General features: G+C 41.5%; 14 protein-coding genes across 21 annotated transcripts in view; 8 read left to right on the top strand and 6 right to left on the bottom strand.

The window, feature by feature from the left end:
• Positions 1-9,803: 9,803 nt before the first annotated feature.
• On the bottom strand, positions 9,804-23,554 carry sh3bp5lb (SH3-binding domain protein 5-like, b). The gene is made up of 6 exons (XM_084079826.1): positions 22,669-23,554; positions 21,755-21,817; positions 20,914-21,042; positions 16,712-16,873; positions 15,338-15,511; positions 9,804-12,945 (listed from the first exon to the last, which is right to left on the bottom strand). The coding sequence occupies exons 1-6, from the start codon at positions 22,975-22,977 to the stop codon at positions 12,298-12,300; spliced, it is 1,485 nt and encodes a 494-aa protein (XP_083935952.1). The 5' UTR covers positions 22,978-23,554; the 3' UTR covers positions 9,804-12,297.
• Positions 23,555-24,702: 1,148 nt separating this feature from the next.
• On the top strand, positions 24,703-26,523 carry LOC311062215 (uncharacterized protein). Its single transcript, XM_084081085.1, has 3 exons — positions 24,703-25,089; positions 25,526-25,778; positions 26,177-26,523. The coding sequence occupies exons 1-3, from the start codon at positions 25,025-25,027 to the stop codon at positions 26,504-26,506; spliced, it is 648 nt and encodes a 215-aa protein (XP_083937211.1). The 5' UTR covers positions 24,703-25,024; the 3' UTR covers positions 26,507-26,523.
• Positions 26,524-27,653: 1,130 nt separating this feature from the next.
• Positions 27,654-37,273, bottom strand: gtf2h4 (general transcription factor IIH, polypeptide 4). Its single transcript, XM_084080600.1, has 14 exons — positions 37,137-37,273; positions 36,804-36,922; positions 36,579-36,683; positions 35,710-35,841; positions 35,345-35,530; positions 33,986-34,094; positions 32,616-32,684; positions 32,369-32,452; positions 32,082-32,235; positions 31,834-31,964; positions 31,149-31,196; positions 30,927-31,005; positions 30,175-30,236; positions 27,654-28,021 (listed from the first exon to the last, which is right to left on the bottom strand). Exons 1-14 carry the CDS (start codon positions 37,137-37,139, stop codon positions 27,911-27,913), a joined length of 1,392 nt encoding a protein of 463 aa, XP_083936726.1. The 5' UTR covers positions 37,140-37,273; the 3' UTR covers positions 27,654-27,910.
• Positions 37,274-37,459: 186 nt separating this feature from the next.
• polr1h (RNA polymerase I subunit H) lies at positions 37,460-43,318 on the bottom strand. The gene is made up of 5 exons (XM_084080137.1): positions 43,217-43,318; positions 42,078-42,197; positions 39,016-39,116; positions 38,658-38,767; positions 37,460-38,246 (listed from the first exon to the last, which is right to left on the bottom strand). Exons 2-5 carry the CDS (start codon positions 42,193-42,195, stop codon positions 38,222-38,224), a joined length of 354 nt encoding a protein of 117 aa, XP_083936263.1. The 5' UTR covers positions 42,196-42,197; positions 43,217-43,318; the 3' UTR covers positions 37,460-38,221.
• A 1,033-nt stretch (positions 43,319-44,351) lies between these two features.
• On the top strand, positions 44,352-58,464 carry ddx39b (DEAD (Asp-Glu-Ala-Asp) box polypeptide 39B). 2 transcript variants are annotated; one of them, XM_084080798.1, is made up of 11 exons: positions 44,352-44,401; positions 45,423-45,638; positions 46,642-46,769; positions 48,295-48,387; positions 48,821-49,004; positions 50,224-50,342; positions 53,170-53,301; positions 54,390-54,499; positions 54,711-54,855; positions 56,738-56,885; positions 57,852-58,464. In XM_084080798.1, the coding sequence occupies exons 2-11, from the start codon at positions 45,428-45,430 to the stop codon at positions 57,866-57,868; spliced, it is 1,287 nt and encodes a 428-aa protein (XP_083936924.1). In that variant the 5' UTR covers positions 44,352-44,401; positions 45,423-45,427; the 3' UTR covers positions 57,869-58,464. The 2 variants fall into 2 exon arrangements, with proteins under 2 accessions (XP_083936924.1, XP_083936925.1); XM_084080799.1 differs by having other exon boundaries at positions 44,354-44,401; positions 45,427-45,638.
• Positions 58,465-60,235: 1,771 nt separating this feature from the next.
• Positions 60,236-69,564, bottom strand: mgat1b (alpha-1,3-mannosyl-glycoprotein 2-beta-N-acetylglucosaminyltransferase b). Of its 2 annotated transcripts, none has more exons than XM_084081176.1 (3): positions 69,047-69,564; positions 64,172-65,508; positions 60,236-62,110 (listed from the first exon to the last, which is right to left on the bottom strand). In XM_084081176.1, the coding sequence occupies exons 2-3, from the start codon at positions 65,033-65,035 to the stop codon at positions 61,409-61,411; spliced, it is 1,566 nt and encodes a 521-aa protein (XP_083937302.1). In that variant the 5' UTR covers positions 65,036-65,508; positions 69,047-69,564; the 3' UTR covers positions 60,236-61,408. The 2 variants fall into 2 exon arrangements, with proteins under 2 accessions (XP_083937302.1, XP_083937301.1); XM_084081175.1 differs by lacking the exon at positions 69,047-69,564 and adding an exon at positions 67,673-67,745.
• A 1,986-nt stretch (positions 69,565-71,550) lies between these two features.
• On the bottom strand, positions 71,551-89,148 carry vars2 (valyl-tRNA synthetase 2, mitochondrial). Its single transcript, XM_084079936.1, has 30 exons — positions 88,883-89,148; positions 88,174-88,360; positions 87,956-88,037; positions 87,164-87,264; positions 86,884-87,005; positions 86,682-86,748; positions 86,431-86,528; positions 86,252-86,333; positions 85,370-85,489; positions 84,947-85,055; positions 84,538-84,626; positions 84,323-84,413; positions 84,014-84,141; positions 83,110-83,213; positions 81,790-81,871; positions 81,585-81,661; positions 80,321-80,408; positions 79,494-79,587; positions 79,178-79,248; positions 78,497-78,622; positions 77,814-77,918; positions 76,902-76,970; positions 76,698-76,776; positions 76,178-76,308; positions 75,072-75,224; positions 74,279-74,536; positions 73,938-74,049; positions 73,081-73,271; positions 72,083-72,232; positions 71,551-71,847 (listed from the first exon to the last, which is right to left on the bottom strand). The coding sequence occupies exons 2-30, from the start codon at positions 88,357-88,359 to the stop codon at positions 71,773-71,775; spliced, it is 3,240 nt and encodes a 1,079-aa protein (XP_083936062.1). The 5' UTR covers position 88,360; positions 88,883-89,148; the 3' UTR covers positions 71,551-71,772.
• Positions 89,149-89,622: 474 nt separating this feature from the next.
• Positions 89,623-94,019, top strand: ppp1r11 (protein phosphatase 1, regulatory (inhibitor) subunit 11). Its single transcript, XM_084079922.1, has 3 exons — positions 89,623-89,946; positions 91,284-91,392; positions 92,088-94,019. Exons 1-3 carry the CDS (start codon positions 89,869-89,871, stop codon positions 92,279-92,281), a joined length of 381 nt encoding a protein of 126 aa, XP_083936048.1. The 5' UTR covers positions 89,623-89,868; the 3' UTR covers positions 92,282-94,019.
• Positions 94,020-94,590: 571 nt separating this feature from the next.
• On the bottom strand, positions 94,591-99,040 carry cUnh6orf47 (chromosome Un C6orf47 homolog). Its single transcript, XM_084079921.1, has 3 exons — positions 98,659-99,040; positions 96,447-97,981; positions 94,591-95,875 (listed from the first exon to the last, which is right to left on the bottom strand). Exon 2 carries the CDS (start codon positions 97,406-97,408, stop codon positions 96,473-96,475), a length of 936 nt encoding a protein of 311 aa, XP_083936047.1. The 5' UTR covers positions 97,409-97,981; positions 98,659-99,040; the 3' UTR covers positions 94,591-95,875; positions 96,447-96,472.
• A 6,780-nt stretch (positions 99,041-105,820) lies between these two features.
• Positions 105,821-121,399, top strand: sacm1la (SAC1 like phosphatidylinositide phosphatase a). Its single transcript, XM_084081483.1, has 20 exons — positions 105,821-105,879; positions 108,196-108,293; positions 108,450-108,524; positions 108,957-109,084; positions 110,334-110,483; positions 111,376-111,435; positions 111,529-111,562; positions 112,091-112,192; positions 112,300-112,385; positions 112,597-112,683; positions 112,788-112,856; positions 113,027-113,106; positions 113,371-113,469; positions 114,646-114,784; positions 115,716-115,785; positions 115,919-115,991; positions 116,225-116,318; positions 117,329-117,421; positions 117,800-117,857; positions 118,968-121,399. Exons 1-20 carry the CDS (start codon positions 105,851-105,853, stop codon positions 119,102-119,104), a joined length of 1,761 nt encoding a protein of 586 aa, XP_083937609.1. The 5' UTR covers positions 105,821-105,850; the 3' UTR covers positions 119,105-121,399.
• Positions 121,400-126,318: 4,919 nt separating this feature from the next.
• On the top strand, positions 126,319-132,400 carry LOC311062198 (tRNA selenocysteine 1-associated protein 1-like). Of its 2 annotated transcripts, none has more exons than XM_084081066.1 (9): positions 126,319-126,465; positions 127,057-127,154; positions 127,768-127,867; positions 127,974-128,026; positions 128,213-128,344; positions 128,685-128,801; positions 129,292-129,481; positions 130,128-130,158; positions 130,423-132,400. In XM_084081066.1, the coding sequence occupies exons 1-9, from the start codon at positions 126,442-126,444 to the stop codon at positions 130,584-130,586; spliced, it is 909 nt and encodes a 302-aa protein (XP_083937192.1). In that variant the 5' UTR covers positions 126,319-126,441; the 3' UTR covers positions 130,587-132,400. The 2 variants fall into 2 exon arrangements, with proteins under 2 accessions (XP_083937192.1, XP_083937191.1); XM_084081065.1 differs by having other exon boundaries at positions 129,286-129,481.
• A 2,776-nt stretch (positions 132,401-135,176) lies between these two features.
• Positions 135,177-145,316, top strand: LOC311061065 (syntaxin-12-like). Of its 3 annotated transcripts, none has more exons than XM_084079565.1 (10): positions 135,177-135,254; positions 137,385-137,577; positions 137,735-137,804; positions 137,902-138,001; positions 139,163-139,300; positions 139,457-139,500; positions 141,845-141,956; positions 143,193-143,265; positions 143,429-143,511; positions 143,625-145,316. In XM_084079565.1, exons 2-10 carry the CDS (start codon positions 137,475-137,477, stop codon positions 143,715-143,717), a joined length of 816 nt encoding a protein of 271 aa, XP_083935691.1. In that variant the 5' UTR covers positions 135,177-135,254; positions 137,385-137,474; the 3' UTR covers positions 143,718-145,316. The 3 variants fall into 3 exon arrangements, with proteins under 3 accessions (XP_083935691.1, XP_083935692.1, XP_083935693.1); XM_084079566.1 differs by having other exon boundaries at positions 135,194-135,258; XM_084079567.1 differs by lacking the exon at positions 135,177-135,254 and adding an exon at positions 136,267-136,285.
• Positions 145,317-177,014: 31,698 nt separating this feature from the next.
• Positions 177,015-182,899, top strand: ccn2b (cellular communication network factor 2b). Of its 2 annotated transcripts, none has more exons than XM_084079690.1 (5): positions 177,015-177,293; positions 179,240-179,456; positions 179,634-179,885; positions 180,299-180,513; positions 181,273-182,899. In XM_084079690.1, exons 1-5 carry the CDS (start codon positions 177,249-177,251, stop codon positions 181,576-181,578), a joined length of 1,035 nt encoding a protein of 344 aa, XP_083935816.1. In that variant the 5' UTR covers positions 177,015-177,248; the 3' UTR covers positions 181,579-182,899. The 2 variants fall into 2 exon arrangements, with proteins under 2 accessions (XP_083935816.1, XP_083935815.1); XM_084079689.1 differs by having other exon boundaries at positions 180,245-180,513.
• Positions 182,900-185,617: 2,718 nt separating this feature from the next.
• LOC311061416 (protein 4.1-like) overlaps positions 185,618-250,000 on the top strand; it is a 69,859-nt gene continuing 5,476 nt past the window's right edge. The window contains exons 1-24 of one of the 2 annotated variants that reach the window (XM_084080051.1): positions 185,618-185,852; positions 209,902-210,284; positions 211,803-212,069; positions 213,113-213,217; positions 222,096-222,138; positions 222,388-222,463; positions 223,688-223,906; positions 224,412-224,499; positions 225,227-225,379; positions 225,471-225,568; positions 227,170-227,345; positions 227,444-227,533; positions 228,315-228,455; positions 229,090-229,200; positions 229,548-229,736; positions 230,980-231,489; positions 232,112-232,189; positions 232,453-232,703; positions 233,536-233,610; positions 234,020-234,067; positions 235,958-236,020; positions 238,996-239,166; positions 248,195-248,323; positions 248,659-248,778. In XM_084080051.1, coding sequence (XP_083936177.1) covers positions 209,910-210,284; positions 211,803-212,069; positions 213,113-213,217; positions 222,096-222,138; positions 222,388-222,463; positions 223,688-223,906; positions 224,412-224,499; positions 225,227-225,379; positions 225,471-225,568; positions 227,170-227,345; positions 227,444-227,533; positions 228,315-228,455; positions 229,090-229,200; positions 229,548-229,736; positions 230,980-231,489; positions 232,112-232,189; positions 232,453-232,703; positions 233,536-233,610; positions 234,020-234,067; positions 235,958-236,020; positions 238,996-239,166; positions 248,195-248,323; positions 248,659-248,778 — 3,576 coding nt within the window. In that variant the 5' untranslated portion in view covers positions 185,618-185,852; positions 209,902-209,909. Of the gene's footprint in view, positions 185,853-209,901; positions 210,291-211,802; positions 212,070-213,112; positions 213,218-222,095; positions 222,139-222,387; positions 222,464-223,687; positions 223,907-224,411; positions 224,500-225,226; positions 225,380-225,470; positions 225,569-227,169; positions 227,346-227,443; positions 227,534-228,314; positions 228,456-229,089; positions 229,201-229,547; positions 229,737-230,979; positions 231,490-232,111; positions 232,190-232,452; positions 232,704-233,535; positions 233,611-234,019; positions 234,068-235,957; positions 236,021-238,995; positions 239,167-248,194; positions 248,324-248,658; positions 248,779-250,000 lie in introns of both variants that reach the window. The other variant, XM_084080052.1, reaches the window with a different exon arrangement.

Below are 250,000 nucleotides of genomic sequence, written 5' to 3'. Positions count from 1 at the left end.
AAATAGTGTTTGACTGGGACATCCCAGGAAAATCCCTTGCATGGGCAAGGGAGCTGCAAGGTCTGTGTGTGAGATTAGGTTATGAGGTTATGGCCGTATTTGACTTAATATGTGTAAAGAATTAATGTCCCTTGAATCAAGAGAGAGTTGGGTTTCAGGGATAAGGAATAAGCCACAACTTCGCACATTTTGTTAAATTTACCTTGATATTGATACAGAAAATGTGCAGGATAAATTGTCTAAGAAAGAAAGGTATCTGTTATCCTGGTAAGGTCATGGGATGCCCACGTTTTCTCTCCATATTAAACAGAATTGAAAGTGAAATGTATTTTGTTTCATATTATCATGATGTAAGTTTAAGAAGGGATAAAAGAAGGATATAATGCAGGATGCAGATATGTGAGTAATATGTGTAAAACATTTGTAACTGTTCACGTTATAGAAAAGCTTGGACTAAATAAGAAAGATGTCATTGTACAAATGAGCCTCATCCCGGATACTATATATACGATATTTACTGTTATTATTAGTTTACTGATACTAGTCTTTTTTGAAGTAAGAGGATATGTAGGGTACAGTGCAGGATTGTATCTATTATAATGTAAATATAGTGTACAACACATTGAATTGCCTTGTTGTTGAAATGTGCTATACAAATAAACTTGCCTTGTCCTACAAAAAGGAGTTTATTGTTTATAGTAAATGATACTAAAAGCTGAAATAGCAGAAATATATATTTTTTATAATCCTGTGTGGGATGGGCCACTTGTTGTACGGCATGCCACATTCATTCATACGCCCAAGGGTGGAGATATCCGTGACTTGGCCCACTGGTTCTCAAACGTTGTCAAGGACCCCCAAATTACTATGTATTTGACCGCAGACGTCCTTTCTGTATTTATTTTGTGGCAGGGACCCCCATACAAGATTTGTGTTGTTATTTGTTAATGTTTAAAAAACATTCCACATTTTTCACAATAAAAAAAAAAATAGCAGATCTACAAGTAATGTGACGCCTTGCCGATCTTCTATTTTCAAATATGTATACAGGGTTTAAGTGATTAAACTGATTATGATGCTATATTAACAGATTGTACGAGGGATCCCATGAAGACCATGGGGCCCTTTGAGAACCATTGACTTAGCCTATTACTTGTAGAGGAGAACAGGCGTCTCTCCTCTGCTGGACCAACAAATCTAACCATGAAAGCAAACCACAAAAACTGACCAATCACAGACGAGCTGATTGAGGTCCTTAATGCTCTTAAGAGAGAGAACCGGTGTTTATCGTGCCAGGAGATCAAAGTTTATCTACAAAATACTCGCAAGCCCTGGAAGCACCCAACAAAAGAGAAAATATATTTTCTCTCTGTGGAGGTGATGACTGTGATGAAGTCAGAACTCCAGCCACTCCACACCAGGCCAGGAATAGTCCCCATCACGTTCATAAATAAACTTGTCAATGGAACCCAATCAATTTCCCACAAGAGCCATTCTTTGTCACTGCAGTTATATTTCACATTTCATTACAAAGCTTACCTCCTGAGACTTTTAATCTGGACTAAAAAAAAGCGTCTCCCAGGGGAACTAAATTTACCATACTGTGAGAAGCGCAAAAGCAGCCCCATTCAGAAATAAGAATAAGGGATCTACCATGTAAAACCCATACAGTCACACTCACTGCTGAAATGGGCAGCTCTCTATGAACAAAGAAAATAGATCAAACACATCCACACTTTCTTTACTTCAAAACAGGAGGTGTGGATTGAAACCATAAAAGGTGTGTGTGTGTGTGTGTGTGTGTGTGTGTGTGTGTGTGTGTGTGTGTGTGTGTGTGTGTGTGTGTGTGTGTGTGTGTACATGCGTGCTTGCGAGTGTGCGTGCAACACAGGAAATGAAAAATAGAAATAAGGACAATGAAATCCCACAGGAAACCTATGTGTGTGCGCACGCATGTGTCATTCATATGTCATGTGTCATTTATATGTCATTGTCAGCAAACACAAGTATGTGTGTTTGATTGTGAAAATAAAAAATGAGATGGAGAAACATGAGAAGAGAATTAGTGGAAGAGAGTGAAAGACCATGCTGTGCGTAGAAAGGTAGAGGGGTGTATGTGTGTAAGGGGGTAGAGAGAGAAAGGGAGAGAGAGAGATAGGTGACCTATGACTAATCAGCAAGTACCATTATGTCCAACAGCAGTGTTTCACCCTTTTTTTCCCTCTGAAAACACTGTGTTTTCGTACAAATGATCCTTTAGTCTAGTCCCATTCTGTTTGTGGGCTGCTGAGTTGTAGTGGGAGTGGAGACTCATTCTGTTTTACACCTGTCTCAGCTTGTAATCCAGGCAGGGGAGTGGGGGGCTGGTGGGTAGCGGCGGGGAGGGGAAGGGGTGCCCATTTACCTGCCCACTACAACACAATGCAGCAAAGACACTTTGCTTATGTCAAACAGACATAGGCACATCAGTTCAGCATGACAGAGAAGAGAAGAGAAGAGAAGAGAAGAGAAGAGAAGAGAAGAGAAGAGAAGAGAAGAGAAGAGAAGAGAAGAGAAGAGAAGAGAAGAGAAGACTGCTTGGCTACTGCTTGACGCTAATGACCTGTATCAAACACATCACTCAGCTGGGACGACAGCTTGTATTAAACTGTATCACCTGGCTCTCAGTCACTACATATATCGAGCTACAACCACAACACAGTTGTTCACAGTTCAAGACAGCTTGCTTCACCATCTCAGAGGATTGCAGTCAGCGTTTTCCTTTCAGACAGCGTATTACAACCTCCAGTAGTCAGCCATTAGGGCCTCCGTGGATGTGCATATGTGCATACAAAGAGTCCCATTCACTCCCCCTGAGCCTCCATTCTTTCCTGCCCACCTGAGTGTTAAATGCCAAATCAATGCTTGTTTCTAAAACCTGTATTAATCTTTCACTGTGTTCCTTGGTACAGATCTAAATATATAGTGCTCTGTCAGCAAAGACATAGATAGAGAAAGAAGCATCCTTCATTAGGAGTCCAATTAAGACCATTTTTCTCCTCATCGAAACCTTGCCCTGCAGGGGTCACTACCACTGATGAATAACTACCTTCACTATGGAAGCGCAAATTAGCCCCATTTATACACGTGCCAACTTACCACACCCACGCATGCAGACAAACACATAAGAACACAGAAGAGACACACACACATGTCCTGAGGAAGGAAAATGGAAAGTCTGTGAGAGCAGAATATTTTTGTAATTACTAGAACTTCCAGTATACTGTCTACTAATGGACGTGACTGTTGTAATAATCATGTTGGTAAAAGGTGAACGTGTCTGGCGGAGTATCATGCTTGGAAAACATTCAAAACTAATTATAAGATGCAACATATTCGTGGACTGATAGTGCTACAGGCTATATTGATGTAGCAACATGTCTCCGGTCTCAGTTTGTGGGTCCATTACTCTTTTAACAAAGCAGATATAAATGATGAATGAAAGCACATTACCTGACAGAACATCTTGTAAGTGAACTTCCTAAATGAGTAGTTTGGTCATAAATAAATTAACCCTGGTCACTACCTTTATAGCAAAGACATCATCATTATCCCATTTAGTGAATTTTCTCTGTAGTTCAATGATACAGTACATTTGCTTAATGAAGAGGGGATAAAATAGTGGGTAGGGGATCGACACTTCAAGAAATGTTAAAATGTTGCATTTTACACGATTTTATATCCTCTAGGGTAACAATGTGTATTGTAATTGTCTCGTTCTGTTAAATTGCTCTGCTGAGGACCCTAAGAAGTCCATTTAAGCATCCACAATTAAATACCAAAATGATTACACTCCAGAGCTTTTACTCATTATAGTGTTACTTCTTATTGCTGAATGTTACTTTATTGTGCAGTCAAGTATATTTTATGGTAGAAAGAAAAATCCTTTATGGGATTGTTTTACAGGCCACATATAACAATAACTTTATTATCATATCTTTGAACACAATGCTGATTTATCACAAGTGTGCTTTGTTTGTTTGTTTCCTCATGAATATCACATGACTGCATGATTTGATTTACCTCAGGGGTCTTCAAGCCTCTGCCTGAAGACCCCTGAAACTGTCTCTTTTGCTCACAAATGAGCTAAACTGACAGTTACTCAAGTGAATGTCAGCCACAGACACATACAGTAGTAATAGACACAGGGGTGACTGCCTATAAGTCCCAACACAACCACGACATAATCAGCATTTAACAAAGACATCTCACACTCACTCACTCACTCACTCACTCACTCACTCACTCACTCACTCACTCACTCACTCACTCACTCACTCACTCACTCACTCACTCACACACACACACACACACACACACACACACACACACACACACACACACACACACACACACACACACACACACACACACACACACACACACACACACACACACACACACACACACACACACACACACATTAAGACTTACTGGTAGGCAACAAGCTGTGCTGTGCCACTCAGGTGCAACAAGAACTGTCATTACACTAGTGACACGCCTCTTTCTGGCACTTTCACTTCAGCACCATGGATAGCGACGTGGTGCTGAAACGGCCAGACGGTTGAGTGACCTGGCAGCACAACGTTAACCTGAAAGTCAGGTACACTTCCTAACTTGAGGAGGATATCATCACCAATACGGCCACCACAAGAATCAATATAAAAAAAAACGAGAATGAGATTCATTCAAAGACATGGCTGATACTGGCCAATTAAATCCTCTATTGCAAATACAAATACACTAACAATAAGGTTCATCCTGACAACAACACAAAATGAAGAGACACACAAAGCATCCAAAGAAATAAAATGTTATTCTGTGAGAAAGATGAAACATGGTAATGGCAAATTAACTGTGTGTGTGAAATGAAACGAGGGAGACAATGCACCACTACGTCCAACTTACTGCTCCGTTTGGCTTTTGGCTCGGGATAGATAGATGACAGCGGGTAAAGATGATCTCAAAAGCCTTGATCGATAAACCCAGCGTGTATTGTACGTGTGTGTGTGTGTGTGTGTGTGTGTGTGTGTGTGTGTGTGTGTGTGTGTGTGTGTGTGTGTGTGTGTGTGTGTGTGTGTGTGTGTGTGTTTGCATGCATGTGTAGGCTAAATGCTGTGTGCGTGTGTACGTGTGTACGCGCACGGCCGGCGCCCACGAGCAAATAGGTAGATTGTGCTTCCGTTGAAACGCTTGGGATGTATTGGCGTATTGCTGAGCGATATAAGATAAACCAGTGGTTCTCAACCTGTGGGTCGGGACCCCCAGGAGGTCCCCGCATGATATGGGGGGGGGGGGGGGGGGGGGGGGGGTCCCCAGATGAAGTGACAATTCAAGGACTTTTCAGACCTCAAAAAAAAAGAAAGAAAGAAAAAGAAACCGACCATTACTGCATCAAAAGTAATCAGCAAACTATACTAGAAACTAGATCTGCTATTTTCACAATATCTGTGGAACCGAGTCAAACTAAATGTAATGCCTCAACTCCTACAATGCCAAGTGCTTGTCAGGGTGGGGGGGTCCCCAGTTCAAATATGATTATTTTGGGGGGTCGTTGCCTGAAAAGGTTGAGGACTACCAATTTAAACTATACTGATATCAAAGAAATGTTTTAGCAAACTAAATAGCTGTCAGTGTCAGATGAATAGGCTACTGCATGTTGTAAAGCATGTTCAGAAATAATCACACATGTGCAGTTTTCTTTCTATTTTAAAGAATAAAATTATCTCATTCAAATGAATCTGCATTTTTTTTTTAAAAACAGTTTAAAACGAGGCTTCATTCAAAATATTGTATAGTAAGCAGCAATATTGCTACCTGGAAATCATACTCACAAATACTAGGTGCTCGCTGCTCTATTGCCATGTTCCCATCGACTCCAAGGGGAAGGAAATTAACAGCAAATGTCGACAGACAACAGCGTGTGTGTGTGTGCAAAAAAAAGTGTACTTTATGCAGACAATTTCCCCAAGAAAGACTCAAGATCATTACAACGCCCGTTTCGTGTCCCAAAAATGTTAATCCTGAGCAGTATAGTAACGAGTGTAAGAAAAAGAACGGAACACACACACACACACACACACACACACACACACACACACACACACACACACACACACACACACACACAAGCAAGCGACGTTACACAGCGCGCCTCCTCTTTCCCTCCTTACTTCCTTCCTTCCTTCTTTTCTTTCCTAACGCTGTCCCTCACTCACTCACTCACTCACTCACTCACTCACGACGTCATTGAGCAAGAGAGATGCAGCTTCCACTCTCCCTCTCTCTCTCTCTCTCTCTCTCTCTCATCTGCAGTACAGTCAGTGGCCATACGGTCCCACTACATGAGGACGCTGCTTGAGGTAATTTATACCTTTGGATTGTATCTGTAGGGCAGCCCCCTCCACCGCCACATCCAGTGGTGGAAAAAGTACTCATATTGTTTACTTATAAATACTGCAACGTGAGTAAAAGTACAAAAGTATTGGCATAAAAATGTACTTATAGTAGAAAGTACTCATTATGCAGAATGTCCCATTTCACACATTTTCAAATGTATAAAACTCTTTTGAAAATAGCAGATCTACAAGCGACGCATTGTGAGCTTGTAGATCGGCTATTTGTAAATAATATGTATATACGGCTGAAGTGGTTAATGTATGTTTTGTAATAATAATCAAAATCTAAAATAACTAAACTAAACCTTTCAAATAATTATAGTGGAGTAAAAGTACAAAATGTGTCTTTGAGAGTGGAGTAACAGTAAAAGTATTGAAAATTGGAAATACTCCAGTAAAGTAAAATACCTCAAAATTGTACTTGAGTAAATTTACTGTCCAAATGAAATCAGTTCAAAGGGTCCAGTGGTCCACATCAAATTCAGGCAAAAATGTTGTCTCTCAAGTGGAAAACACAGTAGCCTAGAGCAGAGGTCTTCAACAGGGGGTCCAGGGCCCCTAGGGGGTCCTCAGATTTACTACAGGGGGGCCAACAAATCTTGATCGCTTCTTTGGTGGATAATAGCCACAATTGTCTGTGACTCACATTTAATAGTAGCCAAAATGCTTTTAAGACAATTTCAAGAGCGAATATCAAAGGCATATAACATAGAACTATCTTTCTAAGAAAAGTAAGAAAATTCACACTTGGTGCATCACACTAAAGGAAAAATAAGTACCCTATGGGAGGACGGTGCCGGTAGAGTGGGGGAAATTAGAGCGCTCATTGGTTGATGGAAACACAGATGGAGCTCTCACATCCTAGATAAATAGTGCAGACCTCCTCCCAACGCCTGGCTGATGGCTAACAGCAACTGACCAATCAACTACCTCCGTCTCAACCCCTATAGTCTTGTGCAGTGTCAGTTTGATAAATGTAGCCATTGTGCGAGTATAATAAAGTTATTCTGGTGCCAGGCTAGCACGTTGTAGCTCCTGTGGCGCTATTAAAAAGAAGAACATGGACCAGCACTGCAGGGTGCAACATTGTCACTGCTCGGATGATGTACATTACCTTATTTAAAAAAAATGTTTGGTATATCTCTGCAGTACATAGACAAAAGCACTAGGTAACACCTACTGGTAACACAGGCAGAGAGGGATGAGTCATGTACGTGAGAAAGGGTGTTCATTCATGGATCTAGTTCAGCCTAAACAACTCTGCTTTTTCCCCACTCATTTTAATTTCTCTCTTGCAGCATGTATGCATGCAAGTGTCATCCATGCATACTTGTGTGCGTGTGACTGTGAAATATAATCCAGGTCAGAAAAGGTGTTAATTCACGGCTCCAGTTCAGCCTAAAAAGAATCCTGCTTTCCCCCACTTATTTTCATTTCTCTCTGCATCATTCATGCATGCATGCATGGCATGCGTGTGAAACCTTTTCCACTTGGCAGGCTGCAGTAAAATATTCCAGTGATGAACTTACAGTATCACCAGTGTTTGACGACTGGTGTTGTCACCTTATTTAGACACTTGCATCATTAATGTGGGATCACTCATAATAAGTGATGTAGTCACCCGGCGGTGTTGATGGGAACAGATCCTGACAAGAGTACCTGCCACTCCCCCGCACATTAACCACTTGGAATTCAGTCATAAAAGCCCTTCTAACACCAGCCTGTGACCCGTCATCCTTCTTCCACCAAACCCTCACATTTCTGCAACGTACCATTGCAAAACATCTGTGGTGTTTCTTTGTCTGAAGGACTGTTAGCCTCACTGTGACTGTGGGAGATGATCCATTCCAGTTTCAGCTTGCCAAAGGCAGTCGGTGAATGATGCAGATTCCCATGGCGAACCAGTAGACCTGTGTGTTTTCATGTCTCCAGACATCGCACAGCATCACAGCTGCCGTCTTCTGCACATCTCCGGTTTTATCATGCGTGGGAGGAGAGGATGTGTAATCTTGCCTGCCTGCCATGCCTGTCCCACAAGAACCTGGATCACTTGAATCACATGGAAAACAAATATAGATCAATTGTCTCTTTCATAAATAAGAGTGTAGCAAACTGATATGAGAACAACAATGTCTGTGTGCGTGTCCCCAAATATCCTTTTCCAAGGTTATACCAAGACACATAGGATAACTACTACAACTGCTAGAAAACAGCCACTTCACACAGATCAAAGTCTGTGATTACTTTTTCATCATCACCAAAGTTTCAATCTTGTTCAGGTGATCTTTCGCACATTTCATGCAGTATTAGAAATGGACAAGTTCCATTATCGCTTATACGTGTTCCTTTTCCACCTTGCACACAGTAAAATCCATAGTGATAATTTAACTGAGTCTAAAAATAGAACCAAATGGACCTTTATGTTTCCATTTGGTTCCATTTGTTCACTCTGAGTGGATTCTACAGTGTAGCAAATGGCCGACAAACTCAGGCTGAACAAAGGGCATCCTACAGTAGCAGCTCTCCATCTTCATAGAGCTGTCATCACCTTTTCTCCTGCTGCCTTTTCATAGGAACCCTACTCTGTGATTGCTCGCCCTCCTGTCATGTGTCACCTTCACTTACTCACTCTGGCCCCAAAATTATAGTCTGAGGCCAATCTTCTCGCCTCGACTTGCGCCTGCTCTCCCCCTTTTCTCACCTCCCACCAGCAAAATCAATTATCACATCTTCTTCTTCTCACTCCTTTTCCACTTCTATCTTTTCTCGCTCCCTCCGTGGGCTTGTTCCAAGTGCGATCTGTGATATATTTATATCCCTGCTGAATAATTGAAGTGCAGACATGGATGATAATCGTCAGGCATAGACAATAATCTCTCTATCTCTGATCATGCGCCCCGGGTGCAACATATCCTGATCATGCTCAGGTGGATTTCGCTGCTGCCTGCAGTATGTTCCACTGAGAGAAAATTACAACCTGTCCTCCCTATAATATATCCATCTTTTCAGTGACCCATCTCATTGAAATTCATTATATACACCGAGTTTAAATCCTGCTGTGCACTGTTGCTTCATGTGTTGATATTACCAACGGTAAACACCCTGAATACACATGCTCAAAGACTGCTGCCTGGACATACAGTAAGATAATGGCATAAAATAAGATATTAGCAAATTCAGTGAAAATGACACTACCTGTTGACACACACACACACACACACACACACACACACACACACACACACACACACACACATGCATAAAAATAATGTATCGTACATGTAATGTATAATAATGTAATGTACATGTATCGTGTTATATGCATTTTTAATGGTTCCAACACAATTTATATTTCATAAAATAACATTTTAAACATTAATAAGTTAAATATATTATGCTTAGCATTATCATACACCTACCACTTTTCAAAAGTACATTCATCATATACAGGAACAAGTCAGGTTTGTACAACGGGTAAAGTTGGCTCATAATTAAAGAAACTAAACAAAACAGTAACTAAACAGTTACGTTAAAACAAGTACACCATGTGCAACCCAGTAACAATAATTCAAATGACACGTCATTACAAAACTAAATTATGTATGTATAATACCAATGCTCAGTGAAACTTTTCAAAGGATTAAATTATAACAGTGTGAAATATCTGCCATAACCCTTTAGTAAAAAACAACCTTTACATGACTTGTTCTTATCTGAACAAAATGTACCGTTTGTGAAAAGAGGTCAAGTATTTCGAACTAAAATAATAAGAATTCACCCCACTCAGGATTTATGAAAATAAATAGTAAGTACACATTGTTAAGTCCATTTCAACTCTTTAAGATTGCTGAGCCAAAGGCACTTTAAAACAACTGAGCATTTGTCTACTTCTATACAGTAAGTGAAATGCGGGGTAACATTTTTTGTCTAAGAGCTGAAAATCCCTTTAACAGCAAATGGATATTCCATGCAAATGCTCTATATACTACACCAGTACATCTCTGATGCAAAAGCCAAGCAATGTGCAAAGAGCTTCCGTTAAGCTGGGCAAGAGAATCTGATTCAAGAGCAACATCTCCAGCCGAGCATACCATTTATACAATTTCTTACTGATAATGCCAGATCCTAAAAGACCAAACAGATGCTTTGAGGATACAGTGATCTCAAAAGACAACAACCAGTTTCAACAAAGGGATTTTTCGGACTGGTGCAGCAAGTAAAACTGCATTGCAGGGAATAATCTGCTATGCATGTTCTCATGAAGTCAGATCTCATATCCTCAAATGGTGTAGTAATAAGTGGATCAAAGCCACATGGCCAAAACAACCATTTGAGAATACTGTGCTTAAAAGTGTTTTTCCCCACCAAGCCAGCAGCAATCCGTGGGCATACAATGAGAAATGCAGGACACTTTTGGACAAAGTGCAATAATGGCGCATGCGTAAAATCAGCGAGACAGGAGCGAACGTATTCATGCTTATTTTTTTAAACAGACCCTTTTAAACTGAATCAGACCTCTTATTGTTAAGCTTGTACTGAGGGCTTACCCGATAGCCCAGTGGTTAGGGTGCGTACCACATGGGTTCATTCATTCAAACCTTTATTTATTTAAATGCCTTACAGTGGGTCCCGGTTCGATTTTCGGCCGGCCTGACCATTTGCTGCATGTCTCTCCTCTCCGTGATTCCTGTCTCTATCAAATAAAAGTATATGCCCCCCCCCCTGCCGAAAAATGCTTTGTTTCAAAATGTTCACCAAACGGATTTGTTGATCGTTTCTTTGTTTTAGTGATCAGCTTTACTTCTTAGTTTGAGTGTTAAAGTTATGTTGCAGTCATAAAAGCGTTTTAACTTTTCAATGAATGTCTTAGTTACACCAATATTATTCTTGTGAAGCACTGTTGTACTTAAAGGTTAAGTATTTATAAAGATGGCTATTTCCGTTTGGCCAAAGGCGACATAAACTAACACCACACTAGCCAACATCCACATGCCCATAAGCAGCCGGTTTGTCAATGTGGAGACAATGCCATCTGGATTTTTCCTGCATAGTGCCGCTTCAACATTGAACATCTTGTTTTTTTCATCTTCTTGAGTTTCTTTGTGTGATTTCTACTCTGCGGAGTAAAAAAGTCTGCTTTGAAAAGAAAATAATCACATCTGCAGTAAAGGAACCAAATCCTGACATGTCAATAGGAATACGCACAACTGAAAATGGTGTGAATAGATATCAAAGTAAAGTTGCATCAATGAAAACAAGCTATGCCTCGATTTTTACTCAAGCGCGCGCACACACACACACACACACACACACACACACACACACACACACACCTGAAAATAAATGTTTAGTCTCTGCACTATGTATGCATTTTGCCTGTTTCTACTGTACAGTGACTAAACATTTGTAATCTCTTGTTCTTCTCAGCATGGGGGACATCAGAACTGACATCAATATCTCCCCAATGGTAAAACACAGACAGGTTCGGGGGGGGGGGGGGGGGCTACAAGTCCCAGGGGAGGTCAGTGAGCTCTATAAGCCTCCACCCCTCTCTCCCAGTCTTTATTGCTCTCATAGCGATCTCGCATGGTGATTCATAAATGTGCGCCTGGTGCACAGCATCTGCCAAGTGCCAACACATCTTTTCTTGCTGTTTCCAACTGCAGCAGTCTCAGTCAGAGCCAGCATTTTGTACTTTAAAAATTTTATATTTTCCGGTTCATCTGCAACCTCCCATGTGTCCCGGTCTTCTTCGTTCACCTCCAGTGTCTCTCTTTCTTTCTGATCCCCCCCTGCAGATTTCCCACGTCATCATTCATAATTCATTGTGTCCTCGTCAGTATCACAACTCTCACAAAGCTCACAAGCTAACACTTCTGTGGTGCTGCTTGACAAAGCTCTCCTGTCTCTCTTGACCTGCTGCTCCCTTTTCTTCATCTGCCCTGTCCTGCAATGGGTCGTTGACCACTGTCACTCTCTCTAGGGGCCTCATCTTCCTGTCTCTATCCCTGTCTTCGGCTCGGAGCACCCTCTCCTTGTCCCACTCCTCCCCCACCACACTCGCTACATCGCTCAGTTCCCCCAGATGCTCAACAGAGTCGCACTTCTCCAGGTCGGAGGCGATGGTCTGCAGGCTAATGACCGACATGGAATCCGATCCAGCCTGCTCGGCCTGCAACCTCTCCCTCTGGCCCCAGCCGGACTCCCTGTGTTTCTCCACCCACTGCCTAGTCTGCCTGGTCTTCTCTCCGTCTTCCAGCCCTCCTGCTCCTATACTTCCACAGGCAGCAACAATGTGAATCGCAACCGTAGCTTTAACCTCAGACTCTGCCCCTACTGGGGAGCTCCGCCCTCCGCAGGCGACGGGCCGCGCCGTGCTGGCTCTGACACGCCCCCTCTGCGCATGGATCTGCTCGCTGATCTGCTCCAGGTTGCGCAGGGCGATGGAATAACGGGTTTTGACTTTGGCCACTCTCTCTTCCAGCTGTACCACTTTGGCCTTATGTTCCTGTGAACACATAATTATAGGCTGTTCTTAGAATGGTTCTCTGTAGTCCAACTGTTGGCACGTCTTATATTGCAATGAGTATATTATAGGGTCCATGACAGTTAGAAAATGGGAATAAAATTACAATGTGTCAAAAATGATATTCAAAAGCTCTTTCTACCTTCAATAGAATCTTTTTTCTTTGCCTTTTTTCCCCAAAAATGTCACTTTAAAGTATAAAGCATAAATGCTCTTATCAATGACAAATATATGCTTGAAATCTTAATCATAAAATGAAACTATTCATACGTCATTGAATATGACACATGTACAGAAGCCCATTTCCACCGCTGAATAAAAGTATTGAATTGTGAGTGTTTTTTTTCTCACAAATTTATATCTCAGCATTCTCAGAGTTTTTTTTTCTTTTTTCTTCTTCTTTATTTCAGAATCCAGAGGGTGTCTACCACACATTTGTGAGGAAACATTCTGAAATTTCATGGGGAAAAAATGTGTTCAGCCCTTTTTGATTGCTTTCAGTGGTAGAAACTGCCTTTCATACTAATACTAAATTAAATGACAAAACAGATACTTGGAATGACAGAAATGCGACAAAACCACATGGTTTTCAAGGCTATCGGGTATGACATATTTTCGTAACATTGTGGACCAGGTACTACAAGGGTCAAATTACAGCAACACTTCAAAGCACTTTTAAGAGAGACTTACTAACCTTTCTGCTCTGGCTGGACATCTCTCTGATGCAACGTCCTGTCACAGGGCTACCACAAAGCACTAGGCTGTACATGCGCTCCTAATTGCCTGTCACCAGGCAATGTGAATGATGAGGTGAAATTCCAATTTAGAGACAACGGTCCTTCATAAATAAAATTGATATGATTTGATATTAGATGAGAATAATGACCCTGAATGCCATTTTGGGATAATTGAGCTTCTTGAATTTAAATTATTCAAACTAAATACTGCTACAAGTAAATAAAGACAATACATTTCAGTCATATAATGTTTTAAAAGATAATTAAAAGTTTGCAGTTTAATAATATAGTCATATCATCGACCCTCCACCAAATTATGAGTGGAAGAATTCAGAGATTCACTTTATTGTCCCCAGAGGGAAATTAGTTTTGGATGTAGCTCTGCAGAAAAACAAGTGTACTATACACAATAATATAAAGACAAACACACAATGCAGGAATAAAATGAAACCCCATCTAACCACTACTAACAAAAACACAGTCACTGTAAGTCACTACCTGCTACAGTATTGAGTCATTGGATGGACTGGGAAATAAGAAGGCTTATAAAACGCATTTCTATAACCGTATAAAGTCTGCCTGAGGGGAGAGGCTGAAAGCCAGGACAGACATAATGGTGGGAACTGAGATCATTCTTCTGGCTTACTTTAAGGGTATAGATAAAGATGTTATGAAAACTAATAATAAAAAGGAAATAATATATCCAGAGAGCTTTTTAAGGGTGGGGGTGAAAAATGGCTTTTCTTCTCCCAAGATATGATGATTATAGGGTGCCTGATAGCCGAGTGGTTAGGGCGCGTACCACATAGGCTCGGAAGTAGTGGTGTGTTCTACCGTCATACGCTGTATACGCCGTACACAGTCCAAATTATTTTGGGAAGAAGCGTATACAGTCTAATAACCATTTCATCCATTGAAAACGCGAGAGCGTATAACCACGACCACGCGCATCGTATCGTAGCGTGTACCCTCCGAAAAAACCTAGAACACAACACTGCTCGGAAGTATGACAGCGAGTCCCCGGTTCGATTCCTGGGCCATTTGCTGAATGTCACTCCCTTACTCTCTCTCTTGTTTCTTGTCTCTCTCCACTGTCACTATCAATAAAGGCAGACGACAAGCCAGAAATAATTACTTAAACATATATGATGATTGTGAAATAATAATCACAATACTTTTGTTGGGACGTCAAAACTCCAGAATTATTGATTTGTTTAACTATGTAAGCTGTTAGCTGACTGCAACCCTTTAAAGATGGTCTTCATAGTGCAAAGCGGTTCATACTTAAAACATGCAGAAACTGTCAAAAGTTAATTTAGCTTGATTGGTTTGAAAAAAGAACTTCCTAAATAATGAATGATGGTCTGTTCCTACATAGTGTGAAGGGAAGGAACCCACAACCTTCTATCCTAAATGAGTAAAAAAAGAAAAAGTAACCTAATTCATCAGTTAAATTGCTAAACAAGCCAGGTATTCTATAGGATGCCCTTTTATAATTGCCTGACTGAACATCAGCATAACATTTGGCTCAATACCAAAGAACCATGCGCCATTGCACAAAGTAAAGGTAATAGCCTTCCAACTTCCTGGTACGCACCTCCAGTCCAGTATGTGGTTGAACTATGCCTGGTACCCACCTCCAGTATGTGGTTGAACTGTGCCTTGAGCTCAAAGTAAGGTTTGGATTTGAGGATGACCTTCTTGAGGGATTTCTGGAGCGTGTGCACTCGAGCTTCTGCATCCTGACACAGGTGAGTGACACGCTGGTGCTCTCGCTCGCTACGCAGACGTTCCTCCTCTGCCTCATTCACCTACCGGGCACACACGCACACAAGAAGGTCAGTTGGCTCTCATGCATTGAAGGAGGCATGAGCTCGGCCCTGGGCTCCCTAGGCTGGTGAGGGGAGTGTAGCGCCCAGGATCACTTAGATAATTGGCACCGGGTGAAAAAGGGTTACAAATTCGCGGGATAAAAAAAAACAAAAAAAAACACAATACTACGGGTCCCTTTTTACACTCTCAGAGCAAAATTAAGACCAAGGATTTACAGTCTACTGACATTTAACTTCAATAGAAACTGTATGGCGTATGTGATTCCTTTCAACAATGTCACTCAAAACGCCAAATACTAAATTTGAGCATTCTCTTGATGAGTTATTGACCACAGCTTAATCTTGTAGGGTTAGGAATTTACTTCAATTACTCTCTTTAGAGGCTTAATTGCAATACATAGCCGAGTGGGCTAACGGATGGTTTTGAAGGAAAATTAGTCCTAATGTGAATGACTACATTTACACTTGATCTTAGAATAAGTAGTCAATAACGTATCATTGATTATTGACAGAGACCGATGGCCCCCAAAACAGCTTACAAACGTGTCTGACACTTCAGTGCAAGACTAATGATAAGACTATGATGATGCATTCAATTGAATTGAAAATACAAAATAGAAACATTAAAAAGGAGGTGAGGCCTGAATCAGGGTTAAATGGATACATATAAAAAACTGCGATTGTCTAATATTTTGCCACTTAATCATTGGGCTGCTTTGCTTTGGTAATATGACATTTGTTTTGTTGTCATGGTGGCAGTGAGTACAGCAGCCTGGTAAACCCTCCCGGTCGCATGAATTCACATTGCAGAAGACACATGATAATGTGGATTCACGCGACCGGGATGGTTTACTAGGCTAGCAGTTGGGTTTGTTTGTACCCAGTTTAACTATTATGACTACGACTACCTAAACTAATCTGGTTTTGGAACTTCCTGTCATTCTTGTCATCTAGACATAATGACAAGACATAAGGGGCGGCAGTGGCTCAGGAGTAGAGTGGCCGGTCGAGCGGCCGGATGGAAGCCATGAGGTTTCCAGTTCGATGTAATGCACAATCTATGTAAAGCGCTTTGGATAAAATCGCTATATAAATGCACCATTTACCATATGGCCTTCATAATCCTGCCATTATTTATTAGAAGCTTTCAGTCTGAGCCCCTGCTTTTGTGGCATCTACCTTAGAAGTGGCATGGTTGAGCATCTCCTGCCAGGTGGGGTCCAGGGTGTTTCTGTCTGCCAGGAGCCCCTGCTCTGCCACATACACCATCTCTCTGGCGGCTGTGTGCATGGAGACGGCCCTCTCATACCTTAAAGCTGCTTTCTGAGTTTCCTGTTGAGCCTAGGAGGAAGAGGAGCCAATGACAGCTCACTTAAATACATCACAACGAATCATGAGACAAGACCAGGAGAAGCGGAATCTATCACAGATGATATATCCAGCTGAGTAAGGGGATTTTGTGAGGATGTGCCGTTTGAGAAAATGCAAGAAGCAGCCCAGAAACAAGAAAAAGCACAAGAAACAAACAAGCTAGAGAGGTTTTGGACGCATGCCACGCAGCATGCAGCAGCAGGATAAACAATTCATGGAGACATAACACACAAAAAGCTGATTGTATTCCAGTCATGAAAGTCAGCGTATAATGTCAGCGCCTGGGGGCAGATGTGTCTAGGTTTGTTTGGGAGGAGGCAGTTAAGACAAGGTGACTCAAGAGTCGGAGGAGGACAGAGTCATCGACTGTGCAGGAGCAGTAACACGGCTGGACACACAGGATGTCCCAAGTTTAAGGTCGATGCTTAAGAATTGATGACTGCCAGAGATTGAGCACTTGGGTAAATGTTGTGACGTGGTGTCCTGAGATTATACAGTCTCGCTCGATAGTCGTCAGCCGTGTTAAGGGTTACCGTCTATTGTGCACTGAATAATCAACCGTGAAGATTGCTACCGTGAAGATTTCTACATGGGCAATGATGCAAACACCTGCAGATTTAGTCTGATTTGACTCTCTCATCATTTTCTAATCTACATTTTCATAACTCTGTAAACACTAGTGCTAACCAGGACAGATTCATAATCCATTATTTGCTTAATTGTTTTCAATTAGACCCTTGCTCTTTATCCTAATGATTTTCATTAGTTCAATTACAGTTTGAAATTACCCTTCACAATGCTTATTAAACATGACTGGCACTTGTGCATGCTTTCTTCAAGGGTTAATCTTTTACGTAATCAATCATAACTTATTCGAGCACATGCTTCAGCCTACACAATTGCTCACTCCTATCAAAAAAGTTAAAGTTACATTAACATTAAAATATTTCAGTAGAAATACACAAGTTATGTACACGTGAGGCTCATTGAAACATATTTTGAATCAACTAGAGTCGTTTTCATAATCTTCAACACAGTTATGGATACTTAGTAAGATAATGAAAAAAATATATATTTTGTAAGCCAGCTACCACATTACCTTGTAAACAACCAAGACATAGGGCCCAATTTATACAATCTATGGCGCAAATGCGATGGGGGTGTATACGCGGCGCAAAGGGGTTGTAATTATTCTCTGAATTAGTCATGCGAGTATTTTAGGCATAACATAAATTAGACCCTTTAAGAGATAGTTATTTAAATTATATATTCAGCAAATTGGAGGAGACGCAAACAATTTTCTGCTGAGGAAAATTACATTGGACCATCCATTAAAGAGAGGTGGACCACCCACAGTGGTCAGAATTGCACCTTCCTCCTGTAGCCAAATGTCTGAGACATCTGTAATATATTGACATATCAGCTTAATAATGTGCATTCTTAATTATGATTTTTAACCGCATATTAAAGCATGACAGAGAGCAGCGGGTTCTGTGTGTTGTCGCGGTTCTGAATGATGATGACATTACTGATGTACAGGGACAGATAAAGAAAGCCGGGAGGCTATGGATTCACAAGAGGTAATTTAACCTGCAGTACTTATCAACAATAAGTGTAGGCTACTTATTGAAATAAACTGTATTAACTTTTTCTCTCTCTCCCCCCTCGCCACTCTGGTCTCCAAAGAGGCACGGAGACATTCTTCTTATTATTATGCAATATATGCATAATCTGGCCCAGATCATTAATTAATGTTTGAACCTCAAAGCTGAGTCCCTCGGCAATATGATCTAACATGATGAACATGAGTATTGCGTTGAATTCGGATGGATTTTGATTGCAAGCAGTGTGCGCGCATTGTGAGCCTACCTACATAGGCATATGAGCAAGGTATTTGCTCCGCATTTGCACCGGGTGCAAGATAGGGCCCATTGAGTATAGTAATGGTGTGACCTCTCTATCAAAATCCTTAGCTGTTGTTAGTAGAGCCTGACCAATATCGGTTTGGCTGATATATCAGCAATTATTTGACTTTGGTATTGTCAATTATGCAGGGCCCGTATTTTGTCCTGATTTCGTCCTGATTTTAACCACTTTCAACCTGGCTTCCCTATTTTGGGCATGTCAATTTAAGACAAGATTTTCCAGTTTCTCAAAGAATTGCAGATCTACAAGCGGGCAATTTGCTGCCCTGTGAGTTGGTAGATCTGCTATTTTTGAACATATTTGAATAGGGCTTAAGAGGTTACATAAAATAAAACGTTCAGTTTGTGTGTATTTACTTGTTTGCTTGTTCATATGTAGTACAATTACAGTTATATGTTATTTTCTAAGTTTACACTTTATTGAAAATCTTAATCTATCAAAGTTATTTGAGCAAATGTTCTAAAATAAAAACTTTAATCAAATCATTTTTTAATTATTATTATTGATAGTACTTTTTTCTTTTTCATTCTTTATATTTTGTCAAAACATCAGTATTCGGTGGTCTAGTACTCTTCAAAATCTAAATTTGGATCGAACCCAAAATTCTGACATCGGTAGGGCTCTACTCGATAGTTAGGTTAGGTAAGTCAGTGGTTCTCAAACTGGGGTCTAGGAGGTCAACAGCAGAAAAGAGGAACAATTTAATTTCACTGGCTAGAAGAGAGAGTATATATTGTAAGAATGACGATAGGTTTCACCCTTTCACCCTCTCCACTGTGATCTCCCCACCTACAGTATAGACAGTTGAAGAATTCTGTACTAAATCTACTCTAACAACATAAATCTGGCTGGATATAGTTCTGGGATATAAAGAACTGATGAGTAGTGGGGGAAGAGCTATTCCATACCCACAAACACAAGAAACTCTTTGTTTGATAACATTTCACACTAATGGACTGTTTTTGTACAGTATTTCATGTTATAGGGTTGTTTTGTGTCCACCTGCCACATTAGCGGCTACACATTAACTCTGGTGCAATTACGGGTATGGGAACGTAAATGATAATGTATGAGCAAAAGAATCCTGATAACATAATAATGTGTTTTTACTTATATTACTTTTCTAAACACTGCATGGATTAAGTGTGTTGTGATGGAGCATTTGTGACTTTAGGACTTTGACTTTGGAAAGGCGTCCCTGCAGGGTATGGAAACATAACAGCAACGCAGAGCGACAGATAAACAGAGAAAAATGTCAGCTGCATAGCGACAGAGAACTTGAAGCCCTGGATATACTGTATCCAGGACTTAAACTGGCAGCTTGTGGGCATGTTGACTAGTGTGTTGACAGACAGTCTGTCTTCTTTGGCCAAATGGAAATAGTGACCTTTATACATTCTTCACATACAAAACACAAAAGTGCATCACAAAAACATGTTTGTGTAACTAAGAGATTTGTTGAAAAATGACTATCTATGACTTTCACTTCACCGGGTATTTCCTTGTTTCGTGACATTATGCACGTATATAGGTGCACATATAGAGGACACCCAGTGCACGTATAGAGGACACCCAGTCCCCCCTGGGACTGGGTGTCCCAGGACCCAACTTTGAAAACCATTGGGCAAAACTATCCATGAGGCCAATTAAAAAAATGTGGGCCTAGAAACAGACACACACACACACACACACACACACACACACACACACACACACACACACACACACACACACACACACACACACACACACACACACACACATCAGATAATGATTCAGATAATGGTTCAGTGTACACACAAATATTGCATTAGCTACACAGCCCCAAAGAACTGGGTGTCCCAGGACCCAATTTAAAAGATTTGGGGCTATTTTGACAGTGTGAATGAAATCTTGACGCCAATTAGCAGAGTAGTTTCTGAAAGCTACACACACAGACAGACAGTCAGTCAGTCAGTCAGTCAGTCAGTCAGTCAGTCAGACAGACAGACAGACAGACAGACAGACAGACAGACAGACAGACACAAATAAACAGGGGCAGAAACATTTATCTCACATAAATACACAGCCAACACATACAGTACCTCTTTAGCCAGTCTGCGGGCTTCATAATAGGGCCTGGCTTTCTCAATGCAATTACCAAGCTGAGAGCCCTGTGCATTGAGCTTTCTGGCAGATTCTGTGAGGATTCTCCTGTAGCTTGACCTGGCATCCTGTGGTGGGGATCAGAGAAACAAAATATCTCAAAAGTGCATCATGCCTACATCACAACTCATCTAATTCCTTTTCAATAGGGCAAATATGGCAATGCCATACTTAAAAGGGGTCTTATGATCACGAGAAAACCGGTCACAAGAGACGTGTGAAATGGGTGATGCCTGACACGAGCAATCCAGTCCATTTATTCTTTAATCTGACATTCAATCCTATTCATCGAGACGAAAAAATTGTTTCCATTTATCTGCCTGTCGTACTTCATCAAATACAGATGTCCTTAGTTATGGAATTCACTGAACAATATTCACATATCACTAAAGTAAATCATCTTCCTTATTAGGCTCCAGGAAACAATTTAAATAAATGTCTTGTCTCTCAAGTAGTTCATTGATGTTCATGTATGGATATGTCATTTTCGCATTATTCCATTTGCTTTTCTGTTTTTCCACTTTTTTGTTTTGATTTCCAGGCCTGTATTCTACATGTTTATGCGCTGCTGCTTGTGTTTTCACAAGTTTGTGTGTATTGTTTTGCTCTAGATTAGTAATGTACGCGTGCTTTTTGAACTTCTTCAACAAACAAAGGACTGATTAAGTATTCTATATGGGCTTTGTTACCTTTTCTGCACTACAGCTACTGTGTCTTAATCTTATACTGTATGTACGATACGTTTTTACATTGTGCAAATAAACTTAACAGCTCCCTCACATTCAGTTGTAGCTCCAGTTTGTTGATTTCATCACTGGCCTGGTTGAGGTGCTCAAGTTCCTCCTGAGAACAGATGGAGGCAAAAAGATAGACATGACGTTAGGGCTATAATAGTATTGATAAGGCATGAAACATTTGGAACATGGAAGGGTTTTGCACCAAATTAGGGGTTTGTGGCTGTAAGCCTCTGCTCTGAGAATAACAGGTTTGGTATAATTATCAGTGGTGGAAAGTAACTAAGTACATGTACTCAAGTACTGTACTTAAGTACCATTTTGATGTATTTTTTACTTTACTGTAGTATAACCAATTTTCAATACTTTTACTCCACTACAACTCAGAGGCAAATATTGTACTTTTACTCATCTACAATTATTTGAAAACTTTAGTAACTAGTTACTTTGTAAAACATACAATAACCACTTCAGCCATGGCTATTTGAAAATAGCCTACAATCTACAAGCTCAAAAGCGACACGTTGTGACTTGTATATCTGTCAAAGGATTGTTATACATTTGGAAACTTGTGAAATGGAATATTGTGCATAATGAGTACTTTTACTTTTTGTACTTACATTTTTTATTCTGGACTTTTATTTGTAACAGAGTATTTCTACATTGCAGTATTGATACTTGTATTTAAGTAAAAACAATGTGAGTACTTTTACCACCACTGATAATTATTCACACTCACAATTCTCAGTACACAATGTGTAGAGCATGTGCAAACATCTCTCAGTAGCCTAAGTTATGTACGAACTGATTTCGTGTAAACAACCCCATTAATCATCTTAATAAAAGACAACTCGTGGACTAGATACGTCACGTTATATTTAAAATTAACCCATGTTGGGTTGGCTTGTGTGAACTCATTCTGTTTATGTATACAACATTGCCTAATCAAACGTGCCGTGCCTGAATCCTTGGGTCCAATTCCTCTTCATATTTGCAAATCTCATCTTCTTCATCATCATCCCCAGCCTTTTTCAGGGTATCCGTGTCTCCATCATCGTCACAATCTGATTTCATCTTCATCACCACTGCGTTCTCGTCGCTGCCTGCTACTCCCCCTGGCACCGCGACGTCTCCTCCCCTCAGCATACTCGCAGCGTTCATCCTACCACCTCCATCATTCGCTTCCTCGCCCGGCGTCTCTTGTCGCAGCTCTGCCTGCTCAGGGACCCCAGAACCGGTCGGGATTTCAAGCGAGGTCCGCTGCTCCATTTGCGGCCTAATTTGTCGGCTCGCTTCTTCGTCAGTTCGTCAGCGATAATAGTTGTAAAACTTGTATTCACGGTCACATCCTATGTAGGTCACACGTTACAACATTAAACATGCACATTTAAAATGTCACGTTCTTCCAGAAGTCCGAGAATCATGCTGCTAAAACGCCAGCTAGTGAGCTAGCTAAAGCGCTAGCTGTGAAGCCAGCCCAGATGCTAGCTGGCTGTTTCCATCGCGCGTGGCTGTCGCTCGTCCAAAACAAACAGATCTACAAGCTAACAACGCGTCGTATCGAGACTCGTTGTTAGCTTGCAGATCTGTTCTTTTTGGCGAGCGACACCGTTGTACTACGGAGTATTGGCTTGGCTGACACAGCATGGTGTGACATTACCTTATTTTTAACTCTATGGATAATACCCATGCAGGGTCGTATTATGTAAGGAGAAATATAAAATAATTATTGTTGGTAAACAAACAGTCATTCATGCTGTGTTGTGTTGTTCAAGTGGTGATTTTTATTTTTTATTCAGCCTAAGTTCCCCTATTCATAGTTTTTATGGATGACATTTTGAATAAAGTTTAACACAATATGCAACAAATTAAATAAGCAATTAAACCACCATGAGGCATTAACATAATGTCTCATAACTGTGGTGTTTTGGGACATTAGGGTGTTAGTCCATTATTGTGATTGTTACAATGCTATCTATCAATCATGTGTTTATATAAAAGCCTGTGTAAAAAAACTGTGAATGAGAGCTATTATTTTAGTAATTAATGTGATTTTTACGTACGTATTCTTGGCTATAATGTAAACTAATATAAATATAAAGATTTTACTAAAATCTTTGTGCACATCTGAATTAATTCAGTTTTTAATGCTGTACAGTATATACAGACAATTTTTTTTTTAAGTTTTGAGATGTCAGTCAGTGGCAAGTACATTTACTCAAGTACTGATATTGAGTACAGTTTTTTTACTGGAGTATTTCCAATTTTCAGTACTTTTACTCCACTACAATTATTTGAAAACTTTAGTTACTTTGTAGATTTTGATTATTATTACAAAACAATAACATACATTACCCACTTTAGCCCATTTGAAAATAGCCGATACAAGCTCACAATGCTTGTGAGCTTGTCGATGTGCTATTTTCAAAAGCTTTTTATACATTTCATATATTTGAAAAATTGTGAAATGGGACATTCTGCTTAATGAGTACTTTCTACTTTTGGTACTTTAAGTACATTTTGTACCAATACTTTTGTAGTTTTACTCAAGTCAATTTTGAGTAAAAGGTTAGAGTATTTCTACATTGCAGTATTGATTTAAGTAAAAAATGTGAGTACCACTGGTTTGGTCCTGTTGGCGGGTCGCAGCGCGCGCGTGCGGCTGCAAGTGCCTTGCCGCTGCATCGCGGCTTCGGGACGTAACCTCGCGTCACGTCACCACCAGGCATGAAAGCCTGGTTTCTATTCCGAGTTTTAAGCAAGTAGTAGTTTAAGAGCCCGCCTACTCTAAAAACTGTATCCGGTAATTTCCAAGAAAACACATGAATAGACAGACGCAGTCTATTTCCGTATCCGCTGGTTCTGTGTGGACCGGATACGTAACCTAACAGAAAGTAACCGATCCTAGTCTGGCGGGGCGCGGCGCGCGGTGACTCGCGCGGCCGCGCACGCTGCGCAGAGCATGATGGGATTCATGGAAGTATAAACTCGTATGGCAGTTGATCGTGTATGCTTTGAGAAACTTGCATTATTTACGGCAAATCTCTCCTTTAAATCACGTTAAACTGATTCACGCGAACATTGTTTGAAGCGCTTATAGGCCAGCAGGAGTTTATGAAGATCCTTAGATCCTTATTATTTATTTAAGGAGACGCGAGACCAGTGCGCGAGGCAAGTCTGCCGTGAATTATTGGCTGTTCTCGCGGAGTTTCCTCGTCCAGCTCCTTCAAAACGACGCGGCAAAGAATTTGACTGAAATAACTAATAAATAACTAAACAAAAAGAAAGCGAAAAACACCAGAGCATTTAATTAAGCATGACGACGAGCTTTGAAGAGCGCGTGTGCGAGGAGGTGCGCAAATACCGGCACCTGTATGACAGGTAGGGCTGTCTGTCACCATTATTACATTTTACATGAAGATTAATAGTCACTCAAATAATTGCGATTAACGATTTAATTGTGTGTTTGGCATTGAACATTGGAACATATGAATACAATTTTAATTTCTATAACTCGTAATACAAAATTGCACATGGCAGATATGACAAATAACTGAAATATACAAAGAAGTTATTGACATATTTATATTTAATAATTACATTGCAAAATTGCAGAAATAGCTGATCTGCTATTTCTTCTTTTTTTTATTTATTTATATATATTTATATTTTATTATTATTATTTTTTTATATTTGAAAATGTGTGAACATTTTTCAAAGTGGAAACGATTATGACGGTTATGCAAAAATAATTGCGATTATCTCAAATAATTGCAATTAGACGATTATGTAATAATTATGACAGGCCTAATGACAGGTCCGTGCGCGACTACACGGACGGCCAGATGGCGAACAACTCGTGGAAGGAGATCGCACAGACGCTCGAGGAGAGCGACGAGAAGCACGTGCGCAAAACGTGGAAGAGCATGAGGGACCGCTACGTGAAGGCCAAGAGGAAAGGTCGCCATGGAGACCACCGTGGGAGGGGCAAGTGGATACTGACATCACTGTCCTGGCTCAATAACTATGTGAAACACGGAGAAACGGACGGCAACTGCGTTAAAGAGATGGTGGGTTAATAACGTGTGTATTGTGTACATTACAAGTGTCCAATCGTTCACTCTCTTGAGTTACAATAAACCTTGATGGGACTCCAAGCCCCTGCCCCCCAAAACACGCACGCACGCACGCACGCACGCACGCACGCACGCACGCACACACACACGCACACACACACACAATGTAGTGTTGTGTATGTACATTTGGTTCTATTTGAATTGCACTCTCTCAATCTCAGAGTTTATTTAACACTGAGGATTTTACTGTATAGTGTGTAGCCATTGTTACTGTGGGAAACTGATTGCAGGTGAATTTATGCAAGCGATTTAGGCTTAATTGTCATTAACAGTAGAACATATGGCTAATATGAGCTGTGTTCTTGTTCTTTGTTTTTGTGGTGTTCACTTAGGTGGAGGAGCGAGACTCATCTGCTGAACTACCATCGACACCTCTTTCCCAGGCGGTGGAAACCCTTGTCCGTCAACTCGGCCCTCCCACCAGTAAAGGAAAGGGGGTGAAAAGAAAAGTGGAACAAGAGTTTGATTACCAAACGCCTTTAGACCATGATGATCAAGCACTCAGAGCTATTGCAAACAAGTCTCTCGATGAGGACGAACATTTTGTGCTGAGTTTAGTTCCTGCACTTAAACGTTTAGCCCCTTATAAAAAAGCAAATGTGAAAATAGAGATTATGAGAATGATTACACAGGCAGAGTTTGAGGATTATCATCAGGATTAGCCTTTTTTTCTGTCCATACAGGCTAATTAATGAACAGTTATTTAAAATAACTAACTCTAAATAACAGTTATTTAAACTATTGTAAATATTGTATTGTGCTATTTTTTGTACTTATAATTTTTTGTACTTTTCTATTTCTGATGATTGTAAAGAGTAGCACATTGGTAAGCAAATGTATAACTTTTATCCAGATAGAAAGATAATTCGATTAAACTATTTTTTAATTCTCAGGCTCCTTGCCAGTTCCTAACAAGGCACACAGGTATACAAGATAATGGGGGGAGGAAGAGGGGGGCAGGTGATGACTTTGAGGTTGATGAGGTTGGTTCCTGCCAACCTGCCTGATGTTGTGAATCTTGTGGCCGTTGGCCCTGTATAGTGTCTACAAGATGTTGATCATCTGCTGTAAGCACATAGGGCATGGGTCCTTCAGCTCCTGGAGGAGGTCTTTCAGATACTGTTATGAGTTCCATGCCATCACGATGAATACCTGGCCAAATGGTCAAGCAGTTAGTGTACCTTCATCACTGTTTTTATTATTTGCGGTTTGCGCCAACTAGCCTGGCATGGCTAGATATTGCGTACATATTCGTCTGGAACTTCGGGGTGGAAGATTCATTTCCAAGGGGCGGTTACAAATAGATTCCAACATCTTGAGCCTGTACTGTGTCCTGTGGTGCATCCACATCAGCCAGTAGGACAATACAGAACCTTATAATTGTGGAAGGTGGAGAGACTATTGCCATGGGGCTTGGATGGTAATGCCTTATTTATACTAAAATAGCAGATCTACAAGCTCATGCGTCACAATGTGACGCATTGTGAGCTTGTAGATCTGCTACAACTTGGTACAAATGACATAAACACAGTTAGTTATGGTAACCATGGTCCATTCTCACTATCTGTGTTTATGCTGTTTTGACCATAATTTACCCTTGAAAATTGCATAATCTACCTGCTATTATCTCAGTCAGGATGCAAAAAAAAGCAGAAAAGGTTTTCATGTTAGTGTGGTAACTAATTACTAATTTCAGTGTTAAAAAATTGAATGTTCATACAAAACATTTTATAGTCCTTGCTTAATGCAACTAAAACCATAATTCAAGTCACAATCACATTTTTAAAGTTAAGGAAAATACTGTAGATGTATAAAATTCAATTTGTTTTATGCATTTAATCCAAAATACACAGATATAACATTTTAGGAAAGAAATACAAAACAATTGTGACTTCTCTTAACAGTCCCAAGCCATTTTCTTTTGTATCTTGCTGCGTTGTCACAGAACAACTCTGACGGGAAATCTCTGGATTCAGTCAATTTGAAAAAATCAACTCATCCAGGATAATAGTCGGTCAATGTGAAATTATTGCTCATTCTTTCTTTCTCCCTCCCCTGTGCTCCTATTATGTGTGAGACTTCTGTCGCTTCCAGAACCTCTTGACTTCACTGTGTCCCTGCGGTGACACCACCATCACCCTGTTATGAACATTCTGCCACACCAGACAACCCAGGCCCTGGGGAACAGAAAGGTCAATAGATCAATTATTTGTACACAAACATTGAGACTGTGCGTGCATACAGGTTGCATGCAAGCGATTCCCAAACCAGTTGTTGTGAGGAGTGCTCTTTTTGGTTCACGCCTGAGCGAGCCGCTAGGAGAGAAAGTGCCTGCACCATGAAGCTGATGGCCTTGAGCATCTCATCGAATCACATCGATTGGGGCTGGGTTTTTGAAGACGACAGTATTGGGAATCGCTTACACATAACAGAAACCAAGGAGTATATTAAAGGAGAGGTCACATTACATGTTCTAAGCCTGCTTACTACACATTGGGGCAACCGTAGCTGAGTGGGTAGAGGCGCCGCCTGGGGAAAATCGTTCGCATCCTGGCCCTGGTGTATGTGTCCCTGAACAAGACACTTAACCCCTAACTGCTCCCCGTGCTGTACTAATAGTGCTCACTGCTTCTAGTAGTTATATGGTAAATGGTAAATGGTAAATGGTGCATTTATATAGCGCTTCTATCCGAAGCGCTTTACATTGATTGTGCCATTAACCCATTCACACACACATTCATACACCGATGGCGGAGGAAACCATGCAAGGCACCAGCCTGCTCATCGGGAGCAATTAGGGGTTCAGCGTCTTGCTCAAGGACACTTCGACACTAACTCTAGGGGAGCCCCCCAGCCCGGGATCGAACTGGGAACCTTGCGGTTTTCCAGTTCACACTACCCGGCCACTCTACCCCTGAGCCACTGCCGCCCCCATATATGATGGGTAAATGCAGTGGACAAAAAAAGTAGTGGGGACCAAATTAATATTATTAATTATATTCATTAATTATTGGGAGGCAAACTGAAGCCAAAAGTTTCATGTAATGCATTCTTTACACGCAACTTCTTGTTCATCACTTCTTATGAGCAGACGGGTTATTTTGCAACCTGCATGAGCGGGCATGCCTGCATTGCATTATGTCAGAGTGGATATGGTCTGATTAGGGGTCTGTAGGTTAATTGAGCAGCTGCAACATGTCTAGTTCATGTTCCATGCGGAAAAGTATTGTGCGACATGTCATGTCACTTGCCATGACACATTTTCAAGTTGTTAACAGTTTAGTTGCCACTAAACTGCCACATCACTTTTTGAAGTAGGCATAAGAGTGAATCCACTGAATTAGGCATAAGGTCACATGAATTTCACAGATGTTTTTATCCGTACAAGTTGTTAAGGATTGGGATTTATGATGTGATTCAATGAGCAAAGTGAGCACCACATAAAGGTTATGTTTGAAAACGTTGGAAAAGATGAAGCCAAGGGCTAGTTAGGAGGAACACGTTTCAGACAAAAAGCATTGGTTTAACATCTGGTTTATCCTATATTAAAATTGGCTTAAGGGAGGGCCTATCAGCATGTCCTTCATCATCAGGTATCTCCATATATGGGCATAAAAGGGACAAGGACTGACAGATACATAGATCTCCATATATGGGCATAAAAGGGACACAGACTGACAGATACAGAGATCTACATAGATGAGCATGAAGGGGACAAGGACCGACAGATACAGAGATCTCCATATATGGGCATATCAGTCGGATTGGCGGTGCGGTGTAGGTGTGAGGGCTGCATATCGGCACGAACTCTAGATATGAGGGCTGCGTAGCGGCCTGAACCTCTAGTTAGGGATTTAACCACTTAAGCTCTATTTTAAACTTTGTTGTACGATGGTATGATGAAAACATTCTAAAATAGGCCATCTACAAACTCCCAACACAACGCGTTGTGTGCTTGCAGATGTTCTATTTTCACTGTTTTAAAAAAATATTTTGAATATTTTCACCTATGACATGCACAAAAAAGAGACTCCAGTTTGAAAGTAGTTAAAGCTGCAATCCACAAGTTTGTTATTTTAATCAATATAACAACACACAACTGCGGTGGTTGGAGGTAGTCTGCCAGCTCTTCTATTGAGAAAGTCTGATCATGTGGTTAGGTAGGACCACTACTGGTTTCCAAGAGCTATTGCATGAAGCTCAAAGTATAATGTCTCCCTTGCCCAAACAAGCTTTCCGTCTTTGCTCAGCCGTAGACAGGTTAAGATCTTGGGCAGAACATAAATCTTACAGATTGCAGCTTTACCTGGGGTACAATGAAAAAACAAACCTGTGCTCTGTCCCGCAAAACCTCAAAATCTGCCTGTGAGAGGAACTGGTTATACAGCACTCCTGTGAGAAAACAAACAGGTGAGAGAGGTCAATCAACACAGAAATAAGGCGGTTAAGAAATGAGGTTAAAGGGCAGCGCAACATCAATACACATCCACTCAGTTACACTTTTAGAGCATATCAGAGAGCAAGGGTTACAATTCTGCTGTATTGACTCGAGTGCCGTCTACAGAGAGAGGCCTCCTGTCAGTCATAACCTTGAGGCAGGACAAATGAAGCCCTGAGAAATCAATCAACTCTGCATCTCCCCAAAGCCCACAGAATGCGGGAGGACACGATTTAAGGTTCAGGGTTTATTTTAGTGTGTGAGTGCGCGCGTGTATATACATATACACATTGCTCTCCATATTTAATTGCTCATTGCTCTCCATAGTTAATCTTTTATCATAAATTGATACCCTGTCAAGTAGCTAATTTCACTATTCAAATTGTTTTTAGATTTTCATCTATAATGACATGCCCAAAATAGGGATGCAGGATTGAAATAGGTTATGTCTGTGGGTTTTATAAATATATAACAAAAGAAACACATTAACAAGAGCTTGTGACTAAATAATAACTACATTGGAACACAGGTTATTTTCTTCCAATTCCTGAAAAATAGCAGTTTTGGAATTTGTACATGAAAAGATGAAAAGCTGCTTTCCATGAATGAAATTGCATTATGAACAAAAGTACACACACACACACCTTCAGAGAACTGTAGCCGATCTCTCTCCAGCTCCCACAATCGTATCTGATCTGTTATAGTTGGGGGCAGAACTGGGGTCTGTTGGATAAAAAAAAAAAAAAGAGGGTAAAGACAGTGTGACGACAGACGACAGTCGGGTATTGTGTTTACTATAATTAGGACAGTGTGAAAAGGCCTGTAAATGGAGATGAAAACCAGCACAATCCAAATCTTTGACGTACCTGTTTGAGCATAACAGGGTGTGCTCTGGTCCTTAGAAAGTGGATTATCTATGAGAAAAGACGAGATGAGATGCCTGATCAGCTAATCTAATGTTATCTCCACAAGTGGTTCTCAGCCTTTCTAATGCACCTCTCAAACAAACAAAGCAATGCCTGTCCGTGATTCTGTGCTACAGACATAAATATGCAATAGTATTCGCAATTTTGACACCAAATAATGAGAAGTAACTAAAGATGCGTTGTGAGCTTGTAGATCAGCTATTTTCTCCATTCGTCTTATGACCAAGTAAGTAAATAGGGCTTAAGTGTTTAAATACTAGATCATTCGAATAAACCACGGTAATACAAATACCCAGTATTTCACAACAAAAAGGCATTCGTAGACTTGGGAACACAACATTTGTAAATGAAACGTTTTTGTTTGTCCAGACAAAGTTTTTAACCACTGATCTACAAACAGTAGAGCATTCATAATACCAAGCTGATTGTATACAAAACCGACAATACTATTATTAAAATACGAATGCCTTTTAACACCTGCTTTTGAAGAAACCTCAATCTCTGTAGAAAATTGCATTGCAGTGTAACAGAATCTAGCCTTGGCCCGCTACATTGCTTTTTCCCCTCTTTAAAATGGCTCTTTCTTGGTAATCATGGTTTGCTGTTGAGTGAGGTGACTAAGTACCTGTTGTGCAGTGATGCCATTGGCTATGGCCTGCTGCACCGACTCCCTGGTGACATGAGCCACAACCACGTTAGAGAAGCGGTATAGCATTTCACTAAAAAGAGCAACCAGAGCTATCTGTAGTTCCGAGTCTGTTAGAGGAGACAGAAATGCATCCAAGTAAAAATCTGACCTTTCCACTGTGGCTACAACAACAACAAAAAAAAGTACATCTTTCTAAAGGCTAAAAGTCTATCACCATCACGTACCTGTGTACGCATAGATGCGGTAGTTGGTTTCTACCACAATAAAACCTGTATCTCCAGTCCCCAGGGTGGCACCCATTGAAGCTGAAGCGTTGGTAGTGACTCCTGCAGCCAGCGTGATTGCCAGTCTGGTGGGATAGTACCTCCTCGACTTCCTCTGGGGAGAAACAAGTGCATGCAGAGATGCATTAGAGATGAGACGAGGACACAGGGGAGGTGGCGCTTCACTTTCTTTTTTGCAGTGATTCTTTTAGTCGGCAGTGTTTTTTGTTCCCTCCTTAACTCCTCACCTTCCTCTGGAAGACAAGGCCAAACTCCCGCAGGTGCTGCAGGAAAGTGAGCAACGACTCGCTCATCCCCTCAACAGAATAATCCTGACACATGAAGCAAGGCACGATCAATAGTGAGAAAAAGAAATAAAAAACCCAGCATACATTTTTGGAACTTGAATTATGACATTGATTTTGTGGTTGCTTTTGAGAAAGCACATGAGCTACGTTGTGAGAATCAAATATTAGAAACCCAGCTTGCACTCACTCTGCCAAGGGTGGAGAAACTTAGCTGGAATAAAAATGACAGGATCTCAACAAGGTCCATACCTCGTGACTGGAAGATAAAAAGGAATAGAACATGGGAATATATTCGTACAAGGTCAAGACAAGGATGGACATGATTAATTGACACCGACTACTGACTAGAGATTTCAGCTCATTGATAATTGTCTTTGTCAGATCTTCAGATCTTCAGATTCAATTATTTAGTAACTTCTCTGGATGACTTTCCTGTCGAGTTCATCACTGATTTGAACCACATTGTGTCTTGTAGGTTGAAACTGAAAGATATTCTGATGGGTGACAGGGTCTGATAAAATGTGTTACAAGTAGGCAAACTTGAACTCGATATGGCTAGAGTGTGTGTCTGTCTGTGAGTGTCTGGAGCTAATCTCACTAACCACTGTACCAATTAGCACCAAACTTTGAATGCACAATGCCAGTAGGACAAATAAGTACCTACCTTCTGAAATATCTAACTTACATTTTATAATGGAAGTCAATCAGGCTCGGATCGGGCTGAAACTGAGCCCAAATTTAGAGTCATACATGTATGCCATAGACGTCTGATGCCACATGATCGATTTATCACATTAAACAAGTTTAAATGTTGAAGATTACACTCAATATAACAAACACCAGATCCTAAAGGATCACAAAATGATAATCCTTAAACTAGAAATTGCTGTCAATTGCAGTCATACATATATGCCATAGACGTCTGATGCCACATGATCGATTTATCCCATTAAACATGTTTAAATGTTGAAGAATACACTCAATATAACAAACACCAGATCCTAAAGGATCACAAAATGATAATCCTTAAACTAGAAATTGCTGAGCCCCCCCCCCCCCCCAACTTATTGATTCATTCTAAGAACACTCAAATGAGTATATCTTCTTCAACTATTTTCAGATTTCAATGTATGTCATCAGTTGAAAGCTTACAATCTGTCGTAATCTATAAAAGAAAATTTACTGTGCCCTACTTGCTGCACTTTCTATCAGACCTGTCCAATTTCAGAGCTGTTGTAATTATCCCAATCCATTTATATTTCTGCTTTGGAGCAAATTAAATAATATGCTGCATAACAATTTAGCAGCACACAATTTGCAGCAAAGTAATTAATAGCCCCAGGTTGTAGTTTGATAGCAGCACACTATTAATTAGTGTGTCTATTTACTGTTTTATGCTATTGCTATCTCTAGATTACACACATCCTCTCTGCAAAAGTGTGACATGTAGACTATAAATTAGTGTGGTGGTGGCGGGGGTGGGGACTACAGACACAGACTACTCCCTTGAATAAAAAAAATCAAATCAATTAAATATTGTAATTATTAGACCGTTACCTCTGCAGTCTTGAGGTACTGAAGGGTGAAATACCAAAGCTGAGAGGCCGTGTCCAGGAGGAGAAACTGAAAACCAGCAGAGGTGATACATGGGGCGTCTCCTGGCTCACTAGGAAAGAGAGGGAAGCTCAATTAACACTTGAACCCTCTTTACTAGTAAACTTGATTGGGGTCGGCTCTGTACTTTGTCCGCTCTTTCTTCCCTAGATCGGCTATTTTTGCCAAATGTTCCTAGAGAATAGGATGCTAGGGTTCAAGTGGTTAAACTCACGACAGTAAGGCTTGCCATCAAGAACTGTTCCTCAAGCAAAAGAAATGTTCTTGTCGGAAGTTCTCAGAGCGTGACACATAATTGCCTGATCGCAATAAAGAAACTGCTGAATTAAATGAACAAAAATGTTGCATTTGCGTCATTATTTCCACGTAGCTGTGCATGCTCTTTTAACTATATTCAACATGGCATCCATATTCTGGACATTTATGGCAAAAGATAAACATGTTCATAATCTTTTTTTTAAAATAGAGAAAATAGAAGATTGCAAGCTTTTAGATCTTCAATTGTCTCTATTAAATGTTTTAAGCATAAAATTAGTAAGTATATATATAACCTGTTTTGGGCATATTACGTTATTTATATTAATTATAGGTACTATTGGTATTGTCAGTCATTTCTTAGCATACCGCATTTCATTAATAGGATTTGTATATTTTTTGTCCTAGCTGCGCAGGACAAATAGCATTTTTTGTTTACAAAGCCTAATTAAACAATCGTATTAAACAAATTATGTTCCAATGATCAAGGCCAAAAACACAATTAAATCAATCTTTGAAGGGGTGCCGATGCTGTTAAGGTGCATACCACATATAGGCTCTAATGCCTGACGGTCTTTGCTGTGTGCCACTCCCCGTTTCCTGTCATTCTTCACTGTACTATCCAAATAAAGGCAGAAAAGCCCCAAAGGTATCTTTGCATTGATATTGTACAGTGTAAAGTTCATTTGAAAGAGAACTCTGTTTTCTTTCTGGTCAACTTCTCCCGACAACTCTTACTGTTCACAATAATACATTTTTAATATATATATATTTTTTTTAATTTTAGGGTTGACACCGGCAGTATATCTGCAGCAAGCCTAGAGGGCTAAAATACAATTGCACAGGGTGAAGTGATCCTGCCAGCACAATGCACAGGTTTAGCCAACTGCAACGCGGACTAGAAGTGAACACAGACCACCTCCCGGGGAGGTCTCACTACGATTTGTTACAGAGGGGTCTGAGTTTTTTGGAGTGTTCACGTATGCACAAATAATAGCAGAGTCCACTTAAGAGGCTTAAAGGAACCAAATGTGAAAAAACAGTTACCTTCTCATGAGGCCTGCTTGTATGAGCAGCTGGGCCAGGTCCTGGCTGACGGCGGCGCTTGGAGAGCCCACCATGAAGTGCAGTATCACCTCCCAGCGTTCCATGGCATAGCGGTCCAAACTCTCAACATCACGTGCATGACGATCAGGGCCCAGACTGCTACCCTCATCCGACCACGCTTTGCCTCTGTGCATGTAGAGAGAGCAGTGCACTAACTGTAGAGTTGAAAGTGATTTATACTTACCCGTACAACAGTGCAGATGGTTGCTGGCAAAGTATAGTTTAGACTGCAGATCATTTTTCTTATGTTCTTATTCTTATGTTATTCAAAATGCATGTTGTGAGCTAATGTGGAACTAACTTACCCCCCAAGCAGTGCTATCCTCAGGTTGTCTTTGAATATTGGGTTTAGAACATGTCCCTGTAGACCACCCTGCAACTGCTGACTGTGCCAGAGTCGTAGACCTGACAGAACTGAGACACACTCATCATGGTCCCTGATGTTGAAAAGGTCAGAGGGAGAGGCATAAATGTTGTTGTTACTACACATTAACAGCAGTGTTGAGCAAGCTACTTTACAAATGTAGCACTCTTATAAAAATGTACTGAGCTGCACTAAAAGCTCCCTTTCAAAACAACTAGCTAGCTACAGTGCAAATATGTAAAAGTAGCTGTAGCTACATTGAAGGTACCGTACCCAATGCAGTTGGTATGTGGTTGAGAACTTACAGTATGACTGAGATTGAATAAAACATAAAAGTTGACCGTATAATCGCTAAATGGATGGAGAATTCTGTCCTTGATGAGATGGACAAACTGCTCTCAAAACTCATCTTTATGTTGATGTGCCACTGAAATGTAGTGATGGAGCTTTTGTAAAGCTACCAGGGGGGGGGGGGGGCAAAGCAACAGTACTTGAAACCTACAGGGAAATGTAATTAATCAAGTACGCTCAAGCTGTCACAGTAACATCAATTGCAATTCTGGTGCTGAAGCTGCAGAATTATTTTCTGCTGCTTGTTATGTCTGACTGTGTACCAGTCACTACCACAAATATAGCTCAAGGATCTGTGGTTATTAGGCTACATGGGAACATGGAAATTGTCCGCTGGGTAAATGTTACATGTATACAGTAAAATAATCAGTGATAAGGAAGTGGAACCAAATGGACCCGTTAAGGCCCAATTGGGTCGCTTTGTGTAGTTGGCATGACGACTTGAGGTAATCGACTCACTTCTGGCTGTCCTTTTTCACCCACAAAGCCACTGCTGCCTGTGGGAGAGGCTGATCTAAGAACAGCATACGCATCACATAATTCTTTGCCAAGGAGGGCAGCTCCCTAAACAAATCAAAACAGAAATGTGGCATGATGAGCTTTCTGGAGTAATGCAGCTTTTTGACTCAAATATGTACACACAATATCTATAAGACAAGTTAAACCTCTATTGCATGTACTCACCTGAAGACAGCCAGACATGTGGCTGGATGGTTGTACAACCTGTCCAGAATCTCTGGACTCAACTCTTTGAGGTATTCGTGTAGATTCTTGCATTGCAACTGGACACGCAGATTCATTTTCTGTCAACAACAAAGGATAATGTCACAAGGGTTTATTTTGCTGTAAGACCTTCATTGTCACGGTCACTGTGAATCCTTTCTTCATTATCGATCAACTGTCGCTAATAGCGACAGAATCACACTAATCTGTAAGGAATGGAGCATTATGGAGGACAACGGTACATAAACGCGTTAATTAATTACTTAACACCCGGAGAAAACGAAGTGATTATACCATGATTGCGGAGTTCCTGGCTCAAATAATCATAAACATAAAACAATGCATAAACGCATCCTCTTCTTTTCGGCAAGTTGTCGGTGTTCACGAAGAAGCCATGTTAGTTCAGCCACTCACTGTCACATGATCTAGTCACGTGATCTCCTCTCCAATAACAGAGTAGCATTGTGCAGGCTGGAAACTATGGCAGTTCATTTAAATATATTTAATATTGTATGAAATGCATATTTACAGTACGTTTTCATTGTTGATTTGATATGCAAAATAGATACAAATACAAAAATACTAATTTGTAGAAGTTGATACAAGGAACATCATCATTTGGTACAAACTAAATCTTTAATTACACATGACAGCTTTATTTCAATAAGCCACCCCAAATCCTCATCAGGTTAGTGCATAACAAACACTTGTTATTTTCTACAATACCATCATAGATTCATATAATGTTAGTTTTTTGGGCCCTTTTATTCAAATGGTAATGCATTTTCTAATTGCATGACCACTTACTGAATGCCAAATGTTTTATCAAAATAATTCACACTGAATAGACCCCTTAACAGACGACGTCACACTGATAAGAACCAGTATGCATGCAACCAGTATACGTGCAATGAAACCCATTCTATCAGGTCTCACTAGGACGCGCCTAACCAGCCAACACACAAGAGGGATGCACTGAAACCAGCGCACCCCAAAACAACAGGTTGAGAATTGATTGCGTGAAACAATCACCTGTCTCATCCAGTCTCAATGTTGGTAAACAAATAATTGGTCTATAGCATATAGTCAATTGCAAAAAGCATTTTCTAAATGCATGACCAAATTGCATATTTAATTGATAATTACAAAATGCATCGCCATTTGAATAAAGAGGGCAAGGCCAAAGAATTTCCATAGCATAACACCTTACATTTACATAACATTGATAACAACTGTTTGTTCATCTGCAGTAAATTATGGCAAACTGTTTAACAGAAGAATGGTCTTGCATAGCTATATGCATCTCTGCAGTCCACAATACATTTTACAGTTGTGCCAGTTAAGAATGACAACTGGGAGAAGCACAGGGTCTTGTTGTCTCATGAGTCTTCTTTCTCTTGATACCTGCAATGTGAATGACAGTTAATTATATATTGCTAAATGTTGTACAATCATAATCACCGGTCATTCCTTGTCAGATTGGTTGTTCCCATGTTTTTACTTCACTTGAGGTGCCATGTCTTTATAATCCACTTCCTTTTTTAATCTCAAATTTTCGTTTATCAGTTTTTTTATGACTATGAAGAACACCTGTGTTCTTTTTTAATAAGAATAATTAGCAAGAAATCACACATCAGACTCATTTGCATATGATACTATACTATTATTATAAACCATAGATGAGATACAGTTTAAGATGTACTGTAAGATTGCAATGATGTGTAATATAGCATAGCTTTGGTTATGTCTCAACTACTTTTCATTTCCATGACTCATGCATACAGTAACATATGTTATTGTTAACCCAGTCATTACCTGCAGTGCATGCAAGTGAAGAAGACAGTCTGCCCTTCATCTGCGGATCTCATTTGCCTTGTATGGTAAATCATTCCTTCTTTATTGCAGCGAGAGCAGCGTCTGTCAATCTAAGATAAGAGAGGCCTTTATTGATCACTGAGGAAAATGTGGTGGTTTCACTAACGAGAAGCAGATACAGCCCAAGAGAAAAGTAGGAAAATAAATCAACAAAGCAGACAATTCGATGAACAACAATAATGAAAGCTAATAAAATCTCAGATACCGTCTCTGGCAGAGCAAACAATCAATACAAAATAGACATTTTATCTGCACAACATAACTTATAAACAGATCATCCACAAACAATCAATCGTACCACTGGTCCTTTGAGTTCTGAATCCTCCTCTTCCACCACTACAGAGCCCTGTTCTAGGCGGTTGAAGACTATAGTAGAGGTGATTTCTCGACGTGTGAATTCTGTAAAGGAATCATTGATTTATTATTATAATTTAATAACCTTGCTTAAACTTGAAATCCATAAGATTGATGTCCTTCCCAGGATTCCAAACCAGGCCCACTTGGGCAGAGAAGATTGTGCTTTGAGCTTCAGGCAATACCACTAGTGTGACTACCCGAACACATGTAGTCTACAATTCTCAATGGAGTAGTACTAGGGAGACAATCTCCAACCACTACAGATCATACGGATAGGTCAAAATAACGTTTTATTTACAAAAAAAGTTCCAGATTGCAGTTTTAATATGCAGCATGTAACTTATCACTTTATAGATCACATTGTTTCAGCTGTTTTGTTTCAGTTATACCTGCATTGCAGTCCCTCCACATTTTGCACTGCAGTCTGAAAACTCACATCTTCAAGAATCTAGCTCACCCCCTAGCACTTCTCATTCCTTGTATGACTTCTTGATGCCTATATTTTATAGACACTAGTTATAATATGCAGATTAATTATTATTTATTATAATACATATATTCATTCTTTATAATCATGTGTGGTTAAGTGTGACCTGCTCCTGAACTCTAATATAAGTAATTCTTGTGAAGAGGTATTGTGTTTCTGTATTTGGTGCTGGAGGCTCTTTGATGGGGCACTGGGATTATATGTCATATTTTAACCATTTAACTATTTTAACCGTATCTCAACAAGGAAGTGTCCAGCAGTACACTGTTTTGAATAGGTAACCTTCAGAACATACAAACTGAAAAAATGGTTTTATCATGAGGTGGTATTAAGCAATGTTTGTAGGAGTCAGCTGGACGAGGTAACTAATGGGGGTGATAGTTCAGGTGGTGCATGCACATCCAAGAATTGACAAAAAGTAGCATATGTGGAGGAGAGAAAAGGCTGCACTGTAGAACCACCCCCACACATGTCCTCTGTATCATACCAGACGAAGACCCCCAGCAGGTCGAAACGTTGTTCGCTGCCTTGAATAAATATATGGGAGCATCTAAGACGGTGTGCGGACCTTTCTCTCCTCCACATAAACGAATGGGTTGATGACACATAGATGTCTTCCAGGAGGAACCTTTTGTGGTCAAGCGGATGCTCTGTAGATCTGTGTAGCTATGGTAACATCCAAATTTAACTTTATCCATTAGGTCTCCATATCTGGATGATGTGATACTGAATAGGTCTGCTAAATTCCAATATGCCAAGACATATCCAGTGACACGTGACCCGGCTTGACTGAATCAACCATCCGAACGGACGTAGATCAAAGGTAAGCAACACCTTGTTTCATCAAAAGTTCACATGATTAGATGATTCATTCAAAGCCTGTTCATGTGAGATCTAAAATCTTATCAGCGTCCATCTTCGTTTTTCCACTATCACAGGTTGACAGCCTATATTCTATTATCCTACTTTTCTGTCTTAGGTTCAATAAATCAATACATTCCTTGGAAAAGTTAGAAAGACTCAAACTAAATAAAAAGGAAACACATTTACTGCATCAAACGTAATCAACAAACTATACGATAAAAACTGGTCGAACATTGGGCATATTGTCAAATGATATAAGAAAGCAGATCTACAAGCGCACAACGCCTCGCGTTGCAAGGCGTTGTGAGCTTGTAGATTGGCTATTTTCATAATATTTATCTGTGGAACCGAGTCAAACTAAATTAAATGCCTCAACTCCTACATTCCAAGTGCTTGTCAGGGTGGAGGGTCCCCAGTTCAAATATGATTCTTTTGGGGGTCAAAGGTTGAGAACCACTGAGTTAGAGAACCATGACAATTTTGGTTCCATGCGTTTGATACTTGGTGACACTGCTACCAGATATTTCTCACACAAGGTTTTCTCTCCCTTACGGTTTAAGACAAGGTGTGAGTAGTGATTCGGTAGTACACATTTTAGGTAGTACAGCCATTGAATTTTATGAAGAGGCTTTGAAATTGTGTGGAATCTCAAGAATAGCATTTACAGTGAATGTGAGGCTTCTTTATAAATAAAATAAAATCATAAAGTGTAGACTTTTCTGTTGTTCCTTTTCTCATTTTCCTTTCATTTCTCTCAAACAACTACCTCTTCCTATCGGGACTCCTTAGTGATTCTACCACACTCTCACACACTCACTCATTCAAACACATACATACCACGCTCATTCCACACACACCAACACGGGGTGAAGAAACACCTCTCTCCCTCCTTTCTCTCCTACGATTGAGCAGGCATACACTCTGCCACCTCCCTTCTTGCTCTGTCTCACACGCATAATGTTGAATTGTGTTGGCTTGTGAATTCATTAACGCTGTCCTTTGGTGTTTAAAAATAATCTGTGCTGCTCTGTTACACAAACATATAATCTAACGTTACATGGTGTCTGTTTTTTTGTGTTGAAAATATTTTGTGGGTAACCTTTAACTTAGAGTCTTGCATAATAATAGGTTAATATGATATACTTTGATAGAGTGATTTGACATATCGTTGTGGCTGCTGTAACATTGTAACCTTTAAATAGGCATGCTGATTACTGAATAAATCCATATTTGAGTGCCTATAGTTAAAAACACACATTATAGCTAATACATTACAAATATTAAGCAGTACTTTGAAATAAATTCTGTATCATAGGTAGCCAATACAATTACATGTGTTCCAGTGAGAACTCTTGCTGTAGCATTTTGAATGAGCTGAACACTCTTTTTAGGAAGTCCAGCAAAAAGTTAATTACAGCAATCTAACCTGTAGGAGACAAATGCATCGGCAAGCTACCTACATTTGTACCAAGTGAAATAGAGGCTGGCTCGTAAGACTACAATTGTACACTCTCCGAGTTAAATGAACACTGGGGATTTTACTGTGTAGGTGCTACCATGTCTGTGTTTAGTAGTTGTAAGCTCCAAGTCTCCCTAACAACAAAAGTCACTGAACTGAACTGAAGAATGTAGCCTATGGTAAATATTTGTACCTTGTACAGGGATGCTGAAGGCACAGCGGGGACAAGTAACCGTGTCTTGCATCCCTGGTAATGGGAGGACATTTCCACATTCGGGGCAAAAGTTTGGATCACCACTGAAACACGACATGGCTGTGAACACATAAAGACATTTCAGGATAAACGGTAAATAGAAATTATGAATGGGACAGTCACTCTTAAATAACTTGTTGTCATCACAGTAACTAAAGTTGAGTTATTTTACTTTACTTAAGTATTTCCAATACCCTATACTTCTACTCCACTACATCCCAGGCGCAAATACTGTACTTTTTGCTCCACTACAATTATTTGACAGCTTTAGTTACTATAATACGTTACTATATGATTACAGCTACAGGCTGACAGGTTAAGCTACCCAGCATCACATTAACTAATTAAAATCAGCTCCACCTTTACAAGCTGCAACATTAGAGTGATTAACACTTTAATGCAATACTAATACAGTCCAATAATATGATATGTGGGTCATTTGGTAACAGGAAGGGTGGCACCAAAACATAATGGGCACTAGGCAGTGGGCACCTAGGAAGAGTGGGCACTAGGGAAAGCTGGGCACCAAAACAGAGTGGGCACCAGGCCTTGGAAAAGGGGACCTTAGGGGAAATCAGGGCACCAAAAGGGCCCACTCTTCACTCTTCTCTAATGCCTGAAGTGCCCACTCTTCTCACTAGTACCCAGTCTTCCCAAAAGAATGGTGCCCAGATTTCCCTAGTGCCCACCCTTCCCGTAATCGGTCATTCTTGCATAATGAGCACTTTTACGGTCAATTTATACTGTACATCTTGATGCCAATACTTTTATGTATTTTTTTAATACAAATAATTAGCTGTAGTTTACAACCCTCGTAGACGTATTTACGAGAAGACGTCAGAATCGTAAATACGTCTACGAGGGTTGTAAACTACAGCTAACAAATAATAATAAAACAAATCTGAGAAATTCTTCCAGACTTCCACCACTAATCATCATTATCCGGGGTGTGTTGACATTTCTGTTCAACACGTGTTGGAAAAAAACATAATAAGCCGACAACTTAACGTTAGCAGTATCATCAGGATTCAGCATATATGTACATCCATTAGGTAATGTTAAGTGCAGGTTTACCTTACCTCAACATCGACGGATGAATTCAAAACGTTCTAGTTAGATTTATTGCAGCTTCCACTTCTCTCCTGTCTGGCTGCACTACTCCAGACAGGCATGTACTGGACTAGCTCTGGTTCAGAGCGTTAGTGAGTTCCCTCTAACGCTCTGGAAGACCCCTCGCTCTGCGCATGTACAAGGAATTCCACTGTCCTGCCAGCGTTCAACTATAGTGAAAATAAACAAAACCATTTCGCTAATCACCGAAGCAAAGGCTGTTTTGTGTTGTTGAAAGTCTATTCTCGGAATGCGCAAGCCTCTCAGCACCCCACCTACTCTGTAAAATACACTTTTTGGGCAGAAAATAAAATATGTCAGCGAGACGGACATTATTTGTATTTACTCCACAGTGCCTCTACCGATCTGGGGGATTTGAACTTACCATTAACCAAAATGTAGAGGGCACTGTGGAGTAAATACGAATAATTTCAGTTTCGCTGACATATTTTATTTTCTGCCCAAAAAGTGTATTTTACAGAGTAGGTGGGGTGCTGAGAGGCTTGCGCATTCCGAGAATAGACTTTCAACAACACAAAACAGCCTTTGCTTCGGTGAGTAGCGAAATGGTTTTGTTTATTTTCACTATAGTTGAACGCTGGCAGGACAGTGGAATTCCTTGTACATGCGCAGAGCGAGGGGTCTTCCAGAGCGTTAGAGGGAACTCACTAACGCTCTGAACCAGAGCTAGTACTGGACGTACTCAGCGTTGCCAGATTCTGCGAGAGAAACAAGCAACTAGGTCTAGGAAAACAAGCCCAAAAGAGAGGGGGTTTTGGAATATATTAACAACGCAACGCAGGTCCCTGGCACAAAATATTTTTAGATGGGGGGGGGGGTGATATATTATAACTCTATGGGGGTCGGGGGGTGTACAAATACACACACACAATTCTAAATAAGCAAGTACACTTTAGAAACAAGCCCCCAAAAAACGCAACCCGCAACTACCAATATTTACAAGCAACTTTTCAGAAAAACAAGCCCACGGTTGCTCATGATAAGTGGACATGGCAACACTGGGACGTACTATTGTTGTGGTGGGGTCTTTCCTCTGGTCACGGAAGTTGGGACGCGTGTTGATGACGTCAGTGTTGCGCAAACTACGATAGCGCTGAAATTGAACGCGTCGCTGTGGTCGATTGTAAATTCAGGTACAAACTGCAAAGAGTTTATAGTTCATTTACCAGACAAACGCAGTGTATAAAGTTCACTCAACGGTTCATTAGCATTTATATATGAAAAGGGGGTTAATTGTGTTAACAATTAATACACCTGCTTGTTTTTCTAGCTAATGTTAGCTACTTTAGTTGTTGTGGTTTGGACACGTGATGGTCTCTGCAGCGTGGTGCATAGGATCATGTACTATTACATTATTTTGTAATTTAGAGCTGCAAGCCCCCCATGGTGCATGCATGCATGTTACTATACTTAAAACTGTGCATGTATGTATGTTACTTACTGTGCATGCATGTTATATTGTGCTGCACAATATACTTTTTTTTGGGGGGGGGGCTTTTTATAGCTTTATTTGGAGAGGGACAGTGAAAGTAGGCTGACAGGAAACGGGGAGAGAGATGGGGGAAGACACGCAGCAAAGGTCGTCGGGAACGGGACGCGAACCCGCGACAGGTTGTCAGTTAAGGGATTTCAACCGAGGGTGCCTGGACCGCGACCCCACGGCCCAGGCCACAATATACTTTTTCAGTGTATCTTTGCTTGCACCTCTATCTTGCATGAGTCAAATGTGTGTATTTCTGATAGATCACGTACACTGAAAAATATATAAAATTAAATTATTATAATTATTAAATATAATAAAAGTAATGATAATAATACATTTTATTTATAATGCTCTTTACATTTAATACAAATTTCAAAGTGCTACAGGTGCAATATTTGTATGACAAAGCAAAAAAAAAACATTAAAATCACTTGAGGGCATAAAGCCTAGGATAAAAACAAGTGTAGCTAAAACACTTTATTAGAAAGGTTGGTCTACTTGTACACTCTCATATGTACATCCACACCTGTGTTTTCCATTGTGCTTATTTATATTCCATTTCCTTCACCTAATCACTGATTCATTCGTGCCTAGGTCTGTCACAGTTATGAAATTTGCTGATTAATTATCGCTCCAATAATTGATATGCCTATTCGTGCCCTTGTCTCCAGTCAGGATGTCGCTGAACGATGTGAATGAGAATGAGCTTCTGGACTATGAGGACGACGAGGTGGACGGGGACGCAGGGAGCTTGGATATTCTGGATCCGAAGGACGGGATGAAGGGGTCTTACGTCTCCATTCACTCATCTGGATTCAGAGACTTCCTGCTCAGGCCGGAGCTGTTGAGGGCTATAGTGGACTGTGGCTTTGAGCATCCGTCTGAGGGTGAGAAATCTGAGGATTGTCCCAAACTGTTACTTTTAAGAAAATGTAAAAAATAAGCTGTTCTGAAGGATCCAATGTAGTTTTTATTATTTAGTAACACGCTCTTGTTAATACTTTTCATTGGTTAAGTATTTATGAAACCCACAGGCACACTTAACCACTTTCACTTTAACTTTCAAAAATAGCAATAAATAGTCAATCTACAAGCTCACACCATGTCGCATCGCAAGGCGTTGTGACTTGTGAGCTTATAGATCGGCTGTTTTTGCTACTTTTGTGTGACACTGTAGTATGACGAAGTAGGGTATCAATTTAAAAACATAAAAAGTTGAAATATGGAGATACAAGGTTTCTTCCCGACTTGTGGAAAAAATATGAGTCTACTCCAAAGTTTACTTTCATCTCTACATGCATGGCAGCCATTTCATTTCACTGTCTGTTGAATTCGAACACAAATACCTCATTCTAACTTAATGAGGTACTGATTAGCTGATCACCTGAACCAAATGTTATTTAACGAGGAAAAGAATAAAACCCACTACTGTGGTCATCACGGTCCTCTAGCAATAGGACCAGCTGGATGGCAAAACAGTGCTACTTTAATTAACAGGTTTCTGAACTCTTCTTCATAAATGAAAACATGAATTGTGTTGTTTTAAAATTAAAATGTATATGAACGTTGCATTATTCAAAGTAAAAAAAAAACTATTTGTTATTTATTTTGAAAAGTTATCATTTTCTGCAAATAAATGCTTTAAATGAAATTATTTGTATTAGGAGTGAAATGTGAGGAGTATTAGGAGAAATGTTGCCAGTAGTTTATAGAAAATTGTCGGTTTATTCAACCACAAACCAGAGAGTTAACAGGACAAACTGATGATTTTTCAATGGTCTCTTAATTTGTTTTCTAAACAAATACACTAATTAAAAATACCTTCTTGTTTCATGGAATACATGTATTTTTCTGAAGACATAATCTTGGTGGTGTACATTCTTCTTGCAGTTCAGCATGAGTGCATCCCTCAAGCGATCCTTGGTATGGATGTTCTCTGTCAGGCAAAGTCTGGAATGGGCAAGACTGCTGTGTTTGTTCTGGCCACTTTACAGCAGCTGGAGCCTATCGCTGGACAGGTAACATTACCCAGCTTGTCACTCAAACATCCCCTGCATCATCATGTCATTACAGTCTACTGGCACTGAACTGTGAGCATCGACTCTGCATTAGAGCCGGACTGATGCCAGGATTTTTAGTCCGATCCTGATTTCGGAGAGTCCTTGACCACCGGTTACCGGTTTTGACCGATATTTAGTCAAAAAAGTACAATATCTTTTATTTAAGTTTCTTCTAAAGAAACTACCTATTCCAAAATGTTCACAAATAGCCAATCTACACAAGCTCACAATGCATCGCAGTGTTGTAGATCGGCTATGTTTGATTTATTTTTACCTGTGGCTGGTAGATTAGAATAGATGAAAGATTCCCATTTACCAGTATGTGGCTGATGGTAATTTCTCACATTAATTGCAACATAGCATTGCTTGGAGGAAATTGGTTCAACACATAACATAACTACCAAACTCTAGTCTTTACTTTTATTCACCAATAACTAAAATTATTAATTTTCTAATTATGAAACTTGGATACAAGCCCCAGCTACACCTCACTCTTTGTGTTTACCACCTTATTGGACACACTAGCGTGACTGATACTAGTGATACTAGTTCCATGATGGAACTACATGGATCTTATGAATATGTAAGCAATCTTAAAAAAGAAAAAACATTCATTCTAGATGGCAAACTCCCTTAGGTGATATAATGTTTTGCCATAAATCTGTTTGTTTTTTTGCAGCTAATGTTCCTCATCAGTTTAAGCTGTACTGTGGCAGACTACAATCACATAAGACTGCACTGCATAATAATTAGACATTAGGAGTGGTTAGCAATGTACATTCCACAAGTAAAAATGTAAAACCAATAGATAACAATCTACCCTCCCTGTAATGATAATAAATTGTCTATGATAATTAAGTAAGGAAAACATACTGTATAAATGCATGAATAATAATTACAAAGCAGGATGGATGGGTCTCGTAATAGCTGAGAGAGAATAGCAATCAACAGAAACAAGCCATATAGCCATCTGAATTTAAAGTTAACAAATTAATACAAATGGCTAAAGACGAGACTAGTATATCCAATAAGCAAAGCCAATAGAAAAGGATAGCAGTAAATATATTATGAAGAAAATCAACAGACAATTAAAGAGACAAATGACCAGGCAATGCTGAGCATGATGAAAAAAGAAATTAAACAAATAAAATAAAATCAGTTAATTTAGAAATATATATTTTTAGTAATCCCCAGGAAGACATTACTTGTCTGAATGTGACCCATCCATATTAAAGCAGTGCGCACACCCAGGGTTCGCACTGGGAACAGTTGAGGGTTAAGTGCCTTGCTTAGCGACGGTCGCTCTACCTCCTGAGTCACTGCCGCCCTCTGCAAATCCAGATGATTCAGAGTAAAAGACAATAATCCAGAGTCATTTAGGTCAAACAGAATTTGAGTTTTGAGGGAGAAGTTTAACTAAAATGTAAGTACTATATATAATTGTATCACGTATCATTCTATTCACACGCCTTTCTTGCTTTAGGTATCTGTGCTGGTGATGTGCCACACCAGAGAGCTGGCATTTCAGATCAGCAAGGAGTATGAGAGATTCTCCAAATACATGCCCACTGTAACGGTATGTACTGTGTGCTTATCCTCTAGTCCAGTGGTTCTCAAAGTGGGGTCTTGGGGTGACCCCCAGGGGTGCTTGGGGGTCACCCAGTATAATTAGTTAATATAGCATCACAATCATTTTAACCATTTAAACAATATGTTATACTTTGACTATTCAAAAATAGCAGATATACAAGCTCATAGCGCGACACTTGTGCCGCACTATGAGCTTGTAGATCTGCTATTTTTGAAGAATCTTGAATTTTTTAGCAAATCTTTGACAAAATCTTGAAATGGGTGTCCGCGGCCAAATACATATCAATTTAGGGGTCCTGAAAAGGTTTGAGAACCACTGCTCTAGTCTATCCAACATCTGTACAATTCTACAACACTGCCTCTCCCAACTCCTCGATGATCCTTTGTAACGCATCCCATCTCCATGTTTGTCTCTCCAGGTAGCAGTATTCTTCGGAGGTCTGTCTATCCAGAAAGACGCGGAAGTCCTGAAGAAGAACTGCCCTCACGTGGTGGTGGGAACACCGGGACGAATCCTGGCGCTGGCCCGCAACAAGATACTCAACCTGCGTCACATTAAACACTTCATCCTGGACGAATGTGACAAGATGCTCGAACAGCTTGGTGAGTAAACATGCATCTTCCTCCACGTCTGTGTAAAGCTATTCAAGTCTTTATGATGGCATAGTTGTCTGTGACATATATCACATATAACTCGAAATTTGGGAAAGGTTTTAGCCCGATCCGAGCCTCATTGACTTTCATCATAAAATGTAAGTGAAATATTTAAAGATAGGGGTACTACTACGTTGGCGTCCTGGCAGTGGGCACAAGAAATTTGGCACTAATCAACCTAGTAGTCTGCAAGATTAGGCCTGGACAATCAGACAGACACACACAGACTTGACCCTCTTACAGTATATACGGTTAGCCTCCTACAGAGCTATGCCGTGAAAAATAAACGTTGACGTATTGAGGATATTCTAATTTGTACTGTACTTTAGCTTTCAACAGTGGAAAGGAAAATAACTAATAATTACTAACTCTCTGTTAATTCTCATTTGTGTAATTAATGAAGTTTTGAGAAAATGTGACAATATCCAAACATATCAGATTCAGTTTGATTAACTAGCACATTCACCGGGCCTCACCGCTGAAATGTATTTGCAATACCTTGTGTAATCAATGAGATAGTCCAACGGCGCGGCTACCCCTGACCAACAATATGCCTATTATACAGTAGTTGAGCAGCTGTTTTGGCCACATGATGCTAAAATAGTATGTACAGTGTTTCCACTTTTCAGTTCCATGAAATCGTGAGTTTGCGCAAAACATAGGTGGAAAAAAATGATTTGCTCCATAAACCTGCTTTGCGGTGTTCAATGTGCATACAGTACATACTGTGTACACTCATTGGTTTACATGGGAATGTATACATTCGGCATCAGTTCCACATGCAGTGAATGGCAAAATGTGTTATCTGAGTTGAAGTTTGTTTTGTTATTTGTTATGGAAGACATATTATAAGAGTTCATAAGCAGTTACTATGAATGTATGTATATTGTGTTTATGACATGTGGTGTATAGGTGTGTAATTCTGTTGCGTTTTGATATTGTCTGTGGTTAGTGGTGTTATGGTTGTTGGTATCGCAGTTGTCTGTCTGACGACTGCTGTATGCCACATTATGAATTTGTACACATACAACCTCAAGGCAAACCGAGAGCTGGTTGAACCTCATCATGAAGTCTGTGCTTGTTTAAGCTCCCTTCTACCAATGTTCTTTTTCCAGCTACAGAGTGAATATACTGATTCTAATCACGGTGTTCCTCCACCCTCTTCCAGACATGCGCAGAGATGTCCAGGAGATTTTCCGCATGACGCCCCATGAGAAGCAGGTCATGATGTTCAGTGCCACCCTGAGTAAAGAGATACGTCCTGTCTGCAGAAAGTTCATGCAAGATGTAACTACGCCTCTTCTCTTGCATCACCCACGCCTCTCGTTCCTCCCTCAACACTTCCTCTACTCCTTTCCCCACTCTGCCATGCCTGTTGGAGTGGACTGGCACAGTGTCTATGTTGCATTAAGACCTCCATGAATGCAAGCTACTAGCAAAGCAAGAAAGAAATGTCTCTCCTTATTCCAAGAAAACCACTTCAGTTAAATTGAAGCATGGGCAATGTCAAACCATTGTCATCATGAGGCCTTCATAATGTTTGTGAGTGGCCAATGCTTGGTCTAAGACCCTGCAACTCCTTATAGCCAGTGATGGCTAAATTAGCTAAGCTAATTATAGTCACAGCACAATATATCACATGTGTGCTTTGTGAAACACTTAGATTTGGTGCCACTGCAATTAGTGTGTACAGGTACATAAGAGTAAAACTTATTTTTGTTCGGCTTCCTTTCAGACAATGCAAGGAAGCTAAACAAAAATATTTACTCATAAAAGATCATTTTTTTTATGTGAACTTATCAAAGAAACTACTCTATAATCTTGGCAGCAAAATCTCTGCTCTGCATTGTTCAAAATTATTTAGCTTCCTTCTCTGTTGTTAGTAGGCAGGCCTTCCCCCTGAGGTATAACTGCACCATGTGGCTAAATGTACAGATCCCTCCAACAAAGGAAAAACAAATTCAATAAGGAGGAAACATTCTCACCTACAATAGCCTGCTTCTAGTAGAAACGCTGAAGTCAAGCCCCAGAGAGTGAACCAGGCCCTAGTGATTCTAGCTCTTGAGGCCTCTGTAGTTAATTACTTTTCCCAGCAAAGTGGAGGACAGTGCAAAGAAATGGAGCCTGAGTCTGTGTGCCACCTTGCCAGAACGGGCCTATTACTTTTATTGTCATCTAAGTCAACTTAAATGGAGTTGAGGTAACTGCCTTGAGATAGACTAACCGCTCTGTAGGCAAGCACAGCAGTTGTAAATTGTAGCAATCGTTTTCTTCTTTACTGCACATTAATTGTCAACACAGTCTAAGAAATGGGAAACATGAACCCTGAACACTGGAGCAGGCAAAGAATTAGATGATAATGGAAATGGAGAGCGTAAAGACAGACGTGTAGAGTCCAAATATATTAAAGGTAAACAAACGGGACAACTGGAGTAACTCCCAACGGAAAATGTTGAATAAAACAGCCTGAATAGACGTACAACACTTTATGAAATAGTGGTAAATAATTCTAATTGGAATTCAGAATATAATTGATGACATTTGGAGTGGGATATACAGTATAGAGTATAGTATACACATATAGGCTTCTAGTTCTACTAGTTTAAGTTATACAATTTCACAAACATAATTGGATTTTTTGAAAATCAACAAACTGTCAACCGACTGATTGACTAACCAACCAGCTAGACTGGCAATTATTTGGGTGTGATTTTGTGTGAATGGATTAGACAGTGTTTGATGAGCATTGTGGTTTGACTTACATTTTCAAGGTACTTTGAGGTAGAATTCGCCATTTCTCTTGAAGTACATTCATGATATTGTTCAGTTATTATTGGACTGATGGGTGAACATGTTTGAATATACTGTAGCAGGTCTTAAGGCCCAGAGATGTGTAGTTTGTTTTACTTAAATGGTCCCCTCACTCTTTAATTAGACACATTAACAAAAAAGGCAGACACAAATTGTTTGTACTGAGTAATGCGTCTTATTTGTATCTGTTGTAAAACCGCATCGATTTAACCTTTTGTTTAACCAGCCTTATTAATCAAAAGGGAAGGATCTGCCTTCTGCAGCTCAGGTCTCCAGCAGTGTTTCCATGTCTGCTTATTATAAGTGACTTTGGGCTTCTTTTTCTGTAAAGTTGCTTGTACATATAGGTAGTTTTGGGTTGCAGTCTTTTGGGCTTGTCTAAATTGTAGTTGCTTATTTGGGCTTGCTTCCAAATGTATTGTTATTGTTTAAAATATATTTAAATATTTTCACGTCAAAGGACCCATCTGAAAATGTTTTGTGCCAGGAGCCCCGTACCAGATTTGTGTTGTTAGAATGTTTAAAAAATCTTCAAATATTCCACATTTTGATTTTTTATTCAAAGCCATTACCCAAACCTGTGAAAGATATAGGCAGGGTTGTTTGAAGAAACCAATCACTATCCTAGTGGGCTACTGTATACTCCTGTGTAGCAAAAGCGATGTTGAAAACGGGGCTCAGGGCCGAAATGGCATGATAAGTTTCTGGCATGATAATCTCTTGACTAAACCAATCAGAACACTTTATGAGTTTTTCATATCTGCTTGACTAGGTGGAGAATAGTAGTGTGTGTGTGTGTGTGTGTGTGTGTGTGTGTGTGTGTGTGTGTGTGTGTGTGTGTGTGTGTGTTTGCATTGTGAGTGTGGTTGAGTTCAGTTTAAGTCATATTTTCAAATTACACCTTTAATCAAATCTTAGTTTTTCTAATGTATGCAATTTTTGCACTTTTTATTTTTACAAAATACCAGTGAAAACATCAGTAATTGGTGGACTAGGACTTTTCAAAATCATACTGGCATCGGACCAAAAAATCTGGCATCGATCGTGCTCTATTTTAATGTATGTCCTCTTAAACATCCCCCCCTTTATAACTACCCTCCCTGTCTAATCTGTTGACCAAGCACCTAGAACCCTAAACATGCCCCACACTGTTTTAACCACACACTCACCTCAACACTCAATACTGTTTCATGCACCACACTCTGGATATCATTCACACTCCCGTCTTAAATGCTAATAAACCACAATTCTCCTTGAACTTCGCCCCCTCACCTTAACACTGTCCAACCCCTTTCTGCTCCAGCCAATGGAAATCTTTGTGGACAACGAGACCAAGTTGACTCTTCACGGGTTGCAGCAGCACTACGTCAAGGTGAAGGACGGTGAGAAGAACAGGAAGCTGATTGATCTGCTGGATGTACTGGAGTTCAATCAGGTACCAGATGATCTTTCTCAGCTGACTTCACTTCAGGGGTTTAACTGTTGATTAAACAAATCGATTAATTCAATTATAAAAACATTATCTATAAAATAATTGTATTTATTATTATTATTAGAATTATTAAATTAACTGAAAAGGTAGCCCTATTTCACTTGACTGACAGAAGGAGGGCAGCCCGTTGTGGAAAGAGAAAGTGACAACATAGTTGAGAAAACACAAAAGTTCCTCAAGTCCCCAGTGTATCCTCATTTACTCAGTTTACATTTGTGTACTGTGGTTTGACCTGGGGCTGTCTTCGAAATCCATACCCAACTTATAGTCCTAGGCATTTTTCAACTAATTCATTTGTTGATTTAATTGCCAAATCTGTCCATGTACAGTACTGTACATGCAGAGTGACCAGCTTTTCAGGTGTTTTACTGTATCTCACAAGATTAGAATTTTTGCGGAACATTTTAATTATGATGTCACAATGTCGACCATTTAAAGTTTTAAGTAAACTGATGGAATTGAAAGGTTTTAATACAGCGCTTACAGGAGATGTGCTTATCATTTTTAAAGAAATATATATACGGTATATAGTTTTAAACTAAAAAAAAAACGAATCAAATAAAAAAATCTTGGTCGACAAAGACAAAACTATTTGACGATACAAAAGCCTGTAAATGGCATTTTTATTAAATATCTTATATCAGCCTGTCAGTATTGATATATACAATAATCTAATCTAATTACTGGAGTAACTCCAACATCTCATCTGTACAAATTACATAATTTAAAGAATACTTTACCCTGAGTTTCTCCTGCCACTGAAGCAAAGTATGATGGATCACTGAGTCCCCCATTGTTTGTGACTCATGATAGTCAAATGCTGTTCCAGAGGCCATGCTATTAATTTGTGGGAACGTTATGCTTCAAAAACATAGGTCAATCCCCAATTAGTACTGCAAGTATGTAAAAAAAAAAGATTGCCTTAAGAACCCATTAATTCCTCATTTGGATGGGTAAATGACCTAATGTGTCTTATGCATGTGGTACCAGAATGTTTAATCACAGCCACAAAAAACTAATATGTTGTCCAGGTGGTAATCTTTGTGAGGTCCGTCCCTCGCTGCATGGCTCTGGCCCAGCTGCTGGTGGAACAGAACTTCCCTGCCATCGCCATCCACAGCGGAATGGAACAGGAAGAACGGTATGCTTATTTTATAGTATAGTTGTGCGCTGAAAATAGCCGATCTACAAGCTCATAAAGGTCGGTTATTTTGGACAGTTTTGTAGGACATAGATCTTACAGATTGCAGCTTTAAGCATAAAATGGTTCTTTATTTCCCATCTACACAGAAATACATTACTCTGTGTGGTGTGGTTGTTCATTCCCCCTTCCCCTCTCATTACCTCTGTAGGCTGTCACGCTACCAGCAGTTCAAAGACTTCCAGCGGCGGATCCTGGTGGCCACCAACTTGTTTGGTCGAGGGATGGACATTGAGCGGGTCAACATTGCCTTTAATTACGACATGCCTGAGGACTCAGACACTTACCTACACAGGGTAGGAATTCAATAAACATCGACCCCTTTTGCTGCACTTTCTTTTACCAATACCCCTGTTGTGCAATCAGCCAAAAACAAATCTTTATTGGGATCCAGAAGTATGGGTAAACAGCACAACAATCACATAGAGACATGTTGCTAGAAACGTGTCACCTGCAGAACCTTTCTTTTCCTATGGTAATGTACACTCTTCTCTTCTGCCATGAATCATGTTTTTCTAGAGTTTTTAAGACGCATAAAACAACGCTCCTCCCTATTTTGATGCTGGTAGATGAAGGAACAGTGGGATAATGGTAAATGCAGATGAAAGATTGATATTAGACTCTAAACTCAGCGTCTGCTTGAATCAATCTTTTCCTAGTGATTCATTATTTTATCCAGTTACACATGCAGCTCTGCTTCACAGGTGCACCCTGCTGTTTTGCCAACAGCAAATTCACTGTCCCCAATTCTGAACAGAATAGTTAACTGGATTCACCTCCTTCGTCCATCTATCCAATCAGGGACTGATTAGACTTGGGGTGTCAAGAATCAGTCAAGGATTAAGACATACCAAGTTTTAGCAGTCCCCAATCAGGGACTGATAATACTTGCGATGTCAGGTTAATGCAATTGACCCTTCGCTAAATCCCACCCCAAAAGCGATTGTCCAATGCTAGCTTAGCAACCGTTGCTAAGCTGGCATGTGGTTTGGCGGGGGTGCTCCTTCCATTCCGACATCTCACCACTCCGACTAGTGGCTTCCGCGTGCGGTTAAGGTTAGGGTTAGGGTTAGGTATAGGGTTCGTCAACGTCGGAAAGGCGACATGTCGGAAAGGAGAAATGCACCCGGTTTGGCGCTCTTCCGTCTGTCATAGCTGTCGATGTTATTTCGCCCGCACAACATTAATAGCAAGAATAGGAATACCTCGATAACGTGATTGGTTACTATTAACCAGCAACAGATTCCACGTACCCAGAAAACGGTTGGAGGGTGCATTCTTTCCCCCTTTTCCCAAACTGAAAAATGCACCTAAACTGCAAGGCTGCGTCGTTGAACAGTGACAGCTTAACTTCGGGAAAGTTACGACTCACCCGCCCAGGTGATGGCAATAATACTAATCACCGTAATCGTAACAAAGGTGCAAATCATATAAAACAAACAAATGTACAAAGTACAGTATGTGTTATGATAGAGACAGTCAGTATAACTTCTAAAGCCCAAGTTCCTAGTTCAACATGCCAGAAATTCAGAATCACAGCACTGCCTGTTTCGGATTCCAAACGTTAAAGTATATTAATTCATTTGTTTGTTTGTTTGTCTATCTATTTATTAACTGCTACTATGTGTAGCCTTACCGTGCAGTACATGAGAACTCCTGTCCGGACCGTGATGAATGATAAAGACATTTAAGTTGATTGAGTCGGATAAACTGTTTCTCCCTCTAACATTTCCCTGCATTTTTAGTTTATTGAAATAATGTCATGCACATTTTTCCAGTGCATAGCCTACTGCAGGCCTTGTTGACTAGATATAGAAGAGATTTTGAAGCTCTTGCTCCTGACATGATCGATTATTTATATGGGGAAATCTGTCATATAACATGCATGTCAATGAGTGAGAAGCCCAGCTTGCCAAACCTTGGGCTGGCAGAGTGGAGTGGGTGGGGCTTAACGAAGGGTCCATTAACTACTGGTCAGATAGAAAAGTTGCAGTAAAAGGGGACTTTCAATATGCAATAGACCCCCATTTCAAATGATTGTCCTAGAGATCCTGAAATTAAAAGAAATATGTAAAATGTATTATTTAAAGTGATGATGGGAAATTAAACTGCTATTATGACATGCCCAAAATAGGGATGCCAGGTTGAAAGAGTTTAAAAACATCATCTCTTCTCCAGGTTGCCAGGGCAGGGAGGTTTGGTACCAGAGGCCTTGCAATCACATTTGTGGCAGATGAGACTGACGTCCGCACGCTCCACAGTGTGCAGGAGCGCTTCGAAGTGAACATCAGCGAGCTGCCTGATGAGATCGACATCACCTCTTACAGTAAGTACCTTTAAGGATTTTCTTGATTCATATTCTATCACCTTTGGTGGAAGTTGCATTTTCACACAACAGCAGTCAATGGGCCACTGATATCGGTGTAAAGCGGCTAATGATGCTAGTAGGTGAAATAGGCTAACATAAGTGTAAGTACCAGGACTTAGCTTTTTATATATTGGCATTTGTGCTAAAAGTGTGAATTTCAGACCTACGTACAGTATCTCACCATGCAGTGAGTGAATGGAATCACTACTTCAGTTTCCTTGCTCACAGAAGCAATGGATAAAGATTATTGACATTATTTGGACTCATGGTCAGGTAGCCATAATCCAAGGTTCTACCTGTAAAAAAAGGTTCCTCTGGGTTTTCCTCCAGTCAACTGCTAACACTGCTATGTTCAAATAGATGTCAGGCATCAGTGACATTGTGAAACACAAGTGATCTTATACGGCTCACTCCTACTCCAGAATTTTCCTGACTGAACAGCCAAAATAGGGCGAATTGTCCTCTGTCAATATGGGTTGTACTGGAAATATTTTAGTTTTTATAGACTATGATGACCATCAACAATTAATTAGGGCTGTAACTGTAGCTGTAACTATTTTGATTGGTGATGTGTCTGATTAACCACTTAAGCACTATTTTATAATTTGTTGGACAACGTTGCACAAAAATACCAATTATAGCATCCATTTTAGATTTTTCCTATAATGACATGACCAATAAAGACAAAAGTGGTTACGGTTAACTGTTGCAGCCTATTGGATCACAGTCAGTTTTTTGTTTTTTTCCTTCTGAAATCGATTCAAATTGATTATTTTGTATAATCTATTAAGTCGATCAGTTCTATTAACTGTTGCACACCTACAATTAATTGAAATGCACATCAATGTGTTCCCCTTTTATGATGTATACTTGACCTGAGAACAGAACTGTTTAACTTTATCTCCCTCTCTCCTTTCCTTGCAGTTGAACCCGCACGCTAAAGAGGACACGGATCCATTCCAATTTCTTGTGTGCAAAGTTTGTTTTATATTTGCAGTTAAACACTTGTTACAGAAAGTGCAATATTTTTTTTTTTCAAGTTGAAAACACCAGATGGCAAATTTGTCTTATATTATCCCAGAATCATTTGTTATTTTAAATGATAAAAATGGGATTTTGTTTTATTTATATTTTATTTGTTTATGAAGCAGTGCCCTCTGCAGACTGAATGTATAATTTAAAATCTCTTTAAAGGTACTGTGATGTTTTTGGTTAAAACAAAACGTTTTTTTTTGTTAAAATGTTAAAGCTGTATAGTGTGACATTAATCATTGCTATATACAGTGTTCAGTGTTCAGCTCTATATTAACAGAAAGTACATTTTCAGGTGGGACAGCAGTTTCATCCTATCAGGAGAGAGAACCCATTTGTCAGTTTAAATTTTATAGTGTTCCGTCATCTTGAAAGTTTGATATTTTTTTCCCCCGCTTACTTTGTTTAACAAAGCTTGTGTTATTAAGTTCCTTAATTGTAAGGATATTGTCTGTTCAGTACAGTAAGAATACTGTGTGGGTTAATAAATGCTTTTTTCCAATGATATCTTTCTCGTTCTTAATCCAGCTGTTCAACTACTCTAGACTGCTGTGAAAGTATTTATAATCAGTCATCAGTTATTTACTAATCTCTCAAGAACAGATTCCGACCTGCGGTGGAATCTGTCGGAGCGGTTCGTCCTAACCAGTGCGCATTGGCTAAAAGTGGGCGTGCCTTCAGATCAGGAAGTGGGCCGCGCTTTACCCAATCAAATGTAGTGGGCGGGATTCACGTGTCCATCCACCATGATCCACCCTCCCCCCCTCGAAACTAGCCGAAACTAATTTAACAATAGCGTCCTCGGAGCGGACAAAACCACGGAAAGATATTCACATTTTAAATTAGTCTTTCATCATAGAAACAAGTGGGCTTATAACCAAAACCATCCATGTTCTCTGGGAGAAGTGGTGTTAGTGTTCCGTGTAGAAATATTGTTAGTGGGAATGAAAACATGGTCGCACCAACCGGAAGTGATGCGCTATAGGCAGACATGAAACCGGTGTTTCCCTGCGCTCTAGTCTAACATTATACTCCTGCCAGACTCCACAGAATATCAGAAAAGCAGAGGTCGCTGTTTTTCATTTTCTGTGGGGTCTGGCTACGCGAGACTAGTTATTTACTAAATGAACTGCTTGGCTATACCCGCTCAACAAATATTTTGTCAGTTAATTGCTCTTTCCTTTCTGTGGCTATAAATATGAACAAATAGCCATAAGCATACGTTACCGAAACACAGCTGGCTTGGTGCTCCCAGTGAACAGATGAGTGCTCCAAACATCTGTTTATGTTCGGTGAAGTCATGTTTTACCTCAAGAAGAGTGAAGCTTGTTAATCTTGACGAACGTTCTGCCAGGGGCCTATTACACAAAAGGAGAATTAAATAAGCCTGGATTTAAGTCAAATCCAGGTTTGACAAAGTCTGGTCTGTACAGCCTGGTTTATTCCGTTCCATGAACGCCAAGCCAGGCTGAAAAGGAGCGACTTTGTCGAGCTAGACCTTGTCAAGCCTGTTCTGTAATCTTCATCAACCTTTGTCTCATCAGTTCTTGTTTTCTAGTCATGCTACCTTAGTTCTTCATTGCCCTTATCCTGGATTGAGAGGGTGTACAGTTGCAATCCAACCTGGGATTCGAACCCAGGCCTCCTGAATGAATGCCCTATAATTGCTAATGCTAATCACCAGGGTGAGATATTACCCTCATACTTCTTGTCAACCAGTAGGTGTCCTACCTGACATCAGGGTCTAAATTTCTCAGTGGAAGAGTACCGAGTAGGGAGACCACCTATTTCTGGAGACAAAAAAACGGAGCTTGCTCAAAAACAAAATTCACCCACTGTTTTACACCTGTAAACCTGTAATGTGACAAATCCGTTTCTGATTCAACCATTGCAAATGTGCAAGTCATATTGTACTAACATTCTCTACCATACAGATTAGTTAAAATGTTTTATTCATTAAAATACGTTTTTGATCTTGTATGTCACTGTACGTTTGCACATACATGTAATGTGACCTCACCATTAATAGAAGTTCCGGATTGTAGCTTTAAGAAAAGCCACATCAGCAGCATGTTTTTGAAACAGGAAAGAGGGCAGGAAGGAATCTGACAGGATGACAACTTTTGTTTTTTAAAGGAAGTGGGGAGAGATAACTGGCCATCACAGGTCATTTTAAACAATAGACTCCTTCCCAGTTTTTGTATTTTTTTCCCATGCAGCGTAAGGTGTTTACAGCTGAATGAACTGTGTAATACAAAGAGAGATCCCTAGATATGTGGACAAATATCAAAATAGTCTGTTTTATTTGCAACGTATTAAAGTTATAAACACATCAGGCAGTGGTTTTACACATCACCATACAGACAGGAATCACTCAGCCAATCTTCTGGATAATGTCCCAAAGCTACAGTACAATGATTACCATTTATTAAACTCTAGCCCACTTTTTTCATCCTTATGGCAGAAAAAAAGACATAAAACAATTGTTGGTTTTTCAACAAACCCAGTCTTACCAAACCATTGTTTGGAAGTCATGTTAAGTACAACTTGCCCTGTATTACGGCTCATGGTGATAATACTTCAATTTCATGGACAACTGGATGTCAGACCCAGTGATGTATGAATCACAACTCATTTGCAGCATGACAAATCTTTTAAATGGTAGTTAAATAAAATAAATTTAAAATAGCCTTACTGAAAAATCTTTATATGCATCATATAGTTTTTTATTTTTCCTCGTTTGTTTTTTTCAATTATAACCCAAAAAAATGAAAAAACAATTCCAGTCAACTTCTGACCACAAGTTCATTCACCTTGGGTGGACATCTTGAACTGGAAATGCAGATTCTTTAACCCTCAGTGAGAAGATAATGTAGTTCTATAGAACACTCCCAACTTCGGGAATGAATGTAAAAGTCATTCTGTCATCAAATAATTTGGCTGCACCAAGAAGTTTAAGACATCACATTGTAACAAATAGCAGACCTTCCAAGACCAGCTCGAGCCAAAGAACAACCCTCTTAGTTCTTCTGAGATTAATCTCTAGCTTCACATCACATTGTGCCCTGTGCACCACATTGCAGTCAGGGCCGGTATTCATAAATCATCTTGGAATAGCAGTGCTGACCTCAGAACAGTGTGACTCTGACATTCTAGCGGAGTTTATCTGCTTATGTGACCTTCTGAACTTGTTAACAGCAGTACATTTCTAGAAGCTTTATGAACACAGGCCTCGGTCTGCAGTCATAAACATTAACAAATGTAAAAGAATGTTTTGACCATCACCAAAGCTTATCTCCCAACCCTGCTTCAGTTTCTTCAAGTTCCTTCATTTACCGTTGAGTCTAACTACAGTATATTCTTTGGTTTGAGAGGGCATTCCTCTTGTGTCTTGTGTCCAGCTCGATCACCTCCTCACCATTCACATTATCATATCTGGATCCAAACTCTCAGCTCCAACTGGCGTCGTACTGTGTCCACCCCTCTGGTGGGGCAAAAAAGACCCTTCGACCTCGTGACAGGAAACTGACAACGCCCCTGTAGCCTGTACGAGGAACCCCCGATTTCAAGTCATCCATCACCCCCAGATTGCGAGCCAAGACCTTAAAACTGTCCCGGCTGGAATATTGCACCCGGAATGGACCCGCTCCCTTCAAACTGCCCCCTTGTTGTAGATCCTCGATTTTTACCAGAGGGGCGCTGTAAACCTCCTTAATAAAGTTTTTGTCATATTTCTCCTTTATCAAGTAAGACAAATCCTGTTTGGTAAAAGGCACAAAATCTGTGTTTAGCTTAATGTAGCGCAAGTACTGGTCAAAGAATTGACCTAAACTGACGCCTTTTCGTCCAAAAGTGATAGTTCTGGAGATCTCCGGTCGGATGCAAGATCGATCCTTGCGCTGCACCGGCTGACGCATCCAGTCATCCCAGAAGGCAGAGGGCCATTTGGGCTCTAGTTCGTCCCACATATCCTTGAGAAGCATCCAGCCTAGACCTGGGAAGAAGTCTGTTCTGTACAAGAGATCAGACCTTCCTGGATCCACCAAGGCGTCTCTGCCATTGTCATTCCAGGCAGACACACACCACAGGCTGGGATCAGAGCGCAAGATAGGGTAGAGGGCTCTGAAATACTCAAAGAAATCAGGTGCCACCTGTGTGGAAGAAAAGAGAGGTGTCTATGAATCATGTTAAAAAAAGGAGCACGTCACACTCTTAACAGCGAACATTTATCTCTGTCAAACACACAGCCAAGAGATTAGGCCAGTTGTTAATCATATAATCAATCACAGACAACCATGAAGCGAAAAACGATTAAGACGGCTGAACAAATCTACTTCGGGCCTAAGGAATGAAAACTGTTATCTGTTTTAGTGAACTTGACCTTTAATTTCGTCAAGGTGAATGGATCAGCCAAAACAAACAGAAAGTGAACGAGTGTCCCTCAGTTGTCCGTGACAAAAAACAAACATGTGAAAACAAGTAGAGGACAGTTACGTAAATTTAGCCAGAATTGTTGAGTCCACAATTCTTACAGGAAGGTTGATGAACTGGTTTTGTTGTTGTTGTTTTTTTTGGGGGGGGGGGGGGGCTTCTAGCCTCTATTCTATTTGATAGATAGTTAGATACAGTTTAGGGACAGGAAGCATAGAGAGAGTAGGGGAGTGACATGAAGAAGGTCTGGCCGGCTAGGAATCGAACCGGGGACTCACGGTCCATGTCGGATGCGCCCTAACCACTTGGCTATCAGGTGACCCGATGAATTAGTTGTTTGACGGTTGGGCAACTGCTATTACAAATAATTTCCTCTTGGAATTTTTTTGTTTGTTTCCCCTACCCAATGTTGACACAGATGGGATTTTTTCTTGCTTTAACCACTTTCAACCTGCTGTCCCTTTTTTGGGCATGTCATTAAAAGTGAACATTTTCCAAAATGTAAAATTTTCTTTCAAAAATAGCAGATCTACAAGCTCACAGTGTGTCATGAGCTTGTAGATTTCCTATTTTCGTTACAATGTATGTTCATTAATTTGCATAGGCACTTCTGCTGCACCCGTTTCTGTGTAGAGCCCATAGGCTAATTAATTCATTAATCACTTAAATGTGCTCATCTGAAAATGCAAACTAGCTGTCCACTCTGCATTATAATGAATTATAATTGGATTACAAGCCATCATTCTCCACTATGCCTTCCTTTACAAACACCCAACATACAGGTTTATTTATGCATGCATGGTATCAAAAACTCCCCAATGTTCACTACTCAGCATTTAGTACACCCAAATTTTAACGTGGGAAGCAATGCTTCTAACTGCAACGTAATTACACAGTATAAATTAAAAATTAAAATATAAAAAAAATGTAGATCAAGAAACCATAAAACAAAATCTAGAAAGAAAAATGATTCTGTGAAGTATGCTGCCGACAAACGTGGGAACATTACGGGACCAACTCCTCCAGTCACTATTAACCCAAATTTCAAATTGAGCCAGATGTAATTACACCTCTTCCATCAAAGGGCCATTTAAAATAAATCTATGGAAAATGCTGAGCAGTCACAATGTAGCAGAGTGTGTCATTTCTGCCAGCGCTGTAGGGCCTGGTCTGAACTAAGTAGACACGAGCCTTGATGCTTTACTTAAGGGAAAGAGTTATTGATACCAGACATAGTAGTAGATGAACCTGGACCAATCAAATGTTTCACTGAGGGGGGGGGGGGGCTGAGTGACAGGAAAGGGAGAAAAGAGAGCAGGGGTGACATGCAAGACCTGGGCCAGGACCAGAGGCAGGAACCACACTCAACAAGGTAATATTACAGGATGTGCTTCAGACTTTTGTGTTTCTTGGACGATATATGATGCCGTTCGGATTAGTAACGGCATCATACAGAACATTTAAATTAAGGTTATACATTCTTAAAGAGTTTGATTTGTAGATGAAAAATGTGCTATTTATCTCATAAATAATATAGATATAGCTTGGGTCTGTTTTATTCCAATGTTTAGAAACATTTCCAATGTAAACAACCATATTACAGTATTTTTATGCATCTGTTATAGTGTTATTCCTTCCTATCAAGACTTGAGTCAATGACCTCCTACCTAGAGAATATGTCTCCACTTCTTTTTGTAATTTAGGTGGTGGGCCAACAACATTAGTTTATGTTTGTCACACAGATTGGGTCTTTACAGGGATCCTAAGAAATGTTACTGTACCTCCAAGTCATCTTCCACAATGACCACAGTAGAATGGGAGAAGGTGTTGAAGACTTGGTTGAGAGCCCAGCGGTAATGTCTCGATATCTTGTAGTAGCCCTGGAACTTCCTGTGCTCCGGCCGCACCCTGAGGTCAGACAGGTCTGGTTGGCTGATGTGTTTCACTTTATCTCCATACGAGCCAATCACACGGGCCGTCTCAGCGTGGCCACAGTCCTGGCTAACTATGATTGGGTAGAGTTCAGGGGAAGGACGATACTGTATTAATCTATCAAGGCTCCTTTTCACGGTCACTCTGTCACAAGCGATGACCAATATAGGGATGACGACTTGAGGAGTGCCATCGGTGACCTCAGACTTATGGTCCTGAATGGTCTCTTCTCTGATGTCACTGACCTCTTTCTTTTCAAATGTTGAGTCTGGAACTGTTGCAGGGACCAGTGTATGTCTTAATTCAGTTTGGTCCTCATTATCTAAATGGTCTTTGGGAGGAGCTGGAGGCTCCAGGGGCTGTTTGACATCCTCTTGTTTCTGCTCCTCCTTCACACCGTCTGTCTCTCTTTTCCCTACGTCTTTCCGTTGTGCCCACAGTGACCTGTGACTTTCAATCTGCTTCAGCAGATTCTTCTGGTTCTCCAGCTCCACTTCGACTTCCTCCGCCAATCGGATCACCTCCCCTGCCAGGTTGGCCCCACCCCCTTTTTTGTCCACTCCCCACTCTTCCTTCCCCCCTGGTTCGGCTCCGCCACCTTCTCCATGGCGCCCGATGGGAGGACGCCCCCAAAGATAAAGCAGAAGTAAAGCATTCCAGGCAACAAATAGGAAAGCTCCACACAAGATAAAAGAACCTTTCTTGCGAACCATGGCCCAATGACACCAAAGGAGGGTGGGGGTTGAGGAAATGGCTACAGGTAGGGAATGAGCACTTAAACAAGAACACAATTCCCACAAGCCAGGGTCCCAATCACAGAAGAGGGATAGACGAAAACATCAAAGTAGGAATCTGATGTCCAATCACATTCTTGTTATTATTAGTACATTTGGCATCACTCTGTCTTAGGTCCAAATGCCATTAGGATATGAGGGTACCAATTGACTCCTCGCACCCAGCTGTTCATGGACCCATGCAAAATGAATTGAGCCGATATTGGAGTGGAATGCACACACTCCATGAAATACCACAGAAACTTGACAGCGAAGTGGAAATGAAAGGAACAATAAAGTTTCCCAGGGGGATGCAGAAACGCATCAGATTAAAACAGCAAAAATGTTGTTAAATAAGGGCTACTTTGGGGTGAAGGAATGTGAATCCTTGATGTTATCCTTTTGCCATCCTCCTGCAAAACAGAGAAGAGGAAATTAGTAGAGCAATAAATTAAGCATGCTTCTTAATGTTTCCTGAACAGCAGAAACAAAGATAGACTGAACTGGACGTTTAATAGCATTCTACACCATCCCAAACGTGCTGAGGAGCAGACAGTATTCCCTTCTCTTCTCCACAGGACATGTAACCTTAAAAAGGACACAAAATACATCAAAATTGGTTTACTCGCCATGTAAAGTAGAGAAAAAAAGGCCAAAATTGACTTTTTAAACTAACTTAACTTTTTAACTTAACCAACTAATATCAGTATCAGACCCAAAATTATAATATATAAATATACCATTTAATTTAGTATGAGTTTAGTGAGTATACAGTAGTGGGTCTATATATTTTTAAGTGCTCTGTGTCTCTAGAGTGGGTGGTGGATAATCTGAGATGACAGTAATGTCATTCAAGTAATTTGGTTCGCTCTACTAAAACACACAACACTTGAAAAAAGTTTTCAAATGCTACATTATACTCCACACAACGAGTAAACAGAGTCTGATGTCTAAAAAGTGCCCCGTTCTGTGCCTCTTGAGCGAGTGAGTCAGATTTGACATCACCAATTTTTTAGCTATCCACAGCCCGCCTCAGACAGAAATTGTACCATCTAATAGTGAGCATTAGTGAGGTCCCATATATGGAGATGAGGTTGAAGAATGGCAAAGTGTTCGCAGTAACTTAGCTGTGCAGCTAACATAAAGATGTCAACTGATAAAACAACATCTATCCGTGAAGCAATTACCCTCACCATGTTGGACAGTAATAGAATTCACTTATAAGAACAATCAAGATTTACGATGTTCTGTTATTTTGCCTCCATCTATCAGGTCTTAGTGAACGTTATTCACTATTATCTCCTGTAGTAAAACAAAAAACAAAAAGAACCTTGAGACATCACAGATTCACATTTTGGTTGTGGTTTTATAACTATGAGAGAATTGTTTGTATGCGGATATAATAGGCTAGATGACGTGAACACAGACAGGCAAATTCTCTACCTGACCTAAGAGGCATTTCTGAGTTAAGTTGGTAGGGCGGTGCTCTACAATCCGTGGCACAGGAAGTGAATTTGTGGTTTGAACGAAGCATGGTAAAACTAGGCCTGTATCAGTTGACAGCTAAATTCTCAAAGAGAGCATAAACGTTAAACTGGCAAAAGGTCAGGGACCTTCAACTTTGTGCCTTGCGTCTGCCAATACTTAAATCTGTCAACTGTCAACAATCAAAGTCCACCTCCTGAGAGATAAAGAGACATAGGCAAATTGCCCAACTTGCCAAACAGGACTGTCATGGTCACACAGACAATGCTATGCCTTCAAGACAAAATGTCTTTGAAAAGTCTTCTTTTTAGAAAACAAAGCCACTATCAAGTGTCGGTCATGTTTCTCTGGACAAAACGGTATCCTGAATTTCCCTCCGGTAATCAATAACGGTTTATCTTATCTTATTATGTGCTGTTGCAGACTGAAGGATGAAGAAAATAAGTAACTGAGTGAGGGTTGTAGAAGGAGGACACTTTATCTCTTCTACAGGAGATTTTAAACGGGAGAGATGTCTAAACCAATTACTGGTGATAAATACTGGCTAATAATAGTCAAAGGATATCCTAGGTTTCTTCTCCACTAGGCCTGCTTAGTAATGGATTATTTTGCACAGATGGCTAAGCACAACTTAATATACACTCTAAGTGTAATAGTGTACTCAATTCAGCATAGGCATGAAATGTGTCAAACCTGTTGGTCCACATTAGTGTGAAAGACCAGAAAATCTGGAATGACAGGCTATGGACACTTGCTATGGTAACCCATCCTTCACCTAATATTACCTTCTTGACAAAAAACAAACATGCACAGTACACAGTCAAAGTACAGCTACTGCACACTATGCATTTAAACTGCGCTAAACACTGACCACTAAAGCCCTGCTAAGGTAGGAAACTGTGAAAAAAATAATAAGGGAGTGGGGTGGGGGGATTCAAAGACACAGAGTGGCACAGTCTACACAGAAGAAGTCCTTAAGATTATAGAGTGAGAAGGGGAAAGGAAGAAGAAGAAAATAAGCTGTCTAGGATGATTCACAAGAGGCAAGACCCCTGCTGTCCCCAGTCTAGAAGTCATAAAAATAACAGTTACCTGAACAGCAAGCAGCCTAAAGAAGAGTCAGTGCTCCCGTCCCTGTCTATGTTTCAACACTAGTACAGTAACCTACGGACAAGAGCTGACTGTGAAAATGGGAGGGAAGACAAGCAGAGTGGGAGGGAATTGTTGCTCTCGGTCTTTTGAGAAACACTCTGCCAGCTGAAACTATTCTTCTTTAACCCCCTCCTCCCTCTTACAAAACGTGTAGCCCCCTGGTAGGATAATGCACACAGGACAGCAGACTACCGCACAGATTGTAACGTGGCATTATTACATCAAATGACACTAGTATATGTGCTATTTTGTGATGTTTATGTGGTGTTTCTGCTTTTTTCCTTCTTTTTGATTTAACCACTTGGCATGCCATCCCTATTTTGGGCATGTCATTGTAGGTGAAACTCTACAATGGAACTTTTGGGAAAGTATAAAATAGGGCTTAGGGGTTAATGTTTTTTGTGTGCGTTTTGTAATACCTTGAATACATTTTTTGTTTAGTCAGTTTTCTTTCTCCTATGATGAACCTCTGAAGATATGATTATGTAATAATTGTATTGAGTGACTGATTAGATAGATTGACCTTCATCAATCCCAAGGGAAATTCAGTCTCATAGCAGCACCCCAATAAGGATGAAACAAAGATACAGTACAGGTAAGGGTAGAGAACAAGTACAGTTTGACACTATAGTATATAGTCTCAACAAAGGTAACACAATCTAAATGACACTATAAAGATTATTTATAAGAAAGACAGTGTAAATGACTTAATATCACATTTTAATTAATGTCAGCTCTAGCCACACCACAGTATAACACAGTAAATGTATGGGAAAGGTAAGACCAGACATGGAAGTTCAATTCATAAAGCAGGGTCATGTCTGGATGCAATTAAACATCAGTTAACTTAATTCAGAAGTAAATCAAAAGCAGGCTGTCTACATCCTTGTTGGTTTGTACAACCAAAGACAGGCAGTTGTGGCATGGTTCATTCATAAAAAATGAATCTACTCGTAGTTTAAATTACCTATAATTAAACTAGCATTTAGTTGGCTAGCTGCTTGGATTAAGTAACAGGCTAAACCTCTAGCTAACATTAGCCACGTTGCTAGTTATCAGGACAAATACAAACAATGCAATATGTAGTTCAGTCCACAAGTAAACCACTGACTGCTATTATTTCTGGCAGGACTATCTGCAACATTAAGTGAGGGTAGCATGAACATCAAACCAGTCTTCCTATAGCTGACTGGCTAACGTACCATAGCTAGGCTAGCTAGCACTTCTCTCATTCATAACACACAACACACACACATGCACACACACACTGGCTGACTGCATGGATTTACAAGGTAGCACGATTTTTCCACTCACCCTTTTCCATTGCTTTCTGTCAGACATGCATGATGATAGTGTTGGCTGCATGTTGAGAGGAAGCTGCTGTGCAGTATCATCATGCAGATGCAGACAATAGTACAGTAATCATGTCAACCTGATGTTGTCTTCACTCTCACATTCCCTACACTTATCTCTGTCAGTTCCTGGTTCATCTGATGATCAGCTTCACGTCCACCTCTGGTTCCTCATTCTGTCTCAGTTTCTGTTCCCCAACACTCCTCCTATAACTGTCTGGCTAATGTGACGACGTTCTGTTGGTCTTCATTCTGTCATCAACTTGCAATCTCCATAGATAACATAAGCCACTGTGGACGTTGGATCTGTAGACGTGTTAGCAGTGTCTCCATCCATCCAGCAGTCTCCAAGTGGCTGAGAGAGAGAGAGAGATCTTTACAGTCTCATGCAGGTTGATTTTTCATTTGACCGTCCACACTTCAGGCTTGATTTATTAATGGATCCAAACCGTTCATCTCCTCCTCCTATTTTACTTTAACATTCTGTCAAAGCGGATTCGCCCCGGCTTGCAGCTATTCCAATAAGATAATCAAATGTGCGTTAATTACCTATACTTGAAGGTACCGTCATCGACTGTTACTATGGGAAACGGTAAAATAGAATAAATAATATACACCAGTACGTGCTGTCGTTACTTCCTCAATCCTCATAGTTGGGTGAGCTGGATCCTCGGAACCCACCGGGTGTCTGTTAGTCTGTTATTAGTGAGCTGACGCACCACAGTCACATTCTAATGGGCTGAAAGAAGCGCAGCTGGACAAAAACTGCTGCAGAGGAGCCATGCATACAAGTTAACTACAGCCAGACTAGACAGTGGTGGAAGAAGTACTCACATTTTTTACTTAAGTTAAAGTATCAATACTGCAATGTAGACATACTCCGTTACGGGGGGGGGGGGGGGGGGGGGGGGGGCGACGCCCCTTCTAACGGACCATCTCGCCCCCTTGGTCGAGACTGCCAGTTAAAAAAAAGAGAACCCTTAAGTTCTGGTACTTTTTAATTAATAGTTTTGGCATCAAGCCTTCCTCAGCGTGTTAAGAAAGTGGTGTACCAGGAGGGACTGATAGACAGACAGACATGACTTCAGCTGTTGTCATAAAAAAAAAAATCACGGTGAGCTTAATTGTAGATCGGCTATTATCAAATGGCCGAAATGTATATAGGGCTTATATATGTTTTGTAATAATAATCAAAATCTACAGAGAAACTAGTAACTCAAGTTTTCAAATAGTTGTAGCAGAGTACAAGTACAATATTTGCCTCTGAGATGCAGTTGAGTAGAAGTAAAAGTACTGCAAATTGGAAATACTCCAGTAAAGTAAAAATACTTCAACATTGTACTTAGTTACTTTCCACCACTGACTGACTACAGTAACTACAAACACTGCACAGAGCCATGCATACTACTGTAGGTTCAGGATTTGTAGTGCGCCCCCCATCCAGTTATTACACTGGCCCGGGGCCAGTCCGAAGAAAGAGAAAAGGAGACAAGAGAAAAACATAGGACAAGACAAAGACTAGACTAGTCTAGGACAACAAGAACTCAGTCACACCGCCTGTCAGTCACAACAGGAGGGAGTGGAAAACTAAACTGTACAACTAAATTACCGAAACAGCTGCACACAGCCATATACAGCATACATCATATTAATGTGTTGAAGGGTAGGCTACACCTGCCAATAAGGCACACATACCTGTGATGGCTGGCATAAATATTAGGTAATAATAAATCATATTACCATATAGTAATATGGTTATATTACAGATCACGTTCATTTCCCACTTTCATGTGATCTTTTTTTAGCACACATCATTTCTGGTGTCAAACTTCATAGTGTATACTAGAGGCATCCAGCCACATACTGCAACAATGTCTTCTTTAACATTTTCATGTCAAGGACTGGGGGTCCTTGACATGAAAATGTTAAAGAAGACATTGTATTAATATGATATGTATGTATGTAATTGATATGTAATAGACCAGACCCCTATAATGGTAATGTTAATACAATATAATTAGCACATTTGCAGTGGTTGGAGGTGGTCTCCCTACCCTCAGTAGGACCTTTACTGGTTGACAATGTCAATTAAGTTATTTGAAGCAGACGGCGCACCTGATTGGACACTAGATGCACCGCCATCTTTACTGTAGAATGTACATTTTTCAATCACCACTCCCCATCGGGAGGGAGAGACAACGGTCATAAAATCTACAGATTGTAGCTTAGTATGAACTGTTCATTTTGATGGGAACCTTCTGGAACCCCCACTTTGAGAACCATTGTTCTTTAAGATATTTGTTATAATTGCAATTTTCAAGCAACTTCGGCTCTGTGATTGCTGAACACCAAATTTATATCAGTAATTTATCACATGGATCACTTCAAGCATTTAACCTGCACATGAAGCATGCATGATGTAACATAAGAAATGATTTAAAAAAAAAACTACCCAGAAACTGTTCCAACATTTTATGACTTTTAAATAGCTTTAAATATCTGGAATTATTGGCATGACTTTTCCATCACTGTATTCAAACATTTCACTGGCTATGAAAAAACCTTCATCCCGTGACCATGAAGTAAAAAAGTTCCATTGTCTTGTTCACTTTGTGGTCCAATCTCTTCATCAGTTTCAGAGCTGATGTCATCTAGTCTAGTGAAACCCAGTGAATGTCTGTTTCTATATTACTGCTGTCTGAGTCGCTGCAGTGCCATCAGCTGGTCCTCAATGGACTTCAACTCCTGCTCCAAAGCTGCGATCTGAAAAGGCACAAGTTTAGAATGAATAAATATACCGGGTTTTATGTACGTATCAATTTATCTAGCAATTTAAACAACTTCAAAACATCAGTGTTTGTAAGCTCGCTGCTACACAACCTGTGTTTTGTTTGTTGTGATTGTTGCAAGTATGTGAGGATAATTATCACATCCTTGTTAATAAGGCCTTGGAGAGTTGATCCCCATACGCCGCCCCCAGCCAGTCCCCTTTGTTCACCTTGTTCTCTGTGTCCTGCCTCACACGCTCTGGGACATTCTCCAAGTATCTTGGGACTCGGGTTCGAGAGAGGGATTCCTCCAGCTTGGGAAGGAGCCTCTCTTTGCGCTGGGACAGCCGAAGGATGTGTTTGTCTACATTCATTACCTTCTAGTGGAGGACATACAGTACAGTACAGTACAGACACAAACATTCAACTCACATTGTTGTTGTACTGATTATCAATCTCCCATCTCTCTCAAGTCTAAGATAAAATTCCAGCCAATCACAGAGTGCATTGTACAACACAATCAGTGAGTTCAACCCCCAGCTCGCCCAAACTATGTATGTGTTGAAGTGTCCCTGGACGGGACCCTGAGCAAGACACTTAACCCCTAACTGCTCCCTGGGTGCTGTATTAATAGTATCCACTGCTCCTAATACAAGGGTGCCTAACTTTGATCAAACATGGAGGAGCAACATTTTAGGTTGGAGGTATAAACCCCTACCCAAGGTTTCAACCATATACAACAGAAACCTACAGTATACACGTGCGTAGGCAAACAAGTGCACATCAATAATAAAGAAATACGCCCGCACACTGCCGTCATCACACACTGATGACCTTCTTGGATGACCTTCTAATTATCCATTTGATAAGAACAACAGTTGGAGTTAGTTTGTGCCAGACCCATTGGCTACTTCTCTATGTGGTAAAATGCCCATACAGCTGTGCACTGACCTACTTTCAAGTTACTTTGCATTTAGGCAATAGTAATTGTTCTACATTTGCGGGGAAAACATATCCACTGCACGATCAAATAGGTCTAGCAGTATGTCTATACAATGATGTTAGTGTGTACTTACTAATATTAGCACTGTGTCATCTCCAATTATCATAGTGGAGTAACTGTTACAATTGCTCAGTCACCAGTGTCCCAATAGTTAGAATGGGTCAATAATACAGAGGACAAATACCCCACCAACAACAAATAGAGGGAGGAGCTTGTGAGCGTTACCTGAACGTCAAGGTGTAGCTGACATGAGTGGTCCACCACACCGACTATGCTTCCTTTAGTGGGAGGAGATGTGGAGCCGTCAGCTTCCTGTGGACAGTGGAGGTGGAGGTTGGAGGTCCGACTTAAGGTCTGAACAGCTGAGCCAAAGTGACGGAGTGTCTGTGCTTGGCTGGGGGAACAGACTATCCACACTGAGGCACAGAGCAAAGAAATAAGAATAACAATTTGTTAGAAATGAGCTTTTCATGTCTGAATGTATTATGTAAATCTGAAATATATGAAAAAGAAATGTGCTCAACTCTTTATGATAATAGCAACAGGGTGCTCTATCCTACCAAAAATGCACAATCAACCGTGTCTAGGTCTGCAGTCTGAATACTAATTTTACATTTGCAAGGACATCCAAAAATGTTTACTTTTCTGTATAAATCAACAATACATTTCTATTACACAGTAAATGCCTTAGTGTTCATTTAATTCTGAAGAGTGTACAAATGGAAACAAATTTAAAATCAGAGGATTTCATAGTGTACCATTAGCGTTTTCAGGTATTCCACTGCGCTCTAACTGACTCGTGCATTGTCCTAGTGGTCTATAAACATTAGTGTAAGAAAAAGGGTAGCGCTCAGAAAAGTCTACTTAGTCTCGCTATTGAAAATGCGATAACACAAAACGTTTTCTGCTGTAGGGCACACACTGATGAAGGCCGGATGGCAAACGTTTTGTGTTATGGCATATTGAATAGTTAAATTCAGTAAACAGACCTTTATGAGTTTGACCCTTTTCCTTATACAGCTGTGTACCATTACCCCTGTAGTTTTCAAAGGACCCAGCTACCTTAGCAATGACAAACTTACTATCAGGCTTTTCTTTGGTCATGCCACACTGGGCTCGCAGGGACCTGGCGACTCTGACCACTTCCTGTATGAGGGTAAAATCTGTTTCCTCTTCAGGGAAGTGCCAGTGTGCCTGGAACGATGGAATGGTTGAAAAACAGAATCAGACAAAGGAATGGAGGAAGGGAGGGGAAGGCACATTTTTTTGAAAAATTAAAATAATAATCCCAGGACTCACATTACTAATAACAATCACGGTGATGATGATATAAACATGGCCAAAACTATAAACCTTACTCATATCTGGACATTGTATTCAAACGTCTTTATTTCTAAAGTAAATAAACTTTACGATCTCCTACCAGTTGAGAGGACGTTGGGTAAGGCTGCAAACACAAGCTGTCCTTGGCGTTGTCGTCAGCCTTGTTTATGAACGGGTGAAGCCTCTGCCAAAGCTCCTCGGTGAGGAAGGGCATGAACGGCGAGAGCAGGGCCAAAGACACGGACAAACAGTGATACAGAACGCTCCTGGCCACCTGCCTCTCATGCTCGCTGTGCCCTGTACACATCTGGCTTGCTGCCCCGGAGTCCTGCTGACTCAGCACCGGCTTTATGCACTCCTACAACACAAATATGCAGAGAGAGAGAGAGAGAGAGAGAGAGAGAGAGAGAGAGAGAGAGAGAGAGAGAGAAAGAGACGAGGGGGGTACAATATTGAAAATAAACTGCAATTGTTTTACCCAAAGTGCTTCATGAAGCATGCCTCACATTCACACACACACACAGGGCAGAAGCAGCCATGCGCCACCCTTCTCACCGGGAGAAGTCTGGGGTCCGGTGTCTTGCTCAAGGACACGTTGTGATGTGCAGTACCAGAGATCGAGCCAGGAACCTTCCGGTTCCCAGATGACCTCTCATTACTTCCTGAGACACTTTCACACAGAAAGGCAACTAAACCTTGTTAGAGAGAAAAAAAACACACACAAAATGTCCTCCACGTTTGCGACCTTTATGAATTTATACTTTGTTGCGTGTCAAAAACAGCAGATCTACAAGCTCACAAACTTGTGAGCTTGTAGATCGGCTGTTTTCACCAGCAACAAAGTATAAGTGAGCCTTTACAAAGCCGTGTTCTAAAGCAGCAGTTCCTCTCACCAAGTAAACATCGCAGAGATTGTGCACCCAGAAAGAATAGACAGCGGACGTGACTGTATGGAGCTCATATGCCTCGAAGCCTTGCTCACACTGACGGACAGTGCTATAGAGTCTGGAACACACCCACCGGTCCATGTTGCTCAGAGGAGACGTCTGAAAGCAAGTGAAAGGGTACAGTAAATACTTTATGTCAGCCATTCCCAACCTGTGGTCGGGGCCCACTTGTGGGTGGCGAGGGTATTGCAATTGCCCCCCCCCCCCAAATAATTGGCAAACACTACGATTTCAATGATAATATAACATCAATATTACAAAAAAAATATTGCATTGTGTTTTCTCTTTAACATCATGTTATGCAAATGCTTTATTCAAAGAAAGGATTTCTCATTCCAATGGAAAATGGAACCGAGATTATCTGAGCACTAAGATGGTTTTGGGAAATCTAACCTTGAAAAATGTGTTTTCATAGTGATACCAATAAATAAGAACCTAAAGTATACTAAGGCTGGTTCCATTGTTACAAGCACAAGCCAATCGATTGATTGATCATCAAAATAAGCACGCTCTAAAAATGCATGCAGCCCACCCATCTGACCACTTAATACAGCAGCCGATAGGTTGGCATGCTAAGTGGTCAGATGGGTGGGCCACGAACGCTTTCACGATTTTCAAGTAGGCCTGAGCCAGAAAAGGCTGGGAACCACTACTTAATATCAATCAAGAGACATGTATATTTAATTAACAAAGTACTGAATAATTAAGGCATTATGGTTAATATTGTACGTTAATTCGTTAACTTAACAATGTTTTACATCTGTGTATCCTGTATTAATTTAGTTTACTGTGAATATAGTGAATGTCAATATATTAGCATTTACTGTATTTATGCACAATACAGTGTTTAGTGCACAGTGTGTATCCTATTTGTTTTTGCATAAACTCTGCTGGGTATTAAATTCTGAACATGCAAGCTGCCTGAAATACCCCCTGTTGTACAACAGCAAGCGGAGTTGTGCAAAGAAGCTTATTTGTCAAAGATACATCATGTCATTTTGTGTATACCTTTTCGAGGAAATAACACAGTGTCTTTGTTCAGACCCCATTACCTCTGCCAGTGCTGTCAGCTCTGTCCCGTTGTTAGCCAACACTCCCAGTGTGAATCTCACTGTCTGCCACATCTTATTGCAGAAGTGCCTGGAGCTCAGCACCTGGGACACAGACAGACTGATGTCCTCTCCTGGTGATGAGTCAGACAGATAAATTAACCCACCAACAGTCCCACGCACGATTAACAATAATATGGCACTGTTCCAAGCAGATAACGTCGCTGATATATATATATTTTTTGCAACTGCCGGTGTTATAAAGTGATTTGAAATTAAATTAAATTACATTCTGGCGTCTCCGTGAGATAAAGTGAATACGGTTAGAGTCCAGGGACCTCCAGGGGTCCTTGAGAGGTTTCTAGCTAAATGATTGATAGTGAGGAACCAAATAGACCCTTACAGGTCTGTGCAAATGGAACCAAATGGATCCATTTGCACACTCTCATAGTCATGGGCCTAATGCATAACAGGTCCTTGAAATAAAACAAAGGTTGAGAACCACTGGGTTAGAGTCACTCACCCTGTGCCTTGTGAGAGCATAGGGCAAAGCGCAGGGCATCTGTCCCACACTCTGGTATCCCCTTAGGGAAGTCTTTCCTCTGTCAACAGGGAGATGAGGCAGAGAGAGATGGGAGTAGATGTAATGAGTACACTCAGTCAGGCAGAACCACCACAAATTACTGATGGGACAGAGAGAGATAGCAGCAGAAAGCAAGGGGCTAACCTGCGCTTCCATGGCAACTGCGGTCTCCCCTGGGTCAATGTTTCCCCGTCTGACTTTCTCTTGAAGACTCTGGGCCGAGACAGGAACATAAGCAGACACGTTTTATGACCAGGTGGTATTTATCTTCTCCTTGAGCGGGGGGTGAATCACAGAGGATGAGGGCATCAAACGCGGCGTTTCCCTGAGAGCTTTTCTGTTAGATTTGCTGTATAGTTCAAGGCACTGATGCATGCTTTCCGCCTGTTCTATCCTAGAACAAAGATATTGTTGCTGTCGGGTGGAAACCTTGTATGTCCAAAACCGTCACTTTTCAGGAGATGGAGAAAATAACCTGTGTTCCAATGGATCCAATGTGGTTACAAGCTATTGTTAACACTTTTCATTGGTTAAATATTTATAGAACCCACAGACAGACTTAACCATTCTCAGTTCTCACTTTCAAATTTGTTTTCAAAAACAGATAAAACGGATCAGCAAGTTCAAAACGCATTGCGCTGCATGCTGAGCTTGTAGATCGGCTATTTTAGCTACTTTTGTGCAACCCTCTTGCACGACGAAGTAGGGCATTCATTTACAACAACGAAAAAACACATCAAAAGTTGAAATATAGAGATACAATGTTTCTGCCCGACAGCAGCGACATGAAGGATAGTAAGTCTCAAACAATCTGTTAGTGTGTGTGTAGCCTGTAGTTTCGTAGGGCCGTATCTGAAGATATGTCATTTCTGTTGAGCCAAAGTGTTGTGCAACGAAGCATAAATCAGCCTTAACGTGAGGCCACCAGCCAGAACAAGCTGATCAATTCAGTGGCAGTAGTCCCCTTCCAGCAGTCCAAGAGGATTTAGTGGCTCGGCCCTTCAATGTGATAAATAATAGTGAGTCATAAAAAGGATGAGCCCACAGGCCACGTACCTCCAGAGAGATGCCAGAGATGATGTCTAAAGGGTCAATGACATTCCCGAGAGATTTGCTCATTTTTCTTCCATGTTTATCTCTCACCAGAGAATGGAGGAGCACCTGAGAAAGATAAAGAGGTCAAGAGAGAGACACAAACACAGATGACAGGGAAAGTTTACGATTCAGCGCGTGTGATCTGACCATGTCCGTGTTTCATGTGCTGCTTCAGTGATTTGTCATTAAGGCTATGTTCACACTGTTAGCCCAAAGCTGTTTTTTTTTTTGGCCAATTCAGATTGGAATCAGATTGTTTAATCAAGACTGTACAGAAAAAAACATACCAAAAAAAAAGGAAACTCAATTTTGTTAATCAGATTTAAATCCCTTTCTTAGGTGGTTTGAAATGCAATTTCCTGATTGATACTTCATTGTACGTACGACGTGTTGTTCGCCGAAAATAGCCCATCTACAACCTCACAACACGTTGCCACATATTGTATATAGACTATTAGCGAGCGATACTGTTGTACAACGAGTTGCTTTACTCGCGCTTATGTCGTTGACCACACCAACCAAAGCAGAGAGGTCACCAATATGTCTGAATACACAATTCCGAATCTGATAAATTGAAAATAACAGTGTGTGCAGTCAGTCCTAAAGATTGTATGATGTATGCATGATGAAACAAATACATGTACCTGTTTAAAGGGCAACTGGCCAGTCAGCTCTGTGCCCAGCATAACCATCCGTGCCACCCAGAAGAAAATTAGGTCACTTCCTGTCTCCAAAACGGAGTTAGGGTAGTACTTCTGTAGGTCGCAAGTCTATGGGAAATGAAAGCGTAGTTATACAAAGAGCAGTGGTGGACAACATACTCAACGTCAGTACTTGAGTCAAAGAATAATACTCCTGGTCAAATATTACTCAACAAGTGAAAGTCGCTCTGTACTTGAGTTAAAGTACTGGAGAAGTTGCTTTTAAAAAATAACAAGTATTCAAAAGTACAAATTGCAAAGTATATTTTCTTTCTTTCTCTATGTATAACAATACATTGCTGTATTACAATTCTGTAATTTTCCAAAAACGATTTTCAAGACATTTTCAAAACAAATATCAGTAATAGTGCAAATAGCAGATCTACAAACATATAGATCTGCTATTTTCCACCACATTTGAAATAGGGCTTGTACTTTTCCCCTTCCAAGAAATGTAGTCAAAAGTACAATGTTTGTAATGTAGTAGAGTGAAGTATACAAAAATACAAATACTAAAGTAAAATACACAATCTACTTTGTTACTGTCCACCACAGACGAAGAGACACTCTATGTAGGGTGGGCTCTTCAGCAGATGAAATTACAACATGGAGAAAGTCCAGTACCTGCTGTGGCCAGCCCAGCATAGCAAAGGGGAAAAGGCCGGATGAGAACCATGTGTCCAACACATCAGAGTCTGTGAGGAGACATAACATAACGAGATGCAACATTAATGTCAATGTTCATACATGTAATCAAGCTTATAAATGTATTAGGGGCCTAGTAAAAAATAAAATTAAAAAAAGAGCAAAGCATATGTTATGAAAAGTTTCAGACATATCGTAAACCTTACTCCTACCTACCTACTTATATGAAACATTATTAAACATAATCAATTGTAAAATAAGCAGTTAGTGGTGACAGGTTCAGATGAGGACCCACCCTGAGTCAAGGTCACAGAGTCGGCCGGTACTCCATATTTCGCAGCAGCTCTCTGCCTGGCCTCCTCCTCGCTCCGGCCCCACACCCACAGCTCCTACCAGGGGCAACACAAAATAGACACAGAGTGGGTTATCACACCCACAGCCCCTACCAGCGACAACACAAAACAGACACAGAGTGGGTTATCACACCCACAGCCCCTACCAGCGACAACACAAAACAGACACAGAATGGGTTATCACACCCACAGCTCCTACCAGGGACAGCACAAAACAGACACAGTGTGGGTTATCACACACACAGCTCATACCAGGGACGACACAAAACAGACACAGTGTGGGTTATCACACCCACAGCTCCTGCCAGGGAGAACACACAACAGAGACCGTGTGGTTATGCCATTGTGATGACAGTGGACGACTGAACCGGCGCTCACAGAACATGTTCTCTTTCAAGACAGAGGCATTTCAATACAGAAATGTACAGTAACATATATACAAGTTCTTTAATAGTTTCATATTATTTGTTATATTTTACCTAGATATAGTTTTGGGTAACCTAAGGGTGTGAACACTATTTTGTTGCTACTTGTCTGTCTGTCTGTCTGTCTGTCTGTCTGTCTGTCTGTCTGTCTGTCTGTCTGTCTGTCTGTTACAATGCAACGACTTGGTGAGGTTCGACAAGGAAAATTCCTCATACTGAAGGTTTCCTTCCTTCGGTCGCATTTTTATTGAAGATGAACGAATGGTTTCTGTGTTTTGAAAGTTTACAAAGCTAACTGTCCATTTGTGGATCGATTAAACATTCTTGATATACACAAGCCTGACCTCTTGGGTGTTAGGAGAATTGGGAAGCGTCACTCGATAAGCAGGAATCTGATGGCCCCACCAAAGCTGCCTGGAAATGCACCAATCGCTGAGAAGGGGAAAAACAAACAGAGGTGCATTGTTGACATCCCATAAGTCATAACAACGAGTCTTTTATCTCATCTTGACACCAGGCAAAAAAAAAAGGGACACCGATAACGATAGATGGCTGCTGTCCCAAATCCCAGAGCCTGTCAGTGTCACTCAGTGCTGACGTCAGTCAAGCTGGGATGAGGACACAAGACACATGACATCACTGTTTTTTCCTCTCAAACTATAGCACACAGATTATCGCTTAACCACGTTCAACCTGGCATCCCTACATTGGGCATGTGATTATAGGCAAACATGTAAAAACATTTCCAAAGATAAAAAAAAAATAGCAAACAAAAACTCACAAAACATCACAACACGTGTTGTGAGCTTGTAGATATACTATTTTTGCACAATAGTTTTGACTAAGTATAAATTATGGCATAAGTGGTTAAAGCTGCAATACGGAACTTATTTCATATTTAATGAATAAAATATTAGCATGTTTTGTTAATACAATAGAACTGGCATATCTGCATTCTGTAGTGGTTGGAGGTGGACTCCCAACTCTTTCATTGAGAAATCTAGATCCTGGTGTCGGGTGGGACACTACTGAGTTGACTAGTAGTACTGCCTGAAGCTCATAAGCCCAATATCTCTCCTGGATAAGCTTACATATTGCAGCTTTAAATATCTGATTTTCAGAGTGAAAGATGTATCTTCTTTAGATAACATTTCTCGTAGCTTCATTTCCATTGTATTGTTCTGCAACTAACTCAGTCTCATCAAAATTCGCACTCTCAAAATAAGTTCAAGAGCTTTTGTGCAGCAGCATCAGTTATAAACCGAACTCGCTTTGGCAGTTGGCCTTGGACTATCCTCATTAAATACAACCATTTATGTTGAGGACAGTTTTCTAAGTAAACATTGTTCATTTGCATTTCATTTGGATGGTTATACACAACCTTTACTGCCTAACTCTCTCATTACTGACTGCAGAACGCTGTAAGCTCACAAGTCCCAACACGTCACAATTGTGAGCTTGTACAGTTTCCTTTTAAGCCATTTCGCAATAGGGGGCAGCAGCCAGTTATGGCTTTTTGGGGGTCCTTATCATGATAAAGTTTGGGAACCCCTGTCACAGAGCATCCAGTGTATTTCTTCGAGAATCGTGTGAAGCATATAAGGGTACCTGATGTTAGACAGCCAGTTCTTCCATGTTTTCGTGTAGAAGTGGGGGATGATCTCCAAATGGTCGTCCTCCACTGCCTGAGGCAGAGAAAGAGAGAGTTGTGCATGGTATCGAGTCCACAATCCACATCATTCACAACTTCAATGGATACATGGATAAAGGCTGACCTAGAAAGCACAACGTCACAATAATCAACTCCAATTACCTGGATGGCCCGTTTAGCCATTTGATCACAGCGCACAAACCACTGCTTCTTCAACAGAGGCTCAACGATGTCCCCCGAACGACTGAAAGAGGGTCGGGGGAAGGATGGATGGATGGATGGAGGGAGGGAGGAAGGAAGGAAGGAAGGAAGGAAAGAAGGTTATTAGAAAATTAAAGACAGAGAGCTTTATGGGGATTTAGTGGGTGTAGCCACTATTGTCAAGTATCAGGAAGGGACAGAGAAGCGAAATACTGTATAACAAAGAACATGGCAATTGTCAGCTGATATTGGGAACACCAAGACCAGGTCTATTGTCAGCTGAAATTCGGAACAGGATCACATTTCTTGTGACATCGTTGGAAACGTCACTTGAGAGCTTCCTCAGTGAATTATGCTATACATGAAATTGTACTACATTTCCCTGCAAAATTTCCAGGGGAAAAAAATCCATTCAGAGTGCTTGTCTTCTTGAATTTCCCTTCAGGGGAAGGTGCAGTCACCTTAGCTGGTGTCCATGGACCAGCTAATGATTACTACATTTCCCATGATGCAACCTGGCACCACAGAGCAGCTGGAAGCCCATTTCCTACAGCATGTAACCATGAGGACGCGTGTAGTACTTAAGAAGACGGGGTGTAAAGAAGCTACAAATTCCCAGCAACACAGAAGATGTATACATACAATAGCCACGGTAACTCCTTCTGTTGAGTTATGGTGTTGTTAAATTATGTCCAGAAAGGTGTTTCAGAAAAATATTATGTTACAGCGAAGTTGACCTTTTGGATATAATTAGCATATGAATTATTGAGTTATGGCCTAAAACGTGTTTTGTGAGATCACCTTTGACCACCAGAATCTAATCAAATAATTCAGGAGTCCAGCTGGACGTTTGTGCCTGTTGTAATGAAATTCCCTTCAGGCAGTCCCATGGATGTGAGGTCACAGTGACCTTGACCTTTCAATAATTTACAGCTTGACAAATATACATTGAAAGGCACTTCAGAGAAATTTTAACAGATGTGGCGGACTTTCTTTGCCTATGCAGAGAAAATGACCTTCCCAGTTGTCCCTGAATAAGATTTGATTAGATATCGATTAAGATTATATTTACTTATTTGTATTTATTTATTTTTATTCTGCTGGTGAGGCTATTATGTCAAATATAAACCAAGCAGAATGTTTGTGTTGTGTTCCTTGTCGTTTCAATGTTTTTTCTACTGCACAATTATAATGTGACATGTGCTTAAATAAACAAAATGCTTAAAAAAAATACAACAATTTTATATTAGCACATGTAAGCAAAATTACATTCTGCCATACCTGCAGACAGGTAAAGACATGGCATGATCCTGCTTTCCCCTGAATAACTTTTTCTCTACAAGGGCATTCAGGACTCGTTCTCTGGCATCAAAGCGCTTCAACCCCTGAAAAAAAGAGAACACATTTATGAATAATTCTAAGCCAGTGGATATTCAACCATTGGACAACATTGGTAAATTAAACCCTATTAAGCCATCAGACGCTCTTAACGCCCTTCAAGTCGAGCCAAATTTAGTCATAAAGCACATTTAAAAACATCTGTCGCTGACCAAAGTGCTGTACAAAATCACATAATACAGAAATCAATGACAGACAAGGACATACTGCTCAAGTCACAATAAGCCATCAGCAATGAATGCGCACAAAGTACTGATATAGTAAATTCCCAGCTCCTTATGCTAACCACACCAAACACGTCTAAATTTACTTTAATGTTGCTAAAATTAAGTAATTAAACTACACCAAACCCATGCCTAAACGTAATCATACTAAGAGTGCCAAACAAGCTGCAAGCTATAACTATGTTACATAAAAATGTTATTATGAAATAATACTAAATATATATAATATAAGGTTGAAAGTGGTTAAAATATATTTAGTTAGGGTATATAATTTGGCTCTGCATTGTGAAATGAGTGCGCACATAGTACTGATATAGTACATTTAAAAAAATAATGTGTATTGCAATAATAATTTGTCTTTGTCACAAAATCCCTGGACTTGTCTCACAGCACACCGTCTGGGAACCACTGCACTACACCAGTAAGACTCCCTAATCGGGAGATAAGCGACCGTAGGTCACATGTATACAGCTAACTGTAATAAATCACAGCTGATCATTTTCCTAAGTAAACGTCTGTCAGATCAGAGACAATGGAAACATATTTTGGATTACAGCATGCACCTCCAACCACTGGCCACAAAGAGGGGTCATTGTCCCATCTCCTCCAATCACAGTAAGACGTGGTAGCGAGTGCCTCTGGGAGAGCAGGAAGTCAGTGTGGTCATGAGCTGGAGTAACCTTTACTGCCCCTGTGACCATACACAGAGCAAAAACAATAATAGGACACAGGCTTAACAGCTAGGTCCGTCTCTGAAGATATATAAACGTTTTAACCATTTAAAGAATATTCATTCATTTATTTAAAATGATCATCATTACTTCATGGTTCATACGTATGCAGTGATATGTGAAAATAGCTCCTTTAGTTACCTGTCCCAAGCTCCATATTCACTACTGGATCAGTGACAATAGGTATGAGTCTGTCGATGAAAGGGTGTCTACACTGCTTGCCATGAATATCCTAGAAGAAAATGGCAGGAGAAAATAAATAATAGGACATGTGATTCCAAGCGCAACATATAAGCTTGATCTTCTCAAGTGTGTCCAAAAACATGAATGCAAGCGGTGTTGTCATTTGTACAAGCCTGGTATCGAGGATCATCTGGATGCACAGCGATGGCCACATCTCCCAGCATGGTCTCAGGACGGGTGGTTGACACTGGCACCTCTCCACCTGACAACAAACACCAGGTTAACACCTTCAAAAAACAGGGAAACTAAGCCGAATTAGACGATCTACAGCATTGCGATGCAACGAGTTGTGAGCTTGTAGTTTGAAAAAGAAACTTGAAAGTGGTTTATATGTCTGTCTGTGGGTTTTATGAATATTTAACCAATGAAAAGTATTTAACAAGATCTTGTGACAAAATACTACATTGGATCACGGGCCCTTTTTTTTTTATTTCATGAAAAGTAACGGTTTTGTAAGTACAAGGTCTCCACCCGACAGCAACAGAATGGATCAAATCATTTAGGCCAGATAGGATGACTCACCACCGCCCTCTATAGGGTACACAAAGGTCACCATCGATCCAAATTCAACCTTCTTCTCATAACCAGGAACAGACAGCATAGTCCTCCCAGAGAGCTCCTTTGACTCAACCTAAGATCAAAATGGCAACTTTAAAATTACATTCATTAGCTGCTCAAACTCACAAGCTATGAGATGATGAACAATGACATGAGGAATACCTCACTACAGCAAAGTAGACAGAGCAAAAATGCACAATATTCCTGCATAAGACTCTATAAACACAGATGGCACTCTGGACGATTCTGTTTAATCTTTATAAATGTATTTTAAATATTCAAGATGAACAAAAAACTAAGACAGCCAAACACCTTTAGTTGCAAAAAATAGCCTACGCCTCTGCATAAGAGCCATACACAAACTAATGGAGGATAAAAATGTGACACCTCTATGTCAGAGATGGCAGACTCAAGAGCACAGCTCCAGTTGACCAGCCCCTCTGAGCGGTAGATCAGGCCGGAGTCACAGAGCCTCACAAAGGCCTCAGTCACAGCCCTGCTGAATCCCTGAAACACACCAAAACATCACCATCACCACCACCACCACCACACCACTTCCATTAGGCACAGCTAGGGGTGCAACAGTTTATCAAACTAATTGATTTAATCGATTATACAATAAATTAAAAAAATAGTGGATCTACAAGCTCACAACGAGCTTGCACCGTTGTACGACAAAATCTAAAATAGGTCTTAAGTGGTTAATCTGACTACCGTAATCGATTTAGTCAATCATAAATCGACGCATTGATTTGTTGATGTATTTAAAATAATTTTCATAGGAAAAAAGGAAAGAAAAAAACGAGCTTCTTGATTATTCAATTAATCAAAAAACGAATTGATAGAATAATCACTAAGAAGATAGTTGCAGGCCCTAGTCAGAGCACCGCTGAAATCCTACAACACACCAAAACACCACCTATCGATAGTTATAGTTCCATCCAAATGCCATGCAAATATTATGCATAAATAAATACTTATAATAATATACATTTCCCTCAGTTGGACTTATTTGAATAAATGGACTACCTAAAAAATACTTTCACATTGCAAGGTGACAGCAAGAAAAACGGCATGTCATTTTTACAAAAGCTTTTCCATCGTTTACAGTAATAACATTTCCACCTCAACTGAGTTCTTTGCGATATTATAGATTTATTTTAAACCATATATTTCTATTTCCGTTTTCTACTTTTAACATAATTAGAATAAAAACAAACTTGGAGTCAAACATGTTTCTACTAGTGTTGTATACGACTGCTGACTTACTGAGTCCATAGTGAAGCAGGCTCTGCTCCAGTCCAGAGAAGAACCAAGCTTCCTGAGCTGGTAATAGATCTCATCTCCTTTACTGTAAACACACAGGCGCAAAGCCCCATAAGAGAGTGTCCCTACCACAGACTGTATGACACAGAACAAGGGGTGTGAAGAAAGCGTACTGTACTCACTCATTCTTCCATTTCCACACCTCCTGTAAAAAGTCATCCCTGCTCAGATCTCGTCTCCGCTTCCCTTGTTCCCGGAGCAATCTCCTTTCTACCACGGTCTGATAGAAACACAAAAGACAAATAAGGCCATTAACACATATTCTTGCCATGCCACATTTTATCACTGAAATCTCAGTAGACCAACATTGGTTTGTTAAGTATTTCTATTATATGATTGAAAGCTAGGTCAGTGTGAAGAATAGACTCAGTACCTGTGTAGCGATTCCTGCATGGTCACAACCAGGTACCCAGAGCACTCTGTAACCTTGCATTCTCCTCCTAACAGAGTAAAATAGTCAATTACCCATCTGTTTGTTGAAAAGTTTGCATGATCTCAGTCAGTTCTGGACCACATGTTTCATATTTCACCCACGCATTCATCACAAGCCAAGAGATTACGTAAACTGTAGTTACCATCGAACCAAGGCGTCTTCTATAGCTACCGTCAGGGCATGGCCAAGATGCAGAGTACCAGTAACATTTGGTGGAGGGATACACAGGGTGAAGGATTGATCCACAGCATGTGCTTGTTTGTCCTAAAGATGTACATATTACAACGCCACACTATGGTCATTTGCAATTACATTTATTGAAGACAGAAAGAAAACTGTGGTATAAACACTGTTATAAAACTATTGCAGTGAAAACTCATTATGAAATCACGGTATTCAAGGTAAATGCTCTCGTTTCTTACATGAATTTCTGGGCTGAAGAATCCCTCTTTCTCCCACCACTGATACCAGCTGGACTCCACATACTCTGGACTGTAGGATGAAGGGAAGGGCACCGTTGTGTCTACCAGAGATACACAGATACTTCTGTCAGGACCATTTTCATCAAAATAAACATTTTAATTGCATATTAACACATAGTAATTTAATTGCAATTTGCAAGCATGCATTATGTTTAACAGTATGGCTCTGTTCTGGGATCTCCCAGCCCTTCCATGCACATTCATGGAATGTCACAGGCAGGGGGAGCATCAAGCAAAGACCCCCGGGTACTACAGAATAGAGCAATAGCAACAATGACAAGTACGTACATACGAGCATAAAAAAGATGGAGCTGGAGTGGAGGTGGGTTTAGCGAGAGCTAGTGGGTGGGGATGCGTATGCTGTGGCAGGAATAGGCTCTAGTTGAATCAGTTATAAAGAGAACTCCATATTTTGAATGGCCAATCACAGACTGACAGCTGAGCATCAGTGGAGGACTTGACAGGAATCAGTTGATGCCAAGTGGGCGAGGCAAAGACTTGACTATTATGTCCAGCCAGAACTAATGCTGTGCTATTCTGGGTGAGCACTCTGTGATAATAGCAGATCTACAAGCTACAAGAGATTTGGTGTAGAGGGGAAAAGGACAGGGCCTAGTATAGACCCCTGGGGGGCCCTGGTCAACAAAGTATTTAGGTTTTAAGTGGTAAAAAACATACATATAGTGTCCACAATCTGGAAAATAATTTACAAATAAGTGCAAGTGGTACTACCTTTCTTTGCCCCAGGAGCTGTTGAAACAGTGTATGCAAGCCTCTCTTTCTCGCTCCATTTCATTACGTGATCTTCAGCACTCTGTAAAGCAGACCAACCTAAATCTTATATTTGCTCAAAGTATGAAAGCAGCAGTGCAAAATAATTATTTCTCCCCCAAAAAAACAATCTCCAGCCCCAAAATGTACAGAGAGTGATCCATGATGGTAAAACTCACATTGTGTTTATTTGTTAATATGGCCATCTCTTTCTCTCGTCTCCGTTTCAGCTTCTCCGCCTGCGTCCGAAGAGGCTGGTGTGGTTGAGATGAGGAGGGAGAGGAACACGGTCTGTACGACCAAACCCTCCATGATGTTCTCCTCTCTGTGGAGCTCACAGAGAAGCGACAAATGGTCCTCCACATCCTCAACACCAGGAGACAAGGAGCTGAGTTAGGTTGCAATTCAACAGTGGTGGAAAAGGTACTCACATTGTTTACTTAGGTAAAAGTATCAATACTGCAATGTAGAAATACTACTGTAAAAAAAACTCTGGAATTCAAAATGTACTTAAAGTTTATAGGTAGGTTAAGACTTGGACAGGGGACATTTTCGAATTGCAACCTCCTGAAGGTGTATTGTTAGGGACGTTTTGAAAGTGGGTAGGGTTTTACACTCCTTTACTCCTTTTGGTAGGGCATTCCACATTTTTGATGAATAGCATGAAAACGAGTTAAAATATGGGTTGAACATGATTCGTGGAGCTGCCTCTGGTGTTATGAACTTCATTAACATTTTGGTAAGTACAGTACTTACTTCACACCACTGCAATTCAAAATAACAAAACATCATCATGCCTTTATGAAATGAAGCTGATACTTTATGCATTAAGAAATATAGTGATGAACACGTACAGCCACATTGATGATGAGTAATATTTCAACTTACTGTGCCGTTACTTTCAATATATTATTATCCTGTGGGCAGACATGCTGGCTACGACCTTTCCATTATAGAACCTCCTGAAAGGCTGAGCCAAGAAAAACATTTAAATAATATCCTTCACACGTTATACATGACATTTAGTTAGATGTTCTAAAACCATTGTATGGTCCGTATATGTTACGCTGATGACACCGTCAACTATCTTGTAGTTGCCATCATCGGAGATGTCTAATATTATGGATCTGCAGTTTATGGACGGTATGCTTTGATTGACGGACTAACGGATGTGACCTAGCGTTGCCATGTCCGTTTATTATAAGCGACTTTGTGCTTGTTTTTCTGTAAAGTCGCTTGCAAATATTGCGGGTTGTGGGTTTTTGTGGGCTTTTTTCTAAAGTGTAGTTGCTTATTTAGGCTTGTTTCAACAACAAAATATTATTATTTAAACCAGTGGTTCTCAAATATATGTCATCATGGACCACCCGGATTAATATGTAGCCTATTTGTGTTGTTAGAATGTTTCAATTATTTATTTATTTTTCATTTATTCCACATTTTATTGCAAGAGTTTTTGAAAATAGCTGATGCATATTATAGGTTCAAAAGTGCTCATGCGTGGCTTAAGTTGCTTCTTTTAGGCTTATTTTCCTAGACCTGATTGCTTACTCCCGCACAATCTGGCAACCCTGGATGTGACGGGAAGTTGTCCATCTGAAATCATCTTCCCCGTAAACAGCAAAAAAAATAACAGTAGTGTGTCGGGGGCATCTCTTCCCACCACGGCAATTAAACAAACCTAACTCTTCACGACACAAAAGCCTCGTGTTTGATCGGATTCGTGATTTTACGAAACGAGGATTGTAATAATAATAATAATAATTATTATTATTAATTGTAACGATCGCCGACTGTCTGTTGAGTGTTGATTCGCGGCAGCGCCCTCCCGTCAGACCCAGCTAAGGTTAGCCGCCTAGCCTCGTCAGGTAGGGATGGCGGAGGTTCCCGGGACTTCCAGTGAGACCATCACGGAGACGGTAGAAATCAGCACGCCGCCGCCGCCCCAGCAGGTATAGAACAATACCATGGCAAATAAACGGCCACGATCTTCTTTGGTTATCCTGTGATAAAAGGACAAATATTAAGCCTCAGCTGTTGACACTGTACCGTTGCTATTAACGACGAGGCCGCACCTTCCTATTGGCATGTCATCGTTCTATGATCGATCTGAACCCGAGAGGGCTTTTAGTTTTATATAAACGTTTCTGAGAGGACTGTTTAGTCATTTGTCGTTGTCTTTGTTTGTATGTTGTATTCAACATTGGTGGAAAAAGTATTCACATAGTTTGACTTAAGTAAATGTATCAATAGGGCTACTGCAATGTAGTTAGCTGTTACAAAGTGGAAGTCCCGCTATGTAAAATGTACTCCAGTAAAGTCATAAATGCCTCAAAATTGTACTTAAGTGCAGTACCTGAGTAAACGTACATAGTTACTTTACACCTTGGCTACGTTGTTGCTACTGGTCTGTTCTGTCCTAGGCATGTCATCATCGTACTATGATCGATCTGAATCCAAGGGCTTTAACATAAACGTTTCTGAGACGACTGTAAAGTCATTTGTCATGTTGTATTCAAATCTAGTAGAAGGACCAACTTTGATTTGCATGCATTTCAACCTCGACTTTGAAATATTGATCCTCACCCCTGGGTGCAATGTTTAGAACACAATTACACAAACATGGCAATCTGTATAGTAAATGCTTACTTTTTGACCTTGTTTACTTTCCATGGGGTGTGTTGCTGAAAATAATGAAGATGGGTCTGCTAGCTTACTACAGATCTAACTGAATATAAAGCACAACCTCGTTGCATGTTGCAATGTTGCATAGCAAGAAACAGATAATCTCAGATCATCTCAGGAGAAATTCACCAGTGGTGGAAAAAGTTCTGAAATGTTTTACTTAAGTAAAAGTAAAGTATCAATACCACAATTTATAAATACTCTGTTACAAGTAAAAGGTCGGTATTTACTTAAGTACCATATGTAAAAGTTCTCATTATGCAGAATGTCCCGTTTCACAAGGTTTTTTTCTTCTTTTTAAACTCATTGCGACGCGTTGTGAGCTTGTAGATCAAATAGCCAAAGTATATGTAAGGCTTGAGTGGTTAATACATGTTTTGTAATAATAATCAAAATAATACAATAATTGTAGTGGAATAAAAGTACAATATTTGCCTCTGCGATGTAGTGGTGTAGAAGTAAAAGTTTTGAAAATTGGAAATACCTTTTTGTAAAGTAAAAGTACCTCATAATTGTACTTATATACAGTACTTGAGTAAATGTACTCAGTTACTTTCCACCACTGAAATTAACAGCAGCTCTATGTACTGTATGTGTGTCACAGGAGGGACGTAGCCTCACAATCAAGCTGAGAAAGAGAAAGACTGAGAAGAAGGTGGAGTTCTCCAGTGACACAGTCGACAATGAGCACCTGGGAAGGAGGTCTTCGAAATGTGAGCATTCATTTTATTCTACCCAACATCTGGCCAGAGTCCTTACTTATGTTCACATCATCCATGGCATGTTCTGACCATTACAGGTAGAACACGTAGACTGCAAATACTGGAGGCTTTTTAATTCATTCGTTTTTTTTAGGTTATTTGGTGGGGGCATTTAAGCTTTTAATGACAATCGATAGTGGAGAGAGAGAGACAGAGAGAGAGAGAGAGGAAATGCAGAGATGGAGAAGGGGAATGATATTAAGCAAATGGGCCAGCCAGCCGGGAATGACACTGGGGACTGGCTGTCTGATCAGGGCATTTTGAGCCCAGTTGGTACTATTCGCCCTACTCACTTGGCTATTTGGTTGCCCCTGGATGCGTATTTATTTATTTATTTTCAGTCTTTTTTTCTTTTATCAACTTAATTCACCTCATGTTTAAAGTCCCTGTCACTGCCAATTTCTACTGGTTGGTCTTGGGGAGGCTAAACACATACATGACAGATCGTGCTTCCCACCTGCGAACACAGCCAATTGTGTTAGTTGGAGCACCTGGCCAAGCCGGAGGCACTGTGGAGGAATTAAACCTGTCTCCACGGTGGTGAGCAGGAACTTTACCCCTGCGACACCCTAATGCCCTCTAGATGGATTCCCTACTGTGGAATTAATCAAATGCAATCTAATCTAATCCTTCCATGTCTATTCTAGGTTGCTGTGTCTATGAGAAGCCAAGACAGTTTGGGCAGTCTTCTTCTGAAAGCGAGGGGGATGATGACGATGAGGGGTGTGGAAGTGCACACTGCATTTTGGGGCACAGCAGAGGAGGGCATGGAGTCCATGGACAAAGGGGAGGTGGTGGGACAACAGTGCCCCCAAACTCTGGAGGATCAACTGCCCACTAATATTCACTGCTAGCATATACTGGGGTCAAGGGATTTCTCTTGATGACAACACATTGCAAAACTACACTCACCTTTGTTTAATTCCGTCACTGAGGTCCTGGGAGGCAGGCCTAAAAGATAAAGAGGAGCTGTGAAAGGTTTGGGACAGAGAGAGGGCACAGAAAAAAAGGCACTATTTGGCAATATATTACATTTCTTCCTTTTAGCAATGTGGCAGAGTATATTGTACATAATACACCAGTTTAACTCCTTTTTTATGATTACCGTATTTATTTGTCTGTCTTAATGCTTGATTTGGTAATACTTGACATGCAGTTGGCTATTATCTGTGTAGTAATATTACAATTGCAAGATGCTTGTGTAAGCATTGAGTTCTTATGATCATGTTCATTTACGTAAAAAAAAAGGAACAACATGCATCCTTTTTATTGATATTGGTTTACCGTTTCAAACATGCATTTTCATGCAGGCGCATGATCATGCAAGCAGTCGTGCACGTTAATGCACGTGGCATCCATTACAGTGTAATTATATTATTACTACACAGCCAGTTGGGAACCTAAATATAATCTGCTAGTCTGAATTTATCAAGGTATATTATAGCCCTGTTACCAATCAGTTTCAGTGGGCTAAAAGTCGGCAGCACTGATATTTCTGCCCTCCCTAAAACTTCAGCATAACTGTAATACTAACCAATTGTTAGTTGTGTTATTACTTTGCTGTATTGATTGATTTCAGAATGATGACTGCACCTTTAGTCTTACTTTATTTTGACAGTGATGGTTTTGTTTGGAAACGTAACAGGTTTATACATTTAATGTATGAATACTCTGAATCTCTTTTGATTAACAGTAAACGGTAAAAATGTTTTATTAAAACAAAAAAACAAAACACCAAATCCACTATCCTAGACAATCGTAGAGGGTTCTAAATACAAATCACAGATTCTGTCGAGGAATTTATGGCCATCATATATTGATCAACTTCTGTTCAGGAACTTAAATCATAATAGAAATCATTTTCTCATCTAGACATTTTTTGTTTCCATGTATTGGCTTGAGTGAACTTGCATAGGAAAGAAGGGATGCTACAGTAATGACTGCAAAGATGAGTATAGGGGAAGAAAAGAGTTGTCAACATGATTAATTTATGAAGCTAACACGGAAGAATCAGAACTATCCTTTTTGTTAGTGTATTAATTTACTTCACTCCTACAGATAATGCACCAAGTATTACTATTAAAATCAGCTGCATGTCAGTTATGAAATGCTGCAATTAAATCGAGACTATAAGGCTTTCTATCATACTCAAAGCCCATGGGTATTGTGCTTTTACTGCTGTGCTCTCTGCAGAGAGACTCAAGTGTGAGGTGAGATGAATAAATAAATGTCACTCTTTGGTGTTCTGTTAGGTACATTCCTTACTTCGTTGTACATATGTAACTGGCTAAAACTACGTGGCTTTCACTATAGAAGTTGAAGGTGCGTGATTGCTGGTTCAGGCTTTGTATTTGTGAGTGTCTCATGACCAAATATCATCAAATAGCACCAACAACTCGTGTTTCATGTGTATAACAACACTGGATTACAAAGTCCATTCACTCGCCACCAGTTTCTTTTTTACAACATCAACACACGTTACGTATGTACATTGTTCTTGTACTGGTAATGCACCTTTCTGTATATACTACAAAGCATATGAGAGCAGATTTAATGTGAATAAAACTTTTGAACTGTGATCAGTCTTATAAAATGTGACTTGCAGGATTTTGGGGAGGAGCTGTTGTAACCAAACGACATTAGACATTAGCATTAGCACCTCGTCCACATCTATAGTCAAGTCAATATCCACTCTCATTAACTACATCCCAAGTAGGACTACCTAGCATTACCAGAAGGCCAAGATGCTGGTGGAAACCATGATGACGGACGTAACCTCTTAATTTGACAAGTCAATGGCAAAAAAGATTGACCATTTTCACCAAATGCCTATATGCAGAATAGTAATGCTAGGGTTCATGTGGTTAAAAATAAAAATTAATGGCTACATTAGGAGCCCTGGTTGGCAGTAAGTTTATTCTTGGTCTGTGCTACTCGAAACAGCTCCTGCCACATGCATCTGCCCTTTGACAAGAGACATTGCCATTCCTTGAATGACAAATGGAAGGAAAGAGCAGGCGACGTTTCATCAAAGGTTACAGGCCAAGATGCCAACATTTGTCTTGTGTAGCTCAAATGGGTATGGTTTATAAATAGATGTAAAAACAGCAAGTACTTTTTTTGTGTATACTTTGGACAAATAGTAATACATTCCAGAAAAACAAATGCCACAGCTTTATTTACCCAGTGGAACTATTTTCAGCTCAGTGTACAGTGAAGGGTTCACAACAGCCTTTAAATACATTGACAGTTTCACGTCTGGGCTCCTTTCCCAGCTGATATATACTCTCTTCACCTGTGCAGAAATAAACTATTGATGTAGTGGTGGTCTTTCATCTAACTGCATTGAAGGCTCAATTTAAGACTCAGATCTAGCCGTTTGCTACAGTGATCCAGCACTTATTGGGGTAATGGTAACTCATTACAAAAATAGCTTTCTTTACAAGAGGTTATCGTCAGTAAGACCAAGCGGTAAAAGCTCAACACGAGCATAAAGGAGTTAGAGGCAAAAATAAAATGTAGATAATATTTTAACAGTTCTTCACGACCCATTATCAATATGTTTGTGTAGTTGTGATAGCCTTATAAAAATACCTACAATGACCTACTTTTGAAATTTCTTATAATATCTGATGCAGGTAAGGAAATTCAAAAGCATAATGTCTATGAAGACATAAGTTGTACATGCTGTGGAGCCTGGAAACACGCATCTTGGAGTTATGCTTGGCATCATGAGGTTCACTGTTGCCAACATTGAAATGTATTGTGCAAAACGTGCTACTGGGCTATAAGACCAATCATTAATCATAGTTAGCAAACATTTATGGTCTTATAATTTGTGCCTCTGCAAATGTGATCGGAATATGATATGACAAGGCAGAAATGTGTAACATTTACACACAATATACATTAGCAAGACAGTGAAAAAGTATCATTGTGGAAAAAGACAACAGGCTATATACTTATTGAACATGCTGGTACAGAAAATGACAAAGGCAAAAATAAGTCCAAATAGAGGACATAATCAGAAACTGCTGGTATCTGAGTGGATATTCAAACTATCCAATCTAACAAACATCAAACACAAGCGACATTGGTATTGCCAAGTTCTCTATGCCTTGATATGTGATGAATGTGCTGTTTTTGAATTTTAAAAAATCTCCAAGAAATGCCTTTTATAAAGGTCAGTAAAGGAACGTTTTCAAAAGGCAGAACAATAGTGTTGAACATTAAGAAAAATGAGTAGCCTATTACTTAGTGTATAGTGAATGTGCAAAGCAATGGCTAATCTCCATTGTAAGTCACAGTCCTGCAGCACTAGGTTTGTGGTTTGATCCAACTTGGATCTTCTTTGCATTGAAGACTCTGGGCTGTTTTCAGCACAAACTTTCTGCAGGCATTCGTAGACCGGTGATCAGCAACTAAATTAAGCTGCCTGTGGAAACAGAAACATCCTTAATCAAAAAAGGACCAAACATTTCAAAATACAATATACACTGCATTCTAAAGCTTTTATTTTGCATTACTTCTAATAGCAGAAAGCAAAAGCAGTGGTGGCAGATTTCAAAAAAGGATATATAGAATATAAATTTTGCATGTGATGAAAATTGAATCTGAAAGCCAGTTCATAATTGATTCTACACACTATTACTTCCATGTCTTTCAAATATGATTACATACAGTACAGAAGATGTGTTATAAGCTTTGCAAGTGGAAGTTGGTTTCACACCACTTGGAGAATGTCACAGTTCAACTTCTTTATCTCTGGTTGCAAAACTAAAAGTAACACCAAGCTGTGCTCACTGGCTTGTTCTGCGCACAGAGAACTAGGAATGTGATTCTTACAATAAGTTCTTATATTCTGTTCAATTATTTTCTCTAAACCCCTTTTAACAGTGATCAGTCCACATTCTTGCTAACGTGAAATTAAACTAATATAATTACATCGTTCATAAACCAAGTGGCACAAGGGCATTTTATTGGCTTTTTGCATGACATCAACTTACCCTAAATTCCACCTTTAATTCAGGGCTTAATCTTGTCCGCTGTAGACATGTGCTTCTCTTTGTTCCCCATTATCTCTAATTCTTTCCCCTTCCAGGGCCTCATCCTCCTTTCCCTCTATCTCGTCCTCCTCCCCTCCTAGAAGCACACTCTGCCGGACACTGACAGAGATTACCAACATCTGTACGATGCCGTAGATCAGAGCAACCAGTGGAAGATACTCCTGGATCAACCACAGCAACCCTGCCATCCCGACAGTGGACACGAAAAACATGGCCATCCCATGCAACCACAGCCTCATGGCTCCTTGGACCCCCAAAACCTCCAGAATGAGCTTAGAGGGCGGCGATACAGTCCACAGGAAACCCACCACGACTAGGTCAAACAAGTGGCGGAGTAAGTTGAAGCAGATCTCGTAGTGCTCTGGTAAAATGTCCCCCTTCCAGCTTTGAGCAAGGAGCTGAAAGGTAGACGACAGTGGAGAGGAACCAGGTGTGGGTGATGGTGGCGGGGTTCCATAGTCTGAAAAGTCCCCATCATTTTCAGTGTCCCAGGTACCTTGGTTCCAACTGGCGCATTTCCTTTGCCTCAGCCCGTAGGATTCTGTTTTGCTTGACCAGAAAGTATATGAGGAAGGAAGAATCTTATTCCACCATCTGGAAGCATATTCTGCTTTCGGCTCAGCCTCCTGTTTCCCTGCACTGAGGTCTTCGACTTCCATGGGTTGCAGTTTCTCCTCTGCCTCCCAAAACTCCTCTACCAGTTTTGTTTGGTCACTTTGGTCACTTTTGTGGCCGCCCCAAACCCAGGATGTTAACACCCTGAAACCCCCGCCACCTGTTTTTTGGCCCTCGTCTGTCACAGTATCCACAGGGGGGGCATTCACATAACTGCTACCCCCCCAGGGGCGGTATGAGAGAGCTGGACGCACCCATCCCCAAACTCTGCCTACTACAGCTGACATGTTTTTTTTCTGTGGTCTTGTTTCACTTATTTCTGTCTGTACAAAATCTACAGATGTGTAATTACAGATATGCTGGTGAGAGTGAGCAGTAGACTGTTAAGAGTTAGAAACCAGCTTTCAATGACTTCACCTTAAAGTTAAAAACCATGAGGAGCTTGCAATGACTTCAGTTTTAAGATGCCAATGCCCCAAGGGAGTAGTACCACAGGCCAGGGACAGACACACCTCTGGGTGTGTGTTTACAATACACTTCAACAGAACAAAGTCAGGAGCCTTTACAAAAATAAAATACCAACGCCCCAAATTTCGAGCAGGTCTACATGCCTCTCCGTGGAATCATCTAAACCCTTATTTCCCAGTGTAATCAGTTCAAATCTATGAAAACATTTTAAGAGATAAACTGTCTTAAGAGTTAGACTGTCACTAAAGCCACAACTTTATGTTTGGATGCCAATAAAGCTATCTAGTTTAAAGTTGTCCATAGAAAAATGAGAAAGTAGTGTTTTCCCATTTGGAATGTCCCAATAACCCGTTCCAGAACGGGTTTTTCCCGAGTGGCGTTCCTCCTCGTACCTGACAAGGAAAAACAAAACAGCATTTGTATTTGATTTCCTCATAATCATACCATTTCCATCGTCCATGTAGTAGGAGATGATCCGCTAACATTAGCTATTATTTGTACAGTCAACTCCACGTAGCAGGTTAGCGTTAGCGACAGTGTTGCCATGTCTGCTTATAAGCAACTTCAGGCTTCTTTTTCTGTAAAGTTGCTTGTAAATATTTGTTGAGGGTTGCGTTTTTGGGGCTTGTTTCTTAAGTGTACTTGCTAATTTAGGCTTGCTTCCAAATGTTTTATTTATTCAAACCAGTGGTTCTCAAATATTTTCATGGAAATGTTTTGTGAACAGGGGATAGTAAGGAAGGAAGAACAGCATTCCATTTTTTTTGCAAGAGTTTTTGAAAATAGCTTGCGACGCGTTGTGGGCTATTTTCAAATAGCTAGCCGATGAGGGTTAAAGTGCTCATGCTGCTTCTTTTGGGCTTGTTTTCCTAGACCTGCACGTCTTATCTCTCACAAAATATGGCAACACTGGTTAGCGACCACCAACTAGCTCCAGAAGCTATTTAACAAATGTATATTTCTTCTGTAAACTAGTTTCAGAAATGCTAAGTTTGGGTCGTTTCTTGCCAATACCATGTACAATTCTCATGTTCAAACATGTACAAGTAGCCGAGTGAGGTCATCTTACCTTAAGGCTAGCAATGATCCTTGCTAGCCAAACGTAGATCATAAGCGTCCAAAATGATCTAACACCTAATGTCCATCAACTTCTAACAGCAGTAAAGCATCGTATCTCTAAATAAAATGCCATTCAGTGTCTTTTCCCCCATACATACATGTGCACAAATATATCATCGGCCACGTTGACAAATGCACAGAGCAAAAGTTGATCACCTTCCAACCAACACACTGGAAACGAGTACAGGTCAGGAACACGAGAACGGGATGTTTGCTGTTTGGTAAATTGACTGTTACACCGAAATAGGTAACCTATCGAAGTACGAGACCCCAGTAGGTTATGCGTGAAGTTATAACATGTATACGTTTGGCTCTTCTGCTTGCAAAAAAAACCAAAACGATCCTCGCCTCCGCCCCAATTATAGCTTCGCCTCCGACAGAAATCTGCAAATCAGTGACCTCCGCTGGAGAAACTTACTTCGATGGGTCGCCAATTTAGGTGTAACGCCGGAAACAAAGAATTGGAATTCTTGGAGGCGTTATCTAGCCAACAGTTTCGACTGAGATGTTTTTCCCAAGATCTGTTTAATTATCTCCATTAAGCATTTTACAATTGATAGAAATCCAACCTCCCACAAATCGACGACAAAGCCACTTTCTTATCAGTCGTTTATTCAGACTTTAGAACCATTGACTGTCCATAAACAAAATACTTCAGATATGACAAGGTTATACGTTACTTGGAAACAGCAGATAGTGAAATTAATGCCTTATTGGAATTACAATGTCCAAAGCAATCGATCTCACATTTTCAGTGATCTCCACTTGGTACCATTAGCTTCTTTACAACAAAGTGGATATGATTGGAAGAACCACAACAACCCAGTAGATATTTTGGCATTAGCATCCATATACTGTAACAGGTTTGATAATTGAATACTTTTAAAGTTTGCAAAAAGTACAGTGCTAGAAGATAAAATGCCCTGAGGACTGGTTTCCATTGTGGTCTCATGTATTCCATTCATCAAGACGTAAAATATAGGTGCTTTCAGTACACAGTTGCATGCAAAGTTCTTCATGATTGCTGTCAAAACAAGCACAAATCCAACTGAACTGCAGCAAAAAAAAGCTATACACCATCAAGTTGCATTAACATCCAGTCTCATCTTAAATTCGAACCTGCAGCTGAGCCCAGGACGGAGCGAGCAACAGACCCCTGTATATTTGCAACAAGTTAAGCTTTCATCATTTGACCTCTTGCTAGCTAAAGTGATTGTTCATTGGTTCTCAAAGTGGGGTCCAGGGATCCTCAGGGTTCATAATTGTTCCTTAGGTCTAACTCTCTGTACAAATGGAATCAAATGAGGGTCCATTTGGTTCCAAGTGTAGTTACGGGGGTTCTTGAAATCACTTCAGATCATATTAAAGCCCCAACTGCGTGGATACAAGCTGTAGTTCCTATTAAAGAAAGGCATCATCAGTACAATAACACTGAAGTGTTACAGTAAACCATGTCATAACGGCAAAGAACAGGAAATTTGGAAAATACTTACTAGATTACTTCAGCATTGAAATATAGGGCCATCTTCCTCAGGTCTTACTAGTCACACCTATAATTTAAGGGAATTACGATTAAAAATAGAAACCGGTTACATTTTAAACGTAATCTTGTGTAGTACTGGGAGTATGCTTCTTCAGTTGAGTGACATCTATCATATCTTGTTATCAGAGACTCTTTGGAAATGTATCAATCATCATAGAAGCCTAAGTGTGGACTGCATTTTCAGTAAGATATTATAAATACCAACCTGCCTCGTTCACTGGGAATTCATTTAAGCATCCAGCATGGACAGACTCGGCAACATGCCTGAAAAGTACCAGAACATCCCATTACAAACCAGGTATTGTTTTAGTAGATAACACAAGCGGGTAATGTCATGAAAGGTGTGTGGTCAGTGCACTGTGAAGTAATCTTCATGGTTTTTACTCAGAGACTCTAGTCAATGAATCATCATTCCACATAACAGTACAAAGAACAAGAATTGGATACTTACCAGGTAACTGCAGCAAGCAGCATTGAAATATAGGAGTCCTCAACCTTACTATCCACACCTAGAATAAAATAACAAAAACATTTAACAGCCATGTTTTAGCATAAAATGTAATGCTATATTAGCTTGTGTAGTGTAAGCTTCTTCAGTTCAGTGTCATCGTCACATTATTATCAGAGACTCTTTGGAAATGTATAAATCATCATAGAAGCCTAAGGGTAGATAGGATTCACAAAATCTTAAGTACCAGCCTGTCCAATCTTCTGGGATGTTATAAAAACATCTAGCCCAGCCAGACTCTCCAACATGCCTGAAAAGTACCAGAACATCCCATTACAAATCAGGCATCGTTTCAGTAGATAACACAGGTGGAATGCACTTGTCTCAGTGCGCTGCGAGTAAACTTCATTAGAAATCAGGAACCGTAAACTGAATCATCATAGACAGGTCAGAGATGTCACTACATGCAACAGTAGACTCAAGACAATGCATTCATTTAGCCACTTACCATGAACATGAAGGTGGTGTAAGATGATGTGTCCGTGAGATGGGTCACTGAAGGGAAAATAGCCATTAGAACCATAAATGCCAAGCAATGGGTAATAATGTCATGGCAGGTGTGTGGTCAGTGCACTGTGTTACATCTTCATGGTTTTTACTCGGAGACTCTAGTCTATGAATCATCATCCCACATATGGCAGAGAACAGAGGAATAGTTGGAAAATACTTACTAGATCACTGCAGCATTGAAATATAGGAGTCCTCAACCTTAATATCCACACCTAGAATAAAAGAGAATACATTTAAAAACAGCCATCATAAATATAATGCTAAACTAGCTTGCGTAGTCCTGGGAGTATGCTTCTTCAGTTCAGTGTCATCTTCACATTATTATCAGAGACTCTTTGGAAATGTATAAATCATCATAGAAGCCTACAGGTAGATTGGATTTTCAAAATCTTACCAACCTGTCCAATCTTCTGGGATTTTAACAAAAAAAACAGCACAGCCAGACTCTCCAACATGCCTGAAAAGTACCAGAACATCCCATTACAAATCAGGTATTGTTTTAGTAGACAACACAGGTGGAATGCACTCGTCTCAGTGCGCTGCGAGTAAACTTCATTAGAAATCAGGAACCGTAAACTGAATCATCATAGACAGGTCAGAGATGTCACTTCATGCAACAGTAGACTCACGACAATGCATTCATTTAGCCACTTACCATGAATGTGGTGTGTCCGTGAGATGGGTCACTGAAAGGGAAAATAGCCATTAGAACCATAAATGCCAAGCAATGGGTAATATGTCATGGCAGGTGTGTGGTCAGTGCACTGTGTTACATCTTCATGGTTTTTACTCGGAGACTCTAGTCTATGAATCATCATCCCACATAACAGTAACAATAAGAGAACAGAGGAATTGGACAATACTTACTAGAAAACTGCATCATAGGAGTCCTGCAGCATAGGAGTCCTCAATCAAACCATCCACACCTACAATCAAATATTTTAAAAAAGCCATGTTTTAGCATAACATGTTATGCCAAAATAGCTTGCGTAGTACCGAGTGTATGCTTCTTCAGTTCAGTGATATCTTCACATTATTATCAGAGACTCTTTGGAAATGTATAAATCATCATAGAAGCCTAAGGGTAGATTGGAGTCACAAAAATCTTAAGTACCAACCTGTCCAATGTTCTGGGATTTTAGCAAAGCATCCAGCTCAGCCAGACTCTCCAACAAGTCTGAAAAGTACCAAAACATCCCATTACAAATCAGGCATCGTTTCAGTAGATAACACAGGTGGAATGCACTTGTCTCAGTGCGCTGCGAGTAAACTTCATTAGAAATCAGGAACCGTAAACTGAATCATCATAGACAGGTCAGAGATGTCACTCCATGCAACAGTGGCCCCAAGACAATGCTTTCATTTAGCCACTTACCATGAAGGTGGTATAAGGTGGTGTGTCCATGAGATGAGTCACTGAAAGGGAAAATAGCCATTAGAACCATAAATGCCAAGCAATGGTAATGTTGGCTGCAAGCAACTCTAGAGCCTATTTTTTAAATATCTGTACTCTTGAGTTGCAATACTAACCCTAGACAGCCCATACATCCAAATAGAAAGTCCTATCTGATTGTAATTAAACGACTTTAAACTGAGCAGAATTGCAGCTGTACAGAAAGCTTGAATTATCCTCCATCTGCGAAGTTTGTTTCATAAAAATCCACCATAGACATGTTTTGAGCTACTTTCTATCAATAACTTCCGTGCAGGTGATTATTTTATAAATGTATAATTTCGAAACAGGCGGTGCAGGACCGTTGAGTGATTTCCAACTTAAAAAATAATCACCTGTACGTAATGTATTGACAGCAAGCAGCTCAACATGTCTATGGTGGATTTTTATTACACAAAATTTGCAGATAGAGGATAATCCAAGCTATCCAGCTGCAATGTTGGCGAGTTTAACGTCGTTTAAGACAATCAGATAGGACTTTTCTGATTGGAGGTATGGGCTGTCAAGGGTTGTTATTTCAACTCTAGATTCCAGATATTGAAAATATGATCTAAAAGTTGTTTGGCTAGGGTAATGTTATGAAGGTGTGTGGTCAGTGCACTGTGAAGTAATCTTCATGGTTTTACTCAGAGACTCTAGTCAATGAATCATCATTCCACATAACAGTACAAAGAACAGGACAATACTTACTAGATAGTGCAAGCAGCATTGGACTATTAGAGTCCTCAACCATACAATCCACACCTAGAATAAAGAAAGAAAACAGCCATGTTTTAGCATGACATGAAATGCTAAACTAGCTTGCGTTGTACTGAGGGTATGCTTCCTCAGTTCAGTGTCATCTTCACATTATTATCAGAGACTCTTTGGAAATGTATAAATCATCATAGAAGCCCAAGGGTAGATTGGATTCACAAAATCTTAAGTACCAACCTGTCCAATATTCTGGGATTTTAGCAAGGCATCCAGCACAGCCAGACTCTCCAAAAAGTCTGAAAAGTACCAAAACATCACATTACAAATCAGACATTGTTCTAGTAGATAACACAGGTGGAATTCACTTGTCTCAGTGCGCTGCGAGTAAACTTCATTAGAATCAGGAACCGTAAACTGAATCATCATAGACAGGTCAGAGATGTCACTACAGGCAACAGTGGCCCCAAGACAATGCTTTCATTTAGCCACTTACCATGAAGGTGGTATAAGGTGGCGTGTCCATGAGACGAGTCACTGAAAGGGAAAATAGCCATTAGAACCATAAATGCCAAGCAATGGTAATGTTGGCTGCAGCAACTCTAGAGCCTATTTTTTATATCTAATCTTGAGTTGCAATACTAACCCTAGACAGCCCATACATCCAAATAGAAAGTCCTATCTGATTGTATTTAACGACTTTAAACTCACCAAAATTGCAGCTGTACAGAAAGCTTGAATTATCCTCCATCTGCTAAGTTTTTTTTCATAAAAAAACACCATAGACATGTTTTGAGCTACTTTCTATCAATAACTTCCTTGCAGGTGATTATTTTATAAATGTATAATTTCGAGGCGGTGCAGGACCGCTGAGTGATTTCCAACTTAAAAAATAATCACCTGTACGTAATGTATTGACAGCAAGCAGCTCAACATGTCTATGGTGGATTTTTATTACACAAAATTTGCAGATAGAGGATAATCCAAGCTATCCAGCTGCAATGTTGGCGAGTTTAACGTCGTTTAAGACAATCAGATAGGACTTTTCTGATTGGAGGTATGGGCTGTCAAGGGTTGTTATTTCAACTCTAGATTCCAGATATTGAAAATATGATCTAAAAGTTGTTTGGCTAAGGTAATGTTATGAAGGTGTGTGGTCAGTGCACTGTGAAGTAATCTTCATGGTTTTACTCAGAGACTCTAGTCAATGAATCATCATTCCACATAACAGTACAAAGAACAGGACAATACTTACTAGATAGTGCAAGCAGCATTGGACTATTAGAGTCCTCAACCATACAATCCACACCTAGAATAAAGAAAGAAAACAGCCATGTTTTAGCATGACATGAAATGCTAAAGTAGCTTGCGTAGTACTGAGGGTATGCTTCCTCAGTTCAGTGTCATCTTCACATTATTATCAGAGACTCTTTGGAAATGTATAAAATCATCATAGAAGCCTACGGGTAGATTGGATTTACGAAATCTTTAAGTACCAACCGGTCCAATCTTCTGGGATTTCCTTAGCAGAGTCTTTCCATGTGCTCAAGTTTCATCACCACGTGTCTTCCATGCTTTGCAGAAGAACTGCAAGTATGTCTTCTGCTCTGCATTGAGATTTTGTTATCTTTAGAAATGAATAAAAACCCTACGTCACGTCGATATAAACCAGTTGAAACTCCACTGTGCCGTTTAATATGCTGTTGGTATACATTATTGAACTCTTGCTGCTCTGCTCTGTATAACGTAATACTCTAACGTTCACCACGTCCTGACCGGAAAGAATGTGCGACAGTGTGCATGCTGCCTTTATATGGTGGGTCCTTCATGGCTTCATGGGTGTTTCACTTAGTGCCTGCCTTTCCATATCGTTAAAATAAAATGTGGATGTTTATATGGTTCTAATGCTTCACCCTGCTTTTACAATTTTACTTGTTAATGTGTTATAATCTGGTAATATTGTGATCCCCTCCGTCAAATAATAAACAAAGTACTCCTACTCTGCATTGCGGGGCTGTGGGTATTATTTATTTACAGTAATATGCTCTCAACTGCCACTGAAAGGGACTGCTTATCAATGCACCAAAGTTTATTGAACTGTTACATATAGAAACGTCATTATTGTAGCAAGTGAGTACGTAATTCGTAATGTATCCATCCGAAAACGGCAGATCTAGTTGTGGGCTTGTAGATCGAAGTATAAATCAGGCGTAACAATGATTTTCGCCACTAGGCGGCGTCGTTTCTCTAATTATATTTTGAGCCAATCCATCGCCACGCCTTCTGTGGTTGCCATGTTGGAGAGTAAAGTTGGATTTAAGCACCATGGTTTTATACATGCACATTGTGGGATGTTACAACCCGGATCTGGCGCGTCCACATCCCACACCATGTATCATTCTTACGTCACCCAGGGTCAGGTACACGAAGTGAAGATGGCGACCGCCTACGAGAGATATAATTTGTAAGTACAGCGAAATTTAGTTGCCATTGCCAGCATATTGGTCTATAGAGTTATATTTAATCCGATCCATGCCGAGCGACGTATTACATTTGCAAACACCGAGGTGTTTTGTGTGATCGCATTGCTGCTGGTGGTCAGATAGTCGGTGTTTCTGACACATCATCCGACTGAAGTTGTCTGTCAGGCTGACAGTTCCAGGCAGACAGATGCCCATCATTGAAGACTGCACCGTTTCATTGGACCATGTACATTGTTTTTTAAGACAAAGCATGATATGATACGGTGGCTGTGAATTTGTGTTATTTGGATGGGGCGACTAGGTAGCATTATGCAATAGCACAGAGGTCTTCAACGTTTTTCAGGCCAAGGACCCCCTAGCTGAGAGAGAGATGAAGCAGGGACCCCTTAATTACTACATAACTACTATAGTATAAAGTATAAAATTGTGTTGCAGATTCATGTTTTTCATAGATAGCTTTCATAGACTTATTTGACAACACTATCATTGTGTAGTGTTGTGTTGGATGTGTTGTGTTGGATACATGTTAATGTGTATTTTCAGACAGTTAACCACTTAAACCCTCAAAACTTGTACTTGGTCTGCTCTTTTTTTCCCTCTACACCAAACCTCTTTGCTGAAAATAGCATATCTACAAGCTCACAGAGGCGTTGTGAGCTTGTAGATCTGCTTTTTCGGCTAATGTTAAAAGGGATGCTAGAGTTGAAGTGGTTAATGTTTAAAAAATGTGGCGGCCCCCCTGTAGTAACTCTGAGGACCCCCGGGGGACCAAGACCCCTGCAATAGCACATTGATAATCTCATATTCTAGCCTTAATCCCCATGGTGCCCCTCCTCAGGTGATTTGGCTTTGTCAGCAAGTGATGTTAACGTGGAGTGACTGGTTATCTAGCTGGGCCTGTTTGGCAGCAGGGTGTGGAGCTCGAATACATGAATGCTGCCAGACCAGCACTTGTCAGATCACACACTTGTACAAACTGTGACACATCACTATGCTATGCTCTGAATCAGGGTTGACACCTTGATTCATTCCTCATTCAAAAGACATGATGTGTTTTAACATGTGTTTCTAATGTCTAAAGTCTGAACTGGCCTCTGGTGTGTGAACTGGTGTGTTAGTTGGACTTATTTAATGTTGTCAGTGCACACTGTTATGTCGTCATGAGTGTGTTTTGAAGGGTTTAGCTTATGGAACCCAACAAAGGACTGTTTTGTGTAGCTCTGGGTTACTTCTTCTCATACATACAACGTCAGTACAAGTATTTCTCTATACTGTCCCATACTACAAACAAGTGTTACAGAGAGAGGACATTTTAAAAGCGCAACTTGTCCATGCAGTGGCTCAATAAAACACAAGATATTGAAGGGTTATTCATTCCACTCAATATTCTACCATGTAAAGAATGCAAAGCTCAGCTTATCTCTTATTCAATGGCTTCTTGCTGCAATGTCCAGATTGCCAGGCATACAAAACTCATAGGATTGTCTTGCCGCAGTAGAGAGCTACATTAAAATGGGCCTCTTATAAGTTTTACACTCTGGCAGTTTAATTAACAATGAGGATTTTGCTGTGTGGTTATATTACCAGGAATTATTGTGATAACGTGTCTGATATCAAGCTGATATGCTATGCTCTGTCTATTCTCAACAAACAGCCACTATGGGACAAGTGTTCAATAAACACCAATAGCTGTACTTACTGACTACTTACTCGTTTTACTGTACGTGACTATCTTTTGACAACGGGAACGTACTTTTGCAACAGTTTCCTCTTTAGGCTTTAGTGTTTTATATACGCGCTGTGCCATAAATTACAGGGTTACTGTCACTGTCATGTGCTCGCTAAGTTTTGTTTTTCCTTCTGAGCCTCATCTGTAGTAGGGTTGCAACAGCTAATCGATTTAATTGATTATAAAAAGAATAGATTATTTAATATTGAAAATAGTAGATCTACAATTTTGTTTTTGTTTTCATGACACCATTGTGCAATGAAGTATAAAGTCATGCTGAAGTGGTTAATCGATTTGTTTATATATAAAAATTAAAAGAAAAATACCAAAAGTGCACTTCTGGATTATTCGATGAATCGAAAAAGTAATCAATAGAATAATCATTAAGAAAATAATCGATGAATGGCTCCAGCCCTAATCTGTAACTTGCTGGTTTTACTATCAAACTGAGAAACAATCAAATTTGAGGTTCAATACAAACAGTTTGACAGTTGGAATGATCACTATTTCTAATTGAACCCTTTTATAAGAAGGTTAGTTGAACATCATGTCCCTCATTCTCTCTCAGGCACACAACCCCAGAGAAGTTCTTCATCGAGGCGTGTGATGAGGGGGCCGACGCTGTCCTGGCCATCGACAGGGTGTCGAGTGAGATGACCCTCACAGGTTGAGAATGCTTGATATTCATGATTGTGGATAAGTTTGCCCTTTGATGGGAATGCTGTTCAAAGACAGCAACACATACAGTAGGCCACTGATTGAAGTGAAACTTATATAGCAGTCATATCATTTATTTTCTTTTGCTGATTTGTTTTTTTGCAGTGAAAAAAGATGTTCCACCCTCAGCTTTCACCAGGCCCATCTGTGGTGTGATGGGAACCATTCGTCTGGTAGCAGGTAGGTACCAAGACACATCATTGGCACGCTGCAGCGCTGTTGTTGCTCTCCTGGTTCAGTTACGTTTTATAACGGATGTCTTTGCAAGCAAAGATGATTTTTGAGCTTTACTAATCCACAACAGGATGGATGGATGGATACTTAATTGATCATGAAGGAAAGAATAAGTTATATTAAACCATTTGATATCAAGAAAATACAATGAATAAAAGATACAATATGTTAGTGCATGGCTTCTATTGGATGTTGCTATTGGCAGGTTTACAGATGTTTGGAGTTTACAACTTTACAGCACAAAAACATATGCATATACTGTATACAGTGTATATATAATGTTTTATTTATTCATTATTTATTGACATTATTACATGTACAGATGACTGCAGGTTTATTACTGAGAGATTTGTTAATTCTACCCTTGCATGCACACAGGAATGTACCTCATTGTCATAACCAAGAAGAGGAATGTGGGCAGCCTCCTTGGCCATGCTGTGTGGAAGGCTGTCGATTTTGACATTATTTCCTATAAGAAGACAGTGCTGCACCTCACAGAGATCCAGGTGACCAATACTAATCTTACCCAAAATTAAAAACAACAACAACTGAATTGCACCAGGGTTTTGGTCACTAAATGCCCATTTAGCCTGAACATAACCTATTGTGTTCCGTCAGGTGGGATGGAACTTTAGGAAGATGTGTGTGGTACTTTGGCAGAAATGGCAGCTTTGAGAGTTACTGTACCTCTTGAGTGAGAGGTGATGCCTTGGCTGTCTGGAATCACACAATGCTATCTAATTTCAGTGCAGCAAGCGGTGTACATTATTAATCAATGCTGCTATTCTAGTAGCGCTAATTGAAATAGCAGCCTTGCCTTGTTGTGACGGTATACTTCACTATTAACCGCCACTACAGAAATTATGGCCATCGTCAGAGATCTGACCTCCTGCTAAACAGTGGACTCACTTAAATAACATCACGAGAAATATAAAGCATATATGGATCTATAAAAATCACCCTGTGCTTTTTGTTCTCCTATTAGTTAATTGTATCTATAGGGGCTTTGAAAGTAGATTGGTTGTATTAACAGTCAGGGAACAAGCTGCTCAACCACCACCTCTGATATTGGTAAAAACAGGAAAGCTAGGTGCTGACGATGCAAGAGTGGAGGCATATCCAGGGGACAGAAGGAGGGAGTGTTGTGTAGTGTAGAGAGTGCTAAGAGAATGCAACTGCACTTACACTAGTAGGCTATGTAATTATATGACGGCGGATGTTATTGACATGGATATGCCGTGGTGAAACTACAATATTCTGAAGATGGACTGCTAAATAGTTGTTTTCTTTCTGGGCTCGTAATCAGATGACAGAGATTTACAGCCAAGTATCCATTAAATGGTCTTGTCTGTGTATCATCTTCTACCTAACAAGCACGAACAGACACACACTCTCACTCTCTCCGTCTCCCCCCCCCCCTTCTCTTTCTCTCACACGCACAGAATCCATCGACACACAGGTATCCAACGCAAGCAGAACCTATTGGAAACAAAAAGTGCATCTCAGCCTCAATACTTGGCTCTGTGCATTCATTCAGTGTCATATCATATAGGTTATCTACATTTTGCCAACCCACTGAAAAATCTTACTTCATACCAGGAATTGAGAGAGATTCGGATGCCTGTAATCACCCGGAGTTGCTGGTCATCGTGATATAAAGCCCAAACATATTAGTTCCCAGGATTCACATCCATAGGAAAGATTAAGCCAACTAATGCCTGATGAGCTAAAAGCCTGTTTTCTGTCCTCCTCTAGACTCAGGAGAATAAGACCTTCCTGTCTATGATTAACAACGTGCTGAATACAGACGGCTTCTACTTCTGCACTGACTATGACCTGACCCACACCCTGCAGAGGCTGGCTAACACCAGCCCTGACTTCCAGGAGATGAGTCTGCTGGAGAGGGTAAGACATGTGTCTCTTGGCCTATTTTGACGTGCAGAATAGAGTTCATGTGGTTAACAGGTCAGATGTGTGACCCTGTCACCCAGGGCCCAATTAGGAAATTATCTGGAATGTAAGTGTGACAAATGTCCTTTTAGCCATTCTATGCTGGGCATGTCATAATAGGCAAACATGCGGCCAAAAACTGGCAAACATTTGCCAAGAATAGCAGATCTACAAGCTTACAATGCGTTGCAATAGATCTGCTTTTTTCATCAACAAGATTGGAAAAAGGAGTGACCAAGTATAGGCCCTGCCCTGAGCGGACCCCAGTCAACGAAGTACATAGGGTTTAAGTAGTTAATGGATGCATACACATGTGCTGTACCAAACAAAGACTTACTTAGTTAGCTTAGTGCTGCATTGCACCACGACAGATTGGGAGGTTTTCATCATCAGAAAAGCCAATAATTCTTGCTCTTTACCTTTACCAGCATTCCTGCTTCTAGCTGCACACCCACACAAACACTGACATAATCTTTAGTAAGACACACTGTAATACTTGGAAGACTTTTTGTCTACAGTCTATTTAGTGTACACTAGTTTAACTGGTTTGACTGGGATCAAGGTACTGCGGAACATTGGACATGAAGATTATTAACTACTTAAACCCTGTATACTTTGTTGACTGGAGTCCACCAGGGGTCTATCCTTGGCCCCCTCCATTTTCCCTCTACACCAAATCTGTTCACAAATAAATGTTTTGGCTGATTTTGACATGCCCAGAATAGAGACAGTAGAGTTCATGTGATTAACAGGTCAAATGGCTAGTTATGCATCATTTATAATGGTTCTACTTCAGTGCATCATGGGTAAATATGCCTATGCCTAACCATGATTCTTCTACTTTCAGGCAGATCAGAGGTTTGTGTGGAACGGGAACCTCCTGAGAGAGTTGGCTGCACAGCCAGAGGTGACTGATACACCATCACTGTTGTCTTTCAGACATACGGTAGCTTTGTTTTATCTCTGATATTAACTGCGTCTTCCTTATCGTTGTTCACAGCTTCACCGATTTGCACTTCCCGTTGTCCATGGCTGTATCCTTTCGACTCAGTGTCTGGTTCTTGTCTAGATCTTTACGCCGTGGCTCTGTAGGAGGCAGAGCCGATTATTGTATAAGGCTTCATTTATACATGTTTGCCTTCCTGTGTCATGCACCGAAAATAGCATGCTCAAAACACGTCGCAGTTCGGCGCGTTGTGAGCTTGTAGATCGACTCTTTTCAGTGCATAACACCAGTGCACAGTCGAGTATAACGGGACTTGTGTGTGTGTGTGTGTGTGTGTGTGTGTGTGTGTGTGTTTGTCCAGAGCTAATGTTGCAATCCGCTAGAGGAATCTGTGCCACATGTCTTGTCCACACTTCAAGTTGTGCAATAAGTACCTTCATGCATTTTCTACCACAAATGTTTTATATATATTTTTTATATTTAACTTTCATTTTATAATGGAAGTCAATAGGGCTCTGATCAGGCTGAAACCTTGCCCAAATTGGAGTCATACGTCATAGACTGGTACTCTGGAGGATTCACCCCATAGGGATTGTCCTTGACTTTTACGGTCCAGTCATTGTGATGAAACCATGCCGGATCAATGGAAAGATCTTTGAATGGATCCTTATATCCAGGAGGAGCTGTTTCCGAGCCGGAGTCCGTTACTATGTCAGAGGTAACGGAACACTACAGACACATCAATTGCCATTAGTGGTTTTCTGATATCATTGGATAATGGCTATGGGAAGAAGTTAATCCCCTTGCTAACTGTGTTTTCTATAGGCATTGATTCAGAAGGTCATGCTGCTAATTTTGTGGAGACTGAGCAGATTGTTCTGTATGAAGGAGCCCGGGCTTCATTTGTACAGGCAAGTGTTAAGTCTAATTTATTTACTCCGTAGCAGGTTCAGTGTCACTTGCCAAAAAGAACAGATGTACGAGCATCTGTTCTTCTAGGCAAGAGACACAGTTGCGCGATGAGAAAATGAATTCATCTTCAGAGCTGTGCAGTGCAATAATTTCACTGTATTATAAAGCTAATGTTCAGAAATTTCTAATGGTTTTGTTTTTCGCTAACAGACGCGAGGCTCCATGCCCTTTTTCTGGTCTCAGAGGCCCAACCTCAAATACAAACCTAAACCTCTAATCAGCTCAACCACCAACCATGTAAGTTCAAGCATATTTTTATATCGGCTCCTCACTATTCAACGAAACACACTGGTGAGCCTTAAATTGTGACGGTAACAATGTCTTTTGAAAATAATTTCTAGATGGATGGTTTCCAAAGGCATTTTGACTCTCAGCTGCTTATCTATGGGAAGCAAACCATTCTGAATCTGGTAAGTTCTACTATTTAAAGCCTGATTTTTACTCATATGATGTCATATGATTTTGTGCGGCGAAAACAGCCGATCTAGCTTGTAGATCAGCTTGTGTGCCTTGTTTGTATTGGCATTGAAATAAACCATGGAAAATATCAAATGGGATAATTATTTTATACTGTATGCAGGTGAACCAGAAGGGTTCAGAAAAGCCACTAGAGGAGGCCTTTGCTAAGATGGTAAATGGAATGGCTAATGGAATGCTCCAGTAAGTCGACAACCCCACTTTCATATTATTTCAATAGTACTAGTGGCATCAGTTTTTTTATTGACCAATTCATTTTAATTAGCATTTTAATGACCATTTTGATAATACTTGCTTGCATACCAGGTCTATAATGCATTACTATCAAAAATTATGAGGCATTACAATCTGCTTATAACACTGTATAATTACAGTCATAAGCATTCATACATACTTATAATGCAATCATAACACGTTATACCTTTACCTCTATCTTACTCTTTGTAGTTATATAGCGTTTGACTTCCACAAAGAGTGCAGTCGGATGAGATGGGATCGCCTCCAGATCTTGGTGGATGCTGTAGCTGAGGCGCAAGATGAATACAGGTAATTCATACAACAGCTAGCCTCCCAATCAATCCATCCATCAATCAATCAAACTGTATTTATATAGCACATTTTGTTTGTTGAAGTGCAATATAATTTGCTTCACATAAAGTGAATGTGCGCTGTTGCAAAGTGCATGCATTTCTTATGTGTGGTATTCACTGCTTGAATTGTCTTCTTTGTTCGACATTATAACATTTAAAGTTGTGCTTTTGAATCCTGGGAATCCTGAATCCTTAAGCAATTTCAATAGTATTCACCATCATTTTGTATTTTATTACCTTATTTTACTGTCATTCTTTAGTCTAAATGTAACATATATCAAGTTAAAGGACCACTTCACCGATTTTCAACTTATCTTCATATCATTGGTAATGATAATGCTCATTATAACATGGTACCTTTTTGTCTACTTACTGTGTCTAAGGCCCTGTTTCGACGACAACACTCTAGAGAAAACGGCATAATAAAATATCAGATATTCCGTTTCGACGGAAACAGCATTTTCGTTAGGAACCCAATGGGGTTACACATCTGTATACTCCTAATCTCTCAAGAACAGATTCCGACCTGCGGTGGAATCTGTCGGAGCGGTTCGTCCTAACCAGTGCGCATTGGCTAAAAGTGGGCGTGCCTTCAGATCAGGAAGTGGGCCGCGCTTTACCCAATCAAATGTAGTGGGCGGGATTCACGTGTCCATCCACCATGATCCACCCTCCCCCCCTCGAAACTAGCCGAAACTAATTTAACAATAGCGTCCTCGGAGCGGACAAAACCACGGAAAGATATTCACATTTTAAATTACTCTTTCATCATAGAAACAAGTGGGCTTATAACCAAAACCATCCATGTTCTCTGGGAGAAGTGGTGTTAGTGTTCCGTGTAGAAATATTGTTAGTGGGAATGAAAACATGGTCGCACCAACCGGAAGTGATGCGCTATAGGCAGACATGAAACCGGTGTTTCCCTGCGCTCTAGTCTAACATTATACTCCTGCCAGACTCCACAGAATATCAGAAAAGCAGAGGTCGCTGTTTTTCATTTTCTGTGGGGTCTGGCTACGCGAGACTAGTATACTCCAAATGGACCCAAAATGGTCCATTTGGTTTAGCCTATTTCCCAGTATGATGGATAGGCTAAAGTGTGTGCATTCACAGCATCTCTGTCTATCTGCAGCTACTTCATGGTGAACGCAGTGGGAACGACTGTCACCCAGCAGAAGGGAACGTTCCGCAGTAACTGCATGGACTGCCTGGACAGAACCAATGTGATCCAGAGCCTGCTGGCCCGCCGCTCACTCCAGTCCCAACTACAGGTGAAATACACAGAGAGGTTGTGCTGTAATGTCATCTATCATTTTGTCAGTTTGTCGAATTGTAATGACCAGAACACCATGAACTTTACTACAGTATGCACCTTCACGCTTCTAAGAGGAAGAAACCTCTCAATTTTGGTAACCTCATGACCTTTCCTTTTGCACCACTATCAAGCCAAACTTTCCAGTGAGCAACCTGGTGAGATTAATAGTCCTTGCTGGAGGTCTGCACTCTACTTGTTTTTCATGGAGTGACTCTGTAGGGTTCCGAGCTGTCTAGATTAAGATGGTCTGTGTCTGTAAATCCAGGGTTAATCTCACAAACTACTAGACGGTCGATAAGCGCATATTATTACCTTTTTAGAACTTTAATGTTATTCTGGAAGTTATAGTGAAGGTCGGAATGGTCTGAATCTTTGAATCCCAAATATAGAGCTGACTGTCATCATAGTACTGTAGGGATGCAACAGTTAACCGAATAATCGATTTAATCAATAGTCGATAATTTAATAAAATAATCAATTAATAATCAATCCCTAATTTGGACAACTCATTGGTCAGAAATGTCCAAAAACTTTAAAAAATTGTGAAAATAGCAGATCTACAAGCTCACAAGTTTAGAGCATGTGGATCTGCTGTTGTCACTATTTGTGCACGATACCGTTGTGCGACAAATAATAAAATAGGGCTTAAGTCGCTAATCGATTTGTTGATTTATAAAATAAAAAAAATGTTAAAACCTAGATTCATAAAATAAAAACATATTTAAAAAACCTAGATTAATAGAAAAAGTAATTGTTAGAATAATCTCTAAGAAAATAATCGATAGTTGCAGCCCTATAGTACTAGTAAATCTTGCAGTTATATTATACCCTGGGTGTTTATATACAGTATTTACACTTCACTCTGATTGTTTTATAAATGTCCACAGAGGATGGGGGTTCTGAATGTGGGCCAGCGAATTGAAGAACAGGCCGACTTTGAGAAAATCTATAAAAATGGTAAGAAGCTAACAAGCCAATTGTTAGGTATTTAGCATGATTTGGACAGTGAGTAGTTCTACTATGAAAACCAAACATAGCCTTTCTTACCCCCTCACTGTTTTCTGTGTGCGTGTGTGCTCTCTCTAACTAGCATGGGCTGACAATGCTAATGCATGCGCTGTACAGTATGCAGGAACTGGAGCCTTGAAAACAGACTTCACAAGGTACAGAAATGCATCACCACAACACACATGCAGTCAGACAAATCATTTGTACCAAGCCTAATTGTGATGAAGGCGTCTACGCTTTCTAAAAAACAGTTATTTACAGCGACTGTCACTGATGTAGTAAGAAGTATAAATGATCTCTTAGTTTCTAGCATATTTTTGCCAGCAGGCAGGTTTCTTTGATGATACATTTAGTTTTGTGGAGGCTGATCTGATGTCTCATCCATTAGGACAGGGAAGAGGACTCAATGGGGTCTCGTAATGGACGGCTGGAACTCCATGATCCGCTACTACAAGAACAACTTCTCCGATGGCTTCAGACAAGTACGTGAACCGCTTTCACACACGCAGTAGAACATTGTTTGGCCTCACTTGTAAAGGCGTCATTTTATTAAGACATCTCCAGAAATCATTGTCAAGAGCTAATAACACATACGTGAGATTAATTTAAACGCAGCATTTCGTTTTGCGGTCTAAACAAAGAGGAGAAGTGTAATGAACACTTTGCACATTTTTTTATTCAACAGGTACTGTTGGAATCATTAATAATTCTCCAGATACAGTACTGTTTAGAGCTCCAATTTCACTTCGATCATCACAAAGACACCGCTCATTTGTGCGCTTGAAAAGCAGCGAACTGCTATATTGAGATTTATGTCCAGGAAGTTGCAGATGTTCCAGTTTGTGCCTGCAAGATTGATCATTTCAGATCATTTATGATTTTGGTACACATTTTGCACAAGCTGCTGACTTCATCCAAGGTTGAGAAATAAACCCGGTAATAAATCTGTGATGGTATGGTATTTCTGCAAACAATAAACACATTTCATCACGAGATGTATTCCACTCAGAGGATAAGATGTGAAAGTGTAAACACTGGGTGAAAAAATGGGTTACAAAATCGTGGGATAAAAAAAGGGGGGAAAAAAGTGTAATTAAATGCTCATTTCATACCTGGTTCTAAAAGTAAAACAAAGTTACAAAAAACAACATAATTACACCATTCATTAAAAAATACCAACACAATTTTTATATTTTAAAAGAAAATCCTATCCAGTTAAATGTACAGCAATCTCCAAATCTTTACTTTCTTTCTAAACTGGATTGTATTTAGACTTTGTTGGAGATATAGTGGTAAATTATTCCGTAGTCTAATGCTTACAGTAATTTATATACTTGGGAGTATAATAGCAGTAAAATAGCAAATCTACAAGCTCCCAACGTGTCGCATCACAAGCTTGTAGATTGGTTATTTCGGTTTGTTGTTAATGCAATACAATGTTTAAGGAAAATAAATTCTTGCCATGGTAAGCTGACTTTGTCATTTCTTCTAGGATTCCATTGACCTGTTTCTGGGTAACTATGCTTTAGATGAAACCGACGGACCTACTCCACTACGTGTGCAGAAGGACTGGAAGTTCCTGGCGGTCAGTATTCAGTATTTACATGTAGGGCTGCAACTATCGATTATTTTCTTAGTTATTATTCTAACTATTACTATTTTTTTGAGAGTCTTTGAAATGTAAAATTTATTTTTTTGTGTATGTCACACAATCAGCTTGTAGCTATTTTCACTATTTTTTAATACTTTTGGAAAACATTTATTTTATAATTTATTAAATCGATTAGTTTGATTAACTGTTGCACCACTATTTACATTGGTAGTGTTACTGTGATATTGAGAGACAGGCCTGAAACTGTGAAGCCTCATTTATTTTTGGCGGGTGAACCTGTTGACAAATGACAAATTATGAATTAGACTTAATTGTACGTCTCTGATCATTTTGATATTTTCCCCCATGCAGCTGCCAGCTATTATGGTGGTGGCCTTTTCCATGTGTGTCATCTGCCTTCTCATGGCTGGTAAGATGTCATCTTCTGTGTCCCTGAATCTTAACTCAAGTACTTTAGGGTGAAATGATGAATCGATCGACCGAAAATCTATTCAATTTTTAACTTTTAGTCATCAAATGACCTGTTCAGTGTAGTGGTGTATAGTGTGAAATGTCTAATACCTGCTATGTACAACTAACTGCTTGTCTTTGTTCCATATTATGAAATTAAACATTACGTTTTTGATTACTGGGTAAACATTTTATACAACATTTTAAGATGTCTGTTTGGGGGTTCAGTTCCCGGCGGTAGTGCCTCCGGCTGGCTCCAATAAACCTAATAGTCAGTGTTCACGGGTGAGAAGCCAAGCGAGTGATCATGTCCTTGTCACTTCACTAGCCAATTAATCTGTAGATTATATTTTAAATTATGCAATTGGGGCGCCTGTTCAGCAAGGATCGGATCGGGGAAATGCCATGATCCTCTGAATGCATTAACGCTCTCCTGGTCAGACTCCATGTATATTAGGAGGCAAAATAAATGTCTGTTTGCGTTCAGCTAATATGTGATGAGTATTTACCAGTTGGTAACTTTTTACCTAATTTTACGTAATAGAACAGGATGCAGGCACTCAAAGAACAATATTCTTACTCCAGCAGGCTTATATTTAAAAGGACGTTGTGAATTATTTATGTGTGTGTGTGTGTGTGTGTGTGTGTGTGTGTGTGTGTGTGTGTGTGTGTGTGTGTGTGTGTGTGTGTGTGTGTGTGTGTGTGTGTGTGTGTGCGTGCGTGTGTGTGAGCGTGTGTGTGAGCGTGTGTGTGAGCGTGTGTGTGTGCGTGCGCGTGTGTGTGTGTGTCGAATATCTTGAGAACCATGCATCCAATGGACTTCACAATTGGTGGTTGTACTGCTAAGGACCCAAGATGCAGTGTTGAGTGTGAAGTCGATCAGATGAGTGGTTCTCGAAATGCAACCACGCCCTGAACTGGCATAATGGTCTAAAATGTATCTAATAGATTCATAGAAAGAATTATCAACAGATTAATTGGTTCTGAAAATAATTGTTAGTAGCAGGCTGCTCCTGCGAGTGTGAGTGTGTTATGCTGTCTTGGACACTGATGTTTGTCTCTCTGCCAGGCGACACCTGGACAGAAACCCTGGCGTACATCCTGTTCTGGGGCATCGCGGGTGCAGTCACAGCTGCCATCATCATGTTTAACGGCCGGGACTTTGTGGACGCCCCCAAGCTGGTCCAGAAGGAGAAGATGGATTGAGCTTGTGCAGCCATGCTCGTCTGAGGAACCGCTCTCGGACCAGGCAGACTCGTATACCTCCATTCTGCTCTTCCTCCCTGCCTGCTGCAGGCCTGGACTCTTTACTGATTTTGTTCGATTTTCTAATCTGCAACGGTTCTTTTCTTCCTTAATGCAAGAGATACATACCATCTCCTCAGAACACTTCTCCCACTGTACTGGAGTCAGCCCTCCATCACATGGTCCACATTTTACTTCTTCAGTTCCTCGTCTTCATGTACATTTTATGGACCTTATCTCAATAGGGGTGTTTGTTTGTGTGGTGGTGGAGAAGGTTTCCAGCAATCTATGTTGCCGGTGTTCAGCCACTAGAGGGCACAATTTAATTACAGTGGGTCTTTGATAGCACTTTAGTGACTGCTTCAGCATTTGTGGGATTCCACAGTTGTGCACTTTAGTGCATTACTGCTAATTACTTAAGATATGTGTTTACTATTGTTTGAAGTAAGATATGAAGCATATTTTAAGAGTGATTTCCTAGGCACTGGCTAGATTCTGGTCCATATTGAAAGTTGAAACTTCTTAAAGATTTTTCACTGAAGTACAAATACGTAAAGGTAATAGGGCCATAGATATCGACATTTAAAGGGGTCTCTTACTTTGATGTGCACATACTAAAACACATAAGAGCTTTCCTGAAATGGCTGGGAAAGCAATCTATATGCACATGAACAAGTTTTCATCTTGAATGTAACAAGCCTTACAGAACTTCTAATTAAATTAGTCCAAATGTATGTCTAATCTAATCTAATCTCGGCTCATGTAGAGGCAAATGTCTTCCTATTAACCTCATCACGGAAAGTATCTATGATGGCTATCTTTTTGTAAGGGCTTATGGTAGTTTCTTGGTGTCTCTGTTTAGCACTTTTAGAAACCATTAAATGAGTTTCCTGCATACAGTACTGTATGTGATGCCGGTTGGTGATGAGAGCTTTACATTTACATTTGATTCGCCATGGACCAGTTGTGTCCTTGATGATGGTATTCTTTCTGCGCTATGAACCAGTGGTTCTCAAAGTGGAGTGCAGGGTTCAAAATGGACTCTTAACAGGTCTGTAACTCTGAGAGTGTACACATGGATGTGTTCACTCTCAGAGTTGTGGGGGTCCTTGAAATTAACAGGTTTGAGAACCACTGCCATGAACCATCGTTCTGTCTCTTAATGGCATTCCTCCACTGTCATTAACCTTTTCCTCACTGTCATTGGGATTGGTCCATGAATCCATATTCATTTAGTTATACATTTGGATCACTGTGTTAATGCCCCCCACCCCACCTCCCCCTATGGAGAGGGCACGCCATTTGAATCACACACATTATCATCATTGGGGTGTTAAATGACATCGGTTCTTGCACTGAGGTTGATTTAAAATGTAGTGTTTTCAGGTGATTTGTTTCTTTGCCTTTTCATCTGTTTTTTTTTATTTCACATTCCATTGCTTTCAGATGTCATGTTCTTGGGTATCAATTTAGTCTTAGATGATTAGTGAACTTTCAATAACATTATGGAACCATGTTTATCTAATGGTACTGACACCAAACTAGTTTTTCAAACATGTGATCGAATCCATGATGACCAACTTAATCTGAAGTACTGTGCAGCCGATATCTTTGTGTAACTTTGGTTTGTACATTGTGCACTTAAATGAACTGTGTGAATATGTAATTTTACTTATGATTACAGTAATTGATGGAAAGGAGTGATTGTATAATCTGAAAAGCAATGGGAAAAATAATGCACTGTGCATCAAGAGCGCCGTATTAGTTTTACTTAGAATCTCTTTGACTTTATTGTTTGAACATTGTACTCATTCTAACAAAGTGGATTGGGTCAGTTTGAGGAAGGAAGCAGTTAGGCCCTCAGGAAGTTACATTACTGTATGTGTGTGGCCATCGCTGAAGCACAGGTAATGGGGTAAAACCACTCGATGAGTTTAGCGGACAAGCACTAACATTGATTAACAACACAGCCTGAAGTTTGGAGAATTGTATAATTTAATTCAGATGTAATCCGTATATCTACAGATCTTAGTTTTGTTGACATGTTACAGAGCGGCATAATGGATAAGATTTATTAGTTATACAATTACCTTCTACAATTCTTGATCCAGGTATTTGGGAGCATTATCAAAATTGATTTGTTTGCTGTGGAATGAGTGAATTGAATTGTTTCTCTTCAGCACACACAGCTCTCTGATTCCTTGAGATAATTTTATTCAGTGCATTCTTTGATTGTCAATAAACTTGAATGAACATAATTTAATAGAAATGTCTTTTGTACGTTTAAGGTGGGTAGGACAGCTGAGAAAGGAGACGGATTCAACGTTCGAGGGTGTTATTGTCGCACAAAACAGCTGGTAGTCAATTGATTCCGATTGAAATTTCAGAAAAGAATTCAAATAACCCAGTCCGCCTGACTGACTGCATAGAGCCAGTGACCCTGAGCCTGCCATTAGGCTCTGGCACCTTGGGGAGCAGTAGTCAGGCCCTGACAATAAGTGGCCAGTCTTGGAATACATTTCTTACCAAGAAGGTTCTTCACCAATGTGTCTTTTGAGACACCTTTTTTTCAGCTGTCTCATGTGGAATAGGCCTTGCCTGGCTTTCTTAGCCACAGCATCAGTTTGCCTATTGTTGTTATTGTATTGTGTGTTATGTTAGTATTATATTTACATTTAAAATAGAATATTTACTATGGACATCTAAGACTTTTGTACAATTAACTAATTTAGACAATGAGGCATTAAAGTCAGCAGCTTATTGCATCAGTAGCCAGTTGAGTCAGTATTGACATCAGGTGCTCAGCTCAGTTGAGAGCTGACAGCCAACAGAGCAACTTTGACAGCCATGTCTTTGTTGGACTTTCTGTGAAGTAAAAGGTTTAACCCTTTTGTCAAGCTTATGCTTTTGTGGGCTTATTTGGAAAATCATATTTGGAACATTACAAATATAATAAGTGTATAATTACACTACAAAAGGTATTTCATTGGTTACATTAAATATAGGCCTATTTAAAACGGTAAAAAGGACTGTTTATATCTATGGCAGAGCAGGTAAAAGAATGCAGAGTTCTGAGGAACATTAAAAAGTGTATTAATCACATACATTAAAAAAGCATATTAGACAACCCAAACACATATAAACATATAGTAATTTAATTGCCTATTATCACATAAATATCATACCTGATTGTTTGACAACACCGACGCTGTCCGAGGTGCTGATCTATGTCGTCAGAGTGCTGGCTAGCCCTGTGGAAACGCTCACCTGTGGTCAAAGAGCAAAACTCCACAGTATATATTTTGATGCCAATATCTTTGTAACTTTTAAGACGTTTTGAATGCAGGACTGGTATGAACATAAAAAAATAATAACAAATAAGCACATTTCAGAAATGAACAAACCCTGCAGATTTGTTTAATGTATATCAGTAATGTCTAACACCATTAAGAAGATAAAACATATTTTGAAATGTATACAGTTCAAGAACTACAGTAGCCTAAACGTCTGTTGCATTGTATTTGTATGCAGTAATCCTGGGGAAATGATTGGTTATTTTAGTCCATGAGTTTTATAACGGGCTGTATGATAAAGTGTTCAGTTGTACATGAATGTGTATATTATATTTTTGTTTGGTTAGTTCTCTTGTACTCGATAATTTTGCAGATTCCTGGATGTATCTACTGTACAATGCATAGTGGAATGTTATAATTCTTGCAAAAAAGCTGAATGCGAGCTTCGCGTAATATTTGTACTGCATAGCTAATATAAATGGAACGACTTGCATCGTTCCTGACATGCATGGGCCGGCGCCCAAAGGCCCTGTCTTATGTTCATAATTTTAATTAGTGAAACACCTCACTAATTACAGAGATCTGCTGTTGTTAGTTTGGACTCTCTCCTGTGACCAAACCGGTGTGGTTAAACCTGTCAGGATCAACCTCCACCAGCATAGGACCCAAGATCACTGAATCACTAAGCCTCTCCACCACGGCAAGGTCACAGCAAAAGGAGAGGAAGGTGGCCCTTAAAAGGGCCGGGGGGGGGGGGGGTGCAGGGTCTTGAGATCTCACATGAGGGAAAAGAAGTTTGCCACAGCTGACTCCTCCCATTCCTCCATCTCCACCTTCTCTTCCTCAATGGCCTCCCATTCATCCACCAGAGTCTCTTTCGGAGTCTCCTTCTCCACCTTCCGGAGAGAAAAGAAGTCAGCCTTAAGAGACTCCAATGCCTCCATCCTCTCCTCCTTCTCTTCCTGAATGGCCTCCCACTCATCCTCCTTCATCCTCCACTCCTCCCTGCACTCCTCCATCTCCACCAGGTCTGACCACAACAGTGTAACTACAGCCATTTAGATGGAGAACGAGACTGGGCTCTTGACTTTTCTTGACAGAGTTTAGTCGGGGTGGAGTGCTCTTCCTCGCTTCCCTGGTCAGCATCATTTCTGCTGTTGTATAGGGACAGGTAGCCGCTGTCCTGTACCTCATCCTGGATCAAGAGCTCTCCTGTGTGACCATTTTTGTTTTCCTTGTTGTTGACCGGCCCACTGTTGTTGAGAGAAAACAATTCAGTTGTCACTTCCATGGGTGTGAACTGGGGTTTGGCAGGGATGTGTCCTTTCAATGGAGAGGTTTTGGTGTGGAGGATATGCTTAGCTGCTGTAGCTTTCTCCATGTTGCTGCATGGAGCCCTGACCTCCTCATAACTAGATGGGTATTTCATTGTTATGAGTTCACGTGGAGATGCACAAATCATGAAGTCCACCCCTATAGGAAAAGCAAACAGACATTGTATATTAGGCTAAGAGATATATAGTAGACTTATTGCATCAAGATGAACGACACAGTTCATGTAGGCTACGCTAAACTAGTCACAGTACTCTTAAAACATTTTACACATCTCAATATGGGAGACAGCCTTCTCTTCACAATACCTGAAACCATACATTTGCATTAGTAATATAAAGACTATTTTCCTCTAGTAGTGATTTTATACAGAGAAATGTGTAACATTCTACACAGTTTTGGCGCGGTACGAATTTGGCGCAAAGACTAGGAAACGCAAACATACTAGATTGGTTTTAAAGTCGACTAAACAACAAAGTTTTACGCGGCAACTCAGGCTATTTTAAATAAAATTCAAAGACGACATAGTGTTGTTTTTGTGTTGTTTTTTAGTTTTCTAATAGTGCAGTTTCAGGCCTGAACTCACTTCTAAAAATCACACAAAACACTTGAACGTAGGCGACTATAACAAGTAATAAGGTTAGCTGTGGCGTTAGCTTGCTAGTAACTTAGCTTCAGTTGTGGACACATCGTGTAAATCTACCAAACACAATGAAGCAGTACGTTCCATATAAACCTCTTCTTACCTACTACCTCTCCTGTGACCAAACCGGTGTGGTTAAACCTGTCAGGATCAACCTCCACCAGCATAGGACCCAAGATCACTGAATCACTAAGCCTCTCCACCACGGCAAGGTCACAGCAAAAGGAGAGGAAGGTGGCCCTTAAAAGGGCCGGGGGGGGGGGGGGGGTGCAGGGTCTTGAGATCTCACATGAGGGAAAAGAAGTTTGCCACAGCTGACTCCTCCCATTCCTCCATCTCCACCTTCTCTTACTTTTCTTTGGTGGTAACTCCTTATGCAGAATTGGTTGCTTCCTCCCTGACTCACTTTCCAGTGGGAATGGTGGGTTTGGAGCATCACCTCTACTTGGCACTGCATCCCAATTCAATCCAGCATGGCTTCAATAAAATAAACATCCTCCATCTCCACCAGGTCTGACCACAACAGTGTAACTACAGCCATAATAATGGATGAGTTGTCTTCTCTGCTGCTTGGGTTCTGTTCTTTCTCTGTGACAAGAAAGAAGAATGAACTGTGAACGTCCTGCACTGCTTTATATACTGTTAGCTGCCCGTTGCCCATTGGCTGATGCTTCTGAGTCTGACATCACACGATTTGACACGCACAGGTGCAGGTCAGGTGGCTGCACGCGCGACATTAAACACTAGGCTTGTGTATATGTGTTGTCATGGCGACATCTCCACACGGCCGAAAGCACGTTGTGCCTGTTGCTAGGTAAATTGTAGCTGCTGCCCCCGGTTATGTTGAATGATCAGGCAGGATTGGTCTCAACTGGTGTCATTGAACACCGTGAAAACTGGAAACGTACAAAAAATAAATATTACAATTCATATCTTTTCAGTCTCACACCAATAAAATCCATGCATTTCAATAACTTTCAGTGTTTCAATTCAATAATAAGATTCATGATTCATTTAAATAGTGATTCTTCATTGTTCATTTTGTTTACTTTTCCCCAAAATAACAAGACCAGGACAACAAAAACCCAAAGAACCATACTTAAATGAAATAAACAAATACAATAATTGGATACCAAATAAACAAACAAACAAATCATCCTAACCTTGCTCCGCAAACCGGGGTAGAGCTGAAAGGAACGTCATCAACTTAGGGCATTTAAACCCCAAACCCCAGCGGCTGCATTACGTTTGCAACTGTAAATGATATAAGAGCTTTACTGAAATGTTCTTTGAATAAGAGTGTGTCAACGTTACGCCAGCCAACACCAAACATTTACCTGGCTGCCGCTGGTGTGACAAACAAAGGGCTGTGCCTGGAGAGGCACGCTGTCGCTGCACAGAGCGTCTGAGTGCAGCCGTCTCACTCCGAGTGTGTGTATGTGAATGAGTGTCAAAGGGGGCGTGCATAGCTATATGAGTTCCGGTGCGGCAGCGAGTCATTTCAAAATAAGAGGAAAAGTAAAGTGAACCAAAATTAAGCAACGTGAACGACAGGATAACTTCAAAATAAAATACATGAAGTTAAAACAAGTGTCGCAGGCACTTACATAAATAATATGCAATGACGTCACCTGTTGGATGTCAACAGTCAACAGTTCTTTCTTTCTTTCTGTCTTTCTTTCTTTCTTTCTTTCTTTCTTTCTTTCTTTCTTTCTTTCTGTCTTTCTTGCTGTTCTTCCTTTACTTTCTGTCCTCTATGCTGTTGCCATCCTCTCCCCTTTTACAGCAGGGACCTCTGGAGTCACATAATTCGATGGGTCACCAATTCGGTGTTCCTTGCGTGACGTTTATTTTTTGCGTGACGTTTATTTTTAGCGCCCCGGCGCTGTGTCGTGTTCTGTGTGCGACGTCCGTGTGTTTCATGTTCAGAGGTTTACCAAAGAAGATCGTTTGGGTTTATTTACGTTAACTCTTGGAAGCAAAATTTTCCGAAAACAGATATTTAAATTGTCGATCTCCAGAGCTACACCATGAGCACACTATGGATGGGGAATGTGAGTTATTTTATACACATATATGTATTAAATTATAAAAGAAAATGCAGCTAAGTTTAACTAGCGTTGTTAGCTGACCTAGCTCCCTCCCAACTACCACACAAGTTATAAACGTGGTAGTAAAAGTACTCAAATCTGTAGTGCTACTTAAATAAACGTATCAATAGGCTACTGCAATGTAGAAAGACTCTACAAGTAAAAGTCCAGAATTCTAAAATTACTTGAGTAAAAGTACAAAAGTATTGGCATCAAAATATACTTAAAGTACCAAAAGTAAAAGTACCCATCTTTTAAATCTTTTGAAAATAGCAGATCTACAAGCTCACAACGCATGAAGTACAATATTTGCCTCTGAGATGTAGTGGAGTAAAGTAAAAAGTATAAACAATTGGAAATACTTCAGTACTTAACTAAATTTACTTAGTTACTTTCCACCACTGGTTATAAATGATAATAAAACAAATGTTGCAGCTACGAAAACATTACAAACATTGCTGCTATCAATGCTTAAATAGTACCGAGTAGTACATCTACACTGAAATTGTACAGTCAGAAATGTAACTTCATTCATGATTTCCTTTTCCTTGTTAGTTGGAGCCCTATATGGACGAGAAGTTTGTCACCCGAGCCTTTGGGACCATGGGTGAACAGGTGATAAGTGTGCGGATCATACGGAACAAAGTGACAGGGTGAGTACAGATTTTCATTAGATTTGTAGTACATGAGTGCTGTGGTGCAAACCGTACTCAAGTCATTTTTTTTACTTAAAGAGTAAAAGTATCAATACTGCAATGTAGAAATACAAGTAAAAGTCCAGTATTCAAAATGTAAAAGTACAAAAGTATTGGTATCAAAATATACCAAAAGTAGAAGTACTCATTTTGCAGAATGTCCCATTTCACACGTTTTTTAAATGTATGAAAATCCTTTGAAAATAGCAGATCTACAAGCTCACAACGCGTCGCGTGAGCTTGCAGATCGGCTATTTTCAAATAGACTAAGTATATAGGGCTGAAGGGGGTTGGGTAATGTATGTTTTGTTATAATAATCCAAATCTGCAAAGTTTTCAAATAAACGTAGTGGCGTAAAAGTACAATATTTGGATCTGAGATGTAGTGGAGTAGAAGTAAGAGCATTGAAAATTGGAAGTACAGTTCAAAATTGTACTTAAGTGGAGTACTTGAGTACATGTACTTAGTTACTTTACACCACTGCATGAGTGGCCCTCTTACAGACATAAAAATGGGTGCTGCTTCTGTTTTATTTCCCCATATGTATGTTTGTTTTTTTAATTTCCCCAGGGGCGCTTTGGGTTACTGCTTTGTGGAACTATCGGATGAGGCAACAGCTGAAAGATGTCTGCGTAAAGTCAACGGAAAACCCCTGCCAGGATCCAATCCAGTAAACGTCCATTTTCCAAAATGTTAGATTTGTCTGCATTTCAGTCGACAGACACAATGAGACAGAAGTCATGCTTGCTTTGTAACGTATCGCTGATTTCATGCAGGCTAGAAGATTCAAGTTAAACCGAGCCACTTTTGGGAAACAAGGGGAAGGCGGGTGAGTGCTTCTGTGTCAAAGACAATTTACTGATTGATTCTGAAAGAAAGGTATGATGTGGAGTTTTAGCAGTAATAGTCCTCAGTCACAGTTCAAAGAATAAGGATAGAAGTGGCCCAAAGTCAGGACAAAATAATCATCAACATGAATGATTGAGACAACTGTATTTTCTTCTCTCCATCACAGTCAGATGTTCTCCCTGTTTGTTGGTGATCTCACGCCAGAAGTGGATGACGGCATGCTGTATGAGTTCTTCTACAACCGCTACCCCTCCTGTCGCGGCGGGAAGGTGGTCCTAGACAGCACGGGGAACTCAAAGTGAGTCGACCCCTTGACATAATCACTTAACTCTCACTTAACTGTGGTCTGTTCTTAACCACATTAATCCTGGCGTCCCTATTTTGGGTATGTTATAGGTGACAATTTTCTAAATGTTTTAACAATTTTACAAGCTTTTTCAAAATGTTCAGAAAATGGCAGGTACCGGAGCTCGGCTCCGGCCAGCTTCGGCACAAATTAAACCCTGCTGATTGCCATAGAAAATACATTATTTATAGAAGGGGTCCCACCAAGTAGATGACAGCATTTTCATGAAACCAGAAAGTTGAATGCTCTATATGGCTCTCTAATAGTTTTTTTGTGGACTGCCTGTGTCCAGAGGGTGTGGTTTTGTTCAGTTCCCAGATGAGAGGCTGCAGAAAAAGGCATTGGAGGATTGTCAGGGGGCAGTGGGTCTCGGTGGAAAACCGCTCCGACTGAGTCTAGCTGCAAACAAGTAAGTTCTCCACAACAAGTATATCATCATGACTCCTCTCTCAATAACATCCACTCTCAAACCTTATCTGTATTTTTCCAAATCTGCCAAATGGAAAATCTAGCACAGAACTCCACCAAGATGTTAGTTAGTACTTCTTTTGACCGATAGAACTTCACTCTACTACACATACCAACACTTAGTGGCCTTTGGAGGTTGACAACAAAACAAAACAGTGACCAGATATTCTTCATGGGTCCATCATAACTTCTTTTTATGTATTTTTGTTGCATTAATCTGTTCACACTGCCAAGCCCCCATTTGGTTAATTGGCATGAAAGGTTAATCAGCTATTCCTCTCTCCTCCAAGTTCTGTGCGAATCCATTCTTAATCATACAAGATATCCAGATAATAGACAGACAAACAGTAATATGGACAGATGGGGGTGACTGGAGCACGATCTGTCATGTGAAACTTTCAATCTGTTCTCTGTTCTCTTATGAGTTTTAGGAACAGACAACATCAACCAGACAGATCGTGGCAGTCAAACTCGGGAGGATACAGAGAAAACTACCAGCAGTACCAACAGCAGCCCTATTCTGGCAACGGGTACTATGCAAACTGGGGTTATGACCAGAATGGAGGAAACTATGGCTACAACCAATATGATTACACACAATATCCTCCCCCACAGTCTCAGGTAAGTGCCCTGTAACAGTCAGCTTATATAAGTTGTCAAACGATGGTGTATAAATCAATCCTTCGAACTACTAGTGATCTTGCATCGCGGTCACACAGCTCAATACATGTCACTGTCTTTTCACTGTTTGGGTCATATCGTACACATACATAAACATGGTACTTTAGATACCTCAATAAAATTATACACATCGTACACATTGAAAAGCAACACGGCAGAAAACAATGTGTTGTATGTCTTTTATTTTCCTGGACCGAGTATTTTACAAAGGTCTCAATCGTTCAGAAATAGTGTTTGTTCATAACTGGTCCACCTGACCCTCATTGACGGCAATGCATTCCATCAACCGGATGCAGTTTTCCCCCCAGTGTGCTGAGTCTGCCAGCTAGAATTGCTGGATAGGGAAAATGACGTTAGATGGCCGTACCTTCTTTTATAGATTACCTTGCTCTTCTCGTTTCCTACATACTTCCCTGTGGGAGGGACTAAGATGGAAGGAAAGGATGTAAGTGTAGGAAATGAGGATTTAATTTAACCTGAGACTACTCTCCTCTCCTCGCTTAATTGTCTTGGATGTCTGTTTTTTAATGCCTATATGAATGATTCTTTGTTGTTAATATAACCTGATACGCTTTACTCTTTTTAGGAAACTGTTGCTGAGGATGATGGCCTTGAAGGTTAGTATTTTCAGTGTCCCTAAAATTTGTCACACACTTGGACTCTGGCAAGACGGTGGAAAAGCTTCACATCACACTCTCAAGGCTGATTGGCATATTTTTTCCTCAGTCACGTCACACAGACTGACATGTGACAAACATAATAGACATCCAAAATCGCACTATGAACAACTTTATTCCCAATTTTATTCCCATTTGACAGACATCTGCTGTGTTTGTCAATACTGCGTAATGGATTTTCATGAAACTGTCCATTTATTACAGACCCCAACTCGGAGCTGAATGTGGTAGAAGCCAACAAAAAGTTTATGGAACTCAGTGAAGAGCTGTATGATGCTCTTATTGAGTGTCACTGGCAGCCGTTGGACATCTCTACAGAACAGGACTTTAAAGCAACTTCAGGCATACCAGAACCCATTTATTGTTGAGCCTCAAAAGACTCTTGCCATGTTTTCTATTTGACAGTACACTGTAAAATCCCGAGTACGGGTCTATTCGGTTTCATTTGTGCATTCTGAGTTAAATGAACACTTGAGGATTTTACTGCGTACATTTTTTTTTCTTTGCTGCAGTTTGAAAAAAATAAGTTAATTGAATCCAAAGTACAAATACCAAACCATTTTTTGTTAACTCTTTATAATATTATTCTAGTACATCATATGACAATAATGGAAAAGAATTGAATTATGCAATAAGTCTGTCCTTAATGGTATTCATTTCTGTAATACATAATGTACTTAATGGTGTTGTGAGTGATATTTTCTGTTAAAATAAGTGTTAATTAGACCTGCCAACCCTCCTGGATTCTCAAGGAGACTCCTTGATTTCAACCATTTCTCCTTGACGATTCCTTGACAGTCATTTCTCCATGATTTTTTCTTGATTTTGGGGGAATTTCAGTTGTTTTGCGTGGCATCCCCTGTGTCAAAGGCCCATACAAGACCGCGGCCGCCCTTCCGCTCAGTATACCTGTACACACCCCACTGAAAGCGAATATAGAGCTATTTAACTTAAATAGCTATATTCGGGTAGTAATCATTGCTTTAGATTGTTCAGTAACAGGAGTCTCTTCCTCTCTCCAGCACTTAAGTAAACAGAAAATACATTTTCAGGTCAGGATACCAGTTTCATCCAATCAGGAGAGAGAGAACTCGTACAGGATGAACAAGTGAAATTGGAAATGATGAAACAGAAATTAAAGCTGATAAATGGGATCTCTATTGATTGGATGAAACTGGTGTTTTCTGTTTACCATAGAAATGGGGAGAGCCCCTGTTACTGAACAAACACTATAGTGATGGCTAGAATCAGATTTTCACAACTACTTTGTTCTTACCCATACTACTTACCCCACATTTTGACAACTATTACTTAATTGTATACTACCATGTGTTTTCACTGTTAAAACCATGTCTATTTTCCTCCCCAATATTTTTTATTTTACTTTTTTATTTTAACAAAGAAATGTCACAGCACCTTTAACGAGGATGTAATACGGTAGCCTGTAAATTTCTAAAATGTACACATGTAATGTACAAAGATTAGCAAAAGGAAAAAATCTAAATTTGCAATGTGTGAGTGCAAGTGTGTCACACTTTTGCTGTATGTACCAATGTTTTCTTTCTATCTGAAATTACACCTTGTTGAATCCAAGTGAAATAGGCAATTATATATGAGGAGTTTTCTGCTATGGTCATCTTGGTTGTAGCTAACTGGTTGCCTGGAATTCTTAAGGAAAATTTGACAAATATTGGCACATTAATGGGTAACACTTATGTCACTTGCTGGAACTGCTGTTTAACTACTTACTTTGGCACCTTACATGTGTACACTTTGCCGTTACATTTTCTCATTTTGTAGTCTTTTACGCAAATGTTTTTTTTGTGATCTTACTTCCATAGCTCTATGCAATGAGGTCTTTACAGTATGTTTTACCTCTTCAAAAATATGATTTTTATGTGTTTTATTTACTGGCATCTCATGTAGACAGTTCACCCATTCAGGCCTAAGGGCGCGCTGCCACCGCACTTTTATTTTACCTCTGGGGCGGAATCTGCCAATGCTTTGTCAATGCAAATGCATGGATTCTTGGAAAAAATCTGCAAGACTATGAATCCACGTATTTCCATTGACAAAGCATTGGCAGATTCCGCCCCCAGAGGTGAAATAAAAGTGTGGTCGGAGCGTGCCCTAAGAAATGTATATTTTTCTTCCTGTCTTGTATGTATTAGAAGAATGTTTCAGTCCCTCTGAATAAATTGATATGTGTAAAGCCTTGTTATTGTATTTATTATTATTATTATTGTATATTATATTTTGCATTGTGTTTTGCATTGAAATAAATTGATGACTAAGTCCAGGCTGGATTTGTCTACCCCCCCCCCACACACACACACACACACACACACAAATATTTGGCTTTTATAAGACCCTGTGTAAGCAAGCAGCCGGCAACCTCATGACAGTCACAAGGTACTCCAATGACCAAAGTAGGGGGCTAGCCATCCATAATCTGTGGTTTCCATTGAATTCCTCAGACAGGAATATTTATTTAAATAAAAGTTGAAAGGTTTCTTAACTAGAGGACTTTTAATTGGACAAAAGTTGTATTTAATATGCATTTTTTTGCTTTGATGTACTGTATGTCATATATACTCTGTGTGTCTGTGTATACAGTAGTCTATATATACAGTATATTTTTAGCGGCGCTAGCCGCTCTATACCTTTAGGTATAGAGCGGATATTAGCCCTCTATGCCTGGCTTTTGCGTCAACGTTCTGATTGGTCAGGTGCGCCAACGTTCTGATTGGTCAGGTGCGTCAACGTTCTGATTGGTCAGGTGCGTCAACGTTCTGATTGGTCAGGTGCGCCAAAGTTGTGATTGGTCACTATTCATGACATCACTATAATGTCATGAATATAGAATTCGATGTCTATATAAACGATGACAATGACTTCATCTTATTATTCATTTGGCTAAAGTCTCCGTCTAGGTAAGTTATTTAAAGTTAATATGACGAATAGAAAGAGAAAGATACAAGAACAGATGAAGGGTGAATGTATAGAAAGTCTGAGTTCGGGACCCAGTCATCCGTTATGACAGAATGGTTTGATAGAGACGATCGAGAATCCAAGAGTCCGTTAAGGTTCTGATTGGTCAGGCCCGTCAAGGTTCTGATTGGTCAGGCCCGTCAAGGTTCTGATTGGTCAGGCCCGTCAAGGTTGTGATTTGTCAGGCAAGGGGACTATTCATGACATCACTATGATGTCAAGGTTTATTTTTTATTTCCTCATGTTTTTTTTTGTATATATTTTTATTTGGCTAAAGTCTCCTTCTAGGTAAGTTATTTAAAGTTAGATCCTCAATTTAACTTTATCTGTCGTCGACGCTCTGATTGGTCAGACCCGTCAACAAAGTGATTGGTCAAGCTTCACATGACACATGGCTATAAACACATTATAAACACATATCGATGACATAATGTATTCAAAGGCGCCGCTACCTTCACACAGGGTGTGATTTTTTAACTAGCAAGTTATAGACAGTGGTGGAAAAAGTACTAACATGTTTACTTAGGTAAAACTATCAACACTGCAATGTAGAAATATACTCTGTTACAAGTGAAAGTCTGGAATTCGAAATGTACTTGAGTAAAAGTACAAAAGTAATGGTATCAAAATGTACTGAAAGTAAAAGTACGTAAAAGTAGTAAGTGAAAATAGCAGATCTACAAACTCACAACAATATTTGGTAGCTAGGAGGAAGTAGTAGCAAGCTTGGAGTAATGGGATGCTGTAGGGAAGAGAGGAGCAAACGGCCTGTGTTAGCTGTGTGGGAAGGTGTCCTGAAGTGAAGGGGGTACCTACCTTCCCCTTGATTGTCATCATGACAAGTGTTTTGAATTGGATGCGGGCAGCAGCCTGTGAAGTCAGTGAAGGGAGCGGAGAGGTGGGGAGAAATGAAAAGTTTGAGAGGTTGAAGACCAGGGGCCAGTTGCACCACCTCACACTAAGTTCAAACTTAGGCTAGTTATAGATTAAATGGCTTTTAAAAAAGCCATTTAATCCATTTAGCCGGGAAAGTATCTGTGTCATTTTTAGATTTCTTTGGCTATTCAAAAATAGCAGATATACAAGCTCATAGCGCGGCACCGAGTGCCGCGCTATGAGCGCGGCACTGATTGGTCAGGCCCGTCAAGGTTCTGATTGGTCAGGCCCGTCAAGGTTCTGATTGGTCAGGCCCGTCAAGGTTCTGATTGGTCAGGCCCGTCAAGGTTGTGATTTGTCAGGCAAGGGGACTATTCATGACATCACTATGATGTCAAGGTTTATTTTTTATTTCCTCATGTTTTTTTTTGTATATATTTTTATTTGGCTAAAGTCTCCTTCTAGGTAAGTTATTTAAAGTTAGATCCTCAATTTAACTTTATCTGTCGTCGACGCTCTGATTGGTCAGACCCGTCAACAAAGTGATTGGTCAAGCTTCACATGACACATGGCTATAAACACATTATAAACACATATCGATGACATAATGTATTCAAAGGCGCCGCTACCTTCACACAGGGTGTGATTTTTTACTTTACTGGAGTATTTCCAATTTTCAGTACTTTTACTTCTACTCCACTACATCTCAGAGGCAAATATTATACTTTCACATCACTTTAATAGCTCTGGTCCATAGCGTTAGATGGAGAACTTTAACGCTATGGACCAGAGCTAACTTTTACTCCACTACAATTATTTGAAAACTCTTGAAATGGGACATTCTGCATAATGAGTATGTTCTACTTTTGGTACTTTAAGTTCATTTTATACCAATACCTTTGTACTTTTACTCAAGTAAATTTTGAATTGCGGACTTTAGAGTATTTCTGCATTGCAGTATTTAAACTTTTACTTAATACGTAAAACATTTGAGTTCTTTCTCCACCACTGTTATTATTATGCCGCTTGTCACAGTCACACTGCAGTCACACCCCACGCGTGACGTTACGTGATGACGTCACACGCCAGACCAGGAAGTCTAGCATTTCTTGGTGGGTGGAGGAAAAACAGGAACTGAAGACGGAATTTTCATTTAAACAGACGAATAAGCAAGTACTTCCCCGTTGTTTTTACATCCATGATACGTTTAGAGGAAGTTATTTACTACAGTGGGATTTGTTTTTCCCAATGAGTGACCGTTTGCGAGCTAATTCTAACAGTATCCTTTACAGCTCGAAGCTAATGGCTAACCGTTAGCTATCAGATGTTATGCTGTCATCCTTGCATTGTACCCGTCGTCATCATCACAAGGCATTGATTATCTGTCCGTTGACAACTGACTGCTATGTGGACAGATAATCAGAATGCCTTGTTGCTGGCAATACGATGTTGCCAAGCTAGCATGAGCTAATTTGTAAATAAATAAGGTTTAAAGGTTCGACGTCATCAGTGACACCCTGTAGGCTTCGGCAGTTAGGTAACTTACTTTCTCTGCCATTTTTAGCGGCGCTAGCCGCTCTATACCTTTAGGTATAGAGCGGATATTAGCCCTCTATGCCTGGCTTTTGCGTCAACGTTCTGATTGGTCAGGTGCGCCAACGTTCTGATTGGTCAGGTGCGTCAACGTTCTGATTGGTCAGGTGCGCCAAAGTTGTGATTGGTCACTATTCATGACATCACTATGATGTCATGAATATAGAATTCGATGTCTATATAAACGATGACAATGACTTCATCTTATTATTCATTTGGCTAAAGTCTCCGTCTAGGTAAGTTATTTAAAGTTAATATGACGAATAGAAAGAGAAAGATACAAGAACAGATGAAGGGTGAATGTATAGAAAGTCTGAGTTCGGGACCCAGTCATCCGTTATGACAGAATGGTTTGATAGAGACGATCGAGAATCCAAGAGTCCGTTAAGGTTCTGATTGGTCAGGCCCGTCAAGGTTCTGATTGGTCAGGCCCGTCAAGGTTCTGATTGGTCAGGCCCGTCAAGGTTCTGATTGGTCAGGCCCGTCAAGGTTGTGATTTGTCAGGCAAGGGGACTATTCATGACATCACTATGATGTCAAGGTTTATTTTTTATTTCCTCATGTTTTTTTTTGTATATATTTTTATTTGGCTAAAGTCTCCTTCTAGGTAAGTTATTTAAAGTTAGATCCTCAATTTAACTTTATCTGTCGTCGACGCTCTGATTGGTCAGACCCGTCAACAAAGTGATTGGTCAAGCTTCACATGACACATGGCTATAAACACATTATAAACACATATCGATGACATAATGTATTCAAAGGCGCCGCTACCTTCACACAGGGTGTGATTTTTTAACTAGCAAGTTATAGACAGTGGTGGAAAAAGTACTAACATGTTTACTTAGGTAAAACTATCAACACTGCAATGTAGAAATATACTCTGTTACAAGTGAAAGTCTGGAATTCGAAATGTACTTGAGTAAAAGTACAAAAGTAATGGTATCAAAATGTACTGAAAGTAAAAGTACGTAAAAGTAGTAAGTGAAAATAGCAGATCTACAAACTCACAACAATATTTGGTAGCTAGGAGGAAGTAGTAGCAAGCTTGGAGTAATGGGATGCTGTAGGGAAGAGAGGAGCAAACGGCCTGTGTTAGCTGTGTGGGAAGGTGTCCTGAAGTGAAGGGGGTACCTACCTTCCCCTTGATTGTCATCATGACAAGTGTTTTGAATTGGATGCGGGCAGCAGCCTGTGAAGTCAGTGAAGGGAGCGGAGAGGTGGGGAGAAATGAAAAGTTTGAGAGGTTGAAGACCAGGGGCCAGTTGCACCACCTCACACTAAGTTCAAACTTAGGCTAGTTATAGATTAAATGGCTTTTAAAAAAGCCATTTAATCCATTTAGCCGGGAAAGTATCTGTGTCATTTTTAGATTTCTTTGGCTATTCAAAAATAGCAGATATACAAGCTCATAGCGCGGCACCGAGTGCCGCGCTATGAGCTTGGAGATCTGCTATTTTTGAATAGCCAAAGAAATCTAAAATGACAGAGACACTTTCCTGGATTGAATGTGTTTAAGCTATAACTAGGCTAAGTTTGAACTTAGTGTGAGGTGGTGCAACTGGCCCCAGGTGTGCTGTGCCAAGCTTGGGCCTCAGTTATTCTGCAGTCCTCACAGGTTTTGCATGTTTTAGTTCATCACAAGTAAAGTATGGCTTTTGATCAGGATCCTACCCTTAACAATAATGTCATTATTTTACATTCTACAGCATTGTCTTCAGGCCAAGCCTCTCCAGACGTCTGCCTTCATCTAAGATCCTGTCTCTCCAATCTAAGGCTCGCAAACACCTCCAACAGCCATGTCTTACGGAAACGCAGACAGCTACCGCGCAGCGGTGCCTCGGGACTTCAACACTCTCATTCAAACATGCAGTTCCAACATCCAAAAGATTACACAGAACAGTATGTGTTTTTCCTCAACCTAATTCACCTAATATTGTTCAGTAATATTGTAATATTTGCCTCACCTATATGTCGCTGTGTTGTGTTTGTACGTTGATGGGTGCTTACAGTGCAGTGTTCAGTCTCACCTACAGTATGTTGGTTTATTTCCTGACAGCTGCTCAGATCAAGTCTATGGTGAACCAAGTAGGGACAAAACAGGATAACAGTGAACTTCAGGACCGACTGTAAGTGTCAACATCTCTGTGTTGTCAATACACACTGTTCTCTTTTGCTCTTCCTTCTATACAACCTCAAGCTACTTTCCTGTTTGTAATCTCACAGGCAGCAGATACAGCACTATACCAATCAACTGGCAAAAGAAACTAATAAGCACCTGAAAGACTTGGGCTCAATTCCTTTGCCTTCATCACCCTCAGAACAGGTATGTGTTTACATTTAACCGTGTCAAGGAATATACCAGCCAGTATACAGTAAAATAAAAAAAGTAATCAAATGGATCTATAATTTGTTCCTCTCAGAGTTAACTGTGTAGTAATAACTAGGGCTGCACAATATATTATGTATAATATTTTTGGATCCAAAATAAACGATCATTAGGCCTGCACAATTTAGAATCGAGGTTTCATTAGCGAATGTATGTCCCACAATTATGTTAATTTTGAAACTTAAGCAATTAATTCAGACGTCTTATTTGATCAGCTGTTGGACCTTGCGCTGTACAACCTATCTTCACATCCATCAGGCTCACAGAGGCATAATAAAATAATAAAACTAGAAAATGTGCTCCTCGGAGCACAGGTCTCCGCCAGTACTGTTCCTGATTACTCCTGTCTTACCTCACTTCAAAAGATATATATGATCTTTTGAAGTGACACACCTATTTATAGGACTCTATTTCATCATGCGTCTCGCTAGCCAATCAAAGCACACCCTTTCAACATATTGTCACGTGTCACGTGAAGCTTGACCAATGTTAGCTTGGTGGACACACGGAAGGACGAGAACGAAAACATAGTCTCCTGGCGGAGACAACAATCACAGAGGCCATTACATACACCAAAGATATGGCACTGAGCAACAAAGACATTAACTAGAGGTTCCTGCACTCAGTGCAGGGCATACTGTATGTCCCCCTGACCCAGTGTTACTCCAAATATGTGATGTCACGGTGCTGACATCATAGCTGACTGGCATTGATCTACCACACAATGACCTGGGCAACGCTGAGACCGATATAGACAGACGCACACAGTACTTGCATCATATTACTGATGTCATAGACTGGCCTCCAAGTACTTTGTGCCTATTTCGCCAGCAGGTACTAACAGACAGACAGACACACACATTGCTAACGTCATAGTACTAAAATCATAGATTGGCCTCCAACTACTACTACCGCTACTGACGAGATAAACAAACTGTCAGCGGGAACTGATGATATGCGAGCTGATGGACTCTTTGTCCTCTTTTTTCCCATTCTTTCTCACTCTTTTTCTCATTCCCCTTTTCCCTCAAATGTTCTGCCCACCTTGTGTCTCTGTGTCTGACCTCAACACACTCAACTCTCTCCTCTGACCTGCAGAGACAACAGAAGATCCAGAGGGAACGTCTGATGAATGACTTCTCTGCAGCGCTCAACAACTTCCAGGCCGTGCAACGCCGCGCAGCAGAGAAGGAGAAGGAGTCTGTCGCCCGGGCGAGAGCCGGATCCCGTCTCTCGGTACGTTTTTACATGGGGGTGTCTGGACCCTTCGGTCCATGAAATAATGGACTAATGATTCTAAGAGAAATTCAGATTCCCAGACCATTTTGGTCATCAAGGCTTCATCTTAATGCACATTGCAGATTGGTCTGATTTTGAGTCTTTCTCTTTCAGGCTGAAGATGGTGCTCACGATGAACAGCTTGTGTCCTTTGACAAGTACGTTCAGCATCATTCATTTCCATAACACATACCCGAACAGGGCCGCAACGCAACGAATATTTATTTGTGTAATCAATTAATCTGTCATCTGTCTATGTAATTAATTTTCTTATTCCTGTTGCGCTATTTATTATTAAAGGTCCACTTTACCCATTTTCAACCTATCATCATATAATTGGTCCCCACTAATGGTCATTATAAGATGGCACCATTTCTGTGTCTCAGCGGAGGGCTGTGGACAGTTCAGAAACAGAAGTGACATTGTCGGCGTGCAGATTTGGTCGTAACTAATATTTATATGTATTTTGTTCCCCTCTTTTTTTAGCTTTATTTTGGGGGCTTTTATGCCTTTATTTATAGGACAGTAGACTGACATGAAATGGGGAGAGAGATGGGGAATGACACGCAGCAAAGGTCGTCGGGATCGGGACTCGAACCCGCAACACGCTGTCAGGCTGGCCCTGCAATCTAGGGTGCCTGGACCGCCACGCCGTGGCCCAGTCCAATATTTATATATTATTTTTAATTGATGCAAGAACAATGTTTTTTATTTCAGTGTGATAACATTCCAGGAAGAGAAAAGCTTTAGTTTATACTAGCTTGAATGATGTCCTTGGCAGGTTTCGGAACAGTCCACAGGCCACCAATGAGACAGAAATTATAAGGAGCGTTAGTGTAGCTGACAAATTAGGGTTAGGGTGTTCAGGTGTGGTTTTCAAAACATTACAGCAATTGAAGGGAATAGACCTATTAACTAAATAACAAAGGAATATACATTACAGTTACATCACTGTAACTCAAAAATCTCAACTGAACAACATAAAGTGCACTTACTTTTAGTTAAGAAACGCACACACGAAAACCCACTGTATTCTAGACTGAAACTTAACTAAATTTAATAAACAACAAACATTCTTGTCAGAGGACGATAGGTCAGCATTTTATTGCACATGAGGATTTGTCTTACAGTCTCTTCCTGTATGAAGTCTCACGTGAAGTCGCGGGATCTTGGCGATCTCGTGGGATCTTGAAGAGGGTTCATTAACTCTATTTTACAGCCGCCCCTACTTTCGCTATGTGAAAGTACATCTATAGAGGCTATGGACATCCAGGAGGAAGGGTCAAGGTCGTCCTCGGGGGTCGACGGGAACTTGATTTGGCGGGCCACTGTTTGTATTTGACTCGGTGGCTCCAAAACAGGTTTGCTTGGCTATGCCGCCATCTCCTTTGGTTTAGGATTACTGATTTGGGGTAAACCATCTGAGGCAAGAAAGAGTCAGGCCGCCCCATCAGTTGGTAGCTGGTGGTGACGGGGTCAGGGTCAGAGACATCAGATGAGACTTTGTACTCCTCCTCAAAACTGTCCGTCTGTGTTTGTTGTAGTATGTTCATGTTGGTTTCTGCTATCTGGGGAGTCTGTTGGGTCAAACTCCATGCATTCGGATTTGAATTGCAGCCAGTCTGCAAACTCTAAGATTGATGTTATCAGGTTGTGTTGTCTTCTGAGCTGTTGTGTTCAGTAGGCGCTTAACGTTTGAGCCACTGTACAGCTCTTCCTTACCATCGTCTTTGAGGGCTTTCAACATGCCTACGGGGGCCTGCACTCGAAGGGAGAATTCATCGAAGGCTTGTTCATCTCCTGCCCGGATTAGAGGCAAGTTCTCCAGGGTCTCGATTTCCTTGCAGACAAATTGGTAGGGTCGCTCAAACCTTCTGTCCAACGCCTGTAGAGAATTGGTGTAGGGCTGGGATGGCTCAGTATGGGCCAGGACAAGTCTGTGGGCGTTTGGGACTTTCACATGTTTCACGAGGAGAGAATAGTTGTACTGCTCGGACTGCCTTACATGGAGGAGATTATTCAGTGACATTCTGAGCTCCACATACTGTGCCCGATCTCGCGGGATCTTGAAGAGGGTTCATGGACTCTATTTTACAGTTAAACAGGAACAATTATATGAAGATACGGTTTAAAATGGGTGAAGTGCTCCTTTTAATTTGGACCATAATAATATGATAAAATATGGTAATAAGGACAAAATGTACCCCAGCTGACAACTTGAAATTGCTTAGATTTGATTTGCCCAGCAGTGACAAACATACGTTTTCATTTTGTAATATGGGACAAAGACAAGCATCAACATTTTCATTAAGCAAAATTGTCATGATACTGTCAAATTTGACCGCTATAATGATATTCAATACATTTTCTGTCAATTGATGAATCTATGACTCGGTTTCACCCCGGCTACTGTACCAACTCCCAAACCTAATGTCACTCACATTATTCCAAGCGTCAGTCCTGTGTCCATGTGTTTGAACATTTCATGGTTTGTGTGTAAAGTCAAGATGACTGGGGTCAGACGACCACCCAGGCGCAGGCGGAGGAATCCTCCATAACAGAGGAAGACCTGGAGCTCATCAAGGAGAGAGAGACAAACATAAGACAGCTGGAGGTGACTAATTTCTCTTCTTTCTCTGTAGAGCCAGACCGATATATTGATCAGGCGAATATATCAGACATTATTATTTGACTTCATTTACAAAATGTATCCCGATTTTTAACCACTTTCAACCATGTGTCCCTAATTTGGGCAACATTTGTTCAACAATAGCAAATCTTCAAGCTCACAGACGAATCGCATTACAATGCAATGCATTGTGAGCTTGTAGATGTGCTATTTTTTTAAATGTTTGAAAAGGGCTTAAGTGGTTAAAATGAAGTTCGGATTGTTTATTTTCTATCTATCAAAAAGTTGTTATGTTGTTTTTTTCTTTTTCTTTTTGTTCATAAGTTAAAAGTTCTCAAATAAAAACTTTCAACTTTAACTGACAAAATATTGGTCAAAACATCAGTAATCAGTGGTCTAGGGCTCTCCGAAATAGGGATCGGCATTGCTCCCAAAAATCTGGCATCGGTCGAGCTCTATTTCTTTGAGTCTAAACTTCTCTTCAACTATTTAGATAGACGCTAGGTATATTGTTAAAAACAATAAAAACGAAAATGTATCCAAACTGAGGGGACCACCCAATCTGCTTTTTAAAACACAAAAAAAGAATCATAGATTTGCCAGAATTGACTGGATATGTTTGGTGACATTTGAGTGTCTGTTGTGAGGTCGTACAGCACCATAAAAAGTAAATGGTGTGGATAGCATCAACGTGACATAAACACATTCATGATCTTATTCATAATGGAGCTTGCACGTTTGTGGCTAGACTGGCTACTAAGAATCAAACTAGACTAGATTTTCTTTGTCCAAAATATTGTGAAGGTATTCTCTCTCTCTACACATTTTAAAGGGCAATGTTGCAGATTTTAAAACCTGGATACTATCTTTCTGTTGTGAGGAGGAGTCGAAAAGTGGGCTCCCTCTCTATGCACTGGCAAAACGCCACCAGTCTACAAAATCTCTCATTTAGAATGATAAGATTCAGTTTAAAAAGGCTCAAGTAAAATGACAGCAACCGAACCCAGCATTGGTTAGCTATGGTTTTGTTTCTCCTAATTGTGTGTGTTGGAGTGTTGCGTCCAATTTACACTTCATTACACGACCCTTGCGATGAAGTGTAAATTGGCCTTAAACACTCCAACACACAATCATAGGACACAAAACTACGGCTAAAATCCTGTCTCAGTGCCAGGATAGCACACATCTGTTCGTGTTGTAAGTTTTCATCGTCTGTTTTAGTCGGATATCATGGATGTAAACCAGATCTTCAAGGACCTGGCAGTAATGATACACGACCAGGGGGAGATGATCGGTGAGTCATTTGGACTTTTTAACTTGTAAAATCTGAAGTTTAAACTCCAGAAGGATATATTGTATTGCACTGCTGACCTCCAACAAGTATGGAAGCTTGATATCCTTACAACAGTCAAGTGGGGCCAGCCTGATTAACCTTGGATGTTTCTCTTGTCCTGCAGACAGCATCGAAGCAAACGTGGAGAACGCAGAGGTTCACGTGGAACGAGGAACGGAACAGCTGCAGAGAGCAGCCTACTACCAGGTGAGTGAACAACATGAAAGGCGAACGAGCCTTCCATTTTAGCACCTAAAGTAGTACTCTTTGAGTAACACTTCAGCATCATTACCTACCTGACTTCAACTTCTTCCCCACAGCAAAAGTCGCGTAAGAAGATGTGCATCTTAGCTATGGTTGTCTCCATAGTGCTCGTCATACTTGGCATCATCATCTGGCAAGCATCTAGATGAAGAGAGTGCAAAACCATCCCTTCTCACAGTGCTATATATTTATTTTATCACCCCCCCACCCACCCACCCACTCACCCTCCCTCCCTCCTGAAGTCAAGTGCTTGCTTAGGATCAAGAATAAGAATGTGAAAAGATCTTTGAAAGGGCCATCCATTAACCACTTCCAACCTGGTATTCCTATTTTGGGCATGTCATTATAGGTGAGAATTTTCAGAAATGTTCTAAAGATTTCAGAAATGTTCAAAAATAGCCAAAACATCAGATCTACAAGCTCACAATGCGTTGCATCGCGGCACGTTGTGAGCTTGTAGAGCGGCTCTTTTTCATGTTGATGATGTGGCTTACATGGTTAATGGCAGCAGAGCGCTACATGGGCTGAAGGATGTTTGGTGGTGGGGGGTCGAAGGAAAAAGTATGACCTGCATCTGAGCTTAAGCAAAGCCTCTGCTGTATTTCGTGGCTGGACAAATTCATATTATTATATTGTTATTTCTGATGAAGAATGTGGGAAGGAGTTGGGGAGATTCCTTCTATCATTTAATTTAATTTGTTTTGTCTTATTTGCTGCACTAACACTAACACACATTGCATTTCTAAACTGAAATTATTATTATTATTATTATTATTATTATTGCTAATAACATTATGAATGATTTAAAAATGGGAACTTGTGTATGAACCCAATACAAGGCTCACCGTTGGTGTCAATTCACCTCTGGCTTTTTAGGGACTGTAAATGATTATTTTCTGTTTTTGTTAATTACCTGTACAGTACAGTACACTTCGTTCGAACATGAAAGGTATAAAACTGCCACAATGTGATTCTGGTCCTTGCATTTCTCAGGTAATGTGAGGTTTTGATAGCACTGTTATACTCAAAATTTACTGTCAGCCTGTGAACACAGTGATCTCTAGATGTAATAAGAAATAGAAAAAGAATCAACATCTTTGCAAAAGCTGTATGCTTGCATTAGCATAGCAGTGAAACGCACTCTATCCTTGCGTTCCTTTTTTTATTGTTGCCCTGAAGCAGTAGGACCTATGTTTGTACTGGTGGAGATGCTTTGGGATGATGACTGTACTTGTGTGATACATGCAGTTAAATAGGAATGGGAAGATTTCCATTATGGATTGAAACACATCTTTGTATATATTATATATAAAAACAAAGTCCTGTATTATAAACCATCCTAAATATTCTGGACTATGTATCTGTAAAATGCAACCAGTTTTAAAATGATTGTGCCGTTTTTTTTTTCAGTATGCGTAAATAAATGTGCGGACCTTTCCATTTTCTACTTATTTTATGTACGGGCTGCAGTAACATTCATAAAACAGCAGATGTCAGAGTTGCTCAAACTAGGAGGCTTTTAGTGACTATAAGTCTATTTTCCAACCTGGAGGTTCACATGGTCCTGGAGACTCTTCGCATTGGCAATGAAAGTGTGATTTAAAATGTATTTTTAATTGCTAGGACAAAGTATGGGCCCAAAGCGCTGCCAAAGTCTTTAGTTCGACTAAAATGTTGTAGCACTGTTGCTCATGAACAACATTTAAATCCTGTTCATTGGTTTGGTGTAGTGCCTGATTTTAGAGGAAATGTATGCCAATTCTGTTCCATTGCTGCCATTCATTGCTCTTGTTTAATAAAGTAGTGAAGGGACTGACTCCATGAGGCTTACAGCACTTTAGTCATACTTTGTTACTGGATAAGGCACCAATATGAAAAGCTTCTTGACATGGCCACAGGATGGAATTTGATATGCTCACTTGATGTTAGAATTTTCTGCCCAGCAGCCCCCAGAATAACTGGAGATTCCTTGCCATGTGGACACTGACCAAGTCATATTGAATCTATTCCTATGCATAATGCTCTGCCTCCGGCTAAGCCATGGGATGACCCTTACATGTGTGACTCGCTACACATGTTATTAGCAGCAATCATGATTTGTCACGAATGCTGCTAATAACGCTAGTCTCTTGGACATGGTCATTGAAGAACAGACCTTTTATCAGGAACACAAGCTAGAGTGTGTTCATCCCTGCATCTTTTCCTATGTTCAGTTATTTTATTTATCTATTTCTTTATTGTACAATTAGATTTAATTGCCCCTTTAACAGCAGAGCACAGGTCTTCTGCCTAGATTGATTCCAGATGATGGAGGTCATGGAGTATCGCCACTGGGGAAGCCCTTCAGTCATCTCCTAGAGTGAAAGACGGGGTGTTGAGGGATGGAAATGAAAAGGTACAGTAGCCTACACTCCAGCCTAGCCAGTTACTGAAAAGGCCCCCAAGTCACAATTTAACATCTTCAGATATCCACAGTTGGACCACTTACGAAGTTCAGCGTTATGCAACAGCCGTGTACTCTTGCACTGTTGGCCCCTTTTGAGCGAAAGGCGTCCAAGTCCCCTCTCACTTCCCATATATCAATGTCTCTTGAGCAAAGCTGTCCAACCTTGAAAGTCATTAAAGTTTATACTCGGAGCTGTATGTCAATTATGGCAACATATGTGACCCAATTTTTGTGAGTTTACCCCTCCTTCACCCTCGCACAGTTTTGACGTGCGTGGAAATGGAGGGGCCCCTTCTCTCAGTTGTGGTGCAAAAGGGAGGCCCCAGAGCAACTGTCCCATCCAGGGGAATTTGAACACCGTTTGGTTTCCTTTTAATTAGGATGGATATCGCGTTACACCCCCTTTTTTCTTTTCATGAGGAAGGTGTTCAAACAGCAGAGGGGGAACCAGCTCGGGCGTTACCACTGTGCTCAGTGGCACTACTGCATTATGTCACATCCTGGTCTGGGAACCATTTCAGCCTTTATGAAGGTGTCGTGTAATGTTTTTACACACGCTTTGTTTGAGGTTACATTCTGATGTGTGTCAAGTGTGATTGAAAACTGTAAATCCGTGTGGCTGGAAGGGTGGAGGTTAAAGCTGAATTAATACCCCATCACACGAAGGTGTTGCTTGCTAAAAAGAACTGATCTTGAAGATCTGTCTGTACCTTTCGGTAAACGACACAGTAGTAGGCTACTACGGCTTTCACTGTGTTTCAGCTCTACATCTGCATATTGATGTAGATTATGAAATGGATATAGCATCTTTGGTACCAACTGTCATCACTTACTCCAAAATTGGCACTGCAGATGTGATAATATGAAACAGAGGTTCCGCTCAAATGTCTACTATATCTGTTGTTTGATTTGTTGTGTTATTTTTGCACATTAGCCTGGCTTTCCACTTTTTTCTTTGGTCTATAGACCAGCTAATGGTAGCCACTTAGAGCTGCCAGTTTCGATAATCCAGTTGACTTTGTCTAGCGTTGGGGTGCGTGAGAAGTCAGATCGAAGGAGGAGAGTGTAACATAGTTGTTCATTACTCGTGGGAGCTCACATGTCTTGGATGTGACTTGCACAGTGCACACGTTTTCGGTGTCCTGTGTTCGGCAGTGGTGGAAGAAGTACTCTGATAAAAAGTACTAATAGCACAATGTAGAAATACTCTGTTACAAATAGAAGTCCTGCATTCAAAATTGCAAAAGTACAAAAGTATTATCATCAATATGTACTTCCACTACCAAATGTAAAAGTACTCACGCAGAATGTCCCATTTCACAGTTATATAATATTATTGGATAATGCATAAATGTGTTCATCATCACTTGCAACTGGTAACAGTGGGCTTCAATTAAATTACTTTATGTCCTTATAGCTCAAGTAAAGTAAAAAAGTATTTGAGATTTGTACTTGAGTAATTGTACTTTCTTTTTTGTACTTAGTTACTTTCTACCACTGCTGTTTGGTGCCGCCGCCCCCCCCCCCCACACTCTCTCTCACACACACACTCACACACACACACACACACACACACACACACACACACACACACACACACACACACACACACACACACTTGCCGTCTGGTTAAGTTAGGGGTGTATATGGTTGACTCAGAACAGAGGGGTGGCCTGCCAGACACAGGGTTCCCTCTGCATCGTAGAACACGGGAGGGGTGAGGGCCACGCTGCATGCAGCTTTCTTCAAAAGTCCGTTCTAGAATGAAATCCAGCTGCTGTCCCCATTTCAACACCAATCCAAGAGTCTGGAACTAAAACGTTACATACATGTAAAATGTAAAACATAACTTACAATACACAAAATGTCATTTCAGCTCTTAACATACAGGAAAGTCCTGGGAACCCCTACGGGTCCGTTTTTTTACACATCATGGTTAAATTAACCCTTAGGCTTTTACTGTGCAACAAAGAGATTCATTATGGTAACTGATATGAACATTTTTGCAAACATATAGTACTTACTACTAATTACTACTAAGCCTCTATGTGTTGTACTGTATGCTGATATATTGTGTACTTTTATTATGTAGCCTATTCATGAAATGATGGGCCAAAAATGTGCAGCAGTCTCAATGCAACTTCATCACATCCAAGTTGGTTTGGTCATTTGCCAGAAGGCCTGACCTACATTTCTCACCTGTTCTTTTCCATTTTAAAGAAAACATTAAATCACTGACTAAATATATGACTAGGTTGGGTCACTGTCATGGGCCCAATTTTCTGATAGCAGCTTCTGCAGCTCAGTTGACTCACCATAATTGCTTCAGTGTTTGGAAATTTGTTGCACGCATTCTTACTGATTTGCTTGTCTTGCATGCCGGGAAGATTCTGGCAACGTTTTTAAAAATCAGTAGCTTATTGCTGGTGCGGAGATAATTCTGTAGCACAATCAACAATTGTCTTGCGTGCTTGCATGACGCAGGGTTTTGCCCACGGGTGCATGCACATGCACTGTAACCTTTAGTTTAGTGGTAACATATGATATTTTTTGTGTTTGTGTGCTATGACCTAACTCTTCACAAAATTGACATGATGTTTCCCATTACTTTAACACGCATTGCTGCAATGGAATAATAATAAACATTACAACAACAACAAAAAACTGAACAGGAACACAAAAATCCCATAACTTGCTAAATCACAACAGCAGATACATACAGTTAAAACTGAAAGACGTGAGTCCAATTCCAGATTCAACCCTAGCACATGACTGACAGGAGCTAATGTAAAATGGATTCTATACAGGGAGTTCCCTCTGGGTTGTGTTTACATTCCAATGCCGTGTGTCGCATTTTCCATAAGGTTCACCCCAGGATAATTAAGATGAGCAATGGATTGCAGATGTCGGCCATGTTTGGTGATGCTGTGTGTGTGTGTGTGTGTGGCTGTGTGTGTGTGTGTGTGTGTGTGTGTGTGTGTGTGTGTGTGTGTGTGTGTGTGTGTGTGTGTGTGTGTGTGTGTGTGTGTGTGTGTGTGTGTGTGTGTGCGTGTGCGTGTGTGCGTGTGTGTGTGTGTGTGTGTGTGTGTGGATGGGCGAGGCTGTTGTGTAGACAGACTGGACAGCTAAAATCAGTGCGCATACCAGATTGGTTGAAGACCTAACAAGGCAACAAACGCCCTGAATCCCCCCTAGTCCACAGCTCTCAGGGTCGCACGACGGCTTACAAATACTGTAGGTACCTGTGTAATTAAACACATGAACCCTTGCATCCCTATTCTGGAGGAAACATTCTTGCAACATTAAGAGCTTGTAGATTGGCTCTTTTCAGCGTAGATACTTGGTGTAGAGGGAAAAAGGAAGGGTTCAAGGTTTCCTAGTATAGACCTTATAGACTTTTATATACCCCCCGGGCCGGGGGACTGTGGTCAACTAATATATCATAGGGTTATAGTTGTAGTTTTTTATAGGGTGGTAACTGGTTAAACTCATTCAGCATCTCCTTCATGGACACTGTTGTTATTGCTGACATAGATCATAGATGGACCTTTATTGATCCTGCAGGGGAAATAACATTTGTCATGGCATTACAGCAGTGATGAAACACGGGACAGATACAGACCTGAAAGAGGTATCCCTGAGTGTGTTCACACGCAGGGGTACACTCAAGAATATCCCTGATGCTTAGTGCAGTGGTTCTCAAACTTTTTCATGTCAAGGACCCCCAACTTGACACTTATTAGCCCGTGGACCCCCCATTTGAAAAGATATGGCAGGCAGGGACCCCCATAAGAGAAGACTTTTACGGCTCTAGCAATGATTCTCAACCATTTTAATTTCAAGGACCCCCAGTTTGACATGCATTAGGCTATGGACCCCTATGTAATGGTATTTCTATCTCTGGGACCCCAATTTATATTGTAAAATCAATGTTAATTTAACTCTGAGAGTTACAGACCTATAAGGGTCCATTTGGTTTCTAACTATCCATCATTTAGCTTGGGACCCTCTGGAACTCCCTCAAGGACCCCAGGGGTCCCCGGACCCCACTTTGAGAACCAATGGCTGAGTGGGTGTCTGTTGTCTCTGGCTATTCTTTCAGTGCACACAGTGTGACAGTATATGAGGGGATCTTCGTTTTCACTGAGGAATAAGGGGAAAATGTTTCAATTTAACATTTGACATAAATTTCTATCACCAGCTCCACCCTGGGTCTCAGGAGAAATTCCAGGGAGTTGGATGAATATGAAAACCTCCTGTTTTCCCCTACTCCCTGACTCCTCTAATAGCTATCTTTTCATTTCTCTCATTACAGCTTTAATTCATCTTTTGGTCCCCCCCATTCCATTTCGTGGACTCATCATTGCCACACCTTTCAGCGCAGAGGTTCTGCGAATGCATGTCTTGAACACACAGTGTATTCCAAGCCGTCTTCTAAAGGTCAAAACATCAGTGACCAACTCAACCAGATGACAAATGGATGATGTCTAAATGGTTTTGATCAAGAGGTTTCGCTTCCCTGCCGTCGCTGGGAAATAGGTTATCAAAACACAACAGAGAGCCGTGCTTTTTTCTCTTTTTTCTTCTTGCAGTCGTCCATCTTCATCCCTGATTCCTCCGTTATTCTTGTCACCACGCCCGCGGGACTCGCCAACACTGTCAGTGTTTCCAGTGAGAGCTGGAACGGGGAGAGATCAACTGTACCCGGCCGAGGCCAACTCTCCCTTTGCTTTGACCCCCGCACAGCAGGGGGTGGTTCCATTGTTTTCATCGCATCTTCCAGGACAACACTGCCCTGACCCCCTGTTTTCCTCTGGCCTTTGCTGCCCCGCCACAGTGGAAACAGTGGAAACAATGGAAACAATGTCCAGCTCTTTAATAATCCCTTGGTATGTTGGCATATGAGACAGTGAGGAAGTCCCCAGGCTCCCTAAACCCAGGGCGATGGTCCACCAGCCTAGTGGTCACTTAGGCTGATTTTTGTGCCTTGTTTTCCATGCTGGATCAACATAGATCCACTCTAACACGATCCAGATGCCAGGCTTTCCCTGTTGAGGAAGCAGCACTTTGAGCTGCGTAGAATATTCCCCATCTCTCCGTTGTAAGGCTGTGATGAGAGGGAGGAACCTTAGAGGATGGATAGAGGGCGGATTGAACCCTTGCAAAGTCAATCTACAAGACGCATTGTGAGCTTGTAGATCGGCTATTTTCGGCAAAGATATTTCGTGTAGCCCATGGGAATATGATCAACTAAGTATAGGGCCCATGGGAATACGGTCAATTAAGTACCGGCTTTAAGTGGTTAAGGCTCACACAGGTTCTTCTTCATTTCATGCTCATCTATTTGCATATCATTCCATTCTCTTCTTCTCCTCTAAGGCATTGTATCGATGCTGCTCTGTTATTTAATCTCTAAGGCCAACTTCGGACGACCTGCAACCAGTCTCTCACTCATGCTCACACACACATCATACACATACAGTATAGTAAAAAAAAAAATAGTAATAAAACATAAGTATTTAGTTTAGAATTGAATCAAAATGAAGTTAAATGGAGTACAGTGCATCTTATTGTGTCCCAGTACCCCACTTTTGAAATATTGTAGCCTACCCGTTTACCTACAAAGTACAAAGTTTGGGCTCCAGCAAGGTGAGTGTGCATTCCTTGCCGGCTAAATCATTTGTACCATTGAAGCCATGCAGAAGGTTTTGTTTTTGTGTGGCTAGTGGTATGTAATGACTACTGCGGTGGGATACGCTGTTGTTAGCACGTGCTTGCAAAGGCCAAGGCTGTCTCTAAATCATCTCCTGCTGATCTTAAAAAGCCTTTTCCAGGTATGGTTGAGACAATCCTGGGATACCGTCCAAGTGTTAACAGCCTCTCTCTCTCTCTCTCTCTCTCTCTCTCTCTGTCTCTCTCTGTCTCTCTCTCTCTCTCTCTCTCTCTCTCTCTCTCTCTCTCTCTCTCTCTCTCTCTCTCTCTCTCACACACACACACACACGCACGCGCCCACAAGTGTGCACATGCAGATGCCCTTCTTTGATGAGAGTTAGAATTGCACAATTGATGGATGCAGTGTGAATGTGCAGTGCTTTTGCACTGAGGTGAATGTGATCCTTAGCCCCGTCATTCATGTCTCTCCGATCCCCTGTTGTCAATCTGAAATCCAAGACCAGTGCTCGTTCATCACATAACTCCTGTGGGGTAAGATAAAGAAAGAAGGACAGGGAAAATAAAGGGATGTCCAATATGGCCCCCAGAAACGTAAAGCAGACAGTTTTTTTCCCCCTCTCTACAAACCTGGTTGCAAATTTCTTCCTCTTGCTCTGGAAAGAGACATTTTTTTAATCTAAAAATAAGCCTGGCAAGGATACTAAAATGAATGCATTATTAATTACCTTGGAAAGTTGTTGTGATACGTGCCTTGAGTCGTGACAGCATTTATGCTGTGTTGTTGATGCATCTCGCCATATGTGCCATGTGATGTCACATGCAAATGTACTTAACATTCTGTTTATCTCGTAATGTCTCCGAACTCTGACCTCATGAGGTCTCCTTTTGGCCTCAGCCCGTCCTTTAAAGACAATGGTTCTTTTTGGAAGAACCTCCCCAGACAGGAACGGATCAATGCTCTTCCCACAACACGTTCTGAAGATTTCCCCCAAGAGACCCTCCTTCATCCCAAAATAGCTTGAAAGGTCAAGGCTTCTTCTTCTGACAGATGATCACATGGACTCTGCAATTTGTAATTTTTGCCTTAACCACTCAAAAATATAAAAAATTGCTGATCAATGTGGCGCGTGGTGAGCTTGTAGATCTGCTATTTTTTATTGTTTTCAAATGATAATTTTATGTTCACCTATAATTAAATGACCCAAATGGGCATGCTAGGTTGAAAATTGTTAAAAAATACATCTGTGATTTTATTGTCAGTCAGATGTTTCTTCTCCTTTGTGCATTTATAATTCACTTTGTGTATCTTGTGAACATACAGTATATGACTGTGAATCGACTCCATACCCACACATGTTGACATGTAATACATACTTTGATATATGCTGCAACTGTAAATGATGTATCTTACTTGTAGAAGAGGTACTCTGCCTTATTTCAGTTTTTTTGTTTTTTAAGTACACACTTCATGTATTATTTGATATTTGATGTTATTTTGTCATTTGACATGATCTATTTTCTTGTAATTATCTTTTGAACTGCAATTTGTGAGAGCTTGCACTGAAAAGAATTTCACCCACTCATTTACAACTGTCACAATAAACTTGAAGTTGAATTAATCACAACACACAACAACACGACAACAATCAAAACTTTCACAGTCTCCAGTGCAACTCTTCTGCTTGGACGCACGCTGCAGCCAACATGAAAGCCCAGAGGTGCATATTTTCCTATTTTCTCATCAGTCTTTTTTATGTATCCTTTGAGAGTGTGCCTTCCCACCCTGTGCAGGAGTGCCTTGACATTCATTGTACTTAATGGCATTCACCCACAGTGGTATTCACACAGAGCGCTTGGAGCTCAGACTCACCATTGTGTGGATTCTGGAGCTTAACACGGGCTCCATTACCTCCCCTCAGCAATGTGCACTCTCACCTTCAATCAGATATGGAGGACATTGTGTCGACAGAAATAAAACCACAGCGCTGGGCTTTTTCTTTTTTCATTTTTTTTCTTTCCTTCCCTGCAACAACAGCATTCTTTTTTCCATCATTTGCCTGTGTCAATAAGCCACGGATGGCCCAGCAGCGCCAGGCGGCCTCACAGCTGGTGTCAGCTACTCTGATGGGCCTCGCCCACATTTTACCACAGGATGGCAGCCACACCGCAGCCCCTGGAGCCAAGCAGCACTGACAAATAATAGAAGCGATTAATCTCGGAGGTCATGCATTTAGAGAGAAAAGGTGTGTGTGTGCATGTGTGTGTGTGTTGCATGTATATGTGCATGTTTGCACGGGAAAGGAGAGAGGGGGAATGTAGAGAAATGGGGAAAAAAAGGCCAATGCGGAAATGCATACGCAAAATGTTCTTGATGTTATCTAGCAGTGCGTGGGTCAATGGTGTGGGCAGCCAGCTGGCCTCTTACTGTTACAATCTGGCCCCTGTAGACAGAGCTCCCCTGGGCCCAGCAAGAGAGACTTACCGTAATGGAGCAGGAACCGCTGACTCCCTGTCCCAGCCCCGGCTCCAGCCAATACGCCACATCTGAATGAGAACAACCTTTGATGTGAATCTGCTGTGCAAGTTAAGGGAGCTAAGGATAGTTACAGACAATTACAGAGTTGAGTATTTGACAATATGTTTCGCGAAGGATCTTAGCCTGTGTGAATCGAAAACGGGGTGAGATGGCGTGATGCTGGGGGGGCGGGCCGGACTAAAATGAGGAGGAATGGTGTCACAGGGGGATTGTGGGGAGAGAACTCGGGGTACCGACGGTGCAGAGTTTGGGTGGGTCTCCCTGACTCTGGGAAAATTGGTCCAACCACCTCATCCACCTTTTTCCCCTCTTAATTCCTTCCAGACGGGCCAAATGTTGAAGCTGGAATGCCTTCAAGGGTCTCTCCTGTCTGGGTGTGTGTGAATGCACTCAGAGGAAACTGTGAGATGGCTAGGAGAGGAGAACAGGAGTGGGGAGGGGGGCAATGTGATATGCCACCCCAGCCTCTGCAGAGTACCTTTGGGACCAGTATGAAAAATCCCCTCCCTTGTCCTTGAGGGGGCTGTCAGCTCACAGCAACACACGCTGTCCTCCACCACCTATACTCTCCACTTTCCACTCAACGCTGGCCCCATCAGATCAGAGCTGCACTGTCGTGTTTTATCACAGGCCCACCCCCGAGCCTGCTCCCCCCACTCACTCACTCACGCTCTCTCTCTCTCTCTCTCTCTCTCTCTCTCTCTCTGCCAGCGGTATTTCCTATCAGATCTGTTCCAGTTAAAACCCAAGGGGGCGCCTCTACCTCTGCCAACTCCTAGCAGTCAAAACAGCTCTCTCCTCCAGCCAGCCACTTCAGATGAGGTCCCTCTCTCTTGGCAGCCCGCGGGCAGGCTATTCTGTCCGCATCCTGCGGGAGCAATCCCTCTTTAGCTCCGTGGGCCTTTTTTAGAGCACACTGCATGTCGCCATAGTAGGCCTACACATTCCAACTCAACACAGTCTTGGTATGATAACTCTTGACAGTGGCACACCGTCAAGAATGCTGAGTGTTAATTACGGGTCATTTGGTTACATTTGAACACTCTGTTACAAATGGATAGGTCAACACTGAGTATGTTACTGTGTATAGCTCAGAGTTCAGAGGTAAATTGCTTCTAGTGAAGACCTTTCACATGGGCCATTTTCACGTGTGAAGATGAAGAAATATCCCACTCCGTCAGAAAGCTTAAATTCCAGTGTTTCAATATTTTTCATGGACTCATTATTTTATCCAGCACCTGGCCTATGTAGGTTTTTGATGTGCACACGCCACACGACTATTCTTCATGTACCATTTCACAATAACTCAAGGATTCTCCAGTCCCTGTAGAAGCCTGTTGCTTCTTGGTATCTGGAATCCTTTGTCTGTGTGACTTGTATCTTCCAGTTAACTCGTTGCGATGTCGGTATCGGTGTGTCTGAAACTTATGTACTGTAAGAAGCATGATAATGATTATAATCTCAGCAAGGGGGCTCTGAGGCGACAGGGAACTCCCTGGCCGCGTCGCCTTATGAGAGCTGTGAAGATGTTTTATTGTCAGAAAGGCTTCTAACTCGGATCATACAGATGTTTCTCAACTCTTGGCATTTGTTCAAGACATTGCTGGCTCTTGATCTAAGATTTGGCTTCGGTGTCTCACCATTGTGAATGATGAGCATTCATTAGCACCAAGATGATGACCCTGATGAGTCAGCACTTCTCTGTGGATGCTTTCTATGTCGATGACACCTGTTTCTCACAATGCACTCCGGTTGGTACTACACAGTAAAATCCTCAGTGTTCATTGAACTCAGTGAGTGTAAAACGGTGAAAGAAAATTACTCTTCGAGTTAATGTACCACTGAGGATTTTACTGAGGAGGGTCTGCGCCAATGACGACAATGAATACAATCCAACATCCAGAAATTATAACTGAAGGCAGTTGCGGAAGCCCAGGTGAAATAAAGGTATGTTATAGTATATAATAAATACAATTACGTTTTCTGCTGTTTTAAAGGTACCTGTTTCTAACATCACAACTGTCTGTCAGTCCATCACTGTCTGTCTGTCTGTCTGTCTGTCTGTCTGTCTGTCTGTCTGTCTGTCTGTCTGTCTGTTTATTCCCTCTCACTCTGTCTTTGTCACTCTCACACACACACACACACACACACACACACACACACACACACACACACACACACACACACACACACACACTCTCCCTCTCCTCTTGGTTCTCATGTGGAAAGCCGTGTCTGCTGTAGTGCTTTGCATTCCTGTGGTTTGACTGGCACTTCCTGCCGTGAACGAGGAGTGCGGCTGCAGTGGAGAACATTCCTCAGGTCTTGTAGATTTTTCTGTTTTTCTTTTTTTTCCCCCTTCTTCTCCTTCTGTTTTCTTTTGCCTTTTATTAGCTCTGCTTGTCTTTGTTATTAACCAAACAATAAAGAGGAGCCTAGGTTTAAATATATGTATATCGCTCATATTTTGAGAAAGAGAGCTTCGATAATGTGTCTTCTGCACGTGTCAGTAATGGATTTTGTCTAAAAAGCCATGTTTATGATATAATTCACAGACAGAAAGAATAATACACACGGTACGATGGTGGCCATAGCTTAGTGAATAAAGCGACCATCTGGTAATCAGAAGGTCACAGGTTTGCCCAGCAGTGACCATCTGAGCAGCCATCAGCTGGATGAAGCTGTAAATGTATTTCCCCTGCGGGATTAATAAGGTTTACAAAACAATGATATTCATAAATGAGGAACAGGAAGTACACACACACACACACACACACACACACACACACACACACACACACACACACACACACACACACACACACACAGTAGGCTACCTGTTACATCAGTGCAGACTCTGTTGACCACATATTTACAATTTGCTCAAAAAAAAACCACCCACAAAGACACACAGGGACGGTTGTATCATTCACATGAAGCTCCTTTACAAGCCTCAGGAAGCCACTTATGCCGTGTTCACACCGGAATTACGCCAAGTGAAAAAAAGCTTTAATTTTCAATGTTATCTCTATGCAAATTGGCGTTTATACGCTTTTCATGAGCGTATAAACGCCTAAACGTAAAGGCGTGCTTTATTTCTCCCCAGACCCGAGCTTTGACGCTTTTATTTTTGAAGCCTAGAAACTGTTGGCGTTATTAAGCGCAATTCTAGCCAATCAGAGCACAGCAGGACCTGAGTAGGCGTGGACTACCTCGCTCAGCCAAAAAATAATGTCAGCTCGCTGCTCGCAGCCTGCTCGCAGCAGGCGCAGCAGACAGTTTTCCGAAAGAAAAATCTATTTTTTAAAATAAAGGCTGTATATGTAATATTAATGGTGAGTTGGCAAGAACATTGCATAGATATGGTCGGAAATAAAAGGATATGTGACCAACAAGTCGTGAAAGCAGTTAAAACTGGTTATGTTCCGTGAGGCAGGCCCCTCGCTCTACCAGCTCACCCCGGGGAAAGGAGCGCCCTGCTCGGGGCGGACAGGCCACACGGTCCGCTGTGGTCAGTGGACCACAGTCCGGTTTTCCGCTCGGTTTCACCGGGCGGAGCGGGGTAGATGAAAACCGGAGGCCGAATTGGACTACACACACCCACACAAAACGAATATTAAAGTTACTACATACTATCATGAATTAATAATAACCTTTATCACCGAGACACCGACAAAACACAACAGATCACTTGACCTGCTCTGCTCTGCTCTGCACTCGGCGAGCGAGTGGAAATCTCCCGGGGAGACACTGTGTGTGTGTGTGTGTGTGTGTGTGTGTGTGTGTGCCAGTCAGCTCGGCCTGGGGAGACGACCTGCCACGGTCCCTATATTATATATTAATATCGCTCCAGTATAGCGATATATCTCTCGATTATATATCAGATAGTATAATTATAATTATATCACCGACAAATCACAACAGATAACTCTGACCTGCTCTGCTCTGCTGTCGGCGAGCAAGAGGAGCTCTCCCCGCCGACGCAATGAATGTGTGTGTGTGTGTGTGTGTGTGTGTGTGTGTGTGTGTGTGTGTGTGTCAGTTGTGGGAAAAGTACCTTTTTTTTTACTTAAGTAAAAGTATCAATACTGCAATATAGAAGCACCCCAAGTAAAAGTCTGGTAATCCAAATTTACTTGTAAAAGTACAAAAGTATTGGCATCACAATGTACTTAAAGTACCAAAAGTAAAAGTACTCATTATGCGGTCGTCTCGTCCCGTCCGATCCGCTGATGATAAAAGTATTGAAAATTGGAAATACTCCAGTAAAGTAAAAAATACCTAAAGTACTTAAGTACAGTACTTGAGTATATGTACTTAGTTACTTTAGCTCTGTCACTGTCCCCCTAACCATTGAATGCCGATCGTGGACTATACACACCCACAAAAACAAAATATTAAAGTTTTTAATCTAGCAGATGTACTAGACCAGGGGTCTTCAACAGGGGGTCCGGGACCCCTAAGGGGTCTTCAGAGCTACTATAGGGGGTCCGCCAAATCTTTGTGTGATAGGATTTAGTTTTACATTAACCACTTGAAACCTAGAATTCCTTTTCTGAGGGGAACATTAGCCGAAAATAGCAGATCTACAAGCTCTCAATGTTGAGAGCTTGTAGATCGGCTATTTTTGGCAAAGAGTATAGGTGTAGAGGGAAAAAAGATCAGACTACCTAAGTAAAAAAATAAATAAATCTGAAACACAATTTTATACAATATAAAGGGGTCCCTGCTTAATCTCTCTCTCAGCTAGGGGGTCCTTGGCGTGAAAACGTTGAAGACCCACCCCTGTACTAGACCTACATCTATAGAGTATAGACAGACAACAGAAGTTTAAACACGGCTCCAGTCCGGTGGTCGCGATGTGGTCGTGGGGAGATGCTAGAGAGAAAAATGTAAAATGCTATAGAGACAAAAAATGATCAATCGTTCATGAAAGTCCTTGCGGTCTTGTTTCCAATGAGGGCCTTGCTATGACATGAGTCTTAAAACCCCTTTATTTATACCATATATGTTGCCTACGAAAAATAGTAGTTTTTAATTGGTTTGTTACGTTCAGATATCGAATCGCTTCATCTCATTGCAAAAGTTGAAAGATAGATGGATAGATCACATAGATTAGAATAGGCCTATGCATATGATAGATAGATAGATAGATAGATCGTGTATTATATATATATATATATATATATATATATATATATATATATATATATATATATATATATATATATATATATATATATATATATATATATATATATATATATATATATATATATCAAATTTCCGAAATGTATATAGGGTTGATGAAGTGGTTTTGTATCAAAATCCACGTAGTAGTATAGTAGCCTACTAGTAACTACAGTTGTCAAATAATTGTAGTGGAGTATAAGTACAATATTTGCCTCTGGATGTAGTGGAGTAGAGCTAAAAGTATTGAAAATTGGAAATACTCCAGTAAAGTAAAAAAAATACCTCAAGTAGTTAAGTAGGCTACAGTACTTAACTTAAGTATATGTACTTAGTTACTTTAGCTCTGTCACTGTCCCCCTATAACCATTGAACGCCGACACACGCCCACAATAACAAAATATTAAAGTTTTTAATCTATCAGATGTACATCTAATAGACAGACAACAAACTAAACAATGTAATTGAGAACAGAAGTTTAAACACAGCTCCAGTCGCCCGCCCGGTGGTCGCGATGCGGTCGTGAGGAGATGCCCCACTGGCGACTCGTAGATCTGCTATTTTCAAGCTGGTGTAGGCAGCAGGTTCTCTGGTGCTTTTTCCGCAGCATTCGCAATTTATATGAATGTTTTAGTTAGTAGCTGTGCATGTTAAAGTATTGAAGATTGTTAAACTCACTCTAGGTCTAGGACAGTGGTTCTCAAACTTTTCCATGCTAACGACCCCCAAAATGATATGTATTTGGCCGCGGACCCCCATCTAAAATATTTTGTTTCAGGGACCCCCCCAGAAGCAAAGATTTGAGTTACAAATGTTCTCTTTAATATATATTCAAAAGTGCACACATTTTCACGTTTTTCAAAAATAGCAGATCTACAAGCTCACAGCGCGGCACTCGGTGCCGCGCTATGAGCTTGTATATCTGCTATTTTTGAATAGCCAAAGTATAAAAGGTTAAAATTATTGTGATGCTGTATTACCACATTTTTGCTGGGGACCCCCTGGTACCCCCTCAAGGACACCTGGGGGTCCCCGGACCCCACTTTGAGAACCACTGGTCTAGACCCCTCTCCTCGGGCAAAGGAGAGGAGCACGGCATGTGTGTGTGTGTGTGTGTGTGTGTGTGTGTGTGTGTGTGTGTGTGTGTGTGTGTGTGTGTGTGTGTGTGTGTGTGTGTGTGTGTGTGTGTGTGTGTGTGTGTGTATGTAGGCACGCACACACACACACACACACACACACACACACGTGTCTCTCTCTTTTTCCTAAATAGTCAGTGTATATGTCGCTCAACTAATAGCGAAGCAGATCTGAACAGATCTGTCAGTCTACAGGCTCTGGCCTTGGAGGGAGCGGGAGTCCCGCAGTCAGTCTGCCCCCGAGACAGCAGCAGCTGACCGGCGAGACGTGAAGTGAACGTCCGCTAAAAAAGCAGGAAATACGGCAACATGATTTTTTCTTTAACTTGTTAATTTGTGTATATAAAATATAGATTCCCTGTCGAATCTCCTAATTACACCAACATTATTCTTGTGAAGTAGGTAGTTTGTGCTTTTTAAAGATTTATTAAGTTCGCTTTGGTCAGTTCTAGCATGGGGAAACACCGAGCGGTGCTCCCCGTGACACAGTGCCATATGACGGCCTCATGGAGAGCAGCGTGGGGGGGTAGCGACCAGACGGCCCGTTCAGTTATTTAGCAGCTTGTTTATAAACATTCTGTAGATTTTTTTTCCATAAATAGGTTATGTAGTAACTAAATATAGACTTATTTCTCATCTGCAGGTGCTATTTTTCATTTTTGACTTTATAATGCGTTCTGCTTCGCACAGCCCGTTTTCGTCTCGCCTCGAAAAAGCTCACTTGAGGAGACTTGAGTGACAGCTCCTTGGACACGCCCAGTTTGATCAAATAACGCCAAGTCAAATGAGGTATAGGCGTTATTTTATAAAGGCGTTATTCCGGTGTGAACACAGCATTAGACTCTTTTTCCAGTTCTTGTTTGTCATGCACCTGCCTCTAAACCCTGCTTTGTTCTCGACTTACCGCTTGACTTTCTTTTCCATTGCAAGCATGCACACTCTGTGTTCCATTTATACAGCTGTAGGTTTTTTTGGAAAAGGGCACGACAGCCTGTGTATTACCCTTTTTTTTTTGAGAGAGAGAGAGAGACAGACATCACGGCAGGCTATTCAGCCAGAACCTCTAAATTTAGCAGGCAAGGGCCCCGGGCTTCTTGAATGAAAAACAAACCATCAACAACAATGAAGAGTGAACTGCTAATAGATTTTCACCAGCTGCCACAACTTTGAATTCTGTTTCAAGTTCTTCTCATTTCACTTGAGTCTCAATGACTACCACCTGTAGCACGTTCGCTGCGCTGTTTAATTGAACATGGTGTTCGCTCCGTATTTCAACTTTTGATGTTTTTTCGTAAATGAATGCCCTACTTCGTCTTACAAAAGTATGTGCAAAAGTAGCGAAGATAGCTGTGTAGATCTGCTATTTCGCTATTGTGATCTGCTATTTTCGTTGGTCATTATAATAACTACACATGATCATTGGACATTGGAACATAGGTTTATTTTTTTGCTGAAAAGTAACGGTTTTAGACATATAAAATGTTTCCACCCGACAGCAGCGTTATGTAAGAATCAAGAATGGAACAGTTAGAGCTGCCCCCTGCTGAGAGTGCCATACACAACAGACTGACAGACAGACCCAAAATAGTTGGACACAGAGATAATAATAATAATACCTGGAATGTATATAGCGCTTTTCTAAGTACCCAAAGGTGCTTTACAAGTGTGTGAGGGGGCCAGGGGGAGAGGGTGAAAAAAATAACTTTATTAGGAAAAAAATTAAGATAAGCAAGTAAATAAGCAAGTAAGATAAGAAATAAAAGCAATAAAACACTAAAAGAGTTGAAACAAAGTCAACTCGGAAAGGCAATTCTGAACAAGTGGGTTTTCATGGCGGTTTTGAAGGTAGGGAGGGAGAGGGCATCTATTTTTTTTAAAGATATGTTTTTGCCTTTTTCTGCCTTTATTGATAGTATACAGTAGATAGACAGGAAATTGGGAGAGAGAGACAGGGAGTGACATGCAGCAAAGGTCGTCGGGATCGAGACTCGAACCCGCGACACTCTGTCAGGTTGCACAGGAGCCTAAGTGCCCAGACCGCCAGGCACACACACACACACACACACACACACACACACACACACACACACACACACACACACACACACACACACACACACACACACACACACACACACACACACACACACACACACACACACACACACACACACACACACACACACACACACACACACACACACACACACACACACACACACACACACACACACACACACACACACACACACACACACTACACCTGCTATGCCATTCCAGGTGGAAAATGAAATGTTATGTATGCATATTAAGACAAACTCGTTGATGATTGGATGCTGTAACAGTCTGACCCTGCTGCCTATGAGACATGACCCCATCGGTAGGCTAGAATAACACAGCAGGCAGGAGGGGCATTTACTGGTGATCAGAGAGCACTTTACTGGAAATGGACGCTTTTCCACCTGCACACATTTTCCTGTCTTGTTTTTCTTCCTTGAATGAATAAAAAAAAACATTAAGCCATTCTGGCTTGCTTTGCTGCAGTTAGTTAACCACTTAAACCCTATATACCTTGCTGTATGACAAATGGCGAAAATAGACAATCTTCAAGCTCACAGTGGGTCACATTGGGATGCACGTGAGCTTGTAGATCTGCCATTTTTGCCTTTTTTAAGATAAAAAATAAATTGAAAAATGTGTGTGACACACGTGCCTGTGTGTGTGTGTGTGTGTGTGTGTGTGTGTGTGTGTGTGTGTGTGTGTGTGTGTGTGTGTGTGTGTGTGTGTGTGTGTGTGTGTGTGTGTGTGTGTGTGTGTGTGTGTGTGTGTGTGTGTGTGTGAGTACCAGAAGGGGGGTCGGGTCGAGAGAGACTTTAAAAAACATGTTTAGGACTACTGTGTGAGTGTGTGTGTACAAAACAGCTGCAGACTGCAGAGGAGCCACAGCAGCATCATTTGATATGATCGTGTCTTACTGATCTCATTGATAGATTGATGACTCACTCATGACTCCAACTCTCTGGTTCCTAACGGTTTAGCTGACTGACTGGCCTGTTTCCCACACAGAGATGCTGTGCATAAACTGCTGTTAGCAAGGCCATAATGAGTTGAAGTATATAGATACAAAGGTTTCTGCCCGACTACAACGGTCGGTAAGCTAAATTTCTAACCGCGACTGAAGTGCAACTGCCACAGGGGCAGGCTAGGTGAAGAGACACAGCACAGTGACTGTCCATCTCAAGGTTTAAAGGTAAGGGATATACTTTTGTTAAAATACGTGTTAAAAATCTCTATATTCCCATTTCAAGCATTGCTATAAGCATTGCGTTAGTTCATGCAGGGCACAGGAGACATACAAGCCTCAGCTGTAATAGGCTGTCAGTCTGTAGATTGTTTTCAATCAGCCACGCTTTCTTACTCTCCAATCACAGCTCTGCTGGTCGTTACCAAGGCAGCCATGCTTTTCTACACTCCAATCAGAGCTCAAGCTCTCAACAGGGCAGCTCCTTTAAATATGGCTTTTTCATTCATTAGGTCTTTGCTTCTCTAGCTGCTTGTGCTACACTTCTGCTTTAGCTGCTTCCTCCACCCCAGCCGCCACCGTTTGTTCAGAGTTTGGCATAGGCTCAAATACTATTGTGATTTTATGTCTGCTGACTCAAGTCAATTGGTCAATGCATTGCTTTAGGCCTGCTCTTGTATACCTGGGGGGTTTTGCTTAGCGTTCCCTGATTTTGCTTAGCATGCTGCTTAGCAAAATTTTGGGAACATAAACCATTAAAAGTATTCCATTTGTTGCAATAAATGGTTAAATCTACTTTGACGTGAGTGTTCCTGTCTGAACTAGAGTGTTTGTTCAATAACAGGGGTCTCCCCCTCTCTTCAGTTCTTCAGTAAACAGAAAATAAATGTTCATGTCGGGATAACAATTTCGTCCAATCAGGAGAAAGAACTCATACAGGATAATCAAGTGATTAAACAAAACACATTTGTGGAATTGGAACAATTGAAGCTGAAATAATTTCTCAATGGAAGAGTAGAGAGACCACCTCCAACCACTGCACTTGTGCTATATTGTAACATACTCTACCACACAGATTGGTTAATATAACGTTTGAGTCATTAAAATAAGTTCCAGATTGCAGCTTTAAAACTGAGGATTTTACTTTGTAGGATCAGGCCGTGCCTTTGAACTTATGTGATTTTCTTTTTTCTTCAAGGTTATTTTCCCATGCTTTAATAGCATTATAGAGGCCCATTTACACCACTGAATACCAATGAAAAGGCCGGAATTGTTGTGTACAATGGTTTGTGATCAGTGTGGTCTCTGTGAACAGACCACAACTCAAGAATAATACTCTCTATTATCATACATGGCCATTTCTTTTAACATTATTTATACATAATAAAAAATATATATATATCATATTGTCGATGCACTAACCAATCAACAATTGGTGCACACCACACAGGCCCAATTTCAACAGATTCTATAAGGTTTCTGTCTTGTCCTGAATGACACAACACCTGAGAAATGTGATAAATCCACCGTGTGCAGCAAACATCATCCATCCTTATCCCGAGGGGATCGCCTTCCATTAAGCCTCAGTTCATTCAGCCCTTCTAATCCTGATTCCAGTGGGCTTATGTGAGCTCATGTACAGGTTCTGCAGTTCTTCAGAACTGCCTGTTCTCCACCCCCACAGAGACAGCATCTGATGTCCTTGGCTCTCTCTGCTGCTGCGATCAACGAGCTTCAGTTGAGCCGCACTCACTTTCAGCGACTGAAGCTCGGTTTATACACCAGCGTATGACGTAGCAGACATTAGACCAGTGGTTCTCAAACATTTTAATGTCAAGGATCCCCAAAATGATATGTATTTGGCCACGGACCCCCATCTGAAAAGATGCTATGCCAGGGACCCCATGAAGAGAAGTTAAAACAAATCTAAATCATTTCAAATACAAATGTATTAAATATCCAAACCGATTGTGATGCTATGTTAACACATTTTGCCTGGGACCCCCTGGAACCCTTTCAAGGACCCCTGGGGGTCCCCGGACCCCACTTTGAGAACCACTGCATTAGGCATGACTCCTTCTTCTGAGTCACCTAATTGTCACCAGAAAGCGGCATGGATCATTCCCCACTGATTGCATCTCACCACCGCCACCAAAGCAGCACCAGACACTGGAAATACACACCTCCCCAAACTGTGACTTCGCTATGACCTCCCAGAGCAGTTGGGATTGAAGGGGACCGTTGGAGAGCTGGGATGGAGCAGCATTCCAGCCTCAGGGAGGAGACATTAAAGCTGCAATCCGTTAGTGTCATGTCCTTGCTATTTGAACCCCCAGTCTCCCGCACGGGAGACCAAACTTCCACCGCTCTTCCAAGATAGAATCCCCGCTAGGCCAGCGGAGACACTGCACCTATGAGCTTCAGGCGGCGCAACTTGTCAACCAGTAGGTGTCCTACACCTCCTACACCTCCGACCACTGCACATGTGGTAGCTATATTGTATAACTCTACCATACAGATTGGTTAAATAAACATTTCATTCATTAAAATAAGTTTCGGATAGCAGCTTTAATGCAAACCAAAAAGTTATCAAGAGTAAGCCCCCCCCCCCCCACACACACACACACACACACACACACACTCCAAATATGATTGCCATTAGAGTCGAGTCAATCTCAGGTCAAGCAATGCTGAGTTATGGACTTTTTTCTGGTAATTCTGAGACGAACACACCCGAGAAAATTTGCAGTTATCCATTTCCATTTATGAAGGGCAGAGGATGTCCTATAAATCAGACCATGTCAGGTCTTTCCATGGCCTGATGTACCTTAGAGAGAGAGGTCCATGGAGCGCAGAGGCCTCCTGAACCTAAAACTGGGAGGGATGGAAGGAGGTAACCAAAGGATTGAGAGCTCTGTGACCACAGGCATTTTAGCGTGCATGACGTCATGACATGTTTTTGTACAGGCCTAAAACGACCAGGACCACCCCAGAGCTGCTTTGGTGCGGTTCCTCCGCAGGAATACGACATAAAGTTCAAGCCCTATAATTCACACATCTCTTGTGTTCAAATGAAAGCCTATGCAATCCAAATTCCAGAGTGTTCATTCAACTTCATTCAAAAAATGAACCCGTAAGGGTGTTCCCTAGGTCAGTGGCTCCCAACCTGTGGGCTGGGAACCACTGGTGGGCCGCGAGGGTATTGTGAGTGGGCCCCAAAATTATATATATATATATATATAACCACATATTTATATCAAGCAATAATTTAAAAAAATGACATGGTATACTTAAAGTATACCATGTCATTATACATTGGATCCATTGATCCAAGTCAGAACACAATCGATTATTAAAATAAACATAATCTGAAAATGCACACGGCCAACCCATCTGATCAATCTGATCTAATTTGTCAGATGGGTGGGCCGTGAACGCTTTCAAGATTTTCTTCTCCAACCAATGGCACTGGCTAGCTGTGGATGACACAGCATCTGTTGAAAATGAAGGCTAATTTATACTTCTATTCAAGCGTAACTGGTTGAAAACAACATAGGTCTACTTCAACTGAACAAGTTCTATGGTTTAATAATGGCTTGGCTTCAATGTAGATCTTAGACGTCATATGGCCGGTCTATATGATGTCAGTCATCTATGAAATCAGTATTGTGATGTCAGTCATCTCCATAGTTAGTCAGTTTCAGCCCAATCCGACCTCCATTAACTTCTAGCGTAAAATGTAAGTTCTGTAAAGTAAAATAAATATTTACAATACGTGGAAAAATATTCAGAGATTTCATTCCTTGACCTACTGGCAGCGTCCACATGAAATGTGGTGCTGATCAGTCCAGTGAGATTAGCCGCACACACAGACAGACAGACAGACACAGACCCTCTTCTAGACGGCTCAGCCCCTCGGAGCCTTGCAGTAGAAACGTGTTTAACAACACTTTCGTAATTTGAAATGATGTAAGTTTTGTAATAATAATAATAATAAAACTCCACTTACACGGTGTATGCGATGAAGTATAAATTTGCCATAACACGTTACCAGGAGCCCTGCCATCAACACGGCTACCCTGAATTAATTTAATCCATATAAAGCAGCATATTTCATATCCCATGGCTCAGATGTAAAAGGTGATATTCTGGTTTAATTCAAACAGTGTAAGTGTAAGAGAATAAGTCGGTGAAAGCGTTTGGCGTCTGTGGGCGATCTGGCCATCTGACTGACTGATTGATGTTTTAACAAGGTGGTCAGATACAGCTGGTGAAACAGAGGTTTACTGGAAGGTCTGGGAACGTACAATGGCAAGGTGGAATTCTTGTATCTATTGGCCCATTCCGGTATAGGGGTCAGTGGCTGGGTAAACAGAGGAAAATATGTATATAACAAGAGGTCACTCTGGGACATCGGGGACACTGAACCGACGTGAAAGGCCTCAGGAAGACCAAGCTGCAGGTCAGGTGTGGAAACGTGCGTGTGTGCGTGCGTGCGTGCGTGAGTGAGATAGGGGGAACATATGTGCTGCAGACTGGGGATCATGTCTTTCATTCATGCTTCCTGTGACACGCCTGCACGGAAGGGCAGGCAGATGTTCTGCACCGATCGGACATCACCTCAACATTGGATTTCCCCCTCCAGAGGGGCAAACGGGAGTAGAGAGTTGAGACATCTTTGCACATGACCTTAATTGCAAGAGCAGAGCTCACAGGCGTTCTTGACTTGAGGCACGTTGGCACCGAGTGCATGAAGCACAGAACGCGTGTCGTGTCAGCAGCAGCAAAAAAGAAAAACGCTCTACGTGAGAGTTTGAAGCACAGTGGGGGACATTCAATGTTCACCGATCACAGTTATGAAACAGCAAGGGCAATTTGGTGCTGCGGTCCCTTGGACCAAATATGAAAAGTAAATAAAACCTGAAATGACAGCAAACCAGCTGTGTTCAAAATCACGGCTGCCCAACATAACTAGACGATGCTTCAGAAGTGCAGTTAACCACAGCTATGGTACAAAGCGTCCTTCTTCTGAATTCTTCTTCAGGCATTGAGAAGGTGAAATTGGGGGTGGGGGTGGGGCAGTGGTGGAAAGTAACTAAGTCAATTTACTCAAGTACTATACTTAAGTACAATTTGGGGTACTTTTACTTTACAGTTTTTTGATACTTAATACTTCTACTCCACCACATCTCAGAGGATTACAAAATATACATTAACCCATACTGATCCCTGTTTTATAATAGCAGATCAACACTCACAACGCATTGTGAGTGTTGTGAGCGTTGTGAGCTTGTAGATCTGCTATTTTCAAAGACGTTTAGCAAAGTTTGAAAACTTTTAGTACTTTTACTGTACTTTTGGGTATATTTTGATGCACTTACTTTTGGACTTTCACTCAAGTACAATTTTGAATGCAGGACTTTTACTTAACGTAACAGAGTATTTCTTCATTGTGGTATTGCTACTTTTACTTCAGTAAAAAAAAGAAATCAGACTACTTCTTCCACCACTGGGGTGGGGGGGGGGGGGGGGGGCAAAAATGCAGCCTGGCCAAGCGTGTGAGGAATGTACCAGACTTTCAACAACATCCTGAGGGAACAGAGAAGGAAGGCAGCGGTGCAGCTCTGTCCAGGAGCCGTGGCTATTTTTAGTCCACCCACCTCTCCTCATTAAAGAAGAGGTGCTTTTGTAACCCCAGCAGGTCTCCTTGAGGCCTCTTTTGGGCAAAATACCCAGAAGCCTGCAGGATAAGAAGGCTTCACCATACCAAAGAGTCTGAAAGTCATATCTATTTCTGCACTCTTTGACCGCATGCATGACACAAATTATGCAATGTAGGCATTGGCGTTTCGTCAAACTTTCACTCAGGAAATGGTAGACTTTTTCTCTCATTAGCCTTTTTGAGGAGGCCAAAAATTCTCTGCAGTTCGCTTTCTTGAGCTGCCGAGTAAAAAATAGCACCACCTTTCATCGTGTTTTTCAGCATCTGACTGAAGTCGACTTTGTAGTGCAGAGTCTGTCAAAGTATTTGCATTGAGGCAAACCTCATCGCTCTTCTATCTCACCAAAACTTGGCTAAAAGCAAAGTCTTTGTGTCACCAGTAGAAAGAGAGCCTTGTATGTGAAAAATGAGACAATATCACCAGTAGTTTATTTCTATGATCCACCCATCTCTTCCAAACTATACATTTGGGCCTGGACTTTATGAGCTTTGCTCTCATTAAAACTAGGTGGAACTTGGGTAGATCCGGCTGCAGTAAAAGTTCTTTTCAGCCATTGATAAAAGACTGGGTAAAAAGAGATAGTATCAGCGGCTATGAGGTATAAAATGACACAGAGTTGAACGCGTGTTTGCCAAGTACAAAATGTTAAAGCGCCTCAGACAAAGGTGACAGAAGGTCTGTCGAGGCAGAACTCAAACAGAGAACATGGCCCAACACCAGCTGGAGAAAAGTTCTCGAATGACCACTGCTCCCCAAAAGAGCAAAGGGGTTTAAGGGTTAAGTCAAAGTAAAGTCGTGACAAAGGTGTGGCATGTAAATGCTTTCCATCACATGTTGGACCTACAGTACGTTACTAGTCTGATTGTGGGAACAGGTGCACACATCAGCACCGTCGTCAACAACATTCTCACTAGAGGATCAACCCTTTGGGGAGACGCCTATGGGAGCCCTGTTTTCATTTGTAGGCACAAAAACAGCAGCAAAGCCCCATGCCAGGGAACCTACTTTGATGTAAGAGGATATGAGATGGGCAAGGGGGAACAGCACTAATGCTGAACCAGGGACTTGAGAGCAAAGGGGGTTTACGGTGCAACTCTCCCGCGGGAAAGACTGCAAAATAATAAATATGAGGATATAACGTCAGATTAAAGTGTTGAACTAATGTCTGGGACAGAAGAGAAGGCCAAACCTAGCACTTTGTAACAGGGAGGTGGTGATTATATAACCTCAGCAGTAACTAAACTAAATCCAAGCCCATAGGCCTACATGTTTTTCACATCCTTTAAATGCTGTCCTTTTTTTTTGCGCAGTCCTATGTTTGCAGCCCTGTACAGTTTAAACTCATTCGCAATAATATTGACATAAACTTGAGTTCAAAGAGTTTGCACGTGTCTGAGCAACTGGTCTTGATCCATACTGAATGCGATGTTTTTTCTCCGCTGGGTAGCAGAGGATGGCTGGGGGTGGTGGTGGGGGGGCATGCTGGGGGTCATGGGTGAGGAGAGGGGCCCCAAGAAAAGTAATGGACCGTGTTGTTGTCTCTGATCTGTCTTCCCTGATCTGTGGTCAATTGACTTCTCGCCAATTCATAATTAGAGAGACAATTCATAATTAGTTTTCCATTGTGATTTAAAGCTCTTGTAATTAGAAATTAAATCATACGAAGATCCTATATCAAAAAATAAAGTAGTGGTTTACTTTACAACAGGACGTTGTTTTTCATGTGGGAAATTAAAATGTTTGCAGGAATACACTTCATCACAATTGGTGGAGATGTTTCAAATGAACCCCAAATCTTTTAACAGTACACTATAAACATCTTGGTCCCACGAGCAGTTGATATTGTACCAAATTGTCGTCTTCCAAGCATGTGGCTAACTATGGTACGCCAAAGTTCAAGGAAAATGTGCTGTAAATATCTGCAATATCTTCTCATCTCTGGATGACAAACCTGAAGGAAACCCACAGTCATGGGCCCTCCTTTGCATTTGGAAATCTCAGCAGGAATGTTACCCTGTGTAATCAGTTTGTCTGGGCCCATCACAGAGCACCTTGACTGGGCTCTCCACCCTTCTGAGGGTCTAATAACGCTGGTCAGCGCACTAACAGGTGAGGTCATCGAACAGGAAATGCAAGTCAGCTGAGGTAAAAGAATGCCATGGAGGAGAGGTTCTCAAACTGCGTGAGGTCATGACCTGTTCTCTGTCTCTGTCCTCAGCAGGCAGTCCAGGAAGCGGACGATAAGCCGCTTGGCCCTCACACGTCGTCCATGATATGAGAGCAGGGAGTCGACATGCAGGCCCGGGAATCTCACAGGATGTTGATGTCTGACATCTTGGTGTTACGGGAAGAGTGCTTCTCTCTGAAACCGCAGCGGCTGAGCACCGACTACTGCGAGTCCCTGTGCTCTGACTGCTCTTTTGCAGCACGGAACTATGAGAGGGAGTTTTGGAAGTGTTGACTTTGTGATGAGGATTTTTAATTCCAGGGATCTGAGCACCGGACTGTGGTCAGTGACTTCATGGGCTGGGACTACTGGCTGGAGTGAGTCACCGGAGTAGGCTGCAGTACAGCAGCACAGGCCAAAAGCACCAAGCTGAGCTGTCATTCCGATCAAACACCTTTAGCCATTTCCACTGTTTTGAGCACAACACAGGATGTAGTTAATTCCGAATATCCTGCAGTGTGAGTAACAACCTGTTGAGTCAGGTGGCTTGTTTTCACTAAAGGTGCCTGTGATGAACACCAAAAGGCACTTAGGTCAAGGAATCATTATTCAATGAAGCACAACATCCATTTAATTATTTCAACACACCTTCCTTTTCAGCTCCACCTTCCTTGTTCCTCACCACCTGCAGACATTTAGTGACCTAACTATTGCAGGAAATGGTCATATTTGCAATGTCGTAAAACAACAAACAACTCAACACCTCACACAAACCCCACTTGCTTATTGACTAGCATTTTGTTACTGGCCTCCCAGTGGACAAACATGGTACCACAACAACATACCAGTTAAACAGACTCCCTGAATTTAGCAGTGACAAACCATTTGCTGGCTTTCTCACTGGCTCACACATTGATATTATTGCAATACCAACGTAATTTGTCATGATTTCGTTTTTTACATAAGGACCAAATATCTTGATGTAATTCCAAGCACTTGGACACGGATGCTCAAGCTTTTTCATTTCAAGGGCCCCCAGTTTGATATGCATTAGGCCACGGACCCCCATTTGATGCAATGGTTTTAATCCCTGGGACCCCACTCTACACAGTATATCCTCAGTGTTAATTTAACTCTGAGAGTGTACCAATAGAACCAAATTTGTACACGTTCAGAGTTACAGACCCATAACAGTCTGTTTTCTATCAATTAATTGCTCTGTGGACTGGAGATAGGTGTTTAAAGACCACTTCACCCATTTTCATTTTATCTTCATATAGTTTTATTTTCCTCATTTTGTGCCATTTTACTAAATTCAAATGTCTTTTATAATGTGTTTCCTCTGCTTACTGTTTTTTGTAAAGCACATTGAACTGCATTGTTGTTTAAATGTGCTATACAAATAAAATTGATTTAGCTGTGGACTCCCTGTTACCCCCTCAAGGGCCCTTGGGGGTCTCTGGACTCCATGTTGAGAACCAGTGCACTAGGATAATAGATAAAACACATCAGCCCTATAATGGCCCATACTGGCTAAACCCACTATTGATGATTTAGGAATGCGCAAGGGGCGTTCCCGTGCAAAAGTTGCTATTTTGGGACACCTGCCTTACCTGCAAAACACCTGCACTACCCGTTAAATTATGCATAGGTGTGGTTTGGGCGTTACAATAATAAAACCAATCACCGTGCCAGATACCATTGCCTTTAAGAGAAGACTGTGCAACCCATTATCGAACCCAAATCGTCTATTTTCTATATGCAAATGTTTTGATAGCCACATACATTGGTTTGAAGTGCTCATGTGGCCTAGGCTATAGTCGCTTCTTTTGGGCTTGTTTTCATATACCTGGTTGCTTATTCCTCTCGCAAAATCTGGCAACACTGCTCACGTGCCAGCTCCCTTATCCCTAATTCACGGATAGTGGGCAGTAAATCACAGCTAGTGGGCAGCGGGTGCGGGTAAAGCAGTGGCAATTATAGGGCCCTATACAGTACTGTAGGTAGGCTGCTCCTCCAAAATGTTCAAGCAGCATGATATAAGGACAGAGCCAGAGTGCAAAGGTGGTGAGGTCAGCTGAGTGCACCACAGGGAGCTCTCTCCTATCCCTGCAGGACAGATACAACAGCAGGTGCTTAATGTAGGGCAAAAATAATTATGAGGGACAAACACCATCCCAGTAACGGACTGTTTGTGATGATGTGGAAAAGAAAGCACTGAAGGTGTCTCACAGCCCGGGGCTCAAGGCTCGAAAAGGGTTTTTGACTCCAGCTATCAGAGTAAAAATTATAATAATAATAAAATAAACCTGTAAGTATCCTGAACAGCTGTTCAAAATGTTACTTGCACAATGTACACAGACAAGTGAAATAAACAAGTGATTTTGATAGTGTGTGTGTGTGTGTGTATGTGTGTGTGTGTGTGTGTGTGTGTGTGTCTATCTATCTATCTATTTATCCATCTATCTATACAGTACACCTTCTGTAAATTATATACGTATTTATATTTTCTTCTTTTTTTACTTAATTACATCCAGTATTATTACTTTTTTATGTTGTTATGTTGTATTTTTTGTGTTAGAACTCTCTGTGGAACATGTCCCATCAACATTTCACTGCTTGTACCTGTATGGGTAAGTAACAAATAAAGAATTCCTGATTCTTGACAGAGCCATCTGTGATGGGAAGTAGCCCCATTTGATAACCACAGTGATGAACCCACACTGAACAACCCCACTGTCCTCGAATGTTCAAGCAAATTCTCTACAAAATATCCCAAGGAAATTACATCACATCCGGTGTATTGTTATACATATAAATACATACATTATGCTTTGAACCCAAGCTTCTAAGCATGATTTAGGTGGTCTAAGACTGAGGATTTGAGGCTTTCCATCCTGCTTACATCGGCTATACACGTACTTGCATAGCCAAAGTAAGCAGGATGGAAAGTATCCTTCTTACTTACTTACTATAGGCCCTTTAAATTCCCTGAGGAACATAGGCCATGGATGAAACTCCTCCATCCTCTTTGGTCTTGTGCCCTGCAATTATCCAGTTGCTGCCATGGCAGCCTTTCTGTCTTTGTCTCCTGTCCCGTAGTTCTTCTCCAGGTGGCTCTACGTAGGTCTTCCTCTCTATCACCTGCCTTGTGGGTGGTTCCAAAAGGAGTCTACAGATTCAAGTACACAATTGTTCCTTAACTTTCTGCCATTTTTTATTTGCTGCTTTTCATGGTCCAGTTATTTATGGTCCCAAATGTGAACCTTTCAGTAATGTTTTGAAAATATGCAGCATTATCAGTCCTCATGAGGGGTTTATACAGTAGGTGATTTTTTTTTATCTGATAGTGGTTATTTGGACAAGATTTTCCTCTAGGTATAAGGCCTGTTGCATTTTCCCAACAGCTCTGAGGACATCCTGAATGTGACTTTATCAGACCATAATAAAATAAACAATACTGTTTAAACATACGCAAAGTGCATGCTTTGTAATTGATTTGTTTTGTCTTCTGAGTGAGCATGATTTAGGTGGTCTGAGACTGAGGATTTGGGGATTTCCATGCTGCTTACGTCGGCTATACAAGTAGTCATATATCCGATGTAAGCAGGACGGAATGTATCCTTCAGTCTTCAATAATAGATATATTCATGGACTGGTGCATAGCTGCCTCAGTGTTGCTAACCACTTTCAACCCGGAGTCCCTATTTTGGGCATGTCATTTTCAAACAAATGTGCAAAAACTTCAGAAATAGCAGATCTAAGAGTTATGATTATACAATGCATAGCATAGGGATTAAACACTTAAACCCTATAGTTCGTTGACTGGGTTCTCCCAGGGCTCTATACAGATCTACCATCTTCGCCAAATGTTCGCCCCAGAATAGGGATGCCAGGATTCATGTGGTTAATGTTTACAGGCAATAGTAGTCACTGACATCTGTCCATTCCCAATGTTAGACCATAGGTGTCTGACTCTGGCATTGACCAGGGCTGTTCTGAGCTGAACTCACACATTGCAGCCATCAGCCTGCTCTGTACTCAACGCTGAGCAGGAAGGTCTCTGGTGGCTCGCAAGTCACGGCACTCCGCGGCTTCACAGTTTTGAAAATTTACGGCACTCCTTAGTTACGGTTCTGTTTTGAACTTATGTACATGTTTCAGCTCAGAGCCTGGCCCCCGCCGTTGCCAAGGCACGACTTCCTCCAAGCCAGCTCTTGGGAGCAGGAGGCACTCTGCCTGCTGTCACATTCCGGCCTCTCTGGTTCTCCACCAACACAGAACCACAAGAAAATACATTCAGGATACAGCAAGGGCCGTTCTCAGAAAGTGAGACTGACACGGAGGTTGAGCATTGAGCAACGAGAGTTCGAGGAAACCATGTTCATTAATGACGGGCAAATATGAACCCTTGTGTGACTGTGTCCTGTGTGGCCATGGAACAAGCAGAACCCCCATGACTTTGTAGGTAGACATACAGAACCTTCATGGCACAGCCATGCTGCAGGAAATAGCTGGCAGGGTGAAAAGGAAAAAGACAACATTGACATTTTCCTGCATGTGTGTTTTCTATTTAACACCTGACAGTGAGGGGTGGACAGGTTGCCCTTGACTTTCAATTCAGCCAGTTTTAACCATACAGTTACAGTACATACAGTATGTCACTTGTCACTTCTACCATAAATCCATCTTCTGTAGTGTATATTTTCTTAATTAGATACACTGCACTAAAATTAAAACAAAAACAAGAACCTTTCCCTCTAGTTTGAGACATCCAGCTGTTTCTCTCATCCACTGCATTGCTTTGTAACTATTGTGTTGCATAATGTTTCTGTGTGGGACTGTGTGTTGGGATTATTGTGCCAACTTCTGAAGTGAGACGGAGTCCCATAAATTAGAGCCTTACTTAATAATCACCTCTTTATGGGACAAAAAAAAGCACCCACATCATTACTTGCCTGTGAAAGCCATTAAAACACCGGAGAGGAGACACAGAGAGTGTGAGAAAGAACAATTGATGATGATTTACTGCACAGATCAAACATCATGCCAACCATCACATGTGGGACATTGCTGTGCCAGCCATGTCATTTACCACCAGCCTTCATGTCACCTGTAATCACTTGTTCTCTATAACCAGTAAAGTGCATAGCATTTAATTGTGTGTAGACTGTACAATTATCCTTGCAAATGCATGACACAGTAGACAAATATTTTTCATGCAATGCTCCAAAAATCCTACATCAACTGGTGTTTTGCAGCATATGCTGCTCGCTGAGCCCAAATCTGGACCAATATGTTCACACTTCCTGTCAAAGTAAACATTCAGACGTCTGCTACAGTAAATTCCAGCTTGAGGACACCCACGTGCGCGCGACACACACACACACACACACACACACACACACACACACACACACACACACACACACACACACACACACACACACACACACACACACACAGTGACACACACCAAAGGTTAAACATGAAACAATGGCCCGATTGAGCGAGGGCTGTCTCTAATCTGGGCTCCTTTGGCTCTGGGGGGATTTAAGAAAGCCATTTGGAATTTGAATATTTTCACCTCTTAGAGTCGCGTGGCATAACTCCTGTTCCTTGGGTTACACCCCACTACTCCCAGACTATTTAAAGTAGGGGGTTCTCCCTCCATGCCTCAGTCAGTCTAGACCGCTGCAACGTCCCTCTCATCCTGTACTCACTGACTGAAGGAGGAAAACAAACGTGTGTGAGAAGTGAGCACGCTGTTGAACTAAACGCATCATCATGTCTGTGGAAATTATCTGCCTGATCCTGTTCATTATCTCATCGGTGAGTTTATTTTATTTGTTCGTACCTCAATCAAATTCGAGCAGTGGTGTTTTTTTTTTACTTAAGTATAAGTATCAATACTCTGCGATGTAGAAGTACTCTGTTACAAGTAAAAGTCCAGAATACAAAATGTACTTTTTAAGTACTCATTATGCAGAATGTCCCATTTCACAATTTTAAAATGTATAAAAACATATTTTGAAAATGCATTGTGAGCTTGTAGATCTGCTATTTTCAAATGGCCGGGCTGAAGTGGTTAATGTATGTTTTGTAATAATAATAAGAATCTACAAAGTAACTCAAGTTTTCAAATAATTGTAGTGGAGTAAAAGTACAATATTTGCCTCTGAGATGTAGTGGAGTAGAGGTAAAAGTACAGAAAATTGGAAATACTCTGGTAAAGTAAAAAATACCTCAAAATTGTACTTAAGTACAGTAGTTGAGTAAATGTACCTAGTTACTTTACACCACTGGCTAGCAGCAGCGTTATGTTAACAAAAGTGAAGATACATTTGAGTGGAGATTAGATGTGTAGATGAGTGCATTCATGGACATTTGGAACGAAATGTGCATTTCTGTAATAAATATTCAAGTGGGGGTGTGGTCAGGTCATATATTGTTGGAGAAGAGTATGATTGCTCTGATAAAAAGTTTCGGGCTGCATGTCGCAACATTTCAGAGATTCCACGTTGAAATCATAGATTAACCTACTTGTTGTAGGGTAGCGGATAATTAGAGGAATGAAACCCGTACAGCGTGTACAGTTGAATAATTAATTACATGCAAATCAGTTGAAGAACATTATTATGCCATTAGATCAACCCGGATTATTAACCTCACAACTTATTTTTTAAAGAATATGTATATTATTATATCATAAATTCTTCAGATTGTATGGCAAAATATTATAGCCGTATATGGTCAAATGTAATGTTTACATTTTAGCTGCAAATCTTAGACGTTCACCCAGTGGTGTGTTCTACCGTCAGATGCTGTGTACGGCGTACACCTTGAGATTATTTTTCGTCGCCATCGTATACCTTCAAAAACTGTTCAAAACAGCGCATCTGATACGCTGTGATACGCTGTGATACGCTAACTGCCCAAGGCAGGGGGGGCAGCAAGAATGTGGGCTAACTCTGAGTTGATGGCTTATCAAGTGTGAAGCTATTGTTCTTGAGGTGATAAGTAATGGCTGCGACGGAATTCAAATATTAACAACGACGCGAATACTAATGAAGTACTTTAATCAGGCGCGTCTGATGCGTATCCAGAACAGCCTCCGTCTGCTGCACCAGAGGCAGAGACACGGCCACTGTCCCGGACAGAATCGCTCTCTCTGCTCTCATCTGTAGCCCCATATAGTACCTCATCTGCTGACACTGACACTACACTCAATAAGGAAAACCAGCCTGTCGATTCCAGCGTTGCTCTTGTTTTCACATTCAATATTTTTGTGGGCCACGAAAATGTTCACATTAAATATTTTTGTGGGCCACACACGCGCGCGAAGCGCGCGGAAAATTTTCACATTCAATATTTTTGTGGGCCACACACACGCGCGAAGCGCGCGTGCAAATGTTTTACATTTTGTGGGAGGCAGGGAATAATCATAGTATACCTTCAAAAAAAAAGTAGAACACAACACTGCGTTCACCCAAAGAACTTATAGGTCTTTCACAGAAGAGTTCCACTGGAAGGTACATGGGGCATGTAATCACAGGTGGTCTGATGTCGCCACCTCGTGGTAGTCGTAGGCTATAGTTGTATAGCCTCTGAAAGAAAGAAAACAGAAAAAAAGAGGAAAGGAGAAAAAAAAGCTTATGATGTAACTAACTACTGTATGTACATCATAGGCTTACACTGTATGTACTAGACATGCACACAAACAGAAATACATATCATATACTCAAACAAAACAATGTATTTCTTCTGTCTATGTGTAGACAATGGCCCAGGACTGCTCCCTGCCCTGTGACTGCCCCAGAGATTCTCCTCCCTGCCCATATGGGACCAGCCTGGTCCTGGACGGCTGTGGGTGCTGTAAGGTGTGCGCCAGGCAGCTGGGGGAACCCTGCTCCCTCCAGGAGCCCTGTGACCATCACAAGGACTTATACTGTGACTACTCAGTGCTGAGCGACACAGAGACAGGCATTTGCATGGGTGAGTTGAGTTCTAGGTTCAACTGTCTTTTTTGATTTATAGGCAGTATTTTAGACATAGCTCAGACTGTGACCAATTTGGAAGGTTCTCACTGACAATTACAATTTGACAATGGATGTGATAAGAGGTTGGTCTCAACAGTGAAAGTTTATTCTCTCTCTCTTTCTCTCTCTCCAGCCCAAGAGGGTCAGACGTGTGACCTGGGAGGGGTCATCTACCGCAGCGGGGAGACATTCCAGCCAAGCTGCAAGCACCACTGCGTCTGCATGAACGGCGAGATCGGCTGCGTGCCCACCTGTGCCAGCGACGTGCGGCTGCCCTCGCCTGACTGCCCATACCCACGTCGCATCCAGATCCCTGGAAAGTGCTGTGAGGAGTGGGTATGTGACCAGACACCTCAGGACAACCCCTACCAGTCCGCCATGGCTGGTGAGTGATGCTCGGCTCAAAAATAATAATAATAATACAAATAATAATTCCCCAGCTCCCATCTGTTTTTCTTTGTTTCTTCCATCTCCCACAAACCCCCTACAACCCAGAACTTCTCTAACCTCTTAAGCCCTATTTTATACGCGAGCTTGTAGATCAGCAACTTTGGAAATTTGACATGCCCAAAATTGGGATGCCTGGTTGAAAGTGATTAAGTTCCTTCCTGCCTTTTCTTCATCTTTCTCTCATAAATGCAAAACACTCAACTCACTCATGCTCTCTCTCTCCATCATCTTCCTCATTCCTCATCCTTCATTTCACCACTTTTTGTCACCTCACCCTCCTTGCCTCCTGAGCAGGAGTCTCTCGGATTCACCCCTTGACCTCCTCTTCTTCCTCCTCCCCTGGCTCAGTCTTCAGACAGGTGCCGGCCCACGGGCCGATCGCCCCCGAGAGTGCCAGGGACAACTGCATCGTCCAGACCACGGAGTGGAGCGAATGCTCGGCCACCTGTGGCATGGGTGTGTCCTCCCGCGTCACCAACGACAACGAGCGGTGCCAGCTGGAGAGGCAGACTCGCATCTGCATGATCCGGCCATGCAACGTGGAGCAGGAGAAAGACATTAAGGTGGGCGCATGTCCAGCTGTAGAACAACATAGAAATACATCCCACGGTCTTGTGTACTGTACAGCAGTGATTCTCAACCGTTTTAATTTGACAGGACCCCCGGTTTGATATGCATTAGGCCAGGGACCCCCATTTGATACTTTTCTTTTTTAATCTCTGGGACACTACTATTACAATCTATCTGAAATAGATTACCAATGGAACCGTACACTCTCAGATTTAGAGACCTGTAAGTGTCCATTTGGTTCCTAGCTATCAGTAATTGAGCTGGGGACCCCTAGAACCCCCTCGAGGACCCCTGGGGGTCCCTGGACTCCATGTTGGGAAGCAGTGCTGTATAGTACATGGTAGTCATGGAAACCATAGGAGGATAATGAAGCTAGGCATAACCATACTTTTAAAAGACATTTCTAAGAAAATGAAAAATTATAAGGCAACTGAAGAAAATTCAGTCAGTGGCTCTAGAGTTTTGGAATCATAAGGTTCCCCATCTCCTCCTGCATTGTGTCCTTAAACAAGCCACTGGCCCCCTTAGTGTGCCCCCAACGAGCAGAGCTAGAGCCTTGCTGTCAGTGTGTGAATTGTTTAATGGTGAAGCATACATTGTAAAGTGCTTTTGAGTGGTCAGGAGTCTATCAAATCGGCATATAAATGCAGTCCACTAAACACATTACCAGTTATACATTACATACAAGAAGTGTAGCTGCCTCGTACAGTGACATCAGATTGAGAACGCTGAGCCTGTGCTTTGATTCACAGAGGGGTAAGAAGTGCGTGCGGACGCCCAAGATGCAGCGCGGCATGCGCTTCGAGCTGTCGGGCTGCACCAGCACCAGGGTCTACAAGCCCAAGTTCTGCGGAGTATGCACGGACAACCGCTGCTGCACCCCTCACACCACCGTCACCGGTGAGGTGGAGTTCCGCTGCCCAGAGGGAGACGTCTTCAGGAAGAAGATGATGTTCATTAAGACGTGCTCCTGCCACCACGACTGTCCCCGTGACAACGACATCTTCCTGGCGTCCAACACGCGGAGGATGATCGGAGACTATGACAATGATATGTGAAGGGGAGGGTCGTTGGCTGTACTTACGCGCACACACACATACACACGCACGCACACGCATGCACACACACATACACATACACATACACATACACATACACATACACATACACATACACATACACATACACATACACATACACATACACATACACATACACAGTGACATAGTCCCATTGCCCCACCAATCCGCAGGGGTAAACATTCGTTGGCAGCTTTCTGAATGGTGGGACCCCATCTCCTCTGCATAGCTACGCCCACACCAGCCTAGTTTAGGGAGTGGAAGAAGAATGTGTGATTGATCCATGACATGAGGTAGAGCATGAAAACGATTCTTTACTTCATCTTATTTTTATTATATTTTTTATTTTTATTTTCGGCTGATGTTTAGTTGAACGCGCAGCTCTAAAGTCACCTGACCAGTCTACCAGTAACAGTGTGCACGGAGATGCTGTATGGTGGTCGCAACGCACTGAGGACTCAAAGAATGGACACTTTTCTTATAGGGAGGGGGGATACAGTGTATTTTGAATTCTCCACATGACGTGCCATAGGGACACATCATGGAGAAGCACTGTTAAGTAGCCTACCGCCATAGATAAAGGCCGCACTGAGGCGCCTCCCGTAGCAAACTAATGTCCACACTTTGACATGAAATGTTAGAAAATGACATTTGAAAACACATTGTTTGTTAAAAAGAACCTACGAAAGACTATGACGATACAGAAATCCTAAGGATGTGTATTTTAATATGTTCTCTATCTACATTTAGTGTTTTGATGTTTTGATAATGACCTGCCTATATCTTTAATCACTAAGTCATCTCAGTTGTTGGAGGTGAAATGTTGACCACTGATCATTGTAGTTCAGTCAAGTTCATTGGATTTCACATCAACAGTCTGTTTTTATTTCGATATGACCCTTCTATCAGCCTGACAGTATGGACAAAGACCAGCAAAGACAAAGGAAAATGTTATCCAAAAATCACACATAATGTGGCTTTACTAAAGAAGTGCTGTTAGTTACAATGTTTACTGTTTATTTAAAAAAGAAAAACTAAACTAAAAGAGGTAGCACAGGCAATTGGGCATTTGACGAATACACCATGTGTAAATACTGTAAGACTGTGTACAGTTTTGTACTATAATTTATGTAACTATTGTTTAAACAGTGTTTTAGTTGTATTACTGTATCATAATGTTTTTCACTGTAACCACCTGGCTCAGATACAAGTGAGTTATTGTTTGTTGCACTTTTGTTTTTGTCTATTTCCAATAAAGAAAGTATATTTTTATAGATACACTGGATGTTCATCTTGGTCCCTTTTGCTTAAAATAGTAACTCTGGGTAAAGGTGGGTGTGAACAGCGGTTGTCACAGTAACCCAGGTCTAAAAAAAGCACCTGTGAATTTTAAATATAGTTACACAGTAGCACATCTCATCTGTAGAGCAGAAATGGAAATGTGGAACTAAAAATAACATAAACTAATCCCATTAAATTAATGACTCCTGGCTCAGCCTCTGAAAGCAGTAGAACACACGATGGAAACAGTCTGTATGTAGTTTTGTCAAGATGACAAGGCAAAACAATAAAGCAATGCCAGTATTTCTACATTACCACGCCCAGAGAGCTTGGCCTATGAGAAAGTGATGGTTGACGTGTGGTGGTGGATTGCTGGCGATGAAGCTGATGAAGATCTTTATTTTTGAGGATTTAATTTTCCCTTCCTCTGATGGGAATTAAATGTCACGTTCTGTTAAAGGACAGAGGGCTAACGATTAAGCGCCACATGAAATGAAAGAGAGCTTTGAAAAGCTGGTGCAGTGTAAGCCCGCGACTGTCTGTGTCGGGAATAATGCACGCCAGCCCTGCTGCAGCTCTCTGCTTATCAGTTGCAGTAGCTTGCAGGCAGGCAGGCAGCCAGTTCTGGGTAGCTAATCTGCAGAATGGGTGTATCTCTGACTGCAGCTCAAGACCCTATCTCCAGCAGCAGATTATCACAAGCGTGTGGGGGGTGGCCCAGGGATTCCACACACACACTACTGGCTGATGATTCCGCATGATTTCCTCTTTGCATGCATATTATGCAGCACAATGGACATATGTTTGTTGTGGTGGTGGCCATGAATATGGGTGGGTGTAAATGTGTGTGCAAGTCATGGAACCACCCCACCTTGCAATGCAGCATTTTCAGATGGTTATAAAGAAGTGTTGCACTGGAAAGGAAATTAGATTTGGATGTTTTATTTTCAGCTGTGCGCCATGCACCCTATTCAGAAAAAGTTCACATGCAGACACATGCAGACACATGCACACAAATGCACACATGCATGCAGTGCAAGAGCACACACACACACACACACACACACACACACACACACACACACACACACACACACACACACAGCCCTGTTTTCTTGCACACCTGGACCTCTGAATCTTGTCTTGCAGAAATATGAATTATCTACGGTAAAATTTGAGTTCAAATTTTCAGCAACTATGCAGAAATATAAATATATAGACTGTGACCATCTGCTACACCAGAAAGCCCTTTTGTCTGTACCCTCATTCAGCATATGTAGCCTATTTCTGTATTTACACTACTGAAGAATAGGGCACTTCACACACTGTATATTACTGTGCATTATTTACAGTAGTCAAGTACAGTAATCTGTCAAATACATTCTAATGTACATTTCTGTGAGTACCCGGTCCCTACTTAGAGGGTATGAATTATACATGTCATGCCATGTCATACATGCCATTTGTGTTTTTCAAACACAAATGGCCCAAATCTGTTTGAGTAAATAAGTGTGTGAAAGACAACCAAAACTAAAATTATTAAAATTATACAAAATACATACATACACACACACACACACACACACACACACACACACACACACACACACACACACACACACACACACACACACACACACACACACACACACACACACACACACACACACATGCATATACATACGTATACTTACTGAAAATGTTTACAGCGATGTTTAGTAGTTGAGGATTTGGGCATAGCTTCAATTCACTTTCAACTGTAGCATCTAATAGGCTAGTATTTCAACTCCCCTGCCCCAATAATGGTCTCTAGGTCTCTACAGCAAGAGGGGGCTATTTCATCCAAACGAAACGAGTGCCATATCCGATATCCTCAGGTGAACCTGACTCCCACTCCTCCCAGTTCACGTAATCTGCATAATTAGGGACACAAACGAAAGAGAGAGAGAGAAACAAACTAGATATTTGTCAGTTTACACCTTATTGTTGGTTATAATTTCCAATGAAATGTAAGGTTGATTATTCTATGGAAGCCAGTACAGCCTACAGGCGCCAGCCCTACCTGAGTGAGTCCACAACGTTTACCGCGCTGCGCGTAGCCTTGGATTGATGTATTGTATCGAGTCTGACTTTTACTTTCGTATATACGATAGTCTTGGCTAGAACCCCCCAATGCGTCCTGCGCTTTCACCAGTAAAGCCCGTACTTCTCCGTACATGTACAAAACATATATATAAGTTTCTTACCCGGTTGCCCCAAATGTTAACTAGCGCTCCGGAGTCATTGTGCAATGTATTATTCCGTAGTTTTCAATAAAGAAGTGTTTTAATCCCGTCTGTGGCCGAACGCCATTTCCCCCTCTCGTTTACTTCCTGTTTACATTGAGTATAATGCCGATTCTCACCGGATGCGTACGTCACTACCGCCCATTGAGGAATACAGCGAACTTCCGACAGAATCCGACACAGACGGGATTTAAATACTTTTGTATTGAACATATGGACTAATACGTTGCAGTTAATATTTGGGGCAACCGGGTAAGCATCTTATATATTTTTTTGTACATGTGTGGAGAAGTACGGGCTTTACTGGTGAAAGTGCAGGACGCGTTGGGGGGTGCTAGCCAAGACTATCGTATATACGAAAGTAAAAGTCAGACTCGATAAAATACAGCTATGATAGTCTTGATCCAAGGCTACGCTGCACTCCAATCGCGTTCCTCCAGAGGCGGGTGAACAGAACACAGCTGGAGATGCGACGCCAAACGAGCGGACCTGCTCTGAGTCTCACCACGGAATGGTGACGTTTTTTTTTGTTTTGTTTTCTCAGACGAATGAAGGAGCCTGTATCGGGGAGGAGAGGAAAGGCAGATCAGAAGAAGAACCCCCCTCCTCACCCGCATGAAACGGCGAAGCGTATCATATTATTTCCATGAAGAGGAGGATCGTTCATCCTCGCTGTCATCCTCTCAGGTACTCACGTCTCTTGTCAACCAAACTGTCTGTCTATTCTACTCTGGAGCCCGTTAGGTTAGGTTCCCCGGGTGTTGTTTTAATTCAAGCGTGGAAAGGCTCATATATTTTGGTATGCTGTTTAAATCTGGTGCAATATGTTGCTTGATATTTGGCCTATTGGTTTTGTTTTGGGGGTTTTGTGTGTCGAGGTGGGGTGGTAGGAGCACTGGACATTTGTCCCAGGCATTGATTAGAGGCTGTAGTTTCTCTTTTCATGTAGTTTGGTCTTTATTGTCACCTATAGCAGTTGGCAATTGCACACATAAATGGAGATAATCAAGTGAAGGAGAGGAGATTGTTGGTGGATTAGTTGAAGTGGTCATAGGGCACATTCTTCTGCATTATCAGAGCTATCCAATAAATTAGCTCTCTATAACAGTACCCAGTCCTCACTAGAGTTGTTGTTGTTGTTGTTGCCATGTCTTACATAAGATGCTATAATAGTTTGTCGGCTGTCACCAAAACAGATGGCTTTATAGGCCCGGGATAATGCACTATACTGTGCACTGTGACCGACAGGCTCATGCCACACACTGACACACGTTGAACTGGTAACAGGATAGGTGGGCACCAAGGAGGAGTGGGCACATTGGTGTTAGATTGGCAATTTTTTTCCAAAATGTAAAAAAATAAAATATTTGTAAAATGTTTTTAAGTAAAGTAAAGTGTATATGATTAGAACATGCTTAAACATTTGACAATTAAGGACTAATATTTCTACAATTACTCTAAATTGCTAAAATAAAATTGGGGATAAATGTAAGTCTGATAATGATGTAATATGCATGTTCACAACATGTATACTTTACATTACTTAAGACCATTTTTCATTATTATTATTTTTTTTAACATTTTGGGCCAAGTTGCCAATTTTACATCGAGATGCCCAGATGTCCTTAGTGCCCACCTATCCTGTATCCCTTGAACTGCACGACACACGTGCAAAAGGTTCCCCACTTTTCTGCAAAGGCAAGCAATATTCTGCTCTTCATAACGGTTTGCTATCAAGTCAGACAGAACATAAAAATGTTTCTTGGTGATGATAGCAGCGGTGTGATCCACTCTCCAAACCCCCTGTGGGAGGGAAGAGGCCCCACTTAAAGTAACCCTCTGTAGGCTGACAGTGCCGAGAAATTACGACTCTCTCCCTCTCTCCTAAACACCTTTTATCCTCTGTCAGCATCTCTCTTGTTCTGGCAGGCAGCAAAAAACTGGGGCTGACTTATTGCTGAGAAACTGAGTGTATTTTGTGGAAGTTACCACACATGCGTGTAATGATAATAATGATGTGGTGGTGCGTGATGACAGTGGTGGTGATGATGATGATGATGATGATGATTAACCAAGCCATTTGTGCAAGTCAGGCCAGAAGTAGGTAATTTGACATTTGTCAATCTTTCATGGTCAAATAATGCCTTTGATATCTTCCAGCATGCAGACCACTGTACTCTGTGGCTTTTGAACTCGCTGCCTCGAGTCTCACGACTCTTTCGTTTGAAGAGGCTGCTGTGGCTTTGTCTCATGTGGTTTTGCCTGTAATGGAAATGTAATACACCATGTATGTAGCACTGTCGGCCCCATGACATGTTTTGGAGCAAAATTAAGTCACAGGGGATAGTGCTGAGATGGGAGGCAGTAGGTAGATTTGCGTCTGACATAATGAAAGATGAGCTACCTGTCTTTACCGTAATGGGAATTAGATTCCATTCCAGAGGACATTAAATATTGAACAGTGGCTGTGTGTGATAAGGGAGAGAGAAGTGAAAGTACAGTATATTTATAGTGTCGTTGTCCCTCAGCTTCTTGTCTTACAACGTGATTAAGCAGGTTAAAGTTAGATCCTCTAACGAGATGGGACTTTGTTTGGTGTGCGTAATCGTGGCAGGGATATCTCATTAACAGTATCTAATCTATCTTTTCTGTCTTAAGCGCCCTCGCACACAGTCATTAGGGAACTTTGTGAAGTACAAAGAACACACACACATAAGCCCTCTTTCTCTCTCTCTAATGCATGCACACACGCACACAACACATTAACATTAACTCATACTTTGACCATGTGCACAATGCTAACAGTGTTTCTACTTTTCTTCATGCCACCGTGACCTGAATGTGTGTCCATGTCTTCAAACGATTGCTGGGGACCCTCCGATGTGTGGTGAGTACCTGGTTTTATTTTTGGTACCCTATTGAGTTGGCAGGGGAATTTGTGACTGCATGTCACAAAGGTAGAACTGTTACAATGTAAGACTACACTGATTTTCTCTATATACTATTTATAATTCACTTTTTATATTATTATTTATTACGCCAATAAAGCTTCTTGAATTGACTTGACTTGAGAGAGATACAGAGGAGGGGGGGAGAGGTAGAGATGAAGAAAGTACATGAGAGTGAGGGAAGAGAGAGAAAGATGGAGAGGACAGGAAGAACAAGTGTGGTGTATCTAAAGTTAGAGGGAGTCTACTACACACGACACAGTCTGTGCTGAGGTGGAGGACTTCCTGTATATTTTATAGTTATACCTGCTTCACCATGGAAACAGGGGGAAACAGGGGAAACAGGGGGAAAGTGTTTAACAGCACTATACTGGACCTAAAGTACATCCAAGTCGACGAGTGCTGTGACATCACCACAAAGCTTCATATTTCCAGCGGAATAAAGACAATATGTATCTTTCTACTTGTCTGTCTGTCTGCTTCACCAAACCATTGCAGAGGTTTTTCCTTGATGCTGCCCCATCATAATTTGGACCACAAATTAGCACTCTTCACATTGCCCTCTAGTGGTGAGGAGAGATTCACATATTCAGGTTATCGCTGAATCGTCTGGCCCGTGTTGTGATAGCTGGAGTTCGTTTGGAGACGTGTCTGTCTGATCTTTCTGCTCCAGCTCTAGACAGGTTCAGCCCAGACGGTGTCTGTGGGTTCACAGGGACTTATCACTCCTGTCAGCGTTTGGACTCTAGGCTCACTGAGCCCCACTGATAAGGAGCCAGGGGTTATCGAGATCAAACTGAAATGTGGAGCACCACCTTGGAAAAATAATCAGACACTGCCAACTGTTACAGCTCACAATGGTCATCTGTTTTTTCTGTTTGACTAATCAATCTTCATTGATTGATTAGTCAGACTGAAACATGAGAGCATCATCATGTGACAAGGGATCTAGAGATAGGGAGACACATGATAGGGAGACACATAAGTGACCCAGGACCAATAAGACAGTGGTTGGCAAAGTGGGGTCTGGGGAGCCCCAGCAAAATGAGGAACACTTCAACCCTATTTTATACGTATTCATAAATAGCATTGTGCCGCTTTGTGAGCTTGTAGATCGGCTATTTCTGGCATTTTTTTAAAACTCTGGATTCATTCTGAAAATATTTAACGACACAAATCTTCTCTAATGGGGGTCCATGGCACAAAATGTATTCAGATGGGGGTCTGTGGCCAAATATATATCAACCACCTTGACATGAAAATGTTTGTGAACAACTCGAATAAAAGGTCTTGGTAGAGTGCATTCTGAGGTGACACATGGGTGGCAGGTATTTTTGGTGGCTACTATCACACATGAATGACTCAGCTTCCAGTTAAGAGGCACAACACTGCAAGTGACTCAGAATGTTCTCACAATGAGCTGACATATAGGAGGTCAGGGACGTGCTGGCCACTGGGAAATTCGGGAAAATTCCAGAACGGCCGCGCCATTTACGGGCCGCCAGACGGCCGGTGGGCCTCCCAAGACAACTGCAGCATGTTTTTTTTTTTTTATTGAAAATTTTCGGAAAATCCCAGAGCTGAATTTTGGTCCCAGCACGCCCCTGTAGGAGGTTGTGTGCGTGTGTGTGTGTGTGTGTGCGTGTGCGTGTGTGTGCGCATGTGTGTGTGTGTGTGTGTGTTTGTGTGTGTGTGTGTGTGTGTGTGTGTGTGTGTGTGTGTGTTTATATTGTTTTTTCTTCTTATAAAATCTATATTTTTAAATTGACTTTATGACTTGGTCAAATAGTAAAAATGTTTCAAGCTGCAGCAATGCTACACAAACTATATAAACTGAAGAAGTTGTCATGATGTTATGTGTGGTTATAGAAAGACGCCAAGTGTGACTGTCTTTATCTCCTCAAAACACTTGGACCTACATCATGAATTACGTTAGGAGAACTCTCTAGTGAGACAAGATGCTTGAGTTTGTATGCTGTTGCACTGCAACGTTGTGCAACATTATTTTTAACTGTCGCTTTTGTTGTTGGTTGTGAAGGCCTAACTTCTCACTTTGTTGTCATGCTTGATAGCCTCATTTGTTCCACTGATTGCCTAGTCTCACACGGCTGGTTCTTTCCTCACACTTAATTAGTGTGGTTGCCCAACAGGGCAACCAGACTATAGTACTCTACACACTTTATTTCTTTATAGATAAACTTTTTTGTGACCGCATCTCCTCCCACAGTTTTTATCCCCCAATGTTGTGCCATATGTCAAAATGACCGTCTAAATCGGGAATCGTGCGCGTGTATAGGGCTAAGAGAATGGTTGAATAGTTTAATTGATATTAATTTATTAGTGCCATTAAATGTCCCCATCCACTTTAATGGAAAAGTGAAAAAACTCAAATTCAAGTATTTTTTTCTCAAAAACCGTAAGAGCTAGAGTTATCAGATTTGGAGGGATAATTCATAATATTGTCCGAAATTATTGAAAAAAATATCACACCATTCGGCCTGATGGTGGCGCTATAACAGCCCCCTTTACGTTTTGGCCCGTAACTCTTGAACCGTAGGTCCGAAAATCAAAATTTCTTTTCACCTGGATTCCTTGGGTCACTACGCATCTCCCCATATAGGCCACGCCCATTTGCGTCAGGATAGATTTTTTGATATTGATTTATTTCTGCATTAAATTTCCCCATCCACTTTAATGGGAATTGCAAAAACTCCCATTCAAGTATTTTTTTCTCGGAAACCGTAAGGGCTACAGTTACAAAACTTGGAGGGGAGGTTAATAGTTTTTTGAAAAATTATTAAAAAAATAATCACACCAGTCGGCCACATGGTGGCGCTATAACAGCCCCCTTTACCTTTTGGCCTATAACTCTTGAACCGTAGGTCGTAAAATCAAAATTTCTTTTTCCCTGGATTCCTTGGGTCACGACGCATCTTCCCATATAGGCCACGCCCATTTGCGTCAGGATAGATTTTCCGCCATTTTGAATTTTCTTCAAAACACACTTTTTGCTCCTTTTCCTTCAATTTTTTTCCAAATCTCACACAAATCGGTACACGTGATCTATGGACCCATGCGATAAACCTATCCAAGCGGAATTTTGATAGTCCGTACCGTCCGTCCGTAAATGGCTTCCAAAGTTAGCGGGAGGGGCCCGTTTGACCAAAAATGCCATAAATCACGAACAAAACGTCCGGTCAATCCCAAATTTGAATCACATGTCGAGGGTGGTATACTAAACCAATCCCCAAAAGCATTTCTACTTTGATCCATAGGGGGCGCCACGAATGCTCGAAATGTAACCGTTTGATGCAAAAACATGATTTTTGGGGGATCAATCCTCTCAAAATGAAACGCAGGCGATCTCAGGAGTGACGTGACGATGTAATTGGCGCAGTCTCCGACGGTATTCCTCCCGGCGTATTACTGGAGTCCCGACCGCGTCGGCGCAACCACACTCTGCAATTTCCCCGGAATTGCGACGCGTCTAGTTACACTTTGTTTTAGTGCTTTTGTTTAGTTGAGCCAAACCGATATATCGGCCATTATTCTTTTTGTTTATTTTTTATGACATCAGTATCGGCAATTATGCAGCCAATGTGTCCGGATTTTGTACTAATTTAAACCCGCTGTCCCTATTTTGGGAATGTGATTATAAGTGATTATAAGTGACCATTTTCAAGAGTTTTCATAGTTTTTCAAAAACAGATCTAAACATGACATGTTGTGATCAGAATTGATTAAGCACTTTTTGATAAACTATCTGTCAAAACATAGGTAATCTGTGGGCTAGGACACTCTCAGGGGCTTAAGTACTTATATGTATAAGTTGTATTTTCTGATACCCCAGCTTAAGTTTTATGTATGCAACCCTATATAAAAATAGCAAAAACACCTGGTTTATTTTTCTGCTGGTTTTCTGTTGGAGAGGAAGGAGACAGATCCGTTTAGGCTATTTGCAGCGCGGCGCTGTCCCCGGTACTGAACGGAGCATATAGGAGAGTTAGACAGAACACATCACTTCGGTTCACTCCTGCTTGCTTTTCGTGGTTGTAAATAGAACTTTCCTTATTCTGTTGTTTCCATTGGAAAAGTGAAGTTTCAGTCAACAAGAGAGAAAGAGAGAGAGAAAGGGGGGGGGGTATCATGAGAGAGAGATCATGAACCACCTGATCATTGTCTTTTATTACTTGATGAACCTGATGCTGTTGGCTATTATTCTGTTGAATTTATCAGTCATCTCTCAGTGCTTAGAATCATTCATGAATTCTGTTGTTTTGTTGATTTGTAGCAGATCTTTTTGTAGATTTTTCTCTCAGTGGTTGGAAAGGAATCATTCATAATTATCTTATTTTGTTGATTTTAGTCAGTCAAGTCTCAGTGGTTATAATCATTCATAAATTCTGATATTTTGCATTGTGCAGACTGATTGGCTAAACAATGTGAGGACGTTATTATACTGGCTTCACCACTGCTGTGAAAAGAATAGTCTTGTTATTTAGCATTTCAGAGGCTATTGCATGGTTAAATTAATAGATTTAATTAAGTCTACCATCAGACCAGTTTTAGGTGGTGACCAGGCAGTGTCCCCCAATAATTCCTATTTCATATTATGTACATGACGTACATATGGAAAAGGTAAGGTAGGGATACTAAGGAATTGTTTGCATACGGTAGTCAATATCCAGAATCAAAATTGGGCTTATTTGTGCAAGGGAATGTGCAATGGGGGGGTTCTAGAATGCATGACAAAGTAAGATATGCACATATACTGTATCATACATCAACACACCACTATATTCCCCACTGTAGGATGAAGAGTGCAAGAATAGGTTAGCAGGATGATAACCTACTGTTTTATTTCATAATAATATTTGACCCCTCACCATTTTTAACTGCCGGCTCACTCACTTCATCCTGGCACCAGGCCTGACTCACTAGAACAGTCGTTCCCAGTGGACACCAGGTGAGTGTAGTTAATGTCCTGGTAGGATGGAAAACTGTCAGTACCCGGGGAAGGAAAATGGAAACAGCTGAGCAATGGCATCTGAGCTGTAGTTGTGAGTCTGTCCAGCAGACGGCAGTAAAAGGTTAAAGAACCAGAAAATGGATGAACAGGTGGTCTCCAAGCCATACATGGGATTAGCAGCATGGAACGTCTACACATGGAGACCCTGCAGTGAGATGGTCAGAGGAGATCAGTCTCAGTGTCGCCATGTCTGCTTATTATTATGTTTTTGTCCGCAGACCCCCCACCTGAAAATATTTTGTGCCAGGGACCCCCCCCCTACAAGATTTGTGTTAAAACGTTTAAAAAATATTCCAAAATGACTTTGAATAGAGCAATTCTCCAAGCTCTCAATGCGTAGCCAGATTGCAGATCAGCTGTTTTCGAATAGCCGTAGCCTAGTCGCTTCTCTCGCGAAATCTGGCAACACTGATCAGTCTGTGTGAGGACATCCTCCCCTATTGCAGATCCACAACAAAACACACGTCCTCTGGTTTCATTGAGTCACAGCAGGTGAACGAAATCCTCAATTTGACCGAGTTTACAAATGGACCCGTATCTCTTCATTAAAAATGGATGATCTACAAGTTCGTAGATCAGCTCGAGCTTGATTTTCGCTTAATGTTAAGGATCGCCAAGAAGGAAAACTCTGGCTTAGTGATTGTTTGTTTTCCAGTGTATTCATAATGATTTAGCATTCAGCTCTTCAACTGGTGGAAAAAAGAATCCCATGTGTATCTAATGTGTGCACAACATTGATGCATGCAGAAAACCACCAACCCTCTGTGATTAAATAAAGATAAACCCCATGAACACAATCATAATTGATTTAGTATGCATGCTTGCACAAATGTTTTGCATGCATACACACATACAATCATACAAATCACATCCAATTTGTTATAATAGTGCAGTACCAGAGTACTTGGAGGTCGGTCTATGGCAGCACTCATCTACTGTATTATCCATCAACTTTGGTGAGTTCAGCCAGGGATCTCCATATGGGCAAATCTTGCAAATTCCTCCCCAGTCCCACACACATTGGTGCGTGTTGTCACTGCTGTCTCACCTACCAGTGAGGAGCCCCCACCGGGAGGATGTAGAGTCTTCGTCCTACTCCTCCCGCCCAACACTCCCTGCAGACAGGTCCCGCCCAGCCCGTTGGAATACATGCATTGATATCACCCTCCCCGCCCGGCTTCCATCCCCTGAACACGGGCCAACTGTGTTCATATTATAGACGAATCCACAGAGCACTCCCCTGGCGCAATCATAACTGCCGTGTCAGAATGCACACCGCAGCAGGAGTCTGACACCGCAGCGCTCTGTGGATTTGCCTATAGACGCTCGACAAAGCTGGATGCACCACGGTGGATTTAAACCCCCAACATCTGCGGTGGTGGGCAGGCACTTTACCACTGCGCCAACCGAGCGTCTATGGGCAAGTCTTTCAATCAATCCGTGAAGAAAAAACATTCATTCATTCATTCAGGTCAAGGCCCGTTCGGAACGTAACAAATGTCCCTTTGGTTTTGCAATACCCATTGTACGCGTTGTCAGAGTGCTTCCAGTGCAATTATCATAGTACTTGGAGGCAGGTCTATGGCGTCAGTACAATTACGCTATATTTTGATGACATCAGAGATCTCCATGTATGGGGATAAGTGATTTGTGGATTTAGATAGATGCTGATCCGTCCAACTTTGCACCATTTAGCTATACTAAGGCTTGTGCAAACTAGACGGAGACAGGGTTTTAACGTACGTCGGGGGTGAGGAACGGTTGGATGTTTTTTACAGAAAGTAACTGGAAAGTGAAAGAAAATCCCTGCCCACCAATTTCAATCAAAGTTTCACACCCACCCAGCGCATACTCCCCGGAAGTATCTCTCTCCAACCAGAAGGAGGCCCAGCATGTGTATTAGTTTCCTTCGTCAGTGTTGGGTCAGGCACTTGTGAATACAATTAGTGTTTAATAGTGTTTAGAGAAGCTGGCAAAAACACATTTATGTGAAAGGTTATTGTAAAAAATATATATACCAGTGAAAGATTATAACTTTTGCTTAATTGAAAAAGTTACACAGTATGAAAGTGTTTGAGTTGTTAAGTAGCCTTTTGTAAGGATCTGTAGTTATGCATTTCATCCTAGACTATTTTTAAACACGTGTAAATAACTTCATGAATGCAGTAGATGTCAATTCACAATTTACAATTCAGGCATTTATCCAGAGTGCAAGTGCAAGACTGGAAAAAATGGCGTGAACCCTATGGGGGGACTTCTCTATAGAAGAAGAGGACTAATTGGCACCTCAGGGGTGTAACTGATCCCCCCGGTTTCATCTCAGCCGTGAAAGCGTTGTATAAATATCACACCATGGACTGAGGCATCATGACTCTACTCTGTTGTGTGATCCACATCTGGTCCGTTCACTTGTCATTGTCTGACCTAACCTGAACTTTATCGAGTTTCAGTCAACTATATCTAATGGAATTTCACAACAGTGATTTCATAAAGTAGTAAGAAAGCAGAGACTATGAGAAAATGGCACCAAACTAAAAGTACTGTGTGAAGAATCTGTTTTGGGGTGAAGCGTGACAACTAATGTTATTACTATTATCTGTGTATCGTGCACAGCACTGGTTCTCAATGTGGGGTTTGGGGACCCCCAGGGGTCCTTTAGGGGGTTTCAGAGGGTCCTCAGCTAAATTATTGAGAGTTAGGAGCCAAATGGATCCTTACAGGTCTGTAAACTCAGAGAGTATACGAAATTGTACGAAAAACTGTATCAAAGTGGGGTTTGTGGCCTAATGCATATCAAACAGGGCATCCTTGACATTAAAAGTTGCTGTACAGAGGCCTTCAACAAGCTTCTTAGTGAAGTCATGCTTTTGACCAAGGTGGTATATTGTATTGGCAGTGGGGTAATTGAGTGGAAGTGACGGGACTTGGGTAATTACAAAACACATGCTCAGCTACAGGCCAGAATCCCAAATGTGAGAGAGAGAGCATCATTGTTCTGGAACATTTCATTAGATATAGTATATTATACAAGGAAACTGTGAGGCTTGAGGTGTGTGTGTGTGTGTGTGTGTGTGTGTGTGTGTGTGTGTGTGTGTGTGTGTGTGTGTGTGTGTGTGTGTGTGTGTGTGTGTGTGTGTGTGTGTGTGTGTGTGTGTGTGTGTGTGTGTGTGGAGCGAGGCAAATAACATGCATATGTTTTTTTTCTTGCTCATTTGCACCATGTCTGTATGTGTGTTCGGGTGCATGTTAAGTGCATGTATTAGTGGCCTTCTGCTGTCCCTGCTCCTCTCCAGGGAATGTGTCTGCCTCGTGTCGTCATTTCACATCACCAGACGGTCTAGCTGTGCACCTGCTCCTTAAACCGGGGGGTTGGGGGTCACCCGGAAGGGTGGTGGTGGGAGGGAGAAAAGGGGCTGTGGTGGGAGGTGAAAGAGAAGAGAGAGAGTGGGGGGGAGGGGAGGGGAGGGGAGGGGGGCAGTGTGAAGCCTGGCCGAGTGTCTGAAAATGCATGAGTGCCTTTGTGTTATGATGGGGGAAGGAGGTGTTTCTGTGGGATTGTGTGAGTGTGTGTTTTTGTGAATCAGACAGTGAGAGAGAGTGAGAGAGAAAGACAAGGAGAGAATGAGACAGAAAGAGAGAGAGAAGGGGGTGGGTGCCTGTCACATGCTAGTAATAGTGTGGTAAGCAACACAAACCTGACTGTAAGATTGCTGAGTGCACAGAAACTGAACCATGTGTCCATTGTGTTTCAAGCAGACCGTTCCCCTGAGAACATGGCTAAAAGTGGCTTAGATATGCCAATTAAAACCACACTCTATCCTTAGAGACCCAATCCCTGGCCAAATCTCTCTAAACTCATACCACTTGGCTGGTAGCTTGGCCTTTCTTTAAGGAGACCCTGAGTGTTGATTTGATTTCATCTTTGTTTTAGATCAACTATAGTGCTCTAGCAAAATTGTGGAATGAAGTGGTATACCCCTACCCCACTAGCAACCCCTGCTGTGGCAGCATCCTCTCCAGGTCACGATGCTTTTGTTGCTTGAGCGGTATTTATTATTAAGGAGCTCTGCTTGACTTGATCACCAACCCATGTTTCATGCGCATGAACGAAGGCATGCAGAATGTAGGTCTGGTGCATTTGCATTACATAAGAAATGCAACACAAGCTATACATATGGTAACATTTCCCAGGCAGAGCTCACTTTCAATTTAAACCACTTTCTCTTCCTTTAAGCAAGAAAGATGAGGGAAATGTTTCCATTCACTCTATGTGAAATGGATACATTGATTTTCTTTGCAAGGGAACACATCTTCTGTCTCCTTGGTTACCTTGCTGCCTGCAGCCTTGGCGCTTGCTGTCGAACAGCAGCTTTGTGCAACGTGATTGGATTAGACCGGTCCCAACACGTCGCCCATTGGCTACTGCTATAAATACAACAAGCTCATTGCATACGGAGTCCCCCTCTCTCTCTCTCTCTCTCTCCCTATAGTACCTAGGCATATCTTTATTCTTCTTTCTGATAGATTGGATATAACACACATGGACTTGCTACTTTGTCAAACTGTGACGCCCAAACGTCTTATTCCATAAAGGATTGTATTTTATTTCTTACGTCTTGAGAGCACAAGGTAAGTCCAAATGATGCGCTCCATCGGCCAGATGGGTTGTGTATGTGTTATTGTACAGCAATGAGAAATGTGTTGACATTTTTTTTTTGCATTCGGCGCCATTTGCAGACAGTCCCTTTAAAACGACAGGTGCGTCCACACCGCCCCTTTATTGTTGCTGCTGCGAGGTTCAAAACACACAAATACGCTTGAATTGTTATTTTCTTTTGGATATAGGCTACCGTACCGCACATAATTGTGATTTGATAAAACAGCATGATCGTTAATGATGAAGACATATAATAATATGAACTAGTCTTTATCACACGGTGATGATATTGGCTCTCTATCACTGAATCTATCGAGGAGAAAAACAAACCAACAAAAGAACGATATTTGTATTGAACAGTCTGGCGCTTGCTAGATGCACTGGTATAAATTGCGCGGATGCAAACAATTTGCCCACTGATTAAAAGAGCGTGCAGCGTGTATTAGTCCCCGGTACCAGATTTGTGTTGTTAAAACGTTTAAAAAAATATCCAAAATGTTTCACTTTCTTTCAAGATTTCTTTTGAAAATATCAGATCTGCAAGCTCACAACGCATGGCGATGCAATGCATTGTGAGCTTGTAGATCTGATATTTTCAAATAGCCGATGCATACACTCATCATCAGCAGCGCTTTTTGGTGTCATTGTGGCCACCAGGACAACATAGCCTGGCGATGATGCTGGCTGTAGAATATTCTATAGGCTACATTGGAAGTAGCATTGCTTCTTCAATATTTCCTTAAGCCTGTCATATACAATCATTATTATTAGGCCTATTGCTTTTATTTTCTTCTCTCTCTTTTTAACACTCATCACTTATAGCCTGTGCCTGTTGCTTATCTCTAACAATGAGTTCTGTATACCATTGCAAATTAGATTGTTTTTATTGACATGGATGGGCTATAATTTTAGATTTCACTAATGTCTTATTTCATCAAGCCTCCAAATGAGGGACATCCCTAACCCTGACTGTTGGCAGATATAGTGCTACTTTATAATATTACTCATCTTATCTATTTGGAATAGATAAGATTATTCCTATTCAAAGCAATAATGGGCAACTGAATGAGTAATGAGCACAGGAAGTTGCATTGGCCCTGGGGAGATGCTGCTTGTGGCTTTGTTTGAGAGAAAGAGAGAGAGAGAGTCGGTGTGTGTGCTTGCGCACGAGTGTGCATGTGTGCGTGGGATTCATGTGTGGCAAGGTGAAAAGGCAAGTAATATTATGGAGAGAGGGAAAGTGTCAGTGTCACCAGTCTATCACTGTTGGGTTGACAGGGGTGACAGGGGTTGACAGGGGTGTTCACAAAGCATGCACATCCAACCAATAAAATCCCAGCTGCTCCCAGGTTCAATTATGTTGAGGTGTCCATGAGCAAGAAACTTCCCTGCGGGATTAATAAGGTCTACATCTTTGTCTGTCCCGGGCGTAACTTGGAAAGGTTTTTACTAAACAGTCTCAAACTTGGCATGTGTGTCTCATGACCCAGGGGTATGTCCCACGACCAACCAATATCTGTATCTGTCTGTCTGTCCGACTTAACTGATAGGCCGGGCAATACGACACAAACGTGACGCAAAGCTTCCCTGCCTTTTCAGGGAAGCCGGCGCCAACACCAGTGTCCATCATTGTTTGTTTCCTGAGAGTGTTCGCATGTACAGTAGTTACGATGCTAATATCTCTGCATTAACAACGTTGCTTAGAACATGGCGTTTTGCGTTGTGTTTTCATCTAGAGCAAGAATAAGAAGTTCACTCAATTTGTTAACCCTGCTGGGTGCTACATAAAATTGTTAGTGACTGAAAGATCGCAGAAGATTCCAACACGGCACAAAGATTGACCCTGGAACTTATTTAGGGTGATGTCAAAGCAAGACCTAACATGACATTGATGTCATTAGAAGGTGTTCTCAGGTGGACTGAGGATGATGCGTGGAATTATGAATATACAGTATGTGCAAACACTCTCAAACAACAATTAATGATGGACATTGACATTAAGCATAGCCTCCCGATCTGCTTGGGCCCGAGTACGCCGCCCGGTGCCCTTTATTATTAAATACACTTTGGGCATGATCCAGTGTGCGATCTCTATATTTCTAGTTTGACAGGGGGGTTGGCCACAAATCTATCTCATTACATTGGATCCCTTATTCATAATTATGTCTGTTTAAGCAGTATTGTAGGCTGAAGAAGGAGAAAATGAATGTGATTGACTCTGAGGAACCTGTCCGGTTGAGTGCTTCTGTTCTGTCTCTTGGTTTACTGCTTGTGGGTGACCTTTTCATGTCTTGGATGTAATGCTGTAGCCATAGCGACCTGTCTCCACACAGCATGCCCTGGATGGGGGGGACATTAAGTGCAGGGGAGCGGCTGAACTTAGGGTTGAAGTGGAAGAAGCATTTATGCCTTAACTTTTGTCTCAATGCCACCAGAGTATTGGGTCTCTGTTGCAGTCCAGGTTAACTCTTCAGCTAAGCCACTGGTTCTCACCATGGGGTCTGGGGACCCTCAAGGGTCCTTGAGGGGGGTTCCAAGGGGTTCCCAGCTAAATAATTGTTACAGTAGTTAGGAACCAAATGGACCCTTATGGGTCTGTGACTCAGTGAGAGTGTACAAATTGACTTATGAGGTCCATTTACAGTAGTTCCATTTGTAGACTCTCAGAGTTAAATGAACACAGAATTTGACAGTGTAGGGTAAATGGTAAATGGTAAATGGTGCATTTATATAGCGCTTCTATCCGAAGCGCTTTACATTGATTGTGCCATTAACCCATTCACACACACATTCATACACCGATGGCGGAGGAAACCATGCAAGGCACCAACCTGCTCATCGGGAGCAATTAGGGGTTCAGCGTCTTGCTCAAGGACACTTCGACACTAACTCTAGGGGAGCGCCCCAGCCCGGGATCGAACTGGGAACCTTGCGGTTTTCCAGTTCACTCTACCCGGCCACTCTACCCCTGAGCCACTGCCCCCCCCCCGCTCTCTCTCCTTGGACTTCCTCTGGGGTGAACATTTGAAATGACCCTTTAGATGAGCTTTAACTTTAGCAATCTCCCCCCCCCCCCTCTCTCTCTCTCTCTCTCTCTCTCTCTCTCTCTCTCTCTCTCTCTTCCCTTCACCTGATCAGATGTAATTTAATGCTTACTCAAATACACTCTGCTCATCTTTTTCATGTGGATTACATGTGGTATGTATCCCCTTATTTTATTTCCATGGACTTTTGGTACAAGCATAACAAAACACCCTATAGGCGCGCATCAGCGTTTTTGTCTCAGGGGTGATAAGCTGCATGAGGTAAACTTAAAATGTCCAATGCGGTTATTGATCTCTGTCACTGATACCCTCCCTCCCCAGGCCCCAGCATGAAATGCTTTTAGCCTTCAGGCCTAATTAGCATAGCACCCTCTTCCACCGCTACTGTTTTTGACGCACAGATGCTCTGTCTGGAATCTCAGCAGCTGTGCCAGCAAATCGTTTGCTGGGACGTCAGAAAAGTCTCCGCCAACCAGCCAGCCAGCGATACTCCAGTGATGTCGTTTACCAAAATATTCCCTGCCTGCCTCTTATTTAATTTGGGTCAGACCAACCTGCATTTTCTGGGTCACTTCGCCGGCTCTGACAGTTGGAGATGGGGCGTGGCTGCTTGTCGGGGCGTGTCCTCGTACCAGAGCATGGGTGGAGATGAGAGGGACGGGCCTACCAGGGTGACTGATAGACACATCCAGCTGTTTTCACCCTCCACATCAGCACGGAGGACCAGATGTAATCCCACGCAGGCCCGATTAATTTTAAAGCTGCTCTCAATCCTTAAGCTCACTTTCAGCACTCAGTTACAATCTAGCAAGCATTTAGAAATTTAGATATGCTTCAGTGTTGTTGTTGTCCCCCCCCCCCCCACAAATGCATCTCATTGTTTATCTTTCTTAACATGCACAGTTAGAAGGAATAGGCCAGAAGGGGATCCAGAAAGCAAATAGGTTCTGTTTGATATTCTAACATCCTGAGTGTATTATTGGGAGGAGATGTGTGCAGTGTGTTTGCATGTTTGTTTTCAATCAATAATTACAATAAATGCACAGCCAAGAGTCATGCATAAGTCAACAACACTCTCATTAGTGGGGCTAGAGCAGGGATATCAAATGGCTTAACCTGAGGGCCACATAAGGAAAATGGCAAGTGACCAGGGGCCAGTTGCCAAAATTGCGGGTGACAGTGTATTTTGACAAATCAAACGCAGTGCTAAATGATTAGATGATACATTGACAGTCTTTGGCATTAACCTTTCGGTGCTTGCTGCTGCTCTATGCTGCAAATGTAGATTGTAATTTGGGGTCAGTCTGGTGACTTGTGGTTCTGCAGCCGAATGATATTAATGTAATACTGGATATTATTAATGTAATAGTGAGGTTATTAAATGCAATTAAAGTAATTGTTGTAATGTAATTTATTGATAAGATCATATGTTTTTATTATTCTCATCATATAAAAATAATAATTCCAATCAAAATTCCTTAGCGTTCCGGAAGTGGCCCCTGGGCCTGAGTTTAAGTATCACTAGGCTAGAGTATGCATGTGCCTATTTTTAGATGTGTTGTGTCCAAGTGGAAATTTTGGCCTAAAAGGGTAGCACTAGAGGAAATCAGTGGGTTCCTCCCTGGAGCATGAGGATGCACAGCAGTGGTTTTTGAGATATCTTGTTAGGGACCAAAGTGTTGGTACAGACCAACGGACGGACTGAGGGACCATCCTCAGATCCCTGCCACTAGCGGGGCCAAATATCATTGAGGATGACTCAATAATGGTATTGATAATGACACAATAACGTTTCAGGAATGTATTTCCACTGTGGTTGTGGTCGTTTGCATGTGTGGTCATGGTTAGCAGCACCATCCCAAATACAATGACCTTAGAGCAGTGGTTTTCAAAGTGGCACCGGAAACCGTTGTGAGCTTGTACATTTTGTTATTTTCTAAAAGGCATTTCGCAATAAAGGATCTGCAGCCAGAGGCTATGGAAAGGTTTGAGATCCCCTGCCATAGATCACCTGCTGCTGTGTGCACACTGTTGAGTGGTGCTCTGTGTTTGCTAAGCGTGATTACACAATATCATCAGTCCTCCTGTACACCTGGAGGTCTGGTGCCCACGTCTCACCTTTTTTGCCCTGTCAGCATTTCTCCGACTGTGCCAACTCAGTCACAGTGTTGCAAGTTGGCATTAGCGCTCTCTACTTCCTGAGGGCAGCAAGCTGTGATTTCTCTTGTGTCATCAATCTCTACTGCCAGCTGACTTCCCAAGCATTACTATATATATATATATATATATATATATATATATATATATATATTCGAATTATTGAGGAAAACACTACTGAGAATGATTCCAGTGAAAACAACATTACCTCCTCCATGTTGTAATTACGGGGTTTTCTCCTAGATCCTTGAACCTAACAGCAGCTGCACACATTTACAAAGTATGGTATAAAAATAAGTTCTCTCCTATTCACAGACTGCTTCTCAGCGAGTGACTCACTGTAAGCACACACACACACATACACACACGCGCACACTTTACACTTGCCTCTCGTTAAAATGTCTGTTCTACTTCAGGAGAAGTGCTATTTCGGCTTTGTGATTATCACTGTTGTCTCACAAAAAAACATGAACTTTGAATCACCCATGTCATGTGCAGCAGAGAGCAGAGATTTGGACTGAAAGGAGAGGAGATTATTATTATTATTATTATTATTATATATTAGCCCAGTGTCAGAATGTGACTGTGTTGATTGTGATTCTCAAGCACAAGGGTTGTTTTTCTTTTACACCAATTCGTAAAGGTTTGGACAACCACAACAAGTCAACAGGATAAAGGCCACATTACTATTAGGTTTATCATTGTCACACTATGGCCTTTTTTCTCACTATTTTCCCCTACCGTGACCATAATGAACCTGACCAATATATGGGTCATTATTTGACTTTTTTGATGACGGTATCTGCAATTATGCAGCGTGTCCTGATTTTAAACCACAACCTGGCATGTTATTGTATGCGAAGCATTTCAAAATGTTTTGGAATAGAGCTTTGTAGTTAAATGTAATTAAGTTCTGTTTATGTTTTTTATCTATGAAAAAGTTATGTGTTTATTTTCATTAAAAAAATCTGTAGGCTGAAAGGTCTCAAACAGGAATTTTAATCAAATCAAAGTTTCTAACCAATCAAATTGGTTAGAAAATGTTGCTCTTTTTGTCAAAACATCTATCATTGGTGGTCTAGAACTCTCTGTCATTGGTCAGGCTCTAATAATGACTTGCAATGACCTCCTGAATGACCTCCGTTTATGTCCGGTAGGTCTTTCATTCCACTGAATACGAGCGAAGCTGCAGCTTCGCTCGTATTCAGTGGATTGAAAGCCAAAGGTGTTACACCCACTTATATGACCCCTGGAAGGGAAGGGGACAGCATCCTGGATCACACATCTTTACCACCTGCTGTACCAACATATGCTGCACTTTGCCTGGATAGTGTTTGTTGTTTATTACAAAGTGCACTTGTTGTGATGTTATTCACTTTGATGTCGTTCATATGATCATATTACATATTGTTCAGATGTATAGATGATCCATATTAACCATATGGGATTCAATTAGCATATTTTACAATCAAATTCAGCTTCGACTGCTATAGTTTACTTTTGATGTGTTTTATTGTTGAGTGGTTCACCCAAAAAAGTACTTGTTTTCTATCAATTACACACACCGTGACGCCTCGAATTCATGGAGATTGTTTTGTTTTTCTCACATTCCTAAGCCAATAATTCAATGGCTGCTCAATAGGAGACTCTTTGAGACGCTTTGAGTCTCCGCCAGTCATCAATTCATTGGCTTAAGAATACGGCAAAAACAAGGCTTCATGGGGTGTGTAATTAATAGAAAATAAGTCATTTTTTGGGTGAACTACTCCTTTAAATGAAGTGGCTCAACAGATTTACTTTTTGTCTGGTATTTTGTTAGTCCCAACAATATGACTGGCACAGCTATACTGTGTTCCAATGTTAAGCAAATGTTTATCCTGTTTTAAACTGACTAAATATTACTTTGGCTATGTGCAATTAAAGTGATGTGTTGTTAGCTTTTAGGTGTGGTAGTGGTAAGAAATTAATTATTACAATATGTGTTTGTTTAACACTTAATTGGATCTGTAATTAGTTATGCAGTGTGTCTTTGTATTGTTTCTTTCGGGCATCCGTGTTTTTCTTCCGGTGTCGACTGCTTTACGGCTATCTCTGGAGGTCGAGCATTTCCTAGTTGTAACACTAACAACTTCCGAGATGTCTTGAACGCAGCAGTAGACTGCTGAATATTTATGACGACACAGATTCCCTGACACAGGCCCTCCAGCCCTACATGTTATTGTGACATAGGGTGTCCAGCTCTGCGTGACACCCTGACACAGGCCCTCCATCTCTGCATGTCATGTTAGGTGTTCAGGAGTGCAGCTTGGGTGACTCGGCAGGTAGAAAGGTGGAGCCAGTTTTAATGGGATGATGTAGGGCAGGGAGCGTGATCACTGTAATAGGATGGCCGAGAGTGTGTGTGTGTGTGTGTGGGGGTGTGTGTGTGTGTGTGTGTGTGTGTGGGGGGGGTGTGTGTGTGTGTGTGTGTGTGTGTGTGTGTGGGGGGGGTGTGTGTGTGTGTGTGTGTGTGTGCGTGTGTGCGTGTGTGCGTGTGTGCGTGTGTCCGTGTGTATGTGTGTGTGTGTGTGTGTGTGTGTTTGTGTGTGTGTGTGTGTGTGTGTGTGTGTGTGTGTGTGTGTGTGTGTGTGTGTGTGTGTGTGTGTGCGCGTGCGCGTGCGTACGTGCGTACGTGCGTGGTTAGAGGCTTGCTGTGTGTTATAACAGGATAAAACAGCAGTGCTGCAAGTGGTGCAAGGCTCAGACTCAGTGGTGGAGAGGGAGAGAAGGGAGAGATAGATAGATGTAGAAGTGTGGATTAACAGAAGGATAGTGGTGTCCCTCGGCATGGGAGGCAAACAAAATCTGGATGTATGAGAGTGATTGAGTAAGAGAGAGATAGATAGAGAGAGAGAGACAGACACAGAGAAAGAGATGAAGAGGATTTGGTGTTTCTCCGCCTGCAGCTCTTTAGCTGTGATCCATGACACATGCATGTCTGTGTGGGTTGATGATGTTGTGATTGTTTAGGTAGACATAGCATGGTTGTTGGACTGCAGTACAGACACATGCACATGCATATAAACTACATCATCCTTTACTGTATTTATACATATTGTGTTGCAGTAACACGTAATTGTAACACTTCACGCAGGTCTACTGACAAAGCATTGCACATGGAAATACAGGAATCACATTAGAGAGACATTAAACTAAATGCGTTTCATTGCTACATTTCTTTCTAGCTTAGATTCCTCTTTTTCTTGATATGATATTAATATTACAAAATATAAAAGCTTCCAACAAATTGCGGTTGATGCATTTAAGCCAGCCCACCTCCTCTGTCTGCCTCCATCCTGCTGTAATTAAGCGCTGGACGTCTGCGCCGGCGTGGTAACATAAATTTGTCTTGACAGCTCGCATACTGGCATCAGCAGCAGGCACATTAGACATTTGCCAAGTCCCGTCACAGGCGTGATCTTGGTTTGACGTCTATCATAACACGCAGTGATGAGTCAGAGAGAACGCAAGCTGGTCATGACAGGCAGGCAGGAAAAGATGAGGCAGAACAGAGATACTTTCTGGCACTTTTGGTCTTGGTAATTGGGAAATGGAAAGGGGAGTATTTTCCGGTCCCTGAGGAGGGGGAATTGCATTTTCAGCTTCAACCAGCTGATGACTGCTCAGATGGCTTTGATGAGCGCACAGGGGTGGGGGGTGGGTGGGGGCTGTTAGGGGTTAAGTGTCTTGCTCAGGGACAATTCGACACATATATTGCGCAAGCAGGGGGTCGAACTGCCTACCTTCCAATTCACAGATGGCTTTTCTACACACTCACCTATGTCCTCACATTGAGGACACTGCCTGACACACTCATTGCACCTTTGCAGGCTTGAGACGATTGAATTTGAAGTTTGTGATGTCTATTACAGTAAATGATCCATGCGTAGTGATCTGCTTGACTTGTGTCTCACGCCCCTGTGCTCTGAGGGCCTGTCAACCCTGGGAATATTTAGACACCGGATTCATGATGATGGCAATTACAGAGCGGCTGCATTAAGGGCCGAACAGCAGTGGAGTGTGTCAGCAGGCTGAGATCTCTGGGCAGACCTCAGGTCTGCTTTCCTTATACAGGAGGAACATCAGAGTGTTGCTCAATTTATTCTCAGTCGTATGATGCTGTCACGTATCAAAAATAGCAGATCTAGAAGCTCACAATGCATTGCATTGCAACGCATTGCGAGTTTGTCGATCTTCTATTTTAGACATGCAACACCATTATAAGACAAAGTGTAAATCAGGCTGGACTCTTCAGTGGGTATAATACTGTCCTTTGACTTGTTCATCACCAGTGTGACACTGATGGTCAGAGACTGGTTAGAATAAGAGTTGCTTAAGTGGTTCTCAACCTGTGGGTCGGGTGGGTCTGGTCCCCACATGATTGTTTTTTTTTTGGGGGGGGGGGGGGGTGGAATAAATATAAAGCAAAGAAAAAGTAATCAACAAACTATACTACAAAAGCTGGCCTAACATTGGCCAAATTGTCAAATACTAAAAGAAAGAGGCAAAACATTTGAAAATAGCCAATCTATAAGCTCATCTGCTATTTTCACAATATTGATCTGTGGAACCGAGTCAAACTAAATGTAATGCCTCAACACCTACATTCCAAGTGCTTGTCAGCGTGGGGGGTCCCCAGTTATGATTATTTAATATTTTGGGGGTCATGGCCAGAAAAGGTTGAGAACCACTGGCTTAAACTAAGGATCATACCAGTCTGATTTAGTCTTCTAGCCATTTGCAGAGGTTGCCCCTGTCTTCAAAAAAAGTGTATGCGGTCAGTGTATATACTTCAGTAGATCTCAGCCTATATTTTTAAACTGCCATACATGTTGAAACAGTGTGGGAAAACACTTTACAAGACTTTAAAGTTGCTATTTATAGGTAATTCACCCTTTTGAAAGTTACTACACTTTTTTTCCCCTAAGATTACTGTATTATTCTAATACGTCATTCACATCCACACATCGGCTTATCAAATCAATACACCTGGAAAAATTAGTACTGCATTTCAAATTATAGCTTGAAGAGGGATTTTATGATACAGTTAGTTTAATATGGTCAAAATGTAAACAAACGCCATATCTAAAAAAGAAAGCAAGCTGGCGGGAAATGGTTGAGGTTTATGTAAACTATGTGGCTGATGTTGACAGTGGACAATGACATGTAGTAACACTGGTATGGTCCTTTAATGGTTCCTCTGAGCAAACCTCTAATTTCCTGCCCAGACTATGACACGCAGCTTTGTGTAAAAATGTTCCCTATTACATGAATGAGTTGTCAATGTGTAGCGTTGATTGCCAGGCCAGATATGGAGGCAGGAGAAGCTCAATCCTGGACCATTCTTTTGTCCCGTTCCCTTGGCTCTCTTCCCAGGCAGTAATGAGGGAAAGTGCCTCCTCGAATGAAGCAGATTAACCTGTCACCTTCATTAGTAGACAGGTACAGTAGGGAACAGGACAAAAAGGATTCGTATTCTTCTTCCCGAATTCCACTGCCATGTTTTGCCAATGCCACACACAAAAAAATCCACAATGAGACAAATTATTCCTCTCAATCCTCATGTGAACATCAGATACACTGTGTTCTGTGACTCCATCCCTCACATGAAAGGAGTATGCTGTGACTCTCTCCTCACTATCCTCATGTGAAAGGAGTGTTCTGTGACTCTGTCCTCTCTCATTTATGAGGAGAACATGGCCTCGGTGGCTCATCCATGCTGTTACTATTCTCATCCATGCTGCTACCCTGCTGAATCACCAGCTTAAGCCCTATGTGTACTTTATCATACAATGGCGTCGTGGACCGAAAATAGGCTATAGGCTATTCTCGGTCCACGACAGTCGTACGACAGAGCATAAATTAGGCAATAGAGCCAAGCAGCAAACCTCCAGCACAGTGACACAGGCAGTGTCGCCACAGCAACACATACCCAATAGCACTGGAGTGCAAGAGGGGGATTATAAAACCTTTGCCTCCTTACTTCATAAGACCCCCCTTTCCATCGAAAAAACTCCAGCAATGTCCATGTGTTTGCAAACACATGGACATTGCTGGAGTTTAATGACTCTTCCATATTGTGTGTTGTGGGACCTATCTCTGGAGCCCAGCTGCGCGCACACACACACACACACGCAGTGTGTGTGCACATGTGCGCGTGGCTGTGTCAGGGCCTGCTGTGTTATTGCCTTTGATAAACGCTTATCGTTTTGTCTCAGGTCTAATAAAGCGCTTTCTTAACGGCACCTTTTGCGGCGGCAGCAGTTGTCCTGCGCGGTGCGCTGAGCGAGCACCTTGTCAGCCCCCCTACCTCCCCCCCTGACACCATCTGCACCTACTGGAGCTGGGCAACATCAGCAGTTTTAATTACCCGCTGACGTGTACTGTGTTCTGGGGGTCTGTCTCCCACTGTGGATACAATCATTAGGAATGTCTCCTGCCTTCTGTCTCCTTCCTGCTCCGGATGTGTGTGCGTGTGTGTGTGTGTGTGTGTGTGTGTGTGTGTGTGTGTGTGTGTGTGCTCGTGCGTGTGTGTACTTTGATTGCTCGTGTTGGCATGGCATTTCACGAACAATTAGCATCCTCCTGCTTCCGGTAAACATCTGTAAGAGAAAGAACATCGCAGTGAAATCCTCAGTGACAATGTAATGCTGAGAGTCTAATATGTCCCCAAATGAACCCGTAAGAGTCAATTTGAGTCAATTTTAACACGCACAGAGTCTAGCGGATGAGGGAGGGATGTGTCCAGTTTTCCCATCATGCCACACAGTGTAATGACCGTTTAAGTCAACAACATGATGCAATCTCAGGTAAACCACTTAACCAAAAACCACTCTCTCTCTTCTTTAATTTATTCCCTTAGCTGTTGCCATGACGACAGGGGAGGCGGAAAACCAGCAGAAGAAGGCGTGTGAGCAGGAGCCAGATCAGGGCCTGCAGGACCCCGCCGGGCCCTCAGAGCCCCAGGACCCCCAGCCAGCCGCTCCCCGGAGCCCCGGCCCGCCCTCGCCGGAGGAAGAGCAGCTCAAGCCGCGCACGCGCACCTCGGCAGGACGCGGCCTCTCGCGCCTCTTCTCGTCCTTCCTGAAGAGGCGGTCGCAGTGCGAGGGGGAGGCGGGTGAAAAGGGGGAGAAGGGGGTAGACGGCGACGAGCCTAAGGCTCCCATCGCCGACCCCGAGGCCGACCCGGAGCTGAGGATCGAGGGAGAGGTCGCCCTCGATCAGCGCTCCGTCAGCAGCGCTGAGGTACAGGTGACACTCCACACTGAATGAGCTGCCTGTTGATAACTGGCAACCCTTTCAATTACAAGCCACTAATTACACATTCATAAATGAATGACTTGAAAAATTCAAAATAATAATAATTATTGAGTAATATATTGTATACTGTACAAGTATGTGCATTTAACATGTATTGTTACTATATCGGCAGCATTACATTCAAATTTCATTCACATTTCAAGAAAACGGGACTTGGTCTCATTCCTCAAATTGAATATAGCCTATTATATTAATTTGACCTCAGACATGTGGCTAGCCACTGCTCCGGATCAATCGGCTCTTCGGAAATGAGTCCTCTCCTTCTGCAAACGTGGAACCAGCTGTTGGAGCAGTCCTTCAAATTGTCCGATGGACATTCTAAAGTATTGCCTGAAACGGCTGTGGTACAATTTGAGCTCCTGGATAGTAGTGTGGAACTCACCCATTTCTGTTCTCAAGGTCAATATTGGGTGTACCCAAACATTTCTATTATTTTTATTTTTATTATTCAATAAAACCATGACCAGCTCATCATCACTTGAGGATGTAGACTCCATTGTTTCTCTGTGGCGCGGCACAGATAACTTTATTGACTTTATGTATTTTATACGCATATACGTGTCACACTAGATGTGTATAGGCAGACACGTAAAAATTGGCCGGACGAATATTTAGCATTTTCGGGTTGTTTATTTGTGTTGCGTCGCGTCCGATGTGTAAAGACCTTAACAGTGTTTGCTGTGTTAACATACAGCCAACACAGGCTTCTCAGTGTCCAGAGGGGATGGATGACTAGGAGACAGATTTCTGATTTGGGGTTTTACCAAAAGTGCCTTTAGAATATATTGCATGTCCATTATTCCTTCAAATAAAGAGACTGGTTAACATTATACAGCCTAATTAAACACAGCCATGACACTGTAAAATTCTCTTCTCGCCTTCCCATAGGAGTAATTCTCTCTCTCACTCTCTCAGTATTCCTGAGGCCACGGTGTTAGATAAGGGACTCATTTATTGTAGTCAGACTGTGCCAGCTTGTCCCCAGAGTCCTGAGGTAGTAACCTAAGTAAGGTTTGTCTGTGGCTGTCTGGCTCGCCTTGCTGGTTCCTTTCCTTACCGATCGGGGGGTTATTTAAAGAACTTGCTCCACCGTCAGGAACTGTGTTTTATTTGCTTCTTGCTGTGCTCAGCTCTTAATTATTCATCAACATTGCCTTGTTTAGCTTGCCAGCACTGTTTAGCAGTTTACCTGAATACCAACTTTTGGGCTGAGGACTCAGGTTTTGCTACTCTTACGTTGTAGTACTGAGGTATTTGTTGTACCAAAACTTTCACTCTCTTTTTTTTCAGTATGTAAATAAATGTTCTATTCTTGCATCTGAATAGAGCCTCTCCATGGAATTTGTCAGTGTGAAGGCTTATTCTTCTGAAAAACACATACAGTAGAACCAGCAGGACGAAGCAGCATATTTTTAGATGTTGTTGTTGTTGTTGTGTCTCCAGCCAGTCCAGGTAGACCAGAAAGAAGACATCGACGCTGAGGACGAGGCTGGAAAGGAGGAAGAGGAAGACAAGGAGAACGGAGCGACAGACGGTGCCCCAGAGAAAGAGAAAGAAGAGGAGGAGTCCAAACCGGAGGGAGAGGCAGACGGAGGAGAGGATAAGACGGCAGAGGAAGAGGCCAAACCTCCGAAAGCCCCTCGGCGACCCAAGATCATGCAGATCAAAGTCACACTGCTGGACGACACTCTCTACGAGTGTGAGCTGGACGTAAGAGACAACTCAATGATTCCCATCATTCCCATCTCTTGATTTATTAGGAGTGATGGTGGACACTATGATGATGGCCAAAAGAAAAGTAAATCTAGGGTTGTCTTTCCCCCGTTGAGGAGAATTGAAGGAATGAAGAGTGATGGTGGAGTTGGTCTGTTTTCTGTTGTTGTGTGTTTATGTTTTCAAGCAGCAAGTAGCAGAATATACTACAGTAGATGTGCATCTGGTGGAGACACCAGTGCGCTGAAAATCACACTGTACTCTGTGTGCACTCTGCCTTAGTGTGGAAGAAAAAAGAGACATATTATTATAATATCATTGTGTGTTTCATGTTTCCTTTATTGTTCCACTCAGGAGGAGCAGCTGGATTACCTGCATGTGCCACCTAGTGGTAAAAGATTAGTAATACCGATTTGAATATGTTTACACCGGCCCAACCCTAGTCTGGACCTGCCCTCCCTTATAACAGTAGATTTTGACAGTACAGTACTGTATATGTCCGACATGCCCGATTGGACGGTCGACAAACCTACTGATGACTACTGATCTGCTATTTTCACTAGGATCCGTGTGGTTAATTTACCTAGCCATAATTTACCAGCCCACAGTTAATTTCAAATCAGTTCAGCTACTGTGATCGGTTTAGTGGTGGTAGCAAACCCCATGAATAGCTGAATGTATTTCTCCAAAAGTCGGCAATGGATGCAATCTGCATACCAGGATATTGATTTCTAGGTATTGGATAAAACCCCCACTGACTCGCTAGCATCCATTACTAGACATTAGACAATGCTTTTTGTTTGGACTTGACAGCTGCGCTTAATGGGACCATGGGGGGGTAACACTGAAACTGTGATGAGCCCACTGGGATACTCCTCTGTTATCACCATCTGCTAATTAATGCTCTGCACATTAGGCCTCATTTATTAAATTCTTCTATATCTTGTGTGTGTGTGTGTGTGTGTGTGTGTGTGTGTGTGTGTGTGTGTGTGTGTGTGTGTGTGTGTGTGTGTGTGTGTGTGTGTGTGTGTGTGTTATAGAAACATGCTAAAGGCCAGGATCTGTTCACGAAGGTTTGTGACCAGCTCAACATATTGGAGAGAGACTACTATGGTCTGGCCATCTGGGAGACACCTACCATGAAGGTATCACACTGTCTGTGCACTACACCAGTGGAAGATATAGAGATATGATCTCACATAGATTAGTATTAATTAGTTTGTTACATTGTTCATCACTCTGACACATACTGTATTCATGTACTTTGCTGCTGCGTTGAGCATGTATTACGGTACAAGTCACACATTAAAGCCACAATCTGTACGTTTTATGTCCATTATCTCCCTGTAGAGAGGTAATTGCAATGATGTCTGAAATTACAGTAAACATGCTTCTTCTAACATACTCTTCCATACAGATTGGTTAAAGGTGCAAGTGATTATTTTTTCGATAGAATAAGTGTTAAATACAGTATGTAGAGCCTTTACCTGTAGCTATACACTGCGAGGGCGAGGGGCAACTGTGTTGCTTTTTAGTTAGACGCGTGCACCATGAAGTCAATGTCCAGAGAGGTTGTATACTGTCGGATATGTCAATCCATTTATTAAGCATATCTTTGTCATACACCACTCAAACCAATAACATTGAACGCCGACCAGCGTGGCGACATGTTCACGTTTCACGGACACGGTCAAAAACTGTTTGGCCTTTTCCCCTTCCACACCTGGGGATCGTCAACCAAGGCCAAGTATAAATGGGTAACCACCCCCTGTGGTGGTTCCCATGGTGACAGACAATGCCACACCTCTCCTGTGGTTGCCATGGTGACTCACAATGACACACCTCTGCACAGAGAGTTAAAATAAAACAAAATAGGCATTTTGGCTCCAACACACCGGCCCCTAATTGAGGATGGCAGGAGGCCAGGAACAATTCAAAATAATAATCACAAAATGGAGCCAAATAATTCATACAAAAGTATTCAAAAACAATTTTGAATTAGAGGCTTTAAATTGTAGCTTCTTGAAGCAAGCACAGTTTAGTTACTGGTCTATCCAGTGTGCTTGTTTTGGTCTTCACTCGTGCAGAACGCACCAGTCCTTTCCTGTCGGGATAAGTCTCCAGGACTCTTCCAAGTAACCAGGAACCACGTGGAGCTGTGGCGTCTGCAATCAATACAATGTCTCCAGGGACAAGACTTCGTCTCTCCTTACTCCACCTCTGCCGCTCCTGTAGCAAAGGTAAGTATTCTCTCAGCCAGCGTTTCCAGAAAAGGTCTGAGATGTATTGGACTTGTCTCCATCTCCTTTTGAGGTAGAGGTCGGACTTCTCAAACAATCCAGGTGGTAAGATCGGCATTCTTTTCAATGTGAGAATGTGATTGGGAGTGAGAGCTTCCAGATCGTTGGGATCTCCAGACAACCTTGTTATGGGGCGGTCATTCAGGATGGCTTCGACTTCACACAGCACCGTATGAAATCCCTCGTCATTCAAGGTTTGCTGGTGTAGAACTGATGTTAGTATCTGTCGAATCATCCGTATGATGCGCTCCCATGCACCTCCATGATGAGAAGCTGTTGGTGGGTTGAAGCTCCACTGAATTCCTTCCTCCCGAAACGCTGACTGTATTTTGCTGTGGTTTAAAGCAGCAAGAGCTTCCCTCAACTCTCTTTTAGCACCAACAAAATTGGTTCCATTGTCAGATCTTAGATGAGAGATGGGTCCTCTTCTACAAACAAACCTGCGTAGAGCATTTATACAGGAGTCCGTATCCAATGAATAAGCGACTTCCAAATGGACTGCTCTACATGCCATACAGGTGAAAATGACTCCATAGCGCTTTTCAAGGGAACGGCCCCTCTTGATCTCAATCGGGCCGAAATAATCAACTCCAACGTTGGTAAATGGAGGAAGATCAGCAACGATTCGCTCTAGAGGCAAGTCTGACATCTTCTGCTCACCCAACTTCCCTCTATGGCGTCTGCAGAAGACACAGTCGGACAGGATCTTTCTTGTTGCTGCATTGGCACTTGTGATCCAATATTTTCTCCTCAATCTGGAGAGCACATGGTTTCTCCCACCATGGCCCAGCTGTTCGTGGATGTGCTTTAGTATGAGAGTGGATACATGGAGGTCTTTCGAGAGGATAACAGGATGTTTTGATTCCTCAGACATTGCTGCCCTACTCAACCTCCCTCCAACTCTAAGCAAGCCATCCTTCAGAATGGGGTCCAGTTTATAGATGGAACTGTCCTTCTTCACTTCACCCTTTCCAGCTGTCAACACGGCAAGTTCATCAGGGAACCTTTGCTGTTGAGTGAAGCTAATGATGGCAGTTTCAGCTGTAGAAAGATCATCTGGTGTCAAGTTCTGGTTTCCCAGTGCAGCTCTAAGGCGTTGCATTTCCTGTTCCACTTTGTCTGCATCTTCATGACTCAGTTGGTTTCTTTTATGACTCATCTCCAATAGAGTCTTCCTTAATTTCAGGATCCAAGCAACTGACCTCTTCAACCTTTTCCAGTCAGAAAAGTAGGTGATCAGTTGGTGTGTGGCACTTGGTGCATCGACAATTACTGCATGGCTGGTGAGCTCCTTTTTCACCTCAGGGTCCTCAGCAGCAATGTTGTACTCCAAGATACTATCTGGCCACTCTTCCTCTGGTTTCCACAGAAACTCAGGGCCTTCAATCCATGTTCTGTTGGTCAGCAAATCATCCACCTTAACTCCTCTTGAGGCTTTGTCTGCAGGATTCTGAGTAGTATGAATATACCTCCACTGTGTGACATCAGATGCTCTTCGGATGGCAGAAATCCTGTTCGCCACAAAGGTGTGAAATCTCCTATCTTCGTTTCTGATGTATTTTAAAACTGAAGTGCTGTCAGTCCAGAAACAAGATTTCTCCAGGCAAAGCTGAATTTCTCCTCTGAGCATGGTGTCCACACGAACGGCAAGAGCAGCAGCAGTGAGTTCCAAGCGTGGAATGGTGATTTGCTTTAGTGGGGCAACTCTGGCTTTGCCTAGCATGAAAGAGACATGACACCTGTTGCTGTTGTTCCATATCTTCAGATAGGTCACAGTGCCATATCCACTTTCGCTGGCATCAGAGAAGTGATGTAACTGTCCACAGATGGATTCTCCAAAATCTGCCGGCTTGAGGCACCTTTCAACCTTGAATGCCATCACTCCTTCCAGGTCTCTCAACCACTTCGTCCACTGCTGTTGGAGAATTGGGTGAATTTGATCATCCCATCCATAGTTCCTCCGACACATATCTTGCAGTATGAGCTTGGCTGGAAGAGTGAGTGGGGCAAGAAATCCTAAAGGATCATAGATTGAGCTGACCATAGATAGAATCCCACGTCGAGTATGAGGCTGTTCTTTGAGTGCCAACTTGAACTTAAAAGTGTCTGTCTCAACACACCAATGAAGTCCAAGGGCTCTCTCGACTGGCAGTTGGTCTCTGTCCAAATCCAATTCATGCAGATTCTTGGCTCGTTCTGCCTCTGGAATGGATAGCAGCACTCCACGATTGTTGCTAATCCATTTTGTCAAATGGAAGCCTCCTTTTTTACAAATAACAGTCAAATCCTTGACCATTTTAACAGCCTCCTCTTCTGATGGCAAGCTCTTAAGACAGTCGTCCATATAGAAGTTTCTGTTGACCGTTTCAATTACATCAGCAGGGAAACTGGTGTTGTTATCTTCTGCTGTCTTTCGGAGGGCATGACAAGCACAGCTAGGAGAAGACACTGCCCCGAACAGATGCACAGTCATCCTATATTCTACTAGTTCTTGGGCTACGTCGCCGTCAGGCCACCACAAGAACCGAAGAAAATCTCTGTCCTTCTGTGCCACATTGACTTGATGGAACATTGCTTTAACATCAGTCATTAAGGCTACAGGTTCTTGCCGGAATCGTGTGAGGACTCCTAACAGACTGCTGGTGAGGTAAGGGCCTTGTAGAAGCTCCTTGTTGAGAGATTTTCCTCTGTACTCTGCTCCACAGTCAAATACGACACGCAGAGTTCCTTTCTTGGGATGGTACACTCCATGGTGTGGAATGTACCATACTTTTCCATCTGAACGTTCCACTTGATGTTCAGGTACACGTTCAGCATATCCTTTACTGATTACATCACCGAGAAAGTTGGTGTACTCTCTGTGGAACTTCTCATCTCTCCCAAACCTCCTTTTCAATCCAAGTATGCGTTGCCTAGCAACACACTGATTGTTTGGCAGAGAGACGTCCTTCTTTTTAAAGGGAAGATCCAAGGTGTAATGTCCATCTTGAAGCTTGCATGAATCAGCCATGATTTCCATGAACTTCATATCATCCCTTGACATTTCCTCTTTGTCTTCGGATGACCTTTCATTAAAATCATGGTTGTACTGATTGTTCAGCAACTCCTCCAGCTTCGTTATGGAGATCCTGTTAACAGCAGCAGCAGGGTAGCCACTCTTACTCCGCTCCTCACTGTAGCCTGAAAGGGGCCCATTAATTACCCACCCCAATAGGGTCTTAATGGCATATGGCCCACTGCCACGACTGTTGACCACTTCCCATGGTTCAAGCATTTTGGAGGCATTGGTGCCTATCAATAACTCCACACCAGCTTGAATGCGAGGAAGGACAACCCCTTCCAAGTATGGCCACTTAGCCAACTCCTCTTCTGTAATGATGTTCCTTGTGGTTACTGGCATCTTCTTCTGAGTGTAGACCTTGGGCAGGTCATAAAACTGTTTGCCAGTAAGGCTGGAGATTTCCAAGTCTGTCAGCATGTAGCTGGACACTGATGTTTTCGGGCCCATGGTGAGTAAACTGATCTGTGCTTTCCTTCCATTAAGGTTCAGCCTTCTCATTAGGGTTTCCGAACAAAAGGTGTCGGTGCTGCCAGGATCTAGAAATGCATAAGTTGTAATGACTTTGTCTCCCTTGCGGGACTTCACCTGTACAGGCAAGATTGACAGAGTGCCGTTGCTGCTTCCGGCCCCCGTTTGTCCACATGTTTGCAATGAGATCTGTGCGTTGCTCACCAAAGGTTTCCTTGTCTGGTTTGTATTTGTGTTGCTTGCTCTCTCCTTCTGATCAATATGAAGAACGGTGGGATGGTTTTGGTTGCATACCTTGCAGGTCAAGCGCTTCTCGCAATTCCTGCTAAGATGTCCAATGCGAAGGCAGCCAAAACAGATTCCTTTTTGTCTTATAAAAGTAATCTTGTCCCTGTGGGTCTTCTCCTCCATCTGAGGGCATTGGTCCAGAGGGTGAGTTTTAGAGCAGCATATACAAGTGTTGCTATTGTGAGCAGATGCATGGTCTTTCTTTGGAATGTGTTTAGATCTTGCTGGGTCTTCCACTGCAGGGGCTTCGTTGGTAGTAACTGTGGTTGCAAAACTGTCACCTTTGAATTTGGGTTTGATTTGTGACTTCATTCTGTTCATGTTCGGTTTACTTCCTGTACTTGGTGGTGTATGTTGAATGTCCCCAAAGACTGGGTCTGACACAATCTTGAGCTGTCGCTCGATGAAGGTGACAATATCAATGAATTGGGGTCTGCGACGGTGTCTTTCCACTATAGAGATTGCAGAGACTCTCCACTTCTCTCTGAGCTTGTATGGAAGCTTTGAAATCAATAATTTCATGTTCGCTGGCAAATCTAGTTCCCTCAAGTACTGTATATTCTCCATAGCGTTGCAGCACTCACGGAGGAAAAGAGAATAGGCTTGAAGAGATTTTACGTCTTCAGTCTTTACTAGCGGCCAGTTGAGCATCTTTTCCATATAAGCTGCTGTAATTTTGTATTCATCACCGAAGTGTTCTTCAAGGAGATGTTTTGCCATTTCGTAACCTCTGTCTGGAGCCATGTGCTGACAGCTTCGCACAAGCTCCTTGGGCTGACCCTTTGTGTACTTCTCCAAAAAGTACAAACAATCACCTATGTTTCTAGTGTTTTTCTCCACACAATGAACAAAGGCTCTGACAAAAGTTCTGTACTGCAGAGGATCTCCGTCAAAACATGGGATCTCTCTGGGTGGCAGTAAGTGAGTGGTTTGCTGCTCCACTAGCAGTGCTGTTATTTCATTTTGTTGTTTTAATAAGTTGCATACAGTTGGGGTTTCATTGCTTTGAGGTGAGATTACAGTTGCCGTTGTTAGCTGCACAGGAGGGTCCATGTACTTTGCATTGTCCTGGCTATTGTCCTGTGCTGTGTCCCAAGACACATGTTGTCTATGAATGGGTGGTGGCTGTAGCAGTATAGCTTGTTGGCTTTGCCAAAATGAAGGTTGTTGAATGGTTGGTTGTTGCTGTTGCCTAGCTTGTGATTGCCATAGTGATGGTTGTTGCACATATGATTGCTGTGGTACTGGTTGTTGTTGCTGTGGTACTGGTGGTTGTGGCTGTGGTAGTGGTTGCTGTGGTGGTGGTTGCTGTGGTGGTTGTTGCTGTGAGGATGCTTTGTACTCTTTGGCATGGGGATTGAGTGTGAGTGGGTTCCTTTGGCCTTGTTCCTTTCCTATAGTAGGAGTCCATTCCATCTGAATGTATGAGTGAACGAGCTTGGTGACTGGGGGATTGTAATATTGCTAGTTTTGCATTGGTAGCTGCCAGTTCTGCATCAAGCTCCATTGTTTCCTTTTTCTTCTTCAACATTTCTTCCTGTTCCTCCAGAGCGTGCTTCTCCTTTAAGGCAGCAGCCCGAATTACAAGCGCAGCTCTCTCTGCCTCTGCCTGTAGGCGAGCTGAAGATGTTGAAGATCTGCTGGACCTGCTGGTCCCAGACCTTGTGTGGCTTTTGCGAGCTCTACTTTCCACATTTGAAATGCTGTCATTTGGATTTATGAGATTTTCCACATCGTCCACCTCCTCCTCCTCAACACCACTTTCCACAATTTTGGGATTTTTTGTCCATGCATTCACCTCATCAATAAACTCATTGACATTGATCAATTTGGCCTTGAACCATATGTCGTGCTTTTCCTGTTCTTCAGGAGGCATTAATGGCAACAGAGCCTCCTGAGCCTCTTTTGCTTCCTTGCATATATGGAGATATTTCATAAATGTGCTTTGCACCTCCTGTTTGCATCCAGTTTTCTTTAACTCCAAAATCGTTTTTTGCAAGGTAGCTGCCTTGCTTAATTTAGATTTTCTCTCCTTTTGTAAAGTGTCGAGTTTATCCATTAGTGCTTTTGGTGTCATTATGCTCTTGCGTTTTGTGACCATTTGTGATTCGGCTTCAACATTGTGCATGATTTGGCCTGTGTCCACCTTGGACTGTTTTTCAGCCACTGTGGGCTGTGACTGCTCCTCAGTCTGTTTAACCTGTGCGGGTTCAAGTTCATCACCATTTGAATGAGTTTCCGCCACGGCGGGCTCATCTTGACTCTGAACACTTTTATCAGAATCCATTTCAGCAATACAAGACCCACAGAGTAAATATAAAACCGTACTTTTGGTTAAATCACAGAAAAAACCCACAGTTAATCATCACAGTCAGAACCTTAATAGACAGAACACAACACACCCACGAACGGGTTGCAAAAACATGAACCACCAATGCATTGGATTTGTCTCTTTTCTTTTTTCAAAGGACCTTGTGTGCACACATTGTTTTTTTTATATATGGCCATATATGGTAACCATGGTAGCGCGCTACATACCTGTTGTCCGTTTGTCTTTGTTAAACTTCGAAAAAGTCTTCAAACAGCGCTCTTTGTCCGAGCGCTATTCAATCAACTCCTTCGGTGCAGGGCCGCTCTTTCTCCGTTCAAACGAACGGTGCGGCTCGCCACGATCAACTCCTTCGGTGCAGGGCCGCTCTTTCTCCGTTCAAATGAACGGTGCGGCTCGCCACGATCAACTCCTTCGGTGCAGGCCGCTCGTCCGAGCGCTGCTCGATCAACTCCAAACGTGCAGAGCAGCTCCTTGTCCGTTCAATACGGACGATCAACTCCAAACGGTGCAGGCCGCTCGTCCGAGCGCTGCTCGATCAACTCCTTTGGTGCAGAGCAGCTCCTTGTCCAAACGCCGCGTCGCGAGAAGCACCGGGTCCTCCTGGTCCACCCGCTGCGAGGCCGCCCGGCCGTGCGATTCTCCGTCGCCGAACGCCGTGCTCAAGCGCCGACGTGTCCTGGTCCTAATTGTCCTTTGTTCCGCAATTCAAAGCGAAACGGGTGCATCAAACAATTGTCTATAAATCCTCAGGGTATAATGCTGTCCCACTGATCAGCCGTTGAATCCCGAGGTTTTCCAATAAATAAACAAAAGTTTCAATTGTCCATTTCAAAATAAAGAGCCAGTTTTTGACTTAATGTAGAGCCTTTACCTGTAGCTATACACTGCGAGGGCGAGGGGCAACTGTGTTGCTTTTTAGTTAGACGCGTGCACCATGAAGTCAATGTCCAGAGAGGTTGTATACTGTCGGATATGTCAATCCATTTATTAAGCATATCTTTGTCATACACCACTCAAACCAATAACATTGAACGCCGACCAGCGTGGCGACATGTTCACGTTTCACGGACACGGTCAAAAACTGTTTGGCCTTTTCCCCTTCCACACCTGGGGATCGTCAACCAAGGCCAAGTATAAATGGGTAACCACCCCCTGTGGTGGTTCCCATGGTGACAGACAATGCCACACCTCTCCTGTGGTTGCCATGGTGACTCACAATGACACACCTCTGCACAGAGAGTTAAAATAAAACAAAATAGGCATTTTGGCTCCAACACAGTAGCTCTATATTTTGCTAGCAATCATTACGTTTTAACCCAAAAATATCACTTACACTACCTTTAAAATAACATTTATTCATTAAAATAAGTCCCAGTTCTTCATGAAGTCTCATTCTTCATGAGATGTCTTGTCTCAACACCAGTCAATTTGTGAAACTGCATGCTCAGGGCTGCAGGTTTTGTGTCAAGGATTTTCTCCATGAAAACCAATAATATACGTGCATCACCACCAGCCAAGCCCAAATTTGTTTTTTACTCTCAATTTCATTTATGTATTTCTATTTTGTTCATCAGGTATGGGTGGACTTGACCAAAGAGCTTCGCAGACAGATGCAAGGTAAGACAAACCAGGAACCGTAATGCTTACCGAAAACAGTAGATCAGTACAAGCTGTACTGTAACATTTTTGAAAAATCTCGAAAGTGTGAGAGCTACTGATTTAGAGGACATTTGTAGAATTGGACTCCGATCTTAATAGGTCAATAAGCCTAATGTGCATTAAGTATAACTCAGGCTAAATCCACAAGAGATTCCACCATCTTTGTTTTTGCAATTACTTTAACATATCTACATGTTCTTTCTATAGGCCCCAACTATGAGTTCACATTTAATGTGAAATTCTACCCGCCTGATCCAGCTCAGCTTTCTGAGGACATAACCAGGTACTACACATGGAATGGCTCCCCGTAGAATGTCGTAGCAGTGGTGGATAGAGTAAACATTTGTTTGAGGTTTGGTCCGTTTTGGTCCGTTTTAACCAGATAGATGTTCCATTTTTAGCCTTTTCTAAAAATGTGTCTGATATTACGTTACTTACTACATGTATGCATAGGGGTATGTGACACTAAAATACATGTAAAGAATAAAATACAGTATATACGAATATAAATCACTCTATATGATGCCCCTACCTCCAAATCAAAACTGTGTACAGTATGTTCCACATCCGATGCCTGCACAACAAACATGAATGTTGCACTGACATCAGCAGTAACACCATTCAAGCCTAATTGCAGCCTACTCCGTTTGTGGCTGTTATAACCGGCTTCCTGAAATTAGTTTAGTTTAGTTTATTAGCACACATAACATTTTGATCAAAGCAAAAACAAATACTTTACATGGGCAATGCTGTGCAGGAGAAATCAAAGCCCAAAAGGGCTCATGATACGTCTCAAATATAATGAAAGAATCATAGACGGTGTGAAAAAAATTAAAAATAAGAAAATGTACGTACAACGTACATGCTTACACATACTGAAATGGGAAACATTTAACATACAAAAACAAATAGACAGAGCGACAGACAAACAAACAGGCAAACTGTATATGGGTTCATTTATTTCATTTGATTGATTTTGATTGAATATTTTATTAGGCAGAAATGTAAAAACAGCACAAGTACAGTCAAACACTTTGTCTAAAAGGATAACACCAAACCACCCATTGGGGCTCTAGGTATTCAATTCATCAACATATAAAATAGTACCAAACATTCAATAAGGAGAATTTACCCATGTTTGTTTTATGGGTGGGTGGTACCAGATCGTTGTTCACGCTCCCTCTAGTATTGTGGCTGTCGCTGACTTTTTGGAGGTATTTATTTTAGTCAGATATGCGGGTATTGAGGGCAAAGTTGCATTGACTATTTTGAAAACCAATCCCATTTTTAGTTTAACCCTGTCATTGTTGTATAATAATAATATCAAAAGTAATGTTTTTTTTGTTATGAGCATTGTTTTGTAGTTTGTGAACAGTGAGAGGGATCGAGATTTTTTTAACTCTGTAAAATTTAATACTGTAAAATTCCAAAGAGTGGAACTTATGGTGAACTGTCTTAGAGTAGGACCAAATTCATTGCACCCACTGTTTTGTTTTGCCCATGGCAGGTATTACCTGTGTCTGCAGCTGCGTAAAGACATCCTTGCAGGCAGTCTGCCATGCTCCTTCGTCACCCTCGCCCTCCTGGGCTCCTACGCCCTGCAGTCGGAGCTGGGAGAGTACGATCCGGAGGTCCACGCGCCGGACTACGCCAAGGACATGAAGCTGGCCCAGGGTCAGACCAAGGAACTGGAGGAGAAGATGATGGAGCTCCACCGTACATACAGGTGATTGTGAGGATTTGCACAGCAGCAGGGATTATCAACACACACACACACACACACGTGCACGCGCACACGCACACGCACACGCACACGCACACGCACACTCATACAGTACACACTCATGGTATACAGCTGCTCTCACGTGTTGGAACAAACATGAGGCTGACATAACGTGTCCCAGTAGTTAGAGGGTCAAAGTACCGTTACAGAAAGGTCAAAGCTTCAATCCTGGCAAAAGCCATGTGACCTTTCCAGGTGTCCTTGAGCAAGGCATTAACCCCTAACATGTGCTCTCATTTTGTACAGCTCTCTAGGTAAGAGTTTCAACTAAATACCTAAAATGTAAATGTTAATACCAGATCCTGTGTGTTGTTCAGATGCACTGATATCTCTGGCGATAGTTGTTATACTCTATATTATTTTTTGTGTTGAACCATGCTGCAAGCCACATTTAATAAGATTAACTCCAAACTGACATTCTCCAACCTCTGCTCCGGTTTGCTCCAAGGTCAATGAGTCCAGCACAGGCAGACATGATGTTCCTGGAGAACGCAAAGAAACTCTCCATGTATGGAGTAGACCTCCACCAAGCCAAGGTAAACCCACATCCAGCTGAGCAACTCCATTACATTCTTGGTTTAGGTTATGATGCTGTCCATGGATTATACTTAGAGGGGACAACTAAAAATGTAAACAATATAATATATAATGTACTGTATATCAATGTATTCCTTTACCTTGTGTGTATGCGTTAGAAACATTCCCTATATGAACCTCATACTTGGCAATAAAGTAATACAGATTCCCTTGCTAGGACTAAAAAAAAAGCCATTGTCGCTGCCAAGTGGACATGCTCATATTTAGCTGATTTAGCTCTGCACTACGTTAAGTCTGCAGGGAAGACCTGTGTCATATTTACAGAACATTTCTGTAAGTGTGTGTGTGTGTGTGTGTGTGTGTGTGTGTGTGTGTGTGTGTGTGAGTGTGTGTGTGTGTGTGTGTGTGTGTGTGTGTGTGTGTGTGTGTGTGTGTTGTGGCAATTACTGAAGTAGGTGTACCTGTCCCTGACAAAACACATGCTTCATCAGTTTTCCTTGTAGAAATGAGGTCAACCAGTTTGCATCAAACTGGGGACTGAAATAAAATATGGATGTCATAATCATTTTGTAAAGAAGGGGTCTGCTGCCCCCCAGTGGATGATAGTTCACATTGCAAATCGGTAGCTACTGTATAAGAGTTGAGCTGGCTGCTACTGCACACTGATAAAATAGAACTTCATTGCGCATGGTTAGGGTTAAAATGGTTCCGTCTCCTTGTCCTCAGGATCTTGACGGGGTGGACATCATGCTAGGTGTGTGTTCCAGTGGCCTGATGGTCTACAAAGACAAGCTGAGGATCAACCGGTTCCCCTGGCCCAAAGTACTCAAGGTCTCCTACAAACGCAGCAGCTTCTTCATCAAGATTAGGCCTTCAGAGGTACACAGGCGGTTCAACAAAATACTCATTCATGTGTACAATATGGGATTAATGATCTTATTACTGTAAGTCCTTTTCTCTGTCTGTGTAGCTGGAACAATATGAAAGTGCAATCGGCTTCAAACTACCCAACTACAAGGCATCCAAGAAGCTGTGGAAAGTGTGTGTGGAGCATCACACCTTCTTCAGGTAGGAATGGACAACTCCTTCTGTACTGTCTTCCTGTGATTCCACAACAATAAAATAAATATTACTACACATCGCTTTATTATTGTTATTGTACCCTACTGGCTCACTTGGCAGTGAGGAGCCTCCACCGGGAGGATGTAGCGCCTCCGTTCTACTCCCTGGCTTTCCTCCCCCAAACACAGCTTTGGGGGACACAAACACAAACACAGCTGTTTGTGTAGACGCTCGGCAAGCTGAGTGATCAAATGTTATTGATGAAACTATAGTAAAATGACAATAATACACTCAAGGTTATGCTATACAGTGAAATACTGTCACTAGTGTGCAGATCTACCCGCAACAGTGCTTACAGGAGGGGATGGGAATTGTTTTTTATCAATATAGGTTTTTATACAGACGCTCTGTATATCTGCTCTATACAGATTTAGAGCAGTGAAAATATATGTAAAGCATTACATTTAACTGATAAATTGGACTTTTAAAAACCCACTTCCTGATAACAAAAGCATCAAATGATTCAGCTAAACCTTTCCTTATCTAAGTAGAGCATTTAAAGAAAACAACTTGTTATTATTCTATCTTCCTCACCTGTATTCTTTCAGGTTCCATGTTGTGTCTGCGTTGGTGTAGGTTTACAGCACGCTGCAGGCATGGCAAGTGTAGCAATTGCAATGAAAAGAACAATGCTGTAGGCTTTGGAAAATATGTATTCATCTCGCACAAACATGATATCATGGGAGTAATGAATATACTACCCAATCTCAGCTCATGGTGCTGTGTTACCAGGAAGAAAAAAAAACAGACATATACTGTAGTTTCTGTATGTGTACTGTACAGTATGATTCAGCTGTCTGTGGCTGTTCAGTATGTACAGGACATACTGTTCAGCATGTACTGTACAATATGTACTATATAGTATGAGTCATGTGTATGTATGAGTCATCTGCAATGACTCACACTGTACACTGTATAATTATAATCATGACATTAAACTTCATAAATATTATTGTACCTCTAACTCAATATCTGACTTACAGTATGGTGTGATTTGGCAGTCAGTGCTCAAGATCAAGAAAATGATTGATTAACACATGTTATACCGTACGTAACTTCTGTACTATTCATCGTAGAAGGGTGACACTGATTTCATTTGAAAGGTTGTCTGAAACTATTTCACTTCCCTGCAAGGTTCCTAGATGATGTAAGATATTAACTAGACTGTTGCTGTTCCAATCCTGAGGAAACAGCGTGGGCTCCATATGGAGCGAGCCTTCAAGCTGTATGCTGCTGTGATGTCATCCATTGAGTCCCAGTTATAAAATAAAAGTTTCCAAAAGTCGCTCTCCATTTGAAGAAGACAACATTTTTATGTGAAAGTATAGTGTTGTCAAGTTTAGTTTTGAGTAGAATAACTCAGATAAAGTTATAAGTGAGAGGAACTGGGCTCTCTCAATATGTTGAGATTGAGTCTACTATGTAAATCTATTAATCCACAATAACTATTGTGTGCACTCCTCTACAGTATGCTGCCATTTTGCTTTATGGGGTTATGCTGTCGTGTGAAATTGAAAAACAAAGCGTTCCTTGTGTTCTGTAAACAGGCTGACCTCCACGGAAGTGGCCACCACTCCTAGGAAGTTCCTGGCTCTGGGTTCGAAGTTTCGTTACAGCGGTAGGACCCAGGCTCAGACCCGCCAAGCCAGCTCTATGATCGACAGGCCTGCCCCTATGTTCCAACGCTCGTCCAGCAAGAGGAATTCACAGAGCCTGGATGGAGGTATATTGCTGCGTGTGCGCGGGTGTGTGGATGTGTGTGTGTGTTGCATATGTCAGTGAATGATTCAGGGAAATTTGACTTTTCCCTGTGTATCACAGCCAGAAGTACGTATGAGTTCCAGCCAATTCAGGATGACTGGTTCTATTTGCTGGATTCACGACCGTTTCCACCCACGATGTCACCCTCAGGTAGCTTACACCTATCACCTGCCTACATCCAGAGATTTTCTGATGCCCTTGCTGACAGCCGCTGCAGCGCTGCATTGGAGGTGCTCTGGTTTCACCATGCTCACTCTGCCTCACAGCTTTGTCATCTGGGACACAGGGTTACGTAACCTGTGCCCCCCCTGATAGCATCTGTGTTTCGCTTCTGCTGACAACACGGGGTCAGCCACTCACAGAATACGCTAACCCACACAGAAGCGGCTTGGGAAAACAAAATGTCCCCTGGCAACTAACAAATTAAGCATCTGCCTTCTGCCAGTCTGCTCTCAATGCTTAACCTCAGGTTCGGCTCCCAGAACCCAAACAGGGATTTTTCTTTCTCGGGTCCCTAGGCGCTGCCTCTTGCCTGGTGCCTGATGATGGTAGGAACAGCTCTTTCCCAGCGTCTCATCTGGGACCATTTTTATCTCACTTGAGCTTCCGCCGGTCTTAATGCAGCAACAAATAGCTCATCATCCATGCTGTGCTTGCTGTGCTGATCGCACCACAGCGTTCTGTCGTACACTAACTAGAATTCGCAGAAGCCCCAGATATTCAGTGACGTTAAAAAACGCTTGTTTTTTTCACAGTGACTGCTTTGTTTTTAATGCCCTTCTTTGCCATTACACCTACCGAGGGTAGCACTGCCCTCGTTGTACCTATAGAACTATCTACAGGTACATCTGCTTCTTGTGGAACGTTCTTTTCTCTCTCTGCACTCATATTAAATGCAAAGTCATTTTCTATGCATGCCGCTGTGATTCAGCTCCTGTCTTCCAAGACGTCTCTTCATCCATGAATGTGAAAGAAACATGGAGCGAAGCCTCCTACTCTCTCATCACAACGTACAGCACCTCCGCTACCTATACCTCTGTTTCGACTGACCTACGACCTCCCGCACGTTCAGGTATTGACTCAGTAGTGCCCTCCGGGGAGTAATTATTGCAATTACTCTGATACTGACATACTACTAACTATGAACTTACCCCCAGACCTGCACTATGTCTCAGGAACTTATGATCACCACATTATCACTGAATTCCAGGATGTGCTATTGTGCTTCACCTGAAAGGAGGGGCAGTAATCTACTCAGACATGACCCCATTTGACCTCAGAGCCCGAGAAATACAATGATCAATCACGTAATTCCTTTCCCCCTTTTTCATACTTATATCCAGGTGCTTTTACCTCTTTCCTGGACAGAAATGCTTGTGTATTCTAATGAAATACTGTATAAATGTACATTTCCATCACATTTGAGATTGCTATGGTACACAGCATGTTACCACCTGGTGGCAGTTATGACACAGTGCAAGTATTTCATAACATGGAAGAATGATATACCTCTCTAGATTGACGAATTGTAATCGCCCTATAATGACCATACAGAATTTCCTCTTCCCCACCAGCTTGTCCTGTGAGCATATTTTGTACCGGTAAATTCCAACCAGTCATCTGTAATATAGGCCATTCATTCCCAGTATCTGCTTAGTCATTTATGTTTACAGTACATTTAGTGATTGATATCCCTACTGCATCAGATGTGAAGGCGGTAGTGCAGAGGGAATCCCTGGCAGAGGGGGATGCTTGGTTTGTCCTCCTGGATCGTATCTCACCGCCTGATGTCATCAAAACACTTGTTGTTCCCAAATGTGAGTCAGCGCTCAATTCTGAAATTCACACTCCACCAATACAACACCGTCTGTTATTCTGTTACAACTGCGGCTCCTACAAGGTCACAAAGTACCTGGTACTGTAGAATCCAACTTTAAGGGCAACTTCACTGATTTTTTACCTGAATGCTATCGTTCTATTGTGCGTTCTGCTCATTCAAAGGTACTGGAAAATGTCCTCTCGCTTACATACTGTAAAACGACACGTTTAGCCTTTAACACCCAAATAATGTCCCCCTAACTGTAATAATATCATATTTTGTGATTTTGTGATTAATTCATTTATAACACATTTTTTATGACGTGTGAAATCCATCTTGTCTCAGCCTCTTCTTCATCGTCAACTCCACGCCGTGGCTTTCCCAAACTTGTAGTGATAAAAAGAGAGATACCACCGCTAGTGATATCAGCAGAGCGATGTCCGGCTAAGCAGAGGAGAAAAGTACCAGACACTGATGACTGGTTTGAGCTGTTCAAGCCCACATTGCTGACCCGTCCCATCCAGGACTCCAGAGGTAGACCATATTCACCATGTTTCTGGAGGAATATCTTCTCTCAGAACATTTTCAAATGAATCTGCAGTAATAAGTTTGCCTTCTTACATTCACTGATGCTAAGAGCTGTGGGGAGAGTCTGAAGACTAGTGAAGGCTCCCTTTGTTATAAAAGTAACTGTGTTTTCACAGTCAATGATGGATAGTTGCAGCCGGGGACTTCTCCTACTAGAGCGTCTGCGAAAATATATTCCTTCAAAGTGAAAAATTGTTTCAGGGCCCTAATGTTTGCAGAAACACTGAGCACCAAAACACACCACACGCCTGCGCTACTGTATGCAAGATCATGAATCATGTACTCTGTAATCTGTTGTTTACTGGCAGTATCATCAATGCTTTGTTGACAGAAGGCAGTCAAACAGATGCTCTTTCTGATTTATAACTGAGAGGTGCTTTCTGCTCTCTCCTCATCCATTTACATGACAGCTAACCTGCTTTAATGTGCAACTTTGAAAGAAGTTGCACCTGGATCCTATCATTCTGTTTTAAGGAGTATGTGGAAATCTGACATACCACTTTTCTGTGCACTCAGTAGCTGCTGGAAATGGAATGAAATGTCAGCTTAAGAATTGTCAAAAATTGCCCTTTTGTGTGGTTCCAAACAGTTCCCGTAACTCAAGGTGTCTTTGCCAATTTGATGACACACTCGTATTGTTTACATGCTTTCTGCTAAGCTCGGTTGAGTTGTCAGTGTTCAAGATGATTCCTGGCCTCATCAGTTCGATAGATCAGACAGGCTCTTTGTCCAGCCACTTTCCACTGGAAGGCCACTGATTAAGAGCTGTTGAAGGCTGTGGACGTAGAGATCAGGGGGAAATAGTTTTTTGTTGTTTGCTCGCGTCTGTTTGTCACCTGTAGGTGCAGCTCAATAGCTCGACCAAGTTAGATGCTTCTTTCAAATGAAATTACAAATCCACAGCCTAAACTGCAGCGCTGCCAATACTGTGCTCCCCCACTATTCACACCTCAATTATCCTCGAGATTAAAGCCTCACCATTGATACCTGAAGAATGTGTTTGTGTATTGAAGTGAATGAAACTCCAGTATTTTGCTGAGCAGAATGACAGTAGAGCCTTACAAGACAAATTGCGGCTATAAAGTGTTTTTATATAAAATGAAATCTTGGGCTGCTCTGAGTCATAAATCCTTTACTTTATTGCTCTCTCTCACCTGGTGGGTTTCTTCTCTCTTCTCTCTCAAACAAGCTCCCACCTTTCCCCGCCAGCAAGTTCCGGTGCCAAAGACTGCACCAGGTAATGTTAGGCGGGTGGCACAGAGGAGGAAGCCGCAGACTTCAGTGGCGGACGATGCTAGAACATCGTCCGCCACTGAAGTGCCAGAGAGCGTAGAGGCCAGGACTCAGTCTGCAGAGCCAGTTGAAGCCATGCTACTACAGACCCTGGCGGAGCTGAGGCTGATGGAGCAGAGCGTGGCCTACCTGCAGCGGGAATGGCAGGCGTCTGCTCGCATCTTGGCGGAGAAGCAGAGGGAGGCCGAGTTGGCGGGTGTTGACGCCCAGAGGCTGGCCCTTCTGCAGGAGGAGGTACTCTGGCTGCAGCGGCAGGTGGAGCAAGAGGGCACTCGGGCCAGAAGAAGGACTCTGGCGCTAAGCCAAAGGATGAGGCTGCTTCAACCTTACAGCCAGAGGGGTGATGACTCCTGGTCTATTTTGTTGGATCGAATCCCACCCCGATCGCTCACTCCACCCACCCCAGGTACCAAATAGAGAAGCCAGCTCTTGCCAACAAGGCATTACACTGACAAGCGAACCCTCTGCTTACTGACCCAGGAGCCCACCGTGGCATTTTCTAAAAGATGGCGGTGGCGATTAACGGTAGCTTCAACAGCGCTTTTGCTCTAGTCTCTTCAATGGAAATGTTAGATCCAGGTATTTGGCCTTACTTTAGCTGCTGAGGTGCGTTGTTACAACTTCAGCAGGGAGTCTGCCTTTTGTGCTTCCCACGGGAAACAATCAGTGGTGTCTTACACCTTCTGTTGCTCTTGCTTTTCCAATGGGGAGTATTGTCAGCGGCTTCAATAACCCGGTGCTACTATGAAGAATAATGATTCTAACTTTTCACAAGTTGTAACTTCCTTCATGCCGCAGCAGCAATTGGAGTGACATACTCCAATATATATTCTTGGCGTCAGCTGCTTCCAGTGGGTATTGCTGTCGTAGCGAAGCAAGTCACAGTTATTCATCTGTCCATTATTATCGATTACAACCATTCTCGCCTTTGCAGTTTACAGGAGCGAGTGGAGACTGTACTGTACTGTACTGCTCTCCTCTGCTAACAAACACCATGTATCTGTCTGATAACCTTTCACTTCCTTTAGTGTCAGACAAGGATGATTGGTTTAATTTGATGGACCGCTCACCGCCACCAGAGACTATTACCTCCTCCAAATCTACAGGTAAAGACAGGGTGCAGAAACAAGGAAAGTCAGAGAGCGAGAGGTGACGACTGAAAAAAAGAGTGTGTGTGTGTGTGTGTGTGTGTGTGTGTGTGTGTGTGTGTGTGTGTGTGTGTGTGTGTGTGTGTGTGTGTGTGTGTGTGTGTGTGTGTGTGTGTGTGTAATGGATGTCATGGATTCTCATCTTGTGCTTTATTGACCTAATTATAACTAATGTATATTTCATAACATCTAAAATGTGGACATCCTGTCTCTTCTTGCAGCCATGGCGTCTACTCCAGACAAGAACATGCGTCCAGTCAGCGCTCCCATCATGTCCCCAGTGTCTCCGGGGGAGGCCGTCCCTTCACCCCTGCCCTCTGCTCTGTCTCACACCGAACGCCAGGAAGCGTCCACGCCAAAAGGACGGCCATCACGCTCGGCGGAGAGGAAAGGTTCGGCAAGGGTGGACGGCCGTCCGGTCGAGTCCACCAAAACCCACAGCCCCAGACCAGAGTCCACTCCGGACATCAAGGTACTGTAGACCGCAAATTCAGTGTTCTTGAACTGAATATATTCCTAGCAGTCTTGTTATTCTCTGTTTATCACTAAATATCTCTTTACTCAATTGTGCTGACCAGGTGCACACTATACAATAACACTGCCCCTCTAGGCACCCCAGATCATTGTTCAAGATCTGTGTTAGAGTGGCTCATATAAGTGTGTCTTTGCTCGCATAGTTTGAGAGGATCATTCCAGTCTGTGACGTCTGGATCATTTTCAAACATGCTTGATATTTTCGTCTTGGTTTTTACAGTGTAGCATCGGTATATGGTAACGCGCAACCCTACATCGTTGCTTTGTCTTTTAAGGGTTCGCATCGTTGGGCTATTTTTATTTATTTAACCAGGTTAGTCTCAGATTGAGATTAGAAACATCTCTTTTGCAAGAGATCTGGTAAAAAAAAAGGAGCACAAAATTACAGACATGGACAATTTGTACATAATCTGTACATAATAGAGGCTGCCATGAACATTAAAATAAATCAAAATGAAAAATATTTTAAAAGATCTATGGGTAAAAACATTGACAGACCTGCAATTCATTGTTCTCCATGATTTTAGCGCAAAACATTATTTTGTCATTAAATGAGACAAGCTCCGCAGTTTCATGACATTTTGAAGTTCATTCCAGGCCAGAGGGGCAGAAAACTGAAAGGATTTTTGTATTTATTGTACCAAATTCAGTATGAACCTTAGACACTTTAGTGCCACTTATAGTGTGCTCCTGGCATTAGGGATTGATTTATACAGTAGTTTATAGTTTGTAGTAGGCCAGTATCTTGAGCTGTATCTGTGCTACTGCAGTCACTGGCCAGAAGAGAGCGAAGGCACTCCCCCTCTGTGACAACCACCAACGGGGAGAGGGAGAAAAAGAGCCAGGTTTGTGATCGCGGCTCCACGCCTTAGCGCATGACGATTAACACGCATGCACGAAAATTATTTATTCTTTATACGAGTAATTTGTGGCCGTATTTCTGGTATGTGCTTTGATTTAGAGTTAACCACTTTTTCCCTGATGTCCCTATTTTGGGCACGCCATTATAGGTGATAAAGTTATGTTTCAATTCTTTTTTCTTTTTTTTTAGAATTCTAACACTCATAATCCGACACATTTTGATCTTGTACATCAGCAATTTTGGCAATTGAATTTGTTTTTTGAAAGTATAAAATAGGGCTTAAGTGGTTAATGGTATGGCTGTGGGTTGGATTAAAACAAAATAAAATAAAAAAGTGTAAGGCACCCAAATGTCAACACAATGATTCTTTCTTTCCTCCTGTGGGGGAGCAGCACTCGCCCAGAGACAGAAGCAATGCGGAGATGGTGCGAGTCAGGAAGGTTAGAAAGTGTTCCGTCCTTCCTCCCGCATGAGGATCCAGTCACCTTCCTCATTCTCGCATTACTGGCATATCAGTGGATTGTTACATTTTCATGCGAGCTTTTTCCTTCCTTACCAACTGTACAAACCAAGCAGCTCCCTCCGTTTGTTCACCTGCTGTGCGTTTTGTTTGTTTTCCCACTGTTTGTGTGCCCTGCAAGGTCTTGTATAGCTTCCCAAGGGATATACAAGGGAATCACACAAATCACTTGACCAAATTATTCCCTGAACAGTTATGGTTCTGAAAACCATATCATATTTATTGTGTTCTGTTATTTAAGCTACATCTCTTATTAAAAGAACTGAAGAGAGGATGGTGTACTGTGTATATATACAGTATATAGTCTTTCATTACCAGTTTTTCTTTATTTTACTTTAAATGCAACAACACTACAGCTTTGAAAATAAAATACCTGACAGATGTCAGCTTAAAAGAAGAGAAGTGATATAAAGGAGTCAAATGTCCTTTCATGTATAATACATATTATGTAATATATATAATATTAGTATAGCATATATGTAATATGTATATAAAATAATGCAATATACTGTATCAACATTCTTGTTATGGTTATAAAAAGCCCTGGTTTCTGGTGATTTAGGTCAAACAAACCATCCAGACGAGGCAGTGAAAGCCAGCGTTAAGCACCTGGTTTTGTACCGTGCACTGCACAGCAGCACCCAACCTCTCCCAGATGTGCACCACCACTGTTTTAGATGCTTTTCCTTCTACACTGTCAAATCCTAAGTGTTACGTTAACTCTGCGAGTGCACAGAGTTAACGTAACATTTGTGCACTCTCAGAGTAACAAATGGATAAATGAACACTGATGATTTTAATGAGTACCATCACCTGAGGCCTGCCAAGGCAAATTTATGCTTCATCACAAAGCCATTTCCACACAGTGTCACTTGATTGACACGTGGTGCGTTTTCAACTCGAACAATTGTCGCTATGCCACTTTTTTCAGGTGAAAAAGGTCCTTTTGCACACCTACTGGGACAGGTGCGTAGGAGCAGGCAACCAGTGCATGAGACAGGAAAAAGTGGAGATCCCGCACACTGTCTTCACTTACAGCAAAAAAAGTATTTTATTAGGCTACAACGTCAGGTATCACACAAGATACCTGATGAAGGTCAGTTGGACATAACCTTTTTCAGGTGAAAATGCGTCACATATGCTGAGCCAAAAGTGGCGAGGTATAAATCCACCTGTAAAGGCATCTCATTGCAGAGCACTGTCCTATGGTTTCAGTTTAAATATGTCAGCTGTTCTTCCCTGAATTGAACATAATGCACACCGCCCCTGCCCCGCTCTCTTGTGTTGTTGCTACTGTACAAGTCCCATATATACAGTCTTATCTATTTTTAAGGGAAAACGTTGCTGATTTTCAACCGAAATCCCAATGTGAGGCGAACAATAGTATAATGTGGAAAAAATACCCTATGTTTTCTATTTATTTCCTCGAGAAATGTCAAATGCTATGTCAAGAGTTGTTTCACATTGATCTTACGGAATATATGCCCAATGTAGTGAATCGTTTGACGTCATTTTGCAATGTCAACAGAGAAATTAAGAGAAGACGGAGGTTATTCCTTGCAACATTATATTACTGGTGATCTCCTTTACTGTACATCAGAACAACGGGATTTAGGTTGAAAATTGGCAACATTTTCCTTTAATTTGTCATTCATTGCAACTACTCCCATGGTCAGTAATGCACGCTGGATGCACAATTGCACGTGCAAGTCAAACAGTTAGACAAAAACAGTTTTTTTTGTATTATTTCTTATTTTTTACATCTGAGACCAACCAACTGTTCCCTTTTTCCCTCCCCCGTTTCCCACAGAAAAGAGCTAAGAAACTCGAGGGTGAAACTATATATATCAGACATAGCAATTTAATGTTGGAGGTTTGTATTCAATCCTGGAAATGTCCTCTTGCTTTTTGACTGTTTCCCGCTGCATGTTTCTTTGTCTGCATGGTGTTTTTATTTCTAATTTGTTCTTTCTCTGACGCCTTCTTTATCTTTTGTTCTCTTCAGCCAATTTATTTTCTTCTAAACCCTAAAGCCTTGTCATGCACTATTATCCTGCATAATTTGAATGCAAGTAGACTAATTACTTCTTCTTTCTGTGTTAGTTTCATTTGTCATTTCGCTCATATATATGTATACCATATATATATGATTGGGAGTGGTCACTTTGTCCATATGATTTAGTTTATACAGCTACTGCCTCAAGCTTATTCTTTGAAAGGAAGTCAAAAACACCTCAAATTGTTGGCCATAATATTATTCATGTTTTGACCTGCTTTCACAGATATATTACACTGCTGTTTCTTGCTATGCAGTACAATTTCAAAATAATGGAGAAAAAAAAAACATTAGTGCTGAAACGATTAATCAAGTTGATCGACCAAAGATATGGATCATATTTTGTATAATTGATTAATTGGCTGTCATTCATCAAGTATAAACACTAAACATTTGATACAGCAGTTACAGCTTCACAAACGCTAACATTTGCTTGCTTTTCTATGTTTCATATATTTCTAAAAAAATTATACTTTGCTGCTGGTCAGACTAAGTAGCCACTTAAAGACATGCCCTGGTAACTTGTGATGGGCATTTGCCATGAGTTTTTACATTTTATAGATTGAACGATTATCGTAAATAAGCAATATATTAATTGATAATGAAATGTATTGTTAATTGCCGCCCTAATATGTACAGTGTAACAACAGAAAGTGTTTTGGCATCAGGGCTGTTGTGTATACAGGTTCAGTTCACCAGTCAAAAATGCATAGATGAGTCTTTCCTTCCCAGTCATGTATGAATTAGTAATGTGATTGTAACTACACTACAGTAGTCTTCATCCTCACTTTGTGGCCATACACTACTGTACTAATATCGTGGTAACTGGCGTGGCGTTCCCTGATTTCCCATTGGCTAACTGTGTGTTAGGACTGGGCGATATGACTTCGAATCAATATCACGATTATTATTATTTTTTGCCTCGATTAGGATTAATGAACGATTGTTAAAAATAATAGAGAAAATAGCCGAACTACAAGCTCACAACACGGCGCATCGCAAGGCGTTGTGAGCTTGAAGATCAGATATTTTCACAATTCTTACCCACCACCATAATACAGCGAAGTACTGTACAACAGTAATACAGGTCTTTCAGACTACCGTAAATGATTTAGTCCATTATAAAAAACAAATTTCATGTTGATATGTTGTATAACAAATGTAAATAAGTTATCAAAAAAAAACTTGCTTCTTGATTAATCGATTAACCTACATAAGCAAGATTAAGTCGGTTAGAGGTTCTTTTTCGGTTTTGATATGTTTTCGGTTAATTGCCCAGCCCTACTGTGTGTCTCTGTGTGACTAATGAGCGTGTTGGGCTTCATATATACCTTGTCTAATGACCCTTTCGCTCTACAAAAAATGCCGTATTTTCAAAGGATTTTTGTTAAGTGAAAGGGTTGTGCAAAACGAAGTGGAAAAATAGTCTTTTCTCTCCCTCGTGTTCCTGTTCCAGTATTTAAATGTGTGACATTTCATCTCTGTTGTGTTTCATTCTGTGCCTGATCGCTGCTTGCTGGCTTGAATAGCTATTGGAGAAAGCTGGCAAGGAGTGAGATGATGATGATGATGATGATGATGATGATGATGGTGTGTGTGTGTGTGTGTGTGTGTGTGTGTGTGTGTGTGTGTGTGTGTGTGTGTGTGTGTGTGTGTGTGTGTGTGTGTGTGTGTGTGTGTGTGAGATGATGATGATGGGGGTTGTGTGTGTGTGTGTGTGTGTGTGTGTGTGTGTGTGTGTGTGTCTGAGTGCGAGCGTGTGCACGTCTGAGTGTGTGTGTGTGCAAACGTGTGGGTTGTGTTGTGAGTCCTCTTAACACCCATTCATCTGAATGCCAACAAACTCCCTGGGAAAAGGTCATGTGGTCTATCAAATTAACCCACATTTAGCTTCACAACAGTGTAATTATTTATTGTCTTACACAGCTACAATTGCCTAAATTGATTATAATTAGTACAAAACAATTAGTTAAAGTTAGAGTTTTGGAACTCCATAAAAAGTCTGTCAAGTTCAAAGTAAAGACTTTACGAGCCAAATTAAGGACTTTATGAGCAGATGTCTCCAGCGAGGATGGGGATTTATAGAACAGAATTAAATGTAATCTCAAGATACCATGGGACCATTTCTCCTGTCACACAGATGTTCTTCAGACAAGCAAGACACCTCGTCTCTAGATGCTTTATTTCCTGTTGCCAAAAAACCCATACAGAGCAAGCCAAAACACCCACTCTGAGATTATTTAATACGGTGTGACTTTTCCAATCACACAAATTCATATTGGATTTCGATAAGCTAAGGTTTGCTTTGCTGGGGGGGTATAGCACAGATATGGATAAACACAGACTGTTAATGTCTGCTCATCTGAGAACCAGAACAGTTGATATCCGTGTCTTGTTTGCCAGTGGAATCATTTGTGTGGTTTGACCTAAGGGAGTGACATTGGACTTGTCCGAGCCAACAGTGTCTGTTTTGAATACTGAAGGTGAATGTTCCCTGTCACATTTTAAGAAGTCTGGCGTCTGGCATGACCTTTCCTATCTGCTGCCTCTGACAGTTTCCTGTGTGGCCTATGCCCTCCTTTGCCACCCAATGCACTCATCTTTACTTTACTGTTCTCTTCTTGTCTCTGCACAATGTTTTTCCTTCATCCGTCCTCCTTTGTTTGACACAATTCCTTCTTTCTTTTCTTCTTTCACTAATTTTCTCTCCTCTCTCTAGCATGATTTCTCTTCCCTCCCTGTTTGGTAATTTAGGTCTCTCTGTGTGTGTCTCTCTCTTGCGGCTATCTCAGGATGTGGATAAGACTCAGACTGAGATTATGCGCCACCACACCAGCATCAGCGAGCTGAAGAGGAGTTTCATGGAGTCTGTACCGGAGCCAAGGCCCAGTGAGTGGGACAAGCGTCTGTCAACCAACTCGCCCTTCCGCACAGCGAGCATCAATGGCCAGCTGCCGCCAGGGGTGAGTCTGCTGCCTGTGTGTACAGTACCTTGAACCATCAGGGTTCATGCAAGAACAAATTCTGCTGACAATTACAAATGACTGTTTAGGCATTTAGTTCTGATCCAGAGCAACTCACAGAAGTGCACCCTGTCAAACAACAGGGCAAACGGCCATGGCATTAAAGTTCTGGTAGACCAAAAAAATGCAATGAAGAGATAAGTAAATAATAAGGTCATGTTATATCAAGCTCGTCCATCATTTCTACGCTGTCTGCCGCAGGGCTTTTCAAACTTTTTCATGTCACAAACCCCCATGGACCCCCATTTCAAATGACACTGTACTAGATATGAAAAGATGTTTATATTTACATTAAAGGTAGGGTAAGTGATATTTTTTGGTAATTTTTTTTTTTTTTTAAAGGTTAAAGTACTATATTCTGATAGTAATCATTGCTACAGAGCGTTTGTTCCGTCACAGGGGTCTCTCCAGCTCTTTAGTAAACAGAATATAGTACATTTTCAGGTAGGTGACAAAATGTAAGCCAATCAGGAGAGAGCTCTGAAAATGCATTTTCTGTTTAACTCTCTCAGTGCCACGCCCCAAGATATCCCGAGTTTTTCCCGAGTACCCTCCCTGCCAGAACGAGAAATCCTGAGTTTTAACTTTTTACTGTGGTCGCGCTATTCTGTTTATTTTTCATGATCACTTTCGCTTCCTGACTCCTTCAGACTCATTGGGTTCTGGTTTCATGACGCAGATTCCGTTTCCGGTTCTCATTTTTTTTCCGCAGTCATTTTCGGCCAGAATAGGGAAAGTCACGGTTTTTCACACGGTAGAAAAAACGAACGGAGAGGTCTACATCTATTCTCTCTTGTCTGGGTGACGATCAGTCATCGGGGTCGTGTATCACATCGTATTTTAACCCGATCAGATATTGTCGAAGACGTCACATCCGGTCTATGACTTATACAGTGTTTGGCCTGTGTGGGGGGGGTCGAACGAGTCAGCGAGGCAATCAATGTGGCGATTTGCTGCTCTCTACTGTTAGAACTGTTGTATATGTTTAAAACTGCAGAAGACAAGCTATTTGAAAATTAAATTACAAAATAGCAACAAAAAAAAACGAAAATTGCTGGCACTGGGGGAGTACTTTATGAAAATACTCTGGCACTGAGAGAGTTAATAAAGAGCTGGAGAGACATGGGAGACTCCTTTTACTGAACAAACACTCTATAGCAATGAGTACTATCAGAATATAGAGCTATTTAACACTTATTTTAACCAAAGTAAATCACTTACCCTTTTTCATTTTCATTTTAATTTTAACATATTTTTTATTGAAGGATTGTCACAGCTGACAGAGTAGGATACAGTAGTAGTGGTGGAAAAAAAGAAACCCTTCTAGTCTTCTGAAAATACAAGCACACCGGACATACACAATCCCCTCCCCAAAAGTGTACATTTGACAGTAATTAAAAAGAGACAATGGAGAAGGGCAGAAAGTGGAAAAAGAACCCAGAAAAAAATGTCACAATGGTACTCATACATTAAAAAAGATACATGAATAAATATATTCTGCATATTAATAGTCACTGGCACTGTACATGCTTTGTGTTGTAATCATTTCAAGTGAATTATAGTGAAATTATATTACTTCTCATTTGGTTGGGGACCCACTGGAACCTGCTCAATGGCCGCTGGGGGTCCTCGGGCCCCACTTTTGAAAGTGGGGGCCGAGTGAGATTTTACGGAAGCTATTGAGTCCTCATTTCTATATCTTCCACTAGATGGTGCTATTGTCCTTTTTTCCATGACATTTAATGCTGCTGTAGTGATATTCTAATTGTAGCCACTGTGGGAATTTACAAGTATCTTTACTACAGTAGATTGTGAAATGAGTTTCTCTAGGTCATAAAATAAACGTTTTCCTCTGAATGTGATGCTGTCATGATACATTGCAAAGCTAGCCACACCGGGAGACAATCTATCCGACTGTGTCAGCTTATGCTCACATGTGCGTGCGTGCGTGCGTGTATGTGTGTGTGCGTGCAGGTGAAGATATCCAGTGTTGCACCTGCGTACGTAGTCGGTGGCGTTTCCGAGGTAACGGTGCTTTTGGGTTTGATGCTTAGTATCGGCGGCTGCAGAACGGCCTACAACACATTGTGTTTCTTTATGAACTCTATAAAGAACAGACTGTTAGTGTGAATGGCAGCTGGATGCTATGGCCCGAGAAAGACTACTGGATTGCGCTCGCCCGGCCCGCAACTTTATACCCCCCCCCCTCCATTCCCCCATCTTAACCTTACAAGCCACTCCCCATTTCCCATTGAAACCCCACCTCCTTGAATGACGGCTGCCAGCTTTGTCTTTCTGCTTGATCTGCCAATCAATCGCATGGCTGGTGTTTCTATCCGTTACCGAATCGATCGCATGACTCTTGCAGTGAACGTGTCTGAAATAAGAATGATGAGAGAAAAGAAAGAAAGAAGAAAATAAAAACAACCAAAGCAGAAATAAATGCATTAGCAAAAGAAAAGAAACAGCAACTGACCCCTCCCTCCTCCTCATCGTCTTCATCTCCTTGTCTTACCCCCCCCCCTTCTGTATCTGCCCCCGTCCATCGCCTCCCACCTGTATCTGCCCCTCACTTATGTCTTGTGTCTTATGTCTGCTTCCCCTATCTCTCTTCTCCCCCCACACCTCCCTCTCTCTCTCTCTCTCTCTCTCTCTCTCTCTCTCTCTCTCTCTCTCTCTCTCTCTCTCTCTCTCTCTCTCACAATCTCTCTCTCTCTCTCTCTCTCCCTCTCTCTCTCTCTCTCTCTCTCTCTCACAATCTCTCTCTCTCACAATCTCTCACTCTCTATCTTTCTTTTCATCCCATCTCCAATCCTTCTCTCCTTGTCCTCTCAAGTCCTGTCCCGGTTCTCCACTGAGATCCCTCTCCTCTGCATCTCCTTCTCCACCTCCCCCTCTCTTCCCTCCTTCTCCCCGCGTGGAGACGGATGCTGAGCCTCAGACCTCCGGCCAGGCAGTGCTCTCCTCCTCCCTGCGCCCACGACCCTCGTCTGCTCACAGCATCAGGGCGCAGTTCCTGTCCCAGACCTGAGCCACTCGGAGTGGCCCGGGTATCCTGCCAAGCCCCCCGTTCACCCAAAGGGCACCGCACAATAACCACATCATCTTTTTAATGACAACCAATGGGCCACTTTTTTCTTAACGTTACAGCCTCTAGAGCACAATTACAGTCTCTGATAGTCTACTGCTGATGTCCAAGAATTATAATGAGTATTTGATGGGGAGAGAAAAAAAGGACATCTTTGTGTCATCGCCAAAACTGTTTTAAAAATATCTTTATCAAAACAGTCAGAACAGAACAGAACAGTCTGACCTTGCATAGACTTTACAAGAAAAAAAAGAGCATATTATGGCATCTCCTCCAGGCGTATCATCGGAAATGACAAGCCAATTACAAGACTAATGGTATGGCCTGCAGCAGTGATGATGACACATTGTGGTCTTGCCAGCCCGTACCAGGGCCTGTTTCTATGGTGTCACCTCCATCCCTCTGTTGGCATTTAGAAGACGTTGTTGCACTGCCAAAATGGTTTGCACTAGCTAGCGTTTCAGCTGCCAGAGAATGCCTTTCCAATCCCCACCCGCCATAGAGCAGAGCCCCATAAAAACTCAGCGCTCCCCTTCTCTTCCTGCCTCCCCCCCAACCACCACCACCTAAGGTTCGGCCTGGTTAGACCACCTACAGTAAAACGCCCTCACTGCCCCCCCTTACCCATGTTCCCCCCCTTCCCTTAGCCACAGCGGCTGCACTGTCACCTTGGAGTTTTCTCTAGACATTCATCACTGTCACACTTCTATTGGATTAACTCAGATGGCATGAAGTCTTCGTCCGATCTTCCTCCTTTACCTGACGAACACCTGGAGAGCCCTGGCATTACTACTGACCCCCCGCCCCCCTTCCATTCCATCGCTGACCCGCCTGTCCCTCCATTTGCCCTCCCTTCTGCCAACCCCCCCCCCCAACCCTCCCCCTCTTCTTCCTCTCTGTTGGCCATTCCCCCACTCGTCTGTTCATTGTCTCTCTGTCTCTCTTGGTCTCCTGCTGCTGAGCACAGCGAGGGAAAAAGCGTCCTCTATTTGCACACAAGGTAAGAGTATGGTGCGGTGCCTCCGCTCCGGGAGGGCCGCCTCTCCGTAGCCACGACTACCTACTGGAGGAAGAGGAGGAGGAGGAAGAGAGTGATGAGTATGATGAGATGGATTTTGAGGAGGAGGTTGAGGGGAAGCAAGCCTGTAGTCACACTGTGAGGGTGTCTGTTGATCTGTCGGAGGAAGACAAGAATCCGCTTCATCCATGTGATCTGGCCCCAACCAAGCTCCAACAGACTCGTATGTCATTCTTCCTGTCAAGCCTGCTGGTGATGGCGCTGACTCTTCTGTGGCTAGTTTTCATTTAGAAGTGCAAGGACGACAACAACAAAAACAGCTTGATTTCAGAACTTCTTCTACACAGCAAAATCCTGAGTGTTATAATTGTACTAGTTAAATTAGAGTCCAATTAACACTCAGGATTTTGGGTTAAATTCTGCGACGCATCCATGGCCCGCTACACACTACAAAAAAATGCTGTTTCACCCTCTACCTCTCTTTCTATCGGTACTACAGTAGCTTCCCTCCAGCTTTTACCCAGTAACCCACCCCACCAAGCCTCCCACACCCACACTGTCCTTAGGACTTCGGCAGTGTTGTATTTCTTTCAGAAACCGTCGTGAATTGTGCTCCATGGACAAACATGTATGCCATCATATGAAGAACTAACGTTTACATCAGTATCCCATAGGGAAAAGCCAATGCGTGTTATGAACAACTGCTTGAATATTTACTGTTATTATTGTTTTATATTTTCTCTCATTGAGGACTCATCTGTTGATGCTCCCCCCCACCTCGAGTATAATTCCAGTGTACCGTTCTGTTGGGTGGCAAGAGATGTAATGTATCACAAGCGTTTATGGTTAATTGGTCACCTAATCATTCAAGAAATGTTAAAGAAATGGGTTTGCAACAGAGCTGTGTGCTGTTGGGTGACGTGCTTGCAGCACTATGCCTGTGTTGTTCAAGGCCTCAACATGGAGGACAATCAGTGAGGAATCACAAGAACCTTAGCATATCTATTCTAGGGGTGAACAATCCGCGAAAATAGCCAATCCACAAGCTCACAATGCGCCACAAAGCGACGTGTTGTGAGCTTGTAAATCGGCTATTGCCGCCGAAGAGATTTGGTATAGAGGAAAAGAAGGAGGGGACCAATTATAGACCCCTGGGGTCAACTAATTGTATACTGTAGGGTTTAAGTGGTTAATGCTATAAGTTATGCTTTATCGCACATTGCTGTTACTTCTCATTTTCATTAAACAAGACAGGGTCTAAACATTCTTTAAGTAAAGTTATGAAGAAAAGAAAAAGTATGGCTTACTGGCCATAGCCTGGAGGGATGGTGGATCTGAGGTTATAAATTCACAAAAATAACCTAGTTGCGTGCACAAGAAATTGGATGCTGATCGGTGTAGTGGATTGCGACATTAGCCATGTCGTAAAATCTTGAAAGTCTTATTTTTCGGGGAGCGATACAGACGTGCGATGAAGTATAATTTAGGCTTCAGCATTAGCATCACCTTCTGCTCATGTAACTTCAATGGCCTTAAATTTATACTTTTGTCCTTCTCAAGACTGCAGTCGTTTAACTTAAATAACCACTAGTTACCAAAACAACAAAAGATGAGAGAATAGAAGGATACTGGTCGCTACGCGTTGCACAACTTGTTCATGACACTGTATGCTATTTACTTTGCTTGCTTCAAATTAGATGTGTGTATATTAGTACCAATCACTGCCGTCGTCACTTAACCAGAGAGAAGATCTTAGCATTTTAAATACCTTGTCTAGATCCATCACCTGAAGGGTTACGTCAAAATAACTCTTTTGGATGGTTCACATACTTAGAATATTGAATTTCTTAATGATGGTGGCACTGATGATGCACCAAGCACAGTCCTCCAACAGAAAACTGATAGGTTGGTTCAAAACACCCTGTCCTTTAAAAAGAAATCACAAGGCCAGAGCCTCTGAGTTCCACTGTTTGTTGGTAGGTTTTACTGCACATTTGAAGTTCTTAACTCTAAACCCACTCAGAACAGAACCTCCCCAAACAAGGTGTTGACCTTACAGTGTATTCATGCTGATATAGACCAGCTGGAGTGTTGAAACTAAGCTTATACCATTATATATGGTACAAAACTTAACTACTGTATTATACTTGGGAAGTGATATTTGTATTTAGTTGTATTTACATGCAGTAGATTGCATTTGCCTATGGCCAATGACATGCGGTTAAGATCTGTTCTTCCTGCAACTGGTCACACTAGTTCTCTGAGGCCCAAAAGGCTCATGCCGTACTAGTCACTCTTTATGCTCTTTATGCTCTTCTGGCCCTCTCTGTCTTCAAGGTTTGCACTCAGAATATTCTAACTATCCCAGGTTTGATGCCTTTGAAATTATATTTGTACCATTCAAGTGGCTTTACTGAACCTTCTCCGTCCCTACAGCACAGTGACATTAATAACAACTTGTACCTAATATGATATATCATGTATACAGACTCTATTCACGTTTAAGCTTCAAAATGTGCACTGAACAATTCCTTTTCTTAATTCTACAGGTCTGTCAGGTTAGACAGTGCTCTGAGCCTTTATAATATTGACAGGGAACACTGAGCCCAAATGCTCATTTTAGGACACGATCTGAATGGGTCTGCTATAACTCTGGGAAAGTATAATGTTTACCCTTTGAAACAGTGACAGGCGTGGACTCGTTGAATGAAGCTAAAATGTGTCTTTACTGCATCATAACAGCGGGCTTTAATTGACCATGAAAGACTGTGCATGCAAGTCTATGTACTCAGTGCATTGGTGCGTGTGCGTGTGATCTGTTTTGTGTGCACTTTCACGACTTAACAATGATGTGGTGTCAATGGATTTTCGGAGAAACCGGGGACCTGTAAGCCTGTTACTTTCACTGTGATAATGTCTATAGGAAACCTGCCCTGATCAAGTTCTCTTGTCTTCTGGTGGATTCCATTGTTGTTCTCATTTAGGCTATTAATTCCTTTTCACTATGTTTCATATATTCTTTTTACTTGCAGTGAGACTTTGAGTATTCATTTGAACCTAGGTGTAAATTGTGACATGAGTAGTGTATAAATAAATGCATCAAATTTGTGTGCATGTGTATTTCGATTTTGTGAGATGTGCTCATTAAAACAGAACAGAACAGCTTAATGCTGTTATAAACTTCCTTCTCGCCTTCCATGGCTTTGATCAGTTTTTAGCCCCTCTAGCGTGTCCGTCTAAAATCGATTGGGCAGATTGCCATTGCTGAGCGTGTTCAAGCTGCCCGGAGGATGAACCATAACCATTTGAGTGAACCCATGACCTTTCCACCAGCGCATCCCTTAGGCCAAACATTGTCTACTTAAATGCGTTATTTTTAGCTCCACTAGTGAGGGCGTGGGGTTCTATGGATGCCAATGTTGGTCAGTTCAAACCACTTTGATCTGGTTGGGTGTAAGAAGCAGCACGGCCTCTAGGGGGCGCTAGCAGGGCTTGTAGATTCTTTCTTGTTCAGACCCCCTCGCCATAAAACTCACCATATTTGATTAAATTCCATGTTAAAGTCACTCCATTGCAACATGCACAGCATCTGTGGAAGAGCCTCTTGTGTCTGAGGGATTAGGACAAAGTGAAGTTATTTTTTTAAAGTGACATCTCCAAATTTAGCAGACAGTTTGATCAATGCAAGAGGTTCCGTGGGATTTGGTGGTAAGGTACAGTATATTATCAGTCACACTTTAACCTTGTGGCGGGGATGAGTTTGTGCAGAATGACTGCAAATATCTCAAAAGACTCTGAACTCCCAGCTGAGGTATAAAATCCTTTTAAGGTGAGGATGAAATTCAACCCACATGTCAAAAGTTACCATTACATTGAATCATTCTATGAATGTGTGTTATGGAGGAGAAAGACTTATGGTTCTTCTCCCTTCTCTGTTTGGGATTCAACAGATCTTTATCTTTTGAAATATGAAGTGAGTTCTAGCTCCTATCTTTATTTTGCCATGCTAGTTTAGTCTTTTACTCCACATAAAACTTGTATGCTTCCCTTAATGGAAGATGACCTTGATGTCGAAAATCCCTAATCCATCTTTCTCTGTATTAGAAAAAATATGTTGACGATCTATACTATCAAATCTAAATCTCTTTATGGCATAGAAGTTGAAGATGAAAGATGAACAAGGCAAAATGAAAGCACTTTCTCAAAGTAGTGATCTGCATAATCTGCATATCTAAGAAGTGGTGTGTGGGTAATTGGCGAGCTAGCCTGGGGCTTCATTGACTACTCATTCCCACAGGAGGGTTCTCATTATGGAAGTTACATGCTGGCCCTCAGGGGAGACTCCTCTTGATTTACTGTAATTATTGATCATACCATCACAGTTGAACTTTGTTTCCCTTAACTTAATTGTTGCTTCATTACTCAGAATATTCAAAAGTTGTTATTATATAACATTTTTATTCCAATCATAGATTGCCAAATAATGCATGCATGGTGTGGATTCAGTTCAGACTGAACATGAGTTCAGAACATTATGAGTAGAACATGCGGTTCTACTCATAAATCATTATTTTGAGTTTGAATACATGTTTCAAGTGATTGCAGCAGTTACAGTAAGTGTGCATCTTTGTCTCTAGACGGCTGGTTTAGATTTAATTGGATCACCAGCAGCATGCTGGTGGGACGAAAATGAAACCACAGCCGCAACATTGGGGCGAGATGATTGGCAGAATATAATCATTGTGTCATAATGCGGTTCCTTCAAATAGACCCTTAGTAGAGTTTATAGTTTGACTGATAGCTTAGAGGTCAGAACAGATTACCTTTGTTACTGACTGCATGTCTGATCCCTTTCCTCGCAGTCTCCCCTGATGAAAACCCAGACAATCACCATCTCTGACATTACCAACTCCCTGCGAGGAACCGTGGCCAACAAAGAAGTCCCAATTGTGCACACGGAGACCAAGACCATCATGTACGAGTCGGCGCAGGTGAGTGGATTTCTGGGAACCGCATTGCCTAAACAGTGATTCTCAAGTGGTTCATGTTAAGGACCCCCAAAAGAATATGTATTTGTCCGCCATCTGAAAATATTTTGTGCCAGATAAATCCCATAGCCGATGTATGTAGGATTAAAGTGGTTTAACTTATTTTGTTGCTATATTAACACATTTTGCTGGGGACCCCCTGGAACCACCTTAAGGACCCCTGAGGGTCCCCCAGACCCCACTTTGAGAACCACTGGCCTAAAACAATACCCACGCTTATTTGACATTTTCAACCGACACTGTGAGCCAGTGACAGGTTCTCGTCTAACACTGCAAAGGTTTCTGTGCCGCAGCAGGTGGACTCCCTGGGCGAACGGGACTCGGGAGGAGTGCTGCTGAGTGCCCAGACCATCACCTCAGAGACAGTCAGTACCACCACCACCACCCAGATCACCAAGGTCCGTCCATCAGCCCCTCTGCCCACTCGCTGCTCCCACAGCAACGATCAATAGAAATCAATGAGAGGAAATGACTTGTCATGCTGCACTGCATGCTGTATTACTGTACTGTGTATCAATCATGTCCCATTGATGACCGGCAAGTTTTAAAGCAACAACCCGGAACATTTTTAGTGAATAAAACATTTGGTAAGACTGCATATGAAGGTCGGGTCTATGATACATTATAAGCGCATTTATCATGCATTATAATGTGCTTATAAGGCATTATAACACTTGTTATAAATGTTTATAATGTATATGCATAACAACCTCTAACAAGGTTTATGAAGTATTAGAAGTGCTGGTCATAAGTTCAGCTGAACAGCACTTTATAATTACCATAACTTTGTCTGTTATAAAGTGTCTTTATTATAATTTGTTATGCATAATAATAAACATTAACTAGAAAATGTGCTCCTCGGAGCACAAGTCTCTGCCAGCAGACCCGTGCTATTTTAACCAAAGGAAATCACTTACCCTATCTTTAACCATAGTTTTCTAGAAATGTTCTGTGATGGATGATGGATGAAATGGATGGATACTCTGTCTATAGGCCATGGCCCATGATGACCCATATCCTATAGCCATAGATTAGAACATCTAAGGATTAGAACATGTTAGCTTGGCTAACATGTTCAATCAGCCAAGCTAACATGTCCAATGTTAGCTTGGCTGATGGCACTGATGTCACTTCAAAACATGTAAACAAGGTTTTGAAGTGACACACCTATTTATAGGCCTCTATTTCGTCATGCGTCTCGCTAGCCAATCAAAGCACACCCTTTCAACATATTGTCACGTGTCACGTGAAGCTTGACCAATGTTAGCTTGGTGGACACACTGAAGGACGAGAACGAAAACATAGTCTCCTGGCGGAGACAATTAATGAGTGTTATGATGCCTTACAAGTGCATTATTATGCATTATAAATGTGATTATAATACATTATAGACCCGACCTTTGGTAGAAACACTTAAACTACTGGCACTACACTTCAGCTCAAAACGCAATATCTCGTGTCTTATCTCAGCAGTAGAACTTCCAGCCCTCGTGTGGGAGACCAGGGTTTGAATTCTGGCTAGGACATATGGATTGCAGCTTTAAATAATTTGAAGATGGTTTGTTGAGCGTTTAGTTGCTTTAATTGCCTGACTGGAAGTAATTCCACCGTAATGTTTAG

The sequence above is a fragment of the Gymnoscopelus microlampas genome (assembly GCF_963454915.1).
Source record: "Gymnoscopelus microlampas genome assembly, chromosome: 15".
NCBI classification, from domain to species: Eukaryota; Metazoa; Chordata; class Actinopteri; order Myctophiformes; family Myctophidae; genus Gymnoscopelus; species Gymnoscopelus microlampas.
The sequence above is the reverse complement of the archived record's forward strand: the minus strand, read 5'-3'. Positions and strand labels throughout refer to the sequence as shown.

What these genes read in the sequence shown, in the direction of transcription:
- ppp1r11 (XM_084079922.1), top strand. Translation starts at nt 89,869, where the DNA reads ATGGCGGAGGTTCCCGGGACTTCCAGTGAGACCATCACGGAGACGGTA. An exon ending in CGCCGCCGCCGCCCCAGCAG is followed by an intron (nt 89,947 to 91,283) that starts GTATAGAACAAT and finishes TGTGTGTCACAG; the next exon opens with GAGGGACGTAGCCTCACAAT. An exon ending in GGGAAGGAGGTCTTCGAAAT is followed by an intron (nt 91,393 to 92,087) that starts GTGAGCATTCAT and finishes TGTCTATTCTAG; the next exon opens with GTTGCTGTGTCTATGAGAAG.
- LOC311061065 (XM_084079565.1), top strand. Translation starts at nt 137,475, where the DNA reads ATGTCTTACGGAAACGCAGACAGCTACCGCGCAGCGGTGCCTCGGGAC. An exon ending in GAGCCGGATCCCGTCTCTCG is followed by an intron (nt 139,301 to 139,456) that starts GTACGTTTTTAC and finishes TTTCTCTTTCAG; the next exon opens with GCTGAAGATGGTGCTCACGA. An exon ending in AGAGAGCAGCCTACTACCAG is followed by an intron (nt 143,512 to 143,624) that starts GTGAGTGAACAA and finishes TCTTCCCCACAG; the next exon opens with CAAAAGTCGCGTAAGAAGAT.
- LOC311062198 (XM_084081065.1), top strand. Translation starts at nt 126,442, where the DNA reads ATGAGCACACTATGGATGGGGAAT. An exon ending in ATACGGAACAAAGTGACAGG is followed by an intron (nt 127,155 to 127,767) that starts GTGAGTACAGAT and finishes TAATTTCCCCAG; the next exon opens with GGGCGCTTTGGGTTACTGCT. An exon ending in ATCCTCCCCCACAGTCTCAG is followed by an intron (nt 129,482 to 130,127) that starts GTAAGTGCCCTG and finishes TACTCTTTTTAG; the next exon opens with GAAACTGTTGCTGAGGATGA.
- sh3bp5lb (XM_084079826.1), bottom strand. Translation starts at nt 22,977, where the DNA reads ATGGAGCAGCGGACCTCGCTTGAAATCCCGACCGGTTCTGGGGTCCCT. An exon ending in CCCGCAGACTGGCTAAAGAG is followed by an intron (nt 16,874 to 20,913) that starts GTACTGTATGTG and finishes TCTTCCTCCTAG; the next exon opens with GCTCAACAGGAAACTCAGAA. An exon ending in AGTTCAACCACATACTGGAG is followed by an intron (nt 12,946 to 15,337) that starts GTGGGTACCAGG and finishes ATGTGTTCACAG; the next exon opens with GAACATAAGGCCAAAGTGGT.
- vars2 (XM_084079936.1), bottom strand. Translation starts at nt 88,359, where the DNA reads ATGTGGAGGACCATTTGTCGCTTCTCTGTGAGCTCCACAGAGAGGAGA. An exon ending in ATGCAGGAATCGCTACACAG is followed by an intron (nt 86,529 to 86,681) that starts GTACTGAGTCTA and finishes TGTTTCTATCAG; the next exon opens with ACCGTGGTAGAAAGGAGATT. An exon ending in GGCAGGACACAGAGAACAAG is followed by an intron (nt 71,848 to 72,082) that starts GTGAACAAAGGG and finishes GTGCCTTTTCAG; the next exon opens with ATCGCAGCTTTGGAGCAGGA.
- polr1h (XM_084080137.1), bottom strand. Translation starts at nt 42,195, where the DNA reads ATGTCGTGTTTCAGTGGTGATCCAAACTTTTGCCCCGAATGTGGAAAT. An exon ending in CTTCAGCATCCCTGTACAAG is followed by an intron (nt 39,117 to 42,077) that starts GTACAAATATTT and finishes ATTCCTTTACAG; the next exon opens with AATTCACACGTCGAGAAATC. An exon ending in TTCACTTGCATGCACTGCAG is followed by an intron (nt 38,247 to 38,657) that starts GTAATGACTGGG and finishes TTCACATTGCAG; the next exon opens with GTATCAAGAGAAAGAAGACT.
- sacm1la (XM_084081483.1), top strand. Translation starts at nt 105,851, where the DNA reads ATGGCGACCGCCTACGAGAGATATAATTT. An exon ending in TCAGCTCAACCACCAACCAT is followed by an intron (nt 112,684 to 112,787) that starts GTAAGTTCAAGC and finishes AATAATTTCTAG; the next exon opens with ATGGATGGTTTCCAAAGGCA. An exon ending in TGAGAAAATCTATAAAAATG is followed by an intron (nt 115,786 to 115,918) that starts GTAAGAAGCTAA and finishes CTCTCTAACTAG; the next exon opens with CATGGGCTGACAATGCTAAT.
- mgat1b (XM_084081176.1), bottom strand. Translation starts at nt 65,035, where the DNA reads ATGGTTCGCAAGAAAGGTTCTTTTATCTTGTGTGGAGCTTTCCTATTT. An exon ending in TTGTGGAAGATGACTTGGAG is followed by an intron (nt 62,111 to 64,171) that starts GTACAGTAACAT and finishes TCTTCCACACAG; the next exon opens with GTGGCACCTGATTTCTTTGA.
- ccn2b (XM_084079689.1), top strand. Translation starts at nt 177,249, where the DNA reads ATGTCTGTGGAAATTATCTGCCTGATCCTGTTCATTATCTCATCG. An exon ending in TCCTGTTCATTATCTCATCG is followed by an intron (nt 177,294 to 179,239) that starts GTGAGTTTATTT and finishes GTCTATGTGTAG; the next exon opens with ACAATGGCCCAGGACTGCTC. An exon ending in AGAGACAGGCATTTGCATGG is followed by an intron (nt 179,457 to 179,633) that starts GTGAGTTGAGTT and finishes CTCTCTCTCCAG; the next exon opens with CCCAAGAGGGTCAGACGTGT.
- gtf2h4 (XM_084080600.1), bottom strand. An exon ending in CAAGCAGGCCTCATGAGAAG is followed by an intron (nt 34,095 to 35,344) that starts GTAACTGTTTTT and finishes TCTCTTTCCTAG; the next exon opens with TGAGCCAGGAGACGCCCCAT. An exon ending in AGTACCTCAAGACTGCAGAG is followed by an intron (nt 32,685 to 33,985) that starts GTAACGGTCTAA and finishes TTTATCTTCCAG; the next exon opens with TCACGAGGTATGGACCTTGT.
- cUnh6orf47 (XM_084079921.1), bottom strand. Translation starts at nt 97,408, where the DNA reads ATGTCAGCTGTAGTAGGCAGAGTTTGGGGATGGGTGCGTCCAGCTCTC.
- ddx39b (XM_084080798.1), top strand. Translation starts at nt 45,428, where the DNA reads ATGTCGCTGAACGATGTGAATGAGAATGAGCTTCTGGACTATGAGGAC. An exon ending in ATGTACTGGAGTTCAATCAG is followed by an intron (nt 53,302 to 54,389) that starts GTACCAGATGAT and finishes TATGTTGTCCAG; the next exon opens with GTGGTAATCTTTGTGAGGTC. An exon ending in GGAATGGAACAGGAAGAACG is followed by an intron (nt 54,500 to 54,710) that starts GTATGCTTATTT and finishes TTACCTCTGTAG; the next exon opens with GCTGTCACGCTACCAGCAGT.
- LOC311062215 (XM_084081085.1), top strand. Translation starts at nt 25,025, where the DNA reads ATGACGACGAGCTTTGAAGAGCGCGTGTGCGAGGAGGTGCGCAAATAC. An exon ending in TACCGGCACCTGTATGACAG is followed by an intron (nt 25,090 to 25,525) that starts GTAGGGCTGTCT and finishes GCCTAATGACAG; the next exon opens with GTCCGTGCGCGACTACACGG. An exon ending in GCAACTGCGTTAAAGAGATG is followed by an intron (nt 25,779 to 26,176) that starts GTGGGTTAATAA and finishes GTGTTCACTTAG; the next exon opens with GTGGAGGAGCGAGACTCATC.